Source organism: Balearica regulorum, chromosome 9, assembly GCF_011004875.1.
Source record: "Balearica regulorum gibbericeps isolate bBalReg1 chromosome 9, bBalReg1.pri, whole genome shotgun sequence".
In the NCBI taxonomy this organism is placed as follows: Eukaryota; Metazoa; Chordata; class Aves; order Gruiformes; family Gruidae; genus Balearica; species Balearica regulorum.
The window spans coordinates 29111869-29324393 of record NC_046192.1 but is presented as its reverse complement, the minus strand read 5'-3'; the positions used below and the strand labels follow the sequence as shown (position 1 = coordinate 29324393).

The window sequence follows — 212525 nt, the reverse complement described above, 5'->3', positions numbered from 1 at the left end:
ATTAATTAGACCACTTCCATAGGACAGTGTGGCATCTCATAAGTAAGTATTTGCACATCTTTTCTAAACCTAAGCAGTATTTATTACAGCTAGAACTGTTGTCTTCAGCAAGATGTTAGTATTTCAGCTGCACTTTAACCGAGTAATACAGTCAGCTGCTATTACACCACTGGGTGTAGGCTAAAGCATCTTTCTCCGCTAATCTGAAAGTGATTAAAACTGTAAGAATAAGTTCTCATTGTATTGTTGTTATTATTCTTTGTCTAGAAAATAGTAACTTCCTTCTTTGGACACAAAAATAGGATATGACCACCGGCTTTTACAGAAAATGATTCAGTATGTTCAAGTCCATGGAAGACAATGACACTTCCATCACAGTGGGATTGGTTTAAGTGATAAAGGAACCAAAGCACAAATGTGATGTAGAAAACCTCCTTATAATTACTTCTTTCTTCTAATTACAAGATTGTACATTATAAAAAATAAGACAATAACATTATTTTATCTCAATTTCATGTGCTGTTCAAATGTTTTTGAATAATACAGTCTTTTTTTGTGTTCAACTGAAGGCTTTATAAAAGCACAGTACTTTGAGCATACCCTATTTGTCATACATTTTCTAGCAGCAAATTCAATCTATACTTCAGTGGAAAGCCAAACGAACACACCAGAAGACGTAAGTGCACTTTCAAATGTACCCTTAGATAATGACCATCTAATGGTTTAAAGAAACAATACCACACGTAATTTTTAATCTAGATCCATCACTGCTTTGTATCAAAGCACTACATACATTAATTTTTTTTTGAGAAAGCCTACATAGGTGAAGATGCATGTGTGATGTTTATTATAAAATAGAACATTCAGGATTCTCTGGAAAAATCTCGTGGTTTCTGGGTAGCTGAGTAACAATTACACGGTGCAGACGAGGAAGAGCATGCAGAGTTCCTGTCTTCCATTTGGGTACGCACTATGCAAAAACACTTTTAGCGGTCATTAACTACATCTAATTGCTCTCAGTGAAGAGGAGCCATATATTAAAAGAAAGTTTCTATTCCTCCAAAATGAATAATGGAGAACAGAGAATAAAATGGAACAGTAAACAGTGTTAACATGAAGTTTCACTATACAAAGGTATTCATGTGCATCATACACACACATTTACACTTTAAAAAGCATATAGTTTGTCATGCAAATCAATTTTTATTTGCACTTGTGGCAATTGATTATTGCTTGATAGACATTTTTGTATATAATGCTCTTGCTAATAGTTCTATATTAATCTAATTTTCAAGGGACTTCTGCTGGAAAGATATACTTCAGTTAATGTGTTGTGGTTTTTAACAAAGGGATCAATGCTTAAGATTCTGTTTTTTACCTGTGTGCATTTCACAGCTATTTGTTTCTCAGGTAGCTAACAGCTTTTAGTCTTTGGTTGGCACCTCAGAATGCATGCAAAGCATATCCTATGTGGCCAACTGTGATGTGGTTTATTTAATACAAAGACCTGGTGTATATTACAGTTTCACCAAAACAGCTATGTCAGCATACCTCCCCAGCCAACATCTCCAAGCAAAACCTCTAATGTGCACACAGTCTGCTAGCAAAAAAAAAAAAAAAAAAATAAAAAATCTTTTGTCAGCTGAGTTCATGTTGTTTTATAAGTTGATGTAATTTTACTGGCAAGAAAGCTATGTGAACATCTATAGTAGATGACTGCTCAGACATTCGTTTCAGAAACAGCTGTGCTAACCAAAAAATTGCACCAATGTTTGTGTCTCAGAGGTTATTCCCCTTAGAGCAAAGCCAGAGGAATGGGACATACAAACACTGCTCATCCACGTCAGTACAAAGTCGGATCACACTTAAACAGTTTGCAACAGTGATTTGGGAAAAGCTGTGGTGTCTAGTCTGCAAACAGCTGAAGCCACGTCAGAACTACAGCTGCTTGTTTCAACGTCTTTACTGAGGTTAGCATGCCCCCTCCCAAGAAGATAGTGGAACAGAACACATAGCCACACCATAGTCAGTTTGGCTCAGGTAGCTTAAACTGCTGATGAAAATGAGTTTGCTAATACAGCTGACTTTGCACATAAATTAAATAGGAAACAAATTTACATTTGTGGAAACGGTAGCAATGTTTGAAGGACAGAAAAACAGCTAGTCTTTAAGACTTTCAGTTACTCAAGACAGATTTGGAAGATTTTTGGCCAAGTTCTACGAGATAAATAAGTCCTAAAATAGTCATGTAAAATTAAACTGGGACCTGATTTGCTCTGGTGCTTCAGAATAGAAGTCCAGAATTGAAAAAGAAAAAAATAAATTCCTTACCACAGTATGATCTTATTGGCAAGAGTTGTTCTGGAATAGTTACATCAGTCTGGCTCCCTGTGTGAACACTGCTGACAATAGCAGAATAATTATCCAGCTAACAAGACTAAAATACACAGGAGTAACTACAGAGGAAAAAAATATTCTGGAATAGCTCTGCAAACTTTAGCAGCGGGGTACTGAGATTCATACCAGCATGGAAGGTACTTTCTCTAGCATAATTAATTAAACTTGCAGAAAGATACAGTTTTCTGTTAATAAAAACTGCACGTAGATGGAGAGGGTTTTCTCATGTAGATTTTGCCAGGAAACAAAGTTAATAGTTTAATTACAATCAGATTTGATATTTTGGGAGAGTCTTCCAGTTTGAGTTTCCTGTGTCCAATACCGAGTGCATATGATTTGCTCAAGCTCAGCAGGGCAATTTGAAACAAAGCCTAATTATTCCAACATCCTGCTACTGCTCTTAGCATAAAACATACCACTTGTTACCTAGTAAGTGTGTATATATATAGAAAAAAATAAATAAAAAGACAGTGTCATCCATTTCTTAACACATCTTGAGCACGTGTTGTTGGTTGTACTTGTTGCTCAGCGCTGTGTATTTCACCTTTTCTCCTCTCTGCAGAAGATAAGGCCTATGTGATTTGTTCCATGTATTTTTCAATTGCAGGATCCTCTATTTCCCCTAGTGAGTAAAAGTAACGGTCATGATCAGTATTCCCTGTTTTCATCATGTGTTTTCTTTTTGCCTGGAAAGTCATCCTTGATACAAACCTCTGTTGGGGGAATGAGAGGCAAATTGTTGTTCTAGAAGTTGATGAGTCTGAAACAATTACTTAAGGTATGGTCCTGCCATTGAGCATGTAGGTGACAGCAAGAACAGCTAGCAAAGCAGAAGATGAAGTACTTCTCTTCCATGTCCCTTTTTGTTTAGCTGCACAGGGAAAAGCCCAAGAGTGTGTGCTAGTATGGAGACCAATGAGCACCTGTATTCTTCAGGTGAACAGAAATAGGCAATTTCCATCCGTTAGCTGAGAGACCATGAAGTGAATATGTAGTCTGACAAGAGATAAAGCTGCACTTTTTTTTCTAATGTTGATACCTGGGAAGAGTGGAAGACATAGTATTGCTTCCCTTCTTGTTTTGCTTTTATGATTTTTCATGAGGAAGATCTGAAATACTGGACCTGGTGTAGCAAGGTATTAAAAAATTACAAGGTGTGATTATAGAACTTATTCAAAAAAGATGAAAAAAAAAACTTTTTTATGGTAAAACCAACCTAAATAGAAGGACTCAAAATGCATGCATACTTTTTAGGATAGTTGTTGTCTGATTTATAAGGCATGTATCTTGCTTTCTTGTGAGTACATTGCATCTACTATAAGACTGTATGCTAGACTTCTTTGTGGTATGAGATTTTAGGTACAACACATCCCTAAATCAGCCACAGTTAGGAGGAAATTCCCTCAATAATCAGATCATGTGAAGAAACAAAGATCACTGAAGAAAATATTTCTTTAAAAGTGATACAACGTATAGTGATTACAAAAGTCTCATCTTCTGTATGTAACAAAGTTTCTCAAAAGATCCCAAGTTAGCTTTGTTGGGGCTTGAACTCTTGGTTCTCAGAGCACTATCTTATTGTAGATCTACTCGGAACGTTTCCAGTTGCTCCCATCCCTCAAACTGTTTGCAGCCATCTGCTACCTGGATGCCACCATCCAAGAGGGCTCATCTTCCCAGGAAGGAACATCTGAACACTTTATCACGGTCTGTCTTAGCGCAGCGAGCCAACTTAATCAGACGAGCTCCATCACCACTACAGGCTGAGCTGGCTGCCCTGTTACTGAAGTGGGTAAGGTGTGCTCGCACTTTCCACTTCAGACTGTTAAGTCTATCAGCAAAATCCAAAACTGTGATTCTCAGCAAGAACTGAGAAGTAATTGGCAGAGTTGTGAATTCTTAGATCTGTAAATTAGAAGATACATTTGGATGTAAAAACCCATAAACAACGGTGATTTTAAAGGTGACCTATCTCAAGCTATTAGAAATCCCTGAAATTCAGAACAAAAATATTTACAACAGGTTTTGTCTCAATAATAGTGTAAGTACCAACAGGAGGATTTCTCTAAATTTAGGGCTTATTTAGTGCCTCTGCTAAAGACAAACCTAACAGAACAGAAATTTTTGTTATTTTATGGCAGACGTATGAACACAAGGTGATGGAAGGGCCTAGTAGAGAAGCTTCCTGACTAGGAATACTACGTTGAATGTTCACACATACACACACAAGCACGCTATGGAATAAGGTAAAGATTCCATTAAGTGAAATTCAGTTTTATTTTGTTTACTGAAGTTTTCCTTTTGAAAAAAAAAAAAAAAATGACAGAGCAGTAGATAGGGAAAGGAAAAGAGTAGGATCAGTAGAAGGTTCTTACGTATTAAATATATATTTTCCCCCACCATCAAATGTGTTTTGCAGCATATCTGGTCACTATGGCTTGTATCTTAGCCTGAATATTATCTACATTTTTGGACAATCAAGATGCAACTATGTGTTCCTCTTACAAACTTCATTAATTTGATAGATGGACTGAAGGATTGCCTGTCCTTAGATATCTAGAATAAGTTGTCATAAAGAATCTAGAATAAGAAAGTCATAAAGCTGATGGTTATGGTAATTCCTAAACTGTATTCCAAAATTCTATTACACAATCACAGTAAAAACTACACTTTTATGCAAGTATAAGTAGTCTGCTCACTACTCTATCTTCAGTAGAACTACTGGTAATGTTTAAAACCTGCCACATTTCAAATAAATCAAAACCCAGAACCCTAAATGAAATAAGTGTTTTCTATTGATACAAATAATCTGATGGGTGAGTGAAATTTCAAGATACAACTGCAGTAATCAAACTACCACAATTTATACTTATCTTGAAAATAAAATCAGCAAGAGTAAAAAAAGAGATTGTGCTGTAATGTACCTGACCCTAACCACAAAGCCAGGCGTTGAGCGACAGGAGACTTCCTTCCCTTTATTGAGATAAGTAAGAAACAGCACAGCGTTACTCATGGAGTTTTGCCAGGTTATTCCTGATCTTGGACTTCCTTTCCTACATATCATCTATTGTTAATATTACAAAGTCAGAGTGTAGGAAACGGGCATTCTTATAAAAACTGGAACTGAAACAAAACCACCATTCATACTTTGAGTCTATACATGGGCACATTTTATAAACAGCACTCTAAAACAGGTCTACTACATTTAACATTAAATTAAAAACAAAATATTAAGATAAAATCTTAGATTGGTAGGTTTTCTGTTAAATGAGAATTGTAGGCCTAATCCAAAGTTCCGATACTGATTTCATTTACATATGTGTATATCTAAACTAACCCCATATAATCCAAAGAACATCTAATTAATTAGAAAGCCAGTTAAAAGGTATTTTGTTTAGTCCATTAAGAGCTTGCAAGAGTAGCAGGGACAAGCAAAAGTGCAAGAAAATAAAGTTGTAGGAGAGACTAAATGCACTTCAGAGATGGGAAATTGGTTAAAACTTGGATCAGAAACTTAACAGATTTTACAAAATGGACAGTGATTGTACAGAGTTCATTCAAAAGGATTTAAAGAAACTGGAAGAAGAAAAGCATTACTGCTTGAGCTTACTTAATGCTTCAAAGAATATAAACATTTTACAACACCAGATTACATCATCCTGAGTTTTAAGAATATGGTTATGTTACGTTCTTTGCCAAGTGGCTTAGCAAATTAATTAGCAGATTCAAGAAACAATGTTTTACAGTGGTTGCAAACTGGCAGTTTTATTGTTTTCAGTTTAAAACTGATCACAAATTTGGAAAATAAAAGGTGAAATACATTCCAAGCTAAGTCTTGAGACTATGAAGAATTCTTACCAGAAGACAAACACTGAAAATGATTGTATTAGTAATTCTCCTTTGTCATTTGTAACACACTTTCTGCCCTCTGCTGTTTAGACCAGGAAAAATAAGCCGGGATACAAATCTGTTGAGGAGCACATAGCTGAGGGCTGAGCCTAACTCTTGCTTTTAAGAAAATAATTTATGCTTAAAATAGTTGGATTTTTAGTTGTTCTATGCACTTGTAATTCTGCACTGGCAAGAAATTCACCTGAATTTTGTGGTCTATCAAAAAGGTGCCAGGGCCATTCCCAAGTCGCTTACTTGTGAACAGGGAGGGACTGTTTATCAGGAGTGCAGTGACAGGCCAAGGGGAATGGGTTCAAGCTAAAAGAGGGGAGATGGAGATGAGATGTGAGGCAGAAATCCTTCCCTGTGAGGGTGCTGAGGCCCTGGCACAGGGTGCCCAGAGAAGCTGTGGCTGCCCCTGGCTCCCTGGCAGTGTTCAAGGCCAGGTTGGATGGGGCTTTGGGCAACCTGGGCTAGTGGAGGGTGTCCCTGCCCATGGCAGGGGTGGCACTGGATGGGCTGGGAGGTGCCTGCCCACCCAAACCAGTCTGGGGTTCTATGACTTCATAAACCCAAGTTTCTTGGCATACACAGGAAGGGCAGTTCTGCAGAACAAAGTTAAATTTTGCAGTAAGACAAAACATACAGAAGTTTTACACTGAGGGTAACAGATTATGTTCCATACTCAATAGATTTCTAAAAATGAAATAGTAATACACTCAACTTCCTCACAGATTATTCAGGACTTAATTGATGTTTGTAAATTGCTTCAAGATTAAAATACTGCACTGCCTACAAATCAAATTTGATTAGTCACTTTGAAAAAATAAGCTACTTAATTTTTAAGAAGCAAGTTGAAAGTCACTTTTTTCTGTTATAAAACCAACAATCAAGACTTGGAAAAAAATTAGTAATGGCCTCAAATTTAATTTTTAGTAGCTAGATAACAGAGCACATTTTAAAAAAAAGCACCTATTAAAAATAAAATGGGTTAAAAGTAGCATTTTTTTTTAAGTAGTTTGTGAATAATGATTTGTACTCTCTGTATCTTGTTCAAGGGTTGCTATAAAGCAATTGCAAATTCATGAGAGGAATCAAGTTATATTAAATATAGCTTTATATGTCGCCTTTAATTTTGGATAGAGTTTACATTAAAACTGAAAAATCAGATCCAGGAGTGAATTCTGACTGTACCACTATGGGTTATTAAGTAGATGCTTTTTCATTTTCCAGCTTCAACTGCCCTACAAAACAACAGCTACAGAAATACCGTAATTCCAACATTGGCAACTCAAATCACTACAGTTACATCAACAGCAGTTAAGTGTCAGTGCTGTGCATTCGCACTAATTAGCGTGGTTTAGATATAGTTCTGCTCTGTCTGCGCATTACTTCTGTCATTGCGGCTGCAGCACCTGCTATGAAAACAGGGAAAGGGGAAATTTAGAGAGCTGCAGAAAGACCCATTCCACCCTCACATAAAGGCAAGTCTACCTTTCTAATTAAGCTTAAAATCACCAGCAGCTGGGAAGCTGCTTGTCCAGGCTCAGTACTTCTCTCTCCCCAGAACAAACTGAAAGGTGCGATTCAAAAGCAACGTGCTTGGTGCAAAGGATCTCTCTCCTTACCTTTCTTGAGTTTGTTCATGGATCACTGCCAAAGTTCGAGTTTTGCTACATTTCACCCAGCTTCGAAGTTTAACCTTACCCATCTTCAATACAGGTCATTTTTTGATAGAGAAAACAGTACCATTCAGTGTTGCAGTTTCTATTCGAACACTATTGTAATAAGCTCCAAAAAGGGAGCATGCAGGCTTTCTAATGGCATTCTCTACTCACAACATCTACTTTAAACTCCGTTCTACTTGTCATCACCGAGGGAAACCCAACCCCTGCTCTACTAGGCATGTATTTCAGGACATGACACACATGTAAGTTACCAGCATCTACCATGACGCCAACTAGCTGTACAGCGGCTAGTTTTCTTTTTTTTAAAAAGTTTGAGAGACAGAAAGGTATGTTCAGATTTGTAGGGCGGTATTGAGATGAGACATGCAAGTGTTCTAGGCCTTGTATTTAAAACTTCTACTTTGCTGCCACGAGTTCTAGACCATGGCTATAGCGAGAGAGATGGAATAGAGAAAACACTGGCCTATGCACAGGCTGTTCTTGTAGTTCACCTGAAGAGGTAGGCCAATTACATAGAAAACTACTCATCAGAAATCCCAAATAGTAACATTTGATCACATTTAATTACCACATACTATATGCGAAGGGAAAAAAAAAATCACCATTTATGGATGTTAAATGAAACATACTACCAATTCATGTATGGGAGAGGAAACTGATTGTTCATGCTATCGCCACACTATCTAAAGCAATTACGAAATAAGCAACTGCATATTCTAGAAAACTGACTTTTAAGATGTAGTAAGCATTACTGATTAAAGTATTGTGCTATCAGGTTTCATTTGAAACAATACCTCTCAAAGCTACAAAAATTCAAAGCAGTAAGAAAATACATTTGTAAGTGTAGGAACCCAATTAATACAGAAATTTATGGTGTTGCTATGAAAGACAGTAAATATACAATTCTTGCTGGAATCTGTATGTTAAGGTTCTCTTGCCTGTTTGTCCTCTCCAATATTTGTTAAGGGCTTTATGATGCACTGTCACTAATGACAGTAAAACATTAATTAGTAACCTTATTTAACCTTAGTCACAAAAGCTACAAAATATTGCATTAGAATACATTTGAAAAGTGACTTTTGACATAACCCGTTAGAATTTTTTCCTTAAAAAATGGAAAAGCATCATTTATGTTGCAATACTGCTAGTCTTTCCTTTGTAAGCACACTATCCAAATAGGGGAACAAAAATTGTTGCATCACAACCCAAAGATCGCAAGTTAACATTATTGTTAATCTGCTTCCTAGCCCATGGTTTTACTTTTGCAATTTTTCAGATCACTTTTACGTTTGATCAGTGTGCTAACTTATGTTTAGGCCACTGGTTTTCTATGGTACCTGCTACCTGCAGAAATCATGAGACTGCCTAGTAGGACTTACAACTAGCTTTGTTGCAATGGAGGTGTTAGCTCGATTACAGGTTCTTCCCTCATCTAAGAGGAGTAGAGAATTGGTGTAACACCCAGCCTTCAAGTTGACTGACTTCCCTGGAGGAAGAGGGCAGTAGCCCCACATGTACTCTCACACATACCGGCACGTAGATGGAATAAACGTTCCTGTGAAGTATCACTGCCACCAGTATAGGGCTTTTTAAAAAAGTTTCAAAACAGAAGCAAAACCAAGGCAGAAAACTACTCGATAAATGTAAAAATAAATGTGCAGTTTCATATAATATTGAGACACCTCTACTTAATGTAGGAAAGCTCTTCAAGTAGAACCATACTAATTTAGAGCTAAAGAAATTCTCAGCATGGCATGCTGAATTTCTACATTTGCAAGTAAAGCAAAGCCAATAAGCTATCTCATATCAGGCAGGTATGCAAAGTTCGCACCAGAGGACACTCAGCCTAGAATTACTGGCTCAAGATCCTGGCACAGGAAAGCATTTCATCTGATCCAGATGTTTATTTTTCCTCAAAATGTGTCTGTGAACATTGTTTTCAGTTTTCACAAACCACTTAGTAAGACCACAGCCGTGAATCAGTGCTATTTCATGTTGCGCACTATTCTCCTGCAATGGTTTGTTTTCATTTCCCCCAATGCTTGTTCCAGTTGCTGAATTAGGTGGAGGAGGGTAGAAGGGTCGGTTTGCAACACTTGGGCAGTTTGATCTTCATTCTGATGAAGATGTAGCTTTATAGTCACAGCAGGCTTAATCTGTTGTCTCAAACTTCTGCTTGCAAGCTGCAAGAGGGAGTTTAGATTAAATGCGAATAGGGAAACAAATAAAAGAAGATGTTTGTCGACTTCCATATTTACAATTCACAACAGGTTTGTAGGACCTGCTTAAAAATCCTCTTCATCCACATCCAAGATATACACAGTATATTATTTAGTTTTATCATTAGGCAACACTAATCCACTTGATTCAATGCTTTCATAATATTTCTAAAAATTAGGTGATAATTAAGACCAAATATATTTAGTATATGCTAACATTTTTAAAACACCACTGGAGCTACAAATACAATTTTCATAAAGCAACAAATACTTTGCATCATTACACATCCTGTTCATCTCGTAACTAGCTATCTTTGGTGCAACAACAAAATTATGTCGGTTTTAAATACGTGAAAAACTGATGCCTCGATTACTTTGAAATAATATAAATGATGGTTTTTAGTAGTTGTTTATGATGTTAAAAAAATGTAAAGTACAATACAGAATACTGACAACATCACAGAAGTTACCTGCACATCCAGTCTCCATTCAAGACTGTGATAGCTGGGAAGCTTTGGTGCCAGCTCACTAAGAATGCTTCTAATCTCTTTCCTGTTATCAAGGTACAGCTGGAGCAGTAATTTGTTCAATTCATCTGAGAATCCCAGAACATGAATGGAGTCTTGGAAGTCTGTCTCAGAAATCTAGAAATAACAATTTAGGCCTTAATACAGAACTGTGTAATAATCATTATTTGTCAAGAAACAAATAGAACTGTAAGTAAACATTACACATATTGTATGGTGCAGTTATTTTCTTGCAGGAACACGTGAGGACAATTCTACAGCTAGGACAAAACAAATCATCCGCAGTTTAAGCTGTTTACACCTGTTGATGTATTACTGCTGATTTGCATGAGCTTCAGGAAGTTTTAGATCACTTAAAAGAAAAACGCTCAGCATCTTCACATTTAAAACAAAACACAACACCAAAAAAAAGCATCTGAGCTTTGTTATGAGGAAGTACGTATTTCGATCATCAGTTGGTCGGCAGTATGGTAACATAATATTGATACTCAAATCATAAATACTCTGAAATGATCTGAATGTCTATACACGTAAGCAAGGACCGCGTACAACGCAAGGCTCACATTACAGTAACTGGCCCCAAGAAGATGATTCCCACACGTCAATGCTTTTGTGCTGAACTGGAGAAGCTCGGTTCATCATTGTGGAAGCAGTTATTTACTCAACAGAAAACATCATACCTTTACAATGCATTCATACCATAAACACATTCTGTGATCAACTACATTCTACCGTAATACGCTAGAGTTTATCTGTCAGTCAAGTCACCTTACTTCAAGGGAAGATTCCGCAATATTTCAATCCTTTCCCCACCTGCTCTTCAGAACAATGTCCACTTGAGTTTAATTTGGAATTACTTGTCTCTGCACCCCTTCTCCATTGTTCAAATACCTGCCATATCAATAGTAAAGTCTTTCCAATGGAAAGAATAATTATCCAACTATTATTATTTTAATATCTGCTTCCACCCACCCAAACTTTTGATGTCAGGGGCTGAATAAGCTCTCAAACCTACCATCAGGCAACACAAGGAATATTTAACAGGGGGTGAGCACAGCACACAGCCTGTACAGGAACCGAACAACAAAGAAATCTTCACTCAAGTTCTGTTAATCCTGAAGACTAAATTACTGCATGTTCTTGCCATATGCTATTAAAATGTTGTCAAGTTTTAGCTTCAGACACTGAATACAAAATCCAGCCATCCGTGCAGATGCAGTTTGTCAATAAGAGAATAGCATGAGACACCCTTTTTTTCTAAGTTAAAGGAACATAACATGTTATCAGAACTTTGAACTACATTTTCCCCATTCATCAGTATTTTCGGAACTGGAAGTGTTTGGAAGACATCTCTTGAGCATATCCCTGAATTCATTGCACAAAGGCGTCCTTACCATGAGCTTGGAGCTTTCAGTGAGAAGGTACGTTAGTCCTTCTACGCCATGCTGAATGGTGTCAACACCAACGTTAAGTTTCCCTTTAAAGAAAGCACAAAGTACCTTTTACCTCCTTATTGTTGCTGTGGCAACTTAATACACAAAACTGCAAATTTGTCTTGCTAAATATGCATACAAAAGAAAAAGAGAGGGTTGAGCACCCTTCAAATAGTAACTTAAAGGGCTCAAACAGCAAGTTAGATCCCACACCCGAAACAAACCAAAAACCCCGAGAAAAACCCAAACCAAGTTCTGACGGTGCGATAGCGAGAACTGCACGCTCGCCTCCTGGAACCGGGTGGCGAGTTCCCCGGTACAGAACGGGCAGCCCGCAGCGCCGCCACCCCAGGACGGGCCCTGCGCTCACCCCCGTAAGCACCGAGCGAGGCCCCGCCCCCGCCGGTGCCCAGCGGCGCCCGGCCGCAAACCCCGCTCCGCGCTCCCCGTCCCTTCCCTCGACTCCTCCGGCCGCTCCGGGGCAGCCCCGCGCCCTGACGCCGTTCACCGGGGTCGCCCCTTTGCGGAGCCGCCGCCGCAGCCACCGCGTTCCCCGCCGCCCCACGGGCCCCGGCCGGTGACCGCCCCCGGCTCTTACTGGCGGCTGCCTCGCAGGCCCGCGGCGCCGCGCCCCGCCGCAGCAGCAGCTCCACGGCCAGGCGCCCCAGCTCGCCGGCGGCTGAAACGAGAAGAGACGACTCCGCTGCAGGCCCCGGACGGCCGCGTCCGCCCAGAGCGCCACCGGCCCGGCCCGGCCCGGCCCCCAGTCCCCAGCCCGCAGCCCGCTCCGGGCCCTCCCCCTCCCTCCCGCCCGCCGCGCCCCACAACCGCCACCCTCGGCCCCCGTCGCGGCCCAGCCGGGTGCGGGACGAGCGGTGCCCGGCGCCGGGCCGGGGCCCCATGCCGGACCTGCCCCGCCCAGCCGCGGCAGGCAGCCCAGGTGCGCCTTGTGCTCCTCCGACAGCACCAGCAGCATCGCCGCGCCCTGCCCCGCCCCGGAAGGGGCGTGCCCGGGGACTGGGGCGCGCCTGCGCGGACGCGGCGGATGGGCGGGGGCCGGGCGGATGGGCGGAGCCGGGCGGATGGGCGGGGGCCGGGCGGATGGGCGGGGGCCGGGCGGATGGGCGGGGGCCGGGCGGATGGGCGGGGCCGGAGCGGCCGCAGCCGCGGATGAGGCCGCCCCCCGCCCCCCGCCCCCGGCCCCCCGCCGCCCCCCCCGGCCCCGCGGTAGCAAAGGGCCTTCGGGACGGGCGGTACAAACCGCGTTCTGCCCAGGTTTGCGCGGCAGCGGCAGCCGTGACTGGCGCAGCTCTGCATTTAGCGGTACGAATAAACGACGTTCAAGGGAAGCGAACACGCACCTGGTCTGCGAAACGGCGAGAGAGAACGTATGGATGCGATGTAAACCACGCCAGCCGCGTCCCACGGAAACAGCCTGAATAAGGGAAACTAATTAGCGTAGAACAATTTTAAGACAGAACATATAACTTGGCAGCACTTGAGTCAGCCCCTACAAACTCAGGCTTCGCCTGTCTCATGCTGCAGTACAAAAGAAAACAATTAGTAAAATAGTTGGAATGTAGAAACAGGGTAAGAGAAGCCGTAAATTAGGGAACAGTCCTTGGGTATGAACTAGAAAAAGACACAAAGTTTGAGGCACCCTGATAAAGGGGCCCCACTATGCCAACAAGCCATCCGACCATCTGGGCAGGACGGATAACGAGGTTGCTGAGCTTGCAAAACGGAGATCATGAAGAAGAGGTCACCCAACTGTGCACACTGAAGAAGAGGAGAAAGAGGAAGATTTGAGGAGGACGACCCCTGACGACCACCTGAGAAAGAAACTGCGCGGGCAGATCAGGACATTAGCATATAGTCATGAGTTCCTGGAATAATAATGAATATGTATTAGATTTATCAGAAACCTAATGAATATGTAACTCTTTTGTAATATATTATCACGTACAATTTGTTTCTCGTGCAAACGCACGTTCATGGAAATATCCCGGTGCGACTCCCAGCGCTGCGATAAAGGATATCTGCTTAACAGTCACACTGGCTATGGAGTGAATTTTTTTGATTCAAGCCAGTGGCTGGAATAACGTGGTCTCCCCAAAGTACTTGTTACTGCGATGAAATCGTCCTCCTGTTTCATCGGCCTCTGCTGAAATTATATAACACGTCGTCATTTTATGTGCCCTTTGCTTCCCAATAATGCTGTTATCCTACCTTAAGCATGCGATTCAAAGCCATTTTGCATACACAGGCCCCATGGAGGGGTACTGCGCTGTACTGCCCAAATTTAAAGGACAAAGATTAGACTCTGGTGACAATGCCGTGTCCTACAGGCGGTACACAACTCCATCTGCGTGCTGATGTTACGCAGAGATGGCATTGCCATTCCCATGTCTCTCAAATGACTTCCTAAAAACATGTATTCCTACCATGTTAAATCAAGCAAAGAACAAACAAACGAGGTTCTAAATTACTAAAATGATCCATAACTTCTCATTCTACTCAGAAAGGTTTCAACCTCGCCTCTCATTTTGCAGCCACAATCAAATGCAAGGATAAAGATTACATCCATTAGGATCTCCGTTATATTTGTTTACCAAGGTATGCAATGAATCTCTCTACAAATATCAAAATGTAGTGGATCAATACTAAGTGTTCAGCAGGAAACTGCCATCTTCCTCCATGTGTATTTATGACCGAGTTGACTCCAAGAAAATAGATTAATTGGGTCTATTCTTCTCTTGCCCAACAGTGTGGCTTTGCTGTTTAGGATAATACATCCTTCAGCCCTAGAAATTCCTAACACACGTGTGTATGCTGGTGGAACTACAGATACACACTGTCTCCTACCAGCAGGCTAACTGACCAATCAGCCTCCCTAGAGTTAATCCATTGGCTAAATGGAATTTTGAGAGAGATACAAGCTTTACTTGTTACTGTGATTCTAAAGAACATAGACATTATGTAATGAAAAACTTTGATTTTTTTTTTCCCCCCCTCCAGAAAATAGTACAGAAGTGAATCCTAGGTGGGACAGCTTAGCTTACATTTTAAATCTTTTTCACACAAATGTACCTCCATTATGTTTGGATAATTTATTTAAACCAGAAATCCCTTGTTTTACCCTTCGTTTACCTTGAAGAAACGTGTGTGTATATGTGTGTGCATATTTTAAGAACATAGTACGGTTACAGATTGTCAGATTGTAAACTAAAGACGATTACAAAATACGTTTAGAAGTGAGAGAAAGGAATTCACATTTTATGTTTGAAAAACAAGTATAAAAACGATGGGAGGGGAAGGTAAAAGAGAAATAAGACAGAGGAAATAACATGCATGAAAAAAGGAGGAAAAAACCCTGAACATCTGTACATACAATAGGTGAAGTACTCCAGGAACCTCAACAATTGGCTCGGAATGGCAGCTTGTTTCCTTTGTGCGGTAAGAGCATCAGTGGGCTAGTGCAGAGAAATAAACAGTATACATGGCCAAGAAAATTAAGCAAACTAAAAGACTCGAAACATATAATGAACCACTAGGTAATATGAAGATATTATCTACCTAACTGGAATGTGCAAATCTGTAGAAGGATTTGCTCAAAAGTAGGCACGTACAATCCATCTGCAAAACCGTGATGTTCTCCAGTGCCACAAAACTGGTGGGATCCATCTCTGTGAAGCCCTTTCTTCAGCAGCCATCCAGTCCGCTCAGGAATCCTGCGGTACGCCAGACAGAAGAGAGACACACCGTTTGAAGCATGTAAACACCCTGTGTCAGCACGAGCATTTAAAAATAGCCCAAGCATGAGTTCAGAAAATTGACAAAGCTGTAGAATACTTTAACATTTGAGGGGGAAAAAAGGTATATGCAAAGGCTATCTCCACTCATTTGTGTAAAAGATGTTAGTTCCCGAGCTGGCCTTGAAATAATGATGGATGTAGCTGCTAGAAAGATCCACACCTTCTAGCGATGCTGCCCATAACCTCACAACAGAACTGGGGAAAAAAATCCAGGTATTATTTCCCACTATTGAGATGAACTTTTCCATTCATCCTCTCCTGATAGAGAATACTGGCATCATAAGCTAGAAACTGTAATATGTAATATGTTCTTTTAAAATCCCAGCATGTTTCCATAAGTTCCTTTCCTTTTTCCTCAGTCACCAGATCTCCCAATACATTGGTACTGCTGTCACAGAAAATTGCAAAGAGCCGCAGAGATCCAAACAGTTGACAGAAGTTGTCAAACCAGTATGTAAGGCAAAAGTACATCTGACTTACAAGTAGTCAAGTGTTACCGCAATGATCAACTAACAAATTCATTAAGTACTTCAGCATTTCGTATTTTGGAGGGAAAATAACCCTTTAAAAATCACAGTGTTTTTTTACATACTTGCTTCCCAGTGAAACAAAATTGACCTGAAAAATGTCTGTTCACTTGCTATTTACTCCTCACCTCACCAGCTTTGAAACTTAGCAGCCAGTTCAGCAAAGGCAAAACATTTCAAATATAATTAAGTTCCTTTACCTGTTATGAATCTGGTGAAAGGATAAAAAGTCATACTGCTTCCGAGCGGATGGTCAGGCAGTCATAATTCTAGAACATTCTCTATCTTGCCCAGGTATTTATTCTAAACATGAAGGAGAAAAGCAATTAAAGGAAGACACAAATCTGTATAGAAGTCAACTTTAGAGAAAAGCTGCATGATTTTGTTTCATAAATGCTATTTTGTTAAAGCAAAGCGTACATGTTGAAGGAAAAGGACCTTCACTGACTGTTCTATTAAGTATGAGATTTTCTCAAGCCCTGAAGGATTCAAAAGTAGCAGCTGGAATAACACAGCAAGTACATTAATTATGGAAATATCTACCCTCTTCCCCCCCACTGCCCCCCATCCTGTTTACCTTTTGCACTTAGCTTACATTTCTCAAGTGTGTTTTTCTGGTTGGTTTTGGTTTGTGTTTTTTTTTAAACACAGACTTGGGCTAAAGTTAACGGAGGGGAAAAACCCGCTGTGTCTCCCACACGCTGCTGGGATTCGATGTGGGCTGTGGAGCTCGCTGGGTTCTGCCCGGCCGCACAATGCCCCGCCGCCGCAGGGGGTGACCGCGTAGGCCGCGCTGCGAGTTCCCAGCCGAGCAGGCCGGCAGCGAGCTGAGGCAGCGCCAGGGAAGCGCCGGGAGGCGCCTGCAGCGGGACGCGCCCACGATCGTCCCTGTCACCTGCTTCCCCGCGTCTCTTCGCGGGAATGCTCCCGTCCCTCACGGTGACTGGGGGCTCGGAGCGGCGAACCTTCCCCAAGACACGGTTCCTCGCGGCGCTGAGGGGGCCGGGCTGCCACGGCCGCCGATTTCGGAGACCCGCGACAGCGGAACTGAGGAGAGCCGGTGCGGAGCCGTGACAGGGCACGCGGCCGGGAACCGAGAAGAGCCGCTAGCCGCCTCGCCCCGCCTCGCCCCGCCTCGCCCCGCCTCGCCCCGCCTCGCCCCGCCTCGCCCCGCCTCGCCCCGCCTCGCCCCGCCTCGCCCCGCCTCGCCCCGCCTCGCCCCGCCTCGCCCCGCCTCGCCCCGCCTCGCCCCGCCTCGCCCCGCCTCGCCCCGCCTCCCTGCCGGGCGCAGCGCGCGGCCCCTGGCGGCGCGGCAGAGGAAGCACTGTCCCCCACCCCGCGGGCGGGGCCGCTGCAGAGCCTCGCGCCGCCACTCGCCTGCTAAGCCCGCCCCGCGTCACGCGCCGGCGGCTGAGTGGCAGCCCGGGCGAGCAACGGCCTGCCACGGGCCGCCGACGTCTCGGGTGCGCGGCGGCGGGGCGGGACTTCCGCCGTGGCTGCTGAGCGGGCGGAGCGCGCTATGGAGTCGGCCTAGGCGCGGCTCTCGGCTCCCCGCGCCGGGCCCTGTGCCGGGCCCGCAGGTGAGGGCCGCCGGGGGGGGGGGGGGGGCGCGGTCGCCGGATCCCTTCGCGCCGCTTCCCTGCCGCCGGGCGCCCTGGCTTTGCGGCGGTTAAGGAGTTACTGGGCCCGTCGCTCCATTGCGCAGCGCTTATTTGCCTCCACCCTTTGAGCGGCGAGGCGGGGCCGCCCGTCCGTGCGGCTCAGGCGGAGCCGCGGCCTGCCCCGCCGCGGTGTGCCTGGCTGCCCCGCGGCTCCGGCGCGCCCCTTTCCCGCGGGCCGTCGCTGCAGTCTGCGCGGAGATCCGCCTCGGCGGGAGGGAGGGAGGGTGCGGGCGGGCGGACGCTGAAGCGCTCTCCGAGCGTGGCTTCTCGAGGGATGAAGGCGAAATCCCTGCCCCGGCGTTTCACAGCTCTGCCTGGGGTGCGGTTCCTCTGAGGCTGGCTGTGCGTTGAGATACGGGCTGTGCTTGGAAGGTAATGAGTGGCGTGGAGTCTGGCCGGCAACCAAGTTGCTGGTAAAAACATGAAAACAAATTGAGAGGGATAGTTCCTGCATCTTATCAGATCTGAGCGCTGAACTTCCCTTGTGTGCATCGGTTTTCAGTTCTGTGGATAGGTCTGAGATGGAGTTTCAGGTCAGTAATGGCATGATGGCATCGAAATGCAAAAAGGCGGATACATGTGAAAATTATTGGTGTCACTTCTGCTCGTCCTCTGCTTGTGGAATTTTTGAAGGTGAACGTCACTGATTATATTTTGACATGGCAGCCCAAATTACTTGGAATGTTTTCACTGAGTTTGTGGCAGGACAAAGTTTTTATATGTTCGTAGGATTTTTGTGATTGCTCTGAGCATTGTAAGCCTATTTGGCAGTAAAACAGAATTTACGTTTGTTTAATACTCATGTGCAAGTTAGGTTTTTTCACCAATGGGAGGGGAGAGAGCTGTTTTCTTGAGAGAGTTGGAGCACAAGCATAACTGTGGATGAGGAATTACTTTATGTTGTCTTCTGCTGTGAAATACGTTGATTGAGATACAAGCGTGAAACTTTCAGCAGTTTGTATGCACTCTGTGGAGCTTGGTTTGTGGATATTCTTATCTCCTCTGTGTCCCAAGCCATGTAATTTCTTAATGACATCTCTCTTAAATAAGCTCCTAAGGCTTGTTCACGTTGGTAAGTGTGAAACTGGTGTTTTTGACGGGATGCAGGGACTGTATCCAGAACGCTTTCCACTCAGGCTGCCTGTTCTGGGAGTCAGTGTATTGGTGTTAAAAACACTGTGTGTTTCATAACCCCTTATTATTAATACAATACCGATAATGTATTAAGAGGTAGGCAAGGCGTTCTTAGTGTCCAGTACAACGGATAGAAGTATCTATCGTCTGTTGTTAGTTCTTGTATTGAGCTTATTTAGCCATCCTTCTCTTCAAGTGAGAAGGGACATTTTACTCTCCTCTTCCTTTGAAAGTGTAATCGGTTTTGTGAGTTCTAGGATGCAGAGTGGGAAGGAAAAAAAAAAAAGACTCTCAAATGTTTGAAGTTACTTAGGAGAATTTTGTCTATAGACACTGGAAAATCAGGTGTAAAGTGCTGAAGATTAATACAGAGTCAAGTTGAACTTCTTTTGTGTGGTTTACAGCATAGTCTTTAATTACATACACCTATATTTGTGTGTACTATAAGCTGCCTTCTTCAGTTAAGAGTCTAGTCTACAAATGAGCTATGGAATTTCAGGAATTGTACCGCTTTTTGGCTTGCGTTTGAGACAATAGTTCTTGGGCCCAGAAGAATCTTTATGTAATTCCTTGACAGAGAAGTCGGCACTGTACATGCATGTTGTTTGCAAGGACAACTTTAATTCTGGCATTTTCTAACCGTGCTCAATACTATTTTAGTATTTTCTCTGTGTTGTAAGGTATGTCCTGAATTTACTGTATTGGTTAAAATATTGTGATAGCTTCAAGTGTATTGTTGCTTCTGTCATAGTAAAAATTATTGTATTTTTTGAAAGATTGATCTGTTATCCTTCCAGTTTCACCGGCATCCTCTTTGTTAGTGCAGGCTGATGACAGAAATTAGTAGATCTTAATTTAGAAATAAAAATTCATGAATTTCATAATTCATTACAGGTTCCTGTGGCTGTAACTTCTGTTCCGCTAACCAGTTGAAAGTTTCACAAAGCATCATATGTCTGAATGACAAAGTCAAAATCATGAGAACTGTTTTTGAAAATATCAGCTGTTTCCTCTCATTAGTAATAATGAATTTTAATTATCTTCATGTTAGTGTCAGTTTAAATCAATTATAACTCTCCAGTGTTTGCTTTAGTTAATCTTGAGGACCTCAGATCGTGAGACAATGCTTTCTGCTTAATAAACCCACAAAGGATAGGAACAGGAAGACAGGAATTCTTAGGTGTTTCTTGATTCTGAAAGAGAATGTAGTAGTCTTGGCTGTGATTTCGTGAAGTCAACAAAGTTACAATTTTCAGAACAAAACATCTACAATTAAATGAAAACAAATCCCCATGGAACCATTCAAATAAGAAGCCTCAATTTGGAGTTTTTCAACAATCATACATACAACTTGAATGACCTAGTTGAGTTTAACTGTTTGTGATGTACATTTAATTCATCCAGTAAAAGAAGTTAGAGGAGATCCAGTGATATTAAGCACGTACCATCCTCTTTTAAAACTTGTCCCTGAGTTATTTCAGCTGTTACACTGGATCCAATATTGCTATATTTGCTGCTCTTCTGCATTACCACTATATTAATTCTATGTCAGTTGAAGTAATTTCTTACTGTGAGGCTAGAAGAATCGCTAGAGAGACTTAGTCATCCATCTGTGGACCAAGCAATTCTTTTAAGTTCAATAATGACAGTGGTTAGATTTTCTGCTGAATGTTGCGCTTGATTGTTGCTTGTTTTGTACTCTGAAGTGTGCTGGATCACGTTTTTTTGTTGAATCTGTTGGAATTTTGAATGTTGGATTTTTTTAGCCTGATCACATTTAGGTGTGAGTTTTTGTAAGGGGAATAGGATATTTTGTACTTCTGTGTTCTTAAGGGATTGTCTGCATGTAATCGTGTTATAGCTAAGCCGAAGAGGAATCTGAAGTTCCTTTGTAGCAGCTAATCATTGTTTTAAGACTGGATTATGACTGAGCAGCACAAAAAGAAATTCAGATGTAACTTGTCAGTGGAGAACAGAGATCCTGATCTTTGGCATTGGGTTATATTTTTGGAGTGAAAGGCATATAGAAGTGAGAGCTGAGAGTGAGAATCCTCCTGGCTGCTTCTCATTAACGGTGACTACCACCATTCTCATGGGGCTACTCCTGATGCCAGAGATTTTCAGGGAATTAATGATGATCAGGCTATACACTCCTCTCTTACTGTATGCCAAGTTAGTAAGTAAAAGGCTGTTGTGAGAAGCTGAGTTAGGGTAATACTCCATTACTATTCCTTGCTCTAAAGAGTTTTTGTTGTTAAGGTGGTCCTCTTCAAAGAAAAGCAAAAAGGTATTTGTTTAAGCACTAAAATGTATTATCTCAGTTAGTAGTTTTGTTTGGAATATACTTTCTGTGTGAAAGAGTTCTCTGTCATTCTTTTTTAAGACCATGTCCAGCAGACAAAGAGTCTGTTGTCCAGGTGGATCGTAATGCAGAATCCCACAGAGTCTTTCTCCTCTAAGCTCGTGTGCTTGTACCTGTCCCCCTGAACCCGAGTAATACGGTCATATGGTAAGAGCATAACGCAGAAGTGAACGTAGTTCTTGTGTCTCAAGTTATGTGGGCGGAAGTGCTGCTACTAAATGATCTAGGTTATTACATAGTTAAAAAGTGTTCTCTTTAAATGCAAGTTCAGAAAACATCTCCCATGTCAGTATGCTCATTAAAGGCTTATAATATGCTCATATAGATTAAGTGTACTTTTGTGACTTACACAGAGTATTGATGCAGAACATGTTATACTAGCACTTAGGTGCAATTGTATATTGATGATGAGTCCTGCTGTAATAAAATAAGGTTGATAGAATGTGACATCTGGGGAAATCAGGAAAGTGAAAGCATAAAGTCAGTAAAGAGGTGGAGAAACTAATCACTGGTTTAATTTTTTAGAGAGAGAGAGGGGCGCGGGGAGGGAGAGGAGGCAGGAATCCATCCTGTGTATTGGGAACATCATACGGAAGCCTCTACATGTAGCTCCTGAGAGATGGGTGAGAAGATAAATGGGCAGCTGACCAGGATTCTGACCCAGCTCCACGTCTTTCCTCTCTGGAAGTCTTGATCCCTTTGTCAGCTAACTATTCCTCCAGTTCAGATTGCATTGCTCAACAGCACAAATTAAGGCTGAGTCTCAAACCCCCCCGTTACTGCAAACTGTGGGAAGTATATATACAGCAATTTAAACCTCTTTAAAAACATCAGGAAACTTCTAAGAGGGAAAAAAAGTATTAAAAGGTATAGTTTACGTGGAAAGTCAGGGACTCAGAAATAAGGAAATGCTACTTTTATGTCTAGTTGTATAACTTCAGTTTATCCATTTGCCCTTTTGTGTAGAAATGGCTGTACAGTTTAATAAATCATATTCTCGTATTTTTCTCCTGCAGAACCTTGCTTCATTATGTGAGTGGCATGCAGTAAAAGTCATAAGTCAGTTATGTGGAAGGCTAAAACTTCTTCCTCTCCTTTGCCCAACCCAAGGTTTTGGATGCTTGATTTTGCAATTTAGCTAGTAGAACTTTTACCGTCTTATGAGTGCATATTATGTAATTGCCTCTTGTTTGTATTAGAAGCTGAAAGACCCACAGTGGATTGAATGCCTGTGGGTACATGGTGTCAAGCATTTTAGACTAAAGCTTTGCAGAGACACCATTTCTTACTACATTAAACATGGTATTTCGCAAATGTTGCAGAGTTGTGCCATGTTGTTCATATATTTGTGGACTGTGAGAGCATTTGAGGACCCTGTAATAAGTGTAGAGGAAGTTGGTCTTTCACAGAAATTCAGTAAATTCTGTGGTCCTAAGGAACAGCCATGGAAATGACATTTCAACCTGAATAGTGTTTATTGTCTAGATTGGGATTCTCATTGGTGCCAGAAAAATAATTATTTGGAAGAGACAAGTGGAAAGTAATCTGTAATCCATTTCAAACAATACTGAGAGATTTGAAATTGAGCAGTACTGTGGATTATTATCTTAAGTGTTAGATTTAGTCTTTGCTGGAAAGAATCGAAATGTTCAAAAATTTAAGTAGTACTTCTTTAGCACTTCTATTTGATGGGCCAAATTTTCTGGTTTCAAGATGCACGTGATTGTAAAATTGGCCAATTTTTGATAGGAGAGATTGTGGAGTGAAATCTGTTGCCATTGCAGTTAATGCATGGATTACATTTGAGAGTGAGTTCAAAGTTCTGTTTGTGCAAATGCTTGTTTTGTTTGGGGCTCTTTAGGGTTTTTTTGGGGGAGGGTGTGTGGTGTGTGTGTGCGCGCGTGGGAGGGTTGAGGGTAACAGGATACTCACAATGACTTCAGTAAGGATGTTCATACAAGGCAGGCATTCAGGCCCTTAATTTGTTTTCAATACTTTTTTTTTTTTTTAAATCTCTGTGTGGCAAAGGAAAAATACAAAAATACTTATTTTGCTTCCTCCTAACACTTCTCACCTTTTTTTTTTTTGCTTTGATTAATGATAAATCAGCAGTTTTAAAGAACAATTTCTGTTAGAAAACACGTCCCTCTATTTCCAGACACAAGCTGTTGCTTCTTGCTGCTAGTTTTGATGAAAATTCATTAACAAAGCAGAATTAATTTCCTTTTAATGTCATGAGCTTGTGAAATGCATACAAGAATACTTTACAGAGTACTTGTGTTCTTTTTTTAAAGGTCTCAAAAATGCACACACTTTACAGGAGACTAAGTGTGCTGTCCAGACCATGAGTCACATTTGAGCATTTGTGACATTCACTCAAGTTGATATAACTAGCTTGTATTTGTTAGCTGTTGGTATCACACTGGTTTTGCAAGTGTATATTTAGGATAAATGCTTTTAGTAGAATTACTCCAGGTACGTGAGGAATTTTGCTGGTTTGGATTTAAGCTTGAAGAAGGGAAGATTAAAATTAAGAATGTCTAAGGATGATTAATATAATGTGGACATTGATTCCTGTATACTGCTTGCATTGCTATGTGTTGCGTAAGGTTTTTGAAGTGCTACTATTACAATTTTTGTGTTTTGTGCATGCATTCCTGGGGCAGCTACATGCTTTTAGCAAAAAGGACTTTTATCTTTAAAATAATTGTAGAAATTAAAGATTACTTGTTTCTCAAAAGTAAGCACAGAATAACATTTTGCATACCTTGTTAGAACATAAATTTTAGCTGACCAATAGAGCCGAGTAAAATGACAGAGGAAAATATTTGCTATATACCTTGACTCTCTGTTTTGTTTTTTTGTTGTTGTTGCAGGTATTAAATAAAATATGCTGTTGTCAATAGGAATGCTGATGTTGTCTGCCACTCAGATATACACTATTTTGACTGTTCAGTTATTTGCTTTCCTGAATCTTTTACCCGTGGAGGCAGATATTTTAGCAGTAAGTATAAAAATATTTTTCTACATAGATGAAATATCTATAAAATTGAATTGCCTTTTAAACTATTCTATTAATGAATCAGTTAGTAGAGTAAATGTTGTAGCAGGTTGCTTGAAGTGGAATTGCCTTAGCAATTTAGTTCAATAAAAAAATAAATTTTACATTTTCAAATGAGCTTACAGATGATGTGAGCTCAGATACCGTGACAGTGAAAGCACTTAATTCCCTTAGTCATTTTAAAAGTTCCGATCTGACCAGATACCCTATAGCATGTTATAACCCTGTTAAGAATTCTATGATTATTTGGTTTAGACAGCAATTTAAGTTTTGGTGATGGATGCCATTTTGTATATAAATAAAGCAAAATAATTTTCTATGGCTCGTATAATTTATGTGTGCACTGGAGGCCTTGTCAGTAAAGTTTTTGTATATGTTACACCTAGATATATTTTTTTTTTTAAATAGCTGATAATTTCTGCTGTCATTAAGAATAATATTTTTGGATGTGTAGACTTTTAAATGATCAGGCTAATGAACAGTATAATGAACATAGGGTCAGTGGTAAAAGTTGTTGCTGGGCTATTTATTACCAATTTTATATGTTATGTAGTTTTATAGATGAAGTTATGTATGTCATTGTAGGATAGAGCATAAGCCACTGAAACAGTTAAATCTCAGTACTGTAGTCTATGTTCTCTGCTAGTTACAGTGATATCTGGGAGAGTTGTTAATATATCAATTAATTCAGGAGAACAGAATGAAAAACCCTTGAAGCGAAATATTAAAATAAAAGTACTTAAAAGTTTGTGGTAACAATGTGGGGTTGATGAATACTGAATTATGTTATTTGGATCTTTGAGTTGTTACTATTCTATTATTTTTTGTAGATAAAAATTTTAAGAAACAATTAATGCAGATAGATAATTGCTTTGTTATGGAACTGACATCACCATTCTGTTGTGAAATTTTAAACTGGCTTTCTACTGTAAACGTCATTTCCCCTTCCCCCTTTCTTCTCTCACCAAGCCTGTGCTTCCTCTTTTCATAAAAAAACCCTGATTTTCATTCTTGCTACTTCCTCCCTTGGGGGGGGGGAAGGAAGGCATTTTGGAAGTTTAATTTCTTTTATTTAAGCTTCCTTGTGCAGTATTCTAAAATAATTCCATCTAAAAATGACGTGTCTTTTATTCTTGAATATTTGGATGTTACAGATCTATTCTGACTGTATCTTTGAAGCAGAAAATGAAGAGATGAACTAGACACTTACTAAAACTTTGCTGTGAAAAGGAGCCAGTGACATGCTTAAGAGATACTCAGAAGAAGAGGGAATGTTTGCACACTGTGTCCCATGCAGTTGAAGGCGTACAGATAGCTTATAATCTTGAGAGATGTCATGATGTAATGATTGGCTGTTTTGGGAGCTAAATTCCAGCTGAAGTTTTGGGGTCGCGAGTGAAAGAAATTCTTCTTTTCCTTACCGGTCTAGGTGTATCTTTTATGCTTCTGTGTTCTCGCATAGTTGCAGCCTCAAATCAAGGATTACGTTTGTGTAAAGTACTGTTACATGTATATGAAGTGTGATCGATTGTTTTTCAAATAAGGGATAAAAATAAATAGGTTTGTGTCTGACTCTAGCTTAAGTTGGGGCTTGCTAGGTGATTCAAGGGAAAACTCACGGTAGCACAAGCTCAGGAAGGGCGTTTTGAAGAACGTGGATGAGGGAACGGTGAGGATTGAGGAAGGCAACGTACTGGCGCAGAGCTGTGCTATGTGATGGTAGAATGGAGGATCAGGAGAAAAGGTTGTATGAAGCTGGCTGATTGCACAGAACAAAAACGCTTCCTTGAAATTTGTCTCTGTTCTTACCTCTTTCCCCTCAATTTTGTTAAAGTCTGTGGGAAGGAAGCGCCTTCGAAACATTGCTCCTTTGAAAGAGTTAAGATAAATCATGGTAGTGTTTTTCTTTGAACCGGAGTTGGAGTTTGAGTTCCCCCATCTGAGTCTGGCCATTAGGAAATGGCTCGTCCCTCTGAAATAAACACAATCCTTACTTGACTGTTCTGTATGACAATTGGATGATATAATGAAAAGGCAAATATTTGAGTCACTAAACAATTCAATAAAACTTACCAACAGATGTACATTCAAGCCGGTTACTGTATAATTCACAACTTCTGCAGTAAACAAACTTTTTTACTTTTAATGGAAAAAAATTTAGCAAAATTTACACTTTTTATTGTATGGATTCCCCATTGGGTCGGCATATCGTAGAACTACAAAAGATGAACAAGGAAAGGGGAAATAAAGCTTACACAGATTTAAGGTCTTTACAGTATTCCCGTTTTGAAATGAAAGCTCATAGTTAGTATAAAATGAAACTGTAGAGACAGTTTTCAGCTATCAACCTGAATATCTAGCAGGGAATTGAGAAGGGAGAACAAATAGAGGCTATTCTTTGCCTCAACTACCTGGTAAAAGCTGTTCTTCCCTGTATGCTAGTGAATTCGAAGCAAAAAAAACCCAACAACAAGAACACCACCATCCAAAAAACCCACCAAAACCCCACACCCGAAACTCCTGGTTCTTCAGATTATTGCTTTTCTGGGTTGTTTGGAGTTTCTCCTAAGCAAATATGCTGGTATTTGAATTGTAGGCAGTAGAAAGAAAGATTTAACATATAGATACCTTAACAAAAGATCTATTACTTTCTTGTTTTCACAACTAGATAAGAAAGATGTTGCCATGTGAGTGGAAGACAAGTGGAAGGAGCAATTTTGTGATTTTGTTGACATGATCACAAGAGATCCTGTGTCTGATAAATATTTTAATCTAAAAAATACGCAGTGTGGTTTATTTCTATTTACACTTATCTATTTCTCTCTTGTTGCAAATCTGACTTTTCTTTAAAATTTTTTTCTCTTAGTATAACCTTGAAAATGGAACCCAGACCTTTGATGATCTACCTGCTAGATTTGGCTACAGACTGCCAGCAGAAGGCCTGAAGGTAAAAAATAAAAAAATCAGCCCCTAAAAAAATATATACATATTGAATATATATAGGACTGTATCTGCTGAACACTTCTGTAAGCTAAAAAAAGATAAAAGTTAAATATAGTTAAATATAGTACTGAGGAAAAATAAATACGGAACTGATTGATCTACTGCTCACGCAGAGTCTGATACAAACTGTTGCCTGTGAGTAGCAGATTCTTCTCCGAAGAAGGGAATTTTGGTAATCTGACCTTTTGTACGTTAGAGAATTTGCTGAACATTTTTAATAAATAAATTAAAAAGAGCTGAATGATGGGAATCTAAGAAAATAAGTTTGGTAGACCATTGTTTTCTCCGAAGTTGGTGGCAATACTGATATATGATGTCAATTACCTTGCATTGGTATCAGTGGATGTCAGCTTGAACTTTGTCTTGATTTATTTTAAAAAAAAATATTTGGAGGATTTATTGTCTCTCTGTGGTCATATATTGGCGAGCCCTTTCACACTGTAAAGCGTGTAGAGGCAACAGGAATTATCTTCCTTGCACGTGGCCCACATTAAGAGTGCTGTGTAAAGGTATTGTAGTTCATTTTCTTGGGAAGTACAAGAACTGGTGTCAGTTTGCTTCCCTCCTTGTGTTTCTTAAGCAACTCAATGGAGAAGCTCAGGGGCCGCAGTTCTGCCTTAACTGTGTGCTGTGCCAGAAGGCCGGTGGCTATGTAGCAGATGATTAATCGTGCACCCTCTCCTTATACAGTTTCCTTTTAACTGCAGTCTGCATCCCACAGCAGATGGGAAGTTCCTCATTCTACCAGTGCTCTTCTCGGGCATTGCACTAATGCTATTTTATTTTACTCTGTATCATTAAGTGGGGAAAATGCAGATAGCACATATACTATAGTGGATAAGTAACAAAAATTTGTGTCTTATACTCCAAATTAAGTCATATTGGGGTAGGAATGCTGGTCATAGGATTATTAACAGAAGACACTAGTAAGTGATAATATATTGAATTAGCAGAAAAAGTACATAGGACTTTTTATTTTTGTTAATCCAGTTTTCTTTGATACATAAGAACTAAAAAGCATGTAAATATTATACCATATTAAACTGTAAAATGCAACTAGTATTAGAGGAGACAGAAATAAGGTGTAAGGATTTGCAAATGTTATGGAACTGGGAAGGTAAAAATCATATTGATGTATTATGGAAAGTGATTAAGGCGCAAAAACGTCAAAGATGGCTATAACCATGGGAATACATGTAGGATTTATCATTATTTTGCACTAGAGTAGAACTTCTGAAGACCTGATGTATTCTGAAATACAGCAGCAAGCATGTTTTGTACAGCGGGATAATTCCTTTCCCGTGTGTCTAGTGTGGTTAATACACTTGGAGTGTAGTAAGATGTGTAGATGGACTGAATGAAATTAATAGAAGGGAAATTATGTTCAAGGCGAAATGGGAAAGTATAATGTAGAAAGTTAAATGTAGCTTCCGTAGGCAATGCTGAGAAGGCATGTTCTACATTTTCTGACTTCTGCTAAGGTAGTAGTGGTCCATACATTCTGGTGGCAGTAGTCAGTAATTGGTGTAAAGACAAACTCACTTTTATCTGCATAAAATAAGATAGAGGAGGTAGTAAATTATTTTAAAATAAATTATATATGGTGACGTTAATGCTGTGAACTGGTGTCATAGTCCTGCTGCTTAGAAAAATATTTAAGAGCTAGCTGAATATCCAGTTCAGTTATGGTCTTCACATCCTCTGAGGTAAGTTTGTCGCTGAGATCATGTAGCTGATGCTTGTTGTCAGATGCTGGTGTGCTGTGTTGAATTCAACAATGATGGGCATGCTGCATTTGTGTCCTTGCCTGATACAAGATGCCTGTGCAGTGACATAAACTGCTTACTTTCTCTAGAATCACGTTCTTGCAGTCAGTGTCAGTAAGTTCATTTCAGGTAAAATTTCTTTTCTGTTCCTCTCCTATACTTGAAACAGTCATCTACAAGAAAGGCAATTTAGTTTAGCCATCCAAGCAGTTTACAACTTGTGTGAAGTTCAGGTTTCGTTACTTTTTTTTTTATTGTGGAAGTGGCTGTATGGAGTCAGTCTTGTGGCAGTAACTTGTCTGTCACTATGAACAGCGTATGACTAAGTATTTATGACTGAGATATAGATGTGTTTATTTTGTATAAGAATTCTAAACTGTAAACATATTTAGGCAGACCACCTTCCAAGTTCTGGTGAAGGGGAATTGCTGCCATTTACACACCTATGGAGACCGTGAACAGCACATAAGGGCAGAGAGCTGCTTTCCTATTCCTTCTGTCTGTAGCCTGTATGGCCTCAAAATCTGGTTCTGCAGCATTCTTGATGTTGCAATGCCTGTGAGTAAACAATATGCAAAAAATTAAGCTGATGTGAAGGTACAAGGTTGGATCACTCTTCAATTGCATGGTGTCCCTTTAATCCCAAAGGGGAATAAATTGCTGTAAGAATTCCTCTGCATATGAAACCTCAAGACAACTTTATTTTTGTGCTCAGTGGATTTTATCATGGGGAGAAGTGGTGTTAGAGCTGTATAGTTGTTTACTGACTATATTGAGAAACAGAGGGCGATTAAGTGATTTGCCCAAGTAGTGAGCCAATTTAATATATCAAAAATAGATATAAGGAGCTTTGATTCTAACCTTTTTAACTGTTAGACAGCTCTATGTCTTAACTAAGGTAGATGTCATCACCTGTGTAGAAATAATGAGTTTTAGTCCTGAATATAAACTAAAACTTTTTTCTTTGTTTGCATTAAGATTTTAATTATTTAAAAAAACCTGCTATGATATTGGTTGAAATAGGATGAAAATGTTATACTTTTTCAATGCTTATGATTAAGATTTATTAATATACAATTTGTAAAACACAGTCTGTCAGATTCTGTAATAACTGGTGCCAAAGCATAAATGTAGGTGCTTTTGCTTTTTTGTGTGTGCGTGTGTTCTAGTCACAAAGTGGTCAGTCATTGTGCCTGCATCCTTAGGAGAACAGCTCCTCAGTTAAAGATATTTAAGGAAATATGCTAGCATTAAGTAAAATCCAGACTAGTTATTGTTAGCCTTTGGTTTCTATGTATGCATTTCTTTAATTGTAACATGACATTGTGTGATTTGTGTAAAACTTCTGTTGTATGCAGTTGGTTCCAGACATACCATTCTTCTTAAAAAAAGAGTAAATGCTTTGAGTGAAACTACATAACATAAGTAGGGTTTGCTATATGGATCGGGGAACCTTGGCGACCTTTAACCTGGAAGAGGGTGGATTTAGATGAGGCATTAGTAAGAAATCCTTCCCTGTGAGGGTGCTGAGGCCCTGGCACAGGTTGCCCAGAGAAGCTGTGGCTGCCCCTGGCTCCCTGGCAGTGTTCAAGGCCAGGTTGGATGGGGCTTTGGGCAACCTGGGCTAGTGGAGGGTGTCCCTGCCCATGGCAGGGGTGGGACTGGATGGGCTGGGAGGTCCCTGCCCACCCAAACCAGTCTGGGGTTCTATGACCTAAATTTGGCTGTCAGCAAATCAGTGTAGAATGTTCAGTGGATATTGCTTTTAATTGTTACAGACTCTGTAATGTTGTGCCTGTCACCACAAACTTGGCAAAGAACAGATTGCTGGTGCAGCTTTTCTGCCAAAAGGGATATTACCATTACAAAAATTTGTTCCTGAAAACAAAATTGCTTCTCTCTGTTTAGGTTAAACTTTATGAATAATATATATTTATGGATAAAATGTAAGATTATATATAAAAAGTACATTTAAACTGACAGTTTATATATAAAAACTTAGATATATTTAATATAAGCTGACAGTTTATATATACATTTATATATACCTATACAATACAATTATTTTATATAGTAATTATTGTTTCTACACAGGTGATGACATCTCTATATCTAAAGCTGTCAGTGAAAACTGAGAGTTTAAAGCTCTCAAGGATATATCGAGAACTGTAGCAATACTTTCTTGAGCCCATAGCAGTGCAACTTCTCACGATCTTTATTTGCATAAAACAAATTACTTGTATTCTTACTTTCTGGCAATTCACCACTCTTTATCTGTATGATCATTTGTTCTAGCTTTAAAACTGACTTAAAGTGTGAATCTTGTAGGAAGATTCTTATGTCAAATGTGACTCCATTGCATTAGGGTCTGAAAACATCTATCGCACTGTGACTTTATTGCACAAACACCTTACAAAGAAAGTAATTTTTCTGAAAAGGTGTATTTCGAATGAAGGGTAGACAAAACCTCCTCTAGGTGTACAGTCTGGGTTTTTCTCTATCTTGGTAATCAAAATCTGTTGTGAAGAGACTGACAGAAGGGAATCTAATTATTAACTAATTAATATTTAGAAGTTAATATTAATAGTTAATATTTATTAATTAGTTAATATTTATTAATTAATATTAAGAAGTTCCTTTTCAGGTGACCTAGAGATTTGACCAAGGAAGCAAGCATATTCTAGTAAAGGAAAAAGGGAAGGTCTGTTCTCTTTAGAGCTAGAGCAAATAGCATTGTGCAGTATGCACAATACTGTTTTGGTATTTGATTGCTTTAATTTCCATATCAGCAGTATTTACAGAGCACTTACAGTAGTAGGGAAGACAGTTCAAGGGAGTAGTCAACCCTGAAGTCACAACCCTGTGGACAGGGACTAGTGTCAGTGCATTCAGTACTTAAGTGAGCATCTCTTCTCTGAGAGAAGCTATAGCATTTTTCAGCAGATACTACAGCACGAGGAGAGTTTCTACTCCAAACGTTTTCAGTGGTGGAGTACTAACTCAGTCACCTAAAAACAATCGAAAGATTGCTTCAAGACTGATATTGTCAGAATCGCCTACTTCTGTGAATCTTCCAACTGTAGCAGATTTGATGATTTGTAGGCTTTGCTTCCCATAGTAAAGCAGCTGTTTTGTATGCTAGTTCAGTGTTGATTTCACACACCTAACTTTCTTCAGTTTCCTTTTAATTGCCAAGCACTAAGTTTCTGTTAGTGCTTCTTAGGCTATTATACCTCAGTTTTCTTGATGAGTCTCCGTAAGTCTAATGGATAGTAGGATAGGATAAGGATAATAGTTCCACAATATTGATGTAGTATATGCAGTCCTCTTTATGCTGAATTATACTGCAAATTCTGAGCTATGAACTTCAGATGATATAATTGGAAAAAATGTATTTTCTTTCTAACTTTCTAATTTTTTACAGACATAAAAATTCTGATGAATCAAATAGGCATGTAGCAGAAATCTTGCTATAGGACTGATAATAAGAATTTGTTTAGTTATTGCATGAAAACGTACAGTTTGCTTATACTTGTCTGCTCTTTGCTTATAACTTGTATTGTTAAGACAAAGAGAAATGAAGCTCCTGTTTCTGTTCCTGTTTTCTAGGGATTCCTAATAAATTCCAAACCAGAGAATGCATGTGAGCCTATAGCCCCACCTCCGCTGAAAGACAACTCGTCCAGTGCTTTTATTGTGTTGATTCGAAGGCTTGAGTGCAACTTTGATATCAAGGTAAGATATTTCTTTTTATCCCCCCCGCCCCGTTTCAAGGTCTTAAAGAATTTACTGGTGCTCCAGAAAACTACATATAGCTACCAGCAGGATAGATACTGATGTGAAGGGAAGGGAGAATTTTATTGTCTGCAGACAGATAAAGCAGTATTGTAATATGATTTAGTTTAAGATTACCTGTTTGTGAGCCAGCTTATGTGGCAAATAAGGATGACCAATGCTGCAGTTTTATAATAAAAAGCATTCAGTAGCAATACAAGCCACTGCCAGGCATCACAGGGGAGATTAGGGAACATCAGCTACTTGACTGACAGGATGGAGATTTTAACAAAAACTGGAGTTTATTTTTAAAGTCCCATCCCTCTGTCTGTTTTACATTGAAAACTACAAATATGGGTGCATAGCTGCTTTTCTTGATTTTATTGTGTATGAATCTTTACTAGGCCAGAAGCCGTCTCCTCTTCCCTTCCTCTCAGCATCTACTGATATCTTGCAGGAAAAATTACGTAGCAGTAGGAGAAGGGTAAAGGCTGGAAGCAAGTGGAAGCCTTCTGGAGTGGCTCCTCACTTGTTACAACTGATTTTTACTGCTGTTTGTGCTCGTGACCAGTATGGGAAGGGACTCATCAAGAGAGGGTGATGCTGTGCTTTCAACTCCTGCATAATTGCATAACTTCTTTCTCAAGCCTGCATTTAGGGTCTGGTCATGAGTGATTCTGAAATATGTTGTTGACATCATATAGGAAGCATGATGTATTTTCTGCCTACATAAAAGGTTGGTTCGGTAAAATACCATGTAAAATTGTGCTACATATGGAGAAACATCATAAGAATAGTCTGGGGTTGTATGCAGTTTACATAAATCATACCTTGCTATGTTAAAACTGCCTCTTTGGGCACAAAAGCCAGCAAATACGTTATTATACATGACATCGTTTTATGTATGCATGATGGATGTTCGTTAGGAATATGCGGAGAGAATCTGAATTGATGGCACTCTGAGGCATGTTACTGTTGAGTAAGGAGTTGATTGTAATTTTCTTGTGGTGGAAAGTTACTGTGCAATTAGAAATAGCTTCCTGGAACTGTACTGTCTTGCTTAGATCTATCTTAAAAATGGATTAATGCTTCAGTTTTGGTGCACAATTAATGCTTTTGTCTTTGGGGCCTTGGGTAGCAAGGGTGAAGTTGCAACTTCACAATACACTTGAACAGGCAAGTGCTACTGCTTTTTGCAGCTAGATGGTGTCGGTAAGCCTGTGCTTGTTCATGGTAGCTTGGGCAGGAGGTGCCTGGCTGTGGTTGTGTTAATGTCACCCTTTACTCGAGTAACTCTGTGTCACCTGAATATTTTGAAGGTGTATTTATGTGTGGTTTTACACGAATACCATCATTTTATAATCCAACAATTAAACAAAGGCCCTGTTTTATAATTGTCAAAAGTGCGCAGGGAATTAAAACATTTCCTTAAGTACTATAAATTATTTACTACCTGTCCTGAAGGACATATTTTTGTGTGTAAATACACACCTGTGCAGCACACGATGTTAAAGAAGTCAAACAAACAAAATTAATGCTACGTAGAAACTGTCGCTAATTTCCATAGCACATTTATGTGGATATGAAGATTGAGAACCTGTGATAACCAGGAAGCTTTAAAGCTCACATCGCTCAATGAACTTCTGTATTCCTTTCTTCAGTTTCAACACTTGGTGACTTGTGATGTGTGGTGTCAGTGATGATTCCATTACTGCCATTCTGTGTCACAAGCTCAGATAGGTAGATGTTCAATGCTTTTAATCCTTTCCTTGGCTTTACTTTTGACTGTTTTATTTAAAATTCTCATGCCTTTTTTTCTTTTGCCTATTTTTGCTGTTGTGCAGCATGTAGGAAGGCTTCATGTTTCAAGCTTGACCTAGAGAACCTTTTTTTTTTTAAAAAAAAAAAAAAATCAGTGGAAGTTTTCCAGCTTTACAACTCATCATGTTCCTCATTATTGTTTGTCTCTTGAGAAGTGAAATTGGGGGTGGGAATGTGTATGTATGTACATATATTCATACACATATATGTTTTCCCCTCTCTTAGCTTTGGGGGTAGAGGTCTTGAAAAAGAGCACCAAAATTTTCCCCTAGATTTTTCAGATCTGGTGATGATAGTCTGCTGTAAAAGAGAGATGGTGGTGATTTCTTGGTGAATTAGTGAAGGACAGAGTTCCATAAGATTTGTTTGTGTGTATGGTTTTTTGTAAGGGTGGTGCTGCAGTTGGTATTTGTTGACTGGTTAATAAAGCTGTTGTGATGCCATAATATCAGAATCCTGTAAAAGCTGTCTGTCTGCAGTCAATATTGAATGATTTTTCTGGAAAAATAACATAATTACGTGAGTGTGAGAATAATTACATGATTTCATTTTGAAAGGTGACGTTGTATAAGTACAAATGATGTTGTGGTAATATTGATAACTACTTGAAAGTGTACCTTGTCTTAGAGAGGACAGGTTACTGTATTTTGAAGCAGCAGTCTTTCTGTTAAGTACTTTGTATGCCTTACAGGTCTTAAATGCCCAGAGAGCTGGATACAAGGCAGCTATAGTTCACAATGTTGATTCTGATGACCTCATAAGCATGGGATCCAACGACAGTAAGTACAGGTATCACTTCTTCTCTCCTGTTTGAAAATCATGTCACCCACTAGAGTGTACAGTATTAAAATCAGTATAAAGTATTATGATGAACTCTCACATTAAAAAAACAAACCCAGAAAAAATGTACTGCAACCAGAAGTCCTCCTGCTTTTAACATTTTAAAATGGGAGATGTTCATATAAGAACATATATGCATAGTGGTGTATTATTTGTGGCATTAAGTTTGTACGTTCTCTGTTTCTTTTGTTTTCCCTTTAAATTTTAGTTCAACTGCTTGAACTAAATGATTAAATTTATGAGATAGATTTATATGACTGTGGAAAATAGCCGCTGTGTTGTTAATTAAGTAGAAATCTAGGAGAAGTAAAAAACCTACCCTTTTTGGAAGGAAATCAAACTTTATACAATTTTTTAGTATTTGTTAGTGGTTCCATGTTGTTGTTGCACTATTGTGTACATTTTTTCTGTTCCTTTGGGCAAATTGATTCTTATTTCATATGAATACATATTACATGTACGTATTTTCAGTTTTTCAGTAGGAAAAAGAATGTTTAGAGACCAGTCCACCATTTTCTGATTGGCTTTGATGCTGGCTGTTTAACCTTTCACGGAGTGAATATGTTCAGAACATCTTGTAATCTAGTAAAAATGTTGGTTCTGTTTCATGGTATGTGTTTTTTGGTCTGTCGTGCTGTTACAACTTTTTTTGTGGCATTTCTTTATTTTGTCCACTTTTTAAGCTTGCTCAATACGAAACAAGAACATAAATGAGAACAAAAAGAGTTTTTCCGAGTGGAAACACCATTGAGTAAACTAGGAAATTAACTTCCAGCAAACTAAATGCAGCTAAGTAGCCTGGAAAGCTACGTGAAAGTGGTTTTAATGAATTCCCAATCCATGTGAAACTTATTTTCAGGTTTCACTGATAAATCAAAATGTAGAACAAGTTCACAACAACTGCAGATTTGGGTAGTGCGAGGTGACCTTGAGCCATGTATGCTCTTGCCTTGGGGAACCTGAATGCTTTGGTATTGACTAAACTCAGGACACTTGACCCTTAAATGTGAGGCATAAGTCAGAGGTGCACATAAATATAAAGTGAAGCTGAGGAGATTTTCTAGAATACGGGATTTATGTTTCAATAATTTTTTTACTTGTGCTACATCTTTTGAGCTTATTATTACCTTCATTAGTAAGCAGAGAAAGGGGAGACAGTTTCATCCAGTTTAAGACTGAAATAAAGATGTGGGATCTGTTCATTCTCTTCATTCTTCTTTTTGACCTTTCCTAGCCACAGCTGTTTCCAGTGTGTGTGTTTATGTTTAGGATGAGAAGGAGGGAAGACAGATTAATTAAAAATTACAGTACCAGATCATAAAATCATGTAAGTTGCCAGAAATTCTGGAAATCAATGAAGCTGTGTGACTTTATGAAGTCTCTGAATAAAATTGATGTTCTGGTTAAACTTACTCTGATGATGCCTCTCTTTTTTGTCAAAATATTTTCTGTTTATACTGTTTAAATTTTCCATTAAGAATTTTGATTTCTATACCTGCAATAAAGACCCTAGATATTTGGTAGGAAAGATAATACCACTTCTTATATGATGTAAAGATGTAGCATGCATGTGCATCAGTCTATATGTCATTATGTTAAAATATGTCTTCATGTCGTGATAGTGTCATAAAGTTCAAGTCTTATGTCTTAAGAGTGCCCATAGAGTGTTCGTGTAATAATAGTTTTATTTTCCTCGTTTTTTTATACAGTTGAGGTTTTAAAGAAGATTGACATTCCTTCTGTCTTTATTGGCGAGACATCAGCTAATTCTCTTAAAGAAGAATTTACTTACGAAAAGGGGTAAGTTGCCTCACATGCAGCTGTGTTATTCTTTATTAAGTCATTGCCTTTTTTTTTTAATATTTGTGGATTTAAAATAGGATGTTGTGATGATAGAGGCTATAGGCATTCCTGGTGAAACCTTGTGCCTGAGAGCAATGGGCAGAAATAATTTTTAAAAATAATATAAAATACTTTCCTGCAAGATGGTTACCATGTATTTATCAAGTGTTACTCCTTTCATTTTCATATAGCATTAAATACATGAGTTTAGGTAATGATCTACGAATCACAGAAATGTTTGTGAGACAATGTGTATTTCATATCTAAGAGTGTGTTCTTTTTACAATATATGTCAGTTCCCATTGAAGTCAGATGCTGGTCTTTATAAAAAAAACAAACCTTATTAATAGATCGAGAGCAAGTCAGAGATCACTTCCTATGCTGGGTGAATCTGCAGGATGCATTTAAGATGATTCTAATGGAATGCATCATTAGGTTTGCGCAGCTTCTGTTCTGCTTTTAAGTTTAAAAAGAAAACCATTGTGAGAACAAGAAGGTTAAAATATATACCTTGAATAGAATCGAAAAGGAGGTGTGTTTCGTGTTATTAGTCTGATGATTTTTCTTCTTCAGGTCTCTCTGCCATCCTTTTACTAAATTAATCAGAAGGACTAGATTGTGTCATTCTTAAGTAGACACCTTGCTGATGAAACTACTTGATAAGTAAAGTGTGGCTCAACCTGAGTAGTGGTTATAGAACTACTAACGCTTTTATACATTGTACCTTCTCAGGTGTTTCTGACTGCTTGTACCAACAGAATAATAATGGGGTTTTTCCTTCCTTAAGTATCAATGATTTGAAACTAAACCTCCAATATAACCCAAAATGTTTTAGTAAATAAGAATTTCACAGTATCTTTTCATAGCCATGTTATATTTTTCTCATTCTGCTATCAAAGCAGCTATGAGGTTGTTTTCCTGGTTGCTTTAGATTTACTCAGGATTGAAGTCAGTAAGTAGTTTTAACTCAAAAAATGTTCTAAGAACCATTGCTTTATCCTTTTATTTAATTGGCTTTACATTATGCGGCTATCGTGAATTTTCTATGTTGTTCTGAATTTTCTATGTTGTTGTGAACAAGTAGGTATTCTTTCAGTGTATCCAGTGATAACCTTTTATTTTAATGGGTTTTTGCATTGCATTTATTCTTTAATTCATTGTTCATTAAGCTCTAACCTATTTAGAAATGTTACCTTTTTCTCCCCACAGTGGCCATGTTGTGTTAATCCCAGAGTTCAGTCTTCCTTTGGAGTACTACTTAATCCCTTTCCTAATAATAGTAGGGATCTGTCTTATTCTCATCGTCATATTTATGGTAAGTTCCTTCTTTTAATTACCTTTTTTCTTTCAAACAAATCGTCATACAACTGTCACTGAAGTTAAATGAAGCTATACAGTAAAGGAACAGTGAAAGCTTTGTTTACTGTACATACCTGTACCGTGCTTACCTATAATCCTTTATTTTCTCAGTACAATAAACAGGTGCAGAATTTTGGCAAAGGGATATCAGGAGCCCTTAGGATGTTCTACCTGGCATGTAGCTGCTTACAAAGAACTGTCCTCACTGCTACTCTTCCACTGCATAAGCGCTTTCTTTTTTTGCTCCATAAAGAATAAACTGTTCTTGTGCTCTCGTATACTGAGAGTACGTCCCACCTTATCAACCTCATACTGCCTAATAAATGTTAGCCCCACTCTTCCACAATGCAGGTCTCACTGTTTGTTACTGCAGGTATAGTAATCAGTCAACAAGCTCAGAACAAGCTATATATATAGCATATATCGTACAGCACATACATTATCTATAGAGGTTCTCAGTTGGGCACGTGTCTCCTATAAACGGTAAAATAGCATAGCTATGTATTATTTCAGAATATTTAGCATCCCACTTCTTGGAATCTCTGCTGGTCTCTGACCAATTTATTATTTTACCTTTTGATAAAAGTCAAGTAATGCATTAACTGTTCTACAACATTTTCTTAAAAATATTTCTTTCTGTGTTAGTGGTTTTTGCACTGCAAATACTCTGAATTGCAAATACTCTCTTTTGCACTGCTGATACTCTGAATTAATTTCCCAATGTGTGAATTGGAGAGTTACAGATTCAAAAAAAAATATATAGGGAAGAACCATCTATGCAATCCAAAAAGAATGAACAGATGCTAGGTAGGATTAGATATGAAAAGGGGAAATATTTGGTGAGGAAAATCTGAAGCATTTAAACTCATCTCCAATTTCCTTGCTAATGCACTGAGAGGAAATTTTAAAAAGGGCATGTCTGTAAACTATTATTAAGAATTTACTTTCCCAAACATGTCCCAGTTATAAAAGCAAAGGCTTTGAGAGACCTGAATTTGTCTTCTGTTAGTGTCAATAGGTAGTCAGTGCTAAATGAGTGGTTCTTTCCGTGTTTTAGAATCATGTTGTAGAGAAAAACCAAACAGGAACTGGGAGAAAATTATATTATTGTATGTCTGCAAGTCAGGGTTACCTATACTATGTATTTGGAACAGATGTTTGGAGGGGTTTGAAAACAGGTTATACAATGTTGGAAATGCCAAAATCCATCTACATGGCCCATGTTAAACTGTGAGAGAAAAAGAGGGGGAGGTATTTGAAAGCATTTTCCAGTGTGTAGTACAGGTTCGAAGGTGGAACAGGATGAAATCAGGCGCAATAATGGTAAGCTGTGAGGTGGCATGGCAATGTTTGAGGGACGGTGTGCTGGTGAGGGCATTTACTCTGCTCCATGACATACTGAGTACACTGGGGCACATCTGAAATGTGTTTAGGCTAATGCACACAGTATGAGGAACAAACTAGAAGTTTTGGTTCACTCCCGGAGCTGCAGCATCATTAGCATAAGTGAGACCTAGTGGGAAGAGTCCTATGATGGACAGCTAGAGGCTCTTCAGGAGAGGTAGGCAGGATGGGCGAGGCAGAGGGGTAGCACTGTGTGTAAAGGAGGGGTTGGACTGTACAGCACTTGCAGTTGGGGATGAAATGACTCAGAGCCTCTGGGTAAGGATTAGAGGAGAAGCTAATGAAGTGGACATCTTTGTCTTTTTTTAACACCAGTGATGGGCCCTGGGACCCCTGGAGCCCTGGATTGGAGGCAGTGTGACTGGGGGAGTGATAAGCTCCCAGCTGACTTAGAACCTCTACAGGAATTGCTGCTGCAACTGAGTGCACGCAAGTCTGTGGGGCCTGATGGTGTTCTTCCCTGGGTACTGGAAGAGCTGGCCAATGTTATTGTGAGACCTCTCGTGGTTGTTTGTCAACAATCTTGGGAAATCAGAGAGGTCCCAGTTGACTTGAACCTACTAAATGTTATCTGCCCTACTTTCAAGATGAAGACAGATGACTCTGGTAATTATAGTCCTGTCAGTCCCACTTCATTGCATGGTAAAAATTACAGAGAAAATTATTCTGGCAGTTATTTAAAAACACTTGAAAGACAGTGCAGTCATTGGTCAAAGCTAACATGGGTTCATGAAGGGAAAGTCAGGCCTTAGTAACTTAATATCCTTTTTATCCACATAGTGGACAAAGGGAAGGCAGTGGATGTGTAGGGTTGTGGTTTTTTTGGGTTTGTTTGGGTTGGTTTTTTTAGCAGAGCTTTTGATACTGTCTTTCACAGCATCCTTCTGGACAAAATGTCCACCATAAAGCTGGACATGTACACAATACAACGGGTGAACAACTGTCTGAAGGGTTAGGCTGAAAGAGCTGTAGTAAATGAGGTAACATCTGACTTGGCAGGCAGTCATTAGTGGTGTTCATCAGGGTTCAACTTCACGGCCAGTTCTTGTCGGTGTTTCTATCAATGACCTGGACACAGGAGTTGCGTGCGCACTAAGTAAGCTTGCCAGTGACACTGAATTAGGAGATACTGATTCATTGCCTTGAGTGTAGAGAGGCCTTACAGAGAAATGTTGATAGACGAGAGCACTGGACAGTCAATTGGTGCAGTGAACTTGATCCCAGGGAGGTTCCAGGTTGGATTTGGTCCTCATTCATTTGTGGTGTTGGCCCTGCTTCTTTCAGGAAATCTTGTTTTAACTAAGAAATGAATGTGAGACACATTGATTGTTACTATCTGAACTACAGCAGAAAAGCTGCAGTTTAGGCATACAGCTTATTGTTTAGCTGGGGTAAAAAGAGTCTGAACAAACAGTTCAGATCCAAATATGCTTAGAAAGTGAAGCCAGGTGTCATGCAGAAGGATAAATAAATTTTATTTTGCCAAAAAACAATTCATTTCAAATGGCCGTAATAGTATTTGTCCATAAGATGTATACATTCATACTTTAAAAAAAATAATCTGTTGTGTATCAACAGTCCTAAAGTGAGAGATAATAATGCTGTTTATAATATTAATATTCTCTCAGTGTTTACCTTATCCACAGTGTAGGTAGGTGTAGAGCACCTCTGCAAATTTAAAAAGACTTATTAGTGTGTATGCTTTGGTTAAGGCCATTTTTTTGTTTGTCATCATATTTGAAAAAGAATGTCATATTGCAGATGCTAGAATTAGAAACTGAACAGAAACATCATTAGAGACTATTAAGAAAATGGAAGTAGAATCTTTAGTATAGCTGAAGACAATAACTAACCATGGCTTGAAGTAACCCCTTTACTCCTCCCCAAACTACATCTAGATAATATGAAAACAGTTCTGATGAACGTAAGAATAATCCTTTAAAACAGCTTAATAATGAGCAAAACCAATCAATGAATTAAGTTTTGCTCTGAAACGTGCCATCCTACTGTACATGGACCTTGGTAGAGGATTGCAGCAGTGGCCATTATTTTATATAGTATGGACATAATTTTTTTCTTTTCCTCTTTCCTTTCCAAAAAAAGCTTTTTTATTTCCAGTTTCAAGTGCCATGGTCATCAAGAACATCCTTTAAGCTTGTTTGGCTTCATCCTTGAGTCCAGGCGAGGGAATAGGTGATTCATTTTGAGCTGGGGTTCTCTTTTGACTAACTTACTACAAAGACTCATAAGTTGAAACTTCTATTGTTCTCTTATTATTTTAACTTACTATTCATGTTGTCTTCCTTACATCTGTTTCCAGATCACAAAATTTGTGCAAGACAGACACAGAGCAAGAAGGAATCGGCTTAGGAAGGATCAGCTTAAGAAAATTCCTGTACATAAATTTAAGAAAGGCAAGTGGATAATTCTTTGTCTAACTAATTAAACCCCATTTTTTTTAACGCTAAAAAAAAACTCTAAATTGAGGGAGTTTGTAGTTTTGAAGATAATTTTGAGTACACTTGAAATAGAGAGTAGAGTTTGGAGTGAAAGCACACAAAAAGTTTGACTTGACCCTGTTCTCACTGAAATAGAGGAGTACTAGCTTTTCCTTAGTGGAAGCAGAGCAGATGCCATATGCAGACTGTGGCTGAGAATTTAAATGTTGCTCAATATACCACAAAATCAGTACAGAAATTCCACAAAACTTCCTTGTTGCTCTCGTTAACAGTGACCACAGCAGTCAGTCACTGTGGTGCGTTATTTCCATTATTTGTCTGGAAACTGATGAATACTAGGGGCACCTAAGTTGCCTGACGTTGTAGAGACTATAAAAACAAAACTATCTTGTGGGCATAATTTATCTCCTTTTCCAGAGGAGTCACCCTTTCATTCAGTGACAATATTTCTGTGAGGGCAAAAGTGATTCAAATTTAATGCCAGCATACTTGCTTTTGTGATCTTTGTAGTGATTAATTTTATGCAAGATTTAATTACAAGATGAGAAATAAAGCTGGAGTAAGTTGCTCTGTTCAGTGAAATAGAAAAGCTGCCTTAAGTCCTGCTCTGTTGTAGTCTACTTCTTAAAAGTAGAAAAAAACCTGCTACACTTCTTCTCCGTTTTGTATTTTAAATGTCTTACCATTTTACCATCTAATTGTTCATTCATACAAGCTGTTGCAAGGTATGAGAAGAAAAGGTGGAAAAAGTACGTGATTGAAATGATTGCTTACTGTGTAACACATGTCAATAGAGCACGTATTTGCTGAGGCACAAAGACCATGTTAGGGGATATGCCTGGATTCAAGGATAGAACCACTTACTGTTCTTTGCCCTTGATAAAGCCACCCTGCATTATTAATGACCTTGCTCTCACTTTGTACAAAGCAGATGTTCAGTATGAGCAGATACAGTATTTGTGCAACGTGAGTTCAGCCTCGGGGGGGAAGTGTTTGCGGGGTTGGCCTGAACCTTGCTGTAATGACCTCTTGCTATGGATTTAAAATTAACTCTAAAAAATTATCTTAAGCCAATAAAGCTAGTATTGATTTTGTTTACTATTTTTGATTATCTATGAAATCTAAGTAAAATAAAAATACAAAGTAAGTGATGTTGTACTTTAAAGAGAAATTTGCAAAGAAAAAGTTGCTACGAGAAAGTCAGTTAACGTGTCTTTCGGTTAACTGTGTGCCTCTGTAATAACTCTCTCAGAATTACATGACTAAGTAGCCAGAGTATCAAAATACCGTATTGCCATTTTCCTCATTGTCCTTCCTCTTTCTCTTTGCTGAATCTTACGCAATAGGAATTGTTTGGATCTCAGTCATTGTAAATTAAACCTGGCTGTAAATATCCAGGTATCTACTGCATTCAGGGGCTTATGAAAAACAGAACAAAAAGTTTTATTTTTTCAACTAGGATTTCAGTTTCTTTAAGCAAACGATCACTTTAGTTCTACTGCTATGAAATTAATCCTATATGTTACTTTAAGTCATTTTACTAAAAGGACAAAATTTGACCCCAATACTTGCAGTTACCTTTGGCAATTACAATAAAAAAATATATTGCTTCATGCTTCTTTGTGATAGGTAGGATTTCTCAAGACATTATTGCAAAATCCATTCACTTCAGTCGTCTTGATGATATATCCAAACAATCTTACCTTTTGCTTTGGAAGGATAGGTGAAAGCAACTCCTGTGGACTATAATCCTGTTTTTAGGAATGCTGGATTTTCTTTTGTCTCCAGTGTATTCTTAAAAATCTGTATTGAAACAGATTGAAATGTTAGTCAAATACTGAAGCTAAGACACTGTAGGTGCTGGTTCTTCTCTTTCTTGCACTGGTTTTTATATCATGAATCACTGCCTAATTTTTAAAGGAAGGTTTGCTTTAGTGGATTCCTATAATTTAATTGGTTGATAGGCAAATGATGATGTAATGTAGATGATTGTTCTGTAGGGGTGATTGCACTCTGACATACCTAAAGAATTAACACAGAAAATACATGAATCGTCTCTAAATAGGATTTGAGTCAAATAGCACTGTAGTGCATGGGAATCTTTTACTGATTCCTCTAGGCTTTAGATCACGTACTTCATATTTCTGTAATGAGGAGAGAGAGAGAGAATGCGGTAACAAAAGATGTGGCACGGACTGTTTTTGCAGAGTCCTAATCAACAAGCCTCGCCTTTGAATAATTCCTCAGAATGCAACATACGCTATATCAAAATCTGTTTTCTAGGCTGAAAGAGTTTTGGGGTAGTTTTGTTGTGGTTCCTTATAAAATGGATTACGTTTTGGTCATACAAAAGACAGTGGGAGTTGATATCTTTTGTATGATGTCTTTATAACAAAAGTACACACAGCAAAAAAAAAATCTGTAATTTGATCATTAGCAAATCAATACTCTGAAGAACAATAGCTTGGAAGAAATATAGCTTAGAAATTTTGTGAATTGGTACATATTCTAGAATTTATTTTCAGAAATACATGTTATTATTTCCAAGCTAGCTTAACTTTACACTAAACTGGAATATATGCCAAGACTGAAAAGATTTTTAGATCTTAACTGCAGTGAAATTACAGTATAACCTCTCACTCCTGTAGAAAAGAAAATATCATAATTTTAGTGAAGATAGAATGCTGAGAGAGGGATGTGTAAACATATTAAGAAATTAAAAATGAATGAACCAATTTTTTTCTGCATTGAGTGTTGAAAGTTAGTATCCTAAATGAGTGTCTAGATACCTGATAAAGTGTCCAGAATTTGGGAACTGCTACATCCACAAGACTTCTAAAAATTGAGCTGTTTGATTAGGTGTTTAAACATGAAAGAAGAGCTCAACTTTAGGCAGTCAACTTTGAAATGCTTGGTGTACACACGGAAAAAAGTCCTACATATGTGACAAATAATAAGCTGTAAGAGTACGTGTCATTTTAAGCAAAGACATAAAAATATAAGTATCATGTGTATTGAATTTTTGTGTACGTATAGATACCTGTGAGCATTAGTGGGAAATAGATATATCTCAACACCTTTTAAAAATCTGCTCCAGAGTAAGTGCAGTTCTGCAGTTTACTACGTATTCCTAAATTGATTTTTTTTTTTTCCCCCATGCAACTGGGATTATAACTGATCTAATTGCGGTTCATTACTGACCCATCTGCCTGACCGCACAGTACAGTTGTGCTGTAATAGAGAAAAGAAGTCATAAGGTCTACCAGAGTCTTGGCAGTTTTACTTTTGCATTTTTCACTGTTCACAAGTTCATGTATATGTGGATGGAAAATTCTGTGTTTCTGAAAAATATTTATTTATTTATATGCGCCAAGTAGTTAGATAACTGTGCTTGCTAAAGACTTTTCCTACACAGTTTACTTAAGCAAGATACTTTATTTTGCAGCAGCTCCCATACTTCCTTTTTTTTCCTGATTTTTTTGGTGGTTCTAAGCCAGCATCTAAAATACAGTAACGGGTATTTGAGAGAAAGATGTCTGCAAAGTGTCCCTTTTAAAAATGGAATCTTCTTTTCTGAGGGACATGTAGTCATGGAGGTGAAACTAACTTGGGACTAGTCATCGAGGCTGCAGGATTCATGGAGACATCACACAGGTCTCAGCTCTAAGGAGGGCTGGTGTGTCTGGTCCTGGCTGCTGCTTGGGCTTGCCTCCCTTCCCCAAACCACGATGAGAGCAAGCATCTGGGTAATAGCGTTAATTAATTTGTGTGATGACCTGTTGGAGAAATGTAGCAGATGGACTGCAGTTGATGGATCCAGTAGGTGCAGATGAAGCAGTTGGGCTGAGGGCGTGTTGCAAATGCCTGCGCAATGAAAGATGGGGCTGTGAGTTGAGTAGGGTAGGCCTGCATACATGGCCTTGACAAGAGTTGGAGAAGGATCTTTGTGGCGGTTAGCCAACATGCTGTCGGTCAGACCTGTGGCCTCCGCGTTTGAGAACTTTAGCGTTGGCCTTATTGAGAAAACTTTGTAATTACCTGGCTTAGAAACAGATGTGATGCTTTACTACTGCATCATTTTTTTCTGAATGTGGTGGTGTTCGTTTGCTAGGGGATGCCTTAGCGAGATAAGCCTACTTAACAACAGTGTGTTGTCATTTTTCAGGGCTTTCTTACGTATGTTGAATGACTAATGGGGGAAAAAAAGACAACTGTATTTGAATGTTTGGGGTATTTTTCTCTGAGAGATGATCAATTAACATGGTTTGACTAATAGAAACAACAGAGAAAAGGAATATCATAGCAAAAGAGGAAGTAATTTTTTAAAAAGCTATAGCTGAAGTATTTCACTTACATTAGACAAAAACTTGTACTTCAGTAATGTAGGTCTGGTGGTGATGGACGCCATTTAATCTCTCTGACTTTTCCTACCTGCCCATGAGGATTTTTTCTCCTGCTTTTCCTTTATCTTATCCTATTGTTGTATAGTAACTATCAGGAAAATTGTGTTTATAAGTAGTTCTCATGTCCACTGTGCTTATTTTCTGAAATGTCAAATTACGATAGTGTTATTTTTCTGTTGGCAGTCGTCATCTTTGCCTTTTATGTTGAATGATATATATTAACAAAAATAATATGAACCAAATTTCACAGACCACCTGTGCCACCACAGAAGCCCTTGAAATTTATCTTTTTGGGAAACAGATGAGAATTTGGTTTTATCATAAAATACCAGACTGGTTTGGGTGGGCAGGGACCTCCCAGCCCATCCAGTCCCACCCCCTGCCATGGGCAGGGACACCCTCCACTAGCCCAGGTTGCCCAAAGCCCCATCCAACCTGGCCTTGAACACTGCCAGGGAGCCAGGGGCAGCCACAGCTTCTCTGGGCACCCTGTGCCAGGGCCTCAGCACCCTCACAGGGAAGGATTTCTGCCTCCCATCCCATCTCCATCTCCCCTCCTGCAGCTTCAGGCCATTCCCCTTGGCCTGTCACTCCCTGCCCTTGGCACCAGCCCCTCTCCAGCTTTCCTGGAGCCCCTTCAGGGGCTGCTTTTAATCATGGTTTTCTGTTGTTTGGAGAATGGACCTATGAACTGGCAAGCCCCGAGTTGCAACTTTTACTCTCATTGACTCTATACCGAGATAAAATAATTATAATCTGTGTCTGCTTTCTTTTCCATCCCTATAAAATAGGATTGAGAATATTTACTGCTTTGCAGCACTCTTGCGGAAATCGAATAGTTAATGCTCTATCGATACTATGATATTTTTTTATTAATCTTCCTTTTATTTTTCTGGTAAAAAAATAATGAAAGCAGTGTACTTCACGCATATGTACTAATGTCCGTAATTTACCTTTGCTGATACTGAAGCACATTGCAGATATGCTTCTTTACTAATCTCTACAGTCTTGCCTCCCTTCTTTTTTTCCCTGTCAAAACAGTAGCTTTACCAAACCTGTAATTTAAAAAATTTGCAGTGTCTTTGTTAATTGTACCCATACTGCTGACTGGCTGGTTTATTTAGTGTGATATATATTAATGCAGAAGTCTGGTAGTAGGTAACACAAGACTGTACTGCATTCGAGATTGGTCTATTATTACATAGGCATGAATAGTTTTTAAACATCTTACACTCACAGATAGAGAAATCCTTTTAATAATGTGAAGAACTCACCTTCTAAGGATATCTTATGTGCCTTGGTTTTGTACCTGCTATATAATTGAGTACTATTTAAAATATTTTGTTGGTTTTATACCTTTGGAAGGGAGGAAGGTTAGACATTTTTGTTCTGCTTTTCCCTTTTAAAAATGAAGTGTTAGGCACAGGCAAAACGTAGTAGATTCAGTAGAAATTGTCATGACTGTCATAAAATATGAGGAAAAAAAGTATAACCAATATTTTGGTAAAATGGGAAGGCTCATTTTGCATTCCTTTGCTTATTCGGGGAGTTTAGGTTGCACACAGAATACAAGAACAAGCCTTATGAATGAGGCAAGAAAAGAATTATATGCAAATATACTTCCCTTACCACCTTCCAAATATATACCTAGTACCACAATGGACAACCTTTCACATGCTTTGTGTTCCTTCTATTTTCATCCCTCATAGATGCCAAGTTTCAATTTTGTGTATAGTACTTTTGAAACATTGGAGTCTTTAAAAAAAAAAAAATTAAAAAAAAATTTAGCAGAATAGCAACACATGACGGTCATGACCCTGTGTAAGATGCTATTCCGTATTTTCTATGCTGTAGAAGAGAGATTCTAGATAAACAACATGAGGTATTGTATGTGTTTAAATAAAAAAAATGACAGCACCTTTAGAAAAGCCCAGAACAGAACTATTTGCCTGAACATGCCTTATACTGAAAATTCTTAAGTCTACAGAATGTTAGTTGCTATAGACTTCAGAGAATTGTGCGCACAACAATATGGGATTCTATAGTAAAATAATTCTCTGAACCACCAAAATCAATCCTGTATGATTTTGATTTTTTTACATCAGTCAATGGTATTTCGACATTGGAATGATGCAAAAGGCACCTGCTAATAATGCAGCTAACCACAAATTCAGATTAATTAAACGGTCCTATTGTTAATTATCTGGTTCTGGTCTTAGCTCATGTTTGTTAACAACTGAAAAAGGTGCCTTGCAAAAATCCTGAATCAAGGCAGAGGAGTACTTGCTTATGTTCTGGTAATGTGGAATATAAGCTGTGTCCTTATTTAAAAGCTGAAGCTACAGTTATTTCTATGTGAATATATGAGTGCTATTAGTCTACTACTGTAATTCTTCAGTTTGTTTTTTATTATTTTTAATGAGAAAGTATTCAAACATGATCAAGACTAATCATGCAAGTTTAAGATTCTTTACAGACTGAATGGGAAGAGCTGTTACACTGCGTTTATCTGAGAGTTTCCTATATCTGGGAATTAAAAGTGCTTAAGATTTTTTTTTTTAACATCTGTAGAGAAAGTTTATTTTTCTTGGTGAAGTGTACTGTTACCCAGTTAATAAAAATCTTGGTGAAGTTGCTTTTTGGAACTTTAAGTCTTGAACTTTTAACATTTGTGCTTTATTTATTAATGATCTTATTCTGAACACGTAAACAGAAAAATAGTACCTCTTTGCCTCATTTCTGTCACTGAACAACTTAATTTTGCTGATTCTCATTCCCCAAAAACTGAGTTTCATGTAATACTCAAAATTTGAGCTGATGATAGCAATTAATCTTTTGTGCCTCTACCTCACTGATGAGTCACCAGCGTTATTTCTGTTGGCTTTCTGCAGCTTCCTTGGAAAGCTCAGCTCCTTCGTTGCTGGTGCACAGCTCTTAATTTTTCTACTGTGATGTACTTAGTCTCCTTGCATGTACTAAACAGATACAGAACCACCGTGCTGAGTTGCATAAGAAAACTAATTGTTCTTTGAAGACTGACTCTAAATACCTAATGTAGCTAATTTTATAGAAAAGCATTGGGTTTAGCAGCATAGTATCAAACCAGATTTTCAGCTGAGTTTCCAGAAATTCTCTCCTGCCATGTAGTTTCATTACAGTAAAGGGAAAGCTCTGCTGCTGTTTGAGCTTCTGTGCTGAAAGGATGTCTCTTCAGAGTAATGCAAAATCTACCTGCTTCCTTTGTTTTTTTGCAAGCTTCCTGATAATATAGGGTAAGCTCATGACCCAAATGTGGGCCTGCTGTAGCTACGCATTATTGAAATCTACCCCATTCTTTCCACCTTTTCCCCAAAACAACACTTTGACAACTTGTGTATTACATCAACTCTTTTGAACAAGCTTGGAGCGTGAACTGTAACTCTGATTTGTCCCTAGTTGATCTCAGTCTCATGTATGTAGTCTGGACAGTGCTTTGGGAAGTAATATTGGAATTGCTATTAAAAAAAAAACAAAAAAAACCCACCTAAATTTGTGCAAAACAGTCTTGTGTCATAGAGATTATTGTGCGTGATATGTGTATGTTGAAAGGTGAACTTAGTACATAAGAGATTCTTGTTGTGGCCGTTAACTCTAGCCCTAGCATGCTTCAGTCTTATGCACTTAAATCTGACATCTCCAATGTCAAATCGGAGTGATGTGCAACCATAAAGTTTTAGTACAGCAGATAGTTCAAAAAAGACTTGATAGAAGTTTACTGGGAGAGGATTAAGGTGACACTGTGGGGAATGGAAGTGGAGAATTCAGTTGTGAGGAGGACTGATGAGGTAACACTTGTGGGATGGATGGGGCTCAGATTAGGTGGAATTTGGAAGGAACTGGAAGAGGTTGGGAGTAGATGGAGAAAGCTGCCCTGAGGGGCACTGGGAACAAGATACACCATCTCAACCCTTCTTTCTGTTACCTTGAGGTGACAAGATCAGAGGCCTCATTTTTCTTATAGGGGTCTCTGCCTTACTGTATGCCTTTTCCCATGTATATTCTGGTATAAGAGAGAGTGAACCTTCTCTGCACATATGCTTTCTAATGGGATCCACATTTCCTTACTTCCCTAGCTCCTCTGCTGTATGGTAAAACCCAGAATCTTAGCTAGCCTTGAAGATAATGCAAATATAAACTACTGAGCACCGGGAAATTAAGAAGCAGCTGTGAAGATTGTACAGGTTGGGAACAGGCAGGCTTAGTGGGCTAGGACTGCAATTACGAATACTTAGCCAAAATATGCAGAGAGATTGATGTAGTTCTTTGGGGCCACCTCCAGGATATTGCAGGCTGTATCTGGGGTGCCCATCCTCTGGGGAAGGTGGGCCATACAATCTTTTTTTTTTTTTCCCCCCCCCCCCGAGACATTGTCATTGGTGCCTTTCCTTATCACAACGTGTATAACCAGGATGCAGGCACCCTAGCACCACATGTTGAGCAGATGACTGCCCTTACGATAGGATGTTGGATCATTTGACCCTGTAACTATCCTGTCCCTCAACCAAATGTGTGTTAGTCAAGCGATCGGAGAGCTTGCCGTGCAGTCTGCTGGCACGTGTGCTTCTAGCCGTGTGACAAGGAGGACTTAACAGGAGGAGAGGCGGGCTGAGGCAGACTTAATTTTTTTATTCTGGTATGCTGTAGTTTGGGCATCTAAAGAATGCTTCATGGTCAGGAGAGTGTGCGGCCCTAGCAAGCTGCTGCTTGTGAAGAGACTGGACATCTGCCGGTCCACTGTACAGAAGTACTGGGCTGTGTTGAGACAGTAAGGTTCAGTTATCTAAATTGCTAATGGCTTAAAAGTTCCACCATGTGGAAATAGTGAGTAGCGGCACTGGTTGTGTGTAAGTTGCAAGAGGTGTGTGACAGAAGAGTTCACCAACTTTTGCAGATGTAGTGCCTTTGTGCACATGGCCAGAACTCTTCCAGCCGTGACAGAGTGGAGCTGATACCCAGCTCATGTCAGAGCAAGGGACCCTTTCACTGCCTCAGTCCCTCTCAGGGCTTGATCGGGTAAGTATTCACAAGACATAATGAAATATGGCTCCTTCAAAATGAAATGTAGCTACTCTTTATTTTAAAAGATGTACTTTGCACTACTCACCTTTGATAATATAGCCTAGTAATTGACAGTCTTAGGAACTGGGGGATCTAGTTTCAGTTCCCTCCACTGTCTTCTAGGATTAAGCTGTCCATTTCCATCTCCTAAGAGAACAGCATCTTGGGGGGAACTTCCTGTGTCACACATCTAAAGCCTTGACCTAAAACTAGGTTTGGGGAGAGGGGGAGGTTTGGCCCTTTATCATGATTACCTTCTGATGGTCCTGACAGGGTAGTTCAGAATATCACTGCTCCAATGGTCAAGTTTTCCTTTCATTTCCAGCCTTATGATTCCTGGTTAGATGATGGCTCTTCCCTCCTCCCCCCCCCCCCCCCCCCAGCTTCTCTCTGTTCTCTGCCCAAGGTATTCCTCCTCTGTGGTGTTTATAGAGAAGGCAGAGTCCCCTGTCAGCCTTCTGATTGTTAAATTTAAATTACCAGTCTATTTTTTTTAATTTTTCTTGCATGATAGCTTCTCTGTTATGTGATCATAATACTCTTTTTTGTTTGTGTTTGAATTAATCTTCTGATAATACCAGTGGCCACATTACAGACTCCTGAACAGTACTTAGTGCTTCTGGAAAGACTACTCTTGATGCTTTCTACTGTTGCATTTTTCTTTTTCCCAGTTGTATTGCATTTGGAACTCTGTAGTGATCAACCAGTATACTCTGTTTCTTCTCAGTTTATAACTGATGAAATCTCAGCTAAAAATTCCCAAGGACCTAATCCCTAAATGGATGCACTTGCATGTTATAGTACTGAATTTCATTCATGTACCATTATTCCAGATTTACAGATTTTTCTGTGCTATCCCAGTTACCCTCTTGATGATGCTTACTTAATTGTGTCTCATATATGTATAATTGATATGCTCCTTGGTTTTTTTGTACCAATTTTGTTCCAAAGAAATTTTGTTAAAAGACACTACCGGTAACTCTCCTCCAGCCTCATGAACTTCTTCCAATACCACCAATAGCAACTTCCATTTATTCAGCTCCCTCTACTAATCCTTGCTAATCTTAAGGACTAGGAGCAATCATTTCACACACAGAACTTTACTGAATGTTATACCAAAGTCTGCATAGATAAGATGTGCCATATTTCTTATTTCTAGAAATCAGTTTGCAAAGGCATTGTCTGCCTTTTACTATGACCATGCTATATTTGATCCTCTTTTTTATTTACATCATCATTCATTAAGTGCCCTAATTTATGTTATGGGCCACTCTGGGAAGGGCACTCTCCTCCCCTTCTGTTGAGCCTTGTATATACTTCGCAGAAGAGAATCCTAGCGTCAGAGGGGCAAGAAAGGCACCAAAATGTTCAAGACTTCCTGTCTTTGCCTGGAAAGAGGGATGTCTTTGAATCCATGTGTGTTGAGGGAGGTGGTTTAAATTTAAGAAACATACCATGGATTTGTATTGGTTCTCTCACTGCTTTGTTCTGCTTTCTGCTGTTTCATCTTTTGCCAACATCTCTAGGCTGTTCTTTTCACCATTTTCTCCATCCTTTTGCCAACGAAAATACGTATATCTTTGTATATATAACTGTGAAAAGCATTATATACGTATGGAACTAAGAGATCTGAAAGAAATGTTGTTGTTCGGGATATCATGCCACCTTTGAAGAATTAGGCTAAAGAGCAAGAGCCTTCAACTGTCTCGAGAAACACACATGCACACACATAGCAAATGTATACGTTTGTGGAATAAGTTCTGCTGAATTTCCTAAAGTGTTCTAGCTCCAGCAGTTGTACCAGATGTTGGTAAGGATGAAAGCTATTGGACTTAAGTTTCTGAAGGTAAGGAAACAAAGATGGAATTTGAATAAGGTCAGCACTGGTAAGGCCACATCTGGAGTACTGTGTCCAGCTCTGGGCTCCCCAGTATGGGAGAGAGACAGAGCTACTGGACAGAGTTCAGTGAGAGGCCACAAAGATGATGGACTGGAACATCTCTCCTGTGAGGAAAGGCTGGGACAACTGGGATGGATCAGCCTGGAGTAGAGAAGGCTCAGAGGGAATCTCGATCACTGTGTATAAATACCTGAAGGGAGGGTGCAAAAAAATGGAGCCAGGCTCTTTCAAGTGGTGTCCACTGACAGGACAAGACATCCATCTAAATATTGAATATTCAAGGACACACAGGAGAACATTGACATTGAAAATTGTGGTATTTTACAACTTTTTTTGCAGTAACTTCATGTCTGAAAAGGATTCTACTGGTTTTGGTTGGGATAGAGTTAATTTTCTTCATAGTAGCTTGGATGGGGCTGTGTTTTGAAAGCAGTGCTGATAACACAGGGATGTGTTAGTTACCGCTGAGCAGTGCTTGCACAAGTCAAGGGCTTTTCTGCTTCACACCACCCCACCAGTGAGTAGGCTGGGGGTGCACAAGGAGTTGGGAGGGGACACAGCCGGGACAGCTGACCCCACTGACCAAAGGGATATTCCATATATACCATATGGCATCATGCTCAGCATATAATGCTGGGGGAGAAGGAGGAAGGGGGGGACGTTTGGAGTGATGGTGTTTGTCTTAAGTCACTGTTACGTGTGATGGAGCCCAGCTTCCCTGGGGATGGCTGAACACCTGCCTGCCATGGGAAGGGGTGAATGAATTCCTTGTTTTGCTTTGCTTGCGCACACAGCTTTTGCTTTACCTATTAAAACTGCCTTTATCTCAACCCACAAGTTTTCTCGCTTTTACCCTTCCGATTCTCTCCCCCATCCCACTGTGGGGGAGTGAGCGAGCGGCTGCGTGGGGCTGAGCTGCCGGCTGGGGTTAAACCATGACAAGGACATAAGCTGCTGGTGTAACTGCAAACTTTAGAGGGCCAGCATCTTCCAGGAAGTTGTAAAGAACCATTTGGATTGATGAAAGGACCCTGTTGTAAAGCTGTTGATAAAAATGAAACATGAATAAATTGACTTCTAAAAAGTGGTTATATTTTTGTCATATAATGTATCACAACAGTGTACATAATGTCAATACTGTCAGTTACGCATATCTTATTTGTGAGGTTTGAATTACAAAATAATGTAAACTTTTTCTGGTGACTAGACTATCAGTCTTGATTATTATTCTGTTTTACCCAGTTGTCTTTGTTGTTATTTTTCTGCCTGAGTTTTCTCAATAATATATTAATTCCTGTATAGTAAAGCAAATCCTGTATTTTAAATCCTTACTTTTAATAAGAATGGTAGAATATTATGGAGATAGCACTGCACACAGTTTAAAACGTTTGTATTAACCTGAAGGGAAAGCAAATGTCCTAATAGTCCTAATAAGGAGAGAAATACAGCAAAGTCAACTGTGTAATAGTTTCTTCGGCCTGTAAAACTAACCAGGAGAAACCTATATGCACGTGTTTGGAAAGGTCTGTTGCAATCTTTTAAAGTTAATCTAATTCTCAATTATGTGCTGTAGGAGATGAATACGACGTATGTGCCATTTGTCTGGATGAGTATGAGGATGGAGACAAGCTGAGAATCCTTCCATGTTCTCATGGTAAGCACCTGTGTTTTAATCTCTAAAACACCATGTCTATAAATCACAGTGAATATGTTTGATTTATAAAATGTATTTTTGCTAGTATGCAGGAGTGCACGTACAAATTAGGAAAAGAGCAAACTTTTTTTCCTTTTCTTAAAAGCAAAAAGAGCTAGCATTCCCACTTTGCATTTTTCTTTGGATGTAACCATGAAAGAAAATCTGGGCATCATGCTGTCCCCTAAATGCCTGTATTTAATAGGGAAACACATTCCAGAGTTACCTTTTACATTAAAAAAAAAAAAGGCTTTCACTTTCTCCAAGACAAACCATAAAACGTAATTCAGGTATTAGTGACACAGAGATATGGATGAAGGGATATAGTCTGTAGTCTGAAGCCATATGGAATGCTGCCTTGATTGCACTTGGAAGTCAATGTTGTCAGTGAAAAAATTAATGGGATATTTTTTACTGTGACAAGTTGTGCACTGTTGGAACAGTGTTTCCCAAATACAGCCCACTGCAAAAGTGCATCTATATACATATCGACCCACAAGACAAGACTGCTCTTAACTGCATTACGAGTACGAGAAGTATTTGAAGAGCTTATACCTAGAAATCTGGAAGAGGCCTGGGCCCAAGTGTGTCTCTAAATTTAAACTTTTTTTTTTTTTTAAAATAAAAGCTGTATAAAATCTATCAGGAAAGAGAATTCATTCTTCCTAGCTTGACACCCTTTTTCTACCTGTACGTTAACTGTATTACAACCATTTTGGCTGGGTGCAGTTTTACCCAGCTTAAAAGGCAACTGATGTTACAGCCTTACATGCACAGTGAGCACAGCGGATGACAGACTGAGCTTTGTAGATCTTCATTCATAAAAAAATAATTTCAAAACAGGCTGACGAACAAGAAGTTCTCAGAGGAGAAAGAACAGATCCATAGAATCTGTCCCAGCTAGGGACTGCAAAGTTAACTAATCCTGATCACCAATATCAAAGATTGCTGACAAATAAAAATAAAAAAACCAAAACAAAACACCACTGTCAGTTCTTGTGGAGAACATGCTGCTAATGTGCTTGAACAGATACCAAACACAACGTGCTTGCCCATGTAAATACCTCGCTCTTTGCCAGATAGAAGTCTCTGTTAATAAATAGAGCTAAGTTTTTAATACCGTAAGAAAGACACTTTCAAACTTTTTTTTAAACAAGGCCAGTATAGTTGCAATTCCAAATGTAGACCTAATTTAAAATCCGCAAAATCACGTGGTAATTTTATTAATAACAAGGTGCTTTGATACAATCTTGGTGGAGGTTAGAGGTGTTATGAGGATAACTATGGTCGGCACATCAGCTGCAAGGCAGCTGTAATTCCTCAAGAAGCTTTTAAATTTTATTTTGTCAATGCGGCCCATTGCAGGACTGCTCTCAGATTCATTCATCAGAGGAAATAGGTTTTTATTGCATATATCCATGTGGCTGAGATCCTAATCTATTAGATGTTTTGTACATAAGGATAGACAGCCTACGTGCCAACAAACTTCTAACTAAAATTCTCTGTATGAGTTAAATTCTAAAATTCTCCAATTGGTGCTACTAACCATAAATACAATTTAGCATAAATATAATTTGCCCTTTTTACATAGATAATGATGTACTTGTCTTTTTTGTTTTTTAACAGCGTATCACTGCAAGTGTGTGGACCCATGGCTGACAAAAACAAAAAAAACATGTCCTGTATGTAAGCAGAAAGTGGTCCCTTCTCAGGGGGACTCTGACTCTGAAACAGACAGTAGTCAAGAAGAGAATGAAGTATCTGAAAATACTCCTTTGCTTAGACCATTAGCCTCAGTTAGTACTCAGTCATTCGGGGCTTTGTCAGAATCTCATTCCCATCAGAACATGACCGAGTCCTCAGAATATGAGGAAGATGACAATGACAATATTGATAGCAGTGATGCAGAAAATGGAATGAACGAAGAAAGCGTAGTGGTTCAGCTACAGCCCAATGATGAAAGGGAGTACAGAGTGGCAAATACTGTTTGAGACTACTAACTATGAATAGTGTATGAACAAAAGGGTTCTTAAGACTATACTTTACAAACCTTTATGTAGGGAATATATTTTAATCTGTAATCCATTCAGTTTCTTCAGTAGGAGCAGCAGTTCATGTAGTATTCTATGGTTAAATTGTTACAGATAGATTTATTTTTGATTCAGGTATTCAGTCACACATTCTGTCTTCTCAAAATGAACAGTTTAACTGGACTTCACAATGCTAATGAACAATGTTAATAGTTTATATCAATAGAAATATCACACAGATTCTAAATGTATCTTGTTGAAACGGGATTTATCTGGAAGTAATTTTTTTCAATTTTGTAGCTACAACTGGGTCATACTGATAGCAATATTTATTACATGTATGGTATGTGTTACCTTTAAGCCCAACAGAAAATGTATTTGCATGTTTGTATAGAGTTTTCCTAAAAAATGTCACCACTACTGAAAGAAAAATGTAGAACAGATCAATATTCTATATGCTGGTGTATCAAAACAAAGCAGAAGAAATTCCACTTTTATCTCAAAGCAGCAATTCCAAATAATCCTTTGGAATTTGCCACAGTAGCCAAGTTTAAGCAGTTTCCATCGAGCAATTCCTAGGATAAGGAAACTTACCAGTTTGAGTAGTTCACAAGGTAAGATCTGGTCCACCACAAACACATCAATTATCCCTACTTGCTACTACGTGTAGTCTGGTTTCCAGTGATAATGTGGGAGTTGGGGGGTGACCAAAACAGAGGTTTTGTTCCACGTAGAAAAATAATGTAGGTAAGTATTCTATTGATCCTCAACTCATATACCTCTTACTAAAGAACATTTTATGCTGCGTTAGTCTGCTAAACTATGTATATAGAAAAATTGTTCTTTTCAAATACCTGATTTGAAAACAAGTGCTTATAACTGTTTAACAGAACTCAGTACTTACCAGTGTATCATGAAAAAAGTAAATGATATATAATACCTCTGTAACTATGTAGAAAGTAAAAACATACATATAATCAAAATGCAGAGATTTTTTTATATGGCCTTGAATGAGGAAAGCTTGAAAGAATGTTAATAAACATGTTTTCCACTTTATGTATCAAATGGAATTTATTGAACTTTTGCATTACTTACATTCATGGTGTACTCTTCTGTGTTTATCACTAAGGTTCCAGAACACGGAACTGTTAATGATCCCTTAGTAAACATTAACCTACATTGTGCTGTGCATTGTGGTACAAAGTGCTGTACTGATCAATACTGTATGGAGGAGGACTAAGTTACATAGAAAACCTTCATTTTTGCTCACTTTTAGTTTGAGGAGAAGTCTGTACATGTAATTTGGGGGGGTGGAGAGAGAAGGAAGACCAGAGCGGTATTAATATTCCTGCCCACCGTGCCAGCGCCTTTAGAGCTGCAGCCTGTGAGTGAGCCTGTGTTCTGCAAATTGGGCAATGCCAAATCCTGGGCTGAGGCGATTACAGGTGAGGCATTTCATTTCTTTCTTCTGACCTAATACACAGTGCAGCTGCACCCTCCTTCAACCTGGCAATGGAAATCAATCCTCTGGGACTGGCTAAGGGCAGAGAAAATTTATTTTTCGGAATGCGGCATGGTAAAAGGATAATAATGAAAGAATGATTCATCTTCAAACCAGCAATCCATGGGGTTAATGACAAACAATGTAGTATTATATTTTCGCCATGTAAAATTCCACTTCAACTTGCACATGTCTAGTTATGTGCAAATGTGAAAACTTACCAAGCTGAAAGATGTTTCCTAAAGTAGGTTCCTGCTGTTCGTATGTTACGAGTGCATGTGTTTGTTCATAATTGTATTTCAGGCACCCCAAAACCTGAAGAGAGCCAGAACCACGAACCGAAGTAAACTTTATAATGTATGCTATATTTAACTCTGGTTGTAGTATTTGCTGCAGTGACAAGTAAAATTACACTCTTTTTATCAGTTTCTCACCTGCTACTCTCCATGCTGTACAGACAAAATGCATGCAGCAAAGGATATTCTGTTTCCATCTCAAATGTACTGTACATTTTTTCTGTTCCATTTTCTAAATTTCCTAATGGTTTTAATCACATCTCTCTTGTGCCACAGATACAGTTTACTTGTCAGTTGCCATTACCAGCAAAAATGAAAATTAAAGAAGGATTAGCACTTTATTATAAGAAATACTTCAGAAGGTTAAGTATCTCTTAGCATTCCTAAGTAGAACTTGCATATTTCATAAACACGTGCTGGATAAATCTTCTGACTCAAGAGGTATGGCCTGTGTAAAGCCACAGGAAAAGACAAATACTGATTTTTCTTTGGGCTGTGACCTACTACATTATCCACATGAAGCAGCACTGTTTCCTCACCGTACACCATGAATGGTTGTTTGCTTATGTGAAGTCTGATCTAACTTCAGTCTTTTGCTGTCTGAGAACAGGATGTTGGTGCTGTAAAGAGGTTTGTACTTGATTGCATAGTTGAAAAAAAAATCTTCTACTAAGTAGTTGTAACTAGTGCCTGCACTTAAAAGTATTTCATAGGATCTCTGAAGCATGTCATCTCTCCACATAAAACAGCACAGGTATCAGTGGCAGCTATCACAAAACGTTATTTGTACGACCAGTATAAATAGCTCCTTACAAAGCAAGCTTGCACTAAGCCTTTCCTTGCGTAATGAGAATAAAATACTTGGAAAAGGAGCCAAAAGAGGACAGGAATTAAAAGTGGCCCTCAAAGGGGAAGGTAAGCTTTCATTTGTTGGGGAGGGTGCCAAGAATCCAGTAAAAAGCGACTGGAAGAAGTGATGGGTCTGACAAGTGTTTTTCTTGAGAGGTCAGTAATCAAGGAATGGAGAAGACTTAAATACAAAACTATCCTCCCCCCCCCCCTCGACAGCACAATGGTGGGAGAGTGCCAGGGCCAGTGTGTGAACAAAGAGTAATAATGGGTACCTACATGTAAAATAATACCATGAATATTAAAAATCAGATGTCTAAAAATGCAATGCCATCAGCAGTTCAGAACAGTTAGAATTTGGTAGAAACACATTCATTATAAAAGTAACCCTTTGAAAGGCTAAGTAATAATGGCTGGTATAATGAAAATTGTGAGTTGTTATGGTGCAGAAAATAAGCATGCTGACAATTCACTTTGTAAGTGTACTTCAGAGAAAGTATGGGACTGATTCGAAGGGCCTGGCAGTCAGCATTAAAAACTTGTAAAGCCCTGATACTCTGCACATAAATGCAGCCCTCATCCTCTTCCGGTGTGTGCCATGCAATCTAAGGGGCATAAACAATTTGGTATAGCAGTAACCCTTCAGAAAGTGAAGCAGTTCAGCCAATAGTGAATTATCTTCCCAAGTCTGAAGAGAGACTGAACAACTTGAGAACTACCCATAAAAAACACACCACCCTTTAAAACAATTCTGCCTCTTCTCTATATTCTTTAGTTTGTACAGCTTTCCTATTCCTTTCTCCTCATCTGTTTTGTAAAACACTAATGTAAGTTCTGTTCTGACATCAGTTCTGTTCTTTTACCCAAGCCTTGAATAAGAACATATGCTACAGAAGGAGAAAAAAAAAAAAGGGGGGGGGGGGGGTGGTGCTCTAGCTTCTTTATGGTTGGGAACTGCTGACTAAGATGCAATAACTTCTGAAGCATATGAGCAATTGGAGAGCTGTTTTTATAAAATGGCAGGCACTGTAAACCACAGTGAATGAGTTTGGGCGCTCTACTGGAAGTTGAAGAGCCAGCAGGTATCAGAGACAGCTGTATGCAAGTGAAGTTTCTACTAAAAAAAAAAAGTTTTTCATGGACTAGCAAGAGGGTAAAAAAGGAAAAAAACCCACCCATGAGAACAAACCTCATGAGAACTACACAGGTCAGGCATCTTCACTGCCACAATGTATGAATACTTTTACTAAATCCTGAATGGTAAAATTGGTGGGGGGGGGGTACAGCCTCATAAACTCTGTGACCGCTGAAGTGGTTGGAACAGTACTGATGTAATGTGGGCAGCAGCCTGAACCCTAAGTGCAAGAGTAGGAAAAGAGGTGCATGGTACTGCACAGGACTTCAATTCGGCACATAAACTCAGTTACCCACACAGAATTACTTTGTAAAGTCTGAGATACAGTGAAACGCTTTCTCCTAACTTTTTGTAAGGAAAAAAATATGCAAATTTCTGAACTAGTCACAATTTTAGTGCTCAAACCTTTAGCATAGGAAAATAACCTGTTGCATTTAAATTTTCTATTAATCTGGACCTGACAGTTAAATGTAAAATTTGTTGAGAGTCCAGGTAATTCAAGGAAGCTATTTTAGGTAGACCCTAGCACATTAGGTGCCCAGACACCATTCTGCTGTGTAAATTCAACAACAAATGCATTTGAAAAAGTAATCTGTGAAACAACTAATTCTTACCAAGTACTTCTTACCAAAAGTATACAGGTGCCATACATCAACTCCTGCAGACACCTGCTCAGGAGAGGGGAATTGATCAGAAAGGAACAGTGTTAATTAAGTAAATGGGATGAAAAGTACTTGGCAGCTCAGAGGCAGGAATAGCAGTTAGCAGTGCACACCATTACAGTGAAGTCCAGCTATGGCCTTATTACAGAAATGCTTTGGGGATGGACACTACTCCCCTAGCCAGAAAAAAAAAATAAAATCCTGCAGTCAGACTGCGAGTGCAATTTTTGATTTGGATTTAGACAAAGTTTTGGTACAGAGCAAAACACAGATTCACATGCTCACAATTACGGGGGGGGGGGGGGGGGAGTGAGAGGTTTGCATCCTCTGTACTATTCACTACTAAATGTAAACTTGCTTAGGGCTATGGGCTTGTTCTGGGCTGTTCTAACTTTAGCACTAAACAGATACAAGTTTAGACAGTAAGCAACTCAAGGAGTCAAAGATAAACACTGTGTATGTAAAGGTTTCAGTTAGATGGGGAGCTAGTGACGTACAAAGGAGCAGATGCAACACCTACCCTGAAGATGTAGAGGAAGATGAGGAGAAGAAAGGCATTTTAATGGCAATGCCCAAGCCGCGCACAACCAGCAGTGGAGGACCGAGAAAAGCAGAGCCTTAGCTAAAGATTAACCTTCTATGCTTTGGGCTTTTCTTTCTGCCCCCCCGCCCAGCTCCCATTGTTCACCACACAGCTCCCCAGTGCCATTTAACAAGCACTGCAGGGCCCCTGGTTTCACTTTGACTGAAGTTACATTATCATACTATTGCTGTCTGACAAAACTTACAACTGCACTTGTATCTAGTGTTGGTGTAGTCAGCCATGCAATGACGAAGGGCCTCGGAAGACTCCTGTGGGGGGAAAAAAATTACCAACAGTCTGATTTTGTTTGGTTGGAATAAATTTATTTCATCTGTCTGTAAACAAGGTGTTTTTAATAGTTATGGCATTTTTTGAAATGCATATTAAATCAGATGAGTTAGACTGTATCCCAGATGTAACAAAGTGCAGGGAAAGAAATGGACAAATCAGCAACAAGAATTTGTTTAAATCTGTACATTATCCACAAGGCCCAACAATAGAAGCAAATACTAGAATGTCCCTAAAGTAGTGCCATTCGAAAGAAACCCTCGTAGTCAGTTAAAATCCATCTCACAATAGCAACAGTTCATTTTTTTTTTTTTTAAACAATAGTATGGCACAGAATACATATTAAAAAATTCATCACAAGACAGCCAAGTCAGTTATTCCAACCAATACCATCTCCCATTTATTCTTTTGTATACAGAGTTCTGCAGTTCTCTTTAAATGGACATACAAGTTAGTACCGTGCCTGAACTGAGAGTTTGGTTACAGACATTTCAGATGACTAGTGCACAAGGCAGTTCACTCCATGATTTCTGCAGCAAGGGCGTGACAGGCCAAATGAAGATTTTTTTTTTTTTTTTAAATTTGAAATGGCATCATTTTGACAGTTTAGCTTTCAAACTACCGACCTTCATCCAAACAGTGGCTTCAGAGCAGCAAAACTCTTTACCAGTAAGTGATCTGGCAGAAAGACTGGAGTCAGTCAGAGCTCCCAGTATAGCTGAAGGTGGCAGTTTTCCACAATGACATTGCAGTTTCATATTAAAAACCCAAAACAACAAAAAAAAACCCCCATGACCCCCAAGCTGCAAATTAAAATTGGTCCTATGAAAAACTGAAACCAGACACACTCCAGATGGTTATATTGGGATATCTAATGTCCATAATGGCAGCCTTTTACAATTCAACTACAGAACAGGAGCTGGCAAAAAAAAAAAAAAAAAAAAAAAAGTGCCTGAGCTATTGCAATGATGGAATGTCTCTGGGGATTCGTTCGGGACGGTGGTTTTAAGGTCATGGGAGGAAGTGCATCTGTACCCTTTCATAGTTTTGTGATTGCACTTGTTAAGCAGTACAAGCTTCAGACATCATGAAGAAAAAAATAAAAGACTTAACCCTACAGTGAAGTGCAATGACAAAACTAGTGTAACGTTAATAGCGTTTGAGTGGCAAATTGGTTAAACAAACCAGGCACTATAAAAATGGGTGTAAGCAAACAAATGTGGATTCTGGGAAAAAAAAAAAAAAAAGAGGGAGAGAAGTAAAGATATGCATGCACTTTTTTCCTCCCAACCATGCTCTATGAAAGGAAGACTAGTGAGCTGTGTAATTGCTCAAAGTGCTGAAGAGGCATTGATCAAATTAGATTGTACAATCGGCACCTTGTTTAGTATTTAAGTTGTTTTAGTTGTCAATATCACACTAATTGCTAAGACAAAGCAAAGCCTACACTTGGCATATTCCCCTCCCAAGAGTTTTTCAAGGTATCATGCATATCATCTTTGTGGTGCAGTAATGGTGCCAGGTATGGGACTTGGTTACATACAGTGGTTAACATATAAATGAACAAAGGGTAACTGGAATTATGACATTAGGAAATGGGTAAATAAAAAACACAAACTACCATCTACAGTCTGGTAGCACTGAACACAACTGGGTGGTGGTGAAGACAGTTGCTAGGTGGATGGGGAGAGGCTGCTTAGACGTCAGACCTCCTCAGGTATAAAGCCAGTTCATATGCTTTCTTGTTGAGTGTCCCTCCATGGACACCTTCCTTTCCCATGACTATAACCAATGCTGGAGTACACAAGGAAACAAAACAGAAATGAACAGAATTAAAGAAAAAAAAAAAAACAACACCTTTCCCCACCAACAAAGGGATACAAAGGAGACACAGGTTCATACCCCATCACCCTGCATTGCTAATAAAGTTTCCAGAATGTAAGGTTTAAAGCTCACCGCCAGGAAAGTTTAATAGCAATCTTCCCCTAATACTTAACAGTCTGCCTAGCAACTAGAACCCAGAGTCTCTCAAGTATTTTGCCATTGAGTATGCCTTCTTATTCAATCCGCCTCCATGGACCCCTTCTTTGCCCATTACAAAGACCAAGACTGAAAGAGAAAAGAAAAAAAGTTTTAAAAAGAGTGTGTTAGACAAGGAAATAATGCAAGTTTTAGGCAGCGCAATAAACACACTCAAATTCAAGATTTAGTATTTGGGTATTAAGCTAGTTTAACAGGAGTTTTGTAAAAATACAGATGTAGACAGGGCTGGGAGAAGGCATGAGTTATCCTCAGCGATATTACACAACTATGTAAGTCCTAAGAGTTCATTGCTAAGAAAAATGCTACCAACTATCTCAAAAAAGCATCAGAGCCTCTCCACCATCAGCACCACCCGTCATCACCCAGCCAGGAAACCCTGGCTGCATCTTAAAAAAACAAGGGGGGAAAAAAAGAACTGGTGTCAGGGACAAAAGTAGTAGTATATGTAGAACTGTGACTCTGAAGAGCAGCAGAGGGAATTTTCTTATATTCTTATCTGTAGCAGTCACTACTGGTGTAAGAACTGGAGTAACTGTATTCATACTAGCAAAAAAACCCACGGGGTCAGACTTGGGCTAAGACTTTTCATGCAACAACACAACAATAAAATACACTTTTTGTACAAGACAAATCGCAAGGAAGATTTTAATGCTGACCCCCTCTCTAATCCCACAATTTTGGTGAAGCATCCCAATTGTCTTGTGAACAAGAACGTCCTACGGCTCCTCCACCAGTAAACACCACTTGCGAGTTGCCAGCAGATGTCACCAGCAGGTACACAGACACAATAAGCACTCTGCTTCCACGAGCACAGTAATTGTTTCCCAAGCTAGGAATACTGTAATTGGAAATACTGCAGTCAGCCTACCCTACAGGTGATTGTACATCTCCATAGCAATTTGGGCACAAAAAGTTTCAGACACGACAGTTCTCGTTGGCATTTCACAATTTGCAGCAGAGTCAGAACTCTTGTTGTTTCGCTTCAGTGCTACAAGCATTCTTCCTGTATCATTGCTACCCAGCTTCAACCTACAGACAAATTTTGCTCTAGTTTTGTTTTTATACTTACAAGCAAAAGTCTGTTGCTCACCAATTTGTTCTACAGTCAGCCAAACATGCTAGGCCAGGTATTCTGAACACAAAGAATACTACTCGTAGCCAGTACTTTGAGGCACATTTTTTATTTCCAAATTTAGTGCCTTCCCCGCAATGTTTGACTAGAAGTTAAATGAGGAGCACAAGGAGTAGGTGTACTAGCATAAAGCAAGTTTCTCGATGATACCAAATTGGACGGGCTTTTTTGCCTGAAGACGGACTTCAGAGAGCTCAATAGGAAGTGCAAGAAGAGTTAGTGTAGAACTTGTTAAAAGGCAAGTAGGAGTAGCTCACACAAGGAATTCACGTCTTTGCAGAATAAACTTTCCGTTGAGAAGTTTACAATGAAAAAGCTAGTTTCACTACCAATTGTGAATAGATCCCTGCGGTATCCTACTGTAAGCTCTAGATACCAAGTTATCTTATACTTGGCAAGCTGACTTCGGGCTGTAGCCTGCTCCTTCCTGCTTGTCAGAGATCTATTTAACCACTTCACACCTAGTGCCCAGCTGCAATCACAGGAACAGGGACAAGTGTGATTCCTAGGCAGAAATCTAGTTAGTCAGCCAGACCACTGCTGTCCACCCCCCTCAGTCACTTCCTGAAACTAACCATTAAATACAGCAGTCTGGTTTTCCTAAGAGCTGGAGTCTATGCTCAGGGTCGCGTTCTTAATTCAGTGATCTGAAAGCAAAGAAAATCATGCTTACCTCGGCCAGCTCTGCCTACAGCAACATTGTATGTTGGCTCACCACCTTGACTCTTTGTCCTGATGTCCATTGTGCAGTCACCATCAACATACAGGCTATCTCTGATCACAGAGCACTTCTTTGCACCAAGGGTCAGACCATTGGTGAAGAAACCCTCTCGGTCTTTTCCTACAATCATATCTATTTCTACTGGCTGTCAAAGAAAAAAGTCCAGAGTTAGCAGGGCAGTATTTTATTGCTTAATTTCTATTTAGAAAGCGTCCTGACTCACGTCGAGAGGATGAGACAGTAAATTTTCCCTTGCTCCCACCAGGAAGTGCTCCATAATGCAGGGCTTTGTTAGTCACAGTTTATATTGCACTGGTTTATTGCCACTGTAAGCAGTGGAACCGCTGCCTTGGAATACTTCGCGGCCCAGGTCTGCAGTACTCCTCGGGTCCAAGTTCTCATTAAAGGAGGCACTTCACGACTGGGACTAGTGAAGCGCAGGATACACGCGTCTCGGTGACCGAACGCGCCGGGTTAGACACTAACTTTGCCGAAGCGAAGAGCCTGCCAGCACCTGTCCTGGGAGATCAGCTCGGATGCCACCCGACCGCGTCTGCCTGCATCGACGGGGCATGAGCTCAGCGCTCGCAGAGCAGCTGCGGCGGCCTCCGCAGAGCTGGGGGCACTTCCCGACACGCGGGGGCCCCGCCGCCCTCCGCAGCGGCGTGCCCCCTCGGCGGCTCGGCACGGCACGGCATGGCTCGGCTCGGCACGGCGCTCGCCCGCGCCGCAGTGGCGGCGGTGGGCCCGGGCTCTGTGGCGGAGGGCGGGCGCGCCGCGCCGCCATTCATCCCTGCGTGAGGGAGAGCACAAGGGCCCGGGCGGGGTGCGCGGCCCGGTGAGGCGGGGGGGGGGGGGAGGGGGGCGGACCGCGGGCCCGGCCGCGACGCGGCGGCCTCAAAGTGCAGCGTCACGGCGGGCCCGGCCGCCCCAATCACGGCCCGGCACTGCGCGGCCGCCGCCGGCCCTGACCAGCCCCGCTCTGTCCCGGCCCCGGGACCGGGCCCTGCCGCGCCCGGGGTGGGGCGCGGCGCTGGCCTGCGGGTCGGCCGGGGCAGGCCGCGCTGCAGCGCGCTGCCCGCCCCGCACGGCCCTTATGTAACGGCGGTGCGGGTGCCCGCACGGCCGGCCGGCCGGCCGGGCGGCGGGGCCGGCGGGAGCGGAGCGGGGCGGCGGCGGGGGCGAAGGACGGGCAGGGGCGGGGGAGGGGAGGGAGGAATCAATGGCAGTGCGCCATCTTGGCGGTGAAAAACATGGAGCCAGCGGCGAGGTGGGCATTCACGAACGCCTCCTACGCCGCGCACGTAAGCCTCGCCGCAGCGCCGGGCCCGGGCGGCCCTACGCAAGCCCCGCCGCGCACGCCCCGCGCGGCCTCTCCCGCCGCCCCGCCGGCTCCCGCGGCCCCCGCACGGCGGCACCGGCGGCCCCACGGGCGGGCCCCGCCGCATCGGGCCGCAGCCGCGGCCCCCGCCCCCGCCGGCGGGAAGGGCCCCTTCTCCCGCGGCGCCGCCGGCGGCCGCAGACAAAAAAGGCGGCGCGGCCGGCCTGGTCCCTTGGCGGCGCGGGCTCGCTTCCCCCGCCGCCGGGCCCGCCACCGCCGCCGCCTTCCCCCCCGGCGCACCGCAAGGTGCCCCCGTCCCCCGCCGCCTCGCCCCGCCGCTAACGGCCGAGCCGCGCTCCCGCGGGGCCGAGCCGGCGCCGCAGGCGGGCTCGCCCTTCCCCGCTCCCTCCCCGCCTGCCCCGCCGCCGCCCTCACCGTGATGCTCTGGAAGATGCCGCCGGCCGTGGCTGCCCAGACGTACTTGGCGTCGCAGTAGCCCACAATGGCGGCCTCCTGGCAGCAGCCATCGCACATCAGGTTGTCCACGTAGCTCTGCCAGCCGGCCATCTTCGCGCGGGCGGCGGTGGGGGCGAGCGGGGCGGGCGGCGAGGCGCGGGCCGGGCGGCGGGCGGCGGGGCTGGGCGAGGCGGTCCCGTCCCTCTCCTCTCTCTCCTCTCCCTCCTCGACGGCGGAGCGGAGCCGAGCGCTGCAGCGAGCGGCGCGGCCCAGCCCAGCCCTCCGCGCTGCCGGCGCCGAGGGGCGGAGGGGAGGAGGGGCGCGGCCCGGCGCCGCCCCCCGCGCCGCCCGGCTCCGCGCGGCCGACGGGGGAACGGCGGGGCCGCGGCGCTTTCCGCCGGGCGGAGGAGCGCGGTGCGGGCGGGGAGCCGGGCGGCGGGGTCCCGGTGCCGGTCCCGGTCCCGCCCGGCCCTCGGCAGGCAGGTGCGGCGGCGCCCGGGGCTGCGGCGGGCACGCCCGGCCCGGCCCGGCCCGAGAGGAGAGGAGAGCGGAGCGGAGCTCCCTGCGCTGGCTCGGACTCGCGTGGGGAGGAGGCGCGGCGGAGCCGGGCGGTTCGTGGGGAGCCCGGCGGTTCGTGACCCCCCCCTCCCCCGCTGCGGCGCAGCCGGCCGCCGCCTCGCCCCACCCCGGGCCGCCGCCCTGAGCCCCGGCGCGGCCGTGGACGGTGCCGCCTGTCCGGGCGCTGCTGCCCGCCGAGCCCTGATGCCTCTGCCTGCTCTGCCCGGAGCGCCGAGAGCGGCCGGGCTGGGGGTGAGTACCGGCTGCGGTGTGCTGTGCCACCTCCCCTCAGCCCTGGGCTGGGGACACTCGAACGTGGCTCTTGCATCCAACAAATTGCGCTGTTCTCCGCTTCTGGAAGCACGGTCGTTGCTTGGGTAACCCCCTGTTACTATTCAAGACTGATCATGCAGATTCATAGTTGTAGTTTGCTGGAGCGGAGCAGAGCCTTCTCCTGAAAGTGCCCGGGGGGGCCTGCTCTGCTCCCCCAAGTCTGTCTCTTGGGATGCAGTGTTAGCTCAGCTGGTTGCATTTATGGGTTTGGGGTTTTTTTAGGCGTTTCATGTCGTCTTTTGTGTAACTGGCAGCTGTGAGTATCCTTCAGGAAAGCACTGCTGGTGACACTGCTGGTAGTTGGCCATACTCTGCTGCCCTGCTTGCCTGGGTGAGCTGAACCAATGTCCCATCAATGTAGTAAGATTATTCCTGTATTGAATAGCTGGTCTTGTATTGAGCTGGTGGACTCCCCACCTTACACACTAGTATCTGTTATATTTTATTTCTGCATGGTTTTGTAAGTGGTGATTTCAGGTTTTATTCTTCCAGGTTCTACCAAGTTTCTGTTAAAATAATTTAGTTTCCTTTATAAGATGTCTAGGTCTTCTGATACCAGTATTTTGCCGCATTGATATCTGGCCCTGGGCAGGATCACTGCTCAGAGGACTGTCCTACTACAAGTTGCAGGTGTGTTGCCATGTTTTAGGGCAATGGCTCGGTCTTGCTTAACATTGAATTTTGGGGGTAGGGGGTGTGTGTCACCTTTCATTTGAGCAGGGTGGTTTTGCCTTACTTGGTATCTGTTGTGATTCTCTGGGGAATGGAGACGGTGGGATGTGAAGTGGCTGTTCATGTCATTAACTTTGAAGCTTTAATTCAAGAAGCTAGATCTTACACCTGAATATGCCAAGGCATAGTGTACAATCATTGAATCTGCCTTTTCTTGAGGTTATATCCCCCAGGAAGAATATTCACCAAGTATTTATAATGAATAGCCCTACAGTGTACTTCAGGGTATTCTTAGTCCTTTTAAAACCTAGTTCAGTTGTCACAGGATTGACTGTTGTTTAGATACTAATAGAGATTGCTTAGATTACTAGATACTTACAAAAGAGCTTATTTGCATCTTTTAGCTTAATTCCATAAGTATTTTCTCTATTTTATTTTCACAGTGCCTTTCCCCCTCTGAATTTGGACAGCACCAGAACTTTGCTTTATCCTTTTCCTGCCGTCCATGTATACCAAACACGTCCTCGTGTCATTGTCTCTACCAATGAGTTACAGGCTTCAAATTTGCTTTTGGCTTTTTAAATAGCGAAAACTTTTTGTCAAGTTTGGATTGCCTTCTTCATCCTCTCTCCACAGATTCCTTCCATGTGAAGGGGAAAAAGTTCTCTTCCGCCTGAAGCTACTGTTGAGGGGCGCTTCTCTTTTTTAATGCTCTTCTCTAGGAGGCCCCAGTTTAACGCTATTACTTGCACAGAATGGAACGCATCCATCTTAAATGAACAGGAGACTCATGGGTTCATTATTTTTAGAGTTCAACCAAAATGTGTTTGGTTTTTGTCTATACTAGTTTGTTTTTGTAAGCTGCCATATGGATTCCAAATTGTTTCACTTTAATAAGTGAATTTAATAAATAGAGGCAGACATCTTATCACCCTGAACCCAGAGGCAGGCCTTGGGAGTTTCAGAGCTGCCTGTCCTTTGATTAATGAGAAGTGGGCTTTGCATGGACTGCACAAACATGGAGGTACCTCACGCAAGAACCTGTGGGTTTCCAGGGCTTTAGCCAAAGGCTGCGCCGCCTCTTGCCTGGCGGTATCTCACCTTCTTGCTTGCACCCTTCTGTGCATTTGTTCGTTCTTTCTGCCTGAGGACCGAGCATGCATTTCCGAGCCCTTGCGACCTAATGTCCAGCCCTGTTTCACGGGAGGTAGAGACCCAACAGCCACTGCCAGCTAGGAGCTGGGCCGAGTCTGGGGGCAAATACTGCTACTTTAGCAGCCGCCAAACCGGTGTGCGAGGCACCACGGCAGTCCCCGGGATTCAAGAGCCTTGCCAGCTTAACGTGTGATGGGTTCAGTGCTGCGCCTCTTTGATGCACCAGTCGTTTCACTTGGATGTCACAGGATGCAGAGCGGGTTTGAGAACATTACCACTGCTTTTGGGGAATATCCCCTTTTTTTAGTAGCTACATAACCCAGGTGATCAGTAGTGTGAGTGCTATTTTGCTGAGCAGATTGTGCTAGCAATACTGGGAACACAGTTGTCTGCTTTTAATGACTTAAATTGGAAATAACTGCATGGAAGTCTGGGATCTCCTGAGTGTAAATGGATGGGTGAAAGTAGAGGATTTGCCACCTGCTTGGTAGCTCGGCTTTTAGTCGTGTTATTTGTGAAGTAACTCTAGTAATATAGTTAGAAAGCAAAGTCTAAAGTGGGTTACCGTTATTTAATGTTATGAAACTACCAGGTAGCTTGTATAATTGCAGATTCAGCAGGCACCAGTGCTTTTTCTAAAAATCATAATCCTTTAATTCTATTTTCACTATCAGTTGACTCATTTGGTCGTGTTCTATGTTATACAATCGTTACAATGCTATTTGTATAGACACTACTGTACCAGCACTTTTGAGACTGTTTAAGAAAATAAGGATATGCTCTGTATGTTGAAGATTGTAAGAGAAAGGAGTTCCAGTTTTATTTTTAGTTATGAGTCTTAACTGGAATCTGAGACATTTGCTAAATGCAGGATTTATATATAAACAAAAATATTGTTGTTAAAATTGATAGATGTAGTGGGTCATTTTAACATCAGTACCTGGACTGATGTATGAAATGGAGCTGTCTGAACATAAGCTTTACATGTACAATAAAGAGTTGCTAAATCTTAAGCAGCTTGTAACAATTATTAGTCTTTTTCCTTTGGTTCAGAACTTTGTCTAAAATTTATGTTGGATCACATCTAAGAAAAATAGTAATTTGAAGGAATTTCAAAGTACCAACTGCTTAGCCAGAGTGTACTATTTATAGCTTTGTGAGAAACTTGACTGCTTTTATATTAGTACCATAAAAGTTGAAATTGGCAAAAAACTTGAAGGAGGGCATATATTTTGTTAGTAAAATAACTTGCAGTTTTCTGTCAGGCTTTGTAATTACCAGAGCTGCTGCTGTGCTCAAAATGGTTGGACAGCCAAAGGTAAGATTTCTTATGATGTCCCAGGTTCTTCCCGATTTTCACCAAATTGGCCCGTTTGGAGTGACTTTAACAGCATTTATGTGTCGGCAGGAAGGGCAAGTGACCATCAGCAGAATGCAGCCGGACTTCTTTGTGAAAATTAAAGTTTACAGAGCCAAAGCGTACTCGATGCATCATTCGTCTCCGGTGTTAGCGCCGTTCACGTCGGTTTGCGGTGCTGCTCTGGTGACTTCCTCTCCAGACCATATTGGATTTCCTGTGGCAGTCTTTCTCTTTACCACAAGTGCTTTCGGAAGTGCAGAGGGTAAAACCGATTTAGAAGTGTTATAAGTTAGCAGATTCACTTCTGCTGATTAAAAGCCAAGAAGCAAGGAGCAATCTGTCTCATAGCCTCGTGGTGACGACTAGAAAATGGGGTTTGCAGGGTCCTTCCACACCTACTTAAGTGACTTGGCTGAAAAATGAGGAAGCCACCAAAGGCTGGGGTGAGTGTTAGCTAGAAATAAATTGTGAAAATGATATATTAATGAGCTGAAAACTTGAAGCTAGGTTTAACAAATCCGGTGATACAAAATGCAACAATCATTAGATTCAGACCACAACGCGAAGTTTTATTGCATAGCCACACCTGCGCATAGGAAAGGTCCTGCCCAGTGCTAGCATAGCTGTGGTTGTGCTACGAAGAGCCCTGTACGACAGCACTCAAAAAGCATCCAGAAAGTTCTGGGAAAAAGATGATTTTCTGTTGTATCCTACATTGTTTGGAAAGGTGGTTTAAGTCCACGTGCAGATGAGGGTTTTGTCTCCATAGAGGAGGTTTGCCTGGTATGGTTTTACCAGTATACGTAGCTCAGCAAAACCTTTGTCTTTCTAAGCATTAAATAGGTAAGCAGTTAAGAAGAATTTTCCTTCCTTATCCTTTATTTAACCATCAAATTCAAACATAACAAACCTAAAATGTAACTTTTAAAATCACATGCAAGCTTAGGGGTATTGCTATGTCAGATGATAAGGGTATGAGATTGCTTCCATTTCAGTGGCTTCCAGAAATGCTTTAAATCTGAGGAAGGGCAGTTCTTTGTGGATCTGATTTATAGACTGGCCAAAGCACTAAAAAACATGTCTGAAATCATGGAACTTTGCTCTGCTTTTGGATTTTTAAGTTAAGTTCTTGATCTCACCAGTGGCCAACAAAAAATAAACCTTAATCCTAGAAATTAATGTGTATTGTATGTAAATTCTTACTTGGACAGGTGTCTCTGGTTCATCATGGTGTCTTGGTGAGGGTCCCTGTACGAGTGAGATGTGCAGAATTAAGCCTATATGACCCAGCTTTCTGTGCATTCAGATTTATAAAACAGGCTCCTCGTGTATTTAGATCCTGCAATATTTTGTTTTGCTTTTAAAAAAGCAAACAGAACCCAAATAGGCAGCCGTCTGTTAACTTTTCAATTATGAAACAAGGGTATGTACTGTGAAATTCAGTAAGTTTATAGATAGCTTGACACAGAGGAGGGAAGGTGGTAGCTTCTTCAATCCAAGCTCTTTTATGATTTTATTTTATCCAAGCTCAGTGGTGACTCATCACATGCCTTTGTTAACTGATTATTTCAGTGGGTGAAAGGTTGCATAGAAGTTAATCTGAGAAGGGAAAACTAAGGCTGAGAAATGCGGTAAGGGAGTTGGAGAAGCACGAAGTTAGAGGCACGAAAGCGGGAAGGTAGAAAACAGAGCAGAGCAAGTATGGGCTCTCAACAGTCATTTTTAATGGATATTTGTGCAGCGTGGTTAAATGAGACCAGCTAACAGTCTTATTACTGCATGAAGTCTGTACCTCTGATCTCTGTACAAACTTCACTGACTGTACTGAGAAATTATGTTAGATGACAACAGCGTTTAACTTTTCCCAGGCTTCATATGTGTGGGTTTGTTTTTTTTTTTTCTTCTGTCAAAGTTGACTGGTATTATAATTTTACCTTTTTAATAGCTGATCTGCATTTTTGCACTGTGCTAGCATACATTAAGAAACCCCCCAGACTTATCTCTGACGTTGTATTGCACTGAGGGTGCCCTGCAGTAACGGCAGGACTCTCCTGCCGAACGTGACCACAAGGTCAGCAGCATCCTCCTGGCAGTTGTCATGGCCTTCCGCGTGTATGTCCTATCGGTGTCTGGTTCTTGGCTGCCTATGTGTGGTCACGTTCCAGTTACTGAACTGACAGGCCTTCCTGTTTTTCTAGCTCACAGTTTCTTTAGGTGATTGCTTTTGCACCGCTTTCTGCTGCTTTTTCAATGCACCACGTGGTTTAGCCAGGGAACCCTGAAGCTTTGTTGAGTATGTTATTTCCTTCATTAAGCTCTCTCTGTCAGTGACAGTATCTGTAAATATGTTTATCTGGGTGATATGTCCTCCTCTGATCACAAATAATTTTGCTGTTGATGCTTGTTATTTGTTAAAAGTCCAAAGGATTTTTTGGATCACAGATATATAAATTTATCTGTCATATATAATTTCTACCCAAAACATTCACTGTTTGCAAAAGTAATAATTCTGAAGTATAAAAAGCCATATTTTCGCAGAGAAATTATATAGTTCTAACCTTATAATGCTCTGCAAAATTACAAATATATATTATTTTTTGAATGAAGCAGAAATGGCTAAACTTTTTTTTTCAATTCTTTTTTAAATTTAGTACCAAATTTCTCTCTATCCATGAAGTACTTGATTCTAGCTATGAGAAGCAGTCAACCCGCCTGCTGTCAGCTCACCAGAAAAGAGCCAATATACGTATATTTAATATTTAGAATATTTTTCTGTGAAATTTGGATAGTTGAGGTACTACTTAGTTTCAGCACCCAGAGCATTATTTCTGCCGTAGCTGTAGTGCTTTTCTATCAATTACATCTAGTCAAATACATACCACATTTTTGAGAAACAAAGTATATGAAAATTATTCTGCTCAAATTTGTCTACATAATCACAAAAGAAGATAAAAGTTTTAAAATACGTTAATTATGTGCTTAGAAAAGGTGTACTCAGCCTGAAAGTCTAATACTGCTGAACTGTAGAGCAGCCACTCTGGTATGGATGAAAGGAAGCATTACGAATCTAAAAATGGGAGGAACAGGGAAAAGTGGAATTGAATAAAGGGGATAGCAGCCTAAAAATGGTGTGTTTTCATTTAGAACATTTTCTCTTTTTTTTAAAATATCTCACTGAAGGAAACAAGTAATGCCGTATCTTGACCAAGCAGCTATTCATTATGAAAATTGAACATGCTGAAAATATTACAGGGAAGAAGCGTTGCAGAGGACCGTGGAGCAGAGGCAGGTCTCCTTCAGCACGGCGGTAAGCTGGCATCCGTGGAGACCTGGTAGATGGCTTCAGGAGGTCATGGCTTTGCTCGTGTACCGGTCTTGTTGATGGATTGTGCCCCCCAGCATCGTTAGTTTAACTGGTATGTCTACGTAGTAAGTGCCAGTGGAGGCAAGCGTCCGAATCTCAGATTGTATGTGGGTTTGAAGCAGGTGCTGGGTTTTTATTATCAATCTTTACAGCAACTGGGGGTGGACTCGTGGTGGTGGTACTGTGAGGAAGAAGAATCCAGTCATCTGCTGTGTGTCTCCCCGTGCTCTCCTGTCTGTCTCCCTGGTGTCCTCATCCAGCAATGCAGCTTGCACCACACTGTCAGGTCACATTTAGAGCGTCCACAGTTGCTCACACCTGCTTTTCGGTTGTACGTGTTTCTAACCGTGTGTTTCCCAGTGCATGCTAAGGTTTTGTGAAGACGTACATGGGAAAGATACAGCTAATACAGCTGGTCTGTACTCTGGATGAAGATAAATGCCAAACTGGCAAAGGATTTTTTAAAGATTTGTAACTTAAGTGTATTATGTTTATCTACAAGAGTGAAAGGATTCCTCCTATTTCAGATTTCTTTGAAACTTAAATGTAAAATGCAGAATGAGGACCACTTTTTTAAAATGAAAATACATTACTTCAGTATATAAATGTCATATTTCAATGGTCTTAACATATTACTCTGTTGACTGAACAATCAGAATAATTCTCCTTTGCTATACAGACATTGTCCTCATTAGGTTAGAATAGCATGCATAAGGCAGTCGTGACGTATAGCGTGGTTTTGGCCACAGAGCTAGAAACAGGTGCAGTTTTAGCAGTTGCCATTGCCAAAAACCACAGAAAAACAGAGGAAGGGAACATTAGCACCAGCTGGATTTTTTTTTGTGCGTTTTAATAGACACCCATTTTCTTGTGTTATCATTAGTAGATGTCTGTGGAGAAGATAATGGTAAACTGCTGGCAGGTGGTCATCGTGTATTCAACAGTAAGCCTTTCAAAAACCATCGATAACCTGGTTTTAGATACGGGTTAGTTGAGTGAATTGGAATGCACACTATTTGGGAGGAAACTGAACTCTTGTACTGAAATAGGACAGCTTGGAGGCAGCTTTTAGGCGAAGGTATACTTGTTTCTCAAAACGTGCTGTTGGTGTGGACCTGGGGACGGTCATCAGCCAAACATTGGCTGCAGCAGAGGAAATGGCACTTCTCCTCAATGTCGGATTATACACTTCTCCACTTCATCCATTTATAATGCCTTTCGATTGGACATAGTTGTTTCTCCTTCGTGTTTACATATTTTCCTGTGGTTCCAACAATTTTTTTTTTCTTTTTGAGAGTACTTTGTGGTGAAATATAAGATTGCGCTTCACTCTCCACGCTCAAGGCATTGTAACTGCACTGGCTTTGGTGGTAGCTTCTGTTTGGTTTTGATTTAAATAACTAAATATTTTTGTTTCTATCTTTACTATTTTAGAAACTATATGCTGTAACAGCAAAAGATATACCACAAAAGGAGTTAAGTTTATAACTGTAGTATAACCATGATCACCCTACAGCATGCAAAACAGTACTTTGACTTTAGGAAAGATTGATCGAGCGGTTCTGCCGTGTCTACTGCAGTTCACTTCTCTCTCCTTCCGCTCCCTGACGGCCCTTCCCCATGCTCTGTCCGTCTTTCAGAGGAGCAGCCTGGTGTGCACAAACATCTTCCAGAGTATATGAAAAAATATTGATTAACTGATTTCCAGGTAGTTGTAAGATGTTTTTTCTGAAGGATGTAAAAATAAACAAATAAATAAATATCCCAGGTAGTTTTCAAAATATAATTAAAATATGGTTAAATTTAATCCACTCTTCAAGTATTTTCAGTATTAGTCAGGAATACCTTTTTTTTTGCTGCTGCTATTAAATACGGCTACAGTAAGTTCCTTTCCAGAACTAAAACAGCAATCTTATTTGCACACTGCTTCAAGGATGGCAGCTGGTGTTGTATTTTCTGCTGAAGGAAAAGAGAATGTAGCTGGGGCACTGTCGTGGTTTAACCTGGCAGGCAGCTAAAACAACCACGCAGCTGTTCACTCACTCCCCCCCAGTGGGAGGGGTGAGAGAATCGGGGGAAAAAAGTAAAATTTGTGGGTTGAGATAATGGGTTGGGATAATAATATGACAGAAAAGGAAGACAGTAATAATAATGATAAAAGAACATACAAAACAAGTGATGCAAGGCACAATCACTCACCACTCGCAGACCACTGATGCCCAGCTAGTTCCCAAGCCATGGTCTAAACCCCCAACTAGCTTCCCCCAAGTTATGTACTGAGCATGATGTCATATGGTATGGAATAGCCCTTTGGTCAGTCGAGGTCAGCTGTCCTGGCCATGCCCCCTCACAGCTTCTCGTGCACCCCCAGCCTCCTTGCTGGCAGGGCAGGGTGAGAAGCTGAAAAGTCCCTGACTTGGTGTAAACGTTGCTGAACAACAACTAAAACATCAGTGTGTTATCAACGTTGTTCTCATCCTAAATCCAAAACACAGCACTGTACCTGCTACTAGAAAGAAAATTAACTCTACCCCAGCGGAGACCAGGGCAGGCATAAATCCAAATAAAGGAATTCAAGTGCTTAATTCCAAAGTTTCAGTCCTGAAACCTGCTTTGTCTCTGGCTGATCTTCACGTGACCAGAGCCCATGTGGGCACAGAGCCTGGTGTGAGGTCCGTGGCTCGTGCTGCTGCGGGGAGAGCAGCAGAGCTCTGAGGGCAGAGCTGCAGGACTCCTGCCCCGCAGCACTGACAGCCAGAGCAGCTCTCCACCGGCTTGCTCTCTTGGAGAGCGTGACCTGGAGGCTGCTCTTTGGGAATGGCTTGCAAGCACCAGTGCTGGGGTCCCCGTGCAAAATGAAGGGGCATCTGGTTCTGGGGGAGCCTGGGTGCCGTTGCCCTCTCCACAGAACCCTTTGAGAGCACTTGGCAAGAAATGGGAAGGCCAGGATTCAAATCCCTTCTTTTCCTGAGAAGTTACACATTTTCCCCTTCTCTTGAGAGTGCCCTAGCTCCCAGCAGCTGGCTTCGGGGAGGAGCGCGCCGCCTTCCCTCCCTCTCCGCCTGCGCCCCAGCTCCCTGGATCCGAAAAGGAAGAGCAGTGCGAAACGTTGCCGTGATGATCACAGAGCACTGCCGGGGAGAGAGGTGCTGGGTGCGCGCGTGGCTCTGCTCCGCTCGCTGTTGCAGGCGTGTGTTTCAAGCGCTTTGTCCCTGTCTGGGCCGTGCCGCGTTCTCTGTTTTGTCCAAGATAGAGCAGCTGTAAAATTAAGCCCTTATACACTGTAAGAGTAATTCCAACAGACTTCTGTCATCTGTGTGTTACAGCTTTGAGATGCTAGGCTTGCCGCTTGGTAGTTTTGTGAGCATGGTTGCTATTTTTGGACTTCAAACCTTTCAGTAACTTCCAAGACCCTGGCACTAGATGGAGCTTTAATCTACTTGCACTTAGAAGTCTATTAGTTTAACCACAAGTTAAAACCAGGGAAGAATAAAAGACAGTATGTATACCTGCTGCTACATTTACAGTGCCCTTCTTCCCTTTTGTTAGCAGAGTGGTGTAAATTATAATTTAATTTAAATGAAAATTAAATTATTGCAGCAGAATCTCCTTGATCCAGTAGGTGCTTTATAATCACTCTTACTAGCACCCTTTAATGTTCTTTCAGGCTTGTGGGAGAAGTTGCTGTAAGTTAGATATGCTGAAAATGTGCTGCATATTTAAGCTAATAACTAGGCTGTGCTGAATAAAGGTAACGCCATTTTCTGAACAAAGTTCCTGTTTATATTTCAGGATGGGGTGTGGGTGACCAAGCCTTCTGTTTGCTCATTCAATAATGCATTTGCATTTTCACTTCATGCTACCAAAGCCAACAATTCAGAATCATCTGTTATCAGTCACTTTTTCATTTTTTCTCCATGTGTTACCCTTGAAAATATTGAACAAATAGAAACAAATAAAAAACAGCTTTGAAACTGTAGTGCTTAATACTTTTCATTTAGCAAGCACCATGTCTCACAGGCTGCGCAGCATATATCAGAAATTGAAGACCACCTCTGCCTCCCACAGAAATAACTGGAAGTAGATTTAGTTTTGTTCTTGGGTGCCTATGTTCTTATCAGCAAGAGACTGGTTCAGTCAAAACCATTGTCCAGGCACTGAAGTAGCCAACTGTGTAATCGGTTCTATTCATGGCCCTCTAGTATTTTATTAAATGGTTTAATATAGTAAATCAGGAGATATATACTTGGGCAAAAAAGCAAAAGGCACACAGTGCTCAGAACACTGGAGGTGATAAGAAGAAGAAGATTGTGTATTGCATCTCGCTCCCATCGCCTTCTCGAGGTCTAATCCTTCAGTGCCTTTCACCTTTTATCAGGAGGACTGAGGGACTCTGCACACACCACGGGATGAAAACCTGTGCAGAAAACTTTACATAAATGGAGTATTGCCATATGAGCAAAATCGCATTTCTGGATTATTTCTACTATACTACAAGGAACTATATTCTGTATGGAAGAGTACATGCAGTATTTTAGACAACTGTGTTTGCATATGGCAATCTGATTACAGTATTGGCCGTATTGAGTAGGGAAACAGCACAGGCAGCTTTCAAAAAAAGACCCTGCTCCAGAAAGTAATTTTAGAAGGGTGTTTCATAGTTGACCTGGCAAAAATTTTGATTGTTACTTGTGACCAGATTAAGTGTATTCAAAGTCATAATTTCCATATGAATCAATGGAAGTTGGGTGCTTAAGTACCTTTTAAGAATTTGTTCTGTTGAGGTTGTCACCAGTTGCACTCAGACTGTAAAATTTCATTAGCACTGGTTTCAAGTTTGCCACCCTTTGAAGACAGAAGTAAGTAGGAATACGCTGATACCCGATTCCTCAAATGCACATGGAGAGCAGTAAGAAGTTGTAATCCTGGTAGCATCACTGATACAGGGCATAAAAAGGTTAAATGTCATTATTTCTTTACACTTTCATTTCATTTTACAAAAGCAGCTCATAAAGTTACTGAGGATCAAAGCGTGCTGGAGCATTCTTCGTTATTTTTGGCAGCTCCTCTGCAGTTGTATATGTCAACACCGTTTCATTAAACGGGTAGATGTAGCTGGTAAGCTGTCCTTTGGCACCACCATCGTTATATAGAAAGCATATCTACAGAAATAAGTGTCGTAAAATCTGCACAGTGCGTAAACTGTTTTCTTTATTTCTTTTTTAGATGCTCTTTCTCTTGTTGTCCCATATACCAATTAACATGCCTGGTCAACTCTTCCTTTTTCCTTGCAAGTGGAAAAGAAAATGCATATGCAACATTTTCGAAGATGGGTGCAGGATTTACCCACAAAGCTTCCCCTGACTAAAGATTTGTAAAGTTTCCCCTTTGTAAATGTGGAGGTTAGATTGTAGATCAGATGTAAATGTTCAGATAACCCACTGTAACCCCTGGAGTCTGGGTAATATCTTGGCAAGTAAACTAAGCGGGTTCAGAGAATACAGAACAAAGGAATCTGTGGTGGCTAAGGACTGATTAGTTTATACAGAATATGACAGCAAGACCATATTTATATAGATATATGTTGTCCACTGCTTTGCTGTTGTACACTTAATTACTGCCCAAGGTGTGGTTTATGCCCTTGCTTTAAGAAATTCTTGACAAGCATGCTTTTGTCTGCATGGCTAATGTTTTTAGCGTTCCCTTTAAATGTGAGTATACAAAACTGTAGACACAAGTCCAGGGTTGTTCATGGTGATGCCATAAGCAGATCTAAAATCACCTTCTTGTTCCTTCTGACCACATTGCACTTGCTCCAGCACAGCCAGTTGCTGGAGAGCAATAGGTCAAACTGGGACTTCCCACAGCCAGGTCCGTCGTGCTTGGGAGAACTAGGCTACACTATTTTTTCTTTATCCATATGTCTTCTTTTGTGCACAAGACTAAATCTACAGTTTACATTTGAAATGTAAAAGTTGATTGGGGAAGAAATCAATCTTTTTTTTCTGCTGCATGCTGGGGAAATATTCCTGCGTAATTAATGAGGTTCTCTTTAGGGTTTTTCACCTTTACAGACTACTTTGCACTATTGCACTACTGAATATGCAATGTCATAAATTCAAACTGGTCACAAAGGGAAATGAAAATAAATCACTTAACTACTGAAAATGATCCTTACTACTTGCAGGGATCAGGCTAATGAAATCATGCAAGGAAGGAGCATCCATGCTCTTACCTCTGTTGATGTAAACCCAAAGTAATACTACAACCCTGAACGGGGTGAGTCTGGAGCAGCATGTGTTAGCGTACTCTGGGAGGGAAGCTCTGCCTTCCTGATAGTTATTAATTATTATTAAAATCTGATTATTGTAATGTTTTATTTACCTGCTGGAGCAGATGCTTTTTGGATTGGATGCATCAGACGCTTGAGGACAACACACTCTGCGAATGCTGCTTCAAAAAAAGTTGTGTGGATTTCTTTCCTTTTGCTGCGTGAGCAGCCTGGCAGGAGGAGAGCACCGTGAAGGAAAAGCGGGAAGGGCAGACAGCCTGTTCCGTAGCCACTCAGGGCCTGAATCTGATCGTGTTCCGTCACTCCTGATCTCCAGATCATTCCTGATTCAACAGAATCGGGTCCGTAGTAACTGCGGCAACCCAAACCATAGCTTATGACCTAAAGCTGAGGTTGCTCCTCTTTGAGTATTAATGGGGTGGGTTTTTTTCCTCCCAGCAAGCTATGTTAATTGGCCAAGAAAAGAAAGCAAAACAGCAGTCCTTTGATGACGACAGTGCTTTGATGTCTGTATTTTACCCTGACCTAATCTCAGTAATAGGAAAAAAACCAGAAGTTGGGAACTGAAACGATGACACTCGTTAATAAATTTTGTCATTAAAGCACTGAATATTTTTGTTGCTTCACTAAAAAAATCTGGCCTTGAATTTCAGTCTTCTTACAGGCCTGTCTTTTCAGAGACTTTGACCAGTAGTATGTGAACGGGACACGTAGGGTGCATGGGAGTCCTCAGCAAGGCATGCAATTGTTTGCAGTATGCAGTTAGACATGACCTGCAAAGAATGCACAGGAGATTGTCACTGTGTTCTCGTCTCACCTTCTTTTTGATAGGTAAAGAAAGCTTTTTTTGTTTCTTTAAATAATTCTGTTATTTATCTCAGGAATGCCTGTGATGCTCAGTCTGTGACATTCGAGGAAAGCTTTTTGAAATCTCACATAGAAACCACAGGTTTATTCTACCATTTATCATTGCACTGGGTGTTCGATACCCTGCAGCCTTCCAGTGAAGCAAGGCTTCGATTTCTATCACTAAAACCCCCCCCCCCCCCCCCCCTGTATTAATTTAAAAAAAGAAACATGTTCAACCATTTTGGTTCATCTTTTTTCTATTCAGTGAGCAAATGAGGGCACAAGCCAAAATCTTTTGTCTCTGTCACAGCTGAATATTAATAGGTGAGCAGGAAATAATTTTGTCACATTGCTCCTCTCTGGAAGAGACAAAACCACTTCTTGAATTCGAGAGGCTTAGGCACGAAATAGACACTAGGCTGCTCTGCAGTGTTAAGACTGATGTGATTCGCGATATATTCAGGAGGTCTTTTTCTGGGTCTCTGGAGACTGTAACTTCAGAAATGCAGGTATGTGTGAGTTTGGGCAGCTGGTAAGCAGGAATGTTAGCGCTCTGGTTCCCTGAGGTGGCTGGACCCTTCTGAAGGCTGTTGTGCGAAGGAGGACATTTGCCAGATCAGGAACTGGACTCAGAAGTGAGCCTAGTCCTCCAACCTCTGATTGCTCTTCTCTCTGTGTCTTCCCAGGCCATGTACCACTTGTGCTTGAGCCGGCTTCCAGAATAGCTGGCATGAGGCAGCCTGCCAGGAATACGGAAAGCCCCGAGCTGTGGATAACTCCCAACCTGACCTTTTGTACCGAGCCAGTTACCAACAGCTGGGAAAGGTCGCATCACCGGAGCTTTCTCTTGTTAGCAGAAGAATGCGGCTGCTTTTAACAGTTTACTGGACAACCTAGGTCTGTTCGGCAAGCATACCGAATTGCAGGATTGTAGTAGTCGTCTCCTCAGGCTTCATTCAATTGCTGGGGGGGGGGGGGTGTCTCCTTTGGGTGTTCTTGGGCTGGGTTGTTTGTGGGACGGGAGTTGGTGTGCTCTGCCGCTGCTGGCCTCCCGAGGAATTCCTGGTGCCTCTTGCTGCTACATCACATGGCTGCTTTCGCCTGCTCCCACATGAAGATCGTATCAGATTCAGGGCACAGGCACAGGAAAGCAGCAGCTCTTTTATTCTTTAAAGGCCATTTGTAAAAATAAAGGGCTAAATACTGGGTTACTCACACAGGTTTTTTTCTGCTGGCATCAAAGCAAACCCATTTAAATAATTACAACATTTTCCCCATATTTCCTTTACACGAAATTTTTCACAGACCACGCAGCAGTATTAACTGCCAGCTATTGCAATATATTCCAAATGCACTGGAGTATCTGAGTCTTACGTAGTAATGCTGATGCTGAGTAGCTGTTGTGTTTCTACCTAGAAGAGCTCCATGTTGCCGTGATTGGCTTTTGGTTTTTGTTGCAAGTAAAAAATAACAATTCATAGAGTATAATTTTTTCGCTTTACTACCAAAGCGTTACTTCTGTTGATGGAACAGCAGGCTACGTTGAGCAAGCATACGTCAGGATGCAAAGATACTGTAGTCCCAGCTCTGACCACTGTACAGGCCCTCGTCACAGAGAAGATCCTTTGTCCTTCGGTACCTTAATGAGGAATTCCTTTCCACTTTCAGCTCTGATAATGGCAACTACAACGCTTGTCCTAGCAGCTGATCTAGCTAAGGGAGCAGTTGTTTTGTGTGTTTCTTGGAGGCTAGTGCAGTGCTACTGCTACATCTTTCCACTCTGTCATGTTAATGCCAAAAAAGAGTATTTGATTTTCTTAAAAAAACAAACAAACCGACCACAAACCTTGCTTTTTTGTGGTCAGCCCCTGACAAATGCCCTGGACTCTGTTCAGTTGTTTCTATTGAATAATTTCAGCATAAGGCCCTTGTAAAGTTTGCTCTAAAATGGATTCAGTCCAAACCTTTTGTGAGTTAGTAAAGAACAAGTTATAGACAGTAGATCTTTCTTTCTTGTTTAGTATGTATAAGCTCCTTTTACAAGCTCTGCCCAAAGACCATTCAGTTAATTACTCAAGGCACCTTGTTATTTGGAGCCACTGCTTGCAGGGGAAGTGAAACTGCTTTTGAGAAAGCGCACACCGTTCTTTTTGACTGTTTTGTTCCCTGTTGCATGGCCCAGCCGAGCACTGCGTGTTCCTCGCTCGCCAAGGGGAGACCCTCGCTGTGTCTGATTCTCCTGGTGCTCCAGCACAGGAGAGGGATAACTGTCGTGAGGCGAACCACACCTAGGAACGAAATCGAGCAGTGCGAGAGGAGGGTCTGGGTGGCTGCCGGCCGAGGGGAGCGGAGATGACTTCTCTGCTTCCCCATCTGACCAGTCCTTTCCGCATGGGAGTAGGGCTGGGCAGAGGTGGTGCCGGCTGCCATGGGACAGTATACGCTTGTTTTTTCCAAAGTGGGTCACCGACGTGTTCAGGTAAGTGCTGTAAGGTGGTGGTCGTTCAGATCTGTTTTTCAGCGTAGCTGCCAGCTGATGGGCAGCCTTTCTGCTTCCAGCAGAGCCTGGTGTTCCTGAAAGGGCTGGCATATAGCTTTCCTGTCCCCCTTCTCCCAGCCCAGGGGAACAGCAGTCGCATCGCACACCTTTAGGGAACAGCCCTCACTGTCAGGGATCCCTGTGCCCTTCCTTAGGGTGCCCAAGAAGCGGCACGCTGGAGAAGCCTGAGCCAGGTCAGCAGGTGGAGAGGACCAAACACAGGGATGTCGTGGGCAGGCTATGAGGGCTTCCGCCCTTCCGTTAGTCCTGTTCCTGCTCCCCTGCTACAGACTGGGAACTTCCATGCTGCAAGAGCGCTGCAAGAGCTCCCCAGCCTCCCTCGTCCCTTGGCACTGGGCGTGGGGAGCGGGGCACAGCATTTCTTCCTGCCTACAGCCCACGGATGCTGGCCCCCCGCTGCTGCCCCAGGCTGGCCCTGCCAAGGGCTGCGGCTCATGGACACGCAGGTGACCGGCCTGCATGGCTCACGTGCTCTGGGCACACGAGGTGGGAACTGCTTTTCCTCACGTGCCACATTAGTATACAAAGCGGAGGCTTAATGTTAATCCCCTGGAGAGCTGCTGTAGGAGCTGCCTGTTAGGACCGTGGCACAGCAATTAGACCTGGGTGATTAGCGAGGGAGCATTGCGGCTCCGCTCCGGCGCCAAGGGAGCGCGTGTTCTCTTGTGAAGCAAGCGGAGCTGGGCCTGGACATCAGTCTTGGCTTTGGGCGGAGGCACGAGCCAGAGGACGGCTCCCAGGGTGGCTGGTTTCCACTCCTGGCCGAGCAGAGCACGGGTCAGTCACCAGGGCAGGAGTCCGGCGCTCCCCTGAGGAGACGCCGCCCGGCACTGCAGGAGTGGGACCTGTGTGTCGCCATGCCCTGCTGCCAGCGGCTGCAGCCCTTTCCCTCCTCCCCGAGAGGCTCGGTCGTGTTCCTGCCCAGTAAATGCACAGGACAGAGCCACAGCATCTGCCGGCAGTTGTGCCCTCGGAGGAGAGCAGCTCTTTCACATCAGAAAGGAGGAAGCATCCAATCGCAGAGATGGTTGCCTCTCTGTAAAGAGCAAACCAAGTGACCTAATTCGGCACAGCAGCAGCTCTTCGGAGGCGTCCCTCGGCAGGCTCCATGGCAGGCAGTGCTGGAGCTGACTCATCACTTCCAGCATGGCAGAGATTGGAGCTTTCAGGCCCTAAGGATTTCACTGTTTCTTTATTAATTTTAAATTGATTAAAATGAATTTTTAAAATACCAGGAGAGACTTGCCTAAAGAAATGATTATAAAAAAAGAAGGAAATAGTCAGGCTGTGGGAGTTAACTGTGTGCTTAACAATCTCTGGCTCATACAGCTGTGAGCACCCATTGCGGCTTGGAGGCGTCTTATGCCAGCTGGTCTGTCCCGGTGGATTAGCAAAGACAGCATTAATCCGTCATTATTATAAAAAAGTGAGAATTATAAACTGCCCTTGCTTATACCCAGTGCAAACCCACCGGTCTCCTCATCCATGGCAGGATGGCATTACAGGCTTCTGCTCTCGGCTACAAGGCTTTGTCCAGAAGTCAAGATCTCCTGGGGAAGTGCATCCCTGCAGGAGCATCCTGTTCTCTCCCAGCATCGCCCAGTGCCTGATGAATCTCCTCATGTGGTCCAGAGACTCCCTGGGGTAGCCTGTGGGGTGTCTTGTACCAGAACAGGCAGTTGGGTCCTCTGCTCAGCCTCCACATAAGGGTGCCATAGCAAGTGTAGGCAGTAACAGATGGGTGGAGAATCCTTTTTCACACTGTCAGAGGGCAGTTACAAATGAGTTTTTCCCCTGGGCCGTTCTCACTTGCTGTTCATGCCCCCACTCTGCCAGGTGGAAGCTGCCTTACACTGTGAAGCAGGAGGATTCCTGTTCCTTATGACTGCCATCTGCTCCCATGTAACTGCACAAGTCAAGGTTATGCAGATATTTAAAGCTTTTCCCTCTGCCTCTCCCCTTTCACCCTGATGGGGAGGTGGGTGCAGTCTACCGTCCAGCCAGGAGCCCAGGGATGCCTGTGGACCCACCTGAGCCAGCACCACCAAGGAGCCTTCCACGCTTGGTGGACTCCAGAGATACAGGAACCCTCTTCTGGGAGGCTACAGAAACAGGGTCAGAGCCCTCTCCACATGGGGAGTTCTCTCCTGGGAACACCATCCCTCAGCATCCCACCTGCTGCTTTAGAGGGGGAAGGCGGGCAATGACGCTCACCTCCATGGTGCTGCACTGCAAGGAAGCAGGGCAGGGTCTGGCCCTAACTTGTCAGTAGGGTTTGTTCTCCATTCCAATGCTAACTCAGACAGCATAAACAGTAGAAAAATAAATAAGTAAATAAACACCAGCAAATTAAAAACAGAGGCAGGTGGAAAGCTGTGTGGTACTTCAGAGAAGACAGAGCAGGAAGCTGAGAGGAGTGAAGGAGCAGAATATGGAATTCACCTGGAGATAATGAAGCAGCAGGTTTTGTCAGCCCCTTTTATGTCTATCTAAAAAAAGAGACATGCTATTTTAGTGAAACTAAAGAATAAAAATTTAAAAAAAGACACCAGAAAACCTCTGCAAAAACAATTTGACACTTGCTGTTGATTGAAGTAATGGAGCACACAGAGTTCTAAAGGCATCTTTGGTCTGCTTTAAAAATCCCTCTAAAAGATACAGTGATATTACTCATATGCTGTTCACCTATCTGTCTCTTCTCATCTCTAGGTCTCAAAAGCTGAACCGCTCTAAATTCACATGCCAAAGCAGCACCTATTTTTCCTGTCTCTGTGCCCTGCACTCAGCTATCAGTCTTGCCTGCAATGCTGTAAAGCAGATAGTGCTGTAGAAGAGCCTGGCTGATGAGAGACACGCAGTTCCTGTTCACCTCCTTGAGCATCAAGTGGTGTCAACTGGGATGACTGGAGAGGCCCATCTCTTTCCCTCGTCCTCTGAGATCAGGTAGGATGTGTTCATTCTTAGGTTGTGATGCCCCACAGTCAGCAGCAGAGCTCTGTCCTGGGTGGGTCACCACTTCTGTGATGTGCTCCCTCGGGCTTCTCCTCGGAGACCTATGAAAGATGGCAAAGGTCCAGTTTATTTTGTGTGGCATGCGGATTGATGTTTTATCTGAGAGTGGCTTTAACATGTTTTAATTTTTTTGCGACTGAGGTGGTTTCCAAATTAATAAATGATACTAACAAATTCCTTCCTGTGCTTAAACAGACTCAGATTTAGTGTTTTACTCAAATTAGGGAATCATTAAGTAGGGTAAGAAGAACACTGGGTTACAGAATGTTCTTGCTTCATTCATTTTGTCAATTGCAGTTTTAGTTTTAATTATTATAACGCACCATAATGTACTGCTTAATTTACAGTAGCATATTTCTGTACAGTAATGGAATTAGTGACATGAGACTTACTGCAGCACTTGCTGTTTACTCTTTGCTGAGTAATATACATGTTAATTATACGCATATTAGAATGGCTTTAAAATATATATAGACTCAGCTGGAGGGTTAAGGTGGTTTAGACTTGCTTGTTCTTCATGTAGTTAAAAATAGTGTCATCTAAGACCTGATCCTAACGACGTACATGAACCAGTGTGACTATTTGTGGAAGGAAGGTTCTGACAATGTGAAATTCATTCACTCTCTGTAGGGCCAGGCCTTAGCCAGCAGATGCTAAAGAGCACGTTTCAGTGTTTTAAGGGCAATATTCTTGTATAAGGTTATCTTATTCCTATTTCCTTCTAGTTAAAAAATACCTAACAAGACTGCCTTCTCCATCCCGTATGAGTTGCTGCAAAGTCTCTTTAAGCTCTGCCGCTGTTAATGACGAGCACGGGTGTAAAGGTCGGAGAAGTGCTGGCCCTCTGGGCCTGAAACATGACATTGACAAAGCAAAATGCTGTCAGATTCACAAGGCAAACAGACTTGAAAATAGAGAAAATATTTTTTCACATTTTTTAAGTTTTATCACTCAGCTGTGCTATTTGTAGTAGTAGTAGACATAACATTTGCAGAAAGAAATGTGACAGATCTATTCAGCTGGCAATACTAAGTTTCCCTGTACTGATACCGCATCTTGCCAACAATTCCTATCCTGTGGTGAAAGTTGTGTGTAGTTACCTAAAAAGACAACTGGCTGCCTTCATTATGCATTACCGTTTTTTTGAGCCGGAGATAAGACATGCCCAGGTATGCCAGGAATTAAAACAACCCAACACGTCCATTCTTGTTTGGCGAAAATGCTGCCTGGTATTCTCAGAGCAAAACAATTATATTCTCTGTATTGTCACAGGTTCTGCTATTTAGTGGTAATAGCTGTCAAGCATCACAAAAACCCACAACAAAACAAGCAAAGAAAAAAACCAAACAATCGAGGATATTCTTCGTAGCCAGTGCCCTACCCTACTCCCTATTTTGCTTCTTTTAGCTCCAGGCTAAGGACACTGCTGCTGAAACGGGAGTGATTCAACCCCTCCAGCTATACCAGCAGCCAGCCTCCTAGGGTCTGGTTTTCCTGTTCACCCTCTTACAGTGCCGTGCTATGAAACGTGCGTAATCGATGCTTTCTGCAGGCCGCACAGCCTCATGAAGGCAAGGACTGGCTGGATGAACAGAACCCGAGGGGCTTTGCCCCTGAAAATTCAGTGTCTGTGAATAGGTCACATCAAGTAATTGAGCTGCATTTTCTTTCTCCCCGAGACTTCTCTGTAGGAACTGCCGTGGCCTTGCTGGGAGGCCGGAGCGGCGAGGTGCGTCCCTGCGGCGCCTTGCCCGGTAAGCCCTGCTGCGCTCCTCGCCGCCATGCGGGTGGGAGGGCTGGGCCGGGATGCTCAGAAGCTCCTCACACCACTCCTGGGCGACCCGCCAGCCCTTCTGTTGAGTGACGCAGCTCCGGCCCGGCTCCACAGCACCGAAGGGAGAGTCGTGCCCGCACGCTACCGCACGGGGTGAATATGGGGTCTGCCGAGAACGCAGCCCCCTTCGGCCTGCTGAAGGATGAGGGGTCAGGGCGTAAAGCTTTGCCACAAACGCACACCTGGCATTTACACTGGCATCCCTTTGGGAGAGGCCGTGCCACACAGCCTGCAGGTCATTCCCGACTTGCAGCCTCCCCCTTGGACAGGTCGATACAACAGGCGGGTTTTCCAGAAAGTGTGTGACTGAGCAAACCACGCGGGGTGGACAACGGCTCTCTGAATAAACACCAGAGGGGAAGAGCGCTTGGTGGGGATGGGCAAGGGGGACAGGGTGCTCAGAGAGCAATGCAAAGAAGCTGACTTTATCTCATCGTGAAGGGGACCCTAGGGTGGCCTTTGTCTTAGGTAACCAGCTATCAACAGCTGAGTGGATCAACCCGGGGTGTAAATGTCTCCCTGAGTTAGCCAGACTGGGGGGGGAGGACGGAGAGGGGTTACGTGGCTCAGCCCAACCTAGGGTAAAACATCTGAACAACCAGCAGAGGAATTTCAAAGAGGGCAACGGGCTTGAGCTGGCATCAACCCACATATTCCTTGCCAGCAACCAGTGCCATGGCAGTGACCGTATTACGGAGACTGGCAATGGGAATCACACTGGTATGGCAATCCAGCTGCGTATTGAAATTGCTCACTCACATTTGTACTGTGTTTTCAGTATATTTTGCATCCCTCTGCTGTCAGAAATCCTGGGTGCAGATGGCAGCAGGAGTGCCCGGGCGCTGGCAGGGCTGGCAGCTTGAGGCCATCTCACACCGCGTGGTGCTAGCACTTGTTACAGCTCTGCATGCCCCATTCCCGTCTGGTCCCTGACTCCCCGCCCCAGACCGCAGGGAGAGCACCCCTTTCAAACACCGGGGTGTTGGAGTGGTGATATCCCATGGGCGTTATTTAAACATTACAGTACTTTACTGCACAAACATTTGCATTTCAGTAAAGCAAAGTATTACTCAGGGCAAGGACTGATGATGGAGTTTGATCTCCAGTAGATGATGGATAGAAAATGATACATAAAATGTTCCCTTATCAAACACAAAAAGCACTTTCCTGCAGAAAAATGGGAATATAGTATTCAGCCAAGGAATGGAGAATTTCCTCCTTTCTGAAAATTCCTTTTGTCTCTCAATCTGTCAAATTCTAGCCCATTATTAGTTTTCCTACAAGCAATGCTTTCAGCCAAGCATTTTACAAGAAGTTCTGCCCCCTTCTCTTGTGTTACACAAGTCTCAGACATTTTAAGTGATACTGAACTGCACGTCAGTACTGGCATCAAACCCAAGTGTCGCCTTCCACAAGCACCCCAGGCCACAGTAAACAGCACGACACCTGGTTTCACGTGCTACATCCTCTTATCTCTGAGAGCTTAGTGCCCATTATGGACATGACACTTCCCCAAGAAAACTTTAGAAAGACACGATATGCCCTTGCTTAAGTCTCCACAGAATTAATGTCCAGGGTAAAATTTGGGCCATGGTATTTTATGACACCAACTTGTGAATAATTTTGCTTCTAAGCATAAAGGTTTGGGGAAATAAAAACTTCCAGTGCTCCAGATGGAGCAAAGCTAGATCCCTCCATGCCATACTGTGTGAGAGCATATTCAGACTGCAACACAGTTCACAAGCTGCTGGTGCAAATTATTTTTATAGTGGTACCTTTATTTCACACACATCCATCCAGATAAACAAGATTCTGTATTGTTCAGTCAGTAACAGATTCTTTGTGATTTAGTCTTGTTGATTTTTAAAAATTGTTAGCATCAAAATGCTGGCGGTCTATGATTTCTCATCCTTGCTTGTACACCACAACCATTCAGCGTTGGGTTAGTAAAAAACGACCCGTGCCTAAAAATCTGGTCACCCAGGCTCTGCCTGTCATCCTGACCTCCAGAGTACAGTGCTGGTGCCGCTCACAGGCAGCTCGGTGACTCTTGTACTAGAGACGTAGCGAGGCAGCCAGCACTGGCCGTAGGGATGGAATAGTAATTTATGACAGTATTGGCCTCTCTGTCCTCCTGTTAAGGAGAAAACTGCAACAGTTATTTGTGCAAACCATTCAATATGAACTTAAACAGGACTTTGTTAATCCATGTTGGGAGACGCAGAGTCCTTTGGTGGCAGATGGTTTCTCACATTTCTTTAAAGAATGTGTGTGTGTATGTTGCAGAAAGGCAGAAAATAATTGAAAGAATTACTCTTTTCTTTTTCTGCTTCTAATTTGGTCATTAGGGATTTGTTAGACGAAACCTAGGCAATGAAGAAAGTAAGGAAATCTCACCAGGACCAATGCCCACGTGCAGGTACCAAATGCCTGCATGCACCTGAACTCAATTGATGCAAAGAAGCTGAATTTAAAATGCACTGCAGAAAAAACCAGGGCCAGCTGGAGGATTTCCTGTAAGAGAATGGAAAAGCCTGGGGAGGCAGGAGGCAGAGACACTGAGCTGTGATGCATTCCTCCTGGCTGTGAGTAGTGTATCTGGAAGGAAGGGAATGGGAATATCTTGGTTTGGTAATTTGTCCTAGTGAACTCTTCCAGTTAATGCTTTTTTTTTTTCATCTAGCATTCAAAATGCTGGAGGGATTTATATTTTTATATATATATTTAAAGTGTGTGTGTATATAGGGTGAGTTTGAGTACATTTTCATTATAAAAGGCTCCAGAAACACTGTGCTCCTGTCTCTGAGCACAAAGAGAAGCAATAGAAGATACAGATAAGATAACTTGTCAGGGTTACTCTGAGCTAAATAACTTACAGCTGTCTGAGCTGTGTCAGTATTTGATTTGAGAAGAGCGTTTGTTGGTGAGCAGTGGTACCACACGTTTTGGGTTGCTGCTGGAGTGCCACGGAGAGCAGGGAGATGAATGTTTGCCTGCCTGCAGCATCTCCCCACGCTGGGGGAGTGGGTGCCAGGGCTAGAGCTGGTTCCCAGCAGGTGGGGAGGAGAAGAGTTGGACTTGGGGAAACCACTGTGAGAATCCTGGGAAACAGGGTCTGGAGGAGTCAAAGGTGGCTGTAGAGGCTTTTGGCAGGAGCCCTTGCTGTTGGGATGCTGCTGCCAGTGGGCATGCACGCGGCATGGTGCAACCGCTGCCTGTTGCATCCTGTCCTCGCCTGGTCCTCCTGTGACAGCAGCTCAAGGCTGGGGACGCCTGACTGCAGTGGTGCAGGGAGCGAGACCCCGTATGGCTCCTGTGCGGTCACCTCTGGCTTTCCTACAGCGGTGGTGATGGCAGGTGGCACTCTTAGCTCCATAAAACACCTTGTAGGTTTGACTATTTCACAGACTTTAAAGTTGTTAGGTTTCCAATATTGCCTTTACCAGGCATTAACAAAAAAGCTTCTTTAATTCAAGTAAAAAATGCATTTAATTCAGTACTTATCTTGCCGTCTCAATCTTGTCATACCTCTAATTTTAATGTAGGCTGAGTCATTTTCATCCTACTGCTTTAAAATCAGGCTATGGAACATGGTCTTGTTCTGGTATGTTTGGGAACTAGAACATTTTTTTCTCTCTTAGTCAGATCTGTCCTGCCAAGCTTCTATCACTCAGTGCTCTTAGATATAAAAATAACATATAGCTGGGGATGATTTGCAGAGTTAGTTTTATTACTGTAAGCAAAATTGAAACATGATGCCAGCTTACATTATGCAGATTGATTTATAAAAATAAATTAAATGAAAGTATTAGTTCCTGTGAAATATTTAACCTTGTTTTGACATAATTCCTTGGGGAAGAACTTGCATTGTGTATGCAGCGCTGTAGTTATGCACTACTTGCTTTCTCTATTTTGTTTATCTGTGGCCTACTGGTTCCTGCCCTGCCTGCCTGTCAAACCCTTCTCTGAGGCTGCAGTTGTTAATGTTTTTGTGCTTAAAGTACTATATTGTTTGTTTGCTGTTCCTGAAAATATCCGATTTGGGTTTTGCAAACCAAAAGACTTCAATTTGACTTCCACAAACTTGGCGTGGAAAATACAGGTGGAACAGTTGTAGTCTGGCAATGCTATGAACTTTGGAAAGAGTTGTGATGTGAAGCCTTGACAGTACGTAGAGCTATTCCAAAAGCCGTATCTGCAAGTATGTATCCCTGTACGAACGGGGAGAGGTAACAGAAAATACAAGGGGAATGCCACAGGATGCGTGTGATTGTAACGCATCTAAAATATTACACTCCTGGGTCCACAGTTTAGGAAGAACATGGCAAACTAGAAAAATACTGAAAATGGGACAAATCCAAAATTGAACAAGCTTGATCTGTTCAGATACAAAATCTGGTTGTAAATTTGGGCTGATATAATTTTGCAGTCACAGGTTAGTTTCTTCACATGAATTTGAACTGTAAAGCAGTGACTGACTTATTAGGTTTTTAATTATTTTTGCTTTGAGTTCATTTGAACCTGCATCTCAGCAACAACTTGGGCCTTCAGACAACGTGGGTTGTAAAAGAAAAAAATACATGCACGTTATACCGACCTACGTGGAGTTGTATCACCTCTGGGTAACTATGAAGTCCCCGTGCTGCTGCTCCACCCTGGAATGGGTGCTGTCCCGCTTTGCGGGCAGAGGGAGGGGGATGGAAGCAGCCAGGTGAGCCCTGGGGCTCAGCCGTGTGATTGTGATGTTCCTCCCAGGCTGGCACGGGTTTCACCTGCTAACATGAAGCGTGGATTTTGGCCCATAACATGAAATGGAGCTTGGTGAGGGTTTGAATCACAGACTACCAAACAGGCATTAAGATCTCTGCTCACTCTCAGCTATGAGTCAGTCTGCAGAACCGAGAAGCCTCTGGTTTGCTAGGCTGGTCTTGGCTAGACTCGGGGGTAGCCCTTGCTTACAGAGACAGGCTAGCTATTGTGAGCCACGTTAGTGGAAACAACATATCCTTTAAAAGGAAAAAGATAACTTGTTTTTAAGTTGGCTTTATCTGTTTATTTTCTACCTCTGAGTAGTTTCAACCCCAATTTACTGGTCTGCTGTGTGAAAGTAAAGCCTCTCACAATGGCAAAGAAATCCAATACATTATTCAGTAGGGAGGTTTTGTTTGTTTTGTACATAAGTCACTATCTGTTTAACAAGCTGGTTTGGTGGAAAAAAAATGCTAACAATATTATGTATAATTCTGTGTTTTCCCCATTTACAATGGTATATAAGCAACAACAAAAAAAGATGGTAGCAGATTTTTTTATTGCCTTATAGGAAGTCACACCAGGATTAAAGTTTGTAGTGTAAAGGGAATTCATATTATGCCTCTCTGAGGCTACTTACTTATCTGCATTGCCCAAGACCTAAGTATAAATCGAACGCAAGCTCCACATGATCATGGGCAACCTGGGCTAGTGGAGGGTGTCCCTGCCTGCAGCAGGGGGGTTGGAACTGGCTGGTCTTTAAGGTCCCTTCCAACTCAGGCCATTCTGTGAAGGAGAGTAAAGGACATTACCTTGCACCTGTTAGGCATGAGCTTTGGCTCCTCTTTGTGAGGTGGAGCAGGCTTTATTGCGCTGCTGCATTGCCACGCAGCTTTCCAAAAACCCCTCGCTCCCAAGGCACTCCTGTCGCCCTGTGCCGTCCCAGCGGGAGTCGTGGTCCCGCCAGGAGGACCCAGGAAGTCCCTGCATCTGGCTGTGCCTTTCAGTTGTTTGCAAGCAGGTGTCAGCCACTGAAACAGGCTGTGTCTCATTGCCAGTTCCCTAAAAGCTGCCACCTGCAAAAGCTAGTTTCCTGTTTGCAGCCACGGGTTTATCTGCTGTTTCTAAAAAACCTTGCACAAATGGCTCTCCAACCAGCTAGGCAGATGCAGGCTTGCATGTTAATTTAATCTCCTTCCCTAGTGACTGCTGCACTATTATATCTCATATTGTGCAGGGAGCATTCCAGCTCTCTTACAAAATGAGGTGATGGAGCATGATCATCAACTCAAGTCACTTGTCAGGTGCCTTCTAGAGGACAAGGTGAGGCTGAGTGTTTGTAATGCACTCAAGAGGATGTGTTAGTCTGTATTTCTCCATGGCTTCAGTACAACAGTAGACATGGTGTTATCAGAAACACCACTTCCAATATTGAAGATAAATTTATTAAGACAAATGTAGACTAAAGGAATACTTAAAAAATATTAAAGCACACAAAGGTGGATCCTGTGAATAGTGTGTGTCAGGGCAGGGCTTCAAGAAGGTGGTCCCTTTGCACAACCTGCTTATCTAGATTTGGCTTCTAGAAAATTAAATGCACTGGGCTTTGCTAGTGTACTTTAGAGTTTTAAAGCTCTAAACTTTTGAAAGCAAATTCACCATTTGCAATGTAACTGAAAAAAGCAGACATTAGTTGGAATGAAGGTAGTGTTTGGCTAGGCAACAATCTTATGTTCTCAGGCTGTATTTGGGGTGTTCTTAAGGTATTTGATTTTTGCTTAGATGTGCAATAAGCACATTTATACTAGCAAGTTAAATTCATCAGAGTCTTGAGATTAGATTTTTTTTTTAATCTGTCTCTTCCATTGAGCTTTCTTTAAGATTGCAAACCCTTCCTACAGAATTAAGATTTTTCCCAGGGGATGACCAAAAAAAAAAAAGTTGCACTGCTTTCTGCTGCCAAGACTCAAACCAGCTAGTTTGCTGGCAGGAAGAAGGTCATGGTGGCTTCCCCCTCCCCAGTTACCCACTCTTCTCATCTGTCACTTTAAGGAGCATTGTCACTGGCTTGTGGCCTGCTGATGACCAGACAGAATGACTATGCCCTCTGACTCCCGCAGCTCTCCATCTGTCTGTGTACACCTTCCTTTGAGAACCACTGTCCGCAGATCCTTCTTCCTGCCCTCTGCCAGCTCCTTGTGGTGGTGGCTCCACCTGAGCAAGGACTCACTGAAGATGTCTAGGCCGCAGCCACCCGTTCTCTGCTCTATCATCCAAATGGTATGGGCTGCTTTGCTGAAGCCACTGTCTGCTCCTAGCTGAGCTTTCCTGTGCGTCAGTGTGGACTGGCAGCTCTGAGGAGCAGCAGGGCTCTGGATGTGTTCATGGTCGGTGCTTTTCTGAGCACTCTTGGCGTAGGGTAGAGCCAAGAGGAGAGTAGAGAGTGACTAGGCACTGCTGGTGGCCTCGTCTCAAAGGAATCCTCCGCTGATCACTTAGGGAAGCTTTGCAGTCTTTCCGCATCCTGAGGCAGCGGGAAGGACTGAAGCAGGGGCTGGAGTCCAATGAGAAGCAGAGGAGCTCTAGTTCAGCAAAGAATGGGGCCCAAACTCTTGCTTCAAAAAAGAAATCGCTTGCACTTAAAGTTTTTGATGTTGCTTTTGCTTCTCTTACTATATGAAACTGCTACTACTGAGGGCAAGACACAAATCTGTGGACTCAGAATATTTGTGCTCAGTGTATCAAATGAAGTGATGAGCAAGTGACTTTACCTACAGTAATGTATTCCTGTTACACTATGGGAATGATGAAAGTAAGCCTTTGTACTATAATAATCATCAGGTGTGCAGGGGCCTGCAGTAATGCCTTCGACAGTGGTGACATGTCAAGTACGTCAGTGAACTGGCTGCTGGTATGTGCTACTGGATATTTATCTCGTGTTTACCACTGAAGCCTTTAAGCCCAACAGTGTTTTACTTACAAGGCTGGTGAAATATTTCTATGCTCTTGCTGTGATTCCTGCTATGTTTGCAGCAGAGATTTGTTTCACTGTTAGTGTGCTATCTAGGGCTGGGCTTAAATCACAGGTGGCAGCAGTGTGAGCTTGAGCAAGGAGGTAAAGCTTCCCATTCACTTAGGTGGTCCATCTGGCAGCATGCACTAGAGCTTCACCTTGACTCTCTTTTCCTTAACCATAGACATACTATGCCACAACCTGCTTATGCCAGGTAGGATCATAATGACTAAACTTGGTTGATCAGAGGGAAGAAGAGGGCAAGCTAGTAAGCAACATCCTACAGCTCCTATGAGGACAGGCTGAGAGAGTTAGAGTTCTTCAGCCTGGAGAAGAGAAGGCTCCGGGGAGACTTTATTGCAGCCTTTCAGTACTTAAAGGGCACTTATAAGAAGATGGGCACAGACTTTTTAGTAGGGCCTGTAGCAATAGGACAAGGGGTAATGGCTTTAGACTAAAAGAGGGGAGATTCAGACTAGATACAAAGAAGAAATTTGGGTTATAATAAACCACACATATTTGAACAGCCTATAACAAAGCCATGCTTCTGTAGATTTTAGTTTTAACTAAATGAACTGAAAACTAATTTTTTAGAACTCCAAGCAGTTTTTGAGGCATTCATAGACTGGATTGAATTATGTCTTCATTGACCGTAGAGTATAAATTGGGAAACTGTGAGTTTCCAGCTTTCAGAAAGTTGTGACTTTCACTGTTGGTTTTTTTAATCAGCTTTTCTAGCTCTGAAATAATGAAATCTACCAATGCAACTGGAATAGTTTTTCTAAAGATGCATTGTTCTTCTGAGCCTTTACAAAGCCATTTCGGAGCCTTTCACATGCTACAGATAGGAAAAAAAAAAGGTTGGAGCACAGAAGTTTGGGGTTGTGGGGGAGCAGAAGATTGGGGCAGAGGGGTAGATGTCATTTAAATCACTGAAATATGATAGAAAGTTGGGTCCCCTCTAAAGCAAGATCAATAATACCTAGGCAATCTGGATAGCTGTTCACCTGATTTCCTCTTTAAATCTGCTGCTGTTAGAATGCCATGGTCTGTTCCAGCACTTGGATAGCCCTACCTGTAGAAACTCAACCTACATCTCTTCCTCAAAACTAGCCTGTAACTTCTTGAGCTGTACTGGGAAGAAGAAACATGAATTGCTGTCGTCTTCAAAAGGATCTGTTATGCCCACCCTCGGCTTTCTCATTCTAGACTAAACAAGTCACATCCATCCTGTTTCTCACAAAACTGAAGGACAGCTGAAGTTGGAAGGGACCTCTGGAGAGCATCCAGTCCAACTCTTCCCTTCAAAGCAGTGACAACTACAGCAGGTTATGCGGAATATCTCCTGAGCATGGAGACTTGCACAGCCTCCCTGGTAACCTGTTGTTCTGATGCTGGATACCACTGAGAAGAGTTTGTCTCTGTCTTGTTTACTCCCCCCATCAGTTCTTCTACATCAATAAAATCCCCCCTGAGCCTTCTCTTCTCAAGCCTGCATGCTCCCAGCTCTCTCAACATCTCCCTGTATGTCATGTACTTCTGTCCCTTCATCATCCTTTTGTTGGACTCTATCTGGTATGTCCAAGTCTCTCTGGTACTAAGTGATGTTTAATATTGCCAAATCTTGAGATCACACCAGTCCCAACTGCTGTTCTGTTCCCCAGCAAGAGTAACGTCCACAAATACAGTTCTTTCTCAGTGCTTTGCAGGGTGTTTTTCTTGTAGGGAAATGCTCTGTAAGTCACTTCAATCGCTGTATTAACTCTTACGTAAGCCTTTTCCTGGCTGGTTGCTGTGAAATGAGATGTCATGAACTGCAGCCGAAGAATGAAAAATAGGATTTCTTCTCTCCCTGGTACCAGCAGGTTGGTCATTTCAATCTCCCTTCATGAACATAGACTTTAAAAAGTAGAATTACAGATTTCAGAGGCAGAAGATTAAAAGATTTAGAAAATCCTAGGGGAGAAAAAAAAATCCTGCTTCTGGCTGTGGTGGTGAAGTTAGCACCCATTTGATCCATCTGTAGACAGAGAACTCATGTCTCACAAACAGCTGAGGTTACTATGGGTTTGGAGGAACCACGGTGTGCGCTGGTCAAAGAGACTTCTCTAAATGGGAGAAGTAGCAAAACTAAAATAGGGGTTTGTGTGTGGTGGCCAGAATTGAGTAGTGTAAATCAGAAGGGTTTGAGTCCTTGTCTTAATCTTCCCCTTGCTCATTGATCTTGACCAGGTTCCAGCAAGCGTAGCTCTATTCTGGGAAGTCGTTTTGTCACGAGGGCCCAGTGGAGTCCCCGATGTATCACCTTTTGATGACTGCCATGTCCACGTTAGCGCAGTGGTGGGGCAGGCAGCTGGAGGAGAGCACATAAAGACGTGAGCTAGCTTGGCTGTGCAGAGGCTGTGTTGCATTGTGAGGCATGGTTTTGGGGGGCAGTGGAAAGGTTTAGCAGGGTTGGGTTTCTTTTGGTTTGGATTTTTTTTTCCTCACCTCTTTCTGCAAGCACAGCCAGGATCCTCGGAGTATCTTCACATGGATAACTTCATGTGCAGGATGCCAGAACATGAACATGTAGCTCACAAGTTATCCTAAGTTGTCTATGGACAGTGTCTGATGGTGGAGTAAGCTGCCTTTCACCCAGCGCATGCTGAGGATGTCTGCGTAAGGAATTTCTCTGCTGTCTGTTTATGCTGTAGCTCACTGTGAGCTGACTTCTTCAGGCAGGCTGGCTCCAAGCCCCACACCAGATCACTCTGCAGGAGTGGGGATGCCATCAGGCATGCCAGTCCAGTGGCACATGCAGTTTTCTTTACATTAGGTTTTGTGTAATCTGCAGCTCTGGGTTTTTATAAATATCTTTGGCAATGATGAAATACTGCGGTGGTGGGACCATTGTAACTTGTGGTCGCTGCTCCACTGCAGAGATGCTTTGAGACGCTGTTTTCTATTTGCTCTACAGATACAGTTGGGGGGGGGAAAGAGTGTAGGAGGCACACAAAGCCCTCTGGAGAAGCAGCAGAGGACTTCAAGCTGGGTATAGGTACAGTAATTGCTCTGAGTTTATCTGAATTGAGTTAATCATGTAATTGACTTGTTAGAGAGGGTGTCCAATGAAAGGGGTGTCTGGTGACTGAGCAAGGGGTGAGGTGAGAACCGTGGCTGTTACGGAGCAGAGAGGGGGAGAGAGTCAGTGGCTTGTGTTCCTGTGGGTAAATGCAGAACAAACACAAGTGATTATTAACATTCAAAAGCAGCTGATCTGGTGATTGAGAAACTGCCATTTTGCATCTTTGCCTTCAGGAGGAGCTTATTTTCTTGTCTGTAAAATGGGAACAACAGTCCCTGTCCAGAAGCCTCACCATACCATGTGTTAGCAGTCAGAGCCACTGTCTGAAGCAATTTGTCACAATTCCTTTCTTGGGAATCGCAGTATTTCTGTTTGGCAAAGGTACAGCTAACCCAGAAATAAAGGAGTGAAAACAGTAAGTGTGAGATTGTGTGGTGTGCAGGAGGAGGAGACAGCTCGTCCCGATAAACTCTGTGGTGGCATGTTGAGGCAGAGCTGTGAATCTGGTCTGCAGGATGCAATCTAGGATCTGCCTCAGCTCTAACAGTGTATGTGGTAATCGGGCAGTAGTCATGTTGTCTGCTGCCAGTATTCTGGAAAAGGGCTTTAGCACGGACATATGTATCTGATGACAATGGGTTCACGAATGTAGTTAAAGGACCAAAAAACCCACCCCTGAAGACAGCAGATGGACTCTTGTTTCTCCCCTGTGGAGACTCCCCATTTATCGCAGTGGAGGCTGAGGCTTGCGTTTCAGGCAAGGCAGTCCCACAGAGCCTGCCGTGCTGTGGGGGATGCTGATGCAGAGCCTTCTCCTGGGCTCAGCGCTGACTCCCTACCTTGCCTACGCCAGCTGCAGCAGAACTTTCTTCTGGTATTTTCTGGGCATTTGCTGCTTTGGAAGCCTCAGGAGAGGAATCATGAAGGTTTCTGATGCTCGTGGTGTATATATCCTTTTTCTTTTAACCTTCTTCTTCCACAAACTACCTGCTGAAGGCTTGTGTGAACTAAGGACCTTTCAGGTTTCAACATATATCTGGTGCTTCCTTGTGGAGGCTGTTGCATGTCTATAGCACAGATCGTTGCAGGCCTGTACAGGGCGTGCCGGATCAAATGACGTGCTGTCGGGCACAGCTGAGATAGTTTCAGTGAAACTCCTGTCGATGAGACACTTCAGCTGACATCATACCGCGCCATGGGCTGGCTGATATGCCTGTTGGCAAGGGCTGTGTCAGCACCAGCGCGCTCCCTGAGCTGCTGCCCAGGGCTTGGTGTAACATCACTTGTGAGTGGGAATTCTCTCTGCTGCCGGTAGGTTGCATCCCGTGCTGTTACCAGGCAGAGCTTCTTTAAAAAAAATCTCTGGCATCCATCACCAGATCCAGTGACATGGGCTATCTTTAACTATGGGAGTATTCTCTAACCATCTCCACACCAAATAGTGCTCAGCATCCTACTTCCCTTGCACAGGGATGCTGTGAGGATGAATCTAGTCAGGTATATCAGAGGCATCTACTTCCGCAGCATCCAGACGCCTCACAGGCATTTGATTATAGTAACATCTGCCTCATCAAACACGCAGAGGGACAAAATAATTGTAAGGGGATGCTGTTCCTTTTTCAACACTTAATTTCTCTTTTATTGCTTGGGTTAGAGCCTTTGTTCCAAACACAGTCCAAACTGCCTTTGAAATCAGAAATGTGTCTGCACCCAGATGCACCACATTATTTCCTTTCTTTTTCAAATAGTCTAATTGTTTTTCTCCCTTTCTTCTTAAAGCAAGCAGCCTCTGGGGTGTTTTGCAGTACTACTGATGTTTAACGTGAAGAGGCTAAGAAACTGATGTATGCAATGACGAAGTCACTTTCACAAGGTCAGACGGCAATTCACTGGCAATGCCAAGAATAGCACCCCAAGTCTCTTGGCTCTCTCTAGCCCACCCTAAACATTGCAGCCTGCCTTTTTCCTGGTGAGCATGATCTGATTCATAATGCAGCAGTTCTGCTGTAAGGCTGGCTACCTCTCTGTGAGCTGCTGCTGCAGAGAAAAGCAGTCAGGCTGAGGCAGCAACAGAGATTGCACACGTCTGTAGCAGAAAGTCTAAACCCCAGAAACAGTATTTAGCAGCTTATCTTATCTACAGATAAGCTCATAAAATGTACTGACTGGTTAAAAATAGGTTTTAAAGTTCTTGGCAACCATGTCGAACTTCATATTCTTTGGGTTTTTCACTGCAGTACAAAAATACTATTTCAATGATTCTGATTCATATTGGCTTTTTCTGGTCTTTCTGGAAAAGTACCAAATTATTGATGGGTGGGGGTTTTTTGCTTTTAATTGTGCTCCTGAGTGCTAAACCTATTCCTGCTATTTGCTTGCAGTATGTTTAGGCAAATGCAAATGTAAGTGGTTATTCAGAGCCTTTGGCACTCTGAACAGAATGTACTGAACTCCCGGGGCTTGTTACAAAGCCTCAGCCTCCAGCACTAACAAAGCCTGTGCAGTCAATAGCTAAAATATGAAAACTACCTGGGCTTGACAGAGGGAATTTGGAGGATCTGGGAAGATCATGAACTCAAACCCAGTTTTTGTCCTGTGGACTGGGTAAATGAAATGAGGGGGCTCCTGTGTGCTGGCAGCTAAGGGTGCTCTCGAGAGGCTAGCCACGCTGTGTGTGCACACACTGCCTGTAACGCTGGGGCTGGCTTGGTTTAACACTGTGGTCTGTGGATCCTTTGCAGTGTGTAGTATACTGATGAAGTTCTTGTCGTATCAACACTCAGCTCAACGTGTTCCTGAATCATAATGGAGGCTTTCCTTCTATGAACACCACAGTCGTTGGAAGTGAAGCAAAACAGTATGAAGCCACTGCCTGCTGTGTGTCCCTTGGCAGCAGCTCGGGATTTTTACAGTTGTTTGCCTTGTTACTCAACCTATTTTAAGCTCCGATGGAATAAGGATGGCATTTGATCACAGTACTGGGCACAACTGTTTGGCGTTTATAACCCATGTTTTCAACCAGAAGCTTTTTCCGTATATGCTCGTGTCTTCAACTAACTTTAGACTCGTGGCTTTAGACTCGCGTCCTCTTTTGCTGGCCTTTGCTATTGCCTCTTATGAGAGCTCCCTGCTTTCACTCAGACGGGTGGTGTTTACCCAGGTGAGAACCCCCAAAGGAGGGAGCATAGTGGTGACTGGGGGGGGGCATGCACACTGAACAGAGCACTTCCAGCCTCCATCCTTGTCTGGCTCACATGATGGGAGTTAAGGATGTCTTTTTATTGTCATCTCTACATGTGTGCCAGCATCTTCTGATCTTGGTGCTGATCTTAGGTTTATTGAGTAGGTGGCATATTATGTAAAGACTTTAATCTAGTGGTACAGGATAAATCTCTCCCATTGTGGAAATGATCAGCTGCTAATGCTGCTTCAGTGTTCGTCTACCTGTAGTATGCTGAATGAGCAGCCTCCATCTACCATATAAAATACTCTTAAAACTGGTGCTCTGCATTTTACCCACAGGCCTGAGACTTCTGAGAGCAGCCTGCCCTGCAAACCTGGTCCCTCAGCTTTTTAGCGGCTTAGATGCATTTATGGATAGCAGTGAAGTTTTAGTCTGCTGTCACTTGTTTTAATACTGTGCAGAGCAAGGCAGAAGGCTTGTTTCTTCTTGCAAGTGAATGCAGCTAGGAGATGAATGTTTGCCATCTGGGAGGAAAACCAGAACTGGCAGTAACGTGAAGTCAGGGCTGGAGGAAAGAGAAAGGAAGCACTCAGTTGAGAGAGGGCCAGAGTACAGAGAGGAGGAGAGGCAGGTAGTGAGATGTCTGTCGTGGTTGTCTCTCGTCTCCCTATGTAATAATCTAAGGAACTTGGGAAAGTAAATCACCAAAGCTGCTGCTTTACACTTGCTTCACAACTAGTCTTTGGGTGGTAAGGAAACCTATGGGACCTCTTTGCTGCTTTATTCCATACAAGTGTTTTTCAAGGCCCACGCAGATAACTAATACCCATAAAACTAACATGCATTTACTGTGATCTGAAATTAGATTTCTACCCATATATTCCCCTACTTTCATGTTTTGATGGCTGAGTTTTTATCAAAACTCTGCATTTTGTTTTTCCAGGCTGCACAGGCATGTATCAGCTTTGGGGTAACTGTGCATCACAGTCATATACACAAATATCTGATTCTTGTGACACCCTGGGACTGGGGTTGGAGACCTCACTCTAACCTGTGAAATGAGGAGCCCAGTTACGGGGCTGCTGGGTTATCGTGCAAGCTGGTGCTTGGTGTGTGAAAGAAAATCACATTCTGCATGAAGTAAAATTACAGCTGCTGAAACCTCTGTGCTGTATATAATGTAGGTTAGAAAGAAATCTGGAACAGCTGGTACGTTACCGTAAACTACAGTTTGTGCTGTTGGGCCTGAAGAGACAACCTGTTACTGCAAATGCTGTTTCCTCCTGGAAAACCTTTGCTTGCACTAGAGAGGCAAGCTAAGCCATTTGGCCAAACACAGGTACGTAACGGCCAAAAAGCCATGTATGCAGTCACTAAAGACAATGCTGTTTGAGCCAACTTTTAATGAGAAATACAAATAATTTGATCATTAAAAAAATCTAGTTAATTGTCTAAATTTAGAGTACAGCCAAATGAACCAAAAGCTAATGCAAAAAAGGAAGTTCAAGCCATTTGTGGGAAGGGAAGTGGCCTTCACCGCTGCTTCCTCCTTAGTATTCCCAGTAGCATCCAGGACTGTGTGTGCATCATGCACCCAGGAAAAAATGGGATATTTCAGTACTTAACAAAGACTTTTTAAACTGGAGCATGGAGTGCTGAGGTGTGTGGGAGGCAAGCAGGCCACTGACTGCTCGCAGTGGTGGGGTCCCGCTGGCTCTCGGGGGTGGTAACAGGCAGCGTGGCTTGAGGGAGAGGTCTCCAGAGGAGATCTGCACGTGTGTCCTGGTGCTGGCAGCACGCTCTCTGTCTCGGAGCTGTCTGTCCCCTCCTGGCCTTCCCATGGAAGACCTGGGAAGGTGAGGAGCTGACACCAGGGCCCATGGGGTGCTGCAGACCTGAAGCTGGGCACAGGCTTTGGAGCACTCGGCCACCTTGGCTCGCTGTTTTGCACAGCAGAGGGTTCTGGACTACTCTACATGTTTCTCGGCACCTGTGTGGGCTTTAGGAAACTGTTCCCTTGCCTTGGGCATGGGGTACATTGGCACACGTTGGCCTGGTAGCTGTCCCCTGTGAGAGGGTACCTGCGTGGACTGGTCTGAGCATGTCCTGGCCATCTGTACTTGAGCACCTGGCCTCAGGGCCCATGGCTTGTACATCTGGAGCCTCTCCACCCTCCCCTCGGGCTGCCTGGGGCACACGCAGGAATCTCCGAATGCAGCAAGTCTGCAGTGAGCCAAGAGGCTGCTTTGCCTCCGTGTCACGCTGTGACCTGCTGTGGGCTGCGCCTGGGGGAGGTGGCCCAAGCACAGTAGGGCCCTGTGTCACCAGCGGCCTTCCCAGGACGCTGGCTGTCATGCTGCCGGGCAGGTCATGGGGACGAGCACCACGGTGACAGCGCAGGATGTGTTGGAGGCAAGACCCTCCTGTTCATCCAAGCTGCCATGCTTTCTCCCAGGCCTGTCTTGGGCCAGGGCATCAGGCCCCTCAGGGAGCTGTGGCTGGTGCAGTGGCCCCGCACTCATGTTTGCTCCTCGTGCTTTTGTAACCAAGGTCGTGGAAGGGATGGCTGGGAGCACGCCTTGGAGATTGGCCTCATGCTGCTGAGGGGTCAGGCTCAGTCAGGCACAATGGCGGGGAGCCACCTCTCCAAGGGTCCCTGTCTCTATGGCTGTGCAAAACAGGGGCTGGGGCAAGGGGCTGCAGGTGTGCCTGGCTGCAGCAGTGCTTCTGCCCCCCAGTCCCAGGGATGGAGCGGATGGAAGGCTCTGTGCAGCCTGTCCGTGCAGGGATGGGGTCTGTGCCATGCTCCCTGTGCTGGGTCTGCAGCTGCAGGGGAGGAAGCTGGTGCTCAGCCAGCCCTCGGGGTGCTGGCAGGCTGCTGCATGGACCTGGCCGTTGGGTAAGTGCAGCGGCATTTGGGGGTCTGCTATAACTGGGGTCAGAAGATTGATTGATCTCCCCCACACGCCCCCCCAGAGAATTTAGAAGGGGTGGGAGAGTGGCACCGCTGCTGTGTGTGCCCCACAGCTTGCTGGAGGTGGCGGGGGGGGGATTTCGAGCAGCACTGGGGAAGTGGACCTTGCCTGCCTTTTCAGGGTGTCTGGGTTGCGGTCCTTCAGGGCAAAGCAAAATGCGGGCAGGCTGCCTCGGAGCAATGCATGGAGGGGCTTTGCAGCTCAGAATCATTTAAAAAAAGGTTAATGTCATATTCCGACACGGTTTTACTAAACCAGATCTCCCCTCGCCCCCGTTATGGATCTTATTCTTTCACATGCTTCATTACTATGTCCTTTCTGTTGTTTTCAGGATTATGAGCCTTTCTGCAGCAAGTCTTGAAACAGCCAAATTATGGTTTATATCAAAGTCCCTAGGATTCACTTGTGACTTCCAGTAAGGCTTTTTTAAGGTATTCTGATTAACTTTATGAAGTCATAAACTTTTATTTTGGGTGTCTGAAATGCCATAGGATTTTTCTGATGAGGGTACCTCTCAAAAAGTTGTTATGCTTTAGTGCCCTTTGCTTGTAACTTCCAAAATTACCTGTGTCCTGTAAAAACAATTTTTCACAAAGCTTTGAACATGTTTCCAGTACTTCTTGGGGGTGCCCCTGATCCAAGCTCCAGTTTTGTGTGAATGTATGAGCAGCTGAAAGAAACTGATTGCTATCTGCGTTTTGCCTCCATTTCTCCTCTTGTGCTAAGGGCCATAAAGCAGAAAAGTAATTGAAAAGTGGTAGCTTAAGACAGTACTGTGTATGTACTTGAGAGAGCTGGTTACCCTTCCTCCTTCTTGCCGCTTTACTCTGCCATTAATGGATTTGGATAGAAAACGGAAGATTCTTGTTTCGCTGAGGCAGGCTGGCTGACAGCTCCTCTTGGCGCTGTCACTGGCAGCCTCTGCTGGCCCATCAGCTTCTGGCTCCTGGACAGACTGCCTGTCCCTCAGTCGCTGCGGCAGCTGACGGCTGGGTGACCAGCTTGCTTTACTTAGAAGGTTGGTACATCCATAGGATGTAACACAATAAATGGTAAGTAGCTGAATGCTTCAGAGCATACAAAGAACAGCACAGAGGTTGGATTTTTATTGCATTTTGAGCTCTTTCTGTAGAAAGCAAAAAGAGTACTGTGGTTTTCCTTATTTGTGTGGTCCTGATGCAGAGTATTGCGAGTTTCAAAGAATGGTTGAAGCAGACAATGTTTGTGCTGGTAACAGGTTGAAATGTTTCCTGTCATGGAAAAGATGAACAAGCCAATTCCACATCACCTTTATTTTCTGACACCTGTGAGTACTGTCAGTGTTGCTGCTATTTTAATTTGTGAGTCGCTGCCCTGTGTGGCATAAACACCATTGCTATGCATGGTCAAGTGTCACCTTTCCTGGAGTGGCGTGAAGGGAGTAAGAGGGCACGAGCCCTCCCAGTACTCCCTCCGTCTGCCTCCTGCTCTTCATGCTTTGCTGTATCGCACATGACTCAAGCCAAAGCAGGGGCAGGCGAGCACAGAGACTGAAGGAGGCAGCAGAAGAGGAGGACATAAAGGGACCAAAGGGATGGGAGCAGTAGGTGGAGAAGGTCAGGGCACCATCCTTGGTGACAAAAATCTTTCTGTGGCTGTGGTCAGCACCCTGTGCTGAGGGATGAAGGGCCTTCAGAAGTATTCCCTATCCTTCCTGGCTGGTGACAAACCTGGCCACAGTGGCCTGTACACTGAGCAAAGAGAAAGAGTTGTCCTTTCTTCCTCATGGGTGGAGGAACCTGGCCAGCCCTGAAGAAATCCATCCCAGGTGCATCCCCTGTAGTCAGTGCTGCAGGAGTCAAACCTGCTCTGGCAAGCTTGAAGGGACATTAGCAAAAGACTAGCAATAAACTCACCTAATGAAGCTCTGAGCTTTTTGGAGCTCTTGTTCCCAATCAGGCATGACATAAAAGCCTTATTCTACTGATGGGTGATGCAGTACTGATAGGTGAAGTCTCTGTAAGGACGAAATTGTCAGCTAAATTCTGCTTGTGGAAGATGGCACCTATAGATGCTAGAAGCAGCTAGAAGATGCAGAACTGTCAGACAGTCTATTTGCTTCTGATCCGAACAGCTCTGACCATGAAGTGCTGAAACATTAAATAGAAGAACTTGCAGGTTTGTTTTGAGGTGTTTTGTTTTTTTTCTTGCTACAATCAGAGGCAAAGAGAACTGGATTTTTCTGGAGAATATTCCTGGGTGCATCTCCCATCGTTATGGGCAATCAGTATTGGGCTTCACTGAAAAGCAGCTTGTGTGTGTGCACCAGGCATTTTGTGCACAAGCTCGGAGAGCAAGGTGCTGATAGCTCCTAGGGCTGTTGTTTTCACAGATGTTCTGAAAGGGACAGTTGGACAGAAATCCCCTTTAGCGTATCTGAGACGCTCAGGCCTTTTTTCCTGTCAAAGAGGGAAGATGGCCTGATTATCCCTTCTATAGTCATCACCCAACTGATGCTGCAGCATCTTGAGCCCAGCAAGTGCCCCTTGCAGCGGATGTTGGTGGGTACAGAACCAGACAGCCAAGAAACGCTGGAGAGTTCCCTTCCCTTTGGCTTCCTTGCTGCCCTCAGCCACCAAGACCTGCTCTTCCCTAGACTGACGGGTCCTTAACATCAGCAGAGGTGCTCTCTCTCCAGTTTGCCCCTCTTTATCCAGCTTGCTCAGTAGTGATGCAGCCAAAAGCTTCTACAGCTTGGTACCTTTGAAAGTCTTCTAAAGTACACGGGCCAGATACTCTAGGAAGAGAAGTAGTGATTCAATGGTGAAGCTGGCAGAGCCTGCCTGTACTTTATACTAGAGCTTGTTCCTCTGTGTGTACGTGTACTCATGCATATCTCCTTCAGCACTTTATCTCCCTCTTCTCTTTAGTGCTTTATCTCTGTTCAGCTCTTTAGTGCCCATTATCTCTTGTCAACTATCTGCATTACAGAGTGTAAGGACAGTATTTAGGAGGAGTGCTGTGAATCAACCTTGTCTGTCATCTCGGAGAGCTGCGCATGTGTGGGTGATGCATGTTTCATATGAGTGTGCTTCTCCTAGAGCAGTATAATATACATGGTCTTGCTGCTGGCTACTGTAGCATGTCACATACTTTAGTCTTTCCATATCTACTTGGGTAGTTTTTTGTAGACAACTAAAGCTAAGTAGCCCGGCTGCTGTCTGTCTGCAGTTCCGCCATCCTGATTTGCTTTCCTCTGTCGCTCATTAATGGGCGAATACCTTGTGCAAGCACTATTGATTAGCTTCATAACCACCTGTCTGTAAATCATTTTCCATTTCTGGTTATGAGTAATATCTGCATGTTTTGTTTATCTTCCACATAATGACCCTGGTTGTTCTCCCATTTCTCAGCAGCATGGCTCTGTTGTGCATAAGGAAATTATGCAGGGGTCAGGCTGGAGTGAGCAAGGAAGACTCTGTCCCTGGGTGGTTTTATGCTCTTCATAGATACCTGAAGCAACCAGAGGAAGTGGCTGGTGTCCAGAATACACCAATGCAAGTGTGTGACCAATGAACCAGCTGTCTGGTTTTTTTTGGTGAATTAAGTAAAACAGTTGTACTCAACCAGGCAGTGTGCTGGTGAAGGACCCTCCTGTGTTTCTGTGTCTACAGGAAACCCCTCTGCTAAAATGGGAGCATGGTGGGCAGAGCCCAAACTGTTTTTTGTCCCCAGTGCAGTGTTATTGCTTGTGGACTGCTGCCCTCGGCCTGTGGTTGCAAAAGATGAATAGCTGGCAGGAAGGTAGCAAGTATGTGCTACTTAAACATACATTGCCTGATGGCTGTCTTCCCAGTACCCAGATGTATGGCTTGCTCTAGGATGCCGGGACCTCCCTCTCTGCTGCGGTAGACACTTCTATTATTAGCTCAGTGGCAGCTTTCCATATGCCAACACTCGTGACTGCAGGACTGTTTAATTTTCACTTCTCTGAAGTATTTAATTTGTCAGCTGTTGGCTTCTATTCATTAAAGACCAAACCTCAAAGTCCTTACCTAGATTTTTGCTCCATTAAGGTTGAAGCACAGATCTGAACAGGCTATTATCCCTACGTAGAATCAGAGTCCGGATAAAGTCTTAAATCCAGAAAGTAAGTTGCTACTAGGCTAATCAGTAGAAAACCCCTGTCTGCAGAGGTGGGTGTCTAGTCTCTCTTTTTCTCTGAATAAAAGTTAATAGAAAAGAAAAATCAGCTCTGCTAGAAGTCCTGCCCGCTTGCATTTCAGTGCTTGACTGTGAAGATGGGGTGTGCAGTTGCCAGTGCCTGTCTGCAGGTGCTGGCACTTCTCTGGTGGCTGAGGATAGCTGCTGCTGTGAGATAATCACCCAGCTATTCACTGCTGGGGGCCTCTCTTTAATTATTGAATGCCAGAATAGATGTATATTGAATTACCTTGCTGGCAAATATAATTTCCAGCATCTCGTGTAACTCTACAATATTCTCAGGGTTTTTTAATGTGCATAACATGAAATCTTCTTAAAAGAATCTTAAAAAAAAAAAAGTCAAAATATGTTTTTATATACTGCTTATATAGCAGTACATGTTTCCAGAGAATAACAAGTTGTACACTGGCTTTGAAGATGGCCTTCCCTGGCAGTCAGTAGCATGTGATTACTCTTGTTTGAAGTCAAGCCTGCACTTGGATGTGCAGCAGAATGAAGCAGGTTGTGAATGGTGCATTATCAAACAAAAAAAACACACCCAGAAAACCCCAGCCTAATTTTGCTCCCACTTCTCTGAAGTATTTAATTGGTCACCTGTTGTTGCAGAAGAGCTGCCTAACGCATCCTAAACTGCAGCCTGTGGTTCTGGTCCTGTGATGCACGACACTGCGTCCATGCAGCATCCTCCTGGAGTCACTTGCAGTAGCACATGAAGACAGGGGGAAAGAGAGAAAAATCAACATACGCATATGTAATTTCTCCCAGCTTGCAGAGATGTGAGTAAATGCCAGTGTTCCCCCTCATCCCTCCTCCTCTGTCCTGCTGTTATATACAGATTGCAGGCGTTAGATCTGCAGGCAGTGGTTGAGAAATTGGCCACAGATCCCTTGACTTTTAGTTCCTGTAAAATCCTCTGGGTAACGTAGTTTTCGGTGCTCACGGACATGAAACTATTTTTATATACGTTCTCTCTAAACATGGCAAGAAAAATTTGTCATTTCTTATTTTGCAAAAGATGCCACCTTATTTCCCAAATTGTGCTGAATTCCATGTAATCCTGGTAACAATTTACAAAAGAAAGGAAGAATATTACACAATGCTTAACTGGAATGAAAGGCAATACTGTGGTTAATCAAACATTTCTGTCATTTACAAGTTTTGGAAAATTTCATGCTGCTGAATGATGTCAAGCAGGCAGCCGTGGAGCCCGAGATCCCTCCTTTGTAACCACCACAGATATGTCACATGCGGCAGCCCTAGCAGGTGCTGACAGAATAATTACAGTGCTCGAATTCGTAATACTGCAGGCATTAATGGATTCATGAAGCTGGTGAAAGGAGAGCTCCATCTACTGTTGTACAAAGAGAAGGCAAAAATAACCAGAAGGACCTTCCTGCACACACACACTGAAAAGCTACTGGATACCATGTACTACTTTTTTCTTTTTTTCTTTTTTTTTTTTTTTTTTTCCCTGTGGCTTTTAGAGCCCCCCAATTCAAATCGAGTTCCTTGCCTTGGATACTGTGCAGGTACGTAGCCGGGGACAGTCCCTACTTAGCCATCGTGAAGCAGGCGAGGCAGACAAAGGATTTGAGATGCACGTGCACATATAGAATCAGGAGCAGGACCAGACGGACACTGACCCCGATTTCTAGTCCCTTTCCCTGGCAGGAGGAGGTTCATTCTCCAAAACATGTTGAAGGCAGAGGGCTGCAGGCAATGCTTGCTTTTGGAGCTGCAGAAGCAGGTGAAAGCTGTAGATAGCACATGGTTATATGTCTTTTTACTTGATTTGCCGCTGCGCTGTTTCTGAACTTTCTGTATCTTAGATAGCCAGAGAAGTATACACAGGCATTTATATGAGAATGGAGCCCTGCGTAAAACCTGGATCCCTTTTCTACCAAGCCTGTGAGCCCTGAACCAAGGGCTGGTGGCAAATTCTGCATGTAAATTCTGTCCTCAGGACTTTCAGCTAAAATCCTCCTCTCTGCCCTTTGGATTGTGCTTTTAATAGAGGTAGTACATGTTCAAAACTGAGTATTTTCCACTGACCTTTTATATTTGTAATAGGCTGAATTAAGACCCACTGTTCAAGTGCCAATTGTGCTGGGCTGAGATATGTTATATATAGCTGTTACTGGCCAGTTTGAATAGCCCCTAAAGGACAATGTGTACTACTTAGCTCAAGGAAAAAACCCACCAATTTCAGGATTTAGAATGCTTGTAAAAAGCGCTAATTTTTCTCTGCAAGTGATTTGCTGGTTGTGAAAACATACTGTTATTCTGTGCTTGCAAGGAACATCAGAAGTGTCTGGATTGTTAGATTTCCACAGAAAGCTAACTGATAATTGTTTTGCAGTGATGTCAGGAAGAATTTGTGCTTATGTTACTTGACTGTGAGAGCTCATTTCAAGTTATGTGAACAGATATTTCAGATTTGAGTTCAGCCTGGCAGAAAAGAGAACAGTCTAGTCCCCAGCATTTTCCATCCTTTATAGTATTACCCCAACCTCACATCTCCTAGATATGCTCTCAGATACCACATCTTCTGCAGATATTTGCAGCCCCTTTTCTGCTGGGGGGTGGGGTGTGGAATCAGCAGTGACTTTTTTTAACTGGATTTTTCTTTACCATGAAACTGAAATGCAATGTCTTTGAAAGGAAAGAGAGAGAGATTCACTTTTATCCAGCCTCGTACTTCTCATGTGACACTGTACTGAGTAAAATGTGTGGGTAGAGGGTGGTGAGTGTCCTAAGAGTCACGGAGGCCAGGACCTGAACGTTTTATTAATGTTGATCTTTGCTACACACATGGAGCTTTTTGCATCTCGGTGTGTGTCTGACTGCTTTGGAGTGAGACTTTCCGCAGGTACAGGAAAAGGACATCAAGGACAGCACGAGTCATGGTGCGGCTGGGCTTCAGGCCGGAGAGGAACAGACGCTGCTTGTACCAGGCTCTTCTGCTTCTGGGCTGGAAATACAACTGTGGCCCCTTTCTTCTGCCTGCAGCACAGTTAGGTGCGAGCAGAGGTCCTGTAGCCTTGCTTGGCTTACCCCCAGTGCCAGCCTGCCTGCTGTGCATGGCCAGCATGCCGCAGCGTGCGGCAGCACCTTTGTCAGGCAGACGGACCCCACTGGTCCACGGAGCTTCAGCAGGAAAAGGTAACTTGGCAAGTTTTCCTAACCCTGATGAATGTGTTACTAGCACTGGATTTTCCCTTGTGAAATGACCTGTAGCTGTCTAATGACTGTAGGTAATGTGCTCAGACTAATTTACTCTGTAGTTTGCTTATCAATAACCTATAATTTCAAAGCTTCACACCTGTTTGCTCAAATGCCTTTTACTTGTCAGTCTTTTCATGTACGGAGCTGCAGCTATCTCCGTAAAATTGTAACAAACACCTCAATAAAATACTCTCAGAAGTCATCCTCAGCTTTTGGCATCCTGGTGTGTGTTACACAGCCAAGCAGTCCTGAACATAGCAACTCGTATGTATGCAGCAAGAGGCACAACAAAAGAAACATAAAATACTGCTCATGACACAGCTGTCAACAATTAAACTGTGTTTGGCTTTCCTAGTAGAGGTTATGAAGAAGCCCATGGAAATCTGAAACAGCTTTCAAAAGAAAGCACTGAAAATATGCGCCAGAAACCGAGGAATAGATTGCAGATGGCAAATATATGTCTCTGCAGCCTGTCAGGGAACAATTTGGTTTGACAAATGGCTGTGATCTGCCATGGAGCTGTGCAGAAGATGAACTGTTGGGCTGCAGCGCGACAGTGTACAAAAATAATTAAGCAAGATTAAGCATGCCCGATACTGTTTTTTATGGGAGAATTTGCCTGTATATTCAATGCAAGATCCCACAGACTGCTGGGAGATGGAGGACCCTCCACTCCTGTAAACAATGCTGTTTAATTTTTATACCATACCTGTCAACTACAGACCTCAGGACCTGCTTTAAGAAAGAAGAAGATATGGTGTCGTTCAGCCATGAGCTGGGGCAGGGCAGTGAAATGGTGTCTCAGAGGCTGGAGAGCGATGAGCAATGGTACTGGAAAGGCGTGTCAAAGCCTCCCGGCCCTCGGCGTTGTCCCTGCAGGGCCAGAGGAGATGAAGTCTGTCATAAGCAGTGAATGAAGGGAGGAAGTGTTAGAGGAGTGCTTGCAGCAGCTCTGGCCCCAGCACCCCTGCCCAACCATGAGGGGTGGCAGCACCTTTTTCCTGGGGACTGCAGAAGCAAGCTGGCCGGGCAAATAGCTTGGACAGAAATAAACTCCTGTTGTTTCGGGTTTTGCTACTGACCCCTGCAGCTGAGCTGCTGACTAAAAGTGGCCATGAATGATGTCTTGGAAGTTGTGAAAACTTTGGGACTGGAGGAAGCGGAGCCAAATGGCTGTACGTGTTCCCTGAGGCTGATAGAGCCAGTGCGGCAGAGCTGTCCCCACCCTTGGAACAACCTTGCCTTGGATGGGAGCTCTCTCTGCAGCAGAGGAGCACAGAAGGTGTTAACTGATCGTAGGCCTTCATTTACATTGCGGCAGGGTCGGGCCATAGGCACTACACAGTCCAAGGAAGTTTGCTTCTGCTGCAGCGGTGTTTGTAGCTTTTAGTCCCTGAGCTTCCCAGGGCTTTGGGTGCCATGCAGCATGGAGGTAGCTCACCCTTTCCTTGGTCACCCATTTCTCTCACAAAGTGTCTGCTGCATTCTCCTGAATTAATAGTTTACTCAGCTCTCTAACACTGCTAAATCTTGCACATGGTAAAACAGCCCGTTAATGACAGTGGGTTTGAGTAAGGCTGGAATTTTCCCAGGTACCGAGACAAGACAGTGGACTTGGCCACGTTGCTGTGCTCGGGGAGAGCGAGAGGGCGGCAGGAAGTGGGGATCTGCAGGGCTGCAGCAAGTAGGTCTGAAGTTGCATCTAAAATAGCTGAACTGTGACGTTTTCTCTCGGCAGTTAGAAGTGGTAAGAGAGGCCACAGACGCTTCCTTTCTGTGATTCAGAAACTTGCAAATCTTCTTCATACCTTATAAGTAAAATTAGCCTGTTTCTTGCTGTTGCCAAACCTTTTCAAAGCAAAGATATTTTCTACAAAGGAATTCAGCAACAGAAACGGAATTCGCTCATGGATCAGATTACTGTTATTTCTGGCTGGCAGCAGCACCAGAAATACTTGCAGGGATTTCCATTTTGCCTTTGGAAAGGTGTGGTGCATGTTGCTGATAGAAAAGGAGCTATTTGGGAGGATAATTCACATACATTAAGAGACAAAAAGGGAGATGAGTCCCATGAGGCTGTCACAGCCATGAATACGAGTGTTTAGCTTTGCATTATAACATTCAGACACTTCTGAAATGGAGATCTTCAGCTGTTGTTGTCGAGAATGTTGTGACGCGAGCTGCAATTGCTGCTGCTCAGGAGAAGACGTTTCCAGCCCAACGTCTAAGCTTTCATTCAAACCATGGTTCTGTATGCTGATTGTGCCTAGAGAATTGTGTCAGACATCTTCCTGCATGTGGGGACTCTGTAGATGAAACTTAATGAAGGGAAATATTTTGATGACGTTTAAAGCAGCAATCATTTGTGACGCTGACGAATGTGATGTTACCTTAAAATGTGAACATACCCATCAGTTGGGAGTGCCAGTCAAAAAAAGTCTGGCACTTAAACCTATAAGTGATCTATATTTTGCAGCCAGCTTTAAGTAAAGCCTCGGTCCACTTGATGATGCTCTCCTCAGGGACAGAGTCATCTGAAGAGCTGGGCTCAGCGGCTGATGGACCCGCGCTGCCCACAGAGGGGGAGCGGGCCCTGGGAGGGTGATGGACCCCAGCACCGCTCTGCCGGTCGGCAGCAGCAGGGAGACATCGTGTTCCCCTCCACGTGCCCGGACAGCCACGTGCCTGGGACAGCCAAGGAAAGCCATAAACTGTAGACTTTTAATAAATGGAGACCTGATTGCTCGTAATACACATGGACAATTTCTAGCGTAAAGTCAGAGTCCTCTGATTGTAGCCCTAAACGCTGATAAAAATGGTGGAACAAATGGATGTCTGCAGTATAATACAGAAGGACATTTTTATTCCTGTCAAACTGCTTTAAAATTCTCAAAAGAATATAAAAAGGTTTTACTTAAAGTTAGGCATGTTATGTTGGAAATAGGGCTGGTTATAATACCTTACCCCAAAATAATATCTCTGAATGTCAAGTGATGTCTTACTAAGCAATGACCTGGTTTTGTGGCTGTCTTGGCTAGGTTTCTTCATTCTGCCTGATGGACTGTGCACAAAGAAGCGTATCTCCAAGGACTGCATTTTTTGGCTGTTTGGAAACGCATGTGAAAAAAGGGGACAGCAACATATGGACTTGGTGTACTCCAGGGGATGACTGCGGGAGCCTGGGAACATTTCGTGCCTGCAGCAAGTGTAGGAAGAAGGGAGGAGGAGAGACGACCGACCAGCTGCAGTGAGCTGCGTGGTGATTGCACTGAATTACATGGCTGCTCATCGGAGCAGGAGCAGCACCGGAGCGGCTCAGCCATGCTGGCCTGGCTGTGCAGGCAGGTCCATATCACAGTCAAAGTGAAGAACAGGCCTCATACTATGTTCCTTCCTTCTGCATGGGTCACAGCAGCATTGGGAGATTCTTATAAAAAGCCATGGGCAACATCTGGACTAGAGGATTAAAATAATAAAATTACTGGCCAGACCAAAAGCAGGCCAGATGCTGAGGAAGGAACGGAAGAGGGACTGATTCGGAAGCTCAGTGCTGTCAGTGATAGGAGACTTCAGGTGCGAGCGGAGGCGGGAGAACCCTGTGGCTTTTCCAAATGTACCACCATGAGGAGACGTATTTATGGATCAGAAACTCTAAATGTTGTTCAGAACAATGCACTAAAAATAAAACCGTAGCAATCTCGCACAAATTGCAGGTGAGCACACCACAGGCAGGGCATACGCAGAGTACTTGCATTGAAAGCCCACAAGAGTCTGCATGTTGCCATACGCTTCACAGCAGGTCTTCAACGCGTTTTCTCTCTGAGATAGAAACAGAGCAATTGTTTTCTTCTTCAGTGCTATGACTTTGCAGCTGTAATGGCAATATGTTGGGAACTACAGGTCTCTCATTCTGGATCTTAAAGAACAACTCCCTCAACTTGTAAATAACATATACAATTAAATGGGGTGCATTTTCCTCTGCCTAAAATGTGTGACATACCCTAGTGAGGTCAAGGGAAAGGCTCCTGTTCCTTTCAATAGATTTTATTGTACTCCTTAAAAGATCTGATGTATTTACAAGATGTGTTCATAGAGGCTGGGCCTATTTTCCCCTCTGACCCCCTGATCTGGTGTTTAGCAGGAGAAACTTTCACTTCCTTAGTTAGTATTAGCATCCCCCTGTTTTGTTAGGAGCAGCAGCAGCACAAACCTGACATCGCTTCCAGATTTACATGCACGTAGGACCAAGTGATGTCGCACAACTGCCTCTCACCGTCAGGTCCTTGCTGCTCTGTTACCCTGCAGCTGCAGAGACCACATGAGAAAGCGGTAGCAACAACACAGGAAACTTGCCTAGATCTAGGCAGGACCTGCTTGTTGTGAAGGAAGTAGTCTTAATAATATTAATGTAAATCTATACTCATTGTCTCTCAGACTATATGTTATTTAACTCTTTGTTTTGTGAAGAACTAGTTTAATGAAATTATCCAAGAACCACAGAAATCTGAAATTTTTCATCAATTTTCACTCAATGCCAGTGGACCAGAACTGCATCCCAAAAATATTAATGCAAACAAAGGAAGTCACTTCCAGAGCTAGCATATGAACAGAGTTGCTGCTTGAGAAAGAATGTGTAGCACTGAGGTAGCTGTCCTGCAGAGCAGAGGATTTGGGGTGGGAATCCCGTCTCAGCCTTGGCAGCAGGACAGCTGATGACGCTGTCCAGTACACACCTAATAAGTGTGCTCACGGGTGTGCATCCTCCAACCCCGTCCTTCTCTCCGATTCTCGAATTCTCATTTTTGAATGGCCCAAGTAAAAGAAAGAGCTATTCGTTCAGTCTCAAACGATGAGGCAAACTCGGCACTAATAACATCTCTCTTGCATGCGTTGGAGATTCAGCGTGTAGCTGACAGCTTTACTTTTCTCCTTCTGTTTCTGTCTTATCTCTGTTCATCTTCTGTCATCATCCTGCACGTGGTTTTATTTGTCCATTTCTAATGTACTGTATCTTGTACGTATTCCTGCGCTGGTGATGGTTAATGATGGTTCCCATGCCCTGGCATTGAATATGGCATCCTATTCTTGTAGACACACAATCTCTTTCCAGGACTGTTCCTGCCACGGTAACTGCTGGAAAGGGCGAGAGGTATCAGACAGGCTCCCCGAGTGTGAGGCATGCCAGCCTACTAGGGCTTTTCCTCGTGGAGCAGGGAGAAGCATGAATGGGAGCTGATTTTATGATTATTTCAGTTGAGAAAAATCAGGGATATGAATTGCTGAACTGTCATCAATTTCAGTGACTGCAGAGCTCGATTAGGCCTCTAATTTTAGTTTCATGCTAACGCTATTGTCAGCTCTTTCTGTGAAGCAGGTGATGCAGTTTTAGACGTTGTTCTGCAGCTGCTTCGAGTGGATTATCTAGTTCCTATAACCTGACACCCAGCAGGAGTATCAGGACAGCATTTGGAAATGCTTTAAAAGGCCCTGGGTTTTTTACACCCTTCTTTTTTTTTACTGCCACCCCACCGTTGCCCCGCTGCTGCCCCACCATGATGCACGCAGGCACCAGCCCTGGTCAGGTACGACCTCACCTCAGCTGACCCCCTGTTTGGCAAAAGGTAAAGTTTTGCTTAATGCAGTTCTGTTAGAGCTCACTAACTCACAAATCTGAAACGGGGAGGCTGCTGATTCCAAGATGCCATAGACAGCGCTGCTCTGACCCCACGCCTGTGAGTGGTGAGGAAGGACACAAGCGTCCCTCGGGCAGCGGCCGCCTGTGGGTCTCTGCTGTGTGACCCCCTAGGACACGCCAGGACGGAGAGTGTCAGAGCAAAGGGCAGCAGCGGGTTCGGCTCTGTCCCGCTCCTGCTGCCGGCACGGCCCCAGCGCAGCCCGGCGCTCTTCTGGGCGTAACGTCCCACGCAGCCCTGCTCTGGATGGCAGCACGGCCGCAGCAGCGCACAAGGGGCTGTGCCAGCACTGCCGACAGCTGCCGTTTCAGCAGTAACTGTGCTTCTGCCATCGCGTTTGCTGGCAGGTATTCCTGCATGGCTCTCGTCTCCCCTGCGTTATCCCTCATGGATCTTAAACTAGTGTAAAAGTGGTGCCCGGGGGTAACCTGGGCCATCGAGAGAACACCTGGGCACGGCTGAAGTTTGGAGCGCAGTGGGGAGCTTAGTTATTTTCTGGAAGATACGGAACAGGTAGATGGGAGCGCACGGGAGACAAGTGCCCAGCATCCCTGCCAGGAGCGCTCAGCACCTCCATCCATCGGAGCTGTGGGATGGGAAAAGCTTCCATGAAACACAGAGGTTTATTTAAACATAGTTAATGAGCTGGACCCATAGCATAGGTTTTCTAACTTCAAAGACTGGTTGCTGATGTCGAACAGCTGAGCCTTATTTGCAGAGAAATGTCATTCTCCAGTGCATTCGCAGGTAGGAACACAGCATCGTGTTTTGTGTTAACACTGGTTTCAGCTTCCCTGTGGTACTCTCAGCCATCTGGAGGATGCACGCACAGGCCAGAAGATGACAGGAATGCCATAACAGGTTTTCCACAAAGAAAACAAAAACTTTCTAAAGCTTCAGAAATCTCCGCTGGCTCACGCTGTTTCTGAGATACATCCAAGATGGTGGTCGCGTATGAGTCCTTGCAGCTCCTTTTGAAGGTCTGAAGGGTTTGTTTTCCAGGAGAAAAGCCTATCTGAGCATTATTTATGCTGGACTGAACTTCAAACAAAATTGCTGCTAGGAACTGACAGCAGACTATGTATGACAGCTAGTGGTATGTAGCACAGCCCTGTCAGGGAATGGATAATCCCCCATCCTTAAATATACTTTCTATTTATGTTGGCAGTGTACAGACTTCTAGGGATTTTACCAGTTATTCCAGCCATAACGCTTCAAAAGTGCCACCGAGGAAACATCTATGCAAATCTCTTTCTATTTCAAAACTTCTTAACTAAATAATGTTAATATGTTGCAGGCTGTTGGGACTTAAAGTAGAAAAATGTTCAAAAGTAAAAGGAAAATATTTGGAGAGTATCTTTTTACTATCACACAGACCTGGAAATTGTATCAACTCAGGGGATACACCATTTGTTCTTGCAGCTTAATTTTCCCTGGTTAATTTATTTTTCATGTTTATCAGAATTCCAAGATACCAAGCCAAATCCCTTCCTAACATTTCTGTGAGCTTGAACCGAGGGTTTAGTTGTCAACGAGCGGCCAACGCTTTGACAAAACCGTCCCATTGTTTTCATTTAAGTATCGCAAGCAGGCTGTATGACGAGATTCCTGTGAGAGAAGCTGACAGCGTGGGGCCCCGCTCCCGCACGGCCTCCGCTCGTGGAGCTGCTTCTGGCATAGGGACCCCTGCCCGGGGCTTGCCGAAAGCGGCCCCCGCGCGCAGCCCCCGAGCGTAACCTGATGAGCCCCGCCGAGGGCAGGATTTTCTGTCTGCTGAACGATGGTACGCCGTGCCCCACAGCTTCGGCTTGCGAAAAATACTGCGTGTTGGAAGGGACCTGGTGGGATCACTACCCATTGTTGGCCCTGTCTGTGTTAACGGGATTTATTTTTTTTCCCTAATACAGCTGCACTGCGAACTTGATTTGTGCTAGCAGGGTGCTAAGAAGGTAACTTGCTTACTGCAGGCAAACGTATGAATTTTCTTGCATCGTTAAGATCCGCGGGGCTGCAAATTTCCTTCTTGGGTGTAGATCAGCCTATTGTAATGCAAGTCCTTGTGCGGCACAGGGCATCCTCCACGCACACATCGCAGCCGAGTCACCCCACCAGCTGAATAGCCTTGAGTGCTTTCTGAGGGGTGTACAAAGGATCAGATCGCAAAGGTCTGTACCAGTGTCATGGTATCTGCACATTCCTCAGATTTGGCCTCAAGTTCTTCTGGTTCTGGCGCTGCTACCCAAACATGCTGGAGAGCCGCATCTGTACAAACACCGGCAGCAGTGTCAGGTTCCCTCCTCCTCCTCCTCTTCACTGTTGTTTGCAAAAAGCAGCTAATGGTGTTAGCGGAATCAGATCTTTTGGGAGTTTGGGGAAGGAGAGACCTGGTGTTACACCCCCTCGGTTCTGCAAGCACGTACTAGACACTGTTTAGGTTTTCTGTTGTTTGTGTTCTAAAGAAATTACCTTGAAATGAAGTTAGAGATGAATGAAATCAAGTATCTGTCTGATGAGAAATTTATATAGATGCCATTTGCTTTCACCTCAAAACTAAAGAAAATTTAATGTTTTGGGGCCTTTTTTTGGCAGGAACAAAACTCCAAACAAGAGCCAGGAATGTCCTTTTTATTGAAGTGAAACATTTTGACGTTCCCAGACTCAGTAGCGTTCAGTTTGTTGAACCGGCTTCAAAGTCACTTTCTGCTCAAAGCCTTTTCCCTGTTAAGCTGTGCTTTTCAGCTAATGCTTCGGGAACCTAAATCTCCCCAGGCGTTGGGGTCCCCAGGGAGAGGTCAGCAGCTCCCCGGGCACGTGAAGCAGATTGCCCATCAGGACGTCGGCGTTGCGTTAGGGGAAACACAATCTTCCCGGGGCTCTGCAGCTCTAACACCACATCGGAGTAAGGAGGAGCAGCGTAACGTTTGCTTGAACTGATGCGTAACAGAGCATTTCAGAATAAAGAAAAAAAACAATAGAGTGAAATAAGTTGCTTCCATTTTCCCAGCAAAAAAGATGAGCATTTTCAGAAAAAAGTGATGTTTTTCCACACCACGTTGTAGAAACCATTGAGGAAGCTGGGTCGCTCAGTAACGGTGGGATAGACTGCCAGTAACCGTACCAGAAAGTTACGGGGAGACTTCCTTGGGTTTTAACATCTGAATCCAGGGATCTGGCTTTCTCTTATGCTGACTGGTGCAATCACCACAGGCCTGGCTGGGGTTAATTGAATTAAATGGGAAGCTTGCCAGGGACTCCAGTTATCTTGGTTCAGTCATTAGCACAAAACCAGTGTAAGGATTAGCTGTTGTTTGCTGTCTCAGGTGTTAGTGGTGATGCTAGCCAACAAGTTACGGTCTTGTCAGAAGCAGTATGTTCTGGAAGAGACAGCAGCCTTTCTGACTGATAATGTATGTAGCAATTTTTTAAAATGTAAGTATTCCTCATTGGAATAATTTTATTTTATTCCTCACTTTGAATAGTTTAATGTGTTTTGTATCTTCTCACTTTTCAGTTGGCAATCTGCGCTTGCATTTTGAGAGGTTTTGCAAGCCCACGAGACAGATGTACTCCTCTTTCTGACTGACAACGTTTCTGAAAGACCTGCTTTCCAACCCTTTGGGGCTGGCCTCACCGGGCCCCTCGGAGAGCGGTGAGCGACGCAGGTGGTTGGTGATGCAGCTGCCAGGCTGAGTCACTGGTGGTGAGCGTTCGCTGGTGCCACGTGAACTTTGCAGGGAGGGGAGGAAGGAGCTGGGCTTTTTGATTCTGAGGGATATTGCTTTGATATAAAGAAAAAGAGATTTAACTACTGCAGGAAAGAGTGGGGGTTTGCTGTTCTGTATTCTAGATGAGAAATTCTGGTCCTGAAAATCTGTACAATTACTGAGGAAGCAATGGGAAAAGTAACATCCTTGAAAGCCGCAAGAGACCCTCTAGCAAATCAAGGCAGATTTAACAGTCCTTAAATACTTCTTAAATAAGGGAAAAAAGAAACCCAAACTTGTTCCTTCTTCTGCTCCCCAGCATTTCAGACTTTTGTTCTGGCTGAGAAATAAGCAAAACAGGAGACCAGGCCAATTTGCGAAGGATCCCTTTGTGAAAGGCTTGTCATCTGCACGGCGAGATCTGTCCTGGAGGGCTGCACCTGCCCTCGCAGGGTCCCAGAGCGCGGAGCTGGCCATGCTGCCCGTGTCCCACCCGCAGCGGTACCCGCTCTCTGTGGCCCACCTGGCAGCGGAGCACAACTGCATTCTGGGGCTGGGGAGGGCTAATTAATAAGCAGAACCAATGACGACAGTACTGCATGAACTGCTGAACTCAAACATTTCCCCCGCCCGGGGTTTATGGGGGGGCTGATTGGAGCCAGACTGTAAGCGGGGGTTTGGGAAGTGCTTCGGAAGCGGACCAGCCGCCCCCACAGCTGGAGCAGTTTCTAGCCCTGCTGGATGTCGCCACATGAAATCTCTCTGGGTGAGTCTGAGCCCTGCGTCTTTTTGATGGTGAGCTCCTGCCCGGAGCCAGAGAAGCTGTGGCTGCCGTGCACTATGGCTTGGTCCATGCTGGGCTTGGCCCACAGCGGGTGGGAATAGCCAGGGGTGGCTCACGTCACACCCTTGACCCAGGTCTCTTAATGGATTAATTCTGTCATAAACTGGTTCTTAAAAGGCAGCGCTCTGTGCAACAGGCTTTGCAGTTATGCTGCGAGTCCATGATTCGCACTAACAATCTCAATGCATTCTGAATGTTGTGAAAGGCACTTTGCTTTAGGGAGTCATTTTAAACTCTTTTTGAGGGGCCTTAAAAATTTCTGAACTTTCAAACTAAATTCTTGTGATTGAATATTTATTGTTGAACTCCGCATGAAATATAGAACAAAGCCTAAAGCCAGAGATGCTCTTGCTTTAGCAGTAAACACTGACAGCATTTTTAACATATACTGTATTTTAGTGGTGAATGCTTAAAATTCTTCTTGTGTTTTGTGTCCTCAGCTATTTCTCTCTCGACTGTGGTTAGCCCTAGATTCTGTATTGGAATGAGCAACATGCAGAGATCTAAGACTTACGATAAGCTTAGCCTCGACTGGTCTGATACATGTTTTGTAGAAAAGTATAGATACTTTCTGGTAATGCATAGAGTTTTTTCTCTTTTGCCCTTAAACATGCAGTTCCATCTGCATGTTAAAAAAAGGGGGGTAAAGATCACGATAGCCAGTGAAATAAGTCCAGCAAACGCAGCAGACAAAGAAACCTGTTGCTGGTTCTACTCGATGCCACACTGCTCTGCCAAGGCCGTGCCCGGCGCAGCCACCAGCATGGCGTGCGACGTCGTGCCGGCAGGGCAGGCTGCCTGTGCGGTCAGCAGCTGTGGGTGCACCGGTGATGCTCTGACACGCCGGGCTCGGTTACACAAGCCTGTGAGCCCCAGAAGCAAAGCTGCCCTGGGGCACGAGACTACGGAGACTGCTTGGGTCCCTTCCGCACCCCGTCGACTCTCTCTGTGCAAAAAGAGCCTGTGGGAGGCTGGAGGCGCGTCCCGGGGAGGTCCGCGGAGCGGCAGATGGGCTTTGCTCTTGCAGGAGCCTTTTCGTTACTGACCGCAGGCACCGTAGACTGAGCCAGCCTGTTTGGTGACAGCCTCCGTTACGGACCTTTCATACGTAGGAAGATTGGCTGCCTCTTTCATTCATGCTTGCAAGAATTTAACAGGGCTCCGCTATCACCTAGTTAGAGCTTGTCTGTCCAAGATCACCAGTCTGAGTCCCTTCTGTCATTGGAAAATTGTTCGTTCTCGTGGATAAGTCAGAATTAATGTTGTGTGGCGGTGGTAATTCGGTTCAGCACGGGGTCAGTGTGGTGCTGACTGACAGCCTAAGGCTATGGACCTTGACCTGGGGTCCAGCCTGCAAGGGCTAGTACAGTTTCCAAGGCACAGTTGGTAATTTCTCATATACTCTGGAGTATTATCAAGGAATATAAATATACAGGACTTAGGCAAATTCAAAAATCCACAAAATGCCTTTTGTACTGTTTGTTTGACAAAAATCACATGTTCCTTTCACGTAAAATCCAAAGAGCAATGCATTCGAAGCAGTAACAGTATTAACTAGTAAATAGAATTATAACTGCTTACTGAGAGAAAAAACACACTGTAATGGTATAAAGGCAGAGCTGGTACAAAAAATAGTCTTCATTAGATTCAAAATGAGACAGATGTGAAACATTATGCTAGTATTTCCTCAAGGGTAGCACTTAAGTAGTTCCTTGCTTACAGAAACGTATCACAGAAGGTTCGTATCAAAGTAACGTTAGCCTAAGTTATTTGTGTAAGACGAGATAACGATCTCTTTTTGGAATTTCACAGATAGGCTTATCAGATGTGAGAAATATGGCACAGAAGTAATGAGAGCCTTCAAAAGATGCTCTTTGTCCCTGGGCCTTTCTCTGGACAACACAATGTCCTGAGGGGACACTGAAACAACAGCTGTGTGTATTAAGTGAAAAAGCAGGTATGTTCAAATTACGGTATGCAAGGTGCGCAGCTCACTGTGGCGTACCCCATGACCAGCCCGTTACAATGACTAACGAACCGACATCAGAAGGCTCCGTGTTTCACAGTGCAGGAGGACAACGTTAAGGCGCTTTCCAGCCGGACCCGCCAACACCCCAGCGTCTGCTGTAGTGTCGGTGTGGCCCGTGGCTGCCTGTGTGCCCTACGCCTGGGCCCCTCCGTCGTGCTGGCCTGACGCCGTACCTGGGTCTCCTTTCATTAAATCTGCAGCATGAGTGGGAGGATGCCCGCATCTGCTCCTGAAGTGGCAACCAAGTGTGGCCGGTGTCTCAGGCGCTCTGCGGGAGCCCCACAGGGACTGGTGTCCTCACACAGCGCCTGGTCCGTAACACGTTGAAGTCGGCGGGTGTGAGTGGCCTTTGAGCAAACAGCTGGTGGTTCAGCTGCTGCCCTGCGTGCTGCTGCAGCGCACGGCCCATCCTCTGCGCAGGACGTGGGGGGAAGGTCATCTGCCATCTGCCCCGGAGGACTGGGGGGGTTCTGGGGAAGGGTCCCGTCTCCAGGAGGAGGGTGGCAGCTGCAGGGTCACGGAGGGCTGGCAGCACAGGAGCACAGGCACCACAAAGCGCCGGGGTCCCCAAAACCTCTCTGCTGCCTCCTGATCTGGGCCTGCTGTGGATTCTCCCGGTCCTTGGGCCAGCTGTGCAGGACTCTGCTCTCGGCTCTGCTTTCCCCTGCGCCAGAGGCGAGAAACCAAAGTGGTGCCTGGGGGAGGTTGAGGGATCCAGCTTTCCAGGAGTGAAAGGAAGTTAAAGAAAGTGTCTCTGTTCCTCCAGCTCACACCTTGAGCAAGTGTCAGGAAGAAAAGGGGCAAGTAAAGCACGCTGCATTGCACCAGGCCCAGTTTCAGCCATAAAAATGATTGTTATTTAAAGAACTGTGCAAAGTTGAACTGGTTTAACCAAAGACGTGTTTTGTAAATTGATTTCACTAAGCTGGTTCAAAATACCCATCAAATCTTGCACTGAGGTAATGTGGAGCTGTCTCAGGAATATTAGCTTCTGCTCACTGAGAATAACTTTAAGCTAAAATCATGACCTGGTCTAAATATGTCTGTGCTAGGCTTTATGCCAGTTGAATAGTTAGTTTTAGTTTAACAACCACTGATTGGTACAACTTGTGGCCAAAGGCTATGATCTGTCTGTCCGTGGGCAGAAAGAGATGTTACAGTTTGATCTAATGAAGTCTGATGATTTCCATCAATGAATCTGAGACACAAGAAAAGCCACCAAAGAACTCTCCAGAACAGTGGCCTCTCACACAAGCAGTGTCCCAAAAAATCCCGCTGGGATTTCTGTCCCAATGGGTTCCAGCTCTTTCTAGCTGTGTTGTTTTGGTTTTAATACTGTCCTGTGACATCCAAGTGTTTTAACACCGGAAGTGTCAGCTGGGGGCAAAACATCTGCTTTTATTTCTGAGCAAGAAATCAGCGGGCGAGAAGGCAGGACTAGATTTCAGAGGAATGAAGAGGCCCTCAGAGACCAATAGAGCTGTCTTGGAGGTAAAGGAGATGTTGCGATGTCTTGGAGATACCACAGAAGAAGCCAGAGGGTGCCCGTACTCTAGGCTGTAAGGAGAGCTGAAGCGTGTTTGCGGGGGAGTTTTGGGAGAGAATGACTGATATCAGGTGTTCAGACTGCACAGTAATTAAACCGTAACAGTAAAGAAAAGGTGATGTTGAGTTGCTGTTTCCTTTTAGCAGACACGTATCTTCAGGTTAAGCCACTGCTTTGGCATTCAAAAAAAGCTTTCCAGCAATCTCACTTGGGTAGCATGGATGATCTTGCTGCGTCTGCTCCCTTATGTAAAACAGACTTCTTCCCTTCTCCTAAGCAGACTTGTTTGGGTCAAGGAGTGCTTCTCAGGGTACAAAAATCATGCCCGGCACCCTGAAGACCTGATCTCAGCTCAGGTCTGTGAGTGCTGCTGCAGTACAAATAACAACACGAACATCCAACCCTGCTGGCACTGCCACGCTCGCTAACACAGAGGGTGAAGGGAGGATGCTTACCTGACTTTAGAGCCTGATTTTGAGTGTTTCTATGACGAACACTTTCAGAAACCAAGGAGAAACCTCATGCTCCAAAAGCACCTATTAATATGTAATAATACAATTGTTTATTTTTAAATGCAAAAGAATGCACATCTTGTACCTTAATGCAAATGCATAAAAACTGCTAAAGTAAAAGTACCAATCCATGATTCTATTAGGCTTCAAAAGAGAAATGTGTTGAGTTTTCTTTTAATTTCCATTCCAAGTCTTTTCTGAATTCTACAGAAGTTTCCTATAAAAGGGCTTTGTTTTCCGCTGTAGTGTCTAGTTTTCCCCAAGAGCGCAGCGAATGAGGTGGTTAGGTATGCCATCATACTGAGCTGGTCATGTTAGCAAATTCTTTTCTAAAAAGAGGTGTCAGATTGTTCAGCCAGCTGAAGTAATCCAGTTGGCAGGAGAGTGACTTAATTCAATAAGCAGAATTTTTAAAACACTGTGGTTCTTTGTTTAACAGCCAGATTCTACAAAATTAGCTCCAGCTCTGAAATAATTTCTCTCCCCAATCTCCCTGTACTATCCCCCTTCCGTCCTGCACGTCACTACCTCTCCTCACTGCCTTGTTTTGTCCAGTGCCGACTGGGGCTGGCGTCGTCGTGCGCGTCCCCTGTGGCGATCGGCTCAGCCCCCAGCCGAGTCAAGGCCGCGCGTTCGCTTTAAGCTCAGGGAGCGGGGCGACTGAAAAGGACACAGGCCCCTCGGGTCTGGTACTGCTGCCCCGCTGTGCGCACCCCGTGCAGTAATTCACCTCACTCTGAAGGCACTGCCAGGTGGCTAAAATAAATCCTCAGCCGGAACGCGTGACTTGTGCAGGCAGATGACAGAGGTCCATCGCGATCTATCTATAGACACAGCTGGGCAGGGAGGACCCGTGGCCCTTCAGCACCGGGAGGGAAGAGCTTACGCCCACGGCACCTGCTGGATTTTACACAGGGAACTTTTGTAAAGGCTTCGGTTTAATTACCACGAACAAGGAGCATGCTTCGACCTGTTGTTGCTGTCACGCTGTGAGCACCAACGACCAGCAAAGCCAGTGGAAGTTAAAAACAGTCAGGACCTCCAAACACCTTTGCAAGGAAAGAGAAACTCTGTGCTGTAGTCCTAAGCCTGCTGTACTGCTGCTCCTCGCTCCTGGGAAAATGCCTTGTTCCCTCATTTTTTTCTGTTCTCTTTTTTCTTTTCTTGTCTACTGAGATGGATGAGAACACGAGTTACCTACCTGCTGCTGGCAGTTACTGCTAAGGGTAGGGTGGCTCCACCACTGCTCAGAGATGCTTCTTAACCTTCTCTTTTTTTTTTTTTTTTTTCTTTTTGTCTTTCAGAGTGCTGTTTGTGCACTGACAAAGTTTGAGGTTGAACATTTCATATCGCCAGCAGCCCTGGAGCTTTTTTCCAAAGATACTTCTTCCCTTCTCCTTCCCTATGCTCCTCTTCATCCCTTTCCTGCTTTGGGAAAAGCATCGCTGTTGGTTAGTGGATTCCTCTTTAGTGGAGAATATCACTTTGATCTGTATTACTTGAAACCACACAAAGTTTGCTCCAAAGCATGTCCTGCAGGGAAATGGCTCTGAGACTATTGATCGCAGCTGGCAAGCCCTGAATCTCCCGGGCATTTTCCCTCCACGGTGCTCCGCTGGCTTTCATTTCCTGCAACGTGCGTCCAGCAGCGGGGAGGAAGAGGGATGGAGAGGGAAGGTAGTGCACAAAATACCATTCTGTACTGGACGTCGCTGCTCCCCGGGGCAGCAGCCGCCTGCTCCAGGCCGTCAGTGCAAACCTGCCCACCAGATGCTGTTGGAGGAACATCCCGGGACAGCGCCGGGGAAGGTGGGGAACAACGCACACCCCCGCGCTGTCTGGGGGATGGCTCCAGGACTGCTCTGACAGCTGTTCTTCCTCTGAATTCACCTCTTTTTCTTGCTCTCCCCACCCCAGTGGAAAGTAGAAAGGGATCAGGACAAACGGAAGGGAATCTCCCTGGTGCTGCCTGCGCTCTCAAGGAGGGCAGGGGCGAGCGGCACGTGCATCGCCACGGTGTTTGAGTTCACAAACCAGAAGAGCCCAGGGCAGGAGTGGTCCAGCAGCGACGTGCAGAGCCAGAGCGAAGCAGCCCGTGCCCTGCGGCAGCCTTGATCCCTTCCCCGACGGCACCTGAGCTCCTCCGTGTCTCGGGGGGGAGGCAGCTGGCCAGGCTCAGTCCTGTCAGGAGGAAAGCACCTAGAGGAGGTCCTGTGGCCTTTTGTTCAGATTGACTGAATAATGCAAACCAACGCTCCTGGAGGTCATATTAATTGAAAATACCAGTTTTCCCATTAGCCCATGTTTCCAATCATGTAGCGATCAGATGTTCAGAAATAACACTGGCTTACAGTGAGAAGTATATGACTGTCTTATTTACGTGGTGCCAAGTTCTACCACCCTTCGTACCGAGCGAGCCGTTTTCCTGGCTGAATGTGGTACCGTTGACTGCGAGTACAGCAGAGAGCCTGGCTGAGGGAGGATGAAGGTACGCAGCAAGCATCGCTCCCGCCTCAGTCTGGCAACTGTGCTGTTATGATTTGCATCTGTCATCCACAAATCCTTTGCTTTCTTTTTCAAATGTACCTTTGTAATCTTAAACAAGCACAGCTGCGACAAATTCTAGGCAAAATCGCACTCCAAATGTTACCCCTTTCCTTCTTTTCTACTGCTGCCATTTGATTTATCATTTGCTTTCCATTTCAGGTCTGCTGTTCTCTGGTTGGAGTATTTTTTATAGTCAGCATTATAAGAAAACTCACACATGAAGAGAGGAAGAAAAAAGTAAATGGAACACAAACTACAGGCATGGCCATTAATTCTTCTGGGGAAAGGATGGCCTGCCTGCTTCAAGCATCCAGATCTGCTGCAGAGTATGAGAGGTAAAAATAGAAAGCAGAGTACTAAAACAAAGAGGGAGTAAAGATTAATTTGGGGGGCTTGGTAGCCTAAATATAGCCAGTTCTGCCCTTCTCCAGTGACTTACAGTAACAGAGAATATTCTGCAGCCAGCACCATTTGGCCAATACCCAAAATATAACACAGAGATCTGACAGTAGGGATTGCAGCTATAAAATGTGGCATTCTCTTTGGCACAGCTGTCGTATTATACTAAGCCAGTTACTTCCCTTTAATCCTAATTAATACTCTCTCTTTCCACTCTGAGCCAGGTTTGCTGGTCAGCAGTAATTCTGGGGGGTCTGCTGCTGCTCTCCCCGCAGGAGCCCTCTGTCTTCAGGCAGCCTGGTCCTTTGTGCTCCTTCCATGAGGGAGCAGCTGAAATCATGAATGAAACGTTACTGATATTAAAGAGAGCTCCTGGCATCCACCCCAGCAGAAGAAATCAACGTATCATTCATTAAAGATATCCATGCCTACACAGGGAACAAACACTTGCGAGATGGTGCCCGTTCAGGGCTGCTATCAGAGGGAGAAAGGGAGAGGGAGAGGGTTCGGACTGCCCCGGCTGAACATGGGCTCTTGCCCTGCCAGCCAAAACCATCCCAGCCCCTGGGCTGCCCGAGGGTGCTTGCTCATCTCCCGTGCAGCCTGGGAGAGACGCCACCAGACCTCTTCCAGCCTGGGCTGCATTTCGACCCCAAACCACTAAGTAATGTACAAAATAAATATATTTTGTGGGAGGGAGGGAGGGAGGGATACAAGCTCAGATCTAGTATCTAGCTGCCATGCTCTTTTAGGTAGCGCTGATTCTCACAGACATTACTTTATTCCCAGCATTTTTCCAACATGTGATTTACTAGTTTGCAAATACACACAGTAACCAGAAGTTGTTAAATGTAGCTGATTTTAAAGGATTTAAAGGGCAATGCATCTTTAACAAATGCTATATCTATGTTATATAAACATTGCAAATGTTAAGCCATATATTTTATAGTTTTAGACTGTTATTAATGGGAACAAACAGCACATCTCTTTTTTTCCTAATTATAGAATTTCATATTTACTCAAAATAGATCTCCATGTGCATGTTATGAAATATTTCATTCCAAACACAAATACAAGATAAATGCAGCTGGAGTGGATCTTGACTTGCATCAAGAAATCAAAGCAGGCATGAAGGGAAGAGAGCACGGTATGTCAAACAGCAGGTTTTTAACCATGCAGAAAGGACTGATTAAAAGATGTTGTGTTTGCACTTCAGTAGAGAAAACTGTGGGTGTGTGCATGTGATGGACAGTTATAATATTAGAAATAATTAGATTTAACACACTTATTTTCCTAAAGCACACGTATTTCTGTGGAATGGTACAAGTGCAGGACAGTGCTGTGAGTGGTACTGAGCAGTAGGCAGTGCATGGCTGGGTGATTTCTTCTGCCCACGGCTTGTAGCCAGACCCACCAGGGCCCTGTGCACAGCTGGCAAGTGTGCTGCATCGTGTGGTGCTGTCACGGGGGACGTGCCAGCTCACACAAACCTAGCTCAGCCAGGGTTTTCCCACCCCACGCACCGCAGGAGAGGGCTGGTGGTTCTTCCTGTAGCTGCAAAAGGTGCCGTGCAGCCTGAAAACGTCCGGTTTGCCTGTGCTCCATGCCAGAGCCAGGCAGCAAAAGCGAGGGGAGAAGGGAAGCTGGCTGCAGCAGCGTGTGGAAAGCCCAATGTCAGTGACAAACAAGGACTGTTCGGTTCAGCGAGCGTTCCTTGAGCTGCCCTCCTCCTGCCAAGTTGAATGTCTTCAGTGCTCCCCCAGCCCAGGAGCACCCGGTCCCTTTCCCGTTGACAAAACTTCCCTGAAAAACATCTTATTCTGTCTCAGGCTCTCTCACCCACAGCCCCTGATGGAGCCCAGCAGTTCTAGCTCATCCACCACCTCTTTTGGCACCCAAGGATCTTCCCAGCCCATGCAAACTGCATGGCTTTGTGGCTGGTAAGTTTTGGGCAGCAGCAGCTTGTCTTACGGTGACTATTACGTGGGGCGAGATGGGTCAACCAAATGTTGGTATCTGTGCCATTATGCAAATTTTCGTGTCTATGAAAGTTACCTAATTAAGTCATGTTCCTCAAATGGAGTTTATCAGAAATTGAGCTGATGCTCGCTGCTGTTACCAGCACGTGTTCAGGGAGCAGCTTAGCTGCGTGTGCCGCCGAGCAGCCCAGCTGGTGGCTGAGGTGTAAAAGGAGCATGGAGGGAGGCACAGTGCCAAAATGCCACAAATCCCGGTGGCTGTGCCTGCTGTGGAGACATTTGAGGAAGGTAGGTGCTTTCCACCTGCCTCCTGGGTGAGTGGGAGGACCCATCTCCACTCCAGCTGTCAGCCAAGGAGCAGCAAATCACTAAGTTGAATAGCAAATCTCCAAAACTAGTTTTTTTCTCCTCAAGAGTTCTAGACGAATGGAAACCGGCACTGCTCAGCTAACTGTGGCGTGGATCTCACTGTGTAAGTCAGCACTGATGGCTGAGAAATGGAAGTCGGCACATGTATCTAAGCCTTTTAACAGGTTTCAGAGGTAATCCATTGATTAATCTGCTGATTGATGTCAAGCTTTTTTACCAAACAACCTCTTGGGAACTGCATTGGTGTAATTACTGTTTCTGTTCCTTTATGGTCTGCAAAATGTTGGGAATAGCGAATACTTTCCAGAAGATTGGAAACGTTTTTGAGGTCTGATGCCTCTACTGGAAGTCTTTGAAATAGTCTGCAAGCATGTGGCTAAAGCGATCCAGTCAGCCCCAGGTGCTTCAGTTGCATTCCCCTGAGGAGCTGATAATGGCAGCTCTTGGAGACACTGTTGGGCTGGATGAACCTCAGACAAGTTTTATGTCCCTGCATCTCTGACAGTGTCTAAAGCCTGAGGCAGTCCGTGTTCTCCAGAAGAGCTCGATGCAGAGGAGTCACTTTCAGCATCTTGATTTGTGCAGCGTTTTCCCAGCAGAGGTGCAGATCCTTGTGCAATAACGACAGCTTGCAAAAGTTACTTTTTGTGGAAGCTCTAGAAATCAACAGATCTCAGTAGTCCAAGGCCATAGGCAGGAGGAGGAAGGAGCAGTGCACTGCTACGCTTTATCTTGATTTGCTTTTCTTTAATGCATGCCCCCAAAGGTCATCCTTGAGCTTTTCCAGTCATTTTGCCTCTGACAGCTACTCCAAAAGCAACAAGTAGGTCTAGCAAGCATCCAAATGCCCTGGAAACCGATGAGTTTTATCTTCAACTCAGTCTGGAGCAACTGTAGTGAATAAATGCTGGTTTTTCTATTTGATCAGGTGTGGGGCAGATGACTAATTTGCCCAGTACAGCTGATAAGATGCCTTAATGACTGTGCACCCAGGAAGCGCAGCAACAATAGATTTGGGTGACAAGAAGTAACTTTTGTCCAGCACTTAGCCACAGAGGTACTTCGCCAGCATTAGTCATCTGCTGCACACAGAAAGCCTTGCGAAGCTTCACCGGAGAGCTGTCGATGTGCTTTGTTCTTCAGAGTCCCTCAGCAGCACCCCCAAGGAAAACCTGGTGAAACAAGTAGTTTAATTCTCAGGCAATAGCATGTTGCCACTGAAGAGCAGATTCCTTCCAGCCTTGACTCTGCTCTTTCATTTTCTCTCTCCCAGCCAACAGCACCTGTCCCCTTGCTGTGCTCTGCCCCGTGTGCTGACGGGGGGCTGTTTCCCAGCACGCAGCTAACGCCGTGGGTCCCTGGAAGCACATGCCTGCAGGGACTTCATCACTCCCATCGCTCCCAGTCCTTGCTGGACGCTGCATTCCTTTATCCTAAACCTTTAGAAGGGCTTTTGTGGGATCCATGAATGAGGCAAACAGCTCTGACAGCCCCAAGAGCCCAGGATTGCTCAGCCCGATCCTGAAGCGCTGTGTTGAGGCAGTGACTGCTTTCCTTTTCTTTACTAGCTTGCGAGGGCATTTTGCAGCTTCTTTTTTGTTAATTCTTGCAGAGGCTCTCTCTTCTTCCTCTCCTGAGCAGAATGGCACGGGAGTTTGAGTTAAATCATTAAATGGGGTATGGTGTTTTTCTGGCATTTATGTATTTTAAACACAGCATTAAAACTCTGCAGTGGGACAGCGAGTGGACGGTCCCATATCCCCCACCCAGAGCCCAGGGAGATGGAGCCCACGGGAAGAAGGATTTGTGCCCAGGTAGGGTCCAGTGTGCAACGGTGAGTGGAGCTCAGCTCTCAGGGAGTGATGCCTGGTGCAAGGCGCAGAGCTCGGCTCTTCTCAGATGGCTGCAGCACCAAAGCACTCCCCTGTGCAGCTGTACTGGGAATTAGCAGTATATCCACTTGCATTACATTAAAATTACTTTCTCAAATATTTTTGTCGGTATTCATGTTTTGCTTAATTAAAATGAGCCCGTTTCAGCGTATACCTGCATCTGTACACATATATCTGACCACACCCGCCACCAAATTTGTGTTTGTGTAATGATTGTTGTCCGGAGTCTGGAAGTGCTTGTGCACATTCACGGTGATGTGCAGGAAAGGAATCCTGTGCCATGCAAACTCTGCATAACCTTTGTAGTGTCTGGAGCAACAGTAAAGAATTTGGGATTGGGGACTCACTGCGTTGTTATTTATTGGTACTGCATTCCTAAGAGGACAAACCAGGGCCTTGTTGTGCGAGGTTCTGCAATTTTAAAAAGCCTTTGCTTTGATGAATTTACAGCCTAAGTGGCATTGTTCTGTTCTCGATTACAAATGGTTTTTCAGAAAACAAGTCCAGTTTATTAAATTAAAATGTCTCCTAAAATAGAAAATTTTTTTAGCAAAATTCCCCTTTGCTTTCATTTTTAGTATAAAACAAAATTACTTACTTCTGTAGCTGAAATTGCACATCTTGAAGAAGAGCATAAAGTTTCTTTAATTTTGTTTGATGTTCTTTGTCTGGTTTTGTATGAAAGGTGGGATTATGCAACCGTCTTGTGGCTGTAACACTTGTCAGTTCATTTAAATCAATGTTTTTACTTTCTTATTTATTACCACAAAGTTTATTGGTTTGTTAGTGGTGATACCCAAATTTATAATGCCTGGAAGGAAAAGCTGCAGTGTGAACTCACCTGTAACCCTCGATGTTGGAGAAATCACACGGGAAGCAACCACGGGTTGCCAGGTTCACTCAGGTTTGTCTGTCTGTCCCTGTGTGTTTCAGAGATGATTTTTAGATTGTTTTTCATATCATGATGCAAACGCAAAGTAAGCCTTGTTTTGCAGAAGCTTGGAAGTGACTTAGAAGTGTAAGAATTTATCGAGAAGTGTATTTGAAAATCTCAGCTGTTCTCAGGGCAGCAGTGAATGAAACAAATTTTGCACAAGCAGGTGACTTGTGAAGATGGGCGTCTTGCAATGAAAACATAGAAGGAAAACATGCAGGGATACGGGGCAGGTGGATTCATGGGGCCAGTGAATGGGAGACTTTTACAAAGCCACCTTGTTCTTCTGCCGGTTTTAATGGGCTTTCATTTAGCAAAGAAAGTAGCTGGAAAAATTACCCAGAAATATTTGACCTTCAAAAAGGCCTCTAAGGCACAATTACCTGATGTTCACTGAACTGGTTCATGCGGTTCCCACTCTAAATGACTTTCTAGGTTCACCCATGTGTGAAAAGGGGTCTGATTATATGGAGGAGGGCAAACGAGAGAAGAAACTTCAGGAAGGAGAGAAATACGCCAGGGAATTCTACCGGTTATGTTTGCTTCAAGGGAAGGAAAGGGCAAATAAATGCATCCAACTCAAAGTAGTTTTTTGGCTTTGAATTTCACAAGAAAGTAACATAGGAGAGAGTGGTGTATTGATAGACCTCGATGTAAGCTGTTTCATGGAGTTAGGTAGGAATTGCAGAATGCATCGTACTTAGCTTTCTTAGCCAGATGACAAATTCTTTTTTTTCCTCAAGTACAACAAAAATATAACAAAAATCCCATTTTCTCCCAATGCCTTTTCCTTCCTTCTGCCCGTGGCTGCACTGCACACAGGAGATCACCTGGCTGTCCGGCCACCAGTGCTCACGCCAGGGTCTGGCTGTGCCCTCTCTGCAGTAGTTTCGTCTCTTTCCACTGCGCGCTCCTGACACTGGAACAAAGCAAGTGAGTTATCTGGGGCTGCAATCTCTATTAGGCTTTAGGGAAAACACGTTTTTAAGGAAATAAATTCCATGGTTGGCACAAAAATGCCTCTACCATGCAGTCTTGTCAGTGGAAGGTATAACCAGGTGCACATAAAAGTATGACTTCAATACTCGAGTATTGGCAGAGCCACGAAGCAGCATTTTACATGCTGCCCCTCTGCTCTGAACTGCTAGCAGAATTGCGTGGGTGCGCAGAGACGGGCCCTTGCACGGTGTGAAAACAACAACACCTGAAAACTTGAAAGCTTCTTCAAACTGGAGAATTGGATTTCCATCTTTGATGAGAGAGCACAGTGTGTGTGGGAAGTACATTTGATGGAAGGCAATTATTTTAAATAATCTTGGAACTTAAAAGACTTTCATGAGCAAAAGCAAGTAGTCAGTACCTCTTCCATCTGCATTATCTAACAAAAGGAACAAATTCTCTGAGACAGGGTAGAAGGATGAGCATCAGCATGATAAGTGTACCACTGAATCATTTTTTAATTATATGACTAAGTATCTTTGTGGGGAAAAAATTAAATAAATCAGATTTTGCATTTGACATAGTGACTTGAAAATTGAAACGCTAAATCCAGACAGGTAGCAATCAGAATTTTTGAGTACTCCAGTCTTTCAAGCTTGCTTTATAAAGTAGCACTGATCTGCACCATCTGTGGGGCATCATAGCCTGTTCCTCCTGAGGAGTCCTTTGAAGACAGGTTTTGATTGTGTCCCACTGTGGTCTGCAGCGTGTGTGATTTATGGTTGAAATCTTTCTCTTTGGGGATTTTGACCATGGTTTACTAAGGATGAGTGGACTCATACTCCAAGGCATGGCATTGGCACCTGGAACCACAGGTAGGTGTCTAAATCCAAACCAAATGTGAAGGTGCCCTGTGAGTCTAGCGCCCGCCAGCACCGCCCAGCACGCACCAGGGTGTACGGCTCTGCTACGGCGCGCCCTGCGTCACCCAGCCCTGTTCCCGCTGGGACTCACGCTTCTTCTCTGCATCTCGCTGCTGGTCCAAGACCCTCAACGTTCCCAGGGTGAGACAGCCTGGTGCTGCACACCTGCAGCGGGGGGGTTGCTGCAGATTGTTAACCCGGTACTTGCAGCACTCAGCCAGGGCATGGGAAAACCCAGCATCCCATTCGTCCTGTGGCTGGGAGGGCCAAGGACTTCTGGGCAGAGCTGGTCTGCACGCCCCAGAGGAGCAATCGCCGTCACCACGGCTGACGCTGTCCTCTTTGCATAGATGACGAAGCTGTCCACAGGGCCAGAGGCAGCAGCAAGACCACGGGCACTGCCGCAGTGCTGCTGGTGGCTTTGCCTGTGACGCCGATATCCAGTGCCAGTGCGGGTCCCAGCAATGCTGCGGCGCTTGGTGGAGTACCTCCGGCTGGAGGCTGCGTGCTGCACAGCCGCTCACCTTAGCGCTGAGGCACCACCGGAGTCAGCAAGGTGTGGGGCTTGAGGCCTTTCAGGCAGAGGCTTAATTGGAGCCCTGCTTGTGGGTGACGAGCTCTATTAACCAGCGGATCACTGGGCGAAGGGGGTTGCTTATAGGCCGAGGCAGTTCATGGTCCGAATGACGCCTCCAGGGGAAGCGGGAGCCGGTGGTGGCAGGTTGGGCAGAGACTGGTGAACCGTGGAGCATGTACCTGAGCACATCTGTCCCCAAGAACTGGAACTATCATACCTTCCTTGTTGACATGAGATTGTTCCACTTGGTGCTATGTGGGGTCAGCGTGCCAAGTTTAAATTTGGATCCAAAGCATTAGACTCAAGTTTCCACAGAATTTTTGGACTTTGGAAATGTTCTGCTGTTTCTCAGCACGAGCTCATGAACTTGGAATAAAATTGTCCTTTGAGGAAAAAACAGAACAGATGACAAATAAGTGCTCATGCAAGATCTGAAGGCTGAGGTGGTCTCAAAGCACCTGTGTTTGTTTTCCATCAAATGCAGGAGCAACTCTGAGCAGGATTTGCCTCAGTTTAGGGAGGCAGAAAAAAATCATAATACATCATAAATAAAAGAAGAACTCTGAATAAGAAGATTTTTCAAAAAGCCATTTCTTTTCCTAGACAAGACATCCAGATCAAAAGTGACTGGTGATTCAGGCAAGCGCTCAGCTCCCAGACTCCCTCTGACAGCAGCCTCGCTGGAAGGACAATTTAGTTTCAGCTCACAGCAGCATAAATACGGGATGATGTGGAGTTCATCAGGCTCGAGCTCCCTCCTTTCGGAGGCTGAACAGTGCACACACGTCTGTGCTCCTGAATTCTTCCCATTCTGGCAATTTGTCTTTAAATTCACGTGTTCATCTTGGTCTACACCAAGTGCACCAAGCTCTGCCAAGCCTGTGGCAGTTAGCTGTGGGCCACAGATGGATGCCTCGACTTACTGGAGAGACTGCGTGGAAGTTTTCTGCCTTCCTGCAATGCCTGCTGCTTGTTAACAGCTGATCCCGAAAAGGAGCTGACATAAGGGCACCGAGGAGAGTGGCTTTACAGAAATGCACTCCCTGCATTTCTGACTAAAGGGTATGTGCTGAGTAGTTAAACTACAGCAGGGAGACTGAAATATTTGAGAGGTTTCTACTGGAGCCTGCTTTTAACTATCTGTAGCCCTGTTTGGAAAAGGGCTGTAGTTAGTACATGCTTTTAGCTTGAATTTGCACTTCTTCAGTCTGGGAGGAAGAATGGAAGAAATGTTCTGAGAGCAAATTCCATGTACGTCTTCTGCCATCTGCTAATAGCATGTGTGAGCAGCTCTGCTGCCAGAAACCAAGGAACAAAGATAACATCATTGTGGAGAAAATTGCACTGCTCTGAAAATGAGACTCTTATTGCAGATGATTTGATAGCTCAGCACCCGCTGGGGCCAGGTTCTGCTCACCGGCACTTGCATAGACCTGGGACAACGTCACTCGGTCTAGAGTGAGCCCTCACAGGGGCAACATTGTTCCTGCTGAGCCTAACGAGCAAGTAAATTTTATAATCCATTTCGTATGATGGCCTTGTTGGAATTCCAGAAATGAAATTATTTAGGGCGGGAGGAAGGACAGAAGCTGAAGAGCTTCTCCACTGAAACCATATGCAGGCAACTTGCAGGAAAAAAAATGTTGGGACTCCAGACGGCAGTGAAACCCCAAGGAAACTCGGAGTTAACCTTCCCATGTCTTTTTGCGTCGAGTCTCATTTGTGCGACGCACGTGTCAGCGCACCCTTTAACACTGCAGTGGTGACGGGATCCGAGCTGCCCCCATCCCAAAGCGCGAGACCCTGCGGAGGCAGGGCTACGTGCCGGGCTGCCTCCCTCCTGCTGCGCAGCGGGTACGCAGAGCAAGGGATAAGTGTGAAAACCGAGATTTACAGGTGTGCATTCTGAGCTCTAACGCAGCCTCTCTCCTCACCCTGCAGCTGGCACGGTAAAGCCAACAACACGCAGAGAAATTCTACGCAGTACTGTTCTTCAAACCCCTCTGTCATGCACTGGGTTGCAGTGGCTGGGTAACAGATGAAACTGGTTATCAGGAAGGAAAACAATGAAACATAAATCAGGTACCATGGCAAAAAAGGTCTAGAAATGACAACAGGATTTTTGTTTGTTTGATACAGCCTGTTAGAACAGGCCCTGGTAAATAGCACTGTCTGTAATTCTGCTTGTAGTCAGCTCAGCTTCATCATCTTCAGGAGTTCGCCTCTGATATTTCAGAAAAATGTTATTAGTAGATCTCAGAAGTGTTTAAATTCCAGTGTGGAGCTGCTACAAGGACTGTCTGGTAGCTCTGACAGTCCTCTCGAGGCTGAACAAAGAGGAAAAGGTCTGTATTTTGCCTTAGCAGACTGGAGTGTATATTTATACCATTACTGCTGGAGCAGGAGGGAAATGAAATACAAGGAGCGTTTCCGCATGGCTCACACGTTTTTTGTGGCCCCCTTTTCTGCTTGGAAAGCTTCCTTTGTTTTTCAGGGACATCTGCAGCACTGGAAACTGGCACTGAGTTTCCCACTTGATGTTACATTATGAAATAATTAATAGCACTTTTAGGAAGGGAGGGGAGCTGTTTATAAGCAGCTTTTGCATCTTTCACATTACTTATTTCCCTGTCAGCGTTACTGTATTTGTGACAGTGCTAGATGAGTGCAGGAACGGCACTAGCTGGAGCCATGCGGCTGCTGCAGGACTCCACGGTGTGAACCAACACACGTCCTGGCTCTGTGCAGCCTGGGCATCCAAATCTCTGGGTGGGTCAGGCAGCAATGACAAATGTGCGTGGAATGCAACGTTTCTATCAAAGATGTTTAAGCTCCTGGTTCTTGCATCACTCCTAAAATCCTAGTATAATTAAATAAAATCCTAAAATAGTATTACAGAGTTTCCCAGGAAAGATCTTACATGTGTTATTACATGTGTTGATTAATCACACATTCCTTCTGGACCTACAAAACCTTCTCTGGCTGAAATTCTCTCTGTGAGAGATGCAAATTCATTGTTCCCAAACGGTGCCATGTTCTTCTCATCAAAACCAAATGGTCTCTGGTGACAAGAAGGCACCAAACAAATCCCCCAGATCTGAAGACGTCTTTATTTTTTATTCAAAACAAGCAGTCATGTCCCTGGAGAGGTGAATTCTTGTGTCCACTCGCCATCCTCTTGGTGCTGAGAAGTTGTCTTCGGAAGGACCCCAACCCTTTATCCCACCATGGCCCAGACCCCCTGTGAGGCAGGTGGAGGGAGGCACGAGGGGCACGGTGCAATGTGTGGGGCCAGGCGTCCATGGGAGAGGGAGGAGCTGCCACCATAGATGGAGCCTGGGAGGCCAGCATGAATGTCAAGGGCCAAAGAAGGCAAGAAATGGCACAGTGGAGGAGAAAGAGGGGAAGGAGAGGGCAAAGAGGAGAGGAAAAAGGAGCACTATAGTCTTCGAGCGAGGAGAGGCACCAAGGAAAGGAACATGGTCATCATGACATAAAAAGTGTCCTCTGTTGATGTTGTCCAAGCTTTCAGGCTTCATCACTCCTCTTTGTGCCAAGGCTTTCCCATTCCTCTTCTCCTAGAAGCTGTCCCTAGTCCTCCTCCTGAGCATACTTACCGGAGCTGAAAGGACTTGCTGTGTCACCAGGCAGGTGCACATCCATCCCTGAATCAGGCTTTTCTTCATCTACCAACTTAATACGGGCAAAGGCAAAGGAGGCTAAAGAATATCGAGCTGTCGAACTGCCAGGTAAATCTGCTAGTTTGAAAACTAATATAATGGCAGAGTATACTAGGTGTGCAGCTCTTCAAAAGCAAACATCCATTTACAGCAGGATCATAAAAATCTTTGAGGCACTCAATAGCAAGTTGCCTGTGGCTTTTCACCCTTCTATCTCCAGGGGTTATTGCTCAACAAGGGAGTATGTGGTGTTTTGTGTGAACCGAAAGGTAATTGTGAGCAGCTACTTAAATAGCCCTAATTATGTTTAGAGAAGGCTGATCCCTGAAAGCAGCTAGAATCTGTGAATAAACATATTGCCACAGGTGACCACCTGATCTGTGCATATGGACCTAAAAAAGCCTGTTTGCTAAGTTTAAATACCTCAAAATAAAGCCGAGCAGACACCAGACGCCAGTAGCTATGCCTGCTCTGTGCATGCTAACCAAAAGCAGCATTGTACGGGGCTTTGTAGTGGCGGAGAGCGCAGCTCGGGTCCTTGTGGCATCGCAGACAACCACATACTGTTGAGCCAGCCCGTAATGCCCTCCCGAGGGGACTAGTGGGCTCAAAATACAGGCCTTTAAATACCACACAGACAAAGGAAGGTGAAGAAGTGACTAGGCCCCACAAACAGGGGTATGGAGAAACCCAGCAGCATATTTTGCTTAATCCTTTTGCAAACACACGCAAGGTCTGCTGAAGTCCGGCGGCAGCCCCACCTTTGCCAGAGCTCCCTGGGGACGGCACGTCCCCCTGCTCAACTGGAGCCAACGGCGCTGGGTGGGCACAGCCTCGGCTCCAAAGTCACCTCTCGAGCGATGCCCAGAGGCTGTAAGATCTTGTGGGGCACCTGAGGACGTGCACGCGCTTTCTCTGGGCAGGGTCTCTCCCTCCACCAAAGGCGCCTGCCCAGGAGCAAGGACATGGCTCAGGCAGCCCCCGGTGATGCCTGAGCGTTGGGAGGACCCAGAGGACCGTCCCCAGTCAGCTCAGGCCCGCAGTGCAGTTACTCCTCAGCCGGGAGGTCAGACTGGACGAGGAGCCCTCCCAGGCTCCCAGTAAAGCTCAGTGCTTCAGGTGGAGTTGAGCCCCATCCTGCCACCAGCCTGGAGCCCGGCCCTGGGGCAGGGCTGGGACCTGCTGGGCTCTGCCAAGCGCACCGCCTCAGAGGGGTCAGCGAGGCCTGAGGCCGTGGAGAAGTAGTGACCACCCGGCATCTGTTTGCAGCAGTTGGGCAGTGAGATGGCAAGCAGAGCTCAGGCAAGCAAGGCTCAGACAGGCGTGGCTCAGGCAGGCAGGGCTCAGCCCACAGAACCCAGCTTCCAGCTTGGCTGCAGCCTTATGCTGCCAGAATTTTTGAAAGAGAAAGTCCGTGGCAGAGGGGACAAATGTGAAGCTGTTTAACATCTGCGAGGGTTGAAGAGTTCACGGTGACAGCTGAGATAACGCTGGGCCTGGCTCTGGGCCCGAGCCCTCCCTGCACCACCGGCCGCCTCCTCCTGCAGCAAGCGCCCAGCTGCTGCACCCTGCCACAGCTACGTGTGGCTTCAGCATGACTTAAAATTAACAGCTATGCCTAAAATCAGTACATAATTTTTATATATTATGACATGGAAGTACAGCAGGTCTAGAAATAAACTCTGTGCCTTTTTGAATCAACCTGGCGGCTCTCTGAACAGCTAAAAAAAAATCTTAATATTTGTGGTAGTCAGTCACGTTTTCTTCCTCCTTCTGCTGTTTTGATCACTAATTGCTTTCAGCGCTGCTCGTGCACGGCCGCGGGAGGAGGCGTGTTCAGAGCCCCGGCACTCAGGGCACTTGGTCCTCCTGCAGCGTAGGGGATGCCAAGGGGACACCACCTCTGCTGCGGCACGGCCGGGCAGGTGACGGTGATGCCAGTGGCCTTGCAAGCAGCTCCTGGCATTGCCCTGTACCCGACAGGTTCCCTTGTGCGCAGCACCTACCCATTTTGGCACCAGCCACCTCACCATCAACCCAGGCTTATAGGACCCCCCGCCCCCCCAGGCTGCGGCTTTCTCCCCTGCGGCGCTGGCGGGATGTGTCTGTACCACAGGTCCTCCTCACCCGCCGCTGGGCTCCCAGCTTTGCCCCTTCTTCAGCTCCCCATCTCTGAATGTTTCCCCGCATCGCTCCCCTCCAGTATCACCCCAGTGTTGTTGCTGGACTTCGGCTTGCTCTGTGGGGAGCCATGTGTGAGCTCTCTGGGAGCAGCAGAGGGATGGGGAATGTGCCCTTGTGGCACCTCTAGAAGCTGCACACCACAGTAAATTTAAAGGCATTTTCCAAGGAAATCAGGGACAGTCCCAAGTAAAAGGCTCAGGAGAGGACTGCCATGGACGCTTGGCTGCCACCAGTGCCAGGCAAAGGAACGGCTGGACGAGGATGCCACCTGCGGAGGGTGAAAGCCTCCTGAGCCCTTTTAGCAAATTCCTCCAGCGTCCCAGGGCTTGAACTAGAAACTGCAGCTGCGGAGTGCTGGAATCTTACAAGACAGACCGCTGCCCACTCGCTCCATCACCCTGCTGCCCCCCGGCCCCACCGCTTCCCCGCAGCACAGAGGAGACACGAGAGGTTTGGCTCCCACCAAAACGATGAGCCGTGCTACTCGGAGCGATGGCTGAGCTTGCCCAGCATTTAGCCTATACCAGTCTGTTGCCTTGCACGCAAAAAGTGCAGAGTTCGGTCAGCTTTCAGCTTTTTTTTTTTTTTTTTTTTAACCACTTGTAAAAGAAGTCATTTGGAATATAATTTAAAATATACTGTAGACAAAACTTTTTGGTAGCAAACAAAGAGATTTTACAGAATTGTTTTAGAGCAAGTGTGGAATTACAATTGAGGGAACTTAGGAAAGAAATATGGATGGAAGGGAAAAAACAGTATATCCATTTAAATAATAATAAGGTGGGAATGGGAATAATGGTAAGTTTTAGAGAGATGAGTAGTATGTACCATAGAGCTGAAGGATTTACACATCCTCTGGATGATCAGAGTTTGTTGGGGTCTCCAGCCCTCGCACCTGGAAAAGCCACAGGCTATTGCAGCAGATGGGGGCCAGTTTCAGAGGGGTGCGGAGTGGTGCTGGTCCGTGTTACAGTGGTTGCACGCAGGGCTAGGAGGCTTTCACAGCCCTGCTATCTCGCTGCTGACAGCTTGAAGCGAGGCCAGTATCACCTCAGGCTACAGGGAGAAAAAGTCCATTGAACAGCGTTGCCTCTCTGCTAGACAAAACCCAGAAAGACAACTCACACCTGAAATGTGAGGGTTTTCCTGACAACTGCCAAACAATCACTTCATTTCATGCCTGGACATCAATCAGTGAATTTCCAAGATAACAGGTAAACAGAGACAATTACAAATCAAAATACCTGGCGTTTCCTTTGCTCAGCACAGAAGCTTTCAGCAGAGCTTTGTGTGCATTGCAGCAGGCGGGAGAACAGTCACCGTGTGACGGTCGCAAGTCTGCGCGGTTAGAGGACAGCTGAATCTCTAGTTAGAACTCTGTGAAACTATACTGAAAAGCACAGAGAACACCAGAGCACAGTAACATCCGGTGACGGTGCAGGCGTGAACCCAACGTGCCAAGACGGTCACTGCTTAAATAAAGATACTGTTCAGCAGGATGTCTTCGCTGATGCTATTCCTGAGACAAGACCCACGACGACAGAGTCAGCATATGAAAGCAGATCTGTCTCCCTGCTTGTTTACACAGACTCTCACATCCGTGAGCGTCAGTGATCGCTCGGAGCAGCGGCTCTAAATATCCACAACCAGCACCACATCCCTCTTTCAGAGAACCGTTTTGAAACTCTCATCCAGACCTTTCAGCAAGGAGCAACAAATGTCAGAAGGGGAACAGCAACACAAAATCAGAAAAAGCAAGCTATGGTGGAAGGGGTAGACTACCTGAATCTTCCGCCGCAAGTCAGAGATTTATCATGCTCCTAACAGCATCTCGGCTGCAGGCAGAAGGCCTAGAGACTGGCTGTGCCTCAATGGCTGTGTACTTCTCACCAGTTTAGTCTTGGGGTAGCAACCACAGCTATCTCAGCAACGGCAAGGCCACGCGGGGAGGAGCTGGATTGCTCTAACATGCTTCTTCCCTCTTCGTGCAGACTTTGAATCCAACCCAGAGACAGTTTTTGCTGCCTGATCCTCACTGGGTCCCTGCTAGAGATCAGTCTTGTTTTTCTTCCCTGGCTTCTCTGGAATTATAGAGCGTGAAGCCGGTAAATGGGATACAGGATTGCTGCTGGCCGATTCCCTGTGCTGAAGGGACGCAGGCAGAGGCAGGGCTGTTCATACTGCTTCTTGTGAAGGACGGTATTCAGTTCCTTAGCGAATCTATCCTGGTGCAGTCAGATGATGATTCATGTGCAGTGGTGGACTGAACTGCACGCCCAAAGCTCTTGTGACCACAGGCTGCCTTCCACATCACTATCATGGAGGCTGCTGGCCCTATTGCAAGAACAGGCAAGTAGCACACACAGCAGCCTCTAAAAGCCACACTTTATAGTCTGGTATACGATGTAACACAGACCATATTGCGTCAGACCAAGGCTGCTCTTAGTCCAATGTCCTCTTTCCCAACCCAGCTGCAAGCAGATACCTACAAAACAGTAAGAAAATGGCAAACATTACTAGTTTTCCCTTGCTAATCTTCCAGCCTTTAATATTTTCAGTTCAGGTGATTTTATGAGCTGGTTGTAGTCTCTTTGGTAATTCCCACTGGCTCTGTTCCACGTATTTGTCCATTTTCCCCTTGAGTCCCTGAGAATTTTTTGCATGTTTTTCAAATGCCCTTAGCAAAGCTTTCTGCAGGGCTAGTGCTGCTGTATGAAGAATGACCTTCTCTGATTTGCTTTCAACGTGGCTTTTATGATCCTTGCTCTTTGTAGGCACCCCTATCCACTCTGTTCGATGGCTTCTAGCATGTCGCCTTTCTCTGAATCTTTTCCAGTTCTAATGCAATGAGGCAACCAGAACTGCCAACGGTGCTCAATGTGTGGCTGAACCCTGGATTTATACCCTACCATAATTATGTCTTCTGTTTTGGTCCCCTTTTGGTCCCCTAATAATTGCTAGTGTTAAATTTGTTGGGTTTTTTTGACCACTGCGGAGCACTGAGCTGATGTTTTCACACTGTCTAGCACAAGCTCGAGGCCTCACTCCTGCCGGTTAATGGTCAGCTCATTTTTTCCTGGTTACATCACTTTACAGTTATATACATTAAATATAATTTGCTGTTGTATTGCCCTATACTCGGTTTTGCTAGGGTCTTACACATTTCTTCATAGTCAACTCTTACTACTGCAATATATTGAAATAAGTGCGAGTAATCTTTAATGCACTGGGCTGTAAGCTGTGCTGAGTCAGGAGCTGCTAGAAGTCCTGTTCAGCATTTTCCCTCCAGGGTTAGCAACATTCAAGAGATTCAAGGCAGGAAACTGGGGATGGTTACAGCATCACTCAACTCAGTTTAATTTACTGTCAGATGTAAATCAGTGCCTTAATCCCACTGTGATAAAAATCTTTATGATCTCTGCAGTGGATAAAGCTGTTTGGTCAGTAGCCAATTTTAAACCAGTCACTATAATCCCTTTTTTCACCAAAGCAGGTGATTTTGTAATCACTGTATATACTAGATCCCACCAGGAAATCATTATTCTATAATGTTAGCTGCAATACTAAATTTACTTTAGACTTCTCTAGAATACATGATGGAGTTGTTAGTTTGCTTCATTCTCACATCACGTAACATGCAAAGCTAAGTTTCTTTGCACTGTTACACGAACAAAGATGATTAGAGCAGCATCTTTCTCAAGAATGATGAGCAAGCATCTTTAGTAGGATGAAGACAGGAAGTCTTGTGGTTAGACACCCACTTAGGAGCCACAGGACTTGGCTTGTTTCCAGTACTGAACAGATTTCTTATATTATCTTTGAGCCCCAGCTTCCCCATTCAGAGATTTTGTGAAGTTCAAGTGATTCGTATTTCCTAAATTGATTTCTCTCTTCCTCCTATAACCAATTTGGCTGACTAAGCTTCTTCTTCTTCTTTCACAACAATTAGATTTAAATATGAGTCAACCTGGAAGAAATCAGCAGCACAGGATGTACTAGTTTTTGCCGGGAGAATACCCCCAAGTGCATACATTTAAAGAATTAGAGTTTAATTACAGTGTTACGGCACTGTGCACATACCAGGTCAACTTCACTCCTCTCAGCTGACACAGATCTGTTCAGCTCAGAAAAGCCGAGAACTCGGCAGACAACTGCTGTGATGACATTCGTTTTCCTCTAGGTAGGGATATGCAAAGCTCCTGTAAAGGAATGTCTAACATGCTCTCCTCCTGGTGTGCTACAGCAGCTTTCCAAAGGATCAACCCGTGCACTCATGAGACAAATACGTTGAGCCTCTAGACCCCTCGCTTATTCCCAGGAAACTTTATTACTGACATACATAGTGATGAGAACCTCCTTTGCATTCCTCCTGGCACGTCTACTGAAGGATATGATTCAGAGATGACCTCTTATTGTGGACAGGATGGCATTTCTTAGCTTTCACAATAACCAGACATTAAAACATAGATGACTGTACCACAGAAGCCCTTTTTTTTTTGAATGGCAATGATAACATTTGGCACATACCTCACATTTCCAACAAAAAGCCCTTGTTGCATTACCCCAGACCAGAGTGCAGCGTGTGCTTCCCCTTCCTCCTGATGTGCCCATTTCCCACCACGCCGTGCGGTGCAGGGCAGGCGCTTGCAGTGACTCTGGGGGAGGAAACATCCCCAAGCGGCTGTTGGCACCGTATATTCAATCCCTCGGCATCAGCAGCCCTGGGTTAGTGAAAAGACAGATAAAAGAATAAGGCCCAAAGTCAGCAGACACCCAGTGCAACCACTGAAGATGTCTGCTATCAGTGGCTGAATCTGGCTGGCTTTTTAAGGAACCAAAAATCCTGTCTGGTAGTAAACATCTTAAATTACCACACAGAAAAAGAAAAAAACCCCAAATAACAATCACCTAGCCAAGTCTTTGGGGTGGAAAGTCTCGAACGTCTAGATGAGATGGACGCAGCATGTCTCTGCCTGGAATACCTGGCAGCGCCTGTTGGTAGCACGCCTGATCGTGTACGGCTGGTTGGACACGGGGCCGAGCCCACAGCCGCTCACCCACCAGCGGCGTGATCCTGGTCTCCCCCAAAGCAGGGGACGCCTGGGTGGGACAACAGCCCGGCACCGGGAGAGACCACCTACGCCTGCGGTTCATGTCCCAGGCGAGGCACGCCGTCTTCCCAGGTGCGAAGCACAGGTTGCGGCCAGCGTGTCTGCTGCCACGCTGCGACCATCTCAGGAGCATGCTACAGCGCTTCATGGCAGCGTGGGCCACCGAGGGTGACTGTCAAAGCCAATGAGGCAACAAAGGTGAATGGCACCAAACTTTCGGGGGGGGAAGCAATTTTGGTGCAACGTTGACCACCCATTCTTCAGAGTTGTGGCAAGGCAATGTGGGCAGGGCAGCGTTCGTGTATGGGTTGCGTAGGTCCCTTTGGTATGCCACAGCTGAAGCACATAAAATGAGGAACAAGAGACTCGCAACTCATTCGCAGGGCTGAAAAGGCGGGTTCAGATCCTGCCACAGCTTTGACTCACAGTCTGACAGACTCCGTACATTTCAACTTGCAGAACTGAAGCGTTTCATATTTCAGCTTTATGAATGCTACAGTGTTTTTGCCACATTACATCTATCAGATTTCTCAGTTTTATCCACTGTTCATCAGAGTAAATTAAACCCCTAATTTGGCTGCCTCTCCTTGCCTGTAAGCGGGTGACAAGGAGGTCAGCTTCGGGGAGGCCTTGTGAAGAGGAGGCTGGTCATAGCTGTGAAGTGCCCCGTCCCGTGAAGCCTCAAATGAAGGACAGGATGGCTGTGCAAAGCATTATAAAAAAAATCAAGATAATGACAAGGTAGGCTCATATCTTTAGCTCACACGTGAGATTCGGAACCCCTACTGCTGAACAGCATTTCCATGCCAGGAACCTCCACCAGCTGCTACAGCCGCAGATCAATCCTTCAGTTGATACCAAAGCATGGGTTGTGCTCCCATTCTTGGACTCCTTCACCTCTGTATCACCAGGATTTCTTCAGCACAGTCATTAACAGCTCACACATACCTGCCACACCTTCCAGCACACGCCTCTGCATTCCTCGCCCTGCTCCAAGACATGCCTTCTTCATGGACTCGCGCTCTTGGAGCTCACGGTCACTGTCTGTCTTACGTGGAATCAAGCAGTCCTATGAAGTGCTGGTGAGTTGTAGTCGTGATGAATTTATCCCACGGTGACCCTGTCCTTGCAAGAACAGATCAAGGGTAGGTTATCCTGTCACCTAACTAGTATTTTTGGAAGTATTTTACAACTTACATAAAGAAAGTAAGTGCTGGAAATACCTTTCTGTAGTGACAACCTCTGGACCTTGGTACACACATAACACAAGCTAATGTCCATCACTGAATGCATTTTCGTCTGTCCTCTGATCTGTGACCAGAATTTGCACGCTTTCTCCCAGTCTTTTCTCAGCTTACAAAGCTTTTCCTACCATCTCTTACGCTTACCAAGTGCTGCTGGTATTTCCAGCTCTCAGAGTTTCTGCAACAGAGACAGCTCTGTCTTCAGGGGATGCAGTAGCCGGCAGCCCTGACGGAACAGGCTGGGGGTCACAGCACCTGAACCCTGGAGGGTACCTCGACTCCGGACCTTGGCACAGGCCAGCTGAAAAATGATCCTACCTTCCCCCTTCTCGCCCTTCTTACATGGTGCAGCAAATCAAATCCTCAGATCAGCACAACTCCTAGCGCTGCTTGATTTGCAGTCTAAAAAAAAATAATAAATAAAATCAAGCTCCTCATTTCCATACAGCAAGTGGGAACCAGCAGTAGTTGGCAACTTTCTAGCCTTGGCCAAGGGCAAAGGAAATAGTTAATCTATCACTCCTTGGAAACACAAATGTCTCTGCTTCTTACCGGGGTGAGGGAAAGATCCAAGTCCTTGACTAATATTAAGCCATTCGGCTTAGGCTGATTTCATTTTCCATTTTTCTGTTCTAGTCTCAAATTTCATGCCTTGATTTTTAGTTTAATCCTTTATTTTTGAGAAGCAAAAACTTCTTCTCAAAACTATTCATTCTGACCATTAATTAGGCTTATTAGCTGTTTACCTAACAAGTTACGTGATTATAATTAAAATGATATTCTGTTCTGGAAAAAATACATCTAAGAAGCAATATCTCAGGAAGAGCTTGTTAGATTTGTACAGCAGAGAAGGTGTCCCCAGGCTCTGGGTTTGAAAGACGTCTCACTGATTACCCTCGTTTTCTTCCAGTAATGCTTCTGCACACGCAGGTCCTGCTGACCATTAGATATGAGGGTCAGGGCAGGTTGAGGTATTTATTTTGAGAATTTGTTTGTGGTAAATGAGATGTCGCTGACAGATTCACCTCAGCCCCTTTGCAGAAGAGCTTTGTTGAGGGGAGATGCCCGGGAAGAGGGATGGAGACACACACAGGGGTCGGAGGCTGCTGGGGCAGAGCAGCCCCGGTGGTCGCCCACGTGAAGGTTTGCGGTCCTGCTGCAGGGCAGGTGTCCACAAGCCTTCCCGAGGGAAGAACGACCTGGTGGTGGGAACTGATCCCAACCCACGCCCGCTTTGAGGCTGTGATTTCTTTTGTTGGTTCACTGCAATACTGTTTTGATTTAGGAAAGCGACACACCTTGAGATGTGATATCACTTCTCTGATTACAGCAGAATTACAGTCTTCTGACCACACACCAGTGCAAGGCTTGCCTGCTTTCTCAGTTTTATTTTCTGCTCTGAGCTTTGCAGTCTTACATCCATGCTATATTGGCGTACACAAAACTGCACTTTAAAAGTGGTCAGTCTGTTCTCATTGAAAAAACCCCTTCTGCTGGTTTTGCTAGCATCAGTCCCCAGAACACAATCCCTAACACAGGGAACATTTTCCCCACTGATGTGCTGGACAAAGTTCCTGGCTTTGTCTTACTGAAAATGAAGTTTTGATTATTCATGCAGTTCCCAATGAGTCACTCCACACCCTTGAATTATTTCTGACAGATGTAAAATGCCTTCTGCTGAATTCCTACTCCAAAGAGCCTTTTGCATGACCGGTTTATCAGTGAATGGGACCAGACTCATGATTTACAGTGCTTCGTCATCACGGCATGTGTAATACTAAACGTGATGACTAGGGAACCAGATCCACCTATTTTTTGCCATAGGCTCACAGCCTCCAAAATCTCCCAGCAGCCACCCAAGAGGCATTCCTGCAGGGCAGGGGTGTGTGTGGGCAGACCCTGCGGGTCTCAACGCAACTGTGCGGATGAAAGAAAATTGATCAGCTGAGGGTATATGAGTTCGGGGATGATATGGAGACTGGAGTACTCACCTGAAGGCCTATTTCTGTCACTTTTCACTTTCTTGCTTTATCTTCACTGCCAAGAGTGCACTTACCGCTGGCTAAATAGTCAGCCATGGTGCAAGTCATGCGTGGTCGCTGTCCTTGTGCGCGGGACCAGACCTTTACAGCTGTGGGGTAAAGCCCAGCTCTCCTCCCGCAGCCTGCCGGGCCGACCTCGCCTGCTTTAGGCTGTCAGTAGAGTCTCTGCTGTGTTCACCCACAAACACGGTTAGTACACACCAGTACACAGGCAGGGGACGCAGACAGGCCTGGGCTGTTTCCCAAAGGCTCTACGGTTTCTTCCTGAAAGGGCAGATCCCCAGGCCAGCCTGATGATTTTCACAGATCTGCTTCCTCCCACAAAGAAAAGCTCTTTTAGGGGCTCCAACATCGAGGGGACCTTCTCCAAACAAGAACCTCTTCCAAAGCAAGGCGGCAGTTGCAGTAAGGATGTCCTGAGGGGCACCTACAGCTTGGAGCTGCCCCTGTGACCCAATGCTGCTCTCGGGTGCAGCTGCTCTGTGCACCGCTCCATTGCGGAGCAGGAACATACCCACGGTAATTCAGCTGCTAACTTTCAGGTAATGCTAATGCTGCACAGCTTAGTCTGCTCAGACGTAATCATTATCCCATGCATGACACTGCATGTCTCTCACAAGAAATACTGTGGTTTCTTATGAGAGGGAGCTCTGCTGAGCAGCTGAGCACTCGCCGTCAGAAAAGACCACGTAGAAGTCCCTGATTCCGTACCTGCAGCTGGCGAAGGGGGCTGATGTGCTTTCAGTGGCGGCTGCAAGCATTTCAGTGACGTTCCCTAGCTGGCGGATGGTTCTGGCACAATATCGGGCTGAAGACATTACCCCTGCAATGGGAGATGTTTTAGGCTGGGACTCCACGCTTTTCTCCTGCTGAAATCTCTGTCACTGCAAAACGAAACAGCAGCACCCAAAACCATGTTAAGTGGTTATTTTAGCAATTCCAAAATCTATTATTTATCTGGTGAATTAAAAAAACCCCACCACACATTAGACCTTACAACTGTGAGTTTTGTATTTCCAATGATGAACCCCCCCCCTTCTTTTTATTCACAGATGGTCATGATGATACCTTTTTGTTCAATAATTAATCATTTTTGTGTCAGGTTTGACTTGTTTTAGGGAGTTAAATTGAGCATCTCGTTCAAGGAAATCTGTAATTGAGATACGAATCTGTGCATCTGGGCATCTGTGAAAGACTTCAAGATTTGTGCAGATGACTAAGTATATGTTTTTAAACGTGTATTTTACTGCCTTAAAGACGTCTACACAGGATGTTAGCAGAGGCCAATCTGCCATCTCTCTGTCCTGTCAGCAGACCCGCTGGATTCTGACGGCTCAATAGAAGCTATTAATTACAACTGCCAGGTTTTGTCAGACTTTTGTCATACTCCCCCGATAATTCAGTCTTACACATTTCAAGCAGCTTCAGTGGGAACATAACCAAGCTTTTTCATTCCCCCCGCCTAAATTCTATGCCTCGGTTTCTAAGAAAGAGGACTGACTCCTGCAGTAAGAGCCCTTTGCGTTCCAGGGGTTCCCTGGCAAGGAGTGCGGGCGTTGCGCTGGCTCCCGGGGGAGCGGCCGGGCTGGCACCAGCTGGGCGAAGGTTCTGGTATGAACTCCCCACCCTCGCGAACCTGACGGAGGATGATGCCACAAGTTTTGCAGGATTAAAGAGCCTTTTTCTTGCTTTTCTAAGGAGGAACTATGCTAGAGTAAGCAAACAAAAACTGGACCTGATTTCACATCCCTCTGCTCCCACAGCTCTCCTCGCTGGAGTCACTGACTGCTCCTGTGGACACATGACGTGCTGTAATGACTCCCAGCTATTCATTCTTAAAGGAGAACTGTTATTTTTGCATGAAACTGTGACCTATTTTTAAATTTTGCTGTATATACAAATTTACTCTTCGTAGCACATCTGTGAACCCTTTGAAATGCATGCGATGCAGGGCAACTGACTGGACCTCAGAGGCATATTTAGAAAATGCCAGTGGTGTTTATTTGACATGTTTATAATTGTCTCTGGCCGTATTATCCTTGATGATTTTCCACGATAGCTTTCAAAGTAATGTTGGTTTGTCTGGATATTCAGCATTGCTAAAAAGCACTTAAAATGTCAAACGCGAGACCAGTTGTTTGGTTTTTCTCACTACTACAGCCTAATACAGATTTGAAGCACGAGCCGTCTCATTACAGCTTCTGAAACCAAAGTAAAGCTAGAGAATGTACAGCATAGCACAAACATACCCTGTAAAGATTCCGAAGTATCTTTCATGAATCCATAGCATGCAAGGGGATGGGCCTTAGAATGTTTTCTCATTGTATTTTCAGTACACGCTTGCTTTTGTTCCAAACGCATTTGAAAATAAAATTGTTTGGCTTGAGAGATTGGTTTGGGATGAGATAATGACCTGTAGTCATAACGGACAGGTCTTTACTATGCTGCGTCCTTTCTAAATTATCCTCATCAGAGCTTTTCCATAAACATTTAATTATCTCTGCTCCTCTCTACTCCCTGGACCTCTCTAATCAGTGGGGACTGAACTGGGTGGGTAAGTGGATTCTTATGGAAATACAAAAACTCTGTTGCTGGAGCAGAAACAGCTTTTCCTTCCCTGTAGCTATGCCATAGTAATTTTATAAATTTTATTTGTCTGTAAGAGATTTTATTTATTGTAGCTGAAGTAATGTTAATGGATAATTTATATTTAAGCACAATGTGTACATATTATAACTCTATTTATTTACTTGTGGAGCTTTTTACCCAACCTGGCCAGAGGAAGGAAATTGATTTAAAGAAAATCCAGAACAAGATGCTGTTTCAACAGGGAAAAGATCCCAGGGCTCACAGTGGGCTGTCAGACTGAGGCACCCAGGCTAAGCCCCAGCTGGGAGCGGGACGGCGGGTCCCTGCCCCACTGCCGGGGGGCACAGAACCCTTCTGCAGGGTCAGCTCCGGCAAGCGCCCAGTCACCACTGGCCGCTCATGCAGACGCTGCTGCAACAAAACTGACTTCCCCCTGTGCCTCCCCTGTGCGATCCCATCCCAGAACCTCTCCTGTGCACCAGTAGCAGGGAGCCCTCTCTGGCACATTCTTGGTGGAAGCTCTCTCTGCACATTAGAATTAATATAATTAATTATATCGAGTAATAGGATTACTCAGGGGTCATAATCTTTGTATATAGTATCAGTGATTGCCACCAAGGTGTCTACACCTGAATGCCCCTCCCCTAAATGCTGCTGAGGGTATCCGTGGAGCGCACTAGGAACCTCAGCGCCCTGCTCTCAACTACCCACACCGTAGACAACTAGAGTTAGACAAGATAAAGTCAAGTAAACTCTACCTTTCAAGTCCAGTGTATGCTGCCTGAGCACCCAATTTTATAGGAAAAAATGAGGATATATGATTAGAAATTAAAACCAACCTCTTACTGTCCTAGACTGCAACAGCAATTACTTTCCATGGACAGCTTGTTCCTTCCATGTATCGCTCAGAGACGGATCATCTTCAGAAACCTGTTCCCCGCCCGCACAGAACAAAGGGCTCTGTCATCTTCTTCAGGAGTAATCCCTATTCTACTGGGATGCCACAGGTTTGCCTCTGGGGACAACCTGAGCTGTGATAGTGTGAAAAAGGCTGGTTTCAGGTAAGACAGCACATGCAGTTTGCACACTCGTGAGGCTGTTGACTGCCAGACTTCCATGTGGCTGTCACACCAGGAATGAACACTTTCCAAAGGGAATTCATAGGGCACCTTCCACCGGGGCTGCCACGGCTGCACAGAGGCAGCTGCGGAGGCAGGTAACCGGCGTCTCAGCCGTTCAGGAGGACTTTCCCACAGCTCACCTGGATTCAGGTGGTAGTCTCTAGAGACTCCGTTGCCCGTCACACTTTTTCCTCTGAGGCGTCCTTTGCAGTAACTAACATGGTAGCCGGGTTTTTCTGTTCTTGGTCCCTTCCCATGGGCCTGCCCAGGGAACGAGGGGCTCTGGGCCACCCTTGGGCCACCTCGCAGCCTGCGAGGAGGTTGCTTTCGTTCTTGATGCCATGGTGGCATCTCGGAAGAGCACTTGCCGCTAATTTCTGCGCTGCCTGATGCAGTGTAAGGGCTAAGTATAATGTTGAATTACAAAGTGGTGCGAATAAGAGCATCTGCCAACGTCTGCGTATATGTCAGGTCAGTGGGTTCGCATTCCTTCAGGTCAGAGAACAGAACAAGCATGATCTCATCCCCACGCCAGTTTCTCCACATTACAAAGTCACCGCAAGACGTGACGACACATTGTTTCTGCGCCGGGAGGGTGGACTGAGGGCTTGTCCGCACTGCTTGGAAGAACAAACTGGGACGAACAAACACGCACAAGCAATCTTGAGGCAAGAATGCAGCGGAGAACAAGCATGCTGGTTTTCCCACAGCATGAAACAGCCGAGCTCACAGTATATACCTCCCAGAAAACTTAAAAGCTTGGTCTTTACTATATTTTTACCGTAATCATGCAAGCTCCTTAGTAAAGCTATAGTGTATCTATGAGGGATGCAAGATCTTAGCGACATGTGCTTGGTGTTTGCCAACCAAACGAAAGAGGTTTACCACTTCAAAGCCATGTATACGATCCAGTGTCCAGCCCTGATGATCGGTGAGGGAGAGGAAAGCAGAACAGAAGGAGGCAGCTATGCAAAACCTCCACAGAGGAATCGTATTTTCCCACTCCTCATTTGTTATTCTGTGTGGTAATGTATTAATTCCTTAACTAAACTCTTTTGATTGTTTTTATAACCCTTACTGATGTCACTCTGAATATTACTGTTATCCTTATAAATACACAATCCCCTTTCTGAAGAAATTTTAGACATCTGGCTAACATGCCCTATGACTTTGAAATCAGTACAGTAAATTCATCAATGGAATTGAAAATAAAATTAAGTCTTGGATGAAAGCTACACTATATGCCCCTAAGGCTTATAAATTTGGTCTGGTCCAAGGTATAACTGCGTGTCCCCAAAATGAATATCATTCTGGTGGGTTTTGTATGTTTCTTAGGAAGAACTAGACAATTTTAGAGGTGTACATATGTGTGCAAAACAAAGTTATGGTTAAAAAGGCATGTCCTGTGTTAGGGAAACAAATATTGTATCATCCAGAGGTTTACATTAAAGATGGGAATTGCTCAAAATTGGTATGGGAAAAGCATATCTTTAAATTTTATTTGCTTTGGCAATACCCAAAGGATCAGACTCCATCCTGCATACCTTTGCTCTCTGTAAGCAAGCTTGCTGCAACATAACCTGTCTGTAGAGCGGAGACAGCCCCGCACCTGGCTCTGAGTCTGGCCAGGGCGTCTCCAGCTCTGACGGGCAGCAATCTGGCAAGCTGGTGTTGGCACGGGGCTTGTCACAGCAGTGGCGTCTGCCGTGCGTACCTGTACGGACAGCCACGCCGGAACAGATCATGGAGAAACGCCGCTGCTGCAAGCGCGCCGTAAGGCCACCACACGCGTGGACCTGTCAGAGGCAAGAGCGGGCAACAGCCAAGAGGGGCTGTAACGCTGGCACACTCAGGATTCAGTAGCTGCGTTTACTGAAATGCAAAGCCACTGGACAATGTCTTAAGGGCCTGGATGGTCTTGATCCTACCAACAGGAATGCATCCATTCTCCTCAATTTAATACAAAAACATTGGACTATCCTTGAGCACGCCACATGTGAGAGTTGGAGTTGATGTTGGTGAATGGTGAACGTGCTTCTGACACCTATTTGGATCGTGTTTCATTGCAAAAGGATTGTCTTCATAGACACTGCCACTGACTGTACGTTCAGGACCTATTTTCCATGCTCAGAGATAAATTTCCTACTTCTTTTTGTTCAAAAGCTACAGAACCTCAATATACTTGCTACCTTTGGGCCCAGCTCTGTAAATCCTGCTCCCACGAATAAGCCTTATTCACAAACATTCTCATGTCATGAGAAAAAGCTTTTATGGAATCACCTTCTGTAAGTACTAGTGAAAAGCCAAGCTAGATAGTACCTAGATAAGACAGTGATGAATACACCATAATCAGTTTTTCGTATTTATGGCCAGACACTAACACCCACAAAATGACCATACAGATTGAGTAACAAACAAACGAAGAGGCCAGTTTCTGAAGATCTATTTGGATAACGCAATTATTCTTTTCAATGCATAAAACTTGAATAGGGCTCTGGAAATTAGCAACATTAAAATAATAATGGTGATGACTTTAAAATGCTCTCCAAACAAGAAATTGAGGAAGTCTTTAGAGAGGTCTTGTGGTGAACTCGATAAATCTTTCCACGGTTTTTAATTCTGAGTATTAGTTATTTCATAATCTACAGTGCTTACTTAGCAACTGCTCCAGGCTATTGAATAAACTATCATGGCAACATACAGCTCTTGCCATAGGCCAGGACCACGAAACTACATGTGGATCATTTGTCATCCTGAACCTGCCTATGCTGTTGTCATTTTATAACTGCAGATCTCGAGACAATTAACAACGTTGGATATTCATCAACCTTATTTCGAAAATGGAGTAACTGTGATGTAATGAGATGAAGAAATTTGCTTGATATCAGTGAATGAATTAGCATCCATACAAGGATTAGAACACATTTCCTTATTCCTGGTGCCATTCGTAATCCACCGCACAGGAACGCCAAAACCACTTCTTATTACCATGCACCATGTTTCAACAAGCTAGGTGTCGAAGGACTAGGCATTAAATCTTCTTTGCTTTTCAGGGTTTATTTTAAGAAATTGTTATGACCAAAAAGGACCCACGGGCAGCCACAGACTGCAGTTTGTTCTGCGTGATTTTACCATCACCACTGTCACTCTCGCCACCACCACAGCCACTAGAGACAGAGCAACGCCTGGCACGATTTTTCTGATTCGTACCTAGGGACGTAGGCAATGGAAAAAACCCGGCTGACTGCGGTGGCACAAAGTAAGGCCTTCGGTCGAGACGTGCTGAGGAAAGGCCATCACAACCTGCTGACAAGAGTGAGCAGAACGTGGCACGAACCTCCCCGAGAGATCTCTGTTCCAGGATCCTAGGATAACTCTGGTGGGAAGGGACTTTGGGAGGCCTCTGGTCCAACCTGCTACTCAAAGCTGTGGGGTCAGAAACGGTAGTTGGGGCTTCACCCAGCCTGGTCTCGAAAACCTGGGAGGGCAGTGACTGCCCACGGGCCACCCACTCCCCTGCTCGACTGTCCTCAAGCTGAAAGCTTCTCCTTGTGTCCAGTGTGAATCTCCGTTGCTTCAGCCAACTCTTATGCCAACTACCCACCAAAGATTTCATTACCCACCCCGAACTAATTACCCATAACCGAACTAGTCCAGTAGGCTGCAGCGAGAGTATCTTAACATGCTCCAATTCTATATGGTTAAAAAACTGTGTTGGAAAATGTAAACGTCGGAAATTGAAGCAACTGATATGCAAATCCAATTTCACGGATATCCACTGGGTACGTCTCGGGTCCTTTGCGTTACCAGAAGTGAATTTTTACAGAGTCAGGCTGTACACGATTTCTGTACTACTTCCACTTGAGAGTGCAGTTGTTCCAGACAGACACCAGCACAATTAAGAACAAGGTTTGTCTTGCATTGTAGTCAGTGAATTTGGAAGCACACTTCACATCAAATTTCTTTGCTTCTGTTGTTTTCTTCTAAGCACCTATACAATACACTATTGTAAATTTTTTTAAAAATTCTGCTAATACTCATTAAATTTATGAAGAAAAACATTGCTGAATTACTCTTTTCTTCTTGTTTTAGAACCTGTGGAAATGAGGTCATAAACCTCTAACACATCTTTAACTTCCATGCCTTCCAAGATATTCTGATACTTTTTCTTTGCAACACAGCATGGAGGAGACTGAGGACAAGTGCTTTCAAGTTTACTCGTTATCAGAGCTGTGATGTGAGCTTGTAATTCAGGTTCTGTGCCACCTGGGAAAAACTGTAGACTGCTCATCTCTGCCCCCTGCACCCACCCAGATGTGGTATCAGATTCTGATCTCTTTAATCATTAAAACTTTTTTTTAAAAATCATTTGAATTAGCGTACTGTCTAGACAGAACCCTTACAGACGAGAGTGTTACTGTGCTATACGTTACCCAGCTTCTTCTGCTCCCTGTTTGGAGATTCCCAAATGGCTTAAGGTACCACCTGTTATTCCATACAAACACAACTTCAGAATAAAGGAAGAAGGGTTGTCTTGCAGTCGTGATCCTGCCATCGGCGCTCTGTCATAAAGCCTTTTCTGTCACAGCTGAGAGGGCTGGTGCCAGTAACTACCACAGAGAGGGATTCGTCCAGGCTGGAATGAGGGGCAGCGGGGACTGTGAGGGTGTGGTTTTCCATTTTAGTATTTCAGCAAGATAAGGCTGAAGGTATTAAGTCTAATGATTTACAAAGCGAAAACAGGGTTACGAGGTTCCTATCTACGTGCAACTGTATATGAGTCATGGAAGGAAGTAGTACGTTACACATTCTGCAGGGCAGAACTTGTCACTTGAGGTTTCTTGGTACGTAATGCAAGTCCCCGTCAGATTCCTGTTCCTGACTTTATTCCATGTCCCACACCTTGTCTTTGTGAATACTGGCCAAAGGAAAATCCCAGATCTAGCTACTGTTTTCAATTATGCTGACATGACCTAAATGCACGTTCTTATGTAAAATCTCTGGCAATCTGCTAGGAGGACAGAAGACTTTGGCTTGCAGTCCTCAAAGTGCTGTGATGACCGAGCACTAGACCACCGGCTCTGGGAAGCCCCTGCAGCTCCATGGAGCCAGCAGCACTGACCGCCCGTGGAGAATCTTACACTGGGAACCTAGCAGATTCCCTCCTGCTGCCACACGTGCAAAGTGGGAAGCAGGAACAAGAAAGCAAATGCCATAGGGAAAGATATAACCAGAAAATGTGGGAGGTAACTGAAAGCGTCACCCTTCTCCTTACACAACTTTATCTCCAGCTTTCCAAGTTTCTGCTTTGCATCACCTCTGTTATATGCAGAGCCTTGTTTCCCTTCTTGTCTGGAAACACTAAAAGAAGTATAGGGTCAAAAATCCTTTAGTAATTTAGCACTCAAAATCACTTCCCCCCCCAATCCTATGTGGTGTTAGTGCATCTGCAAAAATACAGATGCAGCAACCACAGACTAGTGCAACATGTATTATACAATCCACAGCTATAGACTAAGAAATTTGAATATGTCACCGTTCTTGAAAGGTCATTTAAAATCAATTATCACGTCTATACTGTCATGCTAGTATGAACAGCACGCCTGCATGCACATTTTAACTTAAAAAAATCTGAACCCCCCTTTCTGCTACTTGCGTGTACATTGATATCGCTTAACCTTCATATTCTTGCAGAGCTCACCACGAACTTTCCCATATGCTAAATCTATCATACTTATTTACTTACCATTATAAAAGCCTTTTACCACATGAGTAAATACTGAAATATTTACACAGGTTAACTGTGATATTGGTCTACCTAGAATAAAAATACAGAATAAAGATTCCTAGAATAAACCTAGAGTCACCTAGAATAAAACGTCCGCTGCACTGTTTTTCTGTATTTCAGCATCATACTTCCACCATCATCCCTGCCTCCTCCAGCTTGTTCTGACCCATGCGTACTCATAAAGACCTTGACGATATGATAATCCTTCAACCGGAGCGGACTGTGACGGGACAGAGTCACCCCTAGTATCGCCCTGGGAAGAAACGCCGATTCACTGAAGCACAATACACCATCAGACCAACGTGCGTCTCTCCCTGAAGGGAACCGCTTGCCGCAGTCACCCCCGGCCAGGGCAGAGCAGAGCAGGAGCATGCCCACCGTCTCCCTGTCATCGCTGGCAAGGCAAGCCCCCATGCTGACACAGCACGAGGGCCATCTGCGCTCTGACGGTAACATTTGCCCATAGCCTACATCCTTTCCTTCAGAAGACTTCCATTTATAGTTCACATCTGGTGCTCGCCTTGTTTTGCACTGGTTTACACACGCCAGCGTTAATGAGCACCTGTAACTAGTGAGGACTATCGGGTACGGGCCGTGCAACTTGCCGGCAAACCTTCCCATCGAGGTGGTTGAGATCTGGAGGATCGCCACAGAATTTTGTTTGAACCGCTGTATAGCATTGTGCAACCTGCAATTCTGTGACAGAGAACAATATTGATTTCACTTATCGTCTCTGCCCTTTGTTATTGGCACCAGATGAGAAGGAAAAAAACCCGCTCCGAGATAATTAGATGGAGAAATGCCCTAAAACTTAAAAACCCCAGGGATCTTTGATCCAGACAGTGCCTGATTCACAGTAAGCTATGTAATCTTCTGAGCGACTCGCTGAGGGGAAAGAAGAGAGAAACTGAGTGGCCTTTATACGGTCATCGTCATGCCAACTGAAGGTGCTAATGCTGAAAGACTAGGAAATTCAGGAAAAAACTTTCTCCTTTTCCTTCAACCAATCTTCTCTTTGTATGACTATGTCATCTAAAAATTGTCTATGACTTAATGCTGAAAAAAAGCCAAAAACTCCTATACTGGAGAGACCACAATAAAACTGCTTGCAAGCTGGATTAGTCATAATGTACATTACTATGTGCTGTTGAAGTGAGTTATTTGCAGAGTGCGAGTATCAGCCAGTACAAACAACTACTATTGTCCAAGGAGGGAAATCTACACCACTCATGGTATTCAATAATCAAATACTGTCTGTCTACTACTTAAGTAGGGCAGATTTTTTTTTTCCATTTTCAAACATTATATAAAAACTGAAAAAGAAAACAAATTAAAAATACAGGCCAAATTTGTGCTGACCTAGAATAGGATTATTCAAATGGTAGAAAAACTCCAAAAGCATTTTAGAACCATTCTTGAGGGAACCATGCTTACGTGAGTTGAAATTGTTATTGCCTCTAAAGAGGAAGGGAGAAAAGGTGAAAAATCAGCGCTGAATAGACAAGTGTGAGATTTACTAATTCAGAGAGATATAGTCCATATATTTTCACAGAGGGAATCTCCTTAGAGATATTGGATAATATGTCACATAATAAATTGCCAAATATCTCATTTTATTAGGGTGGCCCATTCTCAAATTGATGCATATTATCTCACCAGGTTTGTGACCACAATGTGGAAATAAAAGGAAATCTTGCAGTTTGCTTCAGTTAGAGAGGGATTCACCTCCGTATTTTCTACTGTTTTTCCAAACCGTATTTGGGTTTGCTATAAATGCATCTGACACTTTTTCTAGAATTTGGAAGAGTATTAAAAGACCCAATCATAACAATTTGATGCCTGCAACTTCAGGCAGTGTTCAGAGTGACAATCTCTGCGTCGCCTCCTGCCAAATCCAAAGCAGAGCACAATGCCGTGCAGTGGGAAAGGCGGTAAGAATCCCTCGCCTCACTCCAGCTCCAGCAGCTGGTGTTACATGGGTTATGGTCGAACGCTCCGGTTGTGGGTTCGTCTCAATTTGAGACCCAATGAAAAACTTCTTGAGAACTCCAGCCTTTGTCAGCAATTCAGGTTTAAGTTAAATAATCGCAGTGCCTGCACTTGACTGGCGTTTAAATGAAAGAAAAAAACCATGAATCTATGCATCACAGAATGCAAAGCATTTAGAAACTGCTTCTTCATGGTAACAGCCACTGCTCAAACGGGGTAAGTGCTTGCTGGTGCCTGTTTCCAAACTGGATTTGAATGGGAATTCTGCTTGAAAAAGGATTTCAAGCTTGATTCCTGCATTTCATGCATGCCTGTTCGCATTAATTTCAGTTACCCAACTCTGTGCATTTTTAGTAGAGAGCAAGACAACTTCAAGACTTAATTCCACATGATATTTGCACTGTTCAGTAAATTTATCCATAAATAAGGAAGTCATAGTGTTGCTTCTAATTCTATCACTAACTAAACAACCAGGTCAGAACTGCACTTTTTGATGTCACAGAACTACTTTTTTTTTTTGTAGTATCAATAAATGTATTTGTTTTCCCTAACCAAAATTTGTTTGTTTCTTTTTTATGGCTTTGTATGTCATGCTACAGCAAAACAGCAACTTTGTCTTTTGAAAAGGAAGGACAGCAATTAATTTTCTTATGCATCAAGACAGAATTGTTACTAATAAAACGGCCTAGCCCTTAACTTTGTTTACTACAGCAAGGCAACCACTAAAGAAAAATATGCTCAGTGATGAAGATTTGGCAAGCCAGAAACCATGTTTTGTTTTCCATATTCTCAGCACATTACTATTTACTTTTTGCAACCATTAAAGTAAGGTAAATTCCGTTCATATAAACAGAATATAGAATTAACATCTGTACCTGAGACTCACTGCATGATTAAATAAAACCTTGTTAAGCAGAAGGGGAAACAATAGTTGCTCGTTAGACTAAACTAAACGAAAATGTCTGCCTTTTTGCAATAGAACAGCATGGCCTGATGTTAACAAGCTCTGAAGGTGAATCCATGGTTTTCTTATTGGGATTACTGCCCTGAGTGGGGAACAAGGATGTGTTTCTGACAAACGCGTTCTCCGTTCTCTCGCATAATGTACTTGCCGATGATCACAAAAGCCAGTGTAAAACGGACTCATAGGCTCCTGCCCTTTTGACATCAGCTACAAAAGAAAGCCAGTTCCCACTTTCCCAACTAGCGCTTGATATATAAATCTGGTTTAGAACTACCGCATTTACGTGACTGTGGTAAATGCTAATGGATGGGGAAACAGAATACTAAAGTAGGGGACTAGTTCTAGTAGTGTAAAGGTGAAATTCTGTTTTCTGACGGGATACTTCTGGACAACGTGGTACCAGACAGTGCTTTTCTGCCCGCCCAGTGATCGGGTTCCTGATAAAAGCCTGTTACAAGCTGTCTCCGTGACTTTCCAGCTGCGCTTCCGAGATCCACAACCACTGTTTTGGGAATGGCAATAGCTAACAGAAACAGACTTTTCCCTGCATCACACGCAGAAGGAAGAGTGTTAGGAACAACAGCGGTGGCAGTAACAGCAGGGCAGGCGGTGTCATCCAGGAAGGGGCAGACTGCCCGCCGCCCCCGTGCCACTTACCGGGACCCCCACGTTCCAGAAGCCCGGCCGGCCGCCTGAGCGGGGCACACGCAGTGCCGACCCGTCCCAGTTACACCAGTCATGCTTCTGGCACCGCTGCTGTGCATTACTCTCTGGCTCCGTACTGATGTGACAAGGACACTGGGTCAGCTGCCGCACTGGGAGGTGGGACGTGGGTGTCTGCGTGTCTGGGTGTGCGTTGCACAGGTCAGCACCGCTGATGTAACGCTACCGCAAGGTTTCCCTTGGGATAAAGCCGAAGACCTGACTCTGCTGTTTCTGTCTCCGTTTTGTGTCTCTCGCACACCTTGTGTATGTCCTTCCACATTTAAACTTGGGTGCTGTGCTGTCACATTTGCTGCAGAGCAACGCTAACGCTGCGCAGCCCATCTACTAGTTTGCTTCGGATGCCGTCAGATTCATTCACGCACCAGCGAGAGTGTGACTGTGGCTGGGGAAAACCCAACAACCCCCCTCTTTCCATAAGAGGAGTCACTACGTCATGACTGCTCTCCACAGAGACCACGTCTCCTCTTCTTGGAGACCACGCCGTATCGATAGCCTTTCATGATTCCCAGATGCCTTAACAGAATGTAAGTCCCTGAAGAAAAATACCCTGTGGTCTTAACTTGCAAAACTTAGAAGCTAATTCTTATCCATATGGAATGACTTATTTATAGTGCAGCTGAGACAAAATGAACTCCTCCAAATGAAAATGCTTAGTATATCGCTGCTTTGGCAATGTATCGCTAATGAATTTCCACGCTATTTAACACTTTCAGGACAATTCCACTGATCAGACTCCTAATGCAGAATCTGTTAGGGCTTGCCATGAAATAGGTGATTATTATGGAAATTCTGGTAGTGATTTTTTTTTTTAAATATTATGATATTTTTCATTTAACCCAGAAGTAAGTTTGTACCACTTCCATCAGTTTACTCTGACAATATTCACTTCTCCAAATGTTCTGGTTTCTCATTTTTCTCGGGCTCCCAAGACAGAACTCTGAAAGCGTTTTGAATTTGCACAGACAGATACGTACTGAGATCAATTCTTCAGCATTAATGATGAAGGACAACAAATTGTGCCTGTTCTTTTAATCAAGTTTACAATGGAAGTGTTCCATTATGAAATAAATTACAATACAAAATGAAGGTCATCATAAACAACTATTACTTGTCTACTTTTAACACTTATTTTTGCTACGTAATCTCTCCATTTCACTGACAATTCTATTTCAGTGGATTTCAGTGGAACTACTTATGTAAATTCCAAATTGAAATTAATAGCAGAAAAACTGAGACTGCTGTGAACAGAATTTAGGTTTATAATTGCCACATCGTTTTGGTGTCTGACAGCACGAGTGTTTCAGTAGGTGCAAAGTCACAGGCTTTTGTAGTACCTGTAGAGTCTGAAGAGAAAAGCAGGAATTAGCTGCAGAAGCTAATTAGAAGCACAGAGGCCTTATGTTTTGTATGCAGCTTCCATTTGGAGTCAGAGAATCCATCAATCCACTATCCACTATGAAAACTATATTTGTGCTTTTGTGGAAAAGTTGGCCCTATTGCGGAATGTAAGTTTTATGATGTAGCATGTTTATACAAAAAAGGCCAGGGAACCAGTTTTGGCTAATCGGTATCTCACATGATAGAGTAGCAATAGATATGTCAAAAATTACTCAGAGCCGAAACATGTAGAAGTTCCCACACACCTTTATTTATCCAGCTCTAATCTTTGCTCTTGAATGCATGCTTAGCAGTAAAAAGGGGAAGAAAAGGCATTGCGCTTGTTGAAGGGAAATGCGAGGGGCATAGGTCCAGGTTCACCTTTGAACCTGAGTATCTCACATACTTGAACCAAATGAGTGTTGTCTCAGCTAGTTACAGAGCACAGACATCACCGTCCCAAACAATCAGGACTCCCTGGAAGGTCTATTTAAATAGGCCATCTAAATATTATTATTACAGAGTTGCAATGGCTTTAATGTCTACTCTGTAACTGCTTTCTCATCTTAAAAATAGGCGATCTTTCTACTCCACACTTCCTCTTACTCTTATGCTACAAATATTACGTAAGGACCTACACTTTAGGAACTCAGTACTGCAAAGTGATCTGTAACTATAGATCAAGTCATGCCACAGGTTATTTAAAGTATCTCACTCGCTATCTGAAATTTGCGTACATTCCCTTTTTGCTTAGAAAACATCCAGTGTTAATCAAAAAAATAAATGCCCTGCCATTATTCAGGCTTTTAACAGTGAGAGATAATTGATATATCTGTTAAAAAAAAAAAAAGGGTAATTGTTTATACACAGAGTAAAGTGATTACTTACTGTTCAAAGAAGAATTATTCAAGAAAATGAGCAACCTAGATTCCAGGAAATCCAGCAATGAATTATTGAAATATTCCATTAAAATACACTCATGCCAAACAGAAAGATTTAAGATGTACCAAGTCTATCAAAGAGATGTGGCTTGTCTCCACTATTGATATTGGTCTTTACTCAATATGAGTTTGAAATATATGCGAGAATATACTGCTGAACTCCATGTAAGGTATCTGAAACCATTCGCTTTTCTCTTTTAACGAGGTTAAATGAAACCTGATCTGGATTCCCCTTGATCATAAGACTGGAATGCTGAAAATGCTGTAATCTATTTATACATCAAATTGAAGAAATTTTGTGTTTCTTTAAATTTCATTGCATTCCAGTGTATTAACTAAATATTGACAGTTTGAAAACTGTTTCATGTTCAAACTGAGAAAGAAAAGAGAGACCAATCCGACTTATTTATCCTAAAGCCAGGATTTATTTCCTGGCTTTTAAACCATGGACCAAACCCAGGTCTGCTCTATGCCTTCCCTAAAAGCGGTGTTCCTGCAGCAATAATTCATTGCTAGTGCCAACACATGGTAGCTGCCTTACAATGCCTTCAAAATACCTACTTTTTTCCAGCATCGGGACCATACTACAATCCCAAACTAGATTTGACTTATACTTCTCTTCTTCTTTCTGCCTCTAAACCACAAATGATTCCAAATACAGCAGAGAGCAAGGTTGAGAACAACGATGTAAATGAGAACAGCCAAATCAAACAGATGAAAACCACACAGGGGCTTATACAGCCCAGAAGTAATTGACAGTAACTAGTCTATTAACAGACAACCTCAGAGTCCCCTGGTGAAACAGCCCTCTTTAGGCAACTGATCCATATAATGCTGTCATTTCCCTAAATTATTTACATAGTTCTTTAGGTGCACACAGTGGTCTTTGACACGTTATGCTGAATAGAGGAAAAGTCCTGCCCCGGACTGCTCCCAGTCAAACAGCACAACCAGGTGCAGCGCAAGATAGTACAGAAAAAGTAAAGGTACCCATCATGAAGAAGAGCGTATTATGCTAAAGACCTGTCCGTTGATCTGTACTAATGTTCATCTCAGATTTTAACATATCTCAGTTTGGTAAAACACAGCTCCCACTGACATTTAATGGGTTTTGCCATTGACTTGAAAGGGGTCAGGATCAGGCTAACAACAACTGATGAGATTTCACAACATTTACTCATTTCTATTTGCACTTTATATATATTTCCATGTGTGTAACCATTTCCATTTGTTCTCTGTTGTTGGTCATATTAATTTTTTTTCATTAGTTGTTGGATTCAGTGCCTATTATTTTCCATATAGAAGACAATGAACACTGCAAAGACAAAAAAAAAGCAATTTTGTTAGGGTCAGGAAAGAGGAAATTTCCATGCTTTTTGTCACATGAGACTTTAAGAAGAGCCTAAAGCTAAATACTGCAGCTACTATTCGCTGGTTCTCTTGATAGTTAGTGGCCTTTATAAATGCAAAAATCCTACTCAGACATTCAAGTAACTTATTTGCCCTTTTCTATGCCCTTCTTCCCTCCAGCAGTCTGTAACCTGGAATTTGTCTTCCAGGTCTTGCAGTCAGTGTTTTGCAGCTTGAAATTCAAAGGGCCTTGAAACTCAAATTACCATTGCATCTCAGTTTGAGATCCTTTGTGGTAATTTAGATGAGTTTTAAAAACAAGAAGAATTCAGATAAATGTCTTACTGTTTAGCACCACTAGTTTAATAAATGGAAAATGTACAGTTTACAGTGAAGGAGAGGAATTGCTGATATTATTGTTTATTTTAAAATTTAAGATGTTAACAGAGGATCTTGATACAAGAGTCATCTGAAAGGGAGTGCAGTCTTAAAATACCGAACTGGTAAACCTCAATTCACATACGTGAAAGTTTAATTTTTAGTAACTCCGAAATGTCTGTTCAAATTTTAAAAGAACGGAGTGATAAATGAATTGCTTATCACTTGTCCGTTACTGTGCCAGTATGTCACTATTCCTAAGACAGTATCACATAGCCTGACCAAAATGTAGGTCTCAGTACTGAACGCACAGAAGGCGGCAGACAGAGCCCTGAAGACTTCTCTGTATCTGCAGACAAGGCAGGCTGATGGATGATGGAGGAAAAAAAAGAGGCACAAAGAAGGACAAATAACTTGTACAAGGCTGCACTGAAGATAAATACCAACTTAGGTGTAAGACTGAAGTTAAAAACCTAATCCCCTGAACTTTTGCTACTGACTTCCACACAAAAAATTTCCATCTGGGCTCCTGATACTTGGGTAAATGCCCTATCTGCTAGATCACACTGCTTCCCCAGGCTAGTTTTTAATCTTCGACAATAATCACCTAATGTTATTAAAGGCTAAAAAATTTGAACCCATGAACTCTAGATACCAATAAATAGTCCAACCCCCTTTGATAATTCCTACAGCTTTCTTTTAAAAAACATTGTATTTTTAATGTTACCATTAGGGATATTCAAAATTTTAAATTTACATACATACCTATTAAGATCTTTATGCACGCATCTCTAGCTGAGATGCGAGCATTTCTGCTCTCTCAGTCTCTGAGGCCGAGAGATTTTGTGAAAAATACATGTCTTTTGCATGACTGGTGCATGATCCTTGAATGTCAATATAAATTGTAAATTCTGTAAATTCACCTGCAGTCCCCCAGCAGCAGAACCACAAGTGCAGAAAGCCCCTAATAGCTCTCATTGCTACTGAAACTCTGTCTTAGTGAAATGTGTAACGGTAGAAGGTGATGGAGAGAGCGTGGAAGAATTACACAAAACTCTCTGTCACAGGACGCAGGAGCACTGAAAAGGAGTCTGCTGCCCTCACCACTGCCTGCTAAATCTGTCCTTGCCAGATCTCGAAAAAACGCGTGCATACACACAGAAACCACCAGAGTCCCATACAGTTGACACAGAAACTCAAACAGGAGTCATGCGGGAATTTCTTTTAACTAACTGTGGCAGATGTTTTTCTTGAAGGCAAAAAAGGAATATATACATGCTTGACACTTAATAAAAATATCAGTATGTTTGTGCCCAACATACTAGAACATTGTTCAGCACTAATTCAACCTTGCAAAAATATTATCAGTGTAATGCTGCCAAGGCCATTGTGTGGATTATTTGTGTGTATCTTGGCTAACCTGGCCATGGGCTGTAGCAATTTTTATACTTGACTTTTCAGAAACCTTTCTGGTTTGTTAGTGAATCAGTTTATCTTGTTCATTCTTGTTCCTCAACCTTTCCCTATTTTACCTTTTATTAATTTCCCTTTCTCCTTTGCTAGACCCCACCAAATGTCAGCCAAATAGCCCATTCCTCATTACACTTTAGGTTACATTAAAATATTCATATATACACAGTTCATGAATGGAGGATTTAGCAAATGAGTGTTTCAACCCAGGATTTAGAATTTTTTAATTTCAAACGTTAACTTATTCTGAACAACAGTGATAAATTAATGGATTCTAAAATAGAATCTTTTCTATTTTAAATTTCAGACCTATCTAAATTATAAGACCACTCTACTAACGCATATTTTCATACACTAAAGTAATGTTTTTAAAATGTCACTTCCCAAGGGAGACTTTTGATTTCACGTTTTACTGAGATGAAATACCACACACAAGTCCAATAGTCAATCAATAAGAATCTTCACAACTACTTTAAATCATTGTATATTTAAAATGTACTAATTTAAAGCAAAGAAAATGTTAAATATTACAGTTCGGGGGTGATTGTACCACCTTTGCTCGGGATAAACAGTCCTCCACAGATTGCCTTACTGACTGACAAGTATTTGTTGGATTGACTCACTCTTATGTTCTGGCATCCCGCATCTCTCCACTGATATACCTATTACTTATCTGTTGGGGACAGTGATTATTAAATGTATTCCTATGCAGAATGGTTTTATCATATGTTGTCCTTAATGTATTGGATTAATAAGCTCAAATGCTTTCCGTTTGAAAATGAAGAATTTTTAAAAATCCATATATAAAAGTTATCTCAAGTCTTTACTATTTCCTGTAGCTAGGTATTCCTTGCCCTTGTGAAATTTTCTCCAAAGATTATCATCATCATTTATAGAAGATCTACGCCCCATTCAATCCCGGCTGCTTCACCTCCCTACAGCTTTCATAGTAACCTGAAAAAAAGGCCAGAACTCCTGCTGACCTCATTGGTATCTGTGGTATAAACAGTCAGGCTGTATAATATATTGCATTATTACACATCTTCGGCCATATGACTTTCCCTTGGCTATTTAATCCATCGTTGTTGTGACTGACTTAAAAACTCCCAGACGCATCCACATGCTGCCTGTTAAAATGAAACTTAACTTGCCAAAGCAGCATCGCCCTCTCTGCTCAAATACAGAGTTCCATTCTTTTACCAAATTATACTTGGTTGACTTGCAGAACAAGGAGTAATGGTTCCTGGGCTAATGGCAGGTTTAAGGTCTAACGTCTCACATCCCATGACAAAAAAATACATTTTCTCATGGACATAAGACATTTCTTAGATGGAAATAGAAAGTTTTAACATTGCAATTTGGTGTTAAGATTACATTACTCATTTTTAGAGATCTTGTACTCTGTACAATGCATTTCCTTTTTAACATCTGTATATTTGAAATCATGCAGTGAAGAGGGTGCAGGTAACAAAGGATTGCATGTTGGAGGGAATTTGTTTGGGAGGAAGTTTGGGGGATTGTCTTTGTTCCCTCTTCAGAGTCAGAGCTGGACAGAGAAGATGAATTCTAAGATCATAGATTTGATCTGATGGCTAGGAGATGGCAGTAAACAGAAGATAAAGAAAATGCTTTATCCTCCAGTGAGTACCTGGTAGAAGCCACTCCAGAAAGTGTTGCCTGACAGAACTCATGGCATATCAGGAGGAAAAATGCCTGTATACCAGGAGGAAATCCAAGAATCACAAATGGAGTTCAGATGGGAATTCAAAATCATTAAGGAGAAAAAAAGGATGCCGCACAGACAGTTCATCCTCTCCTGACAGATGCAGAATGAAGAAACTCTAGAAGGCAGACTTTGAAGAATATGAGGACAGGAAATAATAAGGGATGAGCTAGTACAAAGTGAAACAGAATCAAAAATAAGGTTCATACTAACGTAACAAGAAGTGGGCAGAAGACAAAGTGCCAAGGAAGATGAGAAGAAAAGCAAGTCTTGGTACACTGTATGCACACAGACACGGAAACCGAGGATGTTACACGCATAAGGAGCGTTCACAAGGCACCACAGAACAGAACACTTTACTGAAAGCAAAACAAATGGGGTATAACCTGAGATTCAGGACTTGAAAGAGACTACCCAGTGTGTGTGGCCACAGATCCAGGGACAGTCCTCTAGTCAGAGCACACCCAGAAAAGCTGGGCTTTGTTACTTGGCAGGACTTAAACTGTGGGACACTGACCTGAGGCTAATGGAGGAGGCCCCACTGGTTATCTTCTACATTTGGTCAAACAACACTGCCAGATTCCCACTGAATTACGCCAGAGCATCGTCACCAGGCTGGTGAAAAGGATGGCAATGCTCAAAGAAATGGAGGCTTGGGTGATCAGCAGAATTCTTTCCTCCCTGAGAAGAAATGAGAAGGTGTGATAGGATAATCAGGACAGAAAATCCAAGCACAGAGGCTCTGACTATTTGAAATATCTGATTAATGGAAGACGCTGGTAACAAGACCAGACACTTACCCAAACACCTCTCGCAGAAGTTTTCTGGAATTGGGGCTAGCGTGGTTGAGAAGTACTTAATGTTGGGGGGGGAGGGGGGAAGTGGAAAGGCATTTGCTAAAGACTTGGGTAATCAGCATGCCTGATTTTAATGGATAAATTTACCAAGGTGGCTCATGACAGATTAACTCAAAACTGTTTTCTAACATAAACGAGTTCTTACATTGTTAATGCACTAGGTTTAATCTCTGTTGAAGCTAGAGAAGTATTTGGTATGATATCATATTGGAAAATATTACTGAAAACAAATACAGAAGAGATGGATTAGCACGCAAAATTGCAAAATAAATCAGAACTTGGCTGAACTGCTGCATTTACAGGCAACAGTTGAACTGAAGGGAAGCTAGTAGTGTAGATCTTCCATATTTTAGAACTGGTCTTTAAAGCACTTTGTGACCTTACACAAAAAGTCAGGATGGGTTAATGGTACAGGTGCAAGGCGTGACTGTTCAAACAGGGACCAGTTTATCTTACAGGAACACCCTAATGACATTGGTGGCTGGAATAACAGAAATGAGATATAAAAAGCCGACTTACATATCACATCAGGGGTTTACGAGAGGTGAGCACCTGGAGACACCAAAGGTCCTTATGGTCTGGATATGAACCACCAGTGTGATGTAGCTGTGGAAAAAACCAAACAAACCAACAAGAAAAGGGGATCCAGCAGGAAACACAGTGGAAACAGATGCAGTGAAAGACCAGTGCGGTGATGTTGGACTGGCAGTGTTGGACTTGATGATGTTAAAGGTCTTTTCCAACCAAAACAATTCCACGATTCTATGATGTGATACCAGCAGTCCCTCACTGGCAATTCTGTGTGCAGCTCTGCTCACTTCTCTGTAAGAGGGACTGATTCAAACCACAAGTCACACAGAGTAGGGCTGTGAGAATGACTGTGAGAAAGACAACTCTCAATTATGAGAAATAACTAGAAACTGGTTACCTTTATGAATATAACACCATGACTAGAAATTGGCTGTATGTGAACCTAGGCTGGAAAATATTTTAATAGACGAGTTTCTAAAATAACTTCCCAGGGTGTTATGGCAATTGCCATTCAACAGGAGGGATAAATAGCTTAAATGCTGTCACCCGTTCCTTGACAAGTTTATGGACAGGGGGTCTGGCCTCGACGCTCCTCCATTCGTAGCTCTCTTGGAGTGAGCGTACGTTAGGAAATTCATGCAAAAAGATAAAAAGGGATGCTTTTGTGGTAAGGCTTCACGGGCAGCCCCGGCCTGAGGAGAACGGACGGGCCCTCAGGAGCGCGGGCGCCCGCGCTCCTGAGGGCCCGTCCGTTCTCCTCAGGCCGGGGCTGCGCGACCGCGCACTACGCATGCGCCAAACCGCCAACAGCGGCGCGGGAGGGCCCAACCCCGGGGCGTGGGGAGAGTTAGCGGGCGGTGGCACATTCCAAACAGCAACCGCACGCTCCGCCCCCCTCCCCTAACGTCATCACGCCGTAGCGTCGCGGGGGCGTGGTCAGCGTCCTTTCCCAGGGTGCAGCGGCGAAGTTGAGCCCCATCTTGGGTGAAGGGAGCCGCAGTCGGAGCCCGCGCTCCCGGGGCCGGCGTAGGGCAGCGGGGCCGCCCGCTCCCGGGCCGCTTCTTCTCCTCCTCCTCTTCCTCCTCCTCCTCCTCCTCGCCGGCCCTCCGCCCCGCGGGAGGGTTGCCCGTGGGGTTCGCCCGCGGGCTGGTTCCGAGCAGGATGCGCCTGGCGCTGGTCTCCAGGTAGAGCGCGGAGACAGGGCGGGGGGGGGGGGGGGGAGAGACGGGGCCGCCTGGGCCTCGCCCGGCCGCCGCGGGGCCCCTCGCGTGGGGCGGGCCGCGGGCCCGGTTCTGCGGCCGCCGAGCCCGCCCGGGGCCCGCGCCGCGCCGAGGCCGGCAGGAAACCGCGGAGCCTTCGGCCGGCTCCGCCGCTCTCGGAGCGGGGGCTGCGGCGGTGAGGAGGAGGCCCGCGTCCCGGCCGCCGGAGGAGGGCTGCGGACGAGGAGGAAGAGGAGGAGCCCCGCCGCCCCCCGCGCGGCCCGCGGCCCGCCAGCGGGAGCGTCGCGGCCCGCCCGCCCGCCGCAGGAAGCAGCCGGAGGATGTGCGGTAGCGCCGGGGGCCCGGCCGGCACGCCGTGACAGCCCGCCCCGGCACCGCGCTTGCCCCGGCTGGCGGAGCCCCTCCCCGCGGAGGAAACATGTCCAAGATGCCGGCCAAGAAGAAGAGCTGCTTCCAGATCACCAGCGTGACCACGGCTCAGGTGGCCAGCAGCATCACCGAGGACACCGAGAGCCTGGACGACCCGGATGAGTCCCGCACCGAGGACGTGTCTTCTGAAATCTTTGATGTTTCCCGAGCCACTGACTATGGCCCTGAGGATGTCTGCGAGCGGAGCTCCTCCGAAGAGACTCTCAACAACGTGGGCGAGGCCGAAACTCCTGGCAGCGTCTCTCCCAACCTCCTTTTGGATGGGCAGCTGGCTGTGGCTGCTGGTGGGGTGGCTGTGGCTCCGCCAGCTGTGGCCCCCAACGGGGGGGCTGTGCCCAAGAGCTCCGCTGCGCCCCTACCAGCTGCTGCCCCTGGCACTGCTGTGGCAGGAGGCAGCAGTGCTCAAACCGCCTTGCCCTCCACAGGGCCTTCCACATCTGCTACTCCTGGGATGATGTCTCAGACAGTGGCTGCTGCGTGCAGCTCGCGCTTCAGGGTGATCAAGCTGGACCATGGTACGGGGGAGCCCTACAGGCGAGGACGATGGACGTGTATGGAGTATTATGACCGGGACTCAGATGGTGGTGGTGTCTTGGGCAGGACTGGAGATTGCATTCGGCACAGCAGCACCTTCGAGCAGGCAGCTCAAGAGAGGGACAGTGGCCTTGGTGCCACAGGAGGTTCTGTCGTGGTCTCGACTGTGCCAGCATCGGCCCACGGCCCCGATTCTGTAGCTGACAGTTCTCTGACTGCTGTGTCACAGCTGCTTCAGACAGAGAAAATGAGCCAGTCCTCTCTACAGCAACCTAATTTTGTCATTGGGCAACAACAGCAGCCGCAACAACCCATAGGTGGGGCCATGCCTCAAAGTACTGCTCAGCCTATGTTTTCTGGGGCTTCGGTAGCAAATCAGCAGATGATGGTGCCACAGCAATCACAGCCACAGGTAAATACGCAGGGTGTTGCGCAGACTGGACCCAACGGGAAAGGCATAGCACCTCCAAACGTGACAATAGGGCAGCCAGGCATTCCTGTGGCACAGCAGCAGGTGCAGCAGGCAAACATACCAGTGACTCAGCCTCAACAATTTGCTTATTCTCAGTCCCAGATTCCACCAGTGCATCTACTGCCGACGCAACCTTCTGGTCAGACCGAATACATGCAGCACATGACAATTATGCAGTCTCAAGGAGCTATTCAACAGGCTACTGCAGGCTCTGTTCCAAGTACTGTGGCTTCCAGCCTGCCTGTGGGGCAGGTGACGGGCCAAAACCCCTCACCTGTGGGAGCACCAGTGATGGGGGTGTCAGCACAGCCCGGCGAAGCAGTCGGACAGGGATCGGGATTAATGCAGGGTGGCCAGGCACAAGCTAGTCAGACTGCCGTTCCGCAACCAGGAGGTGTGGTGCAGCAAGGCATTGGACATACGGGGGTTGTGCAACAGAAATCTGTGACTCAGCATCAAATGGGTGGAAGCAGTCAAGTGTCTGGAATGCCTGGTGCTCCCCATGCTGTGGTCTCTGGAGTTCAGAATGTGCCTGCAGTTGTGCCCGGTGCAAGTGTGCCTAGTGTGTCTACCACCACTTCTGTTACTATGCCAAATGTCCCTGTTACGCTGGCCCAGTCGCAGCTGACTAGCCACACTTCTGTCAGCAGAAGTACCGGTGTTGTCCAGCCACAGCACGTCGGACACTCCTTAATGCAAGGCGCGCCTAATGTACCTGCAAGTCTGCCACAGTCAAACCTCGGACAGTTTCAGGCTCAAGCTCAATCCTTAGTAGGCCAGATTGACGATACTAGAAGAAAATCGGAACCCCTACCTCAGCCACCACTTTCTCTTATAGCTGAAAATAAACCTCTTGTGAAGCCTCCCATTCCAGACACTCTAGCAAATCCTCTTCAGTTACCTGCAAGTACTCCTATGAACAGTCTTGCCAGCTCTGTGTTTGGCATATCTATTCCTGTTGATGGTGATGAAGACAGGTATGAATTATTTTATAACACCATAAAAATACCTTTTCTTAAGGGGAACCCCCCCCCAACTTTCAAGTTACTGTCAAGTGGGTTTTGTAAGCTCGTATTTTCAGAAAGTTGTGCTGAAATTTACCTGGGCTGCTTTTTTTTTTTTTTTTTTTTTAAGAGTACAAAACATAGCAAAATGTTTAGGCAAGTAGTGAATTGTGCTTGTTCTTCTCAGGCTGTGGGTGTGACTACTTTTATCTCAAAACAAGGCAGAAAGTAGCCTGAAAGCTGCTCGATGCACAAATAATGTCACGTCTTCCAAATCAAAGACTGAAAACTGTCCTTCTGCACCTAATTACTCAGTATGCGAGGAAGTCTGTTCTCTCCTTTCCCCTGAACACATAGTAAAACACTGGAATGACAGCCAGGTGAAGATGGGTTTATCAACGCCATATTGCAGCATTGTTAAAAGTAGAAGTATAGTGCTATCTTAGGGCTAATGGGTGAGGTATCTTGGAAAACTTAAAGTCTTAATGCAGATTCTTGACTTTTATCCTGCTGTTGAATTTGCGCTTTATAGTATCAGTTACTAAGGAAAGTACTTGCATCTGGAGATGAATTTGTGTGCTCTAACATAGCGAAAGCTCTACAGATAATGGTCTTTTTCCTTGAATAAAAGGGATGCCACTTACTTGAGCAAAGATGTAGACACAGTGGAAAGTACAACCTGACAATGAGTTTTCTCTATAGGAAAGTAATGTGGAACTACTAGTTGTAACAAAGGTGTGTAGTATGAGCAGACTTATCAAAGGACCTGAGAGAGGAAGCATGTATGTGACTTTTATTCCCATAGACTTGTCAAACTACTCTAAAGGGTAGCATGATGGTTAAACTGTTCTTAATTGACTTCTTTGAGAGAACACTTTCAGGGAAAGCAGTGTTTGAGTACTGAATTAATGTCATCTATGTTTACTGTTGGCATTACTGACATTTGGAGGAATAAAGTGCATGTGTGTTCTATGTATGTGTGTTTTAAAAAAAAAAAAAATAATAGGAGTAACACCATTATGAGAAGGTCTGATGTGCTGAATTATCCTGTGAGCCTTCCCTCACCTTGGGGAAGTACCAGACTTTAGGATAACGCGGTCGGTGTTGCTTGGAGTTCCTTTTAGTAAAGCTGCTGCGTATGTGGGGTTAGGGTGTAGTGGATGGAGAAGGTACCTCAAAGACAAATTAGTGTTTGGAGCGTTAAATCTGCAGTAATGCTGGCCTTGTGCTCACTGGAGCTTTGACAAATGCTGTGTTTGAGATGGTAACTCCGCTAATGCTTTTATGCAGGCAAAGGCTGTGTTGTAGAGCTGTGCTAGTTCTGATTAAAGTGGTAAAGGACTTAAAAAGTTAAACGGTTAATATTTTCTAGCAGTTGTGCCTACCTTAAGAGGGTTGCTGACCCAGCTGACAAACTCTTCTTTGTGCAAATAAGGTTAGATTTCAAGCTTGTAGGGTTTTTTTCATAGCTCAGTATGTTATCAGAAGATGATTTGTCTTGTGTTTAATCATTCTGATGATTAAGGAGTCAGAAAGGAATGTATTTTGCATTCATTTTGCATAGCTTCTAATACTTTATATAAATTGTAGTAACAGACATGATTATCTGTGACAAATGAATCACCTTATACAACAATAAGGAAAAACTTGTCCTACTTAAACATGTAGGCTGCTGACTTTGTGTTGCACACTAGCGAGATGGTTCTTGGTACTTTTACCCTGAACAGTGATTTTTAAAGTTATTTCCATACTTTTGTCTTTGAACTTGAGCCACCTTACAGCATTGCTTCACGCATTGTTCATTTCTAAACTTGGCTATGAGAACTATGAGTAAGAAATAGGAATGGACTCTAAATGCAGAGCGCTCTTTTTTTTATGTGCCACGTTATGATGTTCAGGAGAGAAACTAACTTGTGGTTATCTGAAAAGAAATGCATACTTCTCAGTTGTCCGCTTCTGCACAGGGTGATAAAACCTTGTCATTTACTGAAGTGGTACAGTAAGCAAGGAGCTATATGGTATGCAAGAGTCTGTCCTGGCTTGGAATAGCTTTCTTCAGTAGCGCTATTGATAAGCAGGAAAAACTTACTTTAAACAGGCCTAGATGTCATACAAAGTAGAAGATACAGAGTTAGTAGATCTAAGCTTATTCTTTGCTCCCCTCAAACAGTATCCTGACGTCACTGGTTTCAGACAGAGAAAGGAAAAAAAAACAAAACCTAGCAGCTTGTTAAGGCTGTTTAACAACTTTGTTTTTATTTGCTTTGCTGAGAAGGCTTTATTATAAAACTGTCTCCTGCTTGTCTGCTGTTCTCTTCTTGCTCCTGCTTTTTTCCTCTTTCCAGCCATTTAAATTATGCCACTACACCCTTGGGCTTATGCTCAGCTGCTTTATCCACTGAAATCAGTGGTGAAATAGTTAATGAAGACCTTCAAGTGTCATTAATAGGCTGAGGGTTGACACTCTGATAAAACTAATAGGGCGCAAAGGGAGTTCACACATTGTGAGTCAATGCTTCAGGCTGCCTGCAGGTTCAGGAAGTTAATGCTTGGTTTTGTTTAGAGAATTTACTTTGTGATCATAAGAGCTAGAAATTTGTGAAAAGCGTTTTCCTCTTTTATCTTAAAATTAATGTGTAACATACCTGCCGACACATCGATCCTCCCCTTCCTGGGTATCTACATTTCTTCTGACACCTGCAATTATATTTAAATATTTGTACATACTTGAAACTTGTGTAGATCATTCTCTTACAGTCATCTTCTAAAACAGTGATTCATCACAGAGTACTGTATAGCTCTAAATATCCTGGATTTATCTAGTAAGTCATTCACCATTCTGAATAATGTTTTAAATGTAAAATAGTTTAGGAATGGGAGTTCTTTCAAAACTGAATGCGGAAATGCAGTAAGTATGAGACAGAGAGGTCTGATATAAAAAAACTGGTCAGTTGTCATCTTTCTGTAAAAAGTTCATTGTATTATTCTTGGTTTATAGTCTGCTGTTTTAAATCAAACTACATCTAAGATAGTTAAAGGTGGAGGTGTAAAGTTCTATAGTGTCATATATAGATAGATAATCTAGAACAATGTATCTATAGATGTAGAGCTTTCTTTGCAACACATTGTCTGCTAACCTTTAATTTCCTGTTCTGATAGTCCAGTGCACTTCTGGAGTAGTCTAGGCAAAACTGTGGTTTCTTGCATTGATCTGATGAATAATGAAGAATCAATTAATCAAGAAATCTTACTGGGGGGGTGGGAGGGGGAGGGAAGAGGGCAATGGGTAGGTGGTCCAAAAGAATTAAAAACAAAACAAAAAACCACCACAAAACAGAAAAAGTCCTTTGGCATGTCACAGCCTTCCTTTAAAAAGCAAAGCTGGTTTTTTCAGTTGATGTGTCTAAATTGCTAAGCTCTTAAATGTTCTGTGGAAGTTATGAAAGATCTACAGCATAATGTAGTTTTCTTTTCCTCTCTAAATGTGGCTACAAGTAGAATAAACTGCAGCAGCATTGAAGAGTGGAGGAAATAGTACTCTTATTGAGGCAGATATGAATATTGCAATCCACTCTGATTTTGGAGTCTGACAAATACTATAAAAACACAAGTGGAACTGGATCTCAAGACTGCCCTGGCTCTTCATTTGCTGGCCCTTAGCAGCAGTGCTAATTACTTTGGCTGAAGGGCAGGCAGAGTGCCCCAGAGGATTTTGGGGTCAGAGTGTGTCGGTTCATCCGCTCACCTTTACGCCCATGTATACACAAATTTGTAGTTGACAAGCATAATATTCCAGCTGGCTTAATAACTTTATTTTGGCTCTTGGGGAAAAAGAAGTATGTTGCCTCTGTTAAAAGAATGTGACTGAGAAAGCTTGTTCAAACCTCCTACATGTTTGGCAGACTTTTGGGGCAAAATATTACTAGGCATGTTGGACAAGGAGCAGAGTATAGATCATTTTCCAGAGATAGCTGACCAGCTTGAACTGTGCAGGCTGTATTCCAGGAACGCTAATGAATGGCTGCAATTGTGAACTGTCAACTACAGCAGCTAAACTGTTGAAAACCTGATTGTGCAGACCTCTTCACAGCATGTATCTCTCAGCTCAGCTAAATCATGTATTCGCGTAGTGTACTAACTGTTGATAAAACTGAGCTCTTGAGACCATGTTCATAATATAATGACAAAACTGGGCATGGGCATTAATGTAACTGTGATAAGGCTTTCCTTACGTATTGCCCTAGATGTATTTTTTTTATTGTAGTCCTGAAGAAAAAGTATTCTGCAGATACGTACCAGTAAGCAATACTTGGATTGCACTATTACTGAATACTGTCCTTTTCTTCACTTTGCTCGTAAACTTAGTAGAGACTTGAGCTCTACTGCAGCTGCAGACTTGGCTGTTTTCAGCTCTCCTCCTGAAGGATTCTGCTTATGAGTGTTTGCAGAAGCAGGTGAGAATGAAACATGGACGGACGTGCTCCAGTCATGAGTGCACTCAGTTTGATGGCCAGAACTACAGCATTTGAGAAGCAGTTGAGATAGGACTTCTGAGGTGAGCGTTACAGTTGGTGATATCAAATGATGGCTAATGCGAACAAAACTCCAGTTAGCTGTGTCCAAATTTTGCTATACTTTCTCTAACAAAAAGGATGTAAGGTAACTCCAGCACCACAACAGTTTCTAGATTATGGAAAACCTATCCTGCCATGCATTCAGTTCTTGAGTATTACAAGATACCTAAACAGAAAAATGTGGTTGCTCATTTCACAGTGCTGTTTCCCAGTTTAAACATTCAGATGCCTTTGTTAAGGAGGAGTCAATGCGTTCTTAAAACTAATGAGCTATGAGTGTTTCAGATAAGATAGTTATTAAAAGGAGGAAAAGGGGAAAATACTCAAAAGAAATTCACAAAGTGAAACAGTTCATTTTGTTTTAAAGACTGTAGTGTCCCAGCTCTGACATAAATGGTTCTCTGTACCTCATTCTCCTAAGTATTCTGCTCAACTGCTGTGGGTTAATTTTTTTCTGCTCCACTATAGAAGAGTGTGAGTGTTCCATAGTCAGCTTATTTCTGAATGCTGTCTTGTATGGTAGCAGTAACAGCATATGTTTCCTGGAAGCTTTTTTAAACATCTTGTTAAAAGCTGAATATTCAAGTATTTAGGGGTTTTGAGCAGGCAGGACTACCAAACTGCTATCGAACTACTGAAGAACTGAAATTTCTCTCAGGCTGTGCATTTTTACAGGAAGTGCTGATAATCTTTTATGATTTCAGGTGACACTGTAATAAAAAGGAATTGTTCCCTGTTACTGTACTGGATATTTGACTGTTGGCCTGTTGCATGTTGAGGCCATATATTAATTTTTCAGTTGTAAAGATGGTGATTAGCAGCTTCTGTTGCTCATGGAACATGCAAAGCTTGTTTGTGCTTTCTGTTGGCAGATTCCATAAGAAACTTCTGTGAGACTCCTCCTGCTAAAGTACAACTGGTTTAGTTCTGGTAGATAAATCTAGATTGTCAGCCACAGGTGTGTGCTTTTATTCCTGTATTTGACAAAGTGTAAAGATAGAAGTATTTATAGTAACTTCTAAAGCTACTGTCTCCTGAGAAGGTTCTCCAGACATAAAAGGTCACTTGAAGTACAGTATAAGGTTGTATCTTCATTCCTCTTCTTGAAAATTCCTCTATCTCTAAACTTCATGCTTTATAAATACAAATGTGTATTGAGTGCTAGTAAATTATGTTATGGGATAATCTATTTCTGCTGATGCAGGGCAGTTGAGTTACTCAGCCCCATGAAGGACAGCTTGTCTTAGTTTTTTTTGTTGTGCAAAATAATTTCATTCCAGGAGGGGGGTTTGTATATATCTGTTCTCCCTTTGACGCTAGGAGTAATGCATTTGTATCATTACAGCTTGCTTGAATGCTTTTAACAGTGCAGAGAGAAGGTAGAAATATTAATTAGTACCATAGAGAGGTGTCAGCTGTCTATCACAATGGCAACTGGCATGTTTGTCTAGTACTCATTAAAGATTACAAACCGAAATAGCAGAAACCAGCCACAGAATTGCAGACTGGTTGAGGTGGGCAGGGACCTCTGGAGGTCTCCAACCCCCTGCTCAAGCAGAGCCACCCAGAAACGGTTGCCCAGGACCAGCATGTCCAGATGGCTCTTGAATATCTCCAAGGATGGAGACTCCACCACCTCCCAGGGCAGCCTGTGCCAGTGCTCGGCCACCCTCACAGTGACAAAGCGTTTCCTGAAGTTCAGAAGGAACCTCCTGTGTGCCAGTGTGTGCCCATCGCCTCTGGTCCCGTCCCTGGGCACCACTGGGAAGAGCCTGGCTCCGTGCTCTTTGCACCCTCCCTGCAGGTATTTACAGACACTGATGACATCCCCCTGAGCCTTCTCACCTGCAGGCTGAACAGTCCCAGCGCTCTCAGCCTTTCCTCACAGGAGAGATGCTTTCTTGTCCCTTCATCATCCTTGTGGCCCTTTGCTGGACTCTCTCCAGTATGTCCGTGCCCCTCTTGTACTGAGGAGCCCAGAACTCGGCACAGTCCTTCAGGTGTGGCCACACCAGTGCTGAGCAGAGGGGAAGGATCCCCTGCCTCGACCTGCTGGCCACGCTTTGCCTGATGCAGCCCAGGAGACGATTTCCCTTCTTTGCAGCAAGGGTGCAGTCCTGACCGTTTTATTTCTGGGAGGAGGATGAGTGCGGTGTGTATGTGAGGTGGCAATGGAGAAGTGTAGAATGGATAAGAAATGAGATACTGGTTTCGGTGAAGTATCTGAAGATTTTTTTTTTTTAATCTGTCATCTTGGAGGATGGGGTGATCAAACATGAGGGTTAAAAAAAACCCTGCTTGCTTCTCTGTCAAGTTATTTCAGCTATTTTTGTAGGGGTGTAGATGACAACTCCTGGGAATGTGTCCTATGTAGAGCACTGTTCAGTGGGTGCAAGGACCATAAATACCTTGACCAACCCTACAAATGCCTTTTTAAAAATACTGTTTCTTTAAGCCAAGCGGTAAGCCCCTCATACTGACAGTGCTTTAGTGAGAACTTCAGCTGAGTGCAGGCTGGCTTGAAACTTGATGAGTTGTAAAGAACTTGTAAATGGTGTGGAAAGGCAGACGTGCATTTATAATATACTATGTAATAAACCATGCCATACATGGTCTAGGTTCTAAGATCTTTTTTTAAAGGCTAAGTATTTAGTTTAAAATATTTGCTAATAGATGCTTTCTTGACCAATGTCACATAAGTCAGGACAGGTGGGATTTGGCTGAGTCTGTTTGAATCTGTTTTCTCCACTTGCTTTTTCCCCACAAATATTGAAATATTTTGTTGTCAAAAAGCCCAGGAACCACTTGTATTTATAGATAACTGAAATATCTGAAACTGCTGTACTGCAACTTGGTGGTGTTGGGGGAAATCTCATTTTTGGGTTGTTTCCTTTGAAGATGGATACTCAAGCCAGATGTTCCACTATGCAAGGCCACTTTCACCAATAATCACAAGCAACTTTCCCTTTCATCAATAGGTTTGAGAAAATCTAGTTTTGTGGGCAGAGCAGGCAGTAGGAGCCTAATCCCCTACAATAACATGTTCATACATATTAATAAATGCCTTTTTCTTTACCAGCCAAGTTGTGTGAAAGTCAATATTTTTAAGAGTTTTGACATCTCTTCCAGATTTTTGATGTACAATGCAATACTAGCAAATGTGGATCTTTTAAATTCAGAAATACAGAATTTATGTTGCTTTTTTTACTACAACCTTTCATCCCAGCATATTAGGGTCCGCTTTTAAAATGCATTCCAAGCTTGCTCTCTTGAATTGGATAATTTGCAAAAGAATAATATGGCATAGTGATGTTAACTGGCAAATTACAATAGATGCTGAAGGACTCCATCCCTTGTGAGGTGAAGTTCAAGATGTTTGTTGAGACTACGTAAGTTATTGTCAAAGTATTTTTTTTAAGCTTGTCTCAGTTCATCCAAACATGGATAATACTGACGGGCCTTTCTGTGGCTTTTCTTGAAAGCTTCTTTAATAGTGGGAAGAATCCCTGACTGGGTCAAGCAAAGCCTTTCTGCATTGCCATCAAGGTTATCAACTTTAATCTGTAGTTGTTTCTCTTTGAAGATGTGATCTCCTGTGGGTTTTTTTAATCTAAGCTGTGCATCATGTGAGCTACCTTTTCGTATCCTCCCTACAAGAACTGAAGGTTAACTTTACCCAATGAGAAAAGTCATTAGTATGAGAAATTTTACGCTTGTTACATGTTTTGATTTGAGAACAGAATCGCACAGATTATTCCTTACACAGTCTTTAAGATGATATTATTAAAATTCAGCCTGACTAACAACCATGACAGCCTTCACAAAACAGCCTTGCTTTATTAGCACGTATATCCATGATGATGCTGTCTGCAGGGAGGAAGAGGACGAGAGCGTTGGTTACTTGACTGGAAGAGAAGTACTAGTCAAGAGTGAACTGAAAGTGCACCAAGTCTGGCTTTGGAAAGTGGGAAAACGGGATGTAGAGGATAGAAATAATCATCAGTGAGTCTTTAAAGCTGTTACGATTACAGGATTGTCTACTATACAGGTTTGGGGACCAGTTTCTGGGACCCAAGGGAATTGGACCCTAGAGTTTTGTGCTGGAGCTGTTGAAATCAGAAGAAGAAATTTAGAAGATGAGCACTTGCATTGTTCTTTCCATAATATGGAACTATCAAACAGTCATATCAGAATCTACTATTAGAACTCTTCAGCAAAACTCTTTTAGAAATACTGAACGATTATTACCAAACACAGTTACTGACTGCTTGACAGTTATGTCTTAAGGCAAAGTGCCACCGTTTTACTGATCCAAGGTTCTGAACAGGAAGCACAATGTCCTACTGGCTGGTTAATTTTCACCAGTATACATAAACTTTAACTCTTTCTATAAAGAAACTTGGACTCATGCTTTCAAATAATGTAATAAAATCAATGGAAATTGTTGTCTCATTTTTCATGTTCCTATGCTCTACTGAGTTAGTGTCTACCAGAGATGTGAAAGGCAGAAATTACAAAGTGATGTTAATCAGAGAAGGCTTTGAATTACTATTAGTGAAACTTGGTAGACTTAAGTGAATAACTAGGTGCAGCTCCACCTGAAGCATCTAGGCTGGGTAGCCTCTGTAAAGCAAATCTTTATGAAATGCCTGTGCTAAAGAATGTTTTGTACTAGCTGTTCTCTGGAGTATATAGTAAAAGAAACTATCCTGATTTTACATCTAGGAACTTTGTGTTTGCAGAAGACATGCTAAATTATTGTAACCTGTTGAGTGACTTTGAATTTCATATTGTGTCAAAATGCTTCTTTTTTTTTAGACCAGATTTCCATAGTCAATAGTCATATCCTTTGAGGGGAAAACAAAAAGGAAGAAAGAAAAGAAAACTTCCTGCTATTTTATCACATAATAATGAAGTGTAGAAGTGAAGCTAGATCACCTTTTGTCTCACAAATCAGTATCACCTCAGGTCTGTCAGTGCATCTGGTCTAATGTGGTACAAGGCTGTTAAAGGCTTTGAGTATGTTTTAAAATGCAGTGGTGGGTCAAGTATAAAAGTGTTTTCTACAGCTGTTCAGTGCTGGGATGAGAAGAAATTGTTGGCATCTGTCCTGTATAATGAAGAGAATGGCGATTGTCCTTGGGCGAGGGCATGTGGTGATACCAGTGACTGCTCTTTGTTCAGGGTGGGCTGGAACATTTGAGAAGCTTCTAACTTGCTCACTAAATACTCAGATTATTCACTATGTCCCTCTGGTCTGACCATGTTGCATTCTCATTACCAGTTTTTGTAAAAGTGGTTTTACTCTTTTCCCTAGCATTCATAGGGACTGAAAATGTTACTGGTGTCTTTTTCTGGAGAGCTGGGCCCCCAGAGCAGGGGAAAGCTGATGCCAGCATCTCAACAGAGCAGGCAAGTGATCGGTGAAATGCCTCTGCAGGACTTTATTACCCTGTGCACTTCAGACAGTCATCTATCATTCACCTCTCCCTAGAGATGTCTAGTCAGTGCAGAAGATTATTTCCCAAAATCATCTGAGAGCACGTATGGGCTACTGATCTGATCTTTGCTATGGAAAGGAGGGTGCAACTCTGGCAGCAAAGTCTAGTTCTTTCTCTTCTGATGCTTGAAATCCAAACATCAGAAGTTTGAGATGCAGCTAGTTGAAATGGAGCCGCTGATGTCAGAGTTTCCTGTCTTATTCCAGGTGATGTGTGCTGCTTTAGTTCTCTCAGTAAAGATACCTGGAGGCGATTTTCATTGTTTTTCAAAGTGTTGGGAAAGGAAGTACATTGTTTGAAAGCAGCTGAAACCAAGTGCTGGTAAGACTGGCACTCTCTTGCTAATGCATCTGGTTGTTCTTTCATCATCTTCCTCTTGAATTCAATTACAAAACTGATGTTAAACATGTCCTGGTTTGGTGATTTTTAGCACTTAAATTTATGTATCTTGATTTTTCTGGTGGAGATCAGATCCATGCAATATGCTTTCTCTCCACCGTTAGACTATTTTCATTTAGAAGTAGCTTGTGAACCCCTTTCAAAGTCCATCATGGTGGTTAAGAGCCAGTGTCCCAAAAACTGTCACGCAGGCTGCTAATTGAGTCAGCCTTTCCTGTCGTCTGTTGCTAGAATGCACCCAAAACTGAATGTAACGGCATCTAATTCTTGCTGGTTTTTCAGGCCATGTATTTCAAGTATAATGGCTTTAAATAACTATGTGAACAGAATATGTAATTGAACACAAAACTTGAGCTCTAATATTGAGATTATTCCCCCCCCCTTAATTCCACATTGACTTTCCCACATTTAGTTTTTGTCAATTCTCTCCTGCAAAGCTTTTTGCTCCAGTTACTCTGTTTTGTAGGTGAAGCCTGATGAAATAAAGCTGATTCAGAGTTGCAGTTGATTTAAATGGAAGGCGGTAAAAAGTGAAATGCCTTTTAAAAGAAGAGGGACAGAGAAGGAATTCTGTTACTAGTGTAAACATAATCTTGAAATGCCATAAACTGTACTGGGAGTTTTCTGATAAGCTATGAACAAGTGATTGCAAGTCCCCTGGTTCGGATCCTGAATAAACCAAGTCAAGTGTTGTAATTTGGAGACAAACTGTAACCAGTCTTCATTGCAGGTCATAGCTAGTAACCTAGTTAAACACAGCCTTCTATTGGTGATTGGTAAGACATATAACTGAAAACTAACTTGGGTTTGAAATGCTTCTGGGCAATAATACATCAATTTTTTTTATAAACTTTAGAAACCAAGGAAGGATTAATTGTCCTTTAGGGCACTTCAAATCGAGCAGCAGATGGCTCTACCTACCCTGATCACCATAGTAAGAACACATCTGTATGTGCTGATAGTTCTCTTAAATAAGCTCAGACTATGTGCTTACCATTGTGTCTCTTGATTGTTAAATAATAATTCTGACGTTGCATAAAGGCTAAATACTTCTATCTAACTTCGTCTTTAGGCTGGTTTTGAGTCACTTCTTTCTCAAAGCGGTTAGTTCACTTTTGGCACTGCACAAATAATGTAGATGTAGAAAGTAACATACTAGCACCTTTTTTTGACAAATGTGGCTGAAGATCAGGGTTTTATTTACAGGCATATTGTCAGTCTCCTATGGCTTTCTGTGCAAAGGATGGGAAGCTGTTGAATTCCCAGTCCTATTGAGGCATCGCTGTATGGTCAGTGACCTTACTTCTAAGACTAGGAACACGATACTAATGGATGTTTTGCTGATGCTTTCTAGTCTTAAACTTGGTGCTTCAGTATGAGCTTTGTCTGCAACTAAGAACAACTTTGTTCTAGAATGGTCATTTCTTGCTTTCCACCAGAAAAGGCATGAACTTTACAGTTGAACGCAAAGACGGTTTGATTTCAAAGTATAAACGTGCTCTTTCTTTACTTCTTTTCTGTTTTATAGTTAAATTTGGTTCCTGTAGGAGTTGATCCTATTCAAAGGCAGAACTTCTGCTTTTAAAGTTCTTGCTAGCGATGTCCTGAATTCTCAAAGAATTGTGAAAGATGGGCCTATGGGCTGATCTGGAGACTTACGGGCCTGAAATCTTTTGGAGCAATAATGACTTGATCTCTTCTTGAATCGCACCGCTTCTGTAAGAAGTCTTTTCTGTTCCTTGCTGTTTGTGTGGAAAACAATTCTGATGCATAGTTCAAACTTTCTTTGCTGCAATTAAAGCCTGTAATGTGTGAGCTGTGCTTATACCAAACTGGTGTGGAAATAAGTTTTTCTTCTCCTTTGCAGATACTTTAAACTATGTGCAGCCTGTAGCTATCTCTTTCATCTCTTTTAAATGCTTGGTTTTCCTACTTAGTGATTCTGATTATAGGGAAAAAAATTGGAATATGACATGTCTTTTAGTGGTTTTACCTGGACTTTGGTAGGCTTATATGCTTCTGGAGCGTTGATATGCAAAACTGGCCATAAAATCTAAGTTAAGGGCTCAGAAGGGCTGAATAAGAAAGATTTTGGTTAGTATGTGTACATCCTGTGTAGGAGGAGTATTGCGAGTTTGACATATTTGCAAGATTTTTATTTTTTAACTTCTGTTTAGATTCTCTTCTGTGGAATTTCAGTCAGCTACTCATTCCATGTTTTGTACTTGTGCAGCTGATTATTGCTTCTAGAGCGTAATACTTCATGCTTATCCTTATTGAATTGCATCCTTTTTATTTCAGACCATTGCTCCAATTGGGCAAGATCTTCCCGAATTCTATTCCTGCTGTCCAGAGTGCTTGCAGATCATCTGCAGGTATAAAGATAGTCTGTACTCCACTGTCCAAGTCATGGATTAAAGTATCCTATAACACACTCGGAGGAGACCCCTGGAAAGCTCTGTTTGATGCATCCTTCCACTGAATCATTGGAGAGCCACGTGTACAGAGTAGTCACCAGTGGTGGACCCGCTTTGTACAAGCCATGTTCTTACTTACGAAAATGTCATGCAAGATGGCATTAAAAGCTCTACTAATTTTATAACGTGATCACATCTTCTGTGTTCTTTCTATATGAGGCCTGTTAATTTTTTGCAGAAGGAATTTGTCAGACATAAGCTTCTGAAAAGGCCATTCATACTGGCTTGCTGCTGTCTAGGTAATAATAAATAGGTGGTTCTGGTTTGGTTTTCCTCTGAAGACTTGAGCACAAGCTGTCTGACCTGCTTAGGTGCCTAGGCCTTTATAATCTTCTGGATTATTCCTGTTCTCAAAGTTAATGAAAATAACATTCAGTGATATTGAGAGGGAAATGTTTGAGGTGTTCTAGTGTGAATTTTTTAATTTGCCACCTTGGGACAAAAAAAAAAAGTGTGGCATTCTTCGTGTTCCTCCTCTTATTGCCCTTAATCGCTGATGTTGGTCAGTAGTTTGAGGATTGAAACATAGCTTCAGCTATGTCACGAACAAAGATGTTACTATTCCTCCTTCAAAGGTGGTAGCTGGAAAAAAGGCATCTGTTCAGCAGCCTGTGTGCCAGGCTGATACCCAGCACTTCCAAAGCCAGTATCATTATTTACACTAAAAGGCATTTATCTGTATACTTGAAAACTTGCCAGCTTTCTTGGGCATGGTTTCTAGCGAAGCAGAGCTCTCTAGAATAAAGTTTGTATTTGGCATGTGCTGTCATGATTAATGGCAGTGGGAGGATACTGTTATGAGGTGAGACTTTGGATGTGGGTTAGGCTTCCCTTTTAAAGGCACAACTTGAAGTTCAAGTATTCTGAGAACTGAATAAGTTCACATCCTTTAAATTTTCATCAAATTTCTATTGCACAAAAACTGTTAGAAACCGTAACATTGGAGTGCATTGTGAATCTTGATGTTTGTGAGCTTTTAGAGGAAATAAATACGGTATGCGTTGTAGGACTTTACGGACACGGAGGCATTATTTTACCAATTGAGATACAGTTTGAATGTTAAAGTGTGCTAAGTTAGTTGTCTGTGTCAGTCCCTGGGACTGGAATCGAGCCTCTCTATCCTTGGGAATACCTGCTCTCCCCTCTCACCAGAGATGAAGAGAAGTGCCTGGTGTACCTCCTGTGGAAGAGGAGGTGGGCTCTGGCTCTCTGGTTCAGTGTCAGGGACGTCCCCTTTCTGGGCTGTTGGCTCCGCTGTGTCCATCTGCCAACAACTGGGACCGAGTCTCGACCTCTCGGACGCAGCCATATGCCGGGAGGGGGCCTGATGAATCTGCTTTCCTGGTCCAGGCTGTCTCCGCAGTCAGTTAAGGCAGTGTCAGAAGGACTTCTGGTGTTTCAGCTGTGATGCAGCAGGCTAGGTAATACTACTTCTGTAAGCTGCTTTCTCAATTGTTTCTGCAAACTGAGAGGAGTTTTTAGTAATTCTCTAACCTTTTACTGTTTGCCTCAACAGTCTGAAACTCAGTCGTGTTAGTTCAGACCTGCCCGTTAGGCATCATTCATGTAACCTCTGTGGATTTGCTTTTGCTGTTTAGGTGGCACACTCACATCCCCCTCCAGTTAACATCTTGCTAAAATATACCTACAGAGTAAAAAAGTTCTCTTAATTGTCTGAAGTAATGCAAAAGCAATTTCAACAGGAGGGGGTACAAATGAGAATTTAATGATGAAAACTTTAATACCTTCCCAGATACTTGCTTAAGAATAGTACAGGAATATATAGATTATCAGTATAGAAATAGACTGTATGAAATATATGCCGTGTGGTTATAAACCACAACTTTTTATACTTAACAATAGCAACAGAGTTTTACATGCTGTGAGTAAATTTATCTTGGAAGTTAAGTGACTTTGTATTTACAGTCGCTTTCTGAGGAAGGGAGTTTTTACATACTCCTCACAGACAGCTGAATTAGAAGAGCTTGGGCTTCCTCCTTCCATTCAACAAAGGAATGCTCTCTTATCTGCAGATACCAATTGCTTTCCATATGCTAAATCCCCATATCACTCAAATTTCCTTTAGCTATTGTGTTGCTGTTCCTATAATTAGTTGTATTTAGTTGTCACTCAAGTGTGCAGTACTTCTTATGAAAACATAAATAGTACCAACAAAAGAGCATGATATTTATCAGCTTGATCAAGCAACTTCTGTAGCAGGTTTTAAGCTAAATTCCATACTTGCATGGAATTTTTTTTTTAAATGTAGAGTTGTGGAGGTGGGAGGAGGAGTGATAAACACTTCAAACAAGTCATTTCCTGATCTTTGAAGATGCACAAATGTCACTATCCTTGCAGGGTTTTTGGTATACACCTGCCATGGGAATCAAATTACTTCAGATAAATAGTATTTTATTATGGTGCTGCTTCTGTGATATTTTTTTGTTTTATGATTTCAACTATACAATAATTGGACTTAAATTGAAATAATTAAATAACTTGAAGACAGTTGGTTTAAGAAGTATTCTTGCCATGAACTTAGAAAAAGGATGGAACCTGTGCTTCTAATGTTGGTATAAACTTCTAATTTTAAAACTGCTTTAAATGGAATTTGAACTAATACTAGCTTTTCTTAAGATTTTTCAGCTAATCTGTAGCATTCTTCTCTAGGCCTGGTATAGCTATACCAATGTAAAGATGAACTAGAGTATTGATAAGAAGAGTTTCTGAGCTGAAGTGTAATGCTCTGATACAGCCACTAGTAGTAGAGAATTTTGACCCTGTGCTTCATCCAGTATCTTGTAAATTTTAAGTGTTCAGATGAGACTTGGGAGAATTAAGATCTTCAAATTACAGTCATGGTATAGTTGCTATCTTATGGGACCAACGCGTGCTGAATGAGGAGGGTCAGGCTGCCTCAGGGGTTTGGCACTGGTGACAGAATTTGTGCTCTAGTGTTTGGTTTTCAGCAAGGTTACTGGTGCCTGTGGGTGGTAGCTAGAGCACTCTGGTTTACTGCTTGGCAAAGCGCCTCCAAACAACAGTTGCCCTATTACACATCAAGAAGAAGAAATATAGAACTGCAGACTGGTTTGGGTGGGCAGGCACCTCCCAGCCCATCCAGTGCCACCCCTGCCATGGGCAGGGACACCCTCCACTAGCCCAGGTTGCCCAAAGCCCCATCCAACCTGGCCTTGAACACTGCCAGGGAGCCAGGGGCAGCCACAGCTTCTCTGGGCACCCTGTGCCAGGGCCTCAGCACCCTCACAGGGAAGGATTTCTGCCTCCCATCCCATCTCCATCTCCCCTCCTGCAGCTTCAGGCCATTCTCCCTTGTGAACACTGCCTGCCCTTGTCACCAGCCCCTCTCCAGCTTTCCTGGAGCCCCTGCAGGGACTGGAAGGGGCTCTAAGGTCTCCCCGGAGCCGCCTTTTCTCCAGGCTGAACAATCCCAACTCTCTCAGCCTGTCTCCATAAGAGAGGTGCTCCAGCCCTCGGATCATCTCCGTGGCCTCCTCTGGACTCGCTCCAACAGCTCCGTGTCCTTCCTGTCCTGGGGACCCCTGAGCTGGACACAGTACTCCAGGTGGGGTGTCTCAAGAGTGGAGTAGAGAGGGAAAATACCCTCCCTTGACCTGCTCGTCATGCTGCTGGTGATACAGCCCAGGATACAGTTGGCTTTCTGGGCTGCAAGCACATGTTGCTGGGTCATGTTGAGCTTCTTGTCCCCCAACATCCCCAAGACCTTCTCCTCCAGGTTGCTCTCCATCCGTTCTCTGCCCAGTCTGTATTTGTGCTCGGGATTGCCCCGACCCATGTGCAGGACCTTGACTTGGCCTTGTTGAATTTGATGAGGTTTGCATAGGCCCACCTCTCAAGCCTGTCACGGTCCCTCTGGATGGCAACATGAGGGTGACTATGACAAGCACTTACAAAGTTAGCATTATTTTAGATTCCACTTTTCAATTTTAACTTGATCTGGTTTTCAGTTGTAACAATCTGTCATAGTTTGAATGTGGCATATTTAGCTCTGACTTTTAGATCCGCTTGGAGAAGTTGCGCATTTTGAATAGAAAGTAGGATGCTAAGTAGAATAGAAATACTGGGTACTGTTTGCAGAGACACTTTGTGAAATATGAAAAATATGAAATGTATCTTTGAATTTAGGTATGTATAGAGTGGTATACGTTTGAGTATACAAGGTGGTCAGCATGACATGAAATGTTTCATTAATGGCTTTTCAGTCGTCTTTTTACAGTAGCGACTTGAAATAGCATGAAAATCCATAGAGCTCCAGGATTACTTTTTGAATCAGTATGTCTTTAATGGAAGCCCATGGAAACAGTAAGGCCTTTCAGTCATTAAACTATTCTTCAGGCATTGTGTGAAGTCTGTAAACTTTTGGACATAAATTTAACTTGTCTAGACAGCTAATTCACTTTGTAATGCAGGTTGAATGAGAGAGTATTTTTATTACGTACCCATTTTCAATATGTCTGTTTGATTCTTGGATCTCATAGGAATCCGTCAACTGCATTCTACCAAGCGTTCCATTTCAACAAGTTACGCGAGTCAAAGACCTTCTGGGATAGGTATGAATGCTTAAGTATGGAATGCATACATGCTGAGGTATGCATGAACAGCTTTGCTCTATGCAAGTTTCTCGTCATTTTTGTTTGCACAGAACTGCTGCTTGTGCTTCGAACTTCATATTGGGCTTCTGCAGCCTGAAGGTCTGAAAGCAGTCTTGGAAGTGAAGTATTTGTACTGAAACTTTAAATAAGTCTAAAATATGACATGACATTTTTTTTTCCTCCTGCCATTATGCATGTATCATACATAATGTGTAAGCTGAAAGAGTTTAATGCTAGTCAGCTGTTAGCTGACCTTTATTAAAATATTTACAGGTTCCTTTTCCAAAAAAAAAAAAAGGGGGGGGGGAACTTTTTGGTATTGTGGCTATTGAGTCCTATATCAGAAAACAAGTTGTGAAAATGTTATGTTTAAATACAATTTTGGCAAAGTTAAAATCTTTTGGTCTCAAAACCGGGAAAGGAAGCTTTCTGGCTTGCTTTCATTCTGCTTATGTAAAGCTAGATGGGGAACAAATGTGAACCGTGACAAGATACAAGGACGAAGTAAACCTACTAAGTTAGCATTGAACTCATGGCGAGAAACTGCAATGAAGTGCAACAAAGTCATATCTGTTACGGATATGACTTGTCAGAGATGCATTACTAATTAATCAGTAGCTGCAAACTGTTTCTTTCCTGCACTTTAATGACTTTGAAGGTTTTTTTTGTCAGCATTAAGTTGAAGTCCTAGTGATTATGTGACTTCATGCCTTGTGATGCTCTGGCATGTCACAATACTTCTGCTTAGCAAGTTCTGTAGAAGCTGTTGAAGTATTGATAACTATTTCATCATTGTACTGGCTGTATTTGACTTGAGAGGCTTTTCAACTTGCAAAGCTTAACTGAATCCTTTAAAGTTTGCTTGGCCACAATTTGTATACTGTACAACACAGGTTAAAAGTAATGCTGATGCATCCTGCTCTGGTTTTTGCTGAAGTGCAAGCATTAGGTTAAGTTTCAAAAGCACGTCTTCCTTTTCTAGCAGAAACTTGTATGAATTTGCATTTTTGCTTTAAGCTCTGGATGATGCCACTTTATTGTATTTATGGGACAGAGATGGTATTTAGGTTCCAAGGACTTTATTATTTAACTGAAATAAACTTCAGGGCCTTGAATACAAATTCGGTAGTGAGACCAAAAGCTCACTTTAAGGTCTAGCCTTCATATGTTTCTGTTTTCATGTCTCTTAACTTGAAATAATTCTGAAGATGAGGAAGCTGATTCAAAAAACCCTAAAAGCAAATAACGAATGATTAAGATTGAGGCTTCACAAATCCGAGGTGTATGTACAGTGTCTGAAGCAAGTACTGGAAGGAAATGGGATATAGAAAAACATTAAATTCAGGTAGAAGTATGTAAATGGCTTACTTTAAAAATAGTCTTGCATCTTTGCTGTTGAACACTTTGTGGTAAAAACAAGTATTTGTAAAAACATAGAAGCAAATTCATCAGGATTGATACAAGTTTTAAACTTCTAATGTGTTCAAATTCCCAAGTCTTTGCCAGCGTTTAGCAGGTTTTGCATTAATAAACCAGTTACTGGATTTTCTTAAGATCACGTTATGTAGCTTTGCTTTACTAGAAGACTGAAACTGAAAAGCTTTCACCAATAAACTTCTGATGAAAACCTAACGGAGGGAGCTTCGAGGGCACAGCCAGCACAGGCGGTTCTGGGGAGCCCTTCGCAGGGTGGGGTGCAGTGGTGCAGCCCTGCCAGCAGCAGGACGGGACTCGCGGGCCCTGGTGGCTCTGCTCTGCGCAGGCAGGATGGCCTCTGATGCAGGAGGTAGTTTGGTAACAAGTACGGTGGTTTGGGCTTTTTTGTGATCTCCAGTTTGTGAAAGAGAAATCTCTACCATGTAAGTGATAAGCTCATCTAATTTCCTCAGAATCCCTTTGTATCCCTGTCCCAAAATGTGGAGTTAACACACTGCAAAACATAACGATCTTCAGCAGTAGACTCTGTAAGTACATTTTGCAGCTCCTTCAGAAGTAATTTGTGAACCTCAGGGGCTTAAGTTAGGAGACTTCAGTGTAAACATAATAGAAAATCTTCCTGTGTAATCCAGTGTTTTTTTTGTAACAAATACAGATTATTCTCCTATGACCAGCCATCTCTTGGGACCATTTGAAGTCAGCAAAGCTAACCACATGCTGTTGCAACAGACAGCAAAATGTTGCTAAATTGCTCCAGTAAAATAGAGGCTTGTTTATTTTTCACTAACCTACCATGGCAGGGAAGAATGCTGGTAGCATTCAAAGCATTAAATATTAGTGAAATACTAGTTATTACTGACACATTTACAGGAAGCCTGCAAATGTTTTTCCTGCCTAGTGTTCACATAGGTGTTGCTAAGGGCACAAGTCTCATGGGTCTGTCTTTTCAACTGGCGTGGTTACTGGGAGGATTAAGAAGGGAAATAATGGTTTCTTGGCATATTCACATGAGTCTGGGTGACTGTTCTTCTGTGCCTGGATTGCCTTTGTATGGCAATGGTGCCATAGGAGCTTTAGATGGGTTTGCCTAAAACATAGCCATTGTTGGTAAACTTGAATTTAAAGCAGTGAGATTAATGTTTCCATTGCATTTTTGTGTGAAGCATTAAACCTTCACAATATACATTAATTCATAAAATGTGGATTTTTCTCCCCACAATAGCACCAAGATAAATGTATTCTAAGTGTTGCTGGTGAACATCTATCCTCTTATGTAAATGTGATAAATTAGACAGCATCTATTAATGTGATGGATTTTCCCAAACTTCCATTTCCCTGTTCCAAGCCTTTCTGTTAAATGAGATGCCCTGGAGATGGGTGAAAGTCAAGAGCTAAACATCTCCTACTTTTTGATTGTAGCCTTATCCGGAGGTTCTTTTAGGGTTGAAACTGTTCTGATTTGAAACTAAGTCTGAAACTCCATGTGAAAATCAGAAAGACTTAGGACAAGGCTGACATTTCATGTGACACACCGATCCAGTCAGTGTTGTGGTTAACGTGATTCTTGATGCTTACTTCTCTTGGAATTGGTGTTCAACGTGACTTGTCTTCATGCATGGAGAAGAGTGTTTGGTTCATTAGTGTAACTCAAAAACATACCAAAACTAATAAGGAGCCACATTTTTCTTTAATGTCAAAAAAACCCCAACCAAACCCCAAGCCCAAAACCCAACAAATCCGAACAAATTCAACTCAAACAATGTCTTGGTTTTCCCAAGAAATAGTCTGTCTTTTATAGAGGTCATGCATTGCTTCTAAGATCAATTATGAGAGTTTCATGTAAAACTGAAGAAAAAGTCACTGTCCTATGGAAGCAAGTACGTCTCTGATGGAGGAGCTCACTAACCTGGAGCTTAAGCAGGGAGTTGCAGGGACAGCCAGGCATCGGCCAGTGATCTTGAGGCTGTGAATTCACTGCCTCCAACTATCACATTCTCACATGGCTTTGATAAAGAAGATGGAAATTTGAAATATTTACATAGATACTCTTTCCAGGCTGGATAATTGATTGTATTGGGAAGCTATCATAAAATCTCGTAACTGGATGGAGGCTAATTAAACATGCCATAAATATTAGAAGAATAGATAAAGTGTCTCTGGATGGACTAAGGACCTTGAATAGTGGTAAGACATGAAGAGTGGCTGGTTAAGTGACTACAGTAGCTTATAAATGAGTAAACCAATGAGGGGAAAGGATAAATTAACACACTGTTTTAGTTTGTAGTTCACTTGTGAGCAAAACAAATGTGGGAACACTTCAAGGTAACTTACGTGCCTTCCAGAAGGGTTGCTTGGTAAGTTTGATTTAAAGCAGTAACAACGGAAGAGCTGGAAGAGCTAGGAGAGATCACTGGTTCAGGGATGCCTGTCTGAGACTGCAGTGTATAACGTCATTTCCACTTTAACCTAAAGCAAAATAGATCTAGTGCTTTAAAGGAAGAGTTGTCTTACTGAGGCCATTGGGCAAGACTCCTGCTAGCATCCCTGTACCTTTTGTAGTCTGTTCTGCAGGCAGTCTTTTCCACTCTCGCAGGATTAGCAATGTTGAGTGATAGGTATTATGTATCTAAAAGCATGAGGTAAACAGTACAGTAACTTTTGATGCTAAAATTTAAAAGAAATATCAAGATCAGGAAAAAGCAAGAAAATGCGGGCATTTTGGCAGTCTTTTAGGGAGTAAACTTGCTAAGAAATTCCTTTGGAAAGTAGTATGTAGATAATCGGTAATACAGCTGAATCCAGAATATGTGTTTTGTTACTGACTAAAGTACCTGAAGCTTCAAAATTAGTGTACATCATCCAGTCAGTAGGATTTGCAGTCTCATTTGAATGTGAAATGCTATTCCCTAGTCTAGTACTTGACAGTGCCAAAGTAGGGCTCTTTACCCCTTATTCCTGATGTATCCAGCGTTGGTGTAAAATATGCACATTACTGAGAACTGTGCGATCTCTAAAAATGAACCTCTGCATTCTTTAAGCATACAGAGTGAATTAAGCTGCAAATGCCTTTATTTCTGAAGTTCAATTCCTAGTCTTTCTACCTAGATTTGAAGTGAATTTTGAAGGTGAGAACATGTCTCTCAGAAGAATGATAGTTACGTCTAAAGACATTAATGGTGAAAACACCAGGCTGAGTACAGTGGTGCTTGTTCAAGCTTTATATAATACCTGTATTTTCAGTGAGGTTGTACACTGGTATGTACAGGGCTATCAAACACTTTTTTTAACAATATTATGGCTAGTTCATGATGCTGAAACATCTTTCCAGTAATATCTTGCCATACTCCAGGGATACCATGTCTCCACAGGAAAAGTTTTTGCAGCAATGAAGTCAGAATTGTACCGAGGCTTTTAAGAATGCGATGTATTGCGGAAAGTGTGACTGCTGTGTATTGTGTAACATCCATTAGAAATCAAGACTTGCACTTAGACTCACTGATTCTCTTCCCATTTTCTTAATCTGTGTGTACATGATTGTCCAAGACACATCTCTTGCTTTGTTTGCAAGACATTTGGAACAAAAACATTATTCTTGAGTTGTAGGCGTATAGCAGAAAAGTACCTAAAATACACCGTGAAGAATTCTGAGGTGCAGGCTGTAAGTATTTGATAAAACACTTTGTTCCAAATGCTGCATACCTGATTGTTAGCTATAGCTAAGCAGTTATTAGCAGTCAAAATCTGGTTTTCCCCATGGTCTTTCAAAGTAAAATCCGAAAAAATTACTTTTAAGCTAGTAGGATTTTTTTAAACAATCAAACCGGGGATCTCTCAGACAAAATAGTTTTGCCTGTCGGTTGTATAAAGTAGAAGAATGTTGGGTTTACCATCCATCTCTGGAAATGGCAAACTGTACTTGGTAATCTTGTGTCTTTTTTGCTGACTGTAAATCTTGCCGTGTACTTGATGGGATTCAGAGTGACCTGGGTATACCAATATGACCTCTTTTTGGTCAGCCTTCATTTACGTAACCGTAATGTGGAGGTCCAAGTCAAACTGAATTGTTCTCTTACGCGACATTGTGTATGTACGGTAGCTAGTTGGCTGCAAAAGCTCAGCTTGAGGGGAGGGCAGGAAGTTTGCAGTTACAAAAAAAATGTTCTATGTCTAATGCATCCCTTTAATTGTCCTATGTTACTTGATGTGGATTTTTGTTTATATATAACAGCTTTGTCAATAATTGTCAGACTTCTGTAGTTTGTGGAGCAATCAACTTTGTCTAAAAGCATGGCATAGCAACCGGTCTCTTTTATAAGAGCTAAATAGTGTCTTTGCACTTCTAACTCAAGAACTTGCTAGTTTAGACATTGGATATACCATGGATGGTGCACTCACAGAATGTATCAAACGCTTTTTGAATGTCATAACTGGAAAGACTTAACAGATATTTTTTTTCCTTGCCTTTTCATAAGGACTGGATCATATCTATGAATTTTATTCTGCAGCTATGGGATACAATATTTTTATGCAAACTGGGATTTGATATCAACAGCAGAGGATTTGAGAAAAATAGAAAATTTTAAGATTTGGCAGCATATTTGGACTGTACCGTAAGAATAGCTGGAGCACTCTGCCTCCGAGTGTCTCACAGGAGCTGTTTGTCCTGGGGAGCACTGTAAAATGAATAAAGGACAGAATCATATGGGAATTGTGCTAGCATAAAATCATAATTCTCACCTGCTTTTAGAAAGTGAAATGAAATAGTCGTCAGGGTAAAATCTGACTAACCGAAGGCTGCGCTGTCAGTGTGGGACTTCTGGGGCGGGCGGTGGTGGTCTGCGTGGTCCCAGACTGCCTGCTGGAGACAAGCAGGGTGTTCACCGGGATTTGTGCAGGGAGCAGCTCTGGAATCCTGACTTGGTACTTCGATGATAGCACAAGCTGATCTGGGGATAAGGGCAACAAGAGTATTAAAAAGAATAAAAGTAGTGTATAAACTATTTATGTCTGTTAGTATCGCTTTAAGTGTAAAATATGGGTGGGAGAGCGATAGTTTCTCCGGTTGCGTTCAGATCGCACTTATGGGAAGGGACAGTTCTTATGAACGCTGCACTCAAATGGCAGGCGAGGATTTGGAGCGCAAGGTACAGCATGGGAAAGGTGCTTCTGCAGCATGCCGTGTGGGTACGAGTGGTGCAGGTGGTTACGGGGAAGACTGCCTGTCTTCCGCTCAAGAGGCTCTTTCATGGAACTGATCGAATGCCGTAACTTCATTTTTAAAATAATCGTGCTGCGAAATAGTTGAAACGGGAATAGAACAGCAAAGTCCCAATCTCAAATTTAACTAGAAAAGTATTGACAAAAGGTGTATAATTATGCTGTAACGATGCAGAAGCAGATCCCACTACAAAGTGTGTGGTTTGCTTTAATTCTGTTCCTCCTTATCTCTTCGAAGCTGCCTCACCTGACTTCCAGAGCAGTGTTCATGAAAGGCTGTATCAGGGATGTGGAGCAGTCTTGGGGATTTCAATGACTCTTGAGCACAGACATTTTTGAGTTTCAGATAGATCTGAAACACGTTAATTCAAGATGGAAAGGAATATTCAACCTTGTCATGAATTACAAATACTTTTTATTCTGAGGTGGTTTACCGTGAGTATGGCTGAAGGAGGCTTAGAAGACAAGTAAGACACTGGAACAATTTTCTTGTGAAATGAGTTTTCAGCACTTTTGTTTTAGATTACAAGCTTTGTTCAGTTTAGAAATAGAGGCTGTCACTCCCGCAGTCTGAAAAACTGATTCCTTTTACTTGTAAACGCTTGGTGCTAGGTACTGACAATTCTTGTGAGACTTGTTAAAATGGATTTCTCTAATGTCATATTCTTTCAATAGCAGAGCTTTGTTTCACGTATGTAGCTAATACTGCTGAGCGTATCGCCAATAGTCATTTTAAAAAGCCTTAAGTACTTAAGCATTTTTTTTTTCTTAACACTTGGTTTCAGTGAGTATTGCTTATTTTCAGAGAGGCGAGTTTCCAAGCATGACTGCAAACCTTGCATTTTTCCCGTACGTTAGCTTTTTTTAAATGTAGCTGCACACTGCTGATAGCAGCTTCCATCGCTGGGGAGCATTATCAGTAGCTATCACTGGCAGCCCTGGTAAATAGTCCAAGAACTGCAGTCCTGTGTGGAGTGAAGTTGGACCACTGAGACCGAGCGTGGGAGGGCAGACACGGAGAGCACGGGACCGCCAGCGCACGTGGATGGAGCTGCGCGGGTGCTCCTCCACGGTAGCCGGCAGTGCGGGGTGCCCTGTCTGACCTCCTGGGGAGAGCTGCAGCTCCTCTCCAGGCGGAGATATCGGGGACGCCCCCCCACCCCCCGAAAGTCCGACTCCAGTTACGAGTGAGCGACTGGCTTGTATTCGTGTGTTGCAACTGGAAAACAGACCAGAAATGTTAAGGCTGGGATTGCCGTAGCCCGGGATTTAAAGATGTAGTTCAGCATCTTGTTTCACACAGTAAATGCATGGTTTTATGGTGATCGCTGGGTGTTTGGTTGGACTGTTCTGCACTAGTGTGTGTTTGGAACACGACTGACCCTAACTGTAACCAGCCCGTGCATTTCTTAGATGTTAAATGTGACCCCACGGGGATTCATTGAAACCGAGTAGGTGCGCTCGTGCAGTTCAGGGTTTTGTTGTGTCTTACTCTTCTATTGACTGCTGCCACTTGGTTGTAAAGTGGTAAATGCTGTCCTGATCCAGGAACTGCTTAACTGGAAAGTAGTCTTCAAGTAATGAGGCAAGGAATCAAAGCAGATAATTTACTGTTTATTCTAATGCATTTTTCTGGTTATGGGTGTCATAAGCATAGTCTGAGGAATTGTAAACTGAAGGAGTGGTGTCTCTAGGAGCTCTAACTGTACTGGGCAATACAGTGGGGGGAACCCCATGGTTGTGTTCTGAATTCTTGAAGCTTTAGCCTCTGTCCTGCGGGTGCCAATGGGTGCATAGTTTTAATTGTAATGCTCACAAAGTTTTCTCCTTATATTTACAGTGCATCTGGTGCAAGTGTTGTTGCCATTGACAACAAAATAGAACAGGCAATGGTAAGTAAAAATTGTTATTTCTAATAGGATTAGCTGTTCGTCATTGAGTGTAAGTTTCCAGCTGTATTGTGTTTCTGTGAGTCCGTAACATCCCTTCAGTCGGGTCAGACTGAGACCGTCATTTGAAAAAAGGATTTTCTGTATCAACTATGGGATGACCACAAACCAGGATTACCTTTACTATTGGCCCAGAGGCGTTCTTACATGAATTTTCCTACAAATTTCTGTGAACAAGCTGATTGAACTTAAAGGGGTGCTGAAAATAAATAGCACATTTAAGTCTTACTTTAGTGAAATTCACTACTAGTTTTTCTTAATTGTCACTTATGCTATGCCATCCTTGATGTTTTGTTCAGCTTCACTTACATCTGTTTGACTTCTGCTGATTTAGAGGCTTTCTTATTTCTTGGTTCTTGTACGCCTCGGTGCTTGGGATTGTGCAAGGCAGACTCCTGTCTCCAGGCCAGCGCTTGAGAGCTGGTGCTTTCCTTCCCTGTAAGCTGGAATGTCGTTCTAGTCCTTGTCTTCAGCGTAACCGAGGTGACTTGAACTTAATGCTGAATGCTGGAAACGAAGCTTTTGATGTGAGGGCCACTTCACAGTGAATTAAAGAGCTAGGTTATTTGCTCTCGAAGGCTAATTTATTCATATCTTTTTAGTGACGAGTGCTTCAGTTTTCCAGGCTTACCACTTAGTTCAGTGAAAGCAATAAAGTAGTAAATTCTGGGGAGTGGAATGAGACTGTTCTTTCACTTGGTGTAACTGTTAACTTGTTCTTCACAGGATCTAGTGAAAAGCCATTTGATGTATGCAGTAAGAGAAGAAGTGGAAGTCCTGAAGGAACAAATAAAAGAATTAGTTGAAAGAAACTCTTTACTTGAACGAGAAAACGCACTGTTAAAATCTCTTTCAAACAATGATCAGCTATCCCAACTTTCAACCCAACAGGCCAATCCTAGTAGCACTTCACAAGCGCAAGCAGTGATAGCACAGCCTCCGCAGCCAACGCAACCTCCACAGCAGCCGAATGTCTCCTCAGCGTAAAGCTTTCTTGCCTCCTTGGAAAACAAAAACCTGAGAGCAGTCTGTCCTTGTGTGCCACTGATGTTCTTTCCACTTTATATGAAAGCGAGTAGCCATGCTTCTGTTGTGTGTTTGGCCTTTTCAGTATTAGACAATCATTCTTCAAGAGCTGTCCCTCACCCGTATATCATGAAGTGCAGTTGGTGTCTGTTCAGCCATCGGTGCACAAGGGAGGTCGGAGGAGGAGTTATTAATGCACAGAACGCATTGCGTGGTGTGCAGGAGTGAGGTCTCTAAGAGCTTCGGTGGCTCCCCAGGGTTTCCATTTCCCGTGGATTACTTTGAGCCTTGCTATCTGGTAAGAAGTAACAATTCATCTTAAGAGCCACTGTTCTTTCAATATAAGTAACGTTTGCCTACATTAGTTTCATTTATTTGTTTTATTTATTACAGGGCTGCTATTTTCATAATGTACATGAACAATGTCACAGAACTTTTTTAATTTTTTTTTTTAAATAAATGTATGTATAAGTAAAATGATAGGTGGGATTGCGTTTAATAGATAAAATGTTTAGGCAATAATTTGAACAAAAGAATCCTGGCATATTTCTAACACTAATGGCAATTTACCTTTGGTATTTATTTACGGTAGTAAAGATCCAGCTTGAATGTAAATTTTGTATAGAGTGTAAGTATGAAGACCATAGTGCATCTGTACAGGTAGTCACCAGTTATTGTGATATAATAAATAATTGATGGGCTATTTTGATGAAGAAAACTTTGCTCATTTCTGTTTCTACTTTCTAATAGAGAGAAATTGCCATGATTCCTCTGCTTTTTGACATTTCGTATAATTTTTTTTTTTGGGTGGGAATAAAAAGCTGTGAAATTGTTCAACCTACTTTGTAACCAAAGAAGCAAAGCTGTGTAATTGAGATTTTTTTTTTATTTTATAATGCACATTCTTTATGTATTTTTATTTAGTGTTTTCTCATTCACAACTTTCTTTGCTGTCTAGCATGATCTGCATGACCTATAATCTTTGAACCACTTTCGTACCTCATGTTTTTATCCAGCACTCTTATTGTAATATGTAATAGTCTGTGAACAATGTCAAATAAAGAAAGAACAGCTGGTGTTGGTGGAGCTGAGCTAGTGTGCTGTGCACTAGTTGTTTAAAAAAAAATAAATGAAGTGAGCCATCTTTTGTTCATTTAAAATGGTGTTTTGAATTTCGTATGCAGAAAACGTTTTGTTACATTGCAGATTTTAATGTATTTAATAAATGCAACATGCAGATTAAGTGCAGTGTATACTGAGTATTTAAATTAAAAATGTACATTTCATAAATACAGTTTCAAGAGAGACCATCATTTGTGTAAACTAACACAGTGTGTCAAATTGATGCATAAATATCTATATATTTTAACACATTTTCTGAAATGAAACTGCAGTTTTGTTGACTTTTTTTGTTTTGCTGTAGATGTTGTTACAGTGTAACTAAATTCAGTAGCGCTTTTTTCTTAACACAATGGAGAAAGGTAACCTCAGGGAGCCACTAATAGAGTAATGCCAAAATTATAACCGCTGCTTTCGCAACAGACTTTTTTCTTTTATTCTAGGAAAAGCACAATTCTGATGCTGTCAGTGACCCTGTTGGTTTCGGGTTTGCACAGAGACAGATAAATTAACATTTGGCTGTGTGCTGGGGTGTTGAAACAGTTTGGTATCTTGGTGTGTTAAAACCAAGAACTTACTTTTGAGAAACACCTCCGAGAGCAAACCGCACAGCGAGCCTTTCCAGGCAGGCATCCTGGGCACAGCTGAGTCGCCATCCCCGCGTGCTGCAGCCCAGCTCAGGCTGCTGCGAATGTTCGATCTCTTGTCCCTGTACGTGTCTAACTCCAGTCAGGTTTGTGTTAGGTAAAACAAAACAAAAGAAGCAACACTGGAAACTGCAAGTTTTGGTGTCTTCAGCATCCTCGTCCCATGTTCCAGAAACTTAAGAGCATCACGCCTTCCAGGTAAGCACCAGTTCACAACACAGTTCAAAGAAGCTTTCTGTGTTTATATTTTTTTATATATATATATATAAAAAAGTACTCTAAAATTATCTTCACTTAAGTTGTAGATTGGTGCTCTTGGCCTGCTACAAGCACAGATGTATACTGCTGTAAATCTTCAGTGAAACAAGAGCTTTGCACACAAATTAGAAAACAATATTTCAGCAGCTGAGTGTCTTTTTGCTCCAGCGTGATCAGTAGCTCACTCCAGCTATGCTGTAAGGATGTAACTGGTAAAGCAAGTAAAAAGGGACAAGTTGGGGGACTTCTGGGAGCAGAAGGCCTTCAGCTGAATAGTTGATTAACACTTTTATGGAGGGAATGCTGTAACTGTCAACTCATTCTCAAGGAGCAAAATGGAAAGGGGACATTGAAATGTGGCTGAAGCTGTTTGTGTCCTGCTGATGGTGGAAGTAGAGAATCGAGCTGATGACAAGATAGTCCTGAGCACGTGTGTGTTCCCATGAGCTGGTGTCTGCGCATCATCCCCCTCTTGTGTGACGCTTGTTGTGTGGAGCTGTCTTTGTGTGATCTGTTAGATCTGCTTATGCATGGGTGTTCTGGAGAGGTGTTTTCTTTGAAAGAAAAAAGTGTTTAGTAAATCTGCTGGAAATAGTGAAACAAAGCTGAAACTGACCCTGTTAGAAATCCTTTGTTTGCTTCGCTCCACTCCTGTCAGGTTTGGGTTTGGTTTTAGCTTTCTCCTAGTGGTAGGTTGTATTCAGCTCTAAATGCCAGCTCAGCTTGCTGTGTGAGAACACTGTCAAATGGCAGAAAAGTCTGTGAATTGCTGCTGTCTCTTCCTGAGGCTGCTGCCTAGGGAGAGAAAGGAACAGCTGCTCCTCAATGCGAGATCATCATCTTGATGTTATTAAATGTTTGATTTCAGAGAGGGGGGAAGAAAGGCTTGTTGACAAATGCTTGTGTTACCGTTGGGCTGTATTGGCTGCTCGCTGCTTTGTGCACACGGCATCAGTCACCTTCCCGCTGCTGTAAAGCCTTTCTTTGTTGTCCTCAGTGTGACGGCACTAGCGACGTCAATCAACTGCCCGTCAGTGTTTGCATTGCATGAGGCTGGGCGACAGATCTGTGCTCCTCGCGCTGCGGGGTCCAGTGCTGTGGACGCTCTGTTCAGCTCACGGCCTTTGGGTGCTCTTGTAGGGACGCGGCTGTGTGCGAATGGGGGCTCCGGGATGTGATGCTGTCCTCTGTGGGAAGCAGTGCTGTTGTATATTCCTGTAATACATGTCTCTGAAATTATTCCATCGCTTCAGTGTAATGAATAGAGAAGTAATTCAGCTACTGGACTCGCCGTGCTTCGAAATGGAGTTGACCCTACGACGGTGTACATGACACAGCAGGAGGGAGACGCAGTCTGATGTCTGCGGCAGAAAGCATGCTAGAGCAGAAAGGTCTTAAAGTGATGACACTTAGCTTTGTGGTGGCTCTTATTTAGTCCGGATCTCAAAGAGGATGTGACAGAACATGCAGGGAAAGGCTACAGAAACAATGGGGGATGCGGAGGAAATGCCTGATGAGGAGAGCCTGTGCTGTGGCCGAAGGGGAGTAGGCTGTGGGGAAGCTGACAGGAGCAGCTCAGAGAGTCTCCAGGGAAGGTGATGGGTGAGGTGAGAACAGAACTTACTCGATCTCACCAATGGGGAGTGCCCATTTTTCTATGTAGCAGCAGTGAACTTTGGAGCCATTTTGCCACAGGACGCTGTGAGGGCAAGTGGGGTGTCCTAAAAGGAGTTAGGCAAGTTCTTGGACAGCAGGTTGATGAAGGGATGTACCCTCTTACCACCCCCACAATGCTTCTGGCTGCGAGGAGAGGAGCAGGAGGGGGATGAACTGTAAAGGCTGGCTGAACTTGTCGGTCCTTCATCACATCTCCTACTGCCACTGCTCCAGACAAAGCACTGGGCTACTTGGGGCCAATCTCTTTTTCAGAAAAGAGCTTCGCTCGTCAATAACAAATTCAATGTTTTGTGGTCTAAGGTAAGTCTGGCAAAGCAGCCTCCTCGAATTTTAGTTTGAACAAGTTTTGTTGTGTTTCTGTTACCATGCCCCAGAAAGGCAAGTCACCTGGATCACAGCGGTGTGGGACACGGCCATTCCGCGTTCCAGGAGCCAGTACAGCCATCTTTCCCTCATCCCCCCCCACACCACATGATGAGCTGCTTTTGTGATTAACAAGTGCTTTTCTCTTTGTGGACAGTCTCTGTTCATGTTGAAGGACCGTGACTTTTCCCTCTCTGAAGAGCACTAGAGAACTGACGTGGTGAAGTCCCAGGTCCTCTCTCTTCCTGTGGCATCTCATCCAGCTCTTCCTTTGCTGGGTACGAGCCGTGAGGCTCTGCCCTGGGCTGGTGCTGCCATGTCTTCTCTCGTTCACCTGTCAGCACGGACGGACTTTGATTCTCATCCATGAGCAGGAGCCTGAGTTCACCCAAATAGCTGTTGGTGTTTTTCCACAGGTTCTGTAGTGCTGTTGGGAATGATTATCTCTCTTTCACCAGGGCTGTGGAGGGCGATGGCTGAGCAGCCCCTTCCCCAACCCCTGGGGGGACGGAGGCCTTGGCTCAGGCTGAGAAAAGCAGGAGAATCAACCTTCGAAGCTTTCGCAGCAGAAGTTCCCCCCTCGCAGGTGCGACCAAGGGCCGGAGCGGCTGCAGCCCGGGAAGGGACGAGGCTTCGGGCCATGCGCCGGCTGACGGTTTTCCCGGCAGCAGCCCGGGGCCGCTGACCCCTCGGCAGGGGGGGGCGGGCGGTACCGAGCCCGGCCCGGGGCCCGCAGACGCTGCGGCGCGGAGCTGCCCGGCCATGGCGGCCGCCGGCCACGGGGCGGCGCAGCGGGAGGGCGGGGAGCAGCGGGCGGGGCTGCGGCCTCTGGCCGGACCCGGGCCCGGGTCCCTGTGCCGCGGGAGGCCGGGCCGGTTACCCGGGGGCTTTTCTCCGGGGCTCCTGGTCCCGCCCGGCCCCTGCCGCCCGCCTGCGCCGCCTCCCGAGGTCTGCGGGGGCCCCGCCTGCCCCGGGGCGATTCCCGCAGCTCGGCTCCGCTGCAGCAGCCTCGCACAGCGGGCCCTTCGCTCCTCCCTGCCGGCGGGGATCGCCGCTATACGGCCTGACGCCCTCCCGGCTACCTGTGCCGACCTGTTCCTCTGCACGGCCCAAGCAGCGGCCTTTAAGCTTCCCCGTC

At 43.6% G+C, this 212525-nt stretch overlaps 4 protein-coding genes and 4 long non-coding RNA genes across 33 annotated transcripts; 4 read left to right on the top strand and 4 right to left on the bottom strand.

Annotated features, from left to right (window-relative positions):
- Positions 1-8520: 8520 nt before the first annotated feature.
- On the bottom strand, positions 8521-17551 carry COMMD2 (COMM domain containing 2). 14 transcript variants are annotated; one of them, XM_075761800.1, is made up of 10 exons: positions 17393-17541; positions 16698-16800; positions 15732-15886; positions 15547-15602; positions 13816-13934; positions 13517-13590; positions 12754-12834; positions 12117-12199; positions 10666-10839; positions 8521-10159 (listed from the first exon to the last, which is right to left on the bottom strand). In XM_075761800.1, exons 5-10 carry the CDS (start codon positions 13905-13907, stop codon positions 9962-9964), a joined length of 702 nt encoding a protein of 233 aa, XP_075617915.1. In that variant the 5' UTR covers positions 13908-13934; positions 15547-15602; positions 15732-15886; positions 16698-16800; positions 17393-17541; the 3' UTR covers positions 8521-9961. The 14 variants fall into 14 exon arrangements, with proteins under 14 accessions (XP_075617915.1, XP_075617906.1, XP_075617907.1 ...); XM_075761791.1 differs by lacking the exon at positions 15547-15602 and having other exon boundaries at positions 15785-15886; positions 17075-17550; XM_075761792.1 differs by lacking the exon at positions 15547-15602 and having other exon boundaries at positions 15785-15886; positions 17093-17550.
- A 386-nt stretch (positions 17552-17937) lies between these two features.
- Positions 17938-59162, top strand: RNF13 (ring finger protein 13). Of its 2 annotated transcripts, none has more exons than XM_075761783.1 (10): positions 17938-18077; positions 24531-24658; positions 27582-27662; positions 33094-33219; positions 35771-35858; positions 37629-37719; positions 38971-39076; positions 42845-42938; positions 55957-56037; positions 57703-59162. In XM_075761783.1, the coding sequence occupies exons 2-10, from the start codon at positions 24545-24547 to the stop codon at positions 58065-58067; spliced, it is 1146 nt and encodes a 381-aa protein (XP_075617898.1). In that variant the 5' UTR covers positions 17938-18077; positions 24531-24544; the 3' UTR covers positions 58068-59162. The 2 variants fall into 2 exon arrangements, with proteins under 2 accessions (XP_075617898.1, XP_075617899.1); XM_075761784.1 differs by having other exon boundaries at positions 18008-18791.
- A 4271-nt stretch (positions 59163-63433) lies between these two features.
- PFN2 (profilin 2) lies at positions 63434-69402 on the bottom strand. Of its 2 annotated transcripts, none has more exons than XM_075761786.1 (3): positions 69073-69402; positions 67269-67461; positions 63434-65529 (listed from the first exon to the last, which is right to left on the bottom strand). In XM_075761786.1, exons 1-3 carry the CDS (start codon positions 69202-69204, stop codon positions 65432-65434), a joined length of 423 nt encoding a protein of 140 aa, XP_075617901.1. In that variant the 5' UTR covers positions 69205-69402; the 3' UTR covers positions 63434-65431. The 2 variants fall into 2 exon arrangements, with proteins under 2 accessions (XP_075617901.1, XP_075617900.1); XM_075761785.1 differs by having other exon boundaries at positions 63434-65214; positions 69073-69392.
- Positions 69403-69438: 36 nt separating this feature from the next.
- Positions 69439-83052, top strand: LOC142602970 (uncharacterized). Its single transcript, XR_012836834.1, has 4 exons — positions 69439-69903; positions 76352-81492; positions 81762-81937; positions 82929-83052. It is a non-coding gene; the product is annotated as an uncharacterized LOC142602970 (long non-coding RNA).
- Positions 83053-83065: 13 nt separating this feature from the next.
- Positions 83066-137109, top strand: LOC142602971 (uncharacterized). Of its 7 annotated transcripts, XR_012836835.1 has the most exons (11): positions 83066-83168; positions 88946-89179; positions 108402-108501; positions 112880-113049; positions 113803-114020; positions 118537-119211; positions 131131-131277; positions 132533-132708; positions 132997-133174; positions 133801-133919; positions 134072-137109. It is a non-coding gene; the product is annotated as an uncharacterized LOC142602971 (long non-coding RNA). The 7 variants fall into 7 exon arrangements; XR_012836836.1 differs by lacking the exons at positions 113803-114020; positions 118537-119211; XR_012836838.1 differs by lacking the exons at positions 113803-114020; positions 118537-119211; positions 131131-131277.
- A 9748-nt stretch (positions 137110-146857) lies between these two features.
- LOC142602969 (uncharacterized) lies at positions 146858-151378 on the bottom strand. Its single transcript, XR_012836833.1, has 3 exons — positions 151158-151378; positions 150777-150970; positions 146858-148734 (listed from the first exon to the last, which is right to left on the bottom strand). It is a non-coding gene; the product is annotated as an uncharacterized LOC142602969 (long non-coding RNA).
- A 19794-nt stretch (positions 151379-171172) lies between these two features.
- On the bottom strand, positions 171173-176792 carry LOC142603012 (uncharacterized). 2 transcript variants are annotated; one of them, XR_012836883.1, is made up of 4 exons: positions 176439-176792; positions 175863-175917; positions 175580-175743; positions 171173-171456 (listed from the first exon to the last, which is right to left on the bottom strand). It is a non-coding gene; the product is annotated as an uncharacterized LOC142603012 (long non-coding RNA). The 2 variants fall into 2 exon arrangements; XR_012836882.1 differs by lacking the exon at positions 171173-171456 and adding an exon at positions 172098-172234.
- Positions 176793-177645: 853 nt separating this feature from the next.
- TSC22D2 (TSC22 domain family member 2) lies at positions 177646-208613 on the top strand. Of its 4 annotated transcripts, XM_075761781.1 has the most exons (5): positions 177646-180082; positions 192885-192958; positions 197581-197652; positions 206189-206240; positions 207024-207163. In XM_075761781.1, exons 1-4 carry the CDS (start codon positions 178089-178091, stop codon positions 206227-206229), a joined length of 2181 nt encoding a protein of 726 aa, XP_075617896.1. In that variant the 5' UTR covers positions 177646-178088; the 3' UTR covers positions 206230-206240; positions 207024-207163. The 4 variants fall into 4 exon arrangements, with proteins under 4 accessions (XP_075617896.1, XP_010309373.2, XP_075617897.1 ...); XM_010311071.2 differs by lacking the exon at positions 192885-192958 and having other exon boundaries at positions 207024-208613; XM_075761782.1 differs by lacking the exon at positions 197581-197652.
- Positions 208614-212525: the final 3912 nt, after the last annotated feature.

Bases quoted from the DNA above. Each gene is read 5' to 3' on its own strand.
- TSC22D2 (XM_010311071.2), top strand. From the start codon at position 178,089: ATGTCCAAGATGCCGGCCAAGAAGAAGAGCTGCTTCCAGATCACCAGC. The intron at 197,653-206,188 runs GTATGAATGCTT...TTATATTTACAG, and splicing joins TCAAAGACCTTCTGGGATAG to TGCATCTGGTGCAAGTGTTG. The intron at 206,241-207,023 runs GTAAGTAAAAAT...TGTTCTTCACAG, and splicing joins ACAAAATAGAACAGGCAATG to GATCTAGTGAAAAGCCATTT.
- PFN2 (XM_075761786.1), bottom strand. From the start codon at position 69,204: ATGGCCGGCTGGCAGAGCTACGTGGACAACCTGATGTGCGATGGCTGC. The intron at 67,462-69,072 runs GTGAGGGCGGCG...TTTCTTTGACAG, and splicing joins GCATCTTCCAGAGCATCACG to CCAGTAGAAATAGATATGAT. The intron at 65,530-67,268 runs GTAAGCATGATT...TTTCTCTTTCAG, and splicing joins TGTAGGCAGAGCTGGCCGAG to TCTTGGTCTTTGTAATGGGC.
- RNF13 (XM_075761783.1), top strand. From the start codon at position 24,545: ATGCTGTTGTCAATAGGAATGCTGATGTTGTCTGCCACTCAGATATAC. The intron at 37,720-38,970 runs GTAAGTTGCCTC...TTCTCCCCACAG, and splicing joins GAATTTACTTACGAAAAGGG to TGGCCATGTTGTGTTAATCC. The intron at 39,077-42,844 runs GTAAGTTCCTTC...ATCTGTTTCCAG, and splicing joins TTCTCATCGTCATATTTATG to ATCACAAAATTTGTGCAAGA.
- COMMD2 (XM_075761788.1), bottom strand. From the start codon at position 16,731: ATGACTTTTTATCCTTTCACCAGATTCATAACAG. The intron at 15,939-16,697 runs GTAAAGGAACTT...GTGCTGACACAG, and splicing joins TTTCACCAGATTCATAACAG to GGTGTTTACATGCTTCAAAC. The intron at 13,591-15,736 runs GTTAGGTAGATA...TCCCTTATTCAG, and splicing joins CTACAGATTTGCACATTCCA to GCTGTTTCCGTGGGACGCGG.